Here is a 288,358-nt window from a genome sequence, read left to right as displayed (position 1 = left end):
AGGTTCCCAAGTTACCTTATGTGTTTTACTTATCTTACTCAACAATCACTATTAGCACTGCGTAAACTGATATTCTTACTTGCGTTCAATTAACCAATATAATCACATACATTTGCACATCACATAAACATTGTAAATGAAACCCGAAATGCAATATAACCACATGCATTAATTGGAAATAAATACACAAAATTTGGAGAATACTTCTCTTTATTGATATCTTCAGATTATTACAGACTCTATCCTCCTTGCACACATAGCGACAGACTTCCACCCTAGGTCTCTGCGCAGTCAGTTGCGGATCCTCTACCTACGTTAAGATCTGAACACTTAGACTTCTCTACCAAGAATCTTCACTTCATTCTTCGCTAAAGACTTCAGACTTCTTAGAGCTTACTTGCTTAGCTCCTTTTTATACAATCCCATGATCTGTGGACCATGGGTAGGTCTTTACAACTGACTTTACGCTTCACAAAATAAGGGCGGACAACCCTTTATGACTCTTGACACCTTCACACTTTGTGACCACAAAATGCGGAGACTTTACAACTTTATTACAAAATTAACCCAAAACATGGGCTTTTAGCCCCAAAACTATCCTTGGGGGATCCTGTTCCCAACAAGAAGTTTGTGCAGACTCCCCAGCAATTGTTCTGCAATTCTTGTAATTCTGTAGGCCATGATGAGCGCAATTACCGAAGCTACGAATTAATGATGGAAAAAACTGTGACATATAGACTACAAGCTGAGACACATCCTCAGGAGGATTAAGGAACACATGTAGTGCACAGAGGGTTCTAGGGATGAGGAAGAGGAGGAGGAGGAGGATATGGAAGAGGTCATGGACATATCATTTGTTACAATTGTGGGGAACTAGGTAATTTTGCACGGGATTAACAGAACCAGACACACCCGTCTTGTCAATATTGCCGACAGTTTGACCATGTTATAGAAGATTGTCCCATGCTCATCGCGAAGATGAAAGAGAAGAAGAACCAGTAGCTCATCGAGAATATCCAGATGATGAGATTGGAACTGCACGAAGATGGGCCCAATGTTAATATCATTACACGAATCAGTAACACTATCAAGGAGGATAAAGGGAAAAAACAAGAAGAAAGTATATGGGTGCACAAGGCTCCTAACAAGGGTGTTGGGTTTGATCTGCATAAGGTAAAGGAAACTTTTATGGAGGTGAAAAAGAGCTTTGTGGATTCATGAGTGTCCTCATAAGAAATTTAGGGTGCACGAACGAAGAAGGCTAAAGAGTTGAGGGCTATGTAGGAAACAAATCCTTCATTGTTGACATCTTTCTTAAAAACCTGCATGAATCTCTTAAGGGACCAAAAAGTAGTAGAGGGACTACGAGAATTGATAGAAAATTGTGCTAGCAAGGGTGATCCACTGCCTGAGTAGCACATAATGCACAAAGTGGATAAGGGTAAGAAATGAATTGGTCGAGAAATGAGATTGATTGCAGAGATCGGAGAATTTGAAATGGACTAAGTGATCCTAGATTTACGATCTCATGCGAATGTCTTACCTAAACATACCTGGGAAAGAATGGAAATGCCAGAACTGGAGTGGTTCCCAATTCAGCTGGGAAAGGCGAACCAGGAGAAGATTATTCCGATGGAGTGCTTACATGGAGTAATTGTATTTATTGACGGGGCGCGTGCCATAACTGATTTTGAAGTAATTGAAATAGTTTATGACAGTAATCCCTACCCGACATTGCTTCGAATTGATTGGGAATTTGATATGAATAGAGTGATCAACCTGAAGAAGCACATCATGATGTTTGAAAAGAAGGAACTGTGGGTCATTGTTCCATTTGATCTAGCCGAGGGTGCATAGTATACTGAACCCGTCCGAGATTACTATGAGAAGGATGATATTGAACGGATCTATAAGCTTACTACATGGGATGAGGATTGGATCAACCCTATGGTGGATGGGCGAATTATGTGGGAAAAGGACAACTCCTACAACTCGAATTTAGATGAGGAGCTTGAACATTGGCATAATCAATTGCAAGAAGTATCAACACTGTGATGCAACGAGCTTACTAAGTAACTCCGGTGTATATCTACTGAGGTATACAACTTATTGTATTATGATGGCTTAGACGATGTAATTTTTTTCTGGATAAATATGAAAGGGATGTACTAGAGGAGCATTAGTTCCAGTATTTAGGCATTTCATTGAAAGCCACACCTGCCAGATGGTGGGATACACATAAGAACATATTTTCATACTAGAAGGAATATTGTAGGATGATGAAGCTATGGTTTCAGTATGCTAGTACCTGCATGACTAAAAAATATATAGGGAAGGATGATCTGTGCAAGAATCTGGCTCATTATACGAGAGCATGGGGAGAGGAACCATAGCCTTTATGGTTTCACATATTCTCCCACACTTTGGTATCCTGATGAGATGGTATGTAGAAACAATGCTGCGACATGGAATCGCGGAGTGGGATGCTTTGAAGGAAAGTTTTATGTCAACTTTTATTTTTGAGGATGGTTTTGTCCTCTGAGATGACTCTAAGTCAGTTAGTCATGCGAGAGCATCTAAAATATTTTGTTGGTTTTAAATTTTATGCATGACCAATGATATGAATTATTGAAAATAGGTGCTTAAGCCTTAACAGTTACTAATGTATATGAAAGGGATGTTATTTGTCTAGCTATAGTTAAATTGCTTTAAATTAAATGAATAGAAGAATATTGATGAAGTATAACTTGCTAAATATTCAGATAGAATATTTGATTGGTTATAAGCAAAGAATACAAACAAACAATGTTTCCTATAGAACAAAATATATTTAAATGAATGCATATTTGTATGACAATTCATTGATATAGGGAAGTTTATAAGAACAAATAGTCTTATAAGATAGTCCCTAGTTATTGTTGACTGAATGATACTCAGTATGATCTTACCCAAATCTCTGCATAAAGACTTAAATATATGAAGCTATACATAATGAAGTAAGCACATATGAAAACTTACAAGAAGACAAAACTGTAGAAGGAAAATTCAGAATCATTTAATTAACTTGGAAAATCTCCAGCTCGACTATGATTTTGTTCTCAAAGCTCATCCAAGGGTTCAACCCTTAATAACTTAAAGTTGGTGTTATTTATACTAAAATTTATACTAGATATTTTCAAAACAAAATTACAAAAATAGTACAAAATTGTAGTAATTTCAACATTGCTAAGTGTTGGAAATATCCTTTATGAATCTGTTGATGATGTGGTCCCCAAAAAGAGTTGCCTAGTTGTCCTTCAGTTCTTGATCAAAGTTACTCAATAAATTCATACAAGTGATCCCATTAGTCTTCACTTGGTATGGCAAGATTTACCAATTTTCTGCCAACTTCATCAACCTCGGTGTATTTCTCAAAAGTGGGCTTATTTACAAAAAGATATTTAATTTCATGCTTGATAGTCAAATCAAAATCTAAGGATTCTAATGCTTCTTTCTCTGTAATATGTCCCTTTATACCTGCAAAGTTTTATTTATCAGTGGATATGGTATAAAGATTTTGGCAATATTCTTCCAAACTGATCAACCTGTCATTTGGGGCCACTAATCTTGGTAGTCCTCTCTAACTCAGTAAATTAAATTTAAAATGAAACCTTTGGATTGACGTATTCAAGCTTTGATATGTAGTATCTAACTGAGTCATCAAATTCTTTTTTTGCAACACCTTCTTGATTTCCAAGATGGTTTCTGTTTTGTCGAGAATTTGAATCTATTCTAACTCGACCCTAGTTTTTGAGTTAAGAACTCTAATCATGTTTGTAGCTTCACTTGGTTTATCTTTGAGAAGATGCTTCACTTCATCAATAGCTAACTGACAACTATTTATGAGTTCCTCCTACTCAAAACTGATCTGAATGGAAGGCAATACTTCAGTTATTGCCTCACTAATATCTTCTCATATGCTTTCCTTGGCTTGGGCCAAGGTCTGAGACATCAATGACTGAATATTCAACTCTTCAATTCTTATGTTTAACCTATGTGTTTACTGCATTTCATCAACATGAAAAATATCATTCTTTATTTTCTGAGCTTCCAGATTTTGAAATTTCTTATGAAGAATTTCATTCTCTTGCTTCTCATGAGTGAGCTCCTGTGAGTGTTTGTTCAAATCCTCCGTTTTCGATGTAGATTCCCTTGTGGCTGATGTAGGTTACCCTTTTGTTCTGGACACTGTAATAGGGACATCTATGATAGGAGCTATAGCTAATTGAGTAAATTTATCATGTACATTCTGCTCAATTATCATTTTGAGCATTTCTTCTCTGCGTTGTTCATTCTCTGCTATCTCCTTGGTTTGCGGGTCCTCTATAGAAGATAGTTTCAACTGTTTTCTGAGTAATGCAATATTTGTGTTCTTCTTTCTGACAATATATTCAGCAACTTTGACATCAGTAGTGTCATATCCAATTTTAATTACTAAGTCATCCAATGACTTAACTCTATTTTCCTTACCTAAAAATGATATTTTCTCATTTTTCAACTGTGACTGCACATTTGACAAAGTAGTTATAAGCTTTGATAATGGCATAACAGTGTTGGTCATTGTTTAGAACAACATCTCACCAGAATTCCTATGCATGTCCATTTGATCAATTGGATGGATATAATTAGCATCAAATGTAAATACAACTTTCTTATAATCAGAAGAACCTTTAGGAAAAGGTACTTGAGCCTACAGAAAGGCCATCTGCATTCTTTCCTTCTCACTGTCAAATGTTGTCAACAACCTGTGTTGTGATGTGGAAGTCTTCTTCCAAAAATGTGCATAAACATTAGCTTTTAAAGCTTCATTCTTCCGCTTGATTTTGAGGAAGTTAGTGAAGACATTTAGCTCTTATGCTTCACTTTCTCTTGCAGATTGAGTAATTTATAGCAAATTGTGTGAAGTAGAAGAAGGAGTAGTAATTACAGGTTCCTCTGTCCCTATGGATATTTGTGAATCATCCAAATTGATGATAGTAGGCTCCTTTTTACATTGAGTAGTAGTAGTTGTAGTTCCCTTTGATTCATTCCTTTATTTCTTCTGATAGTCGATGAATTTCGTTTCCCCAATTCCTGATGATGATGATCCTTCCCTAGGCCTCTTGTCATGCTTAGTTTGAGAAGTAAGAGTCTGAAGAGTAGAAGGAGGTAAAACTCTCTCTTCTGCTTCTAGAAGAGTATTATCTTCCTGTTGTTCCTGATTTCTGAAGTTCTCAATTTCTGGCCTAGGTATATGATTATAAGGAGTGGTTTTGATTTCCACCCTTCAGTCTGAAATAATGCTGAATGGATCATAAGACCAAGTGAAGCTGGGTTGGAAACCCATATGTTTTAATATAACATCTACCTCTAAACCAACTGATCTAGTGTTAGAGATGAATGATCCAACCTATGCCTTTATCTTGAACTATGATCTCCTCTTCCCTAAGATGAAATGAAGCTCATACATATTCATCATTTGCCCAATATATTCCAGAGAGAAGATTCTCATTGGAACATATTTTGGCAACTTATATGGAGACAACTCACAACCATATATTCCGACCTCTATGTAGTTCTGGTAAAGATACCAATCTCCAATTCTAACTTGATCATTAAGGTACAAGATCCTTTTAATTTCTGTATTGATCCTAGGTTCACTCTGTCAGCTAAGAAGCTATGCAACTGGGTGAATGACATAGTCTATGAAGTCAGAAAAACTAAACTCAGTTGAGTTCTTTATAATTAATGAAGTCCAATGAATAACTGCTTGATTCTCTTGCTAATCATCCTACTTGTGAAAATAATAGGCAACATGTCTCCCTATTGAAAAATAAACATATGAAATAGGATAAAGGAGTATTTAAAGACTCCTTTAGTAGTGAGGTTCATCAATTTCTCATGCATAGATTCACCCAAACATTGACTATAGTTATACATGAAGGCAAGCTTATTTTCTTTGGAAAAGATAGATAGATAACCTAGGATAGATTCATCTACCCATTAGTGTGAGTGATAGCCTAACAAGGAAGAAATGAGGGAAATTATATGCTTGGCCCTTTCAGGGAGCATATATGGTGGGTAAGGAGGATTCTTCTTAGGGATCTCAACATCTTCAGGCAGAAAAATCTCAAATATTTGAGCTCTTTGAGGGAAGGTCATTTTGTGATATAAATTGATTAAGGTTGCAGTTAAGAAAAAACTAAGGGAATAACTGTCAGGTATCAGAATAATTTTTTTTATGGTATATGCATAAATAATTATCAGGATGTCTCCATTCTGAGCTACTACTATTCTCTGTAAAGCATTATACTTGGATTTGCACCAGATAATTAAATCAGGAAAGGAGTAAAAATGGGGAACATATACAAAGGTAGATTAGATTCCCACAGGTTTATTTTAGCCTCAGAATCAAATTAGGTCTGCTTCAGCAAGTTGTGTAATTCGAACATGTCAAATTCAAATCCGGTGTCTGCAACTTTAAAGTATTGATTGGATAATGGGATATGATCTAGGTCCAAAGCATCAAAGTGTTGGGTTGTGTTATATTCTTTCCACAACTAGCCCACGTAGTTAACCGGGGGGTTAGAGGGGGGGCGAAGCCCCACTTCGTTGCGTCGATTGTGTAGCGGGTGGGGGTCACAGGGGGTTTGACACGTACCCATAACCCCACTTTAAGGGATCCGGAGCAGCACCCCGGAAATTTTGGTTTTGGACACTATGTTAGGTTGGGCGGACACACCTATGGTTTTGTGCATGATTTTTGCACATGTTTTTGGACGCGATGGTTTTCGGTCCAAGGTATTGGACGCGATAGTTTCCGGTCCATGGTATTGGATGATTTGGCATGTATAAATATGTATTATAACATTGAAAGGAATATAATGAAAAATAAAGCTGGTAGTCTCGGTTTTGGGATCCAAGGGAAAATCTCTGTGTATATTTGTTTTATGTGTTATGCTCTCTCATTGTTTATTTTCTGTGTTTTAGAATTCGTATGCAGGTAATTTCTGTACGGGGTTAAAACCTACATTTGGTATCGGAGCCATTTTGGCTTTAAGGGGATGCCTTTGTTGCTGAGCAGTTTCACTCGGGCTTGTGGTAGACCTTGTTCAGTGGGAGATATGTGAGATCGATTCTGGTGGTGAAAGAAGATGGCGCGCAGTGGAAAGATAGAGATTGAGAAATTTAATGGTCAGAGTTTTGAGTTGTGGAAACTCAAGATGGAGGATCTGTTGGTGGATAAAGATTAGTGGATCATGGCAGATCCGGGTACTAAACCAACGAGAGTGTTCGATGAAGAATGGAAGAAGTTGGATCAGAAGGCAAAGAGCACGATACGATTGTGTGTCTTAGATTCAGTATTGTTGAATGTATCAGGGGAAGCTACGGTGAAGTCTTTGTGGTATAAGTTAGGGACTTTGTACCAATCTAAGTCTCTGGTGAATAAACTGTTCTTGCGGAAAAAGATGAATAACCTGAGGATGAAAGATGGAGACTCGATGACAGAGCATCTAAACACATTTAATATTGTGGTAAGTTAGTTAGCATTTTTTGATATTAAAATTTCAGATGAAGATAAGTGCATCAGTTTTTTGTGTTCTCTACCAGATTCGTGGGATAGTCTGGTTATTGCAATAAGTAGCAATGAAACTACCTTGCAGTTTGATGAAATAGTCTCATCCTTACTGACGGAGGAGATGAGACAAAAAAATATGGAGAGCCAGAACGGTGATGCCTTGTCTATACGAGGACGGTCCTAGAAAATAAAAAAAAAGTCATCGAGTGGGAGATCTAAATCTAGAGGGAGATCTAAATCTATAGGAAAACCTGTAAAGGTGGTGTGCTGGAAATGTGGAAAGGAAGGGCACTACAAAAGGGACTGTAAATCTAAAGCTCCTGATAAAGAAAAGGGATTTGATGATGCTCCTTCTGCAGAGGCAAAAACCACCTCAGATGAAGGTGGGGATGTGTACTTGGCTTCTTCAAGTACACATGTAGATCATGAGGCGTGGTTGATTGACTCAGGTGCATCCTTTCACTTCACTCCCCATAGAGAGTTGTTCTGCGAGTATGAGAGATATGATGGTGGTGATGTATTCTTAGGGGATGATAGGAAGGCTAGAGTCGTGGAAAAGTAGGGTTGAAGTTGCAAGGTGGAAGGGTTAGAACACTTCCTAGTGTTCTGCATATTCCTGCATTGGCTAGAATTCTGATTTATGTAAGAAAGCTCGATGATGCAAGTGTAAAAATAGTGCTTGAGAAGGATACCTGCAAGATGGTTAGGGGAGCACTAGTATTGATGCGGGGAGTTGGAATTGGAACTCTGTGAAAGCTGCAAGGTATCACTGTTGTTGATGGGTGCAACAGTTCTGTGGTTCTTGAAAGTGGAGTAGAAAATCTAATGGTCTCTGGAGAGAAGACCATGTTGTGGCATCAAAGGCTTGGATATATTGGAGAGAAGGGCCTTCGAATAATTCATGGTAAAGGTATGGTAGAAGGTATGAGTAATATCTCTCTGGATTTTGATTTCTGTGAAAATTGTGTATATGGGAAGCAGAATGGGGTGAGTTTCCCCTCTAGTAGTAAGAGGGCGAAACAGATATTAGAACTTGTTCACATTCATGTGTTTGGACCTGTGTAGGTTCCATCACTGGGTAAGTCTGTGTACTATGTCTCATTTATAGATGACTTCTCAAGGAATACATGGATATATTTCCTTAAGAATAAATCTGAAGCCTTTGATAGGTTTAAAGAATTTAAGGCTCTCGTGGAAAATCAGACAGAGAAGAAGATAAAGGTACTGAGGATAGATAACGGTGGAGAGTTTTGCAGCAAGGAATTTGAAGAACTCTGTAAGAAGTGTGGTATAGCACGACAAAAGACTACTCAATATACACCTCAGCAAAATGGAGTTGCAGAAAGAATGAATAAGACGCTGATGGAAAGGGCAAGAAGCATGCTCAGTGGTGCCGGGTTAGGACAGGAATTCTAGGCAGAGGCAATGGATACTGCATGTTACCTGGTCAACAGGTCACCTTCATCAGTGTTGGAGGATAAGACTCCACAAGAGGTATGGATTGGTAAGAAACCCTCTCTTTCACATCTGAGGGTATTTGGATGTGATGCATATGTACATGTTCTAAAGGAGAAACGAACCAAGTTGGATAGTAATTTTGAAAAGTGCATCTTTATTGGGTATAAGGATGGTTTAATGGGTTATAAGATTTGGAACCCAGTCACACAGAAGGTTGTGTACAGCCGAGATGTGGTGTTCAGAGAGGTAAAATATGTTATTAAACATGAAGTCCAACCAAAGGAACCTGAGAAGATAGAGTTTGAGCTAAAGGAGGAAGAATAAGACTCTACAATAGAGGAGGAATAAGAAGATTAAGAGCCACAAACTTCGGGTGTGAGAAGATCAATTCAAGAAATAAGGTAGGAAAAAAGGTATAGTCCATCTGCTTTCTATTCAAATTTTTCTTTATCTATTACTGACGACGATCCCAGAACTGTGAAGGAAGCAGTAGACTCAGAGGATGGAAAACTCTGGAAAGAGGCCATGGTTGATGAAATGACATCTTTGCATAAAAATGAGGCTTGGGATCTGGTGGAGTTGCCCCCTGGAAGGAAACCCAATGGCAGCAAATGGGTGTTCAAGAAGACGACAAATGAAGAAGGAAAGGTGGAGAAATTAAAAGCTCGGTTGGTAGCAAAATGTTATTCCCAGGTGTCGGGAATTGATATTTCTTCTCCTACTGCTAAGGTAACTTCTATTAGATTACTTTTATCTGTTGCTGCTACTTTTGATTTTGAGGTAGAACAGATGGATGTGAAGACATAATTTCTTCGTGGGGATTTGGAAGAGGAAATATACATGAAGCAACCTGAAGGGTTTATGGTGAAGGGTAGAACTATTATGCAAGTTAAAGAAGTCTTTGTATGGGTTAAAACAGTCACCAGGATGTGGTATCAGAAATTTGATACATTTATAGGGGGACTTGGCTTCACCAGAAGCAAAGCAGATCACTGTGTGTATTTTAAATTAATTGGTGACCGTGTTATCTATCTGGTCTTGTATGTGGATGATATGTTGCTGGTTGGAAATGACAAAGAAATTATCCAAGATTTGAAGACCCAATTGTCCTCCAAATTCGACATGGAAGATGTTGGTGCTACAAACTATATTTTGGGCATGGAAATTAAAAGAGATCGGACAAAGAGGAAGCTCTGGTTAAACCAGAGGAAGTATGTCAATACAATACAGCAGAGGTTTAATATGCAGGATAGTAAACCGGTGAAGGTTCCTATTCCTGTAGGTATGAAGTTGCCTGCTGAACAGTGTCCCAAGACACAAGAAGAGGAAGAGGAGATGCCCCGTTGTTATAGAAATTTTTGGGCACTGCAACCCCAATCATAAATGTCCATAAACCAAGGGCTCCTAAGTCCCTAAAAGTGTTGTCCATCCCCTAAAAGAACAAGGTCAGCTAATTACATCATCTCCTAGAATTTCTCCATGAAAAACTACTCAGAACTGGTCAAAACTGGACCATCTCACCTGCTCCATGGTCAAATTATGATGCATCCACCTAATGCACATGGGAGGTGCGATGCATACTGAAAATCCCTTCTATAGGGTGCGATGGATGAGAATAGACAAGTGGCAGAGACAGTTTGCAACGTGGATGATCATGGTATCTTCCAAAAACTTCTCTTGTGACACTTGCCTCTCAGAATCGCCTAAGGATGAGTAAGAGATCAATAAGATCTCCAAGTGGAATCAAGAACTATCAGAGAGAAGACACTAATAAAAAACCCAGAGCTATCTCACACCTCTGCAAATATCTATATATAGATCTCTCATCCCAGAGATCCAGAGGTTGGAGGCTGGAATTTTGTATCTTGTAAGGAAGTGTCGCTAGTTTCTTGGTGCAATATCATAGTGTTGGGTGATCTAATATTTTCATGAAGTGAAGAAGGGCTTTCTTGCTGAGAGGATGATGTTGGGTCAGAACAATTGGTTGTAATCCTCTTTGCTCTTTCTTGATTATCAATAAAGTTATTCAAGTTTTCCTCCACATTTTTGTATGATTGATGTTATATGCATTTGTGTGGTCAATATATATCTGGTCCTATATTGTTTATGATAATAGATCTATGTTCTTGGATAGTGTTATGCTGCTTTGATTCTACAGGTGCTCTTTGAAGCTGGGTAGATGAGGAAGCGAGTGGCAAAGATCTATCAGAAGGGAGAGGAATCGAGCAAGGAACCAAGCACAAGACAGAGGTTGGTCTCATTATTCCCCTCTTATCTATTTCTCATAAAGGAAAACGAAAGTAGTTTTAGTTTGTTTGTTTCTAAGGTAGCTACCAGCCTTAGTGGGACTAGCAGCTCTACATAGACACTAGATTTCCCGATAACAAAATGGCGACTCCGTTGGGGAGCGAATAGATTGTTTGTTTATCTACATTTGTTTGCTTTATAAACTTACAGACGGAGCCTGAAGTCAAGCCAGCTAGCCTTCGAACTGCATTTGCTATGCAAGTGTAAAGTAGATCAATGATGCTTCAGTCTATCTCCGAGTTTTTTTTATGAACTAAACAATTGATTTACAAGCTCTCTAATTTCCCTTGTGGTGGCTCTAGTAACCTCTTTAGATCTACCCCGGTGATTAATTTACTGATTACCACTTGCTCGGCCTAAATCCCTGAACTGTGCTGCAAACTGTGACCCATAACCCAGTTAAAGTCTCGTCCCTGGTCTAGTGCAGTGTCTCTTCTGTGAATTCTAGTAGGTGCGCTGCATCTCTTTTTCTCTGTGTTACAGGTGCGCTGATTAGACAAGGCATTTCCTGCTCCTAAATTTTGGTTTCTGTGTTCACTATTTTCAGCTCTATTCAAGAGTTTTGCTGCCTGTAGTCAGTACACCTCTGTTGAAACCCCCTTCCTTGCCATTATTCTACCTCTATTGTGCAAAGAACTGTAAATGTTTTTATGTATTGTGATCCATTTTCAGTTCTCTTTTACAAAGAAGTAGCGTAATTGAACTGTCGTTTCTTGATTTGGAAGTGTCGTAAGAGTGTCGTTTCCAGTCATAGAAGAGAATTCAATTGTTCTCGTTAGTCGATTACACTGTTGCTCTTGTATTTGATTTGAATTAGTAGTTTTTCAAGTGTCGAAAGCAAGTTTTCAATTCTGAATCGCAAAGTGTCATCATTGTCCTCATTTTGTCTTGAAAAGAAACTTGCTAGTAATGTCGCTTTGAAAAATAATTCAGATTTGTGCTTAGCTTTCTTTTTACCATTCACACATTAAGAGGGCTGAAAACAAATACATGCACGTGCATTTGCATTTAGATTGTTTGTTGTTTTGATTTAGGACAATGCATATAGTGTGTGCTCTCTGCTCTATGTTGAAAGAACATCATCTCTCTTTCCTTAGTAGCTAGGATTTTCATTGCAAAAAGAAGATTAAACGACTGTTTATCATCTTAGATTGCATTTTAGGAATTGTACATATACATCACACGGTGAACCTGAAAGGCAAATTTCTTAAGCAAGATCAATTGTAAAATATATTTAATGAATATAAAAACGCTTTGGAACCTAACGCACAACATCTAGAAGTCTAGGATAGAGACGTATTCCGGCGTCGTAAAGCCTGGTAACTGTTGTTTTCATTGTTGGTTGGGTGATTCCTCCACTTTGAGATGATAAGTTCCAGTACGGACTTGTGCTCCCACGTACCGTCGAGTATATATTGGGAGACCATAATAGGCTTTATCCTTTATCCATAGGAAGCCATGTCTGCTACCCTATCAATCGCAATGCACTGAACACAACATTCGGGAAGATTGACTGCCGTACTGTAAAAAGTATTCTGCAGTTTTGTGATTGGTTTGGTAATCCCTCTGTCTAGATTTCCAGAGCAATCTCTTTCGTTCCTTTTCAGACTCCTTAAAGGAAAAGGTCCATCTGAGCACTTGTCACTTCAAGCTCATTAAAAATTGAAGGAGACTAGAGTCATCTTTTGTTTTTTCTCGACTCTTAAAAATTGAGAAAACAAGTTGTGTCAAAGCATCTAAAATTCATCTAATTTGGAAACATACTTCCCCTTGATTTTTAGTTGATTGAGTAATCCGCAATCGTGCAAGAAAGTCAATTGAAACCCCGTCGTTCACGAAGGCTTACGAGTCAACTGTCTTTGTCTCCAGAATCGAAGCTGTTACGGATAAAGCGAACTCGTTTAACCAGTTCCAAATCTCCTGGTAAAGTTAGAACAAGTGTTCCAACACCATCGGAGACTCCGATTACTCCAAACACTTCTAGTATCCCTGCCTTTACAGAAGAAGTTCAGCAGCCACCAAAGGATAGTAGATTTGATCCTAGTGTGAAGGTAAACACTTGTATTACTGAACCAGATCCATCTACAGCTGATTCGGAAGGTGTTACTCCCCAAACATATGTTGTTGTAGATTCTATACCTCCTTCGGCACCAGAAATATTTTACGGACCTGACGGTCTACCTCTTCCACTTGGTTTGATTGCTATAGAAGATATTGTGGAGGATCCTCCATCTAGTACTCCATCGCGACTTGGAGTCAGGATCACTCTATATCCTTATTCATCAGAAATTAGTCTACCATCATCGAAAGCTCCTGTAGAATCGCTAGGAAATCTTTTGGATAGACTAGAAATGTCTGAACAACCGTCAACATATAGGACTGTGTCATCCGACACAGCGACGGAAGAACTTCCTGCTGTCACTCCAACAATGTTCATCGGCATACCATCTGTCCCAACTAGCTCTCAATCGCTAGAAGGGGCCCACTTAGGGGCTATTTCGATAGTATGGTCCATTCCTGTTTGTTCATCCGGAATAGTATCCGGGAACTCTTATGTTGAGTCTCAGCAAATTGATCCTTCAGGGTGTCAATTTGGGCAGTCCGGTTCTCAAGGACAAACAATTCCTTTGAGTACCGGATTACTGCTGTATGGGGGGCAGTATACCCTTTCATTGTCTCCTCCGGGAGGACAACCATACGAGAGTTCACAAAAAAATTCAGGTTATGCTGGAATTACATCTAGCGGTTGGGTGCCAATACTACCTCAACAACCAAGAGTTGTATATTCGATGCAACAATGTTTACCTATGTCAAATATACCAACTACGTCGGCTATTGTGACGATGTCGCAAGTACAAGTGTTGCATGTTGTATGCCAACCTCAGGTTTCTCAGGTTGTAATGCAACAACCTCTTGTCCCTGCGACTCAACCACAATCGCCAACTAGTGGAATGACACAGGCCCATACGGGTACAATTACCCCTCATCTTAGTCAAACGGTCAGTATTGGACAACAACACACGGCTTCGCAACCATGGCTAGTGCAATACCAACAACTGCAATTCCAACAAGTATACCAAGGATCTGAGCAACAAATCTTTGCAAATAGTGGGTAGCCGTATATTCAAAACGGTCAAATCAACCATTCTACAATGGTTATGCCCATCAACCTTACCAAAGTTACCAGCATCAAATGCATTATGCTGGTATGCAAAGACCAACTGCTTAGGCCATTCCGTGCTATCCTGGGTATGCTTCGCCAAACCTGAATCAACAATTACCCTTCGTGGAAACTTTAGAGTTACCAGATCTAAATTGGCTAATGAATGATCCAATTGCTTACGCCCCTTGGTGGCCAGCGATCCCGCATAAACTTCCGTCAGATATTCCTAAATTTAATGGAAATCCGGGTGAAGACTCGTCGAATCATGTTATGAAATTTCATCTGTGGTGTTCATTAAACACCCTAAACGATGATTCGATTAGGCTTCACCTTTTTCAGATGACATTAACTAGTCTGGTAGCAAAATGGTATATCGAGTTACCCAGAGCTTCATTTGACAACTTCAGTGCCATAGCCACAACCTTTTTAACCTATTTTCAGTTACCGATAAGGTACGAAACAGGAACAGAACTTTTAACCAATTTCAAGCAAACGCCAGCCACTCACATATCCGATCATAATCATGAGTGGTGACGTCGTTGTAGGATGGTAAAATAGTATGTTCCTAATTATCTTTTAGCTGAATGGTTTATTAAGTCATTATTACCTTCCATTACAGAAGATGTGGCAAAAGGAGGAGTCGTCACTGAAAAGCAAGTTATTGCTCATGCGCAATATTTAGACTTGATTTATACCTAGTCTGGCACGCTCTACGATAAAATCCCTAACGCTCCCAGACCGGAATTTTCCATTCCTCCTCCTCCTAAATTGAACAATGAATCTCATGTCGGTGATGGCGTGATAGGTACGACAAGCACGAAATCGAACTAAGAAAGCCCGTAAGATTTCTGATCAAAATGCAAATGAAGAACTTGTCACCTTGGAGGTAAATGCCGTGTCGACCGACAAGGGAAAACAACTGAAGAAACCAGGGGGCAAGAAGAAAAAGAAAGGGAGAAAAAAGAAGCAGGATGAGTCATCTCCTAAAAAACCGTTTGCAAACCCTTCTGGACAAAGGAAACCCCCTGCGGGGTGTCAGATATGCGATGAGGATCATCAGACGAGAGATTTTCCACATAAAGCTGAAGTTAAGAAACTCTTTAAGATTTCAAAAACCTCAGCGGTATTGACTGATCCGTTTCCAAACCCGGGAAACAAACTGATTGCTAATGAAAATGCCTCCTGATCCCAAGTGCTTATGTTGTCCATTTCAAAACAGCAAAATGATGCTTTCATATCGACAAGGAATAAAGATTACGGGAATCCACAGCTGTCAAACAACAAGGCTACTGATCAACTGAGTAGTTTGACATCAACTTCAACCAAAGTTGTGCCACCCATCATTCCTGAGCTAATGATAAAGCTGCCAAAGGGAGTAGTACATAAATCGACATTTAATCCTCGTGCTAAAGTAGCATAGAATTATAATATAGTAGAGGACCTAGCCCAATCACCATTCGCTATGTCGACACTTGAGGTACTGCAAAATTGCCCCTCGCAAAAGCACGCTCTATTATCAGTAATAGGTGGGATTGAGCCAACGGATTCCAATCTTGTATCCTTTAATCACAAGGATATGACCCTCAGTTACCAGCTCAACTAGCTTTCCTTATTCAAGTGAAAGCCCTCAACAAAATTGTTCATCGAACAATTATTGATGAGGGGGCATCTACATGTATTATGTCGATGAGTTGCTGGAAAAATTTAGGCTCACCACCCTTGTCACGATCATCAACGATGTTAAAATAATTTGATGGATGATCATACACTCCATACGGGATTTTTAGTAACTTGCAAGTTGAACTGGGGGGCAAAACAGTAGAAATTGATGTTGAAGTAATCGACGGAAACCTCGATTACAACATCCTACTGGGAAGACCCTGGATATATGCCATGGTCACAGTTGTCTCGACCTACTTCAGGAAGATTGCATTTCCCTTCCAAGGAGGAATTACAATCGTCGACCAACAAACATTTCTCCCCAACGGTTCACAAGTTACGGGAAGCATTCCAATGATCCATGGAAGCAATCATTCGCTTCAAAATATTGGAGTAGGCCTCCTAAAAGACCCTGCCTTAATGGGTACTTTTTCCCTACCGCCTCTGAGTAATCTGGTGGAAGTGGCCACAATGGAAACTTGCAATATGAAATCTTCTATATCTAATGGATTCGAAAGATTCCTGAACATTTTCATAGCATGGATCATCACCATTTTAGAAATATTGTAGCATTCAATTTTCTTGGCCTGGGGGGCAGACCCAAATCAACGCTCATCGAGTCTTTGGATAGATAGGTGTAAGGAATATAGTACCTCTTCATATCCTTGGTTGCATGTACGTTCTACAGACGAAGGAATAATTCAGTCAATGATGATAGGAGAGCCACCATGGGAAAATCACCACCATCGTTCCCATCTTCCACATTACCACGAAGATTATTCCAACAACCTTAATCATCCTTCAGTTTTTGATTTTCTATCAAATACTGTAAATGTGTTGGATACCGAGGACGGTTCTTACCTCGTGTCTACCTCGTTAAAAAATGAAACAAGGAGTCATGAGGATAGTTCTTTTACTGTGTCAACCTCATTAAAAAATGAAACAACTCCCTTTCCAAATCGAGTCTTTGATTATGATCTCGTAAATTCAAAGTCGAGTCTTTCGAAGAGCTCGAAGGTAAACCTTCATTCCAACCACCGAGATGAATGCAATGAAGCCTGGGGGGCATGCACCTCGATTTGCGTTATTATGCTGGGGGCATGCAAACTTATCATGAGCAGTGTTACCGCAGGGTTCAAGCTCGTTAAAAAATAAACCCGCCTCAAGCAGTTTTAACGCAGAATTCAAGCTCGTTAAAAAATAAACATAATCAATGAGAAAATGTTCGCTAGATTTTAAGCTCATTAAAAATGAACCAATTTCTGGTAAATAACCATCGTGAATGTATTATCACTAGCATTTGAAGCCTTGGTCGTGTTCTCATCACCACATCCAATCTGTATTGGCTGATCATTCATCTCCATTTGATTGTTTACCCTTTTTGAGGAACAGCTGCAAAGAGTGATCCTGTTAGCCATCCTTGTGACACTACTGTGATTGGAAAATTCCAAACCTTACCTGGAATCAGCTGCTACCTGAATTTATCACTCGTTCCTCAAAAAATGAGTCTCCTTTAAGCTCTTTTCAACTGACTTGTAAAATATGAAAAGATTGCTGAGAAATTAGCCTCTCCAGCTCGTTAAAGGGACCGGAAGTGCTATCCCTCCTTTAGATTTTAATCTTTTTGGACTTGAGGGATCATTACACAAAAAGATCAAGCGCTTGTATTGTTCGGCTCGTTAAAAGTATTGAAACTTCATCCCTTTTGTATTGTTTTATACTTTTTCGGACTCAAGGGATTATATGAAAAAAAAAGGATTATTGGAGTTTTATTTACGTCCATTTTTCAAACTCTCTAAAATTGAAAAGGACCAAGTTATCCTTTTCGTTAAACTCCTTAAAACCGAATAGCGACAAACTTGTCCATACAGACAAGAACGAGTTTCACTATCGCTAGGCTCGTTAAAACATAGCGATGGGTTTGCCCGAAGGGAAAAATATAGAACAAGCATATGTTATCCTCCTCAAGCTTGACAAAAATAAAGAGATACTGGTCAGCAATGACTGGGGAAAAATTGGGAAGGAAACTTGAAAAAACTTTATTGGTAGCAAGTCGCTCTTGAACATGACACTTTCACTGCGCATTCGAGTCGGGTTGGGTTGTTCCGTTCACTGGTCATATCACCATGGGTCCATCACACCATCCATATTTGGGGTTAACACTACCAATCCATCATTTCAGTGTCGTTGATATGTTCAAGAGAAGTCGCTCAGAGAATTCACCTGTGTCTCACCCACTGCAATACATTTACACTCCATTCGTTCATGACCGCCACCCTGAACCTTATATCACCAGATCATTTTCACCTCCATTAAAATCATTTTCTCCGTTCCGTGTCATTCATGTGGGATTCACTAAGGCCCTCCTATGACAGATCGCTTGTTGTCGACATCAGCTCATTATCCAAGAAGTCGATCTAGGAACAACCCTTTCAGTACTTTGAAGCTTGCATGCCTCAATGGCAAGTTTCTCACTTCCGGCGACAGGTTTACATCAATGGCCTTCGACCGAAAGATTTTGTGTGGTGTTCGACACCAAGTCCCTTATTCACACCACGTGAATTGTACTGCAGTACCTTGAGGGTTATCATCATTATCGGTGATTCCTCTCGCACCTGTTAACAACTTACATCATTGGCCAGTAATCAGGCGATGTCTTTCCATGTTCAACTCCAGAACATCTCTCACATGGATCGACTTGTAATTTGAGTGAAGATTGAACGAGATTGAAGACCCCAGATCTAGTTTCATCCATCTGGGCTGTGGTATATATTCAGGAAAATAAAGACATCAAATGTACATCATTGCTGCACAAATAATCATCCAATCCAAGGGATGATGGCTCTACCAGAATCATCAGTCTGCACACAGACGATTGTCTGTCTTATGTACATGAAAATGAATTCATAAATCTGAGAATGGGAATGCCTGCCTCAGCTAGATCATGAAAATGTTATGAAGATAATGTGTTTTATTGTATCTTATTACAGGTTTCCTTCTAGCGCGAAAAAACTTCGGATCCTCATGATAAAGCATTTCACCCGACATCAAAAGATTAATGACCTCATGCTTTAGGGGGAAACTGTTATAGAAATTTTTGGGCACTGCAACCCCAATCATAAATGTCCATAAACCAAGGGCTTCTAAGTCCCTAAAAGTGTTGTTCCATCCCCTAAAAGAACAAGGTCAGCTAATTACATCATCTCCCAGAAGTTCTCCATGAAAAACTACTCAGAACAGGTCAAAACTGGACCATCTCACCTGCTCCATGGTCAAAGTATGATGCATCCCACCTAATGCACATGGGAGGTGCTATGCATACTGAAAATCCCTTCTATAGGGTGTGATGGACGAGAATAGACAAGTGGCAGAGATAGTTTGCGAGGTGGATGATCATGGTATCTTCCAGAAACTTATCCTGTGACACTTGCCTCTCAGAATTGCCCAAGGATGAGTAAGAGATCAATAAGATCTCCAAGTGGAATCAAGAACTATTAGAGAGAAGACAAAAATCAAAAACCCAGAGCTGACTCACACCTCTGCAAATATCTATATATTGATCTCTCATCCCAGAGATCCAGAGGTTGGAGGCTGGAATTTTGTATCTTGTAAGGAAGTGCTACTGGTTTCTTGGTGCAATATCATAGTGTTGGGTGATCTAAGCTTTTCATGAGGTGAAGAAGGGCTTTCTTGCTGAGAGGATGATGCTGGGTCAGAACAATTGGTTGTAATCCTCTTTGCTCTTTCTTGATTATCAATAAAGCTATTCAAGTTTTCCTCCACATTTTTGTATGATTGATGTTATATGCATTTGTGTGGTCAATATATATCTGGTCCTATATTGTTTATGATAATAGATCTATGTTCTTGGATAGTGTTATGCTGCTTTGATTCTACAGGTGCTCTTTGAAGCTGGGTAGACGAGGAAGCGAGTGGAAAAGATCTATCAGAAGGGAGAGGAATCGAGCAAGGAACCAAGCACAAGACAGAGGTTGGTCTCCTTATTCCCTCTTATATATTTCTCATAAAGAAAAACGAAAGTAGTTTTAGTTTGTTTGTTTCTAAGGTAGCTACCAGCCTTAGTGGGACTAGCAGCTCTCCATAGACACTAGATTTCTTGATAACACCCGTGTTCCATATGCAAGTGCAGTTGGTAGCTTGATGTATGCAATGGTCTATACTAGACCAGACATTGCACATGCAGTGGGAGTATTGAGCAGGTTTATGTCAAAACCAGGAAAGGAGCATTGCACAACAGTGAAGTGGGCTTTCAGGTATTTGTGTGGCACTAGTGATTATGGTTTGTGTTACCAAGGAAGACCAGGATTGGACAGAGTGTTGGATATTCGTGGCTTTGTTGAAGCAGACTGGGCTGGAGATCTGGATCAGAGAAGATCTACAAGTGGGTATGTGTTTAACCTATTTGGAGGTGCAGTCAGTTGGATGAGTAAGAAACAATCTGTAGTGGCACTATCAAATACAGAGGCAAAATACATGGCAGCCACTCATGCAAGCACGGAAGCAGTTTGGTTGCAGAGATTATGTTCAAGTATGTGGTTAGTATATGGAGCTATAAGGATAGACTGTGACAACCAAAGTGCAATTTTCTTGGCAAAGAACCCCGCATATTATTCAAAGACAAAGCACATTGATTTTCAGTATCACTTTCTGAGGGATATGATAGAAGACAAAAAGGTGTTGCTGGTAAAGGTGGACACTTTGAAGAATACTGCAGATGCATTGACAAAATCTGTGAGCTCTTAGAATTTCTCTTGGTGTAGAGAGACAATGGGCATTTCAGGGCTGGAAAAATGACTAATATCTCTTGTGTCCCCCTATGGAAAGAAAACAACAAGTGAGAGAATGTTGGGTTGTGTTATATTCTTTCCATGACTAGCCCGCGTAGTTAATTAGAGGATTAGAGGGGGGGCGGAGCCCCCCTTCGTTGCACCGATTGTGTAGCGGGGGGGAGGGTCACAAGGGGTTTGAGGCATACCCATTACCCCACGTTATCGGGTCCAGAGCAGCGCCCCGAAAAATTTTGGTTTTGTACCCTATGTTAGGTTGGGTGGACCCACCTATGGTTTTGTGCATGATTTTCGCACATGTTTTTGGACGCGAAGGTTTTCGGTCCATGTAATTTGACACGATGCTTTTCGGTCCATGGCATTGGATGCTTCGGCGTGTATAAATATGTATTATAAAATTGAAAGGAATATAATGAAAAATCAAGCTGGTAGTCCCAGTTTTGGGATCCACGGGAAAATATCTGTGTATATGTGTTTTATCTGTTATGCTCTTGCATTGTTTATTTTCTGTGTTTTAGAATTCGTATGCAGGTAATTTCTATACAGGAGTAAAACCTACACAGAGGCCTTCGGGGTTTCTTGAGTTGCAGAGGAGCTAGGAGATGTCTTGTCCTTTTTCTTTAGGGCAATGATATAACAAAGTTTTAATGCTTGGATGGTAGAAAAATGCAGAGGTATGCTGAGAGGAGGCTTACAGTTACAGGTTCAGATCGACAAATAATTTATAGAAAAGAACATAGAAAAGAAACATTGAAAGAGCAGTAGAAGAAAGTCAAATGTAATGGGGGAAATCGATATTTAACAATGATTTAAGACTACTGTTACAGTAGAGGCTGTCATTGATTGGCTAATCAGGAAATTAATGCATTAATGGGAAGGAAGAGCAGTAATGGGAGGGCATTAATGGAGGCAAAAAATATGAGGGAATTGTTAGGAGATATTAGGTGAGGGCACATGGCATGGAGTCATTGGAGGAGGATGGGGCTGGAGGAGTGACCATTGGCGCGGTATCAGGAAGTGCGGGAGTATGGATGGTGGATTTCGGAGGGGGGCAGGTAGTGGTAAGTGTTTTGGAGAGAGGGGGGAATGGAACATTGAGGAGGTGACACTTAGGTTAGGGGCCATGCAGGAAAAACCGTTTTTAGCACCCCCCCCGCCCCGCCCCCCCACCATTATCTCATTTCGTGGTGAGGAGGTGTTAAGAGATTCCCCATGATGTGGGCAGGGAGGCCAATGACTGTTGATCTTTGCTCAAACTTTAACACTTTTCAACAATACATTTTTTCACATATTACTTTGGATAAAAGCATAAAACATATCTATTTACAAATGAATTAATCAACCTTTTAACAAGATAATTAGATCCTAATGAAATATTAATCTAACTAGGGCGCGTTTAGACTAACTTCCCTTTAAAAAACTATTTAACTAATCTAAAGCTAATATAATATAACTTTTTAGGCTAATTTTTAAGCAGATTAGGCCTTTTATTTGTCCTAATCTATCCTAATTTCTAATTTTCAACCAAGATTAAGCTATTTGGTTGAATTTATTCTCTAGTCTAGAACAAAAATTTTAATGATATGATCAAGATTAAACCGTTTGATTCAGATAAGAAGAAAGGGTTGTGGCATAAAAACAAGCTGCATAGAGACATTCATTTATTACAAATGGAATTTATTCATGAAGTAGCATCAAAACAAGCACACTTATACAAATATTTTGATTTTATTTTGATGGGGTTTTATTTCATCTCTTTTTTTATTTTCTATTTTTTCATATTTTCAGTTTTTCTTTATTTTTTTTATACACTATTTTATAAAATAACAACTAACTTGTAAAAAAGAAAGCATGTTACAACATCAGCTCCAACTAGAGACATCATTCTATCCATCTGTTTCAAGAACCCCAGCACCCAATCTTCAATACAAATCAAAAACCCCTTGAACATTAAGAACTAGGATAAAATTCTAGCAAACAAAGCTAAATAATATAGATAGAGCCCTCTCTAAGCCTAGGTTGTCTAGAGCCTATGCTCCAAAAGTGGTTTTTGGTTACCTCGGTGATCTCTTTATTTAACCTTGGGAAATTACTGAGTGATAATAGGGCCTTCAACTATAATTCTGTAATCTATAGGTTTAGCTCCAGCTGAATCCTAGCCATCTCTATGCAAGCGTCGTGCACCCCTATTTCAAGCTTGTGGACATGCACCGCAACTGGTTCTTCCTCAAGAATGGCCAACTCCGGGACCATGCAGCATGCCTCCTCCATGACCTGAATTAATCCTCTGCTTGCTGATTACCTGCAAAGCGCGATGTTCGTGGGCCCTCAGCTCCGTGATCACTCCATCTTGCAATAGGTGAAGCGCCTTGCCAGGGACCACTCCCAAGTTCAACTCCACTCCCTTGAGGGTGTTGACAATGGGTCTGTTACCTTCATTCTCCTTGGTCAATGATCAATCTGGCAGCACTATCGTGCTAGAGACCTTCACGCGTAGCATCTCGGCAGCTTCTGAAGTGTCGATAACGAGGTTTGTGGACAACATGCCAGCATGTATTGCGTGGGTCTATAGCTCTTGTAGACCTGTCTCGATGGCTCCTAATAGTAGCTGCTACTACTGTTCAAACTGCTGTAGGGTCTTCGCAGTGACATCCCACTCTGTGTCTCCAATGTCGTGCAAATCGCCCTCTGTGAGGTTGATTGGGTCCAACGACGTCTTAGTGGCCTTTGATTTCTTCCTCGACCCTCCTTTCTCTTGTTCCCTTGGACGCTTGATGCAGGAAGACATCTCCCACAAGTCCGTGTCATGCTACTTTGTTTGCTTGTCTGTTTCCTCCTCAGTATCGGGCGAAGGCAACCTCGCGCCTTTGTGAGAGCCCCACTCTATTCCGCCTGTCTGCTTTTTTGTCTACTGGGCGATATCGCGCTCCACCTGGGCCTTGTCAGTGACCTTCTTCTTCCTATTCTCGGCCGATTGCGCCATATTGAGCTTGGCCTCCTCCTTCTTGCATTGCGTGGAAGACTCGCTCGCTCCCACCACCAAGTTTGATGTAGTGTGCCACTCTTCCAGCCAGTGATAAAGTACTGCATCAATGGAGTCATCCGTTGCTAAGTAAGGCAAGTCATACCATGTCTGCGCAGGGTCCTTCCATGCCCTGATCGACACATGGTGGAAGTCTTCCTTGAACTCCGCATACCCTTGTAGTTTGGACAAAACAGTAGGCAATAACTATGATTTGGATAGCCATGCGGATGTTCATCTCCATCAAGATCCAGAAGATCTTGTTATCCTTGATGCGCTGATCATCCTTGGTCACCCACAGAGAAGCATAATTCACTGCTTCTGGTAGGTCCAGTGCAACTGAGGGGAATTGACTATCATCCATCAGCTCCCACTCTACCAATACAATAGACAGCAAGAGCCACGCATATTGAAAAGGCTTGCTGAGCTCCTGTGCTTTGCGACAGTTCGTAAGGAACTCACCATAGAGATAGTGCGCCAAATTGAACTGGAATCCTTCGGGGCATTGGGCTAGAAGAGCAATGACTGGTGCTGACACTTCATCTGCATGGAACTTCCTCATAACCTTTCCTGCCAAGATCTGTGTGGCCACTTTGACTGCAGGGTCATTAATACTTGAGATGGCATAGCCTCACGGTTTCTTTACAAGCTTAAATTTCTCCTTCATGCCCTTCGCGAGGGCTTGCTCGCCACCTTTTCTGTCAAACATCATGGCCAGATTTTCTCCTGTGTAGGGCAGCCGTGTGATCCTATGGATCAATCTATCAGTGATGGGTATTGGCTCCTGCAGCCATAGAAACCCATCGTACACCAAGCATAGCAGCTGCTTGATGACCAACACTATAATGGGGGTGCAGTTCTGGTGTGCCACCCATAGCAGGTTGAGCAGACCTGCCTTGTCTACTGCCCTAAGCCACTTCCGCGGTTCCAATGTGGTCATCCCGGTGGTTGTGTCGATAATGCGACACATCAGATACTCGATTGCCAAGTTCGGGAACTTCTGATGGTTAGCTAAGTCCCAATATTCCAGCTTTAATAGAGGAACCTACCCCAAGCATGGTCCTTCAAAGACAATCTTGTCCAGAATTAGAGGGGTTTGCAAGGGGACCTTGCTCTCATCAATGTCCTTCGACACCTTGGTCTTGCCCTTGCATGGAGGGACGTACTCAGGCAATTGAGTGATAGGGTCAGCACCCTGGACTTCAACTTCCTCCACATCTATCCCCAAGTCCTCATCATCCATTGGGATGTCTTCAATTTCTTCCTCCTCCAGCTCTATGTTAATGGCTTTGCCCTTTTCTTGTGTGGTGGGTCTGTCCTTCGGTGGGTTCCTTCTCAGCGACGTGCACATCAGTATTGCAGGCTTCTTTCCCTTTTTATCCTTTGCACTCTCCTTGGTTGGGGTTGGCTTCGGTCAAGGTTTCCGTGGTGATTTGGGAACTTCAGCTAGTACTTCTGCAACCTCTAGGGCAGCTTCCTTTGCCTCCTGTTATCACCCTGTAATTTGAAGGCTGTAGGAAAAATCACAAGAATGTAACATCAAACCAACTTTGGTATGGGAATCTATCGCTTCCAATCCCAGAGAGGTCCCTCTCTGTAAAATTTATCTTTGTTGCTTGAAAACCTTAGAATAGTTATGATGGTACTTGGGTTTTTGGTTTTGGAAGACTGATTGTATTCAATTTTATTACCATCTATTGGGCAATGGAGTCAAGAGGTAAACTGAATGGTTGCATCAATTTTTCACATAGTAAACTCACGGCAAGTTAGGAATATTTACTAGATCTTTTAGAATAATAAGTGGATGATGGTAGAACAATGAATACCTTCAGTAGAACTAAAGAGCAATTTAGAATTCTTTAGTGTGGAATTCAGTCAATCAGGCAGAACTAAAGAGCAGTCAAGAATTCTTTAGTGTGGCCTTCAGTAGAAAACATACAGATTGCAAAAGCATCCAGAATAAGGTACTCAAAATTAAATCCTCTTCATAACATTTCTATTTTTCAATTGGAATTTAGATGATTACAGTGAAGAGATGACAGTGAAACACTTTAACATAAGAAAAACATCACCAGTATTTAAGCCACAATAATCCTATGAATGCTCTGTTTAGTATTCATGCTCTAGTGCTTTAAAAAAAACTTGCAATGCTCCAACAGATCACTAATATTTCTGATCTCAAATAATCCACCTCTAATACTTCAAAATCATAAGTATTTATATAAAATTTACAAACTGCTTACAATAAATGTTGTCTCTAATTGACATGACATTTTTAGACTATAGATGAACTAAAAACCTCTAGCAGCTGCAGATTAATAATTCTGGTGGAATGTGCTATGCAAACATTGTTGTTGTGGAAGCGGGAGAAGGTAATATGTGGACCCAAATTTTTGGTTGTGCTGGCAGATGAACTAGCAAATGTAGATGTATCTCCCTTCTTCTGAGTAATTCACTCAACTGCTTTCTGATCATCTGACTTGATAATCTGAGACTTCCCTCACTAATGGCTGATCCTGTGATTGCCCTGTTGTTTTATCATCCATTAGTGTCACAAAATATTTTGGAAAATATATAATAATATATATATTTGAATAATATTTCTAAAATATTTTAAAATAAATTTATTATTAAATTTCTACAAAACCATGGTGTTGTTTCCAATCCGTGGTTTTCTTCTCTTTCCATGAATTCACAAAACCATGTGTAGTTTTGTTTCTATTACTCCTCCCTCTGTAAATTCATTTTAGCCTTGTAGAATGATGGCTTTACAAAACCATGTGTTGATTTATATGGTTGGAAGAGTATTCTCACTTTACTCTTTTACTTTCACCTACAACATTGTTTGGTTGTGTTATATTCTTTCCATGACTAACCCATATAGTTAGTCGGGGGGTTAGAAGGGGGCCAGAGCCTCCCCTCTGTTGCGCTGATTGCGTAGCGGGGGGAGTCACAGGGGGTTTGAGGGGTGCAGGTAACCCCACTCTATGGGGTAGGTTAGGCGGGCCTACCTATAGTTTTGTGCATGATTTTCGCATATGGTTTCAGACGCGATGGTTTTCGGTCCATGGTTTTGGACGCGATGGTTTTTGGTCCATGGTATTGGATGCTTCGACATGTATAAATATGTATTGTAACATTGAAAGGAACATAATGAAAAATCAGGTTGGTAGTCTCAGTTTTGGGATCCACGGGAAAATCTCTGTGTATATGTGTTTTATATGTTATGCTCTCGTATTGTGTATTTTCTGTGTGGCACTAGTGATTATTAGTAAGCGCTAGTATTGCAGAAATAATGTTGTAACCCTTGGGGCTTCCTACTTTACTTTTATCAACCCGGTAGTTCATAACAAACTTGGAAGTGACGGTGTTGTATGCGCAAGTACTAGCTCTTACTGCAGGTTGTCACTTGGTCAGCTGGCACAAGATCACTAGGAGCTCAAGCCAACTTCAATAAGTTTCCAGAAGAAGCTTTTGACTGTGATGAAAGAGAGCTAACTCTATAGAAACTATTCTACTTGCAGAAAAAAGAAAGAAGATTGAAGTGTAATGCAAATCCTAGCAAACCCTAACTTTCCAACTAACCCTACTTTTGCAGGAAAAGAGATGAAAACTGATGAAATGAGTGCCATTGAGTACTTAAAAGGTAAATTTCATCTATTCAAGCTACTTCTAAAAGGAAATGAGAAGAAACATTTTTTTTGTGTTTTTGAGTGTTTTTATGTGAAATTATTATGCTTGTAATTTATCTGTTTGTGATTGTGGCATAGGTTTGGTGGAAATGGAGGGTGGATCTGGTTTTTGCAGGTGTGTAGGAAGGTGTGGAGGAGTCCTAAGAATCCTCTAGCATCCTTCTAAAGACTTCCCTTGCAATTGGATTTCGAAAATCACTTACAGGAAATTCTACAGGAGGCTGCAGGGGATCTACAGGAGGATGCTGAGAGTTGTTTTTGGAGGTTTTGAAGGTGGAGAAATGGTGGGAAAGGGTAGTTGAAGACTAGAGGGGTGTGTTAAGGTGTCTGGAGCTTGTCAAGGAAGATCAAGAAAGAAGAGGATGGTTGGATTTGTTCAAATGGCAAGAGGGAATCTTATGAAAAAAATGCAGAAATTAGGGCAGATTGGTGAAATGTTGCAAATGACTTGGGAAATATGTGAGAAGTGAGATGATGTTGGCTACTTCATGGATATATGGTGATCGGAGGTGTCCTGCAATAGATCTGCACATCTACTTACCGAAACTAAGCAAAGAAAGGACTAGCTATATCATGAAAACAAAAATATCTCTAAGTGACCTAATTTCTGACCTAGAAACAGAAAATGCTGAACAATAACCTTTGAACAAAAAAGCATGCAAAGAGATATATTGTAAAAATAGGAAATGATCTTGGCAAACTGAATCTGAAGCAATAAATTAACTTTCAAATCAAGTCATCACACTAGAGATTGCATTGAAGAGCAAAACTGTGTTTTTGGTGGTAGCAATGGTGTCATGACCTCAAATCATGATCCCAGGAAGGGAGAAAAGAGATCAGGGCCTGTTGTTTTCCTTTTTGAATCTTAGCCTATTACTGTATGAACCTACTTTAGCAACTGAAACAAAAGCAGTTATGAAAACCATCAAAAGAAACCTATTCTAAACAAGATAAAATGAATCTATTTAAAATAAATTAACTCATGAACTGAAGAAAAAACATATAAGTACAAAGCATGAGGTGTTGGGAAGCTTGGGTTGGGCCCTAACCCAAGAGATTCAGCCCTATGAAAGAGATTAGTGCTGGCTCAAAAACTATTTCATCTCCATTATCAAAAATAAAAGTCACATTACATAAACTGTCCTAAAAAAGGAAGCTCGAAACTGAGCTGAACAAGAGCTGCACAAAAGTGCGAAAATTCTACTAATAACTGGCTAACCTACTGAGGCTCTAAGCCCCCTTACTTATACAAATGGAATCCTTTAACAACCCTCCTAAAATCAAGGAGCTCAGCTTCCCAAAACTGCAGATAAACAACAATCCTTCTTTACTTGCTTGGCTGCCCCTTGGATGCACTAATGTGGCTACTTGTGCTCCAAGTTTCTGATGGAGAATTCAAGGTAAGGGTTCATAAATGAAGGGGACACCCCCCTACAAATCCTCTTCCCTGTTTTCCTCGAATATTGGTTGCAAATTCTCATAAATCCTTTGAATTTGTCCAAAATTGACCAAAAAATCCTCATAAAGCACACATTAGACTTCGTGGCATAGTGACTAACCCAATTCACTCTATTAGCATAAATATAATAAAAACATGCAATAAACTAATGATAATGGTGTATTAAGTTGAATTAAGAGGCAGAATGAGCCCATATAATTACCCATTTATGGGGCTCATCATCACCCCCCTACTGAAAGTGTTGCTCATCCTCTGAGAAACTAATCTATCTCTTCATCCTTGATGGCCTTGATGGCCTCCCTGACATTCCATGCTTCAGATATGAAATCTTCTTCCCTATCATGGAATCCAGCTTTGGCATCCAACTTTTCCCATTGTTGTTTTTCTTCTTCTTCCTTTGTGCCTTCTAGTAGTCCTAGCAGCAGTGGAGGACTCAGCTTCAAACCAATCAATGGGCCTTCAGAATTTTCATAGAGTGCTTATACAGGGGCACTCTTCTTAGTGCTTCTCTCATTCTGTTTGGGGAGTGGTACTCCCTGATCTGTAGGCTGTGGGGTAGTGTGTTCCACCTTCTCATGCAAGCATGGATGCAATCATCCCCAAGCAATCTCTCCATGTCTTCAAAATGTGCAATAGCCTGAGCTTGCTCATTGATGTACTTAGGGGCACTTTGAGGATTAGCTGCAAGTTGTTGGTGGGTGCTAATGAGAGCCATAGGGTCTAATGGTTCTGCTCTAATCATCAGAGGTTCATTCTGTTCTTTTGTCATCAATTTCTGGATTTCTGCTGCTCCCTTGTCCTCATGACTCATCCAGGATGCCATAGCCATCAGCTGTAAGTCCCCCAACTTTGCACTAGTGTCCCATAACTTCATATCAGTAAGGGCCATGTTATGTAGATAAAACCCTGCCAACTTCACCTTGTCCTCTGCTGAACTGTTTTCACACAAATCTATGAACTGTCCATAATCCTGGAAAGCTATGGTGCCCCTCTGGGCGAGGGTCTTGATCTGGAATTGTAGCCAATGATCTTTGAGGTATACTGCATATGATTTGGCTAGCTGTCTGCACTGTAGTGCCTCTGCTTCTTCATCTGTTGTCTTTCATGTTCCTATTGGTTTTGTTTCTTTTGTCTCTGATTTGGTTTGCTCTTCTTTTTGTTTAGTTTTTGCCTTCTCTGTGGTAACCTTTTTCTGGACTATCTTAGGCTTTTTCCTTTCTGTTCTAGGCTTCTTCTTTTTCTCTATTGTGGTCTTATCCTTCTCTGTTTGGGTTTCCTCTTTCTCTATTTTAGACTCTTTTCTTTCCACTTGGGTGTTCCTTTCCTCTTCTTGGGTTTCCTTCTCAGCTTCCCCTTTTTGTTCTTCCTCCTCACTCTCAGATGGACTGAGGTCATAAGTGAAGGCTTTCACATCATCCTCCTTGGTCATATTTCTGAAAATCTCCCAGGCTATGGGGATTGTGAAAGTGTGGAGGGCATCTTCCACTAGCAATTTAATTAGCCCATGGTGAGCCAATTGGTCTGGAACTCCTGCCTTCAATTTGATGCTAGATTCTATTAAGGATTGGAGGAGAAAATAAGGAACACTGAGTTTTTGAGGTGCAGGGAGATCCATGCCATACCTCAACTCATGCAAAAGTCTGAAATGATACCCATAAAATATGTTGTATCTTCCTTCACAAGAGATGTATTTGATAATCTGATAGCTGACCTCATCCCCGAGGTAAGGTATGCTAGTTCTTCTGATGCCATTCTTATCTTCCACAGGGTGCTCATTAGGCTGGAAAAAGGTTTTCTTGGCAACCTAACCTAGTGGTTTTTCTTCCTTGCTCCAGGGTAGTCCAGGTGGGAGACCGGTGACCCTACTGATGAATTTCGGTGTGAGTTCTATGGTTAGACCCCTGAAACTGACAGTGGCATGGGTTTTTGAGTGAGGTTTTAAAGACAATGCAAATTCCTCTGTGACTTCATCATCATACCCATGAAACGTTTCAAGAAAGACATACAATTTTCTCTAGTAAAGAGGGCTACCACTTCTGGATGTTCATGCAACTTAGTTGAATTGAGAGGCTCCTTCCTCATAAATCCCCCTGTCATGATGTTCAAAGTCTTTTGGAATATCTCAGGTGAGGAAGGAGACAACAAATTTCAAACCCGAAAATAGAGGAAAAAATTGAGGTTTTCTTTTAAGAAACAGGTAGATTTTTTTAATGCAATTTTTCTTCCTTCCAGGCTTAATTCTTCCTAAAATCGAATTACTCCCTTGTAGATGGGAGTACGAAGGTGGTGAAGGAGACAATATCTCAGAACAGATAATAGATGAAAAGACTGTGTTTTTTTTTTAAAGAAACATGCAGAACTTCGATTCCAATTCTCCTTCCTTTTCAACTCAATACTTTGCTAGAAATTACATCACCCCTTGTGTATATGAATATGCAGAGTGGGTTTACTTAGAGCCTACCTCTTCGAGCTTGAATTTTCCAGAAAACCCTAGTTTTTCCTCTGCGAGACTGCTCACTGGCCCTCCTGTAGAAAGGGCTCATCTAGGACCTGTTTCTGCTCCTGTAGATCTGATAATGTTCCTGTAGAATCCGATAAGCAGAAGGGTTCTGAAAATGACAGAGAGCGACTATTCCGAGGCTCTGGAGGTGGTAGGTAGCTTGCTGCAGTCGAGAACACGACGATACAAATGAAAGCAAAGGTTGTGAGAATGTTTCAAGGAGGAGTTCTTATGGTTATTTATGGAGATTTCTGGTGATTGAGGGTGAGCTGGCCAAGTGTACATTGGCCCCATTCAGACCATTGGTCCCCACTGTAGTGCCATCATGAAACTTTATGTTTCCTGCCCGCAATCACTTGCATCATTTGCATTGGAGTTCAAAACATCTGCCACTGCCAGTTTTTAGATTCTAATGAGTTGACTGGACACACATGCAGAGTGAACTCCGGATGAGTGTTCTCGAAGTGGATGAAGGTGGCTAGTTAACTGGCCACCTATCTAGTTTAATCTCTACCATCCCATTTGTTCATGTAGTTTCAGATTATACAGATGCAACAGAGGAACATGTTTAGGCACTTACCTGAGATCCGAATGTGCTTGCTATGATGTGCCATGGCTCCTTTGACTGTTGCATGCTTGTATTTCCCTTACTGCATGCTCTCTGCTTTCTAATGTGTGGTTATTTTTCTTGTGCAAGTATCCTCTGGTTGGATCTAAGCTATAGGAGTCTGCTTCAACCTTCAGATTTGCACCCTCATGCTGCTAATGCTAGATTTTAATGAGACAGTGACTTGTTTTCTCCATATCTCCCAAACGGTAGACCAGATTGACTTGAAATTTTCTGAGCATGTTTCCATCATCATTATGCACCTCCCATAGAAACATTTTGGTCAATGGATGCATGGATTTCGAGAAAAACTGAAAATGGCTGAAGGTGATGGAGGTTGATTTCTTAGAAACCATGCACTGGAATTGGCTGAAATTGCTTGGGCATGTTACTATCACCCATATGCATCTCCCCATGAAACATGTTTTTAAATGGATGCACGGATATGGAGAAAATGCAAAAATGGCTGAAGGTGATGGAGGCTGATTTCTTGGAAACCATGCACTGGAATTGGCTGAAATTTCTTGGGCATGTTGTCATCATCCCTATGCAACTCCCCATGAAACAATTTTTTAAATGGATGCACGGTTTTCAATTTAGGGAAAAAAACAAATTTCTGCTCTATGTATTTTTGTATTAGAGAATCCTGCGGTTTTTGGAAAGTAAGAAAAATGAGCTTGGGGTGTAATGTAGACTTAGAAATGATGGAAGAGAGGTTTGGAAGTTGTAGGAGGATTTATAAACCCTTTATGAAGTTTCCTTGTTCCCAAAACTTCTTTTGAAATCCATTTCTAGCTCTCTGTAATTTCTATAGGAGCCTCCTGTAGAAAACACAGTTTTCAGAAAAGAAGCACAGTGAGGTGGAAAGAATGTCAGGAATGATGGAGAAAGGTGAGGGAAGGTAGGATAGGTGTTGTTATTGGTTTCAGATATTTCTTGGCACCTGCTGCTGTTTCCTGAAGTTCTCCTGCAAACTTGCAATACAACTAGAAATTCATTTTTCTTTTTCTTTTTCTCCTTTTTTTTTGAAAACAACTAGGGCAACTCAAGGAGGTTTTCACCCTAATTGCCTGCCCTGGGCACCTCCAAGGGAGGTTTTCACCCAGGGATCCTATTCCCTTTTTATTTTCTCTTCTTTCCAACCCATTGACCGCCTCATGGAGGTTTTCAATCAATGAGCAAATCTGAGGCGCCTTCGAGGAGGTTTTCACCTTAGATTTATTTTTTTTCCTCTTATTTTTCATTTTTTCTTTTTCTTTTTTTTCTCTACACTATCCTATTTGAAAAACAAAATCATTTTCAAGTATAAGAATACTTCCAATGGAGCCATGTGCACATTGAGATGATAGACAAAATGATGTGGAGGCTTGAAATGTATGCTTTGACATGTATCCGGATTTCAGAGACCAAATGATTTGACTTTGAAGGGATCAAGCATAGTTGAGGAAGAGAGTACTGCTGCAACTTAATGACTGTCTGGAACCATATTTGAATATAGTTGTGATGTCCTTGGTCCTTTTGCTAATCTGGATCATTCTTCATGTCTTCTTCTATCATGACCTTCACATCTTCCTCTTTTTGCTGATTTTTCTCTTGAATACATGGAGGATTTGATGGTAACCATGAGGGAGCTCTCTCGATCTCTGATTTTGATGTCTTCTCTTCATCAAGTGTAGCCCATGGTTCTTTGATCTTCTCTTTTGCATATTCTTCTGCTGGATGTGGTCCTTCAACGATATCAATATAATCTCTTTTTTGCAATACTCTTCCTGAGATATGGTGAATATCATTGAGCTCAAGAGGAGTTGATTGGAAGCGTTGTACCTCAACATGGAATTAGGTTGAGCTACTCCAATGTGCGGGTTTGGAAATGGTGGTTCCCCACTATATACTTGCTGGTCTATCTGTTGTTCAGGTTCGGGTTCGGCTGGGCTGGCATTTTGGGTTGCCTTGGTGGAGCAGGAGGCAATGGTTGCGGTTGAGCAGGTGGTGGAGGCAAAAGAGTGGGAGGAGTGTTGTACTGGGGCCTCCACCCCTGAGAAGGTGCATTCCACTGAGGTTGTGGCTAAGCATAGGAGTGGAATGAATGAGCAACTGGTTGAGTATGATATTGAGATGGATATGACCAAGGAGGAGGTCTGGACCAGGAAGGATGAGCAGGGGGGCCCCAAGAAGGCATGGAATTGGCTTGATTGGGGTTGTAGTATGCCTGGGATGTCCCTTGCATTCCCTGATGGTAAGGTCTATGTCCATGAGGCCTCCTTTGGTTCATGAAATAGAGTAGTTCAGTGGCTCCTTCAGCGCTTTGGTATACAGCTTTATGTCCGGGCAAGGATGAGCACTTGCCTGTGGAATGATTTTCTTCATAGATTGAACAAACCTTTATAGAGTTCAATGGGCATTCATTCCTAGGATGCCTCCTAGTGCATCTAGGGAAAAAAATGGCCAAAGACCTCTCTGCTTCCTCTTGTTTCCTTTTGATATGTAAGGCATCCATTTTCATGGGAGGAATCTACAGCATCTCACTCTTGAGGTTTTCCAGCATGCTTCCAATTTCACCTTTAATGGATGAACTGGAAGAAAAGGTAACGCTCCCAACATTTTTGTTTTCAGCCATTAGCTCCAGAGGAATGTTTTCTTCTTCTTCTTCCCCTTATAAGTTCTTCAAATATGTTTGGCTGTTACCTAAGGGTTTTTCTTGATTGCAGCCACCGAAGAAGAGAGAAAGTTGGCTGTGTGAAGCAGTGGGGGTGTTGGGAAAAAAATTTCCTGAATTATCTATGTTCCTATGAGGCATGAAGGGGAATCTCTTTTTTGGTGATTTTTGTTTTTTCTGCTTGTACCTGCAAAACTGAAATTGAATGACCAAACAAATTGCAACTAAATTTGAAATGAACTTACTGAAATGAAATTGCAGAATTGAAATGGAAGCAAGGAAATGACTAACCTACTTGTGCTGGAATGGAAATTGTAGAATTGAAATGAAAGAAAGGAAATGACTAATCTACTTTTATCGCAGAATTGAAAGGACTAATTTACTTTTGCTACAATGGAAAATGCAGAATTGAAATGAAAGCAAGGAAATGGCTAATCTACTTTTGCTGAAATGGAAATTGTAGAATTGAAAGGACTAATCTACTTTTGCTGAAATGGAAATTTCAGAACTGAAATGAAAGCAGGGAAATGCCTAATCTACTTTTGCAGAATTGAAATGAAAAAACTACTCTACTTTTGTTGAAATAAACTACTCTACTTTTGTTGAAATAAACTACACTACTCTACTTTTGTTGAAATAAACTACACTACTCTACTTTTGTTGAAATAAACTACTAGTTTCAATCCCACTTCTTCACCCCTGTGAGCATCACCCGATGCAATGAGTGCTAAGTGAACTATTTAAAAATCATTAGAAATTAGTCAGTTACGACTACCTCTCATGGAAATGGTCATACATGAATGACTTACTTAACGCAGTTGAATCCCAAAAATGATATCTAATATAATGCACTGCGTAAACCCTCTAATACTTAAATTCAAAAAAGAGTGAAGGGATCTCTTCTTGAATGGTTCATGAGGCACAATACCTGCTAGCGTTTTGCAAATGGGGTAGCAAGCTAAGTGGGCTTGATTGTGGGGAAAACTCCACAGTTAAGCGCGCTTGAGCTAGAGGAGATCTGGGATGGGTGACCTCCCGGGAAGTCCTGGTTACCGGGTGCAAGCCCCGGAAGTGATGATTGACGCTATGTGATTCATTTCAGTAGTTTCAATCCCACTTCTTCGCCCCTGTGAGCATCACCCGATGCAATGAGTGCTAAGTGAAATATTTAAAAATCATGAGAAATTAGTCAGTTATGACTACCTCTCATGGAAATGGTCATACATGAATGACTTACTTAACGCAGTTGAATCACAAAAATGATATCTAATATAATGCACTGCGTAAACCCCCTAATACTTAAATTCAAAAAAGTGTGAAGGGATCTCTTCTTGAATGGTTCATGAGGCACAATACTTGCTAAGGTTTTGCAAATGGGGTAGCATGCTAAGTGGGCTTGATTGTGGGGAAAACTCCACAGTTAAGCGCGCTTGAGCCAGAGGCGATCTGGGATGGGTGACCTCCCAGGAAGTCCTGGTTACCGGGTGCAAGCCTCGGAAGTGATGATTGACGCTATGTGATTCATTTCACTAGTTTCAATCCCAATTCTTCACCCCTGTGAGCATCACCCGATGCAATGAGTGCTAAGTGAACTATTTAAAAATCATGAGAAATTAGTCAGTTACGACTACCTCTCGTGGAAATGGTCATACATGAATGACTTACTTAACGCAGTTGAATCCCAAAAATGATATCTAATATAATGCACTGCGTAAACCCCCTAATACTTAAATTCAAAAAAGAGTGAAGGGATCTCTTCTTGAATGTTTCATCAGGCACAATACTTGCTAAGGTTTTGCAAATGGGGTAGCAAGCTAAGTGGGCTTGATTGTGGGGAAAACTCCACAGTTAAGCACGCTTGAGCCAGAGGAGATCTGGGATGGGTGACCTCCCGGGAAGTCCTGGTTACTGGGTGCAAGCCCCGGAAGTGATGATTGACGCTATGTGATTCATTTCACTAGTTTCAATCCCACTTCTTCACCCCTGTGAGCATCACCCGATGCAATGAGTGCTAATTGAACTATTTAAAAATCATGAGAAATTAGTCAGTTACGACTACTTCTCATGGAAATGGTCATACATGAATGACTTACTTAACGCAGTTGAATCCCAAAAATGATATCTAATATAATGCACTGCGTAAACCCACTAATACTTAAATTCAAAAAAGAGTGAAGGGATCTCTTCTTGAATGGTTCATGAGGCACAATACTTGCGAAGGTTTTGCAAATGGGGTAGCAAGCTAAGTGGGCTTGATTGTGGGGAAAACTCCACAGTTAAGCGCGCTTGAGCCAGAGGAGATCTGGGATGGGTGACCTCCCGGGAAGTCTTGGTTATCGGGTGCAAGCCCCGAAAGTGATGATTGACGCTATGTGATTCATTTCACTAGTTTCAATCCCACTTCTTCACCCCTGTGAGCATCACCCGATGCAATGAGTGCTAAGTGAACTATTTAAAAATCATGAGAAATTAGTCAGTTACGACTACCTCTCATGGAAATGGTCATACATGAATGATTTACTTAACGCAGTTGAATCCAAAAAATGATATCTAATATAATGCACTGCGTAAACCCCCTAATACTTAAATTCAAAAAAGAGTGAAGGGATCTCTTCTTGAATGGTTCATGAGGCACAATACTTGCTAAGGTTTTGCAAATGGGGTAGCAAGCTAAGTGGGCTTGATTGTGGGGAAAACTCCACAGTTAAGCGCGCTTGAGCCAGAGGAGATCTGGGATGGGTGACCTCCCGGGAAGTCTTGGTTATCGGGTGCAAGCTCCGGAAGTGATGATTGACGCTATGTGATTCATTTCACTAGTTTCAATCCCACTTCTTCACCCCTGTGAGCATCACCCGATGCAATGAGTGCTAAGTGAACTATTTAAAAATCATGAGAAATTAGTCAGTTATGACTACCTCTCATGGAAATGGTCATACATGAATTATTTACTTAACGCAGTTGAATCCAAAAAATGATATCTAATATAATGCACTGCGTAAACCCCCTAATACTTAAATTCAAAAAAGTGTGAAGGGATCTCTTCTTGAATGGTTCATGAGGCACAATACTTGCTAAGGTTTTGCAAATGGGGTAGCAAGTTAAGTGGGCTTGATTGTGGGGAAAACTCCACAGTTAATCGCGCTTGAGCCAGAGGAGATCTGGGATGGGTGACCTCCCGGGAAGTCCTGGTTACCGGGTGCAAGCCCTGGAAGTGATGATTGACGCTATGTGATTCATTTCACTAGTTTCAATCACACTTCTTCACCCCTGTGAGCATCACCCGATGCAATGAGTGCTAAGTGAACTATTTAAAAATCATGAGAAATTAGTTAGTTACGACTACCTCTCATGGAAATGGTCATACATGAATGACTTACTTAACGCAGTTGAATCCCAAAAATGATATCTAATATAATGCACTGCATAAACCCCATAATACTTAAAATACTTAGCAGAATGTTTTAATAGAAAATAGAAGAAAGCAGTAATCACAAAATACTTTGACGCTTCACCAGCAACGACGTCAAAAAGTGTTGAGCACCAGTATTGCAGCAATAATGTTGCAACTCCTGGGGCTTCCTACTTTACTTTTATCAACTCGGTAGTTCGTAACAAACTTGGAAGCGACGGTGCTGTATGCGCAAGTACTAGCTCTTACTGCAGGTTGTCACTTGGTCAACTGGCACAAGATCACTAGGAGCTCAAGCCACCTTCTATGAGTTTCCAGAAGAAGCTTTTGACTGTGATGAAAGAGAGCTAACTCTACAGAAACTATTCTACTTGCAGAAAAAGAAAGAAGACTGAAGTGTAATGCAAACCCTAGCAAACCCTAATTTTTCCAACTAACCCTACTTTTGTAGGAAAAGAGATGAAAACTAATGAAATGAGTGCCATTGACTACTAAAAAGGTAAATTGCATCTATTCAAGCTACTTCTGAAAGGAAATGAGAAGAAACATCTTTTTGTGTTTTTGAGTGTTTTTATGTGAAATTATTATGCTTGTAATTTATCTGTTTGTGATTGTGGCAGAGGTTTGGTGGCGATGGAGGGTGGATCTGGTTTTTGCAGGGGTGTAGGAAGGTGTGGAGGAGTCCTAAGAAGCCTCTAGCACCCTTCTAAAGACTTCCCTTGCAATCGGATTTCGAAAAATCACTTACAGGAAATTCTACAGGAGGCTGCAGGGGATCTACAGGAGGATGCCGAGAGTTATTTTTGGAGGTTTTGAAGGTGGAGAAATGGTGGGAAAGGGTAGATGAAGACTAGAGGGGTGTGTTAAGGTGTCTGGAGCTTGTCAAGGAAGATCAAGAAAGAAGAGGATGGTTGGATTTGTTCAAATGGCAAGAGGGAAGCTTATGAAAAAAATGCAGAAATTAGGGCAGATTGGTGAAATGTTGCGAATGACTTGGGAAATCTGTGAGAAGTGAGATGATGCTGGCTGCTTCATGGATGTATGGTGAGCGGAGGTGTCCTGCAAGAGATCTTCACATCTACTTACTGAAACTGAGCAAAGAAAGAACTAGCTATATCATGAAAACATACATATCTCCAAGTGACCTAATTTCTGACCTAGAAATAGAAAACGTTGAACAATAACCTTTGAACAGAAAAGCATGCAAAGAGATCTATTGTAAAAATAGGAAATGATCTTGGAAAACTGAATCTGAAGCAATACATTAACTTTCAAATCAAGTCATCACACTAGAGATTGCATGGAAGAGCAAAACTGTGTTTTTGGTGGCAGCAATGGTGCCATGATCTCAAATCATGATCCCAGAAAGGGAGAAAAGAGATTAGGGCCTGTTGTTTGCCTTTTTCAACCTTAGCCTATTACTGTATGAACCTACTTCAGCAACTAAAACAAAAGCAGTTATGCAAACCATCAAAATCAACCTTTTTTAAACAAGATAAAATGAATCTATGTAACATAAATTAACTTATGAACTGAGGCAAAAAAATATAAGTACAAAGCAAGAGGTTTTGGGCAGCTTGGGTTGGGCCCTAGCCCAAGAGCTTCAACCCTCTAAAAGATATCAGTGCTTGCTCAATAACTATTTCATATCCCTTATCAAAAATAAAAGTCACATTACATAAACTGTCCTAAAAAAGGAAGCTCGAAACTGAGCTGAGCAAGAGCTGGACAAAAGTGCGAGAATTCTACTAATAACTAACTAGCCTACTGAGGCTCTAAGCCCCCTTACTTATACAAATGGAATCCTTTGAAAGCCCTCCTAAAATCAGGGAGCTCAACTTCCCAAAACTACAAATAAATAGTAGTCCATCTTTACTTTCTCGGCTGCCCCTTGGATGAACTAATGTGGCTACTTGTGCTCTGAGATTCTAATGGAGAATTCGAGGTAAGGGTTCGTAAATGAAGGGGACACCCCCCTATAAATCCTCTTCCCTGTTTTCCTCGAATATTGGTTTCCAAATTCTCATAAATCCTTTGACTTTGTCCAAAATTGACCAAAAAAATTGCATAAAGCACACATTAGACTTCATGGCATAATGACTAACCCAATTCACTCTATTAGCATAAATATAATAAAAAACATGCAATAAAATAATGATAATGGTGGATTAAGTCGAATTAAGAGGCAGAATACGCCCATATAATTACCCATTTATGGGGCTCATCAATTATGGTTTGTGCTACCAAGGAAGACCAGGATTGGACAGAGTGTTGGATATTCGTGGCTTTGTTGATGCAGACTGGGCTGGAGATCTGTATCAGAGAAGATCTACAAGTGGGTATATGTTTAACCTATTTGGAGGTATAGTCAGTTGGATGAATAAGAAACAATCTATAGTGGCATTATCAACTACAGAGACAGAATACATGGCATCCACTCATGTAAGAAAGGAAGCAGTTTGGTTGCAGAGATTGTGTTCATGTATGGGGTTAGTACAGGGAGCTATAATGATAGATTGTGATAGCCAATGTGCAATTTTCTTGTAAAAGAAACCTGCATATCATTCAAAGACAAAGCACATTGATTTTCAGTACCACTTTGTGAGGGATATGATAGAAGACAAAAAGGTGTTGCTGGTAAAGGTGGACACTTTGAAGAATACTGCAGATGCATTGACAAAATCTGTGAGCTCTGAGAAGTTCTCTTGGTTTAGAGAGACAATAGGTGTTTCAGGGCTGGAAAAATGACTATGCTCTCTTGTGGCCCCTTGTGGAAAGAAAACAACAAGTGGGATAATGTTGGGTTGTGTTATATTCTTTCCACGACTAGCCCACGTAGTTAACTGGGGGGTTAGAGGGGGGTCGGAGCCCCCCTTCATTGCACCAATTGTGTATTAGGGGGGGGTTACAGAGGGTTTGAGGTGTACCCATAACCCCGCTTTATGGGGTCCGGGGTAGTGCCTGGGAAAATTTTGGTTTTGGACCCTATGTTAGGATGGGCGGAGCCACCTATGGTTTTGTGCATGATTTTCGCACATGTTTTTGGACGCGATGGTTTTCTCTCCATGGTATTGGACGCGATGGTTTTCGGTCCATGGTATTGGAATCTTCAACATGTATAAATATGTATTATAACATTGAAAGGAACATAATGAAAAATCAAGCTGGTAGTCTCGATTTTGGGATCTAGGGGAAAATCTCTGTGTATATGTGTTTTATGTGTTATGCTCTCGCATTATTTATTTTTTGTGTTTTAGAGTTCGTATGCAGGTAATTTCTGTATAGGGTTAAAACCTACACACCTTGCCTGTAAATTGGTTTGACCTTAATTTTCTATCGTGAAATGCATTTACATGAATGCTATCTTTGTTCTCCTGTACAATAATTTCATGTGAAATTTTCCCTTTTATTTTCTCTGATGAATTCATGGCATCCGTGAATTTTATTTCCGCTGTAAAAACCATTTTACCTTTGAATATCATTCCACAGCCTTAGTCTCATATTTTCTGTAGCTATATAATTTTACCTCAACTATGGTTTCACTGGTAGCTCTGCAATATTACTGCATTCTCATATCTCTATATTTCACTTGAAATTAATCTAGCCTATATTCCCGTAACATTTATAAGATTCAAAACCAAAACAGTTAATGGTTTATCACACCGCTTTAAAGTGGTAGGTGGTATTATTTAGGAGGACGTGATATAATGTGGGGCTGCCACGTAGCAAAAGGACAGGTGGGGAAAACCACTAATCTCGCGTGCTTTTGGAGTGTTAAGCGTTGGATGAGCTGAGCACACGAATGGAATTTTAACCATTCATTTATTTTTACGAATTTCAAGGCAAATAAAAATGAAGTGGGTCTAATTCCTAGTGCGGGGTGGGCTATTGGTTGACTTTGCAGGGGAAGAGGTAGTATAGGCTTGTGGGGAGAAATTAATATAAAGTCCAAAACTTTATATTAATAGAGTTTTGTGAAGTAAGAGGTAAAAAGAGCGATATATCTATATATATATATATACACACACTTTATGGGATTTATCCCACATTCACAATGGAACATTTTTCATGATGGTTTATATAAGCCAATAGTCAAATTGTGTTTCGACAAAATAATCCCAAGGCTACCTACTTGTGCTTGGTGTTAGGTGTGCTAGGCTTAGGTATTGTGAATGCAGGTCGCATGGAGATGGAGTAGGTAATAAGCTTTTGGGCTTATTTGTTATGCAAATTTCAATAAAATCCAAGGCTTTAAAACCAAAATCTCTCCAATATATAAAATTTTTATCACACAAACCTATTCTTAATGATTTGAAAGTAGGTATTGAGCTTATGTTAGGGTAATATTCGGATGAATTAACAAGGAAAGTGGGTGATAAAGCAGGAAGCTAGGTAAAGGATGATGCAAAATGTAGAGGCAATGGGGTGAGTCAGCAAGCCAAAAGCTTCATCATGAGAGAAACAAATAATATCTTAATCATCAGATTTCCTATAATTATAGGACCCTAACACCTCCCTAACAACCTCCGGTATAGCCTCCTCGGTTGTCACTGCTTTGATGTCCATAACTTTTGCAGGTGTCAACATGACGCTATGCAACAACTCCCTTGTCTTCTTTGGCAATGTCTCAAATATTGAACTAGCTAGCAAATATTTAAAGCTCTCGCGCTTCATGTGCACCTGAGAGCTCAAAAACTAAATTCTAATAATGCCAAGTGTTTTTTGCTGGGCAGCCACTTGTAATTTATAGGGCATTTTGAATTCAAATCCGACCGTTCCCCCCACATTCGCTTCATTAATGCCAGATTGGCGGCATATTTCCAAGGATATGACCCATAACGTACATCTCAAATGTCGGTCGCCTACCCCTTTTGGCCACTTTTCTACTTTCAAATCATGAACAGTAACTTTAATGGTCACTTTGTGGATGACCTGTGCGATTTCCTGCTCGGTAGTGTAGATCCCTTCAAGCTATCACAAACCCTTGGAAATTTCCTCGCTTCGCACAATGCTCCAATCCCGCATCTCACCAACCTGGGCAGTGTAGTTTATAGTCTCGTGCCTCCTTTCAGCTGCCTAGAGTGCTAAGATTCTGCTACCCTCATATAGTCACCTGGACAGATCACTGGTGTATGGCTTCAATCAACTGCCATTCACCTTTCCTTGGAAGGGATATCCATTCAATTTAACCAACTGAACTGCTCCACCATCGGTAATCTCCTTAACGATGTAGGGCCCTAACCAATGCATTCTGAATTTCCCTAAAAATTTATCAAACTTACTGTCATATAACAAAACCAAGTCATTTACCTTAAAGGTGTGCAGCTCAATGTAACGATCATGCCATTCTTTTTTGCATTTCTTTTGGACCTATTGGTGAAATCCAGCTAGAAATATTTCTTCCTCAAGCTCAGCTAGTTGCGGGAGCCTCTCTTCCAGGGCCCCGCGATCCATCATACTCGTGAGTGCCACTATGCGTAGACTAGGCACAATGTATTCCATGGGCATAACTACTTCAACACCATATATAAGCTTAAAGGGTGTCTGTCCAGTCAACGTTTTGCATGTTGTCAAATAGGCCCATAGTACTGCGCATATGCACAGGTCCCAATAACATTGTTGAGCATTGCAAACCTTGGTTAGAAAATTTTCCAGCACCTTATTGAATGTTTCCACCATCCCATTAGCCTGTTTGTGATAAGGTGTGCTTTTCTGGTGATATACCTAAAATTCCTCCATTAGAGCGCTAATCGTTTTTTACAGAAAGTGTGTACCATGGACGCTCATCAAAACCTTTTGACACCTGAATTGTGCCAGTACATACTCAAAGAGGAACTTTGCAGTGGTCACGCCTGTGCAATCCTTCGTAGGTTGTGCCTCCACCCATCAATTCAAATACTCAGTCGCGGTGATAATGTACCACGCTCCCGTCTTCTTCCCTTGGGGCTGAATGGGTCCCACAAAATCTATCACCCATTTCTCAAAGGGTTGTAACATCATCTCTGAGTTCAAAGGTAGCTTAGGTCTCCACGATGGCCTCATCTCTGGGTTTAAAGGTAGCTCAGCTCTCTGTGATGGCCTTCCAGTCCTTTAACACACATCACACACCTTGGAGTAAGCTTTTGAATCCTAATTGAGGGTTGGCCACCACAAGCCTGTGCATAGAATCTTCTACACGGTCGCTTTCCCTGCATAGTGGCCTTCTGCAGCTCGCCCATGTGTATCCACGAGGTTACTCCTACTTTCAAACTCTGGTACGTATCGTTATAATACTTCATCGAATCCCATTTTGTACAGATGCCCGGAAATTACACAAAAGTCTGCCGTGTGCACCACTAACTCCTTCTGCTGCTGGATGGTGTAACCCTCTGGGGCAGCTCATGTTGTTAGGAAGTGTATGATGTCTTCAAAGTGACCATCCGTGATGCACACTACAAATAGCTACATGTCAGGCAATCCCTCCTCCAAATTAGTTGGCTCTTCCACTATTTCGATGCGCAACAGATGGTCTGGTCCCACATTTAGTCGTCCACGCTTCACAAGAACCTCAAAATCATACTCCTGGAACAATAAAAACTACCTGCAGATTATCCCCCCCAACACAGGCTTATTGAACAGGTAATTCAACTCGGAATGATCCATATACATCTTAAAATGTCCACCCAACAAATAGTGTCTAAAATTTTGGAGCGCGTATACCATGGCTAACCCTTCGCACTCGGTGGTGGAATATTTATTCTCAACCTTAGATAACCTCTTTCTTGTGAATGCTATAGGATGGTGTAATTCTCTGCTACTAGTCTGTGTCAGTACTGCTCCGAGCGCTATACATGACGCATCTACATGTACATGAAACTCCTTCTTCCAATCCGAGAAGACTAAAATCAATGCGGTGACCATTTTCTCTTTCAATACATCCAAGATTTTCTTACAGTCCTCATTCCAACATAACGCTACATCCTTTTTCAACTTCTCCATAGGCGCGGTGATCTGGGCATAGCCCTTAATAAACATCCTGTAATACCCAGTATGTCCTAATGTTGCGCGCAACTGTTTCACACTCCTCGGTGCCTCCAAGTTAAGTATCACTGTGATATTCACAGGATCTACCATCAGTCCCTGTCTACAAACCACATGACCTTGCAGGGTCCCAAAAGGAACACAAAATAGACATTTCTTCAGATTGAGCGTGATCTAGTACCTTCGACACATATATAGCATCAGGTGCAAACTTTCCACATGGTGTTTCACTAGTCCAAACACAGTCTAGTAATCAAAGTAGACTTCCAAAAACTTTTGAATGAATTATTTGAATGTAGCAATGATTACACGTGAAAAAATCGTAGGCACATTCTTCAATCTGAAAGTCATTACAGTGTACCAAAAACATCCCAACTGATTGTTACACAATATTTTGTCATCGACTCCACATCCCCTGATCCTGGATAGAGTCGGTCCCTGAATGACATCTGATCTTTGCCATATATCAAAATATGTCTCCAAATCTTCCATATTACTCAAGAAGATTGCCTAAGCTCATTAATCCTGAAGTTGACCCCTTTTTACCCATGTTTCAAAATCGTCCCAGGTCATTAGTATCCTGCCTACAACGACAGCCCAAAACAAACCAACACCTCACGATGTTGTCTCTAAGTCTCAGTGTTTGACCCGCGACCATCTCTGAGTCTCAATGTTTCACCTGCGACGACCCAGATATGGCGAATTAGTTCAAACATAATGCTTCTGGGTGGTTCTGGAGTTGGTTGTTGGGTCAAAGAAGTTCACCTTTCCTCATTTGAGGTGATGGTTCTACCTTTTGAGTAACCTCCCATGAAGATAAGCTTCCTCTCCCCTCATTTGTGGAGGCTCCTCCTCTTATAAAAGCATCCTCCATGGCTATGATCAGTTGGTTCTTGGTAGTTAACGAATTAGCTAATTCTTGGTTTTTTGGATTGATAGCTTACAATTTGGATTGCTGGTAGCCTAGCAATAGCTTGTGAGATATGAGAATAACCTTTCATGTTGTGGATTGATAGTGTGAAGTGGTTTTTTAAGAAGGAATCCTTGTTGTGATTTCCTTATTTTCATACTTGTGCTTTTGGGTGAGAGAGAGAGTCATCAGTCCTTCTGGGAGACCTTTGAGAGTGAATGCTTATAGAGACAGACTGATTGAACCCTTCAAGGAAGCGTGCGATGTCAAGGCGTGGTTGTAAGCTTTACTGTTGTTTATATTAATACAATCAATGGTTATTTCCTATATCATGTATGAAATGTATGGTGATAGCTTATGGTTCCTTGACTCTATAAGTGGATAGTTCATTGTTGTGCTCTATTATGTGTTTTGTCGTTTTCATATGTTGTTTCAGGTGAATCATTCATTAAGGAGAAGAAAGCGATAGCTGAAGCAACGTGACGAAGACTTCATCAAACATCGATATAAGGTAGACCTCTTCAATGAAAACTATTTAAGGAATTAACTATTGTCTTTGTCTTGTTGTGACTAGACCCACTCTAGGGCTAGAGGGGTTGTCTTTGTCCATAGAGGGAACTTTCCTGCATCACAAGTTGGCGAATCCACTGGGGGATGATTTGTGTGTTGTCTCTTGATTTTTCTCTTGTTTTTTTCGATTGAATTACATATTGTCTCTTTGTTTTGGGACTGAACCATTAGTGATTTGGATCGCTCGAGTCGATCTGGTAGTCCACCTCACTGTCTGAGTGATAAGCGTAGTGTCTTTCCACTTTTTTGGCCTTGTTTTCCCTCTGGATTAAGATTGTCGCTGTTTAATTCCTAACAGTTGCGACGAATCTCTCTTGCTCTCTTTACCCTCGTTGTACATCGAAGATATCCCACCATACAGCTGCAATGATTTGTGAAATCAGACTGTCTCTGAAAACATGTGTACTCTTGTGACGACATCTCTCAATTGACCGTGTTGTGCTTGTGACGATTAGTGATCATCTCAAGTTGTCAGTGTTGCACCTGCGACGATTCCTATAGGGCTAACTTTTACAAACCTGCCTCCTGAATAGACCAGTGTAGCTTGTCCTTTGATGTTTCTTTCACCTTGTTAAGCTTGTTTTGATTGTGTTTACGGAGGCGTGTCCTTCTCAGTTCCATTTGTATGAAATTTGGATTTTTGCACTGTGTGACCTAGGGCTTTTAGGGTTTCGTCAAGAATTCGCTAGTTTTGGGTTGCTTATCCCTTCAAGTTTCTGAACTACATCCACAATAGTCTTGTTGACTTGTTTGAAGTTGTTCTCTTGCTACTTGCCCATTTTGCTAGTTGATATGTAGTAATTGATCATCAAACTAGCTTGTTGTGTTGATTTGATTTCCATTCACTATTGAAGCATAGATTACATTTTCCTTTTGATTAGTTGGGCTATGCATTAGCTTGTTTGTTATTTATTCCAAAAATAAAAACAATTGCACTCATATAGTATACAAAAATGAAAGCATGTTTGCATTACTAGATTCTTTATGATTAGGAATTGAAAAAGCGAAATTAAAATCTTTCATTTTTCATCATAGTAGTTGTGAGATAAGTGAAAATTGATGCATTGTGTTTCCTATTCATTGGATTACTTGCTTGCATTGTTGTTCTTTCATTTTCTTGTTATTGTCTTCGTTTGCTTGGAAATGAACACCTTACCCTCATTTAGGTAGTTGTTCATCGAAAGGAATCGTTTTTTACTCATTGTAGTTGCATACAAGAGATTGTTGAAATACATTTACTAAGACCTTGAAATTGAAACTTAATTCAAGATCAACTGTTTTAATTCATTGAATTAACCTAAAAACACATTGGAACTTAACGCTCATATCTAGAGGTCTAGGGTAGAGACGTGTTCTGACGTCGTTAAACCTAGTTCCTATTGTTTTCACTAAGGTTGGGTAATTCCTCCTTTTGTGTTGCGATAGATTCTAGTATAGATTTGTGCTCCCTGTACTGTCGCATATATATTGTGAGACCCCACTAGGTTATCATCCTATTATCCATAGGAAGTTGAGTCTGCTGCCTTACAAGTCGTAATGCACCAAACACAGCATTCAGGAAGATTGGATACCGTACGGAAAGTACTTGGTCATTTCTATTTCATTTTATTACCAAGGTGTATATGCAGTTTTATGATTTATCTGGTAAACCTCTTGCCTAGAATTCCAGAGTAGTCATTTTCATTCCTTGTTGACTCTTTAAAAGTAAAAGGATCATTTGAGCACTTTTCCTTTCGGGCCGATTAAACTTCGAAAGCGATAGTGTTGTAGGGAAAAGTATCCGACTCGGATGACCCTAACCCACTCTAAGGGTGACAGTTCCTTAGCAACAACTGTAAAACAAACTACTGACGGTTTACTTCTTTATGAAAGCAAAAGAGAATGGAGGAAGCACTAACCGTTGCCTTGCGCTTAATGTCGAATCCAAACTCTCCTCTTTGGCCGCTTGCTCCTAGCTCTTTTTCCATCTGCTCGCCCAGCTACAATGAGATCCTGCAAAACAACAAAGAAGGAAACTACAAGAGGCATGCAATCATAACTGGTTCATGGATTAGTGTAAACCAAATATGCAATCATCACAATACACAATTGAAACAAGAGCACATAGAAGAACCTCAATAGCTTTTATTAATGAAGAAATAAAGGTTCTGAGAGGATTACAACCATTGCAGGCTCCAACCCAGCAACACCTCCCAGCAGAAAGAATTGCTCTTCTTCACCTCTCTCAAACAATCACCCAATAACTCAAGAATGAAACCAACAGCATATCATTACTTTGCACAAAATTCCAGCCTCCTGAGCTCATAGGAGAGAGCTCAATATATAGATGAATTGAGAAAGGATGAGTCAGCTTGCAACTGATGTGCAGCTGCCTTGTGTCCTCTCTCTCTTCAGTTAATCTTTAGTTGATCTTCAGTTCTTGAGTCCACTTGGTGAACCTTGCTTCCACTTGGAGAAACAAAGCCTCTGACTCATCACAAGGCGAAATACCTGATCCAAGTGTCATTTTTGGAAGATTCCAAAGCAATGACTCACTGTGCCACATGTCCAAACTCGCCCAACGCAGGTGGGCTTTGTTCTGCCTGCTTTGCAACGCAGGTACACCATGGAGCAGTTGTGTTTCAGCTCAGAAACCCAGTGGAGCACCTGCTTTGATTTCAGGATTGCTTGTTTTTGAGTGTTTTCAGGTGGAGAACTGATCTGAGAGCTGTTGGTTTGCTGACCTTGTTCCTCTAGGGGTAGGAACATCATGTTTAGGGAACTTTGGATCCCTTGGATTATTGACAATTCATGCTTGTTGCTGTAAGGCACAAAATTGTCTATAACAGATGCCCCCTAAAGTATGAGGTCGTTTATCGGGTGAAATGCTTTATTGAGAGGATCCGAAGTTCATTCGATTTGCTGAGAAGTGTCCTGTAATAAGATACAATACAATACATTATTTTTCATACATTTTTCATGATCTAGCTGAGGCGGGCATTCCCATGCTCAGCTTTATAAATACATTTTGATACATAGAACAGACGATCGTCTGATGCTAGATTGATAATTCTCTGCCGAATTTATCATCCTTTGAAAAGGATGATCATCTGCTGCAATGATGTACATATCAAATGTCTTTATGTCCTGAATATATATCGCAGCCCGGATGGATGAAACTAGATCCGGGGTCTTCAATCTCTTCCGATCTTCACTCGATGTACAAGTCGATCCATGTGAGAATTTCTTGAAGTCGAACATGGAAAGACATCGCTTGATTACCGGTCAATAATGTAAACCGTTAACAAGCGCGAGAGGAATCACCGATAAGGATGATGACCCTCAAGGTACGGCAGTACAATCTACATGATGGGAATAAAGGACTTGGCGTCGACCACCATGCAAAATCTTCTGGTCGAAGGTCATTGATGTATACCTGTCGCTGGAAGTGAGAAACTTGCCATTGAGGCATGCAAGCTTCAAAGTACTGAGGGGGGTGTTCCTCGATCAACTCCTTGGATAATGAGCTGATGTCGACAAGGAGCGATCCGTCAAAGGAGGGCCTTAATGAATCCCACATCAGTGACACGGAACGGAGCTAGTGATTATGATGAGGTGAAAACAAACTGTGATGTATGATTCAGGGTGGCGGTCATGAAGTGGATGAAGGATAATGTATGGCAGTGGGTGGAACAGGGTTGACTCTTTACAGAACCATATCTCTTGAACATATAACGACATTGATGTGATGGATTGGTAGCATTACCCCAATTGTGGATGGTGTGGCGAGGACCATGATTCTGCGACCGGTGAATGAAACAACCCAACCCGATGCGGACGGAGGACAAAGTGTCATGTTCAAGAGCGACTTGCTACCATTAATACTGTGAGGTTCTCCCAATTTTTCCCCAGTCATTGCTGACTAGTACCTCTTTATTTTTGTCAAGCTTGAGGAGGATAACATATGCTTGTTCCATAACCTGCCCTTCGGGCAAGCCCATCGCTATGTTTTAACGAGCCTAGCGATAGGGAAACTCGTTCTCGTCTAAAGACAAGTTTGTCGCTATTCAATCATTTTAACGAGTCTAACGACAAGGAAAACTCGGTCCTTTTCATTTTTAGAGAGTCTGAAAAGGTACGAAAAGTCAACTCCAAAGTTCCTTTTTCGTCATCTAATCCCTTAAGTCCGAAAAAGTTTAAAACAATACAGAAGGGATGAATTTTCGGTTGCTTTAACGAGCCGAACAAAACAAGTGCTCGATCTTTTTGTGCAATAATCCCTCAGGTCCAAAAAGATTAAAATCTAGAGGAGGGATAGCTTTCCGGTCGCTTTAACGAGCTGGAAGGCCAAAACTCGGCAAACTTTTCATATTTTACGAGTCAGTGAAAAGAGCTCAAAGAAGACTCGTCTTTTGAGGAACGAGTGATGAACAGGGATAGCAGCAGATTCCAGGTACAGGTTGGAATTCTCCAATCACGGCAGTGTCACAAGGATGGCTAAGTGAAATCACTCTTCGCAGCTGTTCCTCAAAATGGGTAAACAAACATATGGAGGTGAACGATTGGCCAAATGAACAGATGGAGGTGATGGCATATAAAACACGACCAAGGGCTTTTAATATGGCTTACAAAGGTTACATTTCTCGAGGTTGTTTACCGGTTCATTTTTTCTGGATGAGCTTGAACTGCTAGGGAAAGATTGCTCACAATTTACGTTTATTTTTTAACGAGCATGAACTTCTGCACAAAAACTGCTCGATTCTTGTGTTTATTTTTTAACGAGCATGAACATTGCTAAAACAGCTCGAATATACCAGTCTTAATACAAGGAATGCTTTTAGGTGAGGTAATCTTATTTAAGGAGCGATACCTCACTAATTACTCCAAATTGGCAGGTTTTAACTTTTTCCCTTCATCCTTTCTTTATGCAAGCTAGAAACGGCTAATCCTACGAGTTTAATGGGTTAGACCTACAGGTTTAAAGGGAGGACCTAAAAATTTAAAAAAATAAATAGTCGTCCCGTGCTTGCACTCCAAAAGGTTTGCATGCCCCCAGGTATAAAGTATAATTTCAAGATTCTGCCATCTCTTACTTATTATCCGAAAAATGGTTTTGTTTGCTGCCGCAAACTAAACTCTCTTTTCGGTGATGTCTATCATCAGGTTGCTGAGGATGGTGACTACTTGTTGCAGCAATTTCATCTCTTTCCTTGAAGACTGCCCCTACTTATCCTTCAAAACAGCTTGTTTTAATGGGTGAGGCTTGACATTCAAAGATGGTGGCTTCTTGCTGCCACAAATAGACCCCCTCCTTAGGAGAGCCCACTTCTTTAGACAAAGGGAGCGACCGCTTCGCTCACATAACTTTGACAAAAGAATTTTATCCTAGAACAACCCTCCCTTCCACTGCCGGACGGGGTACGGACTAGTCCATTCTTCTGCGGAAATTAACTTTATACCCAAGGTTTTCTCTGCCTGAGGCAGGCCAGGGTGCATGCCCCCTGGGTCCCAGTTCTTTCTTTCTGAATTACTCGCATTCATCGGGAAGTAGAACCGGAGGCGGTGGCATTCCTTGAGTGAATAAACCGTTAAGGGATGGTATTTGACTATTTGCAATGCGTGATCCTGGAAACGAAAGTTGGTCTACTAGCTGGACCATTCTTCCTTCGTGCGGAAAACACATGACTCTAAAGAGCGAGGACACTATGGCCTCCATGCAATATATATAGTCTCGTCCAAGGAGTAAGTTATATGCCAAGGGTCCCTGGACGACCATGATGTTCATGCGAACTGATTTCCCTTTCAATGTAAGCGGAACATTGGGGAGAATCCCTAACGGGTGACTGGTTCCTTTATCAAAACCTGATAGATTTCTCATCTCAGGTAAAAGCGCCGGGCAACCTAGTGCTTTCCAAGCAACAGAGGAAAGGATACTCACAGATGCCCCTTCATCAATGATAGTTCCAGCCATCACCATTCTGTAGATTTGGACTATGATTCTGAATGGGATGCTGGCTGGTAACCGGGGTCTGCCTAGTTGATTCCAATCAAAGGATACGACTAGGTTGCTTGGTGGTGGGACAGAATATACGGTCAGATACGACCCTGACGATGTTCCTTCCTGCGATAAAGGAATGGGCGCATTGCCCTGATGCTCATCGGAGTCTGTGTTGATGAAAAGAATATGGACGGTGTCATCCTTATCCTCTTCAGTGAGGGTGTCATTTGAAGATGGGTCTTCAATGACGGAGTCATTGGACGATGAAACCTCTGAAGGAAGAACCGGGTCAACTGCCATTTCGACCTTTAGACTTTCGTCTGGTCTGGATTCAGTAGGTTCATTCTCAATGACCGACACTTCAGCTGACCACTTGGGCGGGTCAGCTGGATTTTCAACTATCGAGGGATTAGGCGCGAGTTTTTGGTATCCAGGAGGAAGTCGTAACGGCGAAACCGGACAATCTTCCAAAACTCTCTTTGCCTCATCTAAGAATGGACATCTGTGGATGGCATGCACGCCTTCACACAATATACAGGGTGATCTTGGTCTCCCTCTTCGTCCTTCACTCTCGCTAGTTGACGGACTGCAATCAACATGACTACCAGAGGTTGATGCTACCGGATTGTGCAACCTTGGGGACCAGTCCCTTAGTATCCAGGGAATACAAGGACAATCACGATGGAAGTGGGCCCCTTCGCAAATGACACATGGCGATTTAGGCCCGGTCGGTGCAGTGTGTGGGTTTTTGTCAGCTGTCTTTTGCTTGCCCCCAGTCGCCTTCGCCATAGGTCCCTTCTTCTTCTTTTCTTTCTTCTTCTTTTCCTTCTTCTCCATGGGAGGCTGACCTCTGCCGGCTCTACCTCGTGAAGATGAAGGATCAGAGGAAGAATTGTAAGAAGTGGAAGGCTGGTGGGTAGCTCTAGACTGGTCCGACTGTTGATTCGACTGCTCAGGATTAGTGGCGATCTGGACTACATTAGTTGAAAAGAGCCATACAGGTAGGCCAATTGTCAATCCTGGAAGTGACAATGTTGCCATATGAGGCGCACCAACATCTCCCCAAGAGGAGAAGGGATTTGGACTTCCGCCAAGGTTGCCTCCTTGGTTGGTGGGCTCCATACTTTTCAACTGAAAGATCAACGTGGGAATAACAGGTGATTTTGTTCCGCTTAAAATAAATTTTATTAACGACGCTTTTAGACACAAACTTGCTTTTTCATGTTTTAAGAGTCGAGAAAAAGCTAAAGATGACTCTAGTCGCCTTCGATGTTTTAACGAGCCCGAAGTGACAAATGCTCGGATGGACTTTTTCAGTTATAGAGTTTGAAAAAGGCCAAAAGAAACTGCTCTGGAGTTCTAGGCAGAGGGTGTGCCAAACTTTTCGCGAAACCACAGAATATGTTTTACGGTACGGGTGGTCGATCTTCGTGAATGTTGTGTTCACTGCATCGCGATCAGTAGGGCGGTCGACACGGCTTCCTATGGATAAAGGATAATTGCCTATATGGGTCTACCAATATATACGCGATGGTACGTGGGAGCACAAGTCCGTATTAGTGCCACCGACTCTCAGGAGGAATCACCCACCTTCGTAGAGATCGACAGTCACTATGTTTAACGACGCCGGAACACGTCTCTACCTAGACCTCTAGATGTTTGCGTTATGTTACAAAGCATTGTTATGTAAATTGGATTTATTTTAATGTTGATCTTGCTTATCAGTTTGCCTTTAAGGATCACCACGAGATGTATGCAACAAATTCCTGAATGCAGTCGAAGATGAGAAGCAAACTTTTCAATCTTTCAACTTTGAAAACCTTAACTACTGAGGGAAAAGAAAGGCAAATCTTTTCACACAGATCATAGAGCACACACTAAAATGCAAATTTTTCCTAAATCGTCAAGCACACAGTCAAATGCAAAATGCACAATGCATGTATTTTCTTTTTCCCTTTCTTAATGTGGATGGATACAAAAAGAAAGTGGTTATATAACTTTGATTTCGATTTAAAGCGAAAGTAAACAAGCTTGTCCAAAATCAAAAGACACCTTAAGATTCACTTGCTTAATCACTGGAAATACATGAAATCAAACCATATGAACGAAAGTAAAATGACTAACCAGCTATGGACAGCAAACAAGCTAACTCTTTAGACCAGCAAAACGCCTAACACAGGTTCAGATCTAAGAGGCCAAAAGCATGACTAGTTTACTTTTCGTTATGGGAAATTGTAAATGAGCAAGAAATACAAAGAACAAGTACAATTTCATTATATAACAGAGGCGGAATGATGGCAAGTAATATTGGTTTCAAAACAGGCACAAGACTGACACCTAGCAAAAAAAACTAAGTGAAAATAGGCAGGAGAAAGGAGGAAACCCCAAATGCACTAAGCAAATTTGGGTCAACGCAGGCTTTGCACAGTCAAACTGGCTCTCAGCGCAGGTAGCCAGTTCGGGACCTGCGTTGCAAAGCAGGTAGCCTGTGTACTACCTGCTTTGGAAAACGAGAGTTGCGTTTTCACAGTTTCCGGGTCATAATTTTCTCAAAAATGCACGGTTTTTGCTCAAATCAGAAGCATTCAGTCAAGCATACTCAAAGGGATGATTTATAAGGTGCAAAGCTATCACTAAGATCTTACAAGGATCTTTGTAGATCAGCTCTTCAAATCATGAATCTGCTCAGACAATGAGCAAGAGTAGCAGCCCCTCTACTTTGCTTTTGATATAGTCAAAAGCTTTTCGATTTGGTACTCTTTTATTCAGGAAATGAATAGCAAAGATACTACAAACACAATCAAACGGATACGATCCCCAGCGGAGTCGCCAGTTTTTTGTAGGGAAAAGTATCCAACTCGGATGACCCTAACCCACTCTAAGGGTGACAGTTCCTTAGCAACAACTGTAAAACAAACTACTGACGATTTACTTCTTTATGAAAGCAAAAGAGAATGGAGGAAGCACTAACCGTTGCCTTGCGCTTAATGTCGAATCCAAACTCTCCTCTTTGGCCGCTTGCTCCTAGCTCTTTGTCCTTCTGCTCGCCCAGCTGCAATGAGATCCTGCAAAACAACAAAGAAGGAAACTACAAGAGGCATGCAATCATAACTGGTTCATGGATTAGTGTAAACCAAATATGCAATCATCACAATATACAATTGAAACAAGAGCACATAGAAGAACCTCAATAGCTTTTATTAATGAAGAAATAAAGGTTCTGAGAGGATTACAACCATTGCAGGCTCCAACCCAGCAACACCTCCCAGCAGAAAGAATTGCTCTTCTTCACCTCTCTCAAACAATCACCCAATAACTCAAGAATGAAACCAACAGCATATCATTACTTTGCACAAAATTCCAGCCTCCTGAGCTCATAGGAGAGAGCTCAATATATAGATGAATTGAGAAAGGATGAGTCATCTTGCAATTGATGTGTAGCTGCCTTGTGTCCTCTCTCTCTTCAGTTAATCTTTAGTTGATCTTCAGTTCTTGAGTCCACTTGGTGAACCTTGCTTCCACTTGGAGAAACAAAGCCTCTGACTCATCACAAGGCGAAATACCTGATCCAAGTGTCATTTTTGGAAGATTCCAAAGCAATGACTCACTGTGCCACATGTCCAAACTCGCCCAACGCAGGTGGGCTTTGTTCTGCCTGCTTTGCAACGCAGGTACACCATGGAGCAGTTGTGTTTCAGCGCAGAAACCCAGTGGAGCACCTGCTTTGATTTCAGGATTGCTTGTTTTTGAGTGTTTTCAGGTGGAGAACTGATCTGAGAGCTGTTGGTTTGCTGACCTTGTTCCTCTAGGGGTAGGAACATCATGTTTAGGGAACTTTGGATCCCTTGGATTATTGACAATTCATGCTTGTTGCTGTAAGGCACAAAATTGTCTATAACAGATAGAGTCACCTTTCGTCCTTTTCTCAACTCTTAAAGTATGAAAAGGAAAAGTTTTGTTTAAGTGTTGTACAATTAACTACCCAGAAAATATTCCTAGTTCCAGTTAATGTTTCTTTCAAATTCAATTCCAATGGCAACATTTCCAGAGTCTACCAGTCAAGGTCTTCCCTTGGATGGGAATCTAGGTCCTTTTCCTTCTTTTGGAAATGCTGGTGCTCCTTATATGGCAACGTTGTCCCTGCCTAGGTTAACGATTGGCCTATCTGTTTGGTTGTTTTCAACCTCGGTGGTCCCGAGCATCCTGACTCCTGTTCCGTCATCTCCTTCATTTGAATCACGTCACAATGATTCTAAGGTTGACCCTTCTCCTTCTTCCCCTATTTCTTCACCCTCCTCTTCTACGCCTGATGAAAGTTCCAAATCCAATAACTAGGAGGCTAACAAGAAGAAGAAGAGGAAGACGAAGAAGAAGAAGTTAGATAAGTGAGAGACCAATCGTGCGACTATTGCTCTAAGTGCACCTCTGGTAGAAAAACCTTCTGATCCTCCACTTAAGGTCAGATTTCCTTTTAAGTTGTGCAAGGGTGACCATTTCCTCCAAGACTACCCTGGAATTACTAGAGTCTTGGAGGTATGGTCTCAAATTTTGGATCGACCATCCTCTTCGGCCTCTAGAGATCATGTCGATACTATGCTCTTGGCTAGCGATGGTAAGAAGAAAGGGAAGATTAGATTTCCCTGTAGGTTATGTGAAGGCGAACATCTTCTTCACCTTTGTCCTCTCATGGATAAAGCTTCCAAAATTTTGGAAAACCTGGCAGTTCCTCAACCCCAACTTCCTATTGGTTATCAGAGGCTTTCTTCTGATCCTCCCCAGATTGGTAAAGAGATTGACTTGGATTCATCTCTTTCCCATCTTGCTCTTCCTGAGCTTGACTGTGTTATGTTTGTTCCTGACCAACCATTGGTCGAAGAGAGTGTCGGCTTGGTTTCGCCACCAGTTGTTCATTCTGTTCCGGAAGAGCATAATGATCATACTGCTCATGTTCTTTTGGTTTCTTCAAATTCTCATGAATCCAAAAGTGACCCTCCTGTCCCTGCTACTCCGGAGAATCCTTCTTCTATTCCTGCAGAGCATGGGGGCAATCATATGATACCCCCACCAAGTAGTTCTATCGTTTCCTTCGATTGGAGTCACTTGACTGCTTTCTGCCTCCCATCTTATGTGCCTTTCCAGATCACAGTACATGCCTATAATATGGTAGTACCTGGCACTCTCTGGGATGAAGGTGTGTCTATTATCCTCATGTTTTCCACTACTTGGTAAGCTTTGGTCTCCCCACAGCATGTTCTTGTCACCCAGAATATGTTGGCTTTTGACAGAGGAACCAGTCAACCCTTAGGGATCCTTCCGAAGTTCCCTATTACTTTGGGAGGTAAAACCATCTATATAGACGTGATGGTCATCCAAGGTGCGTTGGATTTCAATCTTCTCCTTGGCCGCGACTATATTTATGTCATGGGAGCTCTTGTTTCTTCGCTTTTCTGTGTGGTTTGTTTTCCACATGACAGAAGAATTGTGACTATAGATCAATTGTCATTCTTTGGTCACCAGGTACCTCCTTTGCAACCATCATCCCCTATCGGCTCTTGTTTGCCAGCAATACCTTCCCCACCACAGGTCAATTATGTGGCTACCCGTTCCACCTCCATTGATGATCACATAGATGATCTAGTACATCATGTACTGGGGGCATTGGGACCCGATCTGTCATTGGTACCCAATGACCTATATTCCTCTTGGAGCATGGTCCTTCCGTCTAGTGAAGACCTCTTGGGAGCCCTATTTTCATATGGTCCATGAACAATTTCGCCGAGGATAGTTCTTTTCTTGTGTCGACCTCATTAAAAAATGAAACAAGGAGTCCCGAGGATAGTTCGTGATCTTGTGTCAACCTCGTTAAAAAATGAAACAAGGAGTCCTGAGGATAGTTCTTTTCTTGTGTCAACCTCGTTAAAAAATGAAACAAGGAGTCCTGAGGATAGTTCTTTTCTTGTGTCGACCTCGTTAAAAAATGAAACAAGGAGTATGGAGCATAGTTCCTTGTCTTAAGTCAAGCTCGTTACCAATGAATCAAGGTGTCCCGAGGATAGTTCTTTTCTTGTGTTGACCTCATTAAAAAATGAAACAAGGAGTCCCAAGGATAGTTTGTTCCTGTGTCAACCTCATTAAAAAATGAAACAAGGGGTGATGAGCATAGTTTTTGTCTTGTGTCAAGCTCCTTAACAAATGAAACAAGGGTATTGAGGATAGTTCTTTTACTGTGTCAACCTCATTAAAAAATGAAACAAATCCCTTTTCCCAATCGAGTCTTTGATTGAGATCTCGTAAAATTCCAGTTGAGTCTTTCCAAGATCTTGAAAGTGAACCTTCATTCCATCCACCTAGTTGAATGACATGAAGCTTGGGGGGCATGTACCTCGATTTGGGTCATTATGCTAGGGGCATGCGAACTTATTCAAGCATAGGTTTTCATTTCAAGCTTGTATAAAACATGAAACCGAATCCAAGCAGAGTTATCCATGGTTCAAGCTTGTGTAAAAATGAACCTGCACTTGATTTATGTCTCGTGATTGTCATTTTAATCAGCTGATTTATACTAGATGAGCCTTGGTTGTTTCATTCCATCGTCACAATCTCTTTGGTTGATCATATGCTTTCACTTGGTTGTTTTTCCTTTCCCGAGGGACCGTAACGATGAGTGGTTTTATTAGCCAGCCTCTTGACCATTACATGTTTTGAGCAGTTCCACCATTGCCAGAACCAGTTGCTACCCTTTATACCACTCATTCCTCTAAGACGAGTCACATTTAAGCTCTTTTTTTACTCATAAAAGCCTAAAATATTGCCGAGTATTTTTCCCTTTTGTCTTTTGGATGGTTGCGCCCATACCTTGACTACATGTATTTCTTTCACTATCAGAGATATGAGTTGTACTTACATCTGCAGGTTCTCCACGATGGTGTTCCGGTTCAGTTATGATTTCATAAAGAATTTCACCCCTCCCACTCTCTCGACCTTCAAGCTTTAGGGGGCATCTGTTATATAATATGTTGTCATTGACCCCACATCCCCTGATCCTGGATAGAGTCGGTCCCTGAATGACATCTGCTCTTTTTCATATACCAAAATATGTGTCCAAATCTTCCATATTACTCAAGAAGATTTCCTAAGCTCATTAATCTTGAATTTGACATCTTTTTACCCTTGTTTCAAAATTGTCTCAGGTCATCAATATCCTGCCTACGAAGATAGCCCATAATGAACTAACGCCTCGCAACGTTGTCTCTGAGTCTCAGTGTTTGACCTACGACTGTCTCTGAGTCTCAGTGTTTCACCTGCGATGACCTAGATATGGCTAATTAGTTCAAACAAAATGCTTTTGGGTGGTTCTGGAGCTGGTTGTTGGGTCAAAGAAGTTCGTCTCTCCTCATTTGAGATGGTGGTTCCACCTTTTTGAGTAACCTCCCATGAAGAAAAGATTCCTCTCCCCTTATTTGTGGAGGCTTCTCCTCTTATAAAAGCATCCTCCATGGCTATGATCAGCTGGTTCTTGGTAGTTAGCAAATTAACTAGTTCTTGGTTTGTTGGATTGATAACTTACGGTTTGGATTGTTGGTAGCCTAGCAATAGCTTGTGAGATATGAGAATAGCCTTTCATGTTGTGGATTGATAGTGTGAAGTGGTTTTGTAAGAAGGAATCCTTGTTGTGATTGCTTTAGTTTCATACTTGTGCTTTTGGGTGTGAGAGAGAGTCATCAGTCCTTCTAGGAGACCTTTGAGAGTGGATGCTTATGGAGACATACTGATCAGACCCTTCAAGGAAGCTTGCGATGTCAAGGCGTGGTTATAAGCTTTACTGTTTTTTATATTAATACAATCAATGGTTATATCATGTATGAAATGTATGTTGATAGCTTATGGTTCCTTTACTCTATAAGTGGATAGTTTGTTGTTGTGCTCTATTATGTGTTTTGTCATTTTCATATGTTGTTTCAAGTGAATCATTCATGAAGGAGAAGAAAGCAATAGCTGAAGCGACGTGAAAAAGACTTCATCAAACACCGATATAAGGTAGGCCTCTTCAATGATGACTATTTAAGGAATTAGCTATTGTATTTGTCTTGCTGTGACTAGACCCACTCTAGGGCTAGAGGGGTTGTCTCTGTCCGCAGAGGGAAGGTGTGGAAGTCAAAGCCATGAGAGGCCCTAAAGTCAGGGTTGCGATACAAGACCACATAGAGCTCTGATTTAGAGCTATGGAACCAATGATGTCAGCCAGGGAACGATAGTGCAATAGTAATGTCACACCAAGAGTTGTATTAAAATGCTAGCCTTTCGGGGGAAAAGGAAGTTATCCATTTGACACAAGGTTCTCTTTGTCACTAACAGGACTTGTCTCATCCATGTCAAAAGCAGACATTGAAATCAAAACACTAGGAGGAGTAGATGGGAGGTCATCGTCTAAATACTCCCAGAGAGGATTCCAATTGATATCAAAAGGCTCCTCTCCTGGAGCTCGAGTGTCAAGAGGCTAAACACTTGGAACAATAGGAAGGGTACCACTAACAGTCGATACCTCAGAATAGACAGGAGATGCAAGGTCTCCGTTGCTTGGTACAAAGGACGAGATTGGTGAGTCCGCCAGGATGGCCTAAACTCAAAAATCCGGGAAATAGAGATAATCGAATAGGGTCGCAACACTACAAAAACTAAGAACACAATATGGCCAATATTAACAGGTAAAATGTGAACGTGGAAAAATAAACTTTACGACATAGGAATGAAACTTATCTGCAGAGGGAACTTTCCTGCATCACACTTAGTCACGAAGGTTGTCTTGCTTCTATCCCCCAGTGCAATTTTGATCTGATGGTACCCAGAGAACCCATCAGTGAAGGAGTATGCTTCCTGGCCACCTACATTATCCAATACCTTATTAGTGAACGAAGTTGGGAAAGGATCATGTACGCAAGCGTTATTCAACTTCCTGAGATCTACGCATATCCTTATTTCATCCTTTTGCTTCTTTTCCTGTTGTGGGGTCGTTAATATGCCATGATTATTGTCACTTGTGAACGTTTATCCCACCAATTTCCACCATTCTTCATCATGACATTTATTATAATTTATCATTTAAATCCATTTTATTAATTATTTATGCTCTCATGAATAAATATTATTTATTCTCCTTTATTTCTAATAAATTGATTATTATGCATTATTTTACCAATGATAGTGCTAATAAGTTGGTTGTAACCTTATTTACCATTTTTAGCCTCCAAAGTAACTTCCAGATTGAAGATTTGATTTTTAAATCAGCCAACTCAGAAATTCGCTGGTTTAAGGAGCGACAGTTTTACGGTTAAGATTCTGAGCAAATGAAGACGAATTTGGAAAATTCGGAACATGGGTTTTGTCCAAAACGGGCCCAATTATCTTCTAAGAGAAAATATTGCCCAAATTCGGCTTGTACAGGAAGAAACGCAGGGTTCTTTGAACACGATTTTCTGGGATTTGATGTTGCGGCCGCCCTCCAAATCTTAGCTGCAAACCCAAATCCGCCTTGTTCTTGTTGATCAATGGGTTAGAATCAACCTAAATTTGAAAGAGAAATCATGATTGTAATTATCTATACTCTGATCTTTCTCTATTTAATGAAACCCAAGATCAGAGACGGGGGAGGGAGAACGATTGTATTTTGTAATTATAAGTTTTCAGAACAACTTGGACCATGGAGTCTCGGTGAGATCTGCTCTTGTATACTTTTGTTAATGCAATCAATATAAAGGAATTGGTGTACACTTCGTTGCTGCATCTGAAGTAAGTTACGGCGGTGCCATTGGAAGCTACGGGCCCGGCTCCAACGGACACTTGCCGCTGTTGTATCATACGGTGATTTATGTGTGGTTTTCTTATTTCTATTGTTTAAGCAATCTGATACATTCTTTATATGATATGCTATGATTCTGTTATGATCAATGAATGAACGATTTCTCCATGTAAGAACTCTGCACTATGTAAATGAATTCACACGGGGTCGAATTGTATCATTATTCAGCCATTTCTATAACAGAGTGCTGGTATGAATATTTGTGGGATTCGAGAATAGCATCATTCTGTTTAGAAACATAGCTGCATCATTCAATAACTTTCAGATTGCTATATTAATGTAAATCATGTACATAAGGATGATGATTTGCTGTTCCATTTGATTAAACTATCTACTTGTACAAAAGATTGCTCTTTCTTTGTATATAAGTTGATGTCAAGAATTGAGAGTGTCAAACTCGCGAGATTTAGTTATTTTGATTGATGTTTCATTTACTGCTGTCTATTTCCTTTTGTTATTTCATTTCTACTTGCTGCCATTCCATTTCCTTGCATTTATTGCTTTGGTGTGAGAGGAGGATCAAGGCTGTCGTGAGACACAACAGGCGCTATTATGCTCCCAGATCCATGATCCATACTCTAATTCCTTTTTCCTTCATCAATTTCTAGAGGACTGAGTTATTGCTACCATATCCTCGATTGATGGTTATTTGAATGAATGATTTAGTTTAGAACATTTCAGTTTCTTGCTTTAGATTTTGTTTCAAACATTCATTTACTTGCGGGTTTTAATCTCTATACTGCAAAACATTACTCTTAAGTAAATAGCCGCCTCAGACAGAGTACACTCTTGAAATAAAAAGTCGTCCCTGGGTTGATAATTAATGTGAGGTAATTAGGAGTTCACAAGACACCTTTTTATCGCTCCACATTTTGGCGCCGTTGCCGGGGAGAGTGTAGTCATTTCTAAAGAGTAGTGTGAATCTGATAGGGAAGAGTTGGATCTTAAAAACGGAAGGTAAGAACCTGCGTACGGAGCATGTAAAAGCCCTGCTCCACTGTCCGCTTTCCTAACAGATTCGTTGTTGCTTTGTTGGGTAGAAATAGATGTTTGAATTTTTGTGTGAATGATTAGGAAAAAGATAGAAATTTTTAAAAAAATGAATCACATGATCTCACACAAGTGGTGATGTAAGCACCACCCATTTCACTAACCGATTGACAGGAACATTTGAAGAAGGAGCCTCGAAGAAACACATGAAGAACATCTTAAACTATGGTAAGAAATGGCTCACGTTTCTACTTTTGAATTTCCTATCAAAGATCTAGGAGGAGTGATACAAATGCACATAATTCCCCCATCTTTACCAAATTTTCATGGTTTAGCAAATGAAGATCCACATACATTTTTGTTTGAGTTTGAAATACTTTGTAGAGGATATGATTATTGTACTAATGATCAAAGATTGAAAGTGTTTCCTCTTACTCTAAAAGGAGCAGCTCTCCGATGGTTCATGAGCCTAGGTGGGAATTGCATCCAATCATGGGAGGACATGAAGAACATATTCTTGAAAAAGTACCAAGACTATTGCAAAGCCAATGAAGATATTTTCGATATGATACAAGGGGAAGATGAAAGTTTGGAGCATTATGTAGATCGATTTAATTATAACCTTCAAAAATCAAAATATAAGCATTTGGAAAAAGAGATCTTAAAAACACGCCTTCTTAAAGGAATCAAAGATGAATTTTCAGAACTTTTAAATCTGATAGGAAAAGGTGATTTTTTTCAGTTATCATATGATGATGTTTGTGAGTTGTGCATAGGGTATTCAAGAGGAATCTCCAAGGCTGGTAAGAATTCTAGAGATGTTTTTTCTTTGTTCTCCAAATCAGCTACAAGAATAGGAGACATAAGAGCTGAAATCAATGTTTTATTTGAAAATTTTAAAGTTGATTTTATTAGCTCTCTAAATGAAAAATTGAATGTTTTGCAGGTTCATAAAAATGAAGAATTTGATGAAGTGTTTTGTTCTCATGACCGAAAGGAGCATCTCATAGATACTCACTCTTCCTTATCTACGATGGAAGTAGCATATCAAAGAGATGAGGAAGCTGCAACAAGGTCAAAACCACGGAAATCAAGGCCTATAGGTATGGTTCAAAACACTTTTTCTCCATTATCATACTTGCATAATACATTATGGAATGCTAATGTGTTAGGGCAGCCATGTCAATTTCAATATAACCACCTATCTTGTTTACAATTTGGGCATGGTTCATCTTATGATGGCATGACTACTCTCCCTCATCTTGTAGCACAAGCGCATTCTCCATATTCTCCACCAGCTCTTTCACAACACCTTGCTTGCCCATCAAAACCATTCACACAACCCAATCAGCCACATCATCAAAATGCTCCTGCTCAACTAATTTCACACCCCGCCATAATAAACCAGTACAACATGCTTACAATTTTGAGCTGGAAAATTTACCCACCCTTCCCACCCATTCTATCTCACATGTGTTATTAGAGAAAACCTACAATGAGATTCAGAATGTTTCAAATGCAAAAATTGTAGAAGCTATGGAAGAAAATGAGGTTTCTTGTAGGATGCATCAACAAACTATTTTAAAAGCTCAAGAACTTCATGATATGATGGCTATGCAAAATCAAGAAAATAAAGGATACATTGAAGATTGGTTTCACTCCATCATTTGTTTGCAACATCACTCTATGCTTCAACAATTTTTGATATCATTTTTTCAAGGGAAGCCACCTTCTCATACCCTAATTTTCATTAATATGCATTTTTCAAATTTGGGTATGTGCATACGTGAAGCCGTGTTTCGAAAATGGCTTCACTGGAAGTACTCATACACGTAGTCATATTCATCCTTCAATCAAAGTAGGTTAGTGAATAAAATAAGGACATAAATAAGTGCATTTTGTTCTTTTGTAAAACTAGGGTTTTTGTTGCAACATGCTATCGAAATCAACATCGGTGATAATTTTTTTTTTTTTTTATAATTTGTGTATGTAGATGAATCATAATGGAAATAATAAGTTCTACAAACACTCATTTTCATTTTTATCACCAATTTAAAAAAATGCTTGAATTTCATTTTTTTAGCTTGCGGGCTTGATGAACTTTCTGGAAAAACAGTCGGGACAGTCATGTTTTGAGGGACCAAAAGTGAATATTTTTAAAACCTGTTTCTACCCTAGGTAGCCCTTGATGTCTACTTTCTAACCCAATTTGAATCACTCAATTTGGATTTGAAATGAAAACATTAGAACCAAAACATTGACCGGTTATCTAGCGGGCAGCTCAGGAACAGAGTTGGGACAGTCAGTTTTTGGAGGCCTAAATGACCATATTTTTAAAACCTGTTTCTATCCTAAATAGCCCTTGATGTCTACTTTCCAATCCAATTTGAATCACTCAATTTGGATTTGAAACGAAAAAGTTAGAGCCAAAACATTGACCGGATGTCTAGCGGGCAGCTCAGGAACAGAGTTGGGACAGTCAGTTTTTGGAGGCCTAAATGAATGAATTTTTAAAACCTGTTTCTATGGTAGATTCCCCTATGAATCTAGTTTACAATGCAATTGGAATCACTCATTTTCGATATCGTATGGGGAAGTTATGATCAAAATACTGACTGTCTATCGTAAATCAGCACCCTTAAAACTATGTTTTTCCGGCTATTCCTTACAATATTTGACCTATCAATTCTTCTTTTCTTCAAAACCTGTTTCTATTGGAGATAAATAAATGAATCTACTTTCATTTCCAATTTGAATCATTTGAATCCGACATCAAACGAAAACGTTACGCTTGAAATATCAACTGTTGGTCTAAGCCGGGTAATCGAAGATGACTCTATTATGCAGGTTGTTCTAAACAAATTTGACATATCATATCATTGAGTTTTTAAAACCTGTTTCTATTGGAGATACACCATTGAATTAGCTTTCATTTGGCTTTGGAATCACTCAATTTGGACGAAAAACAAAGAAGTTGTGATTAAAACACTGCTGGTTAGTATGACTGGCCACTACTCTCCCGCAGGTAACAAATAAACTTTACTTTGTTATTTTCTCTATGGATTTGTTATATAGAGTAACTACTTGTTAGTTTTTTACATAATTCTTGGATTAAGGGAGCCCGTACACCTCTCTTTCTTCATGATTTAATGTTTTATTGCAGGTAGATACTCGTTTTTTGCAGGTCTTGGGAAAATAAAGAAGGTCAACTTATGGACGAGTGATTTTTCAAAGAAATTTTTATAAAACAAAGCAATTTTATCCAAATCATTACCCAACGGATTCATAATAGAACAAATGAAGAATTGATTTCAATTTCAAGATTCATGTCTTGTCACTGCTGCCAAAACATTTTTCAAATAGATCATTTTTTTGACATAACATCATAGTTGTTGTAACTCAATTTATTTATTTACATACTGTTTTTTGTTGTTTATTTTCTAATTTCTCTTATATTTTGTGTTTCAGGTGTTGCTTCATTCAAACTGTGACCCATCCTCAGCTTCAATACAGTGAACAGCTAATTCATTCTTTGCGTGCTTGTATTTTATGGTTGTATATTTTGTTGTTCATTTTCTGAAGGAACAGCATTTGTGTGCATTTTTTGTCGTTCCTGCTGTTCCTTTTTCAAAAGGACATCATTGTCGTGTTGCTATTTATTTTCTAAAGGAATAACACTTTTTGGTTCAGCCATTCATTTTGCTGTTCCTTTTTCACAGTACATTTTGTTGTTCTTTTTTTCACAATTCATTTTGCTGTTTCTTTTCAAAATGGAACAACACTTTTGCATTTTCACGTTTTGTTGTTCCTTTTCGAAATGGAACAACACTTTTTGCACTTTTACATTTTTCTGTTCCTTTTCGAAATGGAACAACACTTTTTGCACTTTTACATTTTGTTGTTCCTATTCGAAATGGAACAACACTTTTTGCACTTTTACATTTTGATGTTCCTTTTCGAAATGGAACAGCACCTTTTTGCACTTTCACGTTTTGCTGTTTCTTTTCGAAATGGAACAGCACCTTTTTGCACTTTCACGTTGGGTGAGTTTTTACTGTTCCTTTTTCAAAAGGAACAACATTTGGTGTGTTTTTGCTGTTCCTTTTTCAAAAGGAACAGCAGTTTGAGTTTTTGCTGTTCCTTTTTCAAAAGGAACAGCAGTTTGAGTTTTTTTTGCTGTTCCTTTTTCAAAAGGAACAGCAGTTTGAGTTTTTTGTTGTTCCTTTTTCAAAAGGAACAGCAGTTTGAGTTTTTGCTGTTCCTTTTTCAAAAGGAACAGCAGTTTGAGTTTTTGCTGTTCCTTTTTCAAAAGGAACAGCAGTTTGAGTTTTTGCTGTTCCTTTTTCAAAAGGAACAGCAGTTTGAGTTTTTGTTGTTCCTTTTTCAAAAGGAACAGCAGTTCGTGTTTTTGTTGTTCCTTTTTCAAAAAGGAACATCAGTTTGAGTTTTTGCTGTTCCTTTTTCAAAAGGAACAACAGTTCGAGTTTTTGCTTGCATGGATTCTTCTCTTTCAAAAGGAACGACATTTGCATTTTCGCGTTTTCTGTGTGTATTTTTGTTTTTGGTGTGCATTTTCTTTGATGTTCCCTACACGGAACACCACTTTTTGAGTCTTTTTGCTGTTCATTCAAAAGAGCAACACTTTGGGAATATTTTTGAGGGCAACCCTTTCCTTTCTCTTGTGGGATTATTCATAGTTCAGCTCAACCACATTCTCCTGATTCTCTTTCATGGCATGAAGTACACTACTTTTATGAGGACATGAATTATAGATTCTTTTGAAGCAAAGTTAATATTATTCACGTTATGATCTTTAAAAGGACAGCGCCTTGATGATAGATTCTTTTTAAAAGGGACATAATTATTTATATATTCCTTTACTGCATTGTTTTCTTTTGTACATGATACTGATTGATCATCTTAATACCATGCTGGTTCCACCCTTCCTGGTTATAATCTTCTCTGTCTGTAATAAATGAGATTATGGGTATATCTTTTATATTGACATGTTCAACTTCTTCCGCCATCCCTGCTCTTAAGGAGTACTGAGCCTCCCTCGTTTTATCATAAAAATGTGAAATAACAACAAAATTTTGTTCGCAGATGGAGGATAGGGGGTCTCATTATGAGCCAACCTACCATGTTCATAAGGCTGTAACAAAGTGACATTCCCATTATGGCCACCACACCAGGGTTATGATCCATTGGATAGCCAAATTATCCTTGGAACAGGAGGTCTCATCACGAGCCGGCCTGATCACTTTTGCTACCTCCTAGTGAATGGCAGTGTGGTTGTCTGGTTACCACGCCAGCACATTGATCTCTTCTGTAGAACAACACTGTAACTCTCCATTTATAAAATGAGGATCCTGGCTCATATGGGTTAAAAAGCAACCCTGCCGAGGCTATGGATGCCTGCTGGCAGCAGAGGCTCTGCTTATGGTATTGAAGTTATATATTTTCGTCAATTATTATTATAATACCCTTTTCTTATTTTCTTTTTATCAGAGAAGTTATTTCCTTAACTTTTTCCCTGTTTGAACCTTTATGCATGCGAAAGTGTTTTATGATCAATCACATCATTTTCAGCTAGAATACCGTCAGCAAAGCATCTTTTTAGCATATTGTTGTCTTTTTTTCATTTTGTATAAACTATCATCAATCCAAAGCGTCCTATCTCTTATTCATAACTATCTTTACACACTTTTCTCTCAACATAACCATAATTTTCACCGTCCTATCATTGATAAGTGTACTCTGCTTTACTTACTGATATATTGTTCGTTCCATTGCCTTGCCGTCCACACCACCCCTCTCATATGCTTTATGGTTATGGAACCCATTTTCCAATTGGAGGGGGGAATGTATGCATTATGGGATTGCATGCGATATGATTACTACACTTTGCCATACCTTGTTGATTTGACAACATAGTAGTATTGCATGTATACATAAGTTTTTCTAAATTGCAATTTTGCATGCATTTTCTCTGTTGCTATTCAAAGCTAACACTATGGATTCAAGAACATTGTATGCAAAATAGTGCTTTGTTTACAGGAGAACAACAGGTATGGGCATAATTCTATTCGTAGCATGACCACACTATTGCACTTCACAGTAGAGGCTCGCGAACGTGAACAATTCTTCAGACATGATGTGCTTCCCTGGATTCTACCTTTTTGCATCGCTTTCAGCACCAACTCTGCCTACATCAGCTTCAACAACTGCCAGTATTTATATGTCATTCCACATTTTTGGAGGTAAAACTTGAGGTAAAATTGCATAGTTTTCTAATTTATTATAAATTTAGGAGAATCTAATGCAAATCCATTTTGAGCATTATTTGTCATCCTTCATTCCACCTCTTTACCACTTCCCCTTTTTCAGTAGCATGTCATTTTCGAGTGTGGGGGAGTGTTCCTTTCATTCATTTCTTTCTTATACCCACGTCATTCATATTCTTTATCATCCATTGCTATTCTTATTCACTCTCAACACCTCCCTTATTTCATGTTGTTTTACACCAAGCATAGAATTCAACAGCTGGTAGCAACCACCTCTATTTGTTTTCTCGCATCGCATGAGGACATGCTAATTTTTCAGAGAGGGGGAGGAATCGCTACGCATGATGGATGTTTCATATTTTCTTTCTCATTTAAGGCATGCAATTTTAGTCATACAATTTCAGTGTAGAAATTGATTTCCATAATATTTTTAAAATTATGAACTCAATTCTTGTGATCTCTAGGAAACACAGACATACTATTAAAATATACAAACCTAGATCATTTCAAGTTAAATTGGTTCATACAATTTCGGAAATCATGTACTCTCACCTACAGCCATTTTATTTATATCTCATGATCCATGCATCAAAACGATCTGATTTTTGGATCATAGAGACATTCATGTATTGTAAATTTACTTGCAACATTTCAACAAAATTTGGTTTGTAGTTTTAATGAAGTTTGTTGTTATCTATAGCATATTTTGCTGCAACTTCATACATATAGTTGAATGTCAATGTAAAAATTGTTATGCCTTCATCGAGATTGCTAAAATTGAATATTTATTAATTAAGGAAGCATTCAGTTATTCTCAAATTTTTATTGCTTGGTTAACACATGGTTTTTGTCTTTGGGTTGCATGAGAACATGCAATATATTCAGTTTTCGTTGCATGAGGACATGCAACATATTGAGTGTGGGGGTGTGTGGGGTCGTTAATATGCCATGATTATTGTCACTTGTGAACGTTTATCCCACCCATTTCCACCATTCTTCATCATGACATTTATTATAATTTATCATTTAAATCCATTTTATTAATTATTTATGCTCTCATGAATAAATATTATTTATTCTCCTTTATTTCTAATAAAATGATTATTATGCATTATTTTACCAATGATAGTGCTAATAAGTTGGTTGTAACCTTATTTACCATTTTTAGCCTCCAAAGTAACTTCCAGATTGAAGATTTGATTTTTAAATCAGCCAACTCAGAAATTCGCTGGTTTAAGGAGTGACAGTTTTGCGGTTAAGATTCTGAGCAAATGAAGACGAATTTGGAAAATCCGGAACATGGGTTTTGTCCAGAACGGGCCCAATTATCTTCTGAAAGAACAGATTGCCCAAATTCGGCTTGTACAGGAAGAAACGCAGGGTTCTTTGAACACGATTTTCTGGGATTTGCTGTTGCGGCCGCCCTCCAAATCTTAGCTGCAAACCCAAATCCGCCTTGTTCTTGTTGATCAATGGGTTAGAATCAACCTAAATTTGAAAGAGAAATCATGATTGTAATTATCTATACTCTGATCTTTCTCTATTTAATGAAACCCAAGATCAGAGACGGGGGAGGGAGAACGATTGTATTTTGTAATTATAAGTTTTCAGAACAACTTGGACCATGGAGTCTCGGTGAGATCTGCTCTTGTATACTTTTGTTAATGCAATCAATATAAAGGAATTGGTGTTCACTTCGTTGCTGCATCTGAAGTAAGTTACGGCGGTGCCATTGGAAGCTATGGGCCCGGCTCCAACGGACACTTGCCGCTGTTGTATCATACGGTGATTTATGTGTGGTTTTCTTATTTCTATTGTTTAAGCAATCTGATACATTCTTTATATGATATGCTATGATTCTGTTATGATCAATGAATGAACGATTTCTCCATGTAAGAACTCTGCACTATGTAAATGAATTCACACGGGGTCGAATTGTATCATTATTCAGCCATTTCTGTAATAGAGTGTTGGTATGAATATTTGTGGGATTCGAGAATAGCATCATTCTGTTTAGAAACATAGCTGCATCATTCAATAACTTTCAGATTGCTATATTAATGTAAATCATGTACATACGGATGATGATTTGCTGTTCCATTTGATTAAACTGTCTACTTGTACAAAAGATTGCTCTTTCTTTGTATATAAGTTGATGTCAAGAATTGAGAGTGTCAAACTCGCGAGATTTAGTTATTTTGATTGATGTTTCATTTACTGCTGTCTATTTCCTTTTGTTATTTCATTTCTACTTGCTGCCATTCCATTTCCTTGCATTTATTGCTTTGGTGTGAGAGGAGGATCAAGGCTGTCGTGAGACACAGCAGGCGCTATTATGCTCCCAGATCCATGATCCATACTCTAATTCCTTTTTCCTTCATCAATTTCTAGAGGACTGAGTTATTGCTACCATATCCTCGATTAATGGTTATTTGAATGAATGATTTAGTTTAGAACATTTCAGTTTCTTGCTTTAGATTTTGTTTCAAGCATTCATTTACTTGCGGGTTTTAATCTCTATACTGCAAAACATTACTCTTAAGTAAATAGCCGCCTCAGACAGAGTACACTCTTGAAATAAAAAGTCGTCCCTGGGTTGATAATTAATGTGAGGTAATTAGGAGTTCACAAGACACCTTTTTATCGCTCCACACCTGTACCACCATTGGGCTTACCTAATTAGATTCTTCTATGAGCTCAATGATGCCTGCCACGAGCATCTTGTCTAGCTCTAAGTGGACCATCTCCTTATAATTTGGATTGAGATGGTAAGGTCTTTTCTTAACCCGCTTTGTGTTGGGCTTTAACATGATCTTCATAATTCCCAGGTCTCCTATTATCCCTTATAGCTTCGTAAACTTGGTAGGGAACAAATCCTAGTATTCTCCGAGAAATTCCACCACCTTATCCACCATCGTATCATCCCAGTAATCTCCAATCTTCACGAATTTGGGCTTTGTCTCCATACCAATATTTACCTGTTTCGTTTTTAGTGGCGCGGTTATATCAGGATTCTCAATTTGCGGGCCCTCAACCTCGTGGTGACCCTCTATTTCAGGGATGTTAATCTTTCATGGATCCTCATCTTCTTCTTTAGAACTCACATTATAGCATTCCAATGCGTGGCTCAGCTGAGTAGTCGAATCGGGTTGAATTAGATCCAAAGGATCCTGCGGTATCCTAAAGATTGCTTCTTCATCAATATAGTCAAACCCGTCTTCAAAGTTGAACATCATTATGAATCCTTCACGCAAAATATCCTATTCTCCTCTACCATTTCAGAGCTCTTTTTACAAGTACCAGTTCATTGGGATGACATCCAAGGTATGACAGAAAAAGTGCACCCATTCAGGTTGGGGATTCTCTTCATAAGCCTTAGCCCATTTGGCCAAGTGTGCGCGCAGATCATCCTTCCCATCATATTTGTCTGTCATTCTTCCCTTCGGCTTTCCAAAGCATGTTCTCATCATCCTTCTACACTCGTGATAATCATCAAAACTACCCTTGTGCGTAGCCCACCATCTTGCGACCGTAGCGTGCAGCGCCCAGTCCAAAACCTGGAAGCGTTGCTTCTCTGATACCTCTCTCTCAAATGCATCGAAAAACACATCTACATCATTTAGGCCATCATTAGTGGGAATATTTCTTACCTCTGATGATACACAGTGCAGTGACTGGGTCATCGTGTTACAACTTAGCGTGGTTACTTCATGTAGTCGATTCTGCTAGCGATCTAATTCTTCATCAGAGTCTAAGGTGCAGGAACTCATGCGATCCCATGTAATTCATCCATCCACTGTTGGATTCACCCAATCTTGGTCTCGTGCTATTATCTTATATATGTAGTCCAAATCATCATCGCTTTCATAATCACGAACTGGTTCAGTATAACGTGATTCTTCAGTAGGATCTAGGGGTACTATTACGCGAAGCGATTTCTTTTCAAATATCATCTTTTGCTTTTTTAGGTTCATCACTATGTTCGGCCCAATCAATGCCAAGGAGCATAGGTTAGGGGTTTCTATCATCCACAATTTCTATTACCTCAAAGTTAGCCAATGCGCTCACACCTTCAATATCTATAATCACTCCTTGCAGCCGTCCCATGGGGATGATATTTTGCTAATTTGCCATCCTTAATTGAATCAGAGACCACTGCAGTGTGGGTCTTCCTATCTACTCCCAAGTTTGCTTTGGTAAAACATTCACGTCTAACCCTAGATCCAAAATAACCTGATCCATTTCATATTCTCCTATCTTCGCGGTCAGTCTCATCTCTCGTCCTATCCTTGTTTTATGCGTACCAATCTTCCGTACCATGCGCGGTTCACCCGGAGTGTTTCCAACGCATCTATTTATAAGCTTCCATAATCCCTTCACATCCTTGCTATCACGCAAAAACTTCATGCAGGATTCTAGAAAGGTCGTAAGCATAGAAGGGTCCATTTACTGATCAGGCTTATCCTTGCTCCCTCAGGTGAAGGCCTCAATGAATCTCTTCTTTTCCTCCACGAATGTTTCATGTGTGCACTTCAAATCAAATTCAACGTCTTTCATAAGAGCTTTTTGAACCCATGCACTGTCTTCAGGCTGTTTCCCCTTATCGTCACCCATTGCAATTCCACTTCGGAGCACTATATTCATATTTGGATCCTCTTCGCGAGGCTTAGACCTCATCATCTATAGGTTCTGAATCAGCAGAGGTGGTAGCACTACTTTGTCACGTATCCTCGCTATCAGCATAGGACATTCCTTTGTCTCATGATCAAATTGAGTATAATATTTGCACGACGATCGCATTGGGTTAGTGATTCATGGGCATAGTGTCCTGGTCCTCTGCAGCTATAGTAGATTAGCTGTCCCTAACCTCTATCAGGTTCTCCTCCACCTCGGCCTTGTCTGCGCCCCTGAAATCCTGTTCACACCATCCCAGCATTTTGGGCAGGGGGTTACATTTCTATATGAACCCTAGAGGCAAGTGTTCTATCCATCATTAATTCATAGCTTTTGCAGTTGCGCTCATCATGCCCTACCGACCTGCAGAAGTTGCATAACAGTTGTTGCGGTGTTTGTACAAACTTCTACAACAAATGACAGTTATCCATCGTGTGTTTTCCTGCTACCTGACATATAGCGCACCAAAACGCAGGCCCTGCACTCGGTCCTGATTGGGCTTCCGGACTCAAAGGCATCGGTCCTCCTCCTACAATATAGTTTAGAAATACTGGGCAGTGGTCTTTGTCATGCCCCTGACCTTTACATTTCAGGCACCATACCTCTTCGTGCACCTCCAGTCGATCTGCTCTGTCCTACTTCAAAATTTGCATTTCAAGGCAAAGATTTTGTAACTGCGCATGGATCTACTGAACCCCCAGATTCAGATCTTGCATCAGTGTTTCATGCAGTCTCATTGTAATCTCCAAGGCCTCTGCCTGAGTCGTAATCTTCTGTTGTGACAGTGCAACCCTTAGGTGTGGTAGGAGCGAAGCCACGAACCATTCGCAGTGCTATCCATCTGTTAAGTTCATATTGGCTTCGTGGATTTTACACTTCAACCTCTAATCCAATTCCTAAGGTGTCTCACCTAGTTTCATTGAGATTCCCTTAAACCCCACATTCGACTGTGCCTCGGGTTTAGGCCTCTTGAATTCTTTATTTAGTGTGGTCTGGATGTCTGCCACTCCAGCGTTTGGGCTCGCATTAGAGTAATTGATGTACCAGGTTAGCGCACAATTGTGCAAAGCACTAACCAATGTTGCATTCTTAATGTGATCATCTGTGACACCCTGAGCTTACGATATAGATTTCACGACAAACCAAAACTGGTCCAGGTCCTCATTTCCCAAGCGTTTAAATAAAGGCAGCTTCATTGAATTTTCCATGTTGAACTGTGGTGGAGGTGGTGGTGGTATGGGTGGAGTCATAGGTGATGGTGATGAAGTTGGAGGTGGTGTGGGTGGAGGTGGCAGTCGCAGGAATCCCTGTCTTATGAGCTAAATTGCACTTCACGTAGAAGCCTACGCTACTCCATCTTTGTCACCCAGTGGAGGTGAGATAAGTGGGCTATACGCAGGACCCTTTCTTCCTTCTTTTCTATAAGTCTTTCCACTTTGCGTAGCTCCGAACATCAAGGTAGCTGCATAAGCTGTTTTTCGCACAATAACATCTTAATCCAGGTATTCAAAGACTTCAAGTACTTACCTCGCGGGCCTTTGCAAAAGCGCCACTCCACCTTGCTGTTACTAACTAATTCATTGACTGCGAATTCAATTACAAATCCTCCTATGATGTGATCTATCCAATGATCAACATCAATAACGATCCTATCCTCAGAGGCTTCCAATCTTTGTACTAGCTCTAGGGTCCAGACAATAGGACCGTCAAGTCTCCACCTTCCTTGGCTATCCACTAGCTTCGCGATCCAGTCATATAACTCAAATGGAAAGGAACATAAAAAGATCTCGTGGATCTTTGTATACAGGTACCGGTCCAGCCACTGTTCCTTTTTCAATCATGGGTTTTTGTTCTCTTGCGCCGTGAATTCATGGATCTTCATATCCACCTAGTCTTCTATCTCTTTCTCAATTAGATTCTAGTGATACGACATCACACATATCTCATGCAGATTCTAGTCCCAGAAACGAAACCATTTGCTGGTTGGGTGGGGCCAAACCTAGGTTCAGCATTAGTTAGCCGAACAAATCCCTACACTACTATCCCTTTCAGCATCAGCCTGCGGAGCGCAGACCGAAGTCTCACCTGAAGCTGCATAGGGGGATGCTAGAACCAAGTTTCTGGGTCATGATGTCGGTTTATAGCCTTTATTCCTATTTTTGCATAGGTCACTAAGGTCTAGGGTTCTCATATTCAACCCTTTATTCCACCCTTTAGTACTCCCGCGAAGGTGTACGATTGACATTCATAGAGCATTAACCTGTAGTCCAGGTACTTTTGCACTACTATGACAACGTATTATACAGGTTCCCAATTACCTTATGTGTTTTACTTATCTTACTCAACAATCACAGTTAGTGCCATGTAAACTCATACTCTTACTCACATTCAATTAACTAATATAATCACATACATTCGCGCATCACATAAACACTGTAAATGAAACCCAAAATGCAATATAACCAGATGCATAAACTGGAAATAAATACACAAAATTTGCAGAATACTTCTCTTTATTGATAGCTTCAGATTATTACAGACTCTATCCTCCCTGCGCATACAGCTATAGGGGTCCATGCACTCAGTTGCAGACTTGCACCCTAGGCCTTTGCGCACTCATCTGCAGAGCCTCTACCTACGCTAAGACCCAAACTCTTAGACTTCTCTACCAAGACTCTTCACTTCATTCTTCCCTAAAGACTTCAGACTTCTTAGAGCTTACCTGCTTAGCTCCTTTTTATACAATCCCATGTTCTATGGACCATGGGTCGGTCTTTACAGCTGACTTTACACTTTACAAAATAAGGGCGGACAACCCTATATGACTCTTGACACCTTCGCGCTTTGTGACCACAAAATGCAGAGACTTTACAACTTTATTACAAATTGACCCAAAACATGGGCTTTTAGCCCCAAAACTGTCCTTCAGGGATCCCGTTCCCAACAAGAAGTTTGTGCAGACTCCCCAGCAATTGTTCTGCAATTTTTGTAAGTCTGTAGGCCATGATGAGCGCAATTACCAAAGCTACGAGTTCATGATGGACAAAACTGCGATGTGTAGACTACAAGCTAAGGAACATCCTCAATAGGATTAAGGAAAACTTGTAGTGCACAGGGGGTTCTAGGGATGAGGAAGAGTAGGAGGAGAAGCTAGAAGAGGTCATGGACATATCATTTGTTACAATTGTGGGGAACTAGGTAGATTTGCACAGGATTGTCAGAACCAGACACACCCATCTTGTCAATATTGCCGACGGTTTGACCATGTTATAGAATATTGTCCCATGCTCATCACGAAGATGCAAGAGAATAAGAACCAGTATCCCACTGAGAATATCCATATGATGGGATTGGAACCACATGAAGATGGGCCCAATGTTAATATCGTTACGTGAATTGGTACCACTATCAGGGAGGATAAAGGGAAAAAATGAGAAGAAAGTTTATGGGTGCACAAGGCTCCTAACAAGGGTGTTGGGTTTGATCTACATAAGGTAAAGGAAAATTCTATGGAGGTGAAAAAGAGCTTTGTGGATTCAGGAGTGTGCTCATAAAAAATACAGGGTGCACGAACGGAGAAGCCGAAAGAGTTCAGGGCTACGTAGGAAACAAATCCTTCATTGTTGACATCTTTCTTACAAACTTGCATGAAGCTCTTAAGGGAGCAAAACATAGTAGAGGGACTACAAGAATTCATAGAAAATTGTGCTGGCAAGGGTAATCCACTACCTGAGTAGCGCACAGTGCACAAAGTGGATAAGGGTAAGAAATGAATTGGTTTAGAAATGAGATTGACTGCACAGATCAGAGAATTTGAAATGGAGCAGGTGATCCTAGATTTAGGATCTCATGCGAATGTATTACCTAAACATACCTGGGAAAGAATGGATATGTCAGCACTACCGTGGTCCCCAATTCAGCTAGGAAAGGTGAACCAGGAGAAGATTATTCTGATGGAGCGCTTACATGGAGTAACTGTGGATATTGACGGGGTGCGTGCCATAACTGATTTTGAAGTAATCGAAATAGTTTATGACAGTAATCCCTACCTGGCATTGCTTCGAATTGATTGGCCATTTGATATCAATGCAGTGATCAACTTGAAGAATCACAACATGACGTTTGAAAAGAAGGAACTGCGGGTCATTGTTCCATTCGATCCAGATGAGGGTGCGTAGTATAATGAACCCGTCTGTGATTACTATGAGGAGGATGATATTGAACGGATCTATAAGCTTACTACATGTGATGAGGATTGGATCCACCCTACAATGGATGGGCGAATTATGTGGGAAAAGGAAAACTCCTATAACTCAAATTTAGATGAGGAGCTCGAACATTGGTAGAATTGATTGCAAGAAGTATCAACACCGCGATGCAACGAGCTTACTAAGTCACTCCGATATATATCTACTGAGGTATGCAACTTATTGTATTATGATGGCTTAGACGATGTATTTTTATTTCTGGATAAATATGAAAGGGATGTAATAGAGGAGCATCAGTTCCAGGCTTTAGACATCGCGTTGAAAGCCACACCTGCCAGATGGTGAGATACACATAAGAACAAATTTTCATACTGGAAGGAATCCCGTAGGATGACAAAGTTGTGGTTTCGGTATGCCAGTACTTGCATGACTAAAAAATATATAGGGAAGGATGATTTGTGTGAGCATCTAGCTCATTATACGAGAGCATGGGGAGAGGAACCATAGCCTCTATGGTTTCACATATTCTCCCAAACATTGGATACTATCCCCATAAATTGGTATGTAGAAACAATGTTGCGACATGGAACCGCAGAGTGGGATGTTTTGAAGGAATGTTTTATGTTAACTTTCTATTTTGAGGATGGTTTTGTCCTCTGAGATGACTCTAGATCAGTTATTCATGCGACAACATCTAAAATATTTTTTTGGTTTTAAATTTTATGGATGACCAATGATATGAATTATTGAAAATAGGTGCTTAAGCCTTAATATTTACTAAGCTAGATGAAAGGGATGCTATTTGTCTATCTATAGTTAAATTGCTTTAAAGTGAATGAATAGAAGAATATTGATGAAGTATAACTTGCTAATTATTCAGATAGAATATTTGATTGGTTATAAGCAAAGAATACAAACAAACAATGTTTCCTATAGAACAAAATATATTTAAATGAATGTAGGTTTGTGTGACAATTCATTGATATAGGGAAGTTTATAATAAAAAATAGTCTTATAAGCTAGTCCCTAGTTATTGCTGACTGAATGATACTCAATATGATCTTACCGAAATCTCTGCATAAAGACTTAAATATATGAAGCTATACATAATGAAGTAAGCACATATGAAAACTTACAAGAAGACAAAACTATAGAAGGAGAATTCATAATCATTTCATTAACCTAGAAAATCTCCAGCTCGACTACGATTTTTTTTCTCAAAGCTCATCCAAGGGTTCAACCCTTAACAACTTGAAGGAGGCGTTATTTATACAAAAGTTTATATTAGATATTTTTAAAACAAAATTAAAAAAATAGTACAAAATTGTAGTAATTTCAAAACTGCTAAGTGTTGGCAACATCCTTTATGAATCTATTGATGACATGGTCCCGAAAAAGTGTTGCCTAGGTGTCCTTCAGTTCTTGATGAAAGTTACTCAATAAATTCACACAAATGATCCCATCAGTCTTCACTTGGTATGGCAAGATTTACCAATTTTCTGTCAACTTCATCAACCTTGGTGTATTTCTCAAAAGTAGGCTTATTTACAAAAGATGTTTAGTTTCATGCTTAATAGTCAAATCAAAATCTAAGGATTCTAATGCTTCTTTCTCTGTAATATGTCCCTTTATACTTGCAAAGTTTTATTTATCAGTGGATATGGTATAAAGATTCTGGCAGTATTCTTCCAGACTGATCAACCTGGAAGTCCTCTCTAATTCAGTAAATTAAATTTAAAATGAAACCTCTAGACTGAAGTATTCAAGGTTTGACACTTAGTCTCTAATGGAGTCAACAAGTTATTTTTCTCCAACACCATCTTGATTTCCAAGATGGTTTTTTTTTTGTCGAGAATTTGAATCTGTTCCAACTCGACCCTAGTTTTTGAGTTAAGAACTCTCATCATGTTTGTAGCTTCACTTGGTTTACCTTTGAGAATATACTTCACTTCATCAATAGCTAACTGACATCTGTTTATGAGTTACTCCTACTCAAAACTGATCTGAATGGAAGTCCATACTTTAGTTATGGCCTCACTAATATATTCCCATATCCTTTTCTTGGCTTGGGCCAAGGTCTGAGACATCAATGACCAACTCTTCAACTCTTCAATTCTTATGTTTAACCTATGTGTTTACTGCATTTCCTCAACATGCAAACTATCATTCTTTATTTTCTGAGTTTCCAGATTCTGAAATTTCTTATGAAGAATTTCATTATCTTGCTTCTCGTGAGTGAGCTCCTGTAAGAGTTTGTTAAAATCCTCCCTTGTCGATGTAGATTCCCCTGTGGCTGATGTAGATTCCCCTTCTGTTCTGGACACTGTAATAGGGACATCTATGATAGGAGCTATATCTAATTGAGTAAATTTATTTTTTCCCTTCAGAAATTTCTAAATCCGCTCCTCCATAGTTTTAATATGTACATTGTGCTCAATTATCAGTTTGAGCATTTATTCTTTTTGTTGTTCATTCTCTGCTATCTCCTTGGTTTGTAGGTCCTCTATAGAAGATAGTTTCAATTGTTTTCTCAATAATGCAATATCTGTGTTCTTCTTTCTAATAATATATTCAGCAAATTTGACATTAGTAGGGTCATATCCAATTTTAACTACTAAGTCCTCCAATGAATTAGCCCTGTTGTCCTTAGCTAAAAATGATATTTTATCAATGTTCAACTATGACTACACATTTGACAAAGCAGTTATAAGCTTTGACAATGCCATAGTAGTGTTGGTCATTGTTGAGAAAAACATCTCACCAGAATTCCTATGCATGTCCATTTGATCAATTGGATGGATATCATTAGCATAAAATGTAAATACAACTTTCTTATAGTCAGAAGAACCTTTAGGAAAAGGTACTTGAGCCTACAAAAAGGCCATCTGCATTCTTCCCTTCTCACTGTCAAATGTTGTCAAGAACCTATGCTGTGATGTGGAAGTCTGCTTCCAAAACTGTGCATAAACATTAGCTCTTAAAGCTTCATTCTTTCGCTTGATTTTGAGGAAGTTAGTGAAGAGATTTGGCTCTTATGCTTCACTTTCTCTTGTAGATTGAGTAATTTCTAGCAAATTTTGTGAAGTAGAAGAAGAAGGAGTAGTAATTACTAGTTCCTCTGTCCCTATGGAAATTTGTGAATCATCCAAATTTATGATAATAGCCTCCTTTTCACCCTGAGTAGTAGTAGTAGTTGTAGTGCCCTTTGATTCATTCCTTGATTTCTTCTGATAGTCGATGAATTCCTTTTCCCCAATTCCTGATGATGATCCTTCCGTAGGCCTCTTGTCATGCTTAGTTTGAGAAGTAAGAGTTTGAAGAGTAGAAGGAGGTAAAACCTGCTTTTCTTCTTCTAGAAGAGTATTATCTTCGCATATTTGTTCTTGATTTCTGAACTTCTCAATTTATGGCCTAGGTGTATGATTATAAGGAGTGGTTTTGAGTTCCACCCTTAAGTCTGAAATAATGTTGAATGAATCATAAGACCAAGTGATGCTGGGCTGGACACCCATCTATTTTAATATAGCATCTGCCTCTAAACCAAATGATATGGTGTTACAGATCAATGATCTAGCCTATGCCTTTATCTTGAACTATGATCTCCTCTTCCCTGAGATGAAATGAAGGTCATCCATATTCATCATTTACCTAATATATTCGCGAGAGAAGATTCTCATTGGAACATATTTTGGCAACTTATATGGAGACAACTCACAACCATATACTCTGACCTCTGTGTAGTTCTCGTAAAGATACCCATCTCCAATTCTGACTTGATCACTAAGGTGCAGGATCCTTTTAATTTCTGTATTGATCCTAGGTTCACTGTAACAGCTAAGAAGCTATGCAACTGGGTGAATGAAATAGTCTATGAAGTCAGAAAAACTGAACTCAATTGAGTTCTTTCTAATCAATGGGGTCCAACGAATAACTGCCCGATTCTCTTGTTGATCATTGTGCTTGTGCAAAATAATAGACAATTGTCTCCTTATTGAAAAATAAACATTGAAATAGGATAGAGGAGTATTTAAAGACTCCTTTAGTAGTGAGGTTCATCAATTTCTCATGCATAGATTCAACCAAGCATTGACTATAGTTATACATGAAGGCAAGCTTATTTTCTTTGGAAAATATAGATAGATAGCCTAGGATAGCTTCATCTACCCATTGGTCCAAGTGATAGCCTAACAAGAAAGAAATGAGGGAAATTATATGCTTGCCTCTTTTAGGGAACATAGATGGTGGGTAAGGAGGATTCTTCTTAGGGATCTTAGCATCTTCAGGCAGAAAAATATCAAAGATTTGAGCTCTTTGAGGGAAGGTCATTTTGTGATATAGATCGATTAAGGTTGCAGTTAAGAAAAAACTAAGGGAATCACTATGAGGTATCAAAAGAATTTTGTTTATGGTATATGCATAAATAGTTATCAGAATGTCTCCATTCTGAGCTACTACTATTCTGTGTAAAGCATTATGCTTGGATTGGCACCAAATAATTAAATCAAGAAAGGAATAAGACTAGGGAACATATTCAAAGGTAGATTGGATAACCACATGTTTATTTCAGCCTTAGAATCAAATTAGGTCTACTTCAGCAAGTTGTGTAATTCGAACATGTCGAATTGACATTCGGTGTCTGCAACTTTAAAGTATTGATCGGCTAATGGGATATGGTCCAGGTCCAAGGCATCAAAGGCCTTTGGGGTTTCTGAGTTGCAGAGGAGCTAGCAGATGGCTTGTCCTTTTTCTTGAGGGAAATGATATAACAAAGTTGTAATGATTGAATGGAAAAAAAATGCAGAGGTATGCTGAGAGGAAGCTTACAGGTGCATGTTCAGATCGACAAATAATTTATAGAAAACAACAGAGAAAAGAAACATTGAAAGAGTAGTAGAATAAAGTTAAATGTAACGAGGGAAATGGGTATTTAACAATGATTTAAGACTACTGTTACAGGAGAGGTTGTTGTTGATTGGCTAATCAGGAAATTAATGCATTAACGGGAAGGAGGAGCACCAACGGGAGGGCACTAATGGAGGCAACAAATATGAGGCAATTGTTAGGAGATATCAAGTGAGGGCATGTGGCATGGAGTCATTGGAGGAGGATGGGGCTAGAGGAGTGACCGTTAGCGTGGTATCGGGAAGTGCGGGAGTGTGGATGGAAGATTTCAGAGGGGGGGCAGGTAGTGCTAAGTGTTTTGGAGAGAGGGGGGTGTGTAACGTTGAGGAGGAAACACTTAGGTTAGGGGCCATGCGGGAAAAACCATTTTTAGCACCCGCCCCCATTGTTATCTCGTTTCATGGCGAGGAGGTGTGAAGAGATTCCCCATCGTTGATCTGGGCGAGGGGGCTAACGACTATTGATCTTTGCCTGAACTTTAACACTTGTCTACAAGACATTTTTTTGCATATTACTTTGGCTAAAAGCATAAAACATATCTATTTACAAATGAATTAATCAACCTTTTAACAAGGTAATTAGATCCTAATGAAATATTAATCTAACTAGGGCACGTTTAGACTAGATTTCCTTTAAAAGACTATTTAACTAATCTAAAGCAAATATAATATAACTTTTTAGGCTAATTTTTAAGCAGATTAGGCCATTTATTTGTCCTAATCTATCCTAATTTCTAATTTTCAACCAATATTAAGCTATTTGGTTGAATTTATTCTCTAGTCTAGAACAAATTTTTTAATGATATGATCAAGATTAAACAGTTTGATTCAGATAAGAAGAAAAGGTTGTGGCATAAAAACAAGCTACACAAAGACCTTCATTTATTACAAATGGAATTTATTCATGAAGTAGCATATAAACAAGCACACTTATACAAATATTTTGATTTTCTTTTGATGGTGTTTTATTTCATCTCTTTTTTTATTTTCTATTTTTTCATATTTTTTTTTTATACATTATTTTATAAAATAACAACTATCTTCAAAAACAAAACATGTTACAACATTAACTCCAACTAGGGACTGCTTCCTCCTGCAGGATGCAAAGAATTTGTAGATCCATGTGCCTTCTCCTTGGGCTAATGGGGTCTTCTCTTGAAACAAATATACACTGCATGTAAAATAAAACTCTCTGGTATAATAAAATGATGAATGAATGGAAACCTCTCAATACTGAATATAGTTATTCAAGTACTTCCCATTGACAGGCAATGAGGAATACTCTCCCTCCAGATTTTGTAAAATGAATTTTCTATTATTGTTGACCTCAACAATTCTAAAAGGTCCCAACCAAAGGTTGTCAAACTTGTCATGCTTGCCTTTGTATTCTCTCCTAGCATCCCATCTCAGTACCAAATCACCTTGCCTGAAATCTCTTTCCTTGGATTTCCTATCAAACAAGCTTTTCATTTTACTCTGATATTTCTTAATCTTGTAATGTACTTCATCTCTATCCTCATTCAATTCTATGATTTGATTTATTCTTTGAGAGAAGTCATTAGCCTCTTCATTTGACTCTTGCAAAAACTTCAAAAAAGGAAAATCTAAATGTGTGGGAAATATTACTTCTTTTCCATAAACAAGCTGAAAAGGGGATTTACCTATCGATCTTTGGGGTGAAATATTGTTGGCCCAAAGTTCATAAATAATGACTATCCCAACTCCTTTTATGATCCTCCAATGTTTTCTTTATTACTTTAACCAAAATTTTATACGAGGACTCTGTCGGTCCATTTCCCTGGGGATAATATGGTGTAGAATGATGGAACAAGATATGATATTTATGATAAAACTCAATCATCTTAGTACTGTTGAATGTTGGGTTATGTTATATTCTTTCCACGACTAGCCCACATAGTTAACCGGGGGATTAGAAGGGTGGCGGAGCCCCCCCTTCGTTTCGTCGATTGCGTGGCAGGGCGAGTCACACGAAGTTTGAGGGGTGCAGGTAACCCCATTCTATGGGGTCTGGGGCAGCGCCGTGGAAAATTTTGGTTTTGGACCCTATGTTAAGTTGGGCAGACCTACCTATTGTTTTGTTCATGATTTTTGCACATGGTTTTGGACACGATGGTTTTAGGTCCATGGTATTGGATGCTTTGGCATGTATAAATATGTATTGTAACATTGAAAGAAACATAATGAAAAATCAAGCTGGTAGTCCCGTTTTGGGATCCAGGGGAAAATCTCTGTGTATATGTGTTTTATGTGTTATGCTCTCGCATTGTTTATTTTTGGTGTTCAAGAATTCGTATGCAGGTAATTTCTATATGGGGTTAAAACCTACATTTGGTATCAGAGATGTTTTTGCTTCAAGGGGATGCCTTTGCTGCTGAGGGTTTTTGCTCTGGCCTGTGGTAGACCCTGTTCAGTGCGAGATCTGCGTGATCGATTCTAGTGGTGAAAGAAGATGGCGATCAGTGGAAAGATAGAGATCGAGAAATTCAATGGTCAGAGTTTTTGAGTTATGGAAACTCAAGATGGAGGATCTGTTGGTGGATAAAGATCAGTGGATCGTGGTAGATCCAGGTACTAAACCAACAGGGGTGTCTGATGAAGAATGAAAGAAGTTGGATCATAAGGCAAAGAGCACAATACGATTGTGCGTCTCAGATTCAGTATTGCTGAATGTATCAGGGGAAGCTACGGCGAAGGCTTTGTGGGACAAGTTAGGGACTTTATACCAATCTAAGTCTCTGGTGAATAAACTGTTCCTACGGAAAAAGTTGTATAAATTGAGGATGAAAGATGGAGACTTGGTGACAGAGCATCTGAACGTATTTAATACTATGGTAAGTCAGTTATCATTTATTGATATTAAAATTTTAGATGAAGATAAGTGCATCAATTTGTTGTGTTCTCTACTAGATTCGTGGGATAGTCTGGTCATTACAATAGGTAGCAATGCAACTGCTTTGTAGTTTGATGAAATAGTCTCATCCTTGCTAATGGAGGAAATGAGACTGAAAAATATGGAGAGCCATAATGGTGATGCCTTGTTTGTATGAGGACGGTCCCAAAACAGAAACAAAAATAAGTCATCGAGTGGGAGGTATAAATCTAGAGGGAGATCTAAATCTGTGGGAAAACCTATAAAGGTGTTGTGCTAGAAATGCGGAAAGGAAGGGCACTACGAAAGGGACTGTAAATCTAAAGCTCCTGATAAAGGAAAGGGATCTGATGATGCTCCTTCTGAGGCGAAAACCACCTCAGATGAAGGTGGGGATGTGTACTTGGCTTCTTCAAGTACACATGTAGATCACGAGGCATGGTTGATTGACTCAGGTGCATCCTTTCGCTTCACTCCCCATAAAGAGTGGTTCTTGTAAGGACTCTGGACACCACATATCTCCACAATGGTATGATATTGTCCACTTTGGGCCTAAGCCCTCATGGATTTTCTCTTGAGCTTTACCCCAAAAGGCCTCATACCAATGGAGATAATTGTCCATCCTTATATATCCATGATCCTCTCCACTTCTAGTCAATGTGGGACTTTGGTCGTATACCCAAAAATCCTCCCCTCGAACAAAGGACCATCGAGCCTCCTCTCAAACGATTATCCATCCGTCCACTCTCTACTAATTAGGATTCTCCACTCCAATGCGTTGGAAGCACACGCCTTACATGGAGCACCACCTGCCTCGAGAGCTTGCTCTATCCCAAGTCAACTCCTCTTCACCATGTTGGGACCAGGACACGTCCATGAAGAATCTGGATGTTATGAAACCAGCTCACAAAAAGATAGAAAAGAGAGATCCACGCCTTAGAATTCAGCCTCTTCGAGGGGGCAACCTCCTTTACATTACATAAATGAACAATTCTTGGATGATACAAATGACAAAACCTCCTTTCTATATATAGGAGTCTAAGGAGTCACAATATAATCCAGCCGACCTAACAATAATAATATAAAGCCACAAAAATAACAATAGAGGGATTCTATGGGGCACAGAAATAACAATATGGGGGTAATAGGGGCACAACAATATAAATAGGGGTATAACTACAATAGTAATGGGGTAATCACTAGTATTATAGGGACCCAACATGCCCCTCTCCTTCAAAAAAGTGTTGTCCTCAACGCTTGAGTAGTTCTGGATACTTCTGCATAAAATTCTCATCCTCCCATGTGGAATCTTCAGCGGATAAGTTCTTCCACTTGATAAGATACTCTGAAATTGATCGATTTCGTAGCTGTCGAGTTCTTGTTTCTGTGACTGCTTCCGGTTCCAATATAATTTTTCCTTCCTCGTCAAGTTCTGGCAATATTGTTTGAATTGGGAGCTTGTCACCTATAACCTTCTTTAAACATGAAACATGGAAAACTGGGTGCAATCGAGAAGCTGCAGGAAGCTCCAATTTGTATGCCATAGTACCAATCTTTTCCAACACCTTGTACGGACCATAATACTTTGGTGATAATTTATTATCCTTCTTAGCTTGCTTTAGGGACATTTGCTTATATGGTTGTAGCCGTAGGAATACCCAATCACCTACATCAAAACTTCTTTCACTGCGATGTTGATCTGCCTGTTGTTTCATTCTATTTTGTGCCAACACGAGGTTATCCTTTAAGAGTTGGAGGACTTGTTGTTGATGTTCGATGTGATGTTCCACTGCCTGAACCTTAGAATTTTCTCTTAAATATGATGTGATGGATGGTGGTTGATACCCATAAAGTGCCATAAATGGGGTCATTTTTGTTGCTGTATGGAAGGAAGTGTTATACCACCATTCAGCCAGAGGCAACCATTTGACCCATTGTGTCTGTTTATCAGATACAAAGCAACGAAGATATCCTTCCAAACATTTGTTTACTATCTCAGTTTGCCCATCAGATTGAGGATGATAAGATGAGCTATGAGCTAACTGAGTACCAAGACAAGAAAATAATTCTGTCCAAAAATTTCCAGTGAAAATGGGATCTCTGTCACTTACAATAATCTTTGGGTTTCCATGTAGCTTTTGAACTGTTTCCATAAATGCAGTAGAAACTGTACTGGCTTTAAATGGATGTGATAATGCACAAAAGTGTGCATACTTGGTAAGTCTGTCAACTACCACCATGATGACACTCTTTCCCTCAGACTTGGGTAAACCTGTGATAAAATCCATTGAAACCTCCTCCCAACGTTGGCTTGGAATGGATAAAGGTTGTAATAGACCTGGTGTCTTAATTGTTTCAACTTTATTTTGTTGGCAAACCAAACATTCCGCCACAAACTTTTGAATATCTGATTTAAGGCCATCCCAAAAAAATTCCTTCTTAACCCTGTGGTAAGTTTTTAAAAATCCTGAGTGCCCTCCTAAGGGAGAAGTGTGCAATTCCATAAGAATCTTTTGTTTTAGCTGGGAATTCTTACAGAGGTATAAGCGATCTTTGTACCATAACGAATCATTTTGCCAGCTAAATGTATCAGAAGTACTGGAATCTTGTTGTAGCTTTCGAATAAGTGCCCACACTTCTTCGTCATTCTTCCATTCCTCCCTTGCTTCGTTTATCCAATCTGGTTGGATAATAGAAATGGCACACAACAATGCTTCCACATCCTCATCCTTTCTTGAGAGTGCATCTGCCACCACATTTTGCTTCCCTTTTTTGTAGATGATTTCAAAGTCATAACCCAACATCTTTGTGACCCACTTTTGTTGCTCTTCAGAGGATAATCTTTGTTCTAAAAAGTATTTAAGGCTATCATGATCCGTTTTTACCTTGAAGTGTCTTCCCATTAGGTAGGGTCGCCATTTCTTAAGTGCATGGAGTATTGCCAACATTTCCTTCTCATAAATAGCTTTGCTTAAAAACTTTCCCTTGATTGGACGACTTTCAAAAGCAATGGGTCTTTCATCTTGCATTAGAACAGCACCAATTCCATTTCCTGAAGCATCACATTCCACAATAAAGGTTTTTGTGAAGTCCGGTGTAGCTAAGACCGGTGCTTGGCACATTGCCTCTTTAAGATGTTCAAAGGCCTTTGTTGCTTCCGAAGTCCATGAAAATGAATCTTTCTTCAATAATGTTGTTAGAGGTGCTGCTATTCTCCCATAATTCTTAACAAACTTGCGATAATACCCTGTCAACCCAAGAAATCCTCGCAGATGCTTTATGGATGTGGGGATTTTCCATTCCTTAATGGCTTTAATTTTGCTAGGGTCTACCTTAACTCCTTCATGAGATACAATATGACCCAAATATTCCACCTCCTGGACTCCAAAGAAACATTTGGATCTTTTTGCATATAATTGTTTCTCCTCCAATAGTTGTAGCACCCTGTCAACATGTTCAACATGATCCTTCCAAGACTTGCTGTAGATTAGTATATCATCAAAAAATACTAACACAAATTTTCTAAGGAATGGTTTGAAAATTGAATTCATCAAACCTTGAAATGTTGAAGGTGCATTGGTAAGGCCAAAAGGCATGACCAAAAATTCATAATGACCCTCATGAGTTCTAAATGCCGTTTTTGGAATGTCTTCAATCTTCATTCTGATTTGATGATATCCCGAACGAAGATCCAACTTGGTGAAGTAAATTGATCCATGCAATTCATCCAGTAATTCATCAATAACAGGAATGGGGAACTTATCTTTAATAGTGAGCTTGTTGAGCTCCCTATAATCTGGACACATGCGCCATGATCCATCCTTCTTGTGCACCAATACTACTGGAGCTGAGAAAGAACTTTGACTCGGTTGAATTATACCAGCCTCTAGCATTTCTGCAACCATACGTTCAATTTCACTTTTTTGGACATAGGGATATCTGTACGGCCTGATGTTTGGAGGAACACTTCCTGGAATCAGATGAATAGCATGATCATGATCACGCATAGGTGGGAGACCTTTGGGAGTCTCAAATACCTTGGAATGATTGTCCAGGACTTTTTGGAGATCTGGAGAAATAGATGATTCCAATGTGGAAACATCTAGCGAACATAATTGTGCAATTACACCTCTTTGCTCCTTTTTTAGAAGCTTTGTCATGCCATTAGAGCTGATTATCTTTCCTGGTTTCCCTGCAATACCCCTTAATTCAACTTCCTTTCCTTCCACAGAAAATTTCATGAAAAGTTCTTGAAAATTAAAAGCTATTGTACCCAAGGATTGTAGCCATTGGACTCCTAGTACAACATCAGCACCTCCCATTGGAATGGAAAGCATTGGGCTAGTCAATACATATTCTCCCATGGATAGCTTGATATTATGGCACTTTCCAGAACAATTTATTGTTCCTCCATTTGCAATCATCACTTGACACTCTGGTGCTGGATATAGGAAGCAATTCAATTCTTTTGCTACCCTACAATGAATAAAATTGTGGGTGCTTCCTGAATCAATCAACACTATTACCTTTTTCTTCTTGATTTGTCCTTCTATCTTGATGGTTTGAGGAGTGGTAATTCCCGCCAATGCATTACAAGATATGGTCGGATTTATTTGTTCTTCATCTAGGCTTTGTTCCTGGAATATATCCTCTTCTTTTGACCTTTCTTGCTCCTTTTCTTCTTCCTCTTCACAATCTATGTAGAATAATTTCTTCTCAGCACACTTATGACCTTTAGTGTATTTGCTATCACAATTGTAACAAAGCCCTTTTGCTCTTTTTTCTTCCAATTGTTGTGGTGTCAACCTTGTAGGTTGTGGAAGACTATGGGCAACAACACTTCCGTCTTTATAGTTGTGAATGGTATGCTTCCTAGTTGCCATAATTTTGCTTTCCATTTTTCTTGCTAACCTGAATGCCTTCTCTAATGAATCAGGTTCCCAAAGGCGCACATCATGTTGGATATTATCCTTTAAAGACCCTATGAACACATCAATCCTATGCTCCTCTGGAATATCTTTTACCCTTATGTTCAATTTTTGGAACTCCTCAATGTGCTCCATTATTGAACCCTTTTGTTTGAGACTTATCAATTGGCTAAAAAAAGTGTTGCTTTTTGTATCCTCATAATGTGCTATCAATTCTTCCGTAAAAATTGCCCAAGTGATAAATTGTTTACGAGAACAAAGCCATTGATACCATACAAACTGATTTGGTTCCAAATATAAAGTTGCCATACGTACCTTTTGTGTGTTTTGCACATTATTGAGATCGAAGAATTGCTCCATCTGTAATATCCATGTGGCGGGATCCTTGCCATCAAACTTCCTCATATCGATTTTTGGAACATGGTGAGTCTTCGATCCAACATTAGAGTCTATGGAATCATGATTAACATTTCTTTTGTTCTCATCATGAGTTTCCTTTACTACCTTTTCACCATTAGTGACCCTTTCTTGTAGCAACTTCTTCAATTCTTCCATGTCTGTCTTCAAATCTATCTTCAAATCATCCATCTTAGCTTCCACTTCAATCATCTTAGCTTCTACGCCTTTCTTTAAACATTCCATCTTAGCTTCTACACCTTTCTTTAAACCATCCATCTTAGATTCTGTTCCTTTTTGTGTAAGGGACAGTTGTTGCACTTGGTCTTGTAATTTTGATATATCATGTTGCATTTCTTCCTCTTCTTCATGAGTCATGCTAGAGCTTTCAGGTTCCTTACTAGGTGTTTGCATTTTCTTTCCTCGGGGCATCAGTTACCGATAATAATGCTCTACTATGCCCTTTGAATTCCTTCAAAATAAATTTTCAAACCAAGCTTAAGCAAAAATTTAAGAAAATCTACACACCTTTTTTCACTTTGTAGGAGCTCGATATTGCCTCTGATGTATCTCTGTACTTTCTGATCATCTAGTTCTAAATTTGTGACCTGTAGTAGCCCTCTGTGTCCTCTTTCCAATGCCACAAGTCTGTCCCAAATTGGATTCTCCAAGGAAGAGTTATGCGAAATCTCCCACAGTGACTTGATTATAGACTAGTTCAGTAGAGCAAACTTGTATGACGTGCCACGAGTCACTGTTTCGACCTTTGGATCTGAAAAACACCCACAAGAAACTACAGTCTGTCCTCTTTCTGTAACTTCTTACGAAATTTCAATCCGATCCCCAGAGAGAAAGTTATGACGATTTTCCCCAGGTCACCTGTTTTGAATGTAATTCAGGAGTCTGCAAAAAGACCAACTTCCTCAGATCATATCTCCGCAAATATCGCGTAAAAAGCTCTGAAATTCGGACCCAAGGTTCAACGCGATTTCTTCTCAAATGGGTTTTTTTTGCGACTTCTGAAACGTCACAGAAAAAAAGTTATAGCGAAAATTCCACGATGACCTGTTTGGAGCAGCGAAACCCTAGAATCCAAAGCTCTGATACCAAATGTTATGAAACCAGCTCACAAAAAGATAGAAAAGAGAGATCCACGCCTTAGAATTCAGCCTCTTCGAGGGGGCAACCTCCTTTACATTACATAAATGAACAATTCTTGGATGATACAAATGACAAAACCTCCTTTCTATATATAGGAGTCTAAGGAGTCACAATATAATCCAGCCGACCTAACAATAATAATATAAAGCCACAAAAATAACAATAGAGGGATTCTATGGGGCACAGAAATAACAATGCGGGGGTAATAGGGGCACAACAATATAAATAGTGGGTATAACTACAATAGTAATGGGGTAATCACTAGTATTATAGGGACCCAACACTGGAGCACACCCCCTGTCTAACCGAGCTCATCCACGGATCCCATTGTGATATTATCGGGGCCCACCACCTTCGTTCGGCATTCCGAGGATTCATCCACTTGGCTAACTTCGAACTTTGGCTCTGATACCACTTGTAAGGACTCTGGACACCACATCTCTCCACAAGGGTATGATATTGTCCACTTTGGGCCTAAGCCCTCATGGATTTTCTCTTGGGCTTTACCCCAAAAGGCGTCATACCAATGGAGATATTTGTCCATCCTTATATATCCATGATCCTCTCCACTTCTAGTCAATGTGGGACTTTGGTCGTATACCTAATAGTTCTGCGAGTATGAGAAATATGATTGTGGTAATGTCTTCTTGGGGGATGACAAGAAGGCTAGAATCGTTCTTCGCAGGAAAGTAAAGTTCAAATTGCAAGGTGGAAGGGTTAGAACACTTCCGGGTGTTCTACATATTCCTAGATTGGCCAAAAATTTGATTTATGTAAGCAAGCTGGATGATGCAGGTGTAAAAACACTATTTGAGAAGGATACCTGCAAGATGGTTTGGGGAGCACTAGTATTGATGCAAGGAGCTTCGATTGGAACTCTCTACAAGTTGCAAGGTAGCACTGTTGTTGATGGGTGCAACAGTTTTGTGGTTCCTGAAAGTGGAGCAGAAAATTTAGTGGTCTCTGGAGAGAAGACCATGTTGTGGCATCAAAGGCTTGGACATATTGGAGAGAAGGGCCTTCGAATACTTCATGGTAAAGGTATGGTAGAAGGTATGAGTAATAGCTCATTGGATTTTGATTTCTATGAAAATTGTGTATATGGGAAGCAGAATCGGGTGAGTTTCCCCTTTGGTGGTAAGAGGGTGAAATAGATATTAGATTTTGTGCACAGTGATGTGTTTGGACTTATGAAGGTTCCATCACTGGGTAAGTCTATGTACTATGTATCATTTATAAATGACTTCTCAAGGAATACATGGATATATTTCCTTAATAAGAAATTTGAAGTCTTTGATAGGTTTAAATAATTTAAGGCTCTGGTGGAAAACCAAACAGAGAAGAAAAAGGTGTTGAGGACAGATAATGGTGGAGGGTTTTGCAGTAAGGAATTTGAAGAATTCTGTAAGAAGTGTGGTATAGCATGGCAGAAGACTACTCCATATACACCTCAACAAAATGGAGTTGCAGAAATAATGAACAAGACATTGATGGAAAGGTCAAGAAGCATGCTCAATGGTGCCATGTTAGGACAAGAATTTTGGGCAGAGTTGGTGGAGACAACATGTTACCTGGTCAACAGATCACCTTCATCAGCGTTGGAGGATAAGACTCCACAAGAGGTATGGACAAGTAAGAAACCCTCTCTTTCACATCTGAGGGTATTTGGACGTGATGCATATGTACATATTCCAAAGGAGAAACAAACCAAGTTGGATAGTGAATATGAAAAGTGCATCTTTATTGGGTATAAGGATGGTTTAAAGGGTTATAAGCTTTGGAACCCAGTAACAAGAAAGGTTGTGTACAACCGAGATGTGGTGTTTAGAGAGGTGAAAGATTAGAGAGGTGAAAGATGTTATTAAACATGAAGTCCAACCAAAGGAACCTGGGAATATAGAGTTTGATCTAAAGGAGGAAGAATCAGACTCTGCAGTAGAGGAGGAATCAGAAGATGAAGAGCCACAAACTCAGGGTGTGAGAAGATCAGTTCGAGAAAGAAGGCAACCAGAAAGGTATAGTCCATCTACTTTATGTTCAAATTTTTCTTTTTCTATTACTGACGATGATCCCAGAACTGTGAAGGAAGTAGTAGATTCAGAGGATGGCAAACTCTGGAAAGAGGCCATGGTTGATGAAATGGAATCTTTGCACAAAAATGAGGCTTGGGATCTGGTGGAGTTGCTGGCTGGAAGGAAACCCATTGGCAGCAAATGGGTGTTCAAGAAGAAGAAAAATGCAGAAGGAAAGGTCGAGAAATACAAAATTCGGTTGGTAGCAAAAGGTTATTCCCAAGTGCCGGGAATTGATTTTGATGATATTTTTCTCCTGTTGCTAAGGTAACTTCTATTAGATTACTTTTATTTGTTGTTGCTGCTTTTGATTTTGAGGTAGAACAGATGGATGTGAAGACAACATTTCTTCACAGGGATTTGGAAGAGGAAATATACATGAAGCAACATGAAGGCTTTGTGGTGAAGGGTAATAAAGAACTGGTATGCAAGTTAAGGAAATCTCTGTATGGGTTAAAATAGTCACCAAGGATGTGGTATCAGAAATTTGATACATTTATATGGGGACTTGGCTTCACTAGAAGCAAAGCAGATCACTGTGTGTATTTTAAATTAATTAGTGATCGTGTTATTTATCTGGTCTTGTATGTGGATGATATGTTGCTGGTTGGAAATGACAAAGAAATTATCCAGGATTTGAAGACCCGATTGTCCTCGAAATTCGACATGAAAGATCTTGGTGCTGCAAACTATATTTTGGGCATGGAAATTAAAAGGGATCGGGCAAATAGGAAGCTCTAGTTAAAGCAAAGGAAGTATGTTGGGCCAATATTGTAGAGGTTTAATATGAAGGATAGTAAATCAGTGAAGGTTCCTATTCCTGTAGGTGTAAATTTATATGTTGAACAGTGTCCCAAGACACAAGAAGAGGAAGAGGATATGTCCTGTGTTCCATATGCAAGTGCAGTCGGTAGCCTGATGTATGTGATGGTCTGTACTAGACCAGATATTACACATGTAGTGGGAGTATTGAGCAGGTTTATGTCAAAACCAGGGAAGGAGCATTGGACAATAGTGAAGCGGGTTTTTAGGTATTTGCATGGAACTAGTGATTATGGTTTGTGATACCAAGGAAGACTAGGATTGGACAGAGCTTTGGATATTTTTGGCTTTGTTGATGCATACTGGGCTAGAGATCTGGATTAGAGAATATCTACAAGTGGGTATGTTTTTAACCTATTTGGAGGTGTAGTCAGTTGGATGAGTAAGAAACAATCTATAGTGGCACTATCAACTACAGAGGCAGAATACATGGCAGCCACTCATGCAAGCAAGGAAGCAGTTTGGTTGTAGAGATTGTGTTCAAATATGGGGTTAGTACAGGGAGCGATAACAATAGACTATGATAGCCAAAGTGCAATTTTCTTGGCAAAGGACCTTGCATATCGTTCAAAGACAAAGCGCATTGATGTTTAGTATCACTTTGTGAGGGATATGATAGAAGAGAAAAGGGTGTTGCTGGTAAAGGTGGACACTTTGAAGAATATTGCAGATGCATTGACAAAATCTGTGAGTTTTGAGAAGTTCTCTTGGTGTAGAGAAACAATGGACATTGCAGGGCTGGATAAATGACTAAGCTCTCTTGTGGCCCCCTGTGGAAAGAAAACAACAAGTGGGATAATGTTGGGTTGTGTTATATACTTTCCACGACTAGACCACGTAGTTAACTGGGGGGTTAGAAGGGGGGAGGAGCCCCCCCTTTGTTATGCCGATTGCGTAGCGGGGGGGTCACATGGGGTTTGGGTGGACCTACCTATGGTTTTGTGCATGATTTTCGCACATGGTTTTGGATGCGATGGTTTTCAATCCATGGTTTTGGACGCGACGGTTTTCAGTCCATGGTATTGGACGCTTCGACATGTATATTTATGTATTGTAGAATTTAAAGGAACATAATGAAAAATCAAGCTGATAGTCCCGGTTTTGGGATCCAGTGGAAAATCTATATTTATATGTGTTTTAATGTATTATGCTCTCGCATTGTTTATTTTTTGCCTTCTAGAATTCGTATGAATGTAATTTATGTACGGGGTTAAAACCTACACCGAATGCTTGTACATTGTCTATCACTATTTACCAGGGGAATCCAAATCTAGAAAATATATATTCTTCAACAAACTTGATAACAATAGTATCAGTTGAATTTATGATTGGAATGGATTCTACCCATTTGGTAAAGTAGTCTGTAGCAGTCAATATCCATATGTGCTGACTGCTTGCTGGAGGATGAATTTCACCAATGAAATTCAATCCCCATTGAAGGAATGGTTCCTAGATTAAGACCGAAACTAATGGAAGAGCTGCTAACTTTTGCTTTCCAGCAAACATTTGACACTGTGTACAACTCCTAACCTTTTCTCCCACCTGTGAAAAAAGAGTAGGCCAATAAAATCCTTCCCTTAAGATCTTGTATGTTGTGGCCCTCCAAGAATAGTTTCCTCCACAAATTCCTGCATGAAATTCATCAATGATCCCTTTTGTTTCATTCTCTATCAGGAAAAGTAAAAGGATATTAAGAGGATCCTTCCAATACAAATTTGCATTCACAATACAATACTTTGCAACTATTTCAGTGCTTTACAATGATTTCTGGTAAATTCAGCTAGACATTCAAATTATATAAGTTCACAATGTTGAAGTACCAATCTAACAACAATTTTTTTCATTAATGTGAATCAAAATCGCTTGATCTGGTGCAGAAGGTTCTTGTGGATTCTCCCGTGTGGGGGTTAGAGAAGGTTCTTATAAATTCTTCTCAGTTGGGCTTTAAGAAGGTTCTTGTGGATTCCCCTGTGTGGGGGTTGCAGAAGGTTCTTGTGGATTCTTCTTAGTTGGGATTTCAAAAACATAATGTATTCCTAAGATCTTGCATTTGGATTCAACAAGGAGATTGGCCAGGCCTTGACCTTTTATTAGTTTGGTAGTCTTGATGATGAGATCATACTCTAAAATTTTAGTTATCCATCTCCCTCTCCTTCCATCAATGTCAGGCTAAGTTAGAACAATTTTGACAACACTATTAGGTACATAGTAAATGATAGAAGAGTGGAGGAGATAGAATCTAAATCCTTTCAGAGCTTGAACTAAAGAATAGGCTTGTTTTTCAGTTATTTCATACTTTAGCTCAGCATCTCTCATAATCTTGCTAAAAAATGCAATGGGTTGGTCATCTCCACCTTTGTTCTTTTGCAAAATAATAATAGCTAATGTGGTTTCAAAAGAAAAAAGAAAATATACTAAAGGGTTTAGAGTAATTTAGACTAGCTAAGATGGGAGCTTCTGTAATGGCATTTTAAATCTTATCAAATGCGTACCTAGCAGGAAACGTCCATTTGATTTCATGATTCTTTGTCAGCATATCGGTTATGTCCTTAACTATTTCATCATAGTTAGGGATAAAGCTTCTTAAAAAATTAATTTTTCCAAAGAAAGATTGAACTTCCTTCTTGTTCCTTGGTGATATGAGTGACTGAATTGCTAAGACTCTTTCTGGATCAATGACTACTCCTTCTTTGGAAATGATGTCGCTGTGCAGTTTTCCTTCTTGGAGTGCAAACAAAGACTTCTTGGGATTAAGAGAAATCCCAAATTTCCTCCACCTATCAAAAACCTTTCTCAAATGCTTCAAATGGTTTTCATCAGAATTGAAAAAAATAGTTAAATCGTCTAAATAAATAACATTAAATTTGTTGGTCTTACTTACAAATGCTAGGTCCATAGCACGTTGAAATGTGTCTCCAACATTAGTTAACCCAAAAGGCATCCAGTTATACATGAATGTTCCCCAAGTAGTTCTAAATTCATTTTTTTCTCTATCATTTGGACTAACCATAATCTGATTATATCCATAAAAACCATCTAACATGGAAATTCTCTGGGCTCCTGAAACTTTCTAAAGTAATTGATCCATCTTAGGTAGTGGATAATTATCTTTAATGGAAGATTTATTCAAATTCCTAAAATCCACACATAATCTAATTTCACCATTCTTTTTCCTCACTAGAACTAGATTGGCTACCCAATCTCAATATCTTGGTGGAAGTATTATCTTAGCATCCAGTAACTTCTTTAGTTATTTTTCATTTACAGGAAGGACATGATTAATGCTCCTCAACTTTTGTTTCAAATGTTTTGCCTATGGTTTTAATGGAATTTTGAGTTCAATAAGAGATTTATCATATGTTTTTAATTCATTATAAGACCAAGAAAAAACATCTTTGTAGGCCATAAGGAGGGATAAATATTTATCTTTAGCTTCCATTGATAGGGATGCAGAAATTTTAACGTTTCAGATCTCTTCAGAACTTCCAATGTTATAAATTTCAATATTTTCATCAGGTGAATCAAAGAGTGGATTTTTGGGAACATCATTATGATGAAAGAGCTTCTCAAGAGGGATTAACCCTTTTGGAATAACATTGTTAGAGATTTATATAACGTTATGATCAGCAATTGTAGAATCAAATTATGGTGTTTGATTTTCATTGTCAATTTCAAGATTATCAAGTGGTTCTTCCTCAACTTGCATGTTTGAGAATCCATCTATGACTTACAAAAAGGCTTTTAGTTGCTCTTCTTCATCAAACATTTTCTAGTACTTAAGATTGTATGGAATAGATGGTCTATACTTGACTTGCATTTGATAGCGGACAAGCATTTTATTAGGGATTTTAAAGGAACTTGCAGAAACGGCCAAGGAATCTGCATGCATGTTTTGATATCTAGGAATAACAGTAATATTGAATGCTAAAAGGAAATTTTCAATTGAATCCTAAACTTCATTCCTATAAGATATCAATATTGGGTGCTTAGTTTGACACTGATTCCTAACTTGTCTGGCAATAAGTTCAGAATCATTGTATACACTTAAGTTTTGCACCGTAAGATTTCTTGCTAACTCCAATCCTAGTAGAAAAGCTTCATAATTTGATACATTATTGGTTACATAGACTTGAATTTTGTATGATTGGGTAACGATTTATTTATCTGGAGAAATTAATACAATTCTAGCTCCTACTCCTTCCTTTGAGCAAGAACCATCAAAGTAAATTTTCCAAAAATCAATTTCAATGTTTTTAGGTTGATCAACAATATCTTCAATAGTAAGTTGAGTATTTTTTTAATTATTCACAGATAGTTCAAAACATCCAAAGTCTTGGTCAACAACATAAATAAGATGATTCCTATCCTGATCATCTCTACAAGCAATGTTCATAAATCGAACCTCTCTATATATCCTGAGATGCTTGTTGAGGGACAAAATCCCCTAGGGTTTTGGGTCAATACCCTAGCAAAGCGGGGGTTATCTACAATAAAAAACAAGCATTCCACACAGCCATGGTACTTAAATAAGAAGACTACGCGAAGAGAGGTGCACTTGGGGGTGCTTCATTCGAGTAGATCCAACCAGGGTCCAAACCCTCTTGGAGTGCCTTTCGATCCTTAAACTTGCAAAAAAGTCAATTCAAAGAAACATAGCAGTATATGGACCAAGTATCATATAGAAATCAAACTTCATAACATATTGAAAGGTATTTAGTTATACAATTGAAACAACTATTCATATGCAAACCATAACAACAACATCATAAGCATGAAGAAGATTGATTTTGGGAACAAGAAAAATGTTTCTTTATTGCAGATAACTAAAACAAAGTAAGGAATGATATCACCTGAATCTTCCTCTTGCAAGCTCCAAGCGGAACCATCCTTAAGATTCGTTCAATCCCAAGTCTTCAAAAGGCTCCTTCCATGACTCACACAAGGATATTCAACTAGTGAAAATACATCATAGCTCAAGGAAACAAGGATTTCCTGTAATGGAGGAAGTGCTGGAAGCACAAGGATCTTCAGACCTGATCAGGGATAATCTCAGCAGAGTGATTTTTCTCTCTATTCTCTCCTCCTTTAGGCCTTCCCATTGAAGCCTTTTTATACTTCTCCCAAAGTAGTTTTTTAGTTGGGAATTCATTGGGAATAGTTGGGCCACGGGCACTAATAGGTCATCAACAGGTAAAACCTGTGACTTCCACCTGAAATTAAGGAGATTAAATTTTTTTAAGTGTTTTAAGAAATATACGCGAATTGGGTATACACAGACCCGCATACACACGCGTTTAGCTCAAGGAAATGTCGCGTATAGGGAGTAAAACACTATTTTTTAAGTATTTGGACCAGGTCTGGAAGGAGGGGTTTCCCTAGGCCATAAATGCAGCATCACAAACATCAAGAGTGAGATTTGGAGCTATAACATATGCCCCCTAATATATGAGGTCAGAAGGGGTACATGATGGCTGAAATGTATTAAGTAAGTACATGGAAAGGAAACCTATCAAAAACTGAGAAGGACTTCACTAGAATTCAGCCTGCCAAGCCACAAAAGGAGATTATAAAGAAATATTGTCTGAGGCGGGCATACCCATGCTCAGAGAAAATAAAGCATGTCCGCATATCAATTACAAGTGGATCCACTAAGTATACAAGTATAGGAGACTGGAAATACATAACGGATCATATGATCAGGATCGAACAAGTACATGTCTGAATATCACATATAAGAATGTCAATGATACTGAAAGATGAATCTGATCACTGATATCAAAGACTGATCCAACTAGTACCAAATGAACATGATGGAAAAAGATGGTACTACACCGCAAACTTAGGTGCCAGCATATAGAATGTCACCATGAATCACTGCAACATATAATGTGGACTGTTATCAACTAGCAGCGACAGGAGCAACTGTCAAGTGAACCAATGAATGTTGTTGCAACCCGAGTTCTTCACTGACCGCCATGGTACATTTCTACACAATGGGAATAAATGATATGAAGTCGACCATGTGAGAAATCGTTTATTACCAATCATTGATGTATACCGTTAACAAACGCGAGACTACTCACCGATAATGATAATGAGAGTTAAGGTACCCAGTACAATATAACAAGTGCGAATAGATGAGCTGAAGTCGAACACCTGTAAGAATCTATCAATCAGGAGACAATGACAGTTCCCACTGTCGATAGTGAAGGATCTGCCATTGATGACTGCAAACCCTAAGGTACTGTAAAATGGACTCTAGACCTTTTCCTCAGAGCAATAAGTCATATTCAATGGGGAAGATCAGCTAGAAGGAAGGCATTAAGGCATCCTTCATCAATCTAGTGCGAGTGTAACCCGCAGGCCAATAATGTGGAAGGAATCAGATGAAAAAGATGTAGTAACTCGACCGATGCACGTTTCCAACGTACACAAGATGTGGCTAGCATATGACAGAAATCCTGTGAACCAACCAATAATGAAAGCTGAAACAGAGGCGAGGTATCCAACAATAGGTTCAAATGGAAACCAAGGTACTACATGAATCCCAATGTGTGATAATGTAAGCTGACATCGAACACAAGGGAAACCACTCAGTGAAAGACCCATGATACTGATGAATGCTAAGCACAAGGTGACCTATCGATAATGAAAATAGGGCCAGGGTGTGGCTCTAGGCCTGTCCTCAGAGCAAGATGTCATCGTCGATAAGGACAAGACCCACTAACAAGAATTCAATGGGGACCTTCTCAAACCGGCACGAGTAAAGGACCAATATAACTGATGTGATGATAGACAAGACATTGACAACCAGGGATTGCCGACTGAAAAATGAGTCAGGAGACACTACAGAGAGGTTGACTTAGGCTAACTTCCCTTGAACAAAATCACGACTCAATGATGACTATGTGGAAGCATATGATGACTTTGTATAAGTTCATCATGCAGGAGGCATGAACGAACTCTCCATATGATTGGAAGAGATAACCAATCGGGGGAGAACTGATTCAATAACAAGGTTAAGGCGTACGTAAGTCAAACTAAATCCCGCTCAAATGGAGGAGACTTCGCTTAAAGTGTCTTGTTCGAGGGCGACATGACTCTAGCTGCCAACAATAAATGAAAATATTGTCCCATTCCCGCTCTTTTTGGAATATATAATTTTTTTTTGTCTTTTTCATTAAGCTTGAAAAAGAATAAAAGAATGCTATAATATATTGGAAAGAACGAGTGTCGGTGAAGCAGATGATTTATTTCACGGGATTGGAACAATCCTATGCTCAATGCAGGGAGGCGAAAACTGGTCAAAGACACTCAAAGGTATGTACTTTCCATGGGTCATGATGTGTCAAGTTGGAGAATTTAAGGGATTGCAAGTTTGATTTTGCAGATGACTTGGTCAAAAGTTGGCTTAAACATGAGTCCAAGTGAAGCTAGCTAAAGGCCAAATGGTGCAAATAGTCAATATGCAATGCAGTAGTAGAACTCAACACGAAGGGGCCTCTAGGGTATAAGGCCAGAACAAAGTGAAGAATCAAAGAGGAATGAGTCTTCAGCGCATAATTCATGGTGGGACTAAAGAGGACTCCCGAGCCTAAGAACAAAAAATCAGCATGGGCACCAAATGACAACAAGGTACTATCTAGGGCACCCATGATAAGGTAGGCTCTACTATACAAGTCATGATACTTCTAAGTAATGAGAAGGTTCTGCACCATAACTTGGTGGGGTCGATCTTAAGGCCAAAATGGGAAAGGAAACTGATAAATTCAGGTGGAAAAACCTAACCTATATGCCAATTTTGAGAACCAATACCTGTAACAGATCAACCATAAAAATCTCCAAACAAGAAATCTTCCCAATTCTGTAAACATAAATAGGAACACTAGACAAGAAGTCAATACATCCCACATATAAAATTCATATAAAATCTTGTGTTATAGAATACGAAACTTGAAAATATGTACCTTATATATATATATATATATATATATATATATATATATATATATATATATATATATATATATATATATATATATATATATATATAATATGGTACAGGGAACCACGCAACCTTGCGGTTTACGCATAATAGTTCTTCTGGACAAACCCCTTGCAGGGCTCAGGCCAAAGACTCCTTCAGTAGTCAAAAATCATGGCTTCAAAGAGTTCCTCTTGTGAAGGCAAATCAAGTTCTGAGAAATCATGAAAACTACAAGGATCCAAAGAGGGAATTAAGGGGTCCCACGTCCCTATAGGAAGAATCGCTCAGTCAACTGCCAAGACCAAGTCCCAAGAAGGAGAATAATAGGTCAAAGGATCCTTATCAGAAGCGATTGAACATTGAGGATCCAATGCCACATAATTCACTTGTGGTGGGGTAGAGTCTACTTGAACACTTGGAACAAACCAAGGGGTATTCTGCAATAAATTCGACTTAGGGTGGTAATTATCAGATGCAAGCTGATCAATAGTGACAATATTCCCTTCATGAGGAAAACACATCACTCAAAAGAGTTAAGACACCACAACATTCATAGCATAGACATAATCATACCCAAGTAGCATATTAAAGTCTAAAGGGCTATGAACCACCATCATATCAATTTTTGTGTGTGGAGCATGATTGTTTAGAGGTCTTTGTTTCAGCCAGATGTATACCCCAGGAAGTTTTGTACACCCCTCCACGCGGGGGGGTGTGGGGGGGACTTGTCCCCCTCGCGGGGGTCCGAGGGCCAGCGGGGGCTCGGGGGTAGCGCCCCCAAAGCCAAAAATAAATGTAAAATTGCCTTGTAAAAGTATAGTAATTTCTAGTCAATCTGGGCCGTTCATTAGGCGGATGATCTGACGATAGAACTTATGTTTGTTTAGGGTTTTTTACCCTAGAAGGCAACCCCTCTCTTTGTATTAGGGTATTGTATTTGAGGCTGTGTGATAGATGTGTATTCTGTGTGAGTGAGAAATAGAGAGCTGAGACTGTGAGAGAAAACAGAGGATATTACAGCGGATTTGCTGTAGGTTGTATCTCTTCATTTTGTTGGATAATAGAAAGGAAGGATTGGCTGTTCGGGGTGGACGTAGCCCAAACTGGGTGAACCACGTATATCTGTGTCTCTCTTGTTTTGTGCATTTTCTGTGTTTATATTTCTGCAATATTTTATGTGTTCCATTGCTCCATAATATATAATTTCCTAACATCAATTAAGACAGCCTTCCCACCTAAAGTAATAGGAAATTGAGGAAGAACACCGTTAGATTCACCAGGTCTTCTATCATAAGATAACAACTGACTCTGAGCTGTCAAAAAATTTTGGGAACCCAAAGCTTTCCAAGTCAAAGAGGATATAATACTTGCAGAGGATCCTTCATCCACCATACGTCGATAGACGTTTATGGAATTAACTCTGACCTTTATTTGGAAAGGTTCAGCAGAAGGAAGACGAGGCTCGGCAAGACTATCCCAATCAAAGGAGGCACTCCTAGAACTTGGAGGGGGGACATTCGAAGCAACCAGAATTCCCCCTATACTAGAAGACTTTTTACTAGAAATCAAACAGACTCTTTTGTTAAGCAGTTCACCCCACAAAAGAGGAGTGTAATCAGCCAGAGATTGCACTAGCTCTACCACATTATCAACCAATGCTTGATGGGATTAATGAGAAACCATATCAGATCTAGGAGAAGAAGAACTTTCAGACTCGCACCATATCCTTTGTACCTCTGGAATACCAGGACATAAATGAGAAATATGGCCTCCCTTGAATATCTTACAAGGGAACTTAGGTTTAAAACTTCTACGTCCATGTTTCTTATCAACGTCCATTCGACCTACATGACTAGCAGTGGTTTGCAGAGAGTCTTGAACATGACTTGCAGAGGTCAGTGACTCATTGCTAGTATGACTTGCAGTGACTAGACTTGTGCCCCCAACATGAATCGCAGTGGCTGAAGGCTCATCTACAACATGACTTGCAGAGGTTGATGATGACTTTCTAGTATGACTCCCAATGACTAGACTTGTGCTCCCAGCATGACTTGCAGCGGCGGAAGGCACATCTTCAACATGACTAGTAGCGGTTGATGATGAATTGCTAGTATGACTTGCAGCGACTAGACTTGTGCCCATAGCATGACTTACAGCGGTTGAAGGCTCATCTTCAACATGACTAGCATAGGTTGATGATAAATGGATAGAATTATTCTTCTTCTTCATCTTCCTCTTTCTCCTCTTTTTAGATTTCTTATTACAAGAAGGAGGAGAAAGAGGAATCCTAGATTTCTCTTTGAAAGGAGATGAACAATTAACATCCATGCGATGCCCCTGAAATAAAGCATTCATCTGAGAATATTTAAGAACACCTGGAATATTTAGAGTGGACCACAGGAAAACTGGTAGTCCAACATTCAATCCAGGAATATTCAATGTGGCCATCAAGGGAGTACCAACGTTTCCAAAGAAAGGAAAAACAGAAGGATCCCCTTTTGGGAGGGTACCTTGGTTGGTTTCCACAGGAATATTGGCCATATCCAACTTATTTGTAGACCATTCGCTTACGGGAATGTACAAATGAATTTTCAAGGAAGATATACACTCAATAAAAAACCTTTTCCCTTGAGGAGGCAACTTCACAATTTTCGAAAAGATCAAAAGCCTTTCAAAATCGGCAGAGTGGTAGGTCAGTCACTCAAAATCAAAAATCCAAAAGTGACTAGACAAAAATACCTAAATCCAACTATATAGAAGGAGCAAAGAGCAATCAACTATAAAGTCTCTAAAGAAGTCAGCCAGACAAACAACTCTCAAGTATTTCTGCTCCAGGTGATGAGGACCGAACACCAGAATACAAGAAAGTGAAGTAGGGGCCTTCCGAAGATAGTCTGGGATAATGACGGCCTAGGCCTACCAATGAAGGTATCAGAGGAAGTTACGTTGATCTCTAAACAACAGCGTGTGCTGATGCAAGCCCCGAGCTTCGCAATGGTGCCCTCCAGAAGTACTGTGGAGAGTGATACAACGTCGACCTCAGGTTCCATGGGATTCCCCTCCGCAGCCACCTGTGTAGATCCCTAGGATGAGCAACTAAGGTTACCAACTCATGTCAGAAGCCAGGCAGGACAGTATTGAGGTAAGATCCGACAAGTAAGAGAGGGGGTATCTCTCGTCCTTATCGTAAAAAACTCTCATGCTTTAATCCCAGATCCGGAGCCTTCTTGGTCTCCCTAATGCTATTGGATTTGCAATCTTTATTCAGACTTCTATATTTGATAGTTTAAAGTGGCCTTGGAGAGTTTTCTCTCCACTCGCCTAATCCAAGGCCCTAAGTGTGCTAAAACTTGTTGGTGTGTCTAAATTGACAATATAAAAAAGAGTTCTAGGATATTTTATTAGCGCTTGATTTTAAGTGGCTGTTCTTTTTAAGTCAAAGGGATAAAATGGAAGTGAAACCAATGATGTGTGTATGACTCGATCAGAACCAACGAAAAAGTAACTACATGAATGCAAACATTTTTCTTTCGATGAAAAGATAATTCTATGTGGGTTTTACGAAAATCCTAAAAAACAAAAGTCTCTTTTTCTTTTCTTTTCTTGCAAGACACTTCACACATGCAAAAATATTACTAATGCTTTAACAATGCAAACTATCCTAATGCAAGGTGTAATGAAGATGCAAGAAACTTAAGATTACTCTAAAGAACATTATGAAAGCAAATTGTTTATCACTTCTAATTAGCCATCTTAGATGTTCAGATAGAATATAAGTTCCTAATGCTAATTTTCATCCAAACACTAAAAGAAAATCTTAAGACAAACAAAATGCACTTTCACTCACGAAAAGAAACCAAATCAAAAAAAGGCAAAAGAAAGCAAAAACCAAGTTTTTCAAGAATTTTTCTTTTTCATAAAAGGAAAAACAACTTTTCAAAAGTGCTCCAAATACTACTGAAGACTTTGACACCAAAAATAGGCAACAAAACACTTTGCAAGTTATCAAGTCCAAATGGGTGAGAAATCAACAAAATAGGTGTTTCATAATGGCCTAAATGATGGAAAAGTAACAAAAAAAGCTTGGAGACAATGGTCAAAAGAACAAGAAAGACAACTTTCAAAATTGTCAATCAACAACTTTCAAAAGGTGAGAAAAGCAATTGGCCACTAGATGCAGTTTTGACACAAAGCAAGAAGATCACTAAGATAAAATTTGTCACAAAGATTGAAACCAATCCTTCTACTCTGGAAGTCCAGAATAGCCAAGATTCCCAGAAAGAAATCTTGTGTGCTCAAACACAAATTATGACACTTGCAACAAAACAAAACAAGACCAAAAATTTCCACAACAGGAGAGAATTCAAAACCATACACTTGCTGCAAAACCAAAGACTGATACCAAAACCTGACTTCTTAGGAAACACTCAGACCAACAAACAAATCCTATGAGATAGAAAGACTTGAAAAAATCTTGGAAAATTAGGGTATACGCGACTGTCTCACTACACAGTTGCGTGTATACGCGATTCAGCCCAAAGAAACCTGCGTATACGCGGGTTCATATGGGGAAACTTGCATACATACGCTACTGTAACCTGATAAAACTGCGTATATAACAGTTCACAAGAAAAAGTAAAAAAGGGGTCTGAAGAAACTGCTCAGACTTAAAGTCCGAGTTCCTACAGGAACAAAAAACTCAGTTATAGCAAGAAGAACAATGGTTGAGCCTTCATTGGCTTAAAATAACCCAAACTAGGAACAACAATACTGTTGTCCCTAGTGGAGTCGCCAATTCTGTTGAGGGACAAAATCCCCTAGGCTTTTGGGTCAATACCCTAGTAGAGCAGGGGTTATCTATAGTAAAAAACAAGCATTCTACACAACCATGATACTTAAATAATCAAACTACGCGAAGACAGGTGCACTTGGTGGTCCTTCATTTGGGTAGATCTAACCAGGGTCCAAACCGTCTTGGAGTTCCTTTCGATCCTTAAACCTGCAAAACAATCAATTCAAAGAAACATAGCAGTATATGGACCAAGTATCATACAGAAATCAACTTCATAACATATTGAAAGGTAGTTAGTTATACAATTGAAACAACTATTCATATGCAAACCGTAACAACAACATCATAAGCATGAAGAAGATTGATTTTGGGAATAAGACAAATGTTTCTTTATTGCAAATAAATAAAACAAAGTAAGGAATGATATCACCTGAATCTTCCTCTTGTAGGCTCCAAGCGGAACTGTCCTCCGGATTCGTCCAATCACAAGTCTTCAAAAGGCTCCTTCCATGACTCACACAAGGATATCTCAACTAGTGAAAAGACATCATAGCTCAAGGAAACAAGGGTTTCCTGTAATGGAGGAAGTGATGGAAGCATAAGGAAATTCAGACCTGATCAAGGATAATTTCAGCAGAGTGATTTTGCTCTCTATTCTCTCCTCCTTTAGGCCTTCCCATTGAAGCCTTTTTATACTTCTCCCAAAGTAGTTTTTTAGTTGGGAATTCATTGGGAACAGTTGGTCCATGGGCACTAATAGGTCGTCAATAGGTAAAACCCATGACTTCTGCCTGAAATTAAGGAGATTAAATTTTTTTAAGTGTTTTAAGATATATACGTGGGTTAGGTATACACAGACCCACGTATACAGACATTTAACTCAGGGAAATGTCGCGTATAGGGAGTAAAACACTATTTTTTAAGTATTTGAACCAGGTCTGGAAGGAGGGGTTGCCCTAGGCCATAAATGTAGCATCACAAACATCAAGAGTGAGATTTGGAGCTATAACAATGCTCACCCCCATACACTAGAATAGTGGCATAATACATATCCATTTGTAAGCTTCCTCCTAGTTTAGCACAACAATATCTTGATAGCAACATGCCAAATTTTGGAGGGATGTGAGTAACTACTATGTCTAAAACCACACTTTTGATAGGGATATGAGCTAAGCTTACCACCAAATATTCAATGAGTCCAAGACAAGGAAATTTATTGGAGTGAAAACTGTAAAGATCATGGTAAGTTATAGTGAATTCGAATTGCAACTGGTCCATGATCACTTTAGCCACTAGATTATGGGAAGTTCCAGAATCTAGCATACAGTTATATAGCAGGAAATCATGAATTCTCAGAGTCACATAAAATAGTGGTACATTCTCATCTATTATGTTAGAGCTAGGACCAAAAACTACTAAGGGTTTTTCATCGTGCAGACTTATCACATCCCCTTCAATATCCACACTAGATGATTGAATCCATTTTGAAATTTGGTTCTTATACACTGGATTTTTTGACAGTTCAGCTAGGGGAATTGGTATTTTAACCCTTTCTAGTTCTCTTTCAACATTGAAGGTTTTCAAAATAGTTTTATGAATTTGACTTTTTTCACCTGTTTGATTCAATGGTTAAATGATAGTTGTCTGGGTTTCAACATATTTTATCGAAGTTTCATTTTGAATGCGACCTTTTGGAGGTCGACCGGGCCCTACCCTAGGTATAAGATCATATCTTCTGTTCAATTCTCCAATTAGAAATTCAGAGAATTCCTGGTATTTAGAAATTTGACTGTCTTCTTGATTTTGGGAGGACTAATTTGAAGGGTGAGGAACAATAGCATTATGCATAGATGAAGAATAAAAATTATTTATATCTTTGCAAATTAGAAGACCAATATCATCTGGTTGTTGGTCATCAATCATTAGAGGAGGTTGGATCTATTGATCAGTATTAGGTCTTTGTAAAATTTGAGTTTCAGGGGCTCTTCTAAATAGATTTTGTGTTCTGACAACAATTTGTTGTATGGTTATAGGTTGAGTTTCAATCTTAGAAATACTATTAGATATGTTTCTAAGTAATGATTTTATCTGATCTATTTTTTGATAATCATTTTTGGTCTTTGAGAAAGATCCTTCCTCCTTAGCCTTCATTTTTTTTTCAGCCTTTTCAGCCTTCGCTTTGAGTTTAGATGAAGCTGATCTGTTAGCCTAAACTTCTATAACGTTATTTTTCATATCCTGAAGGGTAGGAGATATACTTTCCCTCAGTATGACTGCAAAGTCATCATCAAAAGCTTTGGAAAAAATAACCTTTGCTGCTACAACAAGAGGTTTACAATGAGGAGGCATTTTCTGGTAGAGTTTATTCAATCGTTTTATGAAATCTGCCACAGGTTCTCCATGGTTCCTTTTAAGCTCTTCAAAATTAGTAAGGGAGTAAACTGCATCCTTTTTGACACCCCACTGATTCTTGAATATAGTAGTTAAATCGTTCCAGGTTAGAATTGAATCATCCCTCAGTTTCCTAAACCATATCCTAACATTTCCCACTAAGGACTAAAAAAATAAATGCATATATACATCCTCATGCTCTATATTCATATTATCTGCAAAATTTAGGAATGCAGCTAGATGATCTTCTGTAAACAAGCCAGTTTCACCATTAAACCTAAGGAGGCATTTCAAATACCCATCAAGAAAATTGTTTAGCTAGTTAGGAAGATGAAAAGCAACATATCTAGCTTGGATTATAGGTCAAAATTGCATATCTAAAGATGAAGAAGAAGATGATTCAGTAGAAGAGGATGGAGATGATTTAGTGGAGAATGATGAGGTAGGTGGTGAAGCTGTGGGTGAAGATGGAGGTGTAAAAGTGGGAGGAGGAAAATGGGAAAGAGGAGGAGATCTAAAAGTTTTCAAAGGTGTTTTTATTACTAACTTTTGAACCTTTGTTTCAACCTGCTCTTTACTTTCAAACAGTGGGTTTGAATATACAGAGAAGGTTTCTTCAGGTTGGGAAGAACTGGATGGGAATTTATTATGAGTGGAGGAGATAACATCAGTTGGTCTTATCTCTGGTAAATGTACATATAGTTCTTCCTCTAACTTGGGATAATCTGAAAATATTTTAGGAAGTTTGTAAGATTCCAAAGATTAGACTAAGAGAGCTCACAGTTGGCTTGTTGGGGCCTGACCCAGGTTCAGAGTTAATTAGCCAAACAAATCCCTGTACTACTGGCCCTTTCAGCAACTGTCTACAGAACATGGACTGAGGTATCACCCGAAGTAGTATGGGGGGTGTTGGAACCAAGTTTCTACACCCTTGAGATGTCTGAGGGTTTGATTTGGTCCAAATGCTTGTCCCTGAGTAGAGGTTGCTTCGCATACTTCCCTGGCCTTCGCGCCCTGATGTACTTTCTGTTAGCTACCTATACCAATAGGTTTCATATTTCATGATTGGCTATGAAAAGGTCCAAATATGCTCTGCTTTGATGATTCAAAGATCACATATTTCCAAGAGAACCCAAGCTGTGCTTAGCTTGGTAAGGACTTAAATTGTGATGGATGGTCCAACAGTCTAATCTGGATCATGTCATGTTTTAAATTTTTTCAGTTGTAGAATAGAGAAAGAAGTCTGTCCAAACTGTTTAATCTTGGCAGACAAGTAGTTCAGGTAGAGAAGAAAAGGCTCCCAACAGCTTAATCTAGGACCTTGGAAGAAATAAGGGTAGAAGTAGATAGAAAAACAAAAGAAAAGCCAAAGAAAAGAAAAGGCAAGTAAGGGTCTGCAAGTCCAAGTGCACCCTCCAAGAAGAAATAAAAATGCTAGGCAAGTAGTTGGGTAAGTAGTTGGGGTTGCAGAAAGGTTATCTTTACCATTGTAGGTGTGTTAACTTTGTTTACCAAAGCAAAGCTAATCAATTGAGAAGGGGTTCTTCTCCATCAAGTTGCAGCAAGAAGCATGTCTAACCTCCCTCTTCCCCTTGTTCATTTCATTACTAACACTCCCTCATCAGTCAAGATTCATGGAAGAAGATTATGGTTTCATGGTGGTTCTTGTTCCTTCAAAAGCCACATTTCTTGTGTAAAAATCTTTTCATTTTGATCTACTCCCTAAGCTAAGTGTTTTTCAAATAAACTTAGCTCTGTCTCCCCTAATCCACTTCTTTCATCCATATTAACTTTAACTTTACTATATAAATCCCCTATATCACCTTTCCCCTACTAATATTAACACCATGGTGTATAAACCCCAAATTTTGTATAAATATCCCTCCCCTTGGCATTATAGCCATATGTTCTCTAAAAAAGGAATCAAAATGACATCTGGTCACTTTGATGAACCTATACCTCATCTCTCCCCCTTGCTTCAAGTCATTCCACTCATTAAACCATCATTTGCAAAGAAAAACCCTATACAAACCCCTTTCTACCCATAACCCCTTTGAAATCATGAAAAAACCCAAAAAACCCACTTCTGCCGCTTAACCAAAGTTGGCGCATGCATTTGATTTCTTCGAAATACATTGAAAACCTTATAAAAAACCCATATCCGAAGGCTTCCGCCGGGCGCTGCTTCCAAAAACAAATATTAAATAAATACCCGCCCGCATCCATATCCAGCGATCATATTGCCCTCCCGTCAACCGTCGGATCCGACCCAAGTGATCCGACGGTCCTCATTAATATCGGAGCGGCCCCCACGATAGAGATTTAGCGCCCGAGAAAATGACGTTGCGTTACGTCAGTGCTTGGCCACGCGTCACCCGATCAGGGCTCTCGGAGCGGCCTCTGACAAAATCAGGGCCGTATCATAACCGCCCCGAGAAACCGTAACCGCGGGCACCTACCGCCCGGTTTGCTGGTCCCACGTCCTGCCCACGTCATCGCCGCCTTGCCATCGCATCAACACTTTTGTCCGCATCTGTGCCAATGTGCCTGCCACCGCATCACCCCGTGGACCAATAGTAGCTCGCCACCTCACCCGATGACATCATGCTGACGTCATCCGAGCTTGACCCCACCCTATGACGTCATGCTGACGTCATCAGAGAAAAGGCACCAAATTGCCAAAAAGTCCATATTATGGCCAAAAATTGCATTTTTCATACTTTCTGCTTATTTGCTACTGCTTCTTCTGCATGGTGTTTTACATTCAAAACTGTGCCACCCCACTGGAATCGACCTGAAGACCTCCAGAGCACCAATTCCACCCACATTCACGACCACTGCTCGCTGTTTGCCAGGTATTTCTCGTTGTTCATCCTCCATACGCCTAAATTGACTGTAAAATTACTCGGAAGGCCTAAACAACACTAAAACTCACAATCTCACCGGCAAAATCCCTCTATAAAGCCTCTATTTCCAATTACAAGCTCGAAAACCACTAGCTGAGCCTTAATTTCCCGAGTTCTTATCAAAAAATGTAAATTGCTCGCGCAATCGTGAGACAGCTGGTTAACACACTAAAAACCTGCTACAAAGGACATAGGGAGACCAGACATTTGGCCTTATTCATAATTCAAACAGTATTTCAAGTGTTGTGTGCCCATTTCACCCTCTGGTCCCTGAAATTCACAATTTCATTGCAAGAAATCACCTCTGTATTGTTCTGCCTACTTTGGCCAGCTCACCAGCAAGACAGAAACTTAATAGACTATGGAGACTCCAATTGCACTGAACATCAAACCTCTCAATGCCCCTCATAGGGAGTTGGAATGGAAAGCCCTGGGAGATATGGATTATCAAATGTTAGACTGGTTTCCATTAGGCTCCAAATACAATATTCAGATGCTGAATGAGTTGAAAGCCCAGCACCTTAGTGGAGCTGACATCCTAGGAATTTGGGACTCAAACTTGCCCATCTACAACCTCCCCCAGGTAAATCCTATGCCTGAATTGATCCACAGATGCCAAGAAAGCTATGATCCATGCCAAAGAGCTGTCCTTAGCCCCACAGGCTCAATTCTGTTTCATATCACCCCAGAAAGCATAAATGAGATGCTGCACTTCCACACTGCAAAGCCATTGACCCCCCTCCACATGCAGAACTTGATAAAGAAGGGGAATAAGTTGTCAAATGACCAGATCATCAAAATCAACCAGCTGTTTGTACAACCAGGCTCTGAAGCCATCAGAACCCCTCCTATTGGATATGTGTACTTAAATCAATTGGGCAGAGTGCTAGTGGATTTGATCAGCTATGTCCTAGGGTTTATAGGAATGGAGGAGGTGGATGAAATTATAATGGCAATGCTGTCTATTTTCTCTCCTGGAAAGCCTCCAGCTGTACATTATGATTATGCCACATACATTGCAGATAGGATCCATGACCAGCTGATGAATTTGAAAAGGGAGAGACTGTTCAGATATACTTCATACATATACCACCTATTCTTGTTTTATCAGCCAGCCAGCTTCTCTATTCCCCTGAAGCAAGTCAATGCCCAGGGGAATCCAAGGTCAGTTGTGTTTTGGACCTCTGTTTTTCATTGTGCCTCTGTATCACCATACACATACTCTGAGTTCATAGACTTATTCATTCATCCAGCCATGACAGTATTGGATGGTGTTCCTCCTCCAAGGTTAACTGATGACATGAGGAGAATTCTCCACCTGAACAAAACCTACAGCATTGGTAATTGGTACCTCTACCAAGACCACACAGTCATCAGAGTATATGGCTGTGAGTTGAAGCCTTATAAACTGCCAAGGTATGTCCCTATGAGGCTTTTTGCCTTAGAATATTTCAGGCAATTTGGGAATGCCGACTACCTCCACTTCCAAAGTAAGAACAAGAAGGCACAGTTGAAGGTAAGGAGCCAGCTGGGCCCCTTCCTATATAACAGAAAAGAAGAGGGATGGAAAGAGGCAGATAGAATCCTAGAGGGCCTCAAACTGCAAACTAGTTTTGAGTGGATACCCTATGACCCCAATCACTTTGTCTCCCTCAGGAGGATAAGATACAAATTGGGTACCTATTCACATGTGAGGCAGCCTGAGATTGAGTAGTATGCCAATAGCTTAAGCTGGGAAGAGGGTACCCTAGAAGAGGAAATTACTAGTGAGGAGCTGCTAGAGAGAGAGGCTAGAAATATTCAAAAGGAAGCTGACTTAGAAACTTGTGGACAGGTTCCCCTCTCATACAAAAGACAACTTGGAGCAGCTGCCTCATCCTCAACAACACATCATCAAGCCGCCATGAATCCTCCACAGTGTTATAGACATTTTTGTGCCTCGCATCATGGAGCATGAAATGTCAATAATCACAGGGATCCTCAGTCCCTAAACATGTTGTTCTTACCCCTAAAAGAACAAGGTCATCAAACAACAGCACTTCCAATCAGTTCTCCACCTGAAAACACTTCAAAACAGGCTTATTTTGGATCATGTCAGCTGCTCCACTGAGCTTCTGCGCTGGAATGCAACTGTCCCTCCTTGTACCTGCGCTGGAAGTCAAGATTAATGAAGGCTACCTGCGCTGGGCGAGATTGGCCAAGTGGCACAGTCATCCTGCAAGGTGTCAACTGCCCAGGAAGCTTCCAAACTGACACTTGGTTCATGAGATTCGCCCTGTGATGAGTAAGAGGTACTTGATCACCATGTGTAAGCAAGGATCTCCAAGTGGACTCAAGAACTAAAGATTAACTGAAGAGGGAGAGGACACAAGGCAGCTTCATGTCAGTCTCAAGCTGACTCATCCTCTCTTCTTCTATCCTATATATAGAACTCTTCTATGAGGTCTAAGGAGGCTGGAATTTTGTGTAAAGCAAGGAGGTGCTGTTGGTTTACAGTTAGAGCTATTGGGTGATTGTTTTACTAGAGGTGAAGAGAAGAGTTCTTGCTGCTGGGGAGGTGCTGCTGGATTGGAGCCATCATTGGTTGTAACCTTCTCAGAACCTTGTTACTTCTATCAATAAAGTTTTGCATGTTCTCCTATATACTTGTATTACATTGATGGATTGTATTTACTTGTATATTTGATTCACTCTAATCCATGCATCAGTTATGAGTACATGTATCTTGTAGTTTCCTCTCTTGTTTTGTGCAGGATCTGTGTGTAGCTGGACCGGCAAAGAGAGCAAGGAGCTGGGAACAAGAGACAAAGAGAGAGGACAAGGATCGACTAAGCGAAAGACACCAGGTTGGTTAATCTTTTCATCCTTCTCTCTGTACTTTCATAAAGGAAAATATCAAAGCTTTACTTTCAGTTGTTGCTAAAGACTGTCACCTTTAGAGTAGGGATAGGGTCATCCGCATCGGATACTTTTCCCCACAACAAACTGGCGACTCCGCTGGGGAGCCTAGTATCTTGTTGGTGTTTGTAGTATTTTGCTATTCATTTCTTGAAGAAAAGAGTACCAAATCGAAAAGCTTTTGACTATATCAAAAGCGAAGTAGAGGGACTGCTACTCTTGCTCATTTGTTGAGCAAATTCAAGATTTGAACAGCCTATCTACAAAAGACTCTTTACTCTTTGTGATAGATCTTCATCCTCTTGATCATCCCTTAGCCTGTACTTGACCTATAGCTTTTTATTTCAGCAAAAACAGTGCATTTTTGAGCTTTTTATGACCCGGAATTCTTTGTAGACGAAACTCTCGTGAGTCAGTGCAGGCTGTCCACAGGCAGTCTGCATTACAGCACAGGTACTCCCTTCGGGAACTGTGCTGAGAGTGAAACTGACAGACCAGAGCCTGCGCTGGTCCAGTTAGCCATTGTCTTGCTCAGCTTTCCCTTTGTGTCTGAGCCCTTTTTTCACTGATTTTTTGCTGATTGCTTGCTGGTCATTGTACTTGCTGTAGACCACTTCTCCTTGACATTATTCCGCCTCAGTTGTGTGATGAAACTGTGAATGTTCTTTCAGTATTTCTTGTTGCAGTTACAGTTTCCCATTGTGAAAAGCGAACCAGTATAGCTGTGACCTCTTAGATCCTGAACTGTAAAAGTGTCTTTGTGATCTTAAGAGCTAGTTTTATTACTGTTCATGGCTGTTTGAGTTTGTTTGCTTTGCATTTCATGGTTTGAATCTATACATTTCCTGTGTTTTTAAACAAGTCTATCATAAGGTGTCTTTTTGATTGTGGACAAGCTTGTTTATTTCTACTTGAAATTAGATTCAAAATCATACAACAGTTTCCTTTTTGTCTAGCATCAACATTAAGGATAACGAAAAGAAATACATGCATTGTGCATTTTGCATTTGACTGTATGCTTGACGATTTAGGAAGATGTGCTTTTTAGTGTGTGCTCTTTGATCTATGGAAAAAGTTGTGTCTTTCTTTTCCCTCAAGTAGATTAAGGTTTTCAAAGTTGAAAGATTGAAAAGATTTGCTTCTCATTCTTAGATTGCATATAGGAAGTTGTATATATACATCTCGTGGCGAACCTGAAAGGCAAACTGTTAAGAAAGATCAACATTAAAATAAACTCAATTTACATAACAACGCTTTGGAATTTAACGCAAACATCTAGAGGTATAGGTAGAGACGTGTTCCGGCGTCGTTAAACATAGTGACTGTCGATCTCTACGAAGGTGGGTGATTCCTCCTGAGAGTCGGTGGCACTAACACGGACTTGAGCTCCCGCGTACCATCGCGTATATTGGGAGACCCCTATAGGATTTTATCCTTTATCCTTAGGAAACTGTGTCGGCCGCCCTACTGATCGCGATGCAGTGAACACAGCATTCACGAAGATCGACCACCCGTACCGTAAAACGTATTCTGTGGTTTCGCGAAAGGTTTGGCACACCCTCTGCCTAGATCTCCAGAGCAGTTTCTTTTGGCCTTTTTCAAACTCTATAACTGAAAAAGTCCAACCAAGCATTTGTCACTTCGGGCTCGCTAATACATCGAAGGCGACTAGAGTCATCTTTAGCTTTTTCTCGACTCTTAAAACATGAAAAAGCAAGTTTGTGTCTAAAAGCGTCGTTAATAAAATTTATTTTAAGCGGAACATAATCACCTGTTATTCCCACGTTGATCTTTCAGTTGAAAAGTATGGAGCCCACCAACCAAGGAGGTAACCTTGGCGGAAGTCCAAATCCCTTCTCCTCTTGGGGAGATGTTGGTGCGCCTCATATGGCTACATTGTCACTTCCAGGATTGACAATTGGCCTACCTGTATGGCTCTTTTCAACCAATGTAGTCCAGATCGCCACTAATCCTGAGCAGTCGAATCAACGGTCAGAACAATCTAGAACTACCCACCAGCCTTCCACTTCTTATGATACTTCCTCTGATCCTTCATCTTCGCAAGGTAGAGCCGGCAAAAGTCAGCCTCCCAAGGAGAAGAAGGAAAAGAAGAAGAGAGAAAAGAAGCAGAAGGAGCCTATGGCGAAGGCGACTGGGGGCAAGCAGAAGAAAGCTGACAAAAACCCACACACTGCACCGACCGGGCCTAAATCGCCATGTGTCATTTGCAAAGGGACCCACTTCCATCGTGATTGTCCTTGTATTCCCCGGATACTAAGGGACTGGTCCCCAAGGTTGCACAATCCGGTAGCATCGACCTCTGGTTGTCATGTTGATTGCAATCCGTCAGCTAACGAGAGTGAAGGACGAAGAAGGGGACCAAGATCACCCTGTCTATTGTGTGAAGGCAATCATGCCCTCCACAAATGTCCATTCTTAGATGAGGCCAAGAGAGTTTTGGAAGATCGCCCGGTGTCACCGTTGCAACTTCCTCCTGGATATCGAAAACTCGCGCCTAATCCCTCGATAGTTGAAAATCCAGTTGAACCACTCAAGTGGTCAGCTGAAGTGTCGGTCATTGAGAATGAACCTACTGAATCTAGACCAGACGAAAGTCTAAAGGTCGATACGGCAGTTGGCCCGGTTCTTCCTTCAGAGGTTCTATCGTCCAATGACTCCGTCATTGAAGACCCGTCTTCAAATGACATCGTCGCCGAAGAGTCATCTTCATGCGACACCCTCACTGAAGAGAATAAGGATGACACCATCCAGGTTCTTTTCATCAGCACCGACTCCGATGAGCGTCAGGGCAATGCGCCCATTCCTTTATCGTAGGAAGGAACATCATCAGAGTCATATCCGGTCGTATATTCGGTCCCACCACCAAGCAACCTTGTTGTATCCTTTGATTGGAATCAACTAGGCAGACCCCGGTTACCAGCCAGTGTACCATTCAGAATCATTGTCCAGATCTATAGAATGATCATGGCTGGTACTATCATTGATGAAGGGGCGTCTGTGAGTATCCTTTCCTCTATTGCTTGGAAAGCACTGGGTTCCCCAGCGCTTTTACCTGAGTTGAGAAATCTCTCAGGGTTTGATAAAGGAACCAGTCGACCATTAGGGATCCTCCCCGATGTACCTGTTACATTGAAAGGGAAGACCGTCAGGATGAACGTGTTGGTAGTTCAAGGACCCTTGGATTATAACCTACTCCTTGGACGCGACTATATTTATTGCATGGGAGCGATAGTCTCCTCACTCTTTAGAGTAATGTGTTTTCCACACGAAGGAAGGGTGGTCAAGCTCGTCGACCAACTTTCGTTTCCGGGATCTCGCATCGCAAATAGTCAAATACCATTCCTAAATGGTCTGTTCACTCAAGATTCGCCTCCACCCCCAGTCCTCCTTCCCGATGAGCGCGAGTGATTCAGAAAGAAAGACTAGGACCTAGGGGGCATGCACCCTGGTCTGCTTCGGGCAGAAGAAACCCCGGGTATAAGAAAGAATTTCCGCAGAAGAACATAACTAGTCCGTACCCCGTCCGTAGGAAGTGGGGTTGTTCTGGAATAATGATCTTTTGTTAAAGTTATGTGTTTGACAAAAGTCATTCACCTTTGTCTAAAAAGTGGGAAATGCCCAAGTAGGAATTCCCTTATTGCAACAAGTAGTCACCATCTTTGAAGTCAAGCCTCGCCCATCGAAACATATGTTTTGAAGGATAAGCAGGGGCAGTCTACGAAGAAGGAGACCGTATTGTCGTGACAGAGGGTAACCATCTTTGGACAACCCAATGATAGACACCGCCGAAGAAAGAGATTGATCTGCGGCAGCAAATTGAACCGTCTTTGGAATAATAAGAAAGAGGCAAGCCTCCCTCAATAATACCAATGTTTTATCTTTGAGTAGTGTTCTCCTATTGTCACAAATAGCTGTTTGTTAAAAGTGGGCCGACGGGAAGCCTGAGTACTGCGTAAGACCCCTTAAAAATAACGAGAAGACAAGTATCGTTAGCATTAGATTAGCAAGATGACAAATAACTGTGAACACCCAAAGAAAAGCAGAAGTAGGGGAGAGGAGGGGCAGCCTCGAAATTCTATCCTATACCTGGGGGCATGCAAACCTTCTGAAGTGCAAGCTAGGGGCGGTTATTTATCTGGTTTTAAGATTAGCCGTTTCCAAACTTGCATGAAAGAAGCCTGTGGGGCAAAAGTAAAATTTGCCAAAAGAGAGCACAGCTGTGGTAAGGCATAAGCTCTATAAAAATTGGTCCTTACGAGAGGCGTTCTTCATTTGACTGGCATATCGAGCAGTTTTAGCATATAGTTCATGCTCGTTAAAAAATAAACGCAAAATCCGAGCAGTTTTAGGACTGAATTTATGCTCGTTAAAAAATAGAAAAGTGTGAGCAAAAGTTTCCACCAGAGTTCAAGCTCATGGAAAAAATGAACCGGTAAATAACCTTTTGAGATCGTAAATTCATCAGCCATAAGAACCTTGATCGTGTTTTCATCCATCACCTCCACTGTTCATTTGGCCGATCATTCACTTCCATTTGTGTGTTTACCTCTTTTGAGAAACAGCTGCGAAGAGTGATTTCACCTAGCCATCCTTGTGACACTGCCGTGATTGGAAAATTCCAACCTGTACCTGGAATCTGTAGCTATCCCTATTTATCACTCGTTCCTCAAAAGACGAGTCTTCTTTCAGCTCTTTTCACTGACTCGTAAAATATGAAAAGTTTGCCGAGTTTTGGCCTTCCAGCTCGTTAAATGACCGGAACGCTATCCCTCCTCTAAATTTTAATCTTTTTGGACCTGAGGGATTATTGCACAAAAGGATCGAGCGTTTGTCTTGTTCGGCTCGTTAAAAGTACCGAACAGCCATCCCTTCTGTATTGTTTTATACTTTTTCGGACTTAAGGGATTTGCTGACGAAAAAGAAATTATGGAGTTGACTTTCCGTACCTTTTTAGACTCTCTAAAAATGAAAAGGACCGAGTTTTCTTTGTCGTTAGACTCGTTAAAATGATTAAATAGCGACAAACTTGTCTTTAGACGAGAACGAGTTTCCCTATCGCTAGGCTCGTTAAATCATAGCGATGGGCTTGCTCGAAGGGCAGGTTATAGAACAAGCATATGTTATCCTCCTCAAGCTTGACAAAAATAAAGAGGTACTGGTCAGAAATGACTGGGGAAAAATTGGGAGAACATCAAAGTTTAATGGTAGCAAGTCACTCTTGAACATGACACTTTTCCTCCGTACCACATCTGGTTGGGTTGTTTCATTCACCGGTCTCATCACCATGGTCCTCGCCAAACCATCCACATTTGGGGTAATGCTACCGATCCATCGCATCAGTGTCGTTATATGTTCAAGAGGGGTCATTCTGAAAGTGTCAACCGTGTCCCATCCACTGCCATACATTATCCTTCATCCATTCATGATCGCCACCCTGAATCATATGTCACAGTTTGTTTTCACCTCCACTAAAGTCATTAGCTCCGTTCCGTGTCATTGATGTGGGATTCATTAAGGCCCTCCTTTGACGGATCGCTTCTTGTCGACTTCAGCTCATTATCCAAGAAGTTGATCTAGGAACACCCCCATCAGTACTTTGAAGCTTGCATGCCTCAATGGCAAGTTTCTCACTTCCGGCGACAGGTATACATCAATGACCTTCGACCAGAAGATTTTGCGTGGCGTTCGACGCCAAGTCCTTTATTCACGCCACGTGAATTGTACTGTAGTACCTTGAGGGTCATCGTCATTATTGGTGATTCCTCTCGCGCTTGTTAACGGTTTTCATTATTGACCGGTAATCAAGCGATGTCTTTCCATGTTCGACTTCAGCGCAATTCTCGCATGGATCGACTTGTACTTAGAGTGAAGATCGAACGAGTTCGAAGACCCCGGATCTAGTTTCATCCATCCGGGCTGCGATATATATTCAGGAAATATAAAAGCATTTGTCATGTACATCATTGCAGCAGATGATCATCCTATTCAAAGGATGATAATTTCAGCAGAAAATTATCAGTCTACCTTCAGACGATCGTCTGTCATATGTACCAAAATGTATTTATAAAAGCTGAGCATGGGAATGCCCGCCTCAGCTAGATCATGAAAATAGAATGAAAAATAATGTATTGTATTGTATTGTATTACAGGGCTCCTCCTCAGCACTGGAACGAACTTCGGACCCTCTAGATAAAGCATTTCACCCGATAAACGACCTCATACTTTAGGGGGCAACTGTTATAGACATTTTTGTGCCTCGCATCATGGAGCATGAAATGTCAATAATCACAGGGATCCTCAGTCCCTAAACATGTTGTTCTTACCCCTAAAAGAACAAGGTCATCAAACAACAACACTTCCAATCAGTTCTCCACCTGAAAACACTTCAAAACAGGCTTATTTTGGATCATGTCAGCTGCTCCACTGAGCTTCTGTGCTGGAATGCAACTGTCCCTCCTTGTACCTGCGCTGGAAGTCAAGATTAATGAAGGCTACCTGCGCTGGGCGAGATTGGCCAAGTGGCACAGTCATCCTGCAAGGTGTCAACTGCCCAGGAAGCTTCCAAACTGACACTTGGTTCATGAGATTCGCCCTGTGATGAGTAAGAGGTACTTGATCACCATGTGTAAGCAAGGATCTCCAAGTGGACTCAAGAACTGAAGATTAACTGAAGAGGGAGAGGACACAAGGCAGCTTCATGTCAGTCTCAAGCTGACTCATCCTCTCTTCTTCTATCCTATATATAGAACTCTTCTATGAGGTCTAAGGAGGCTGGAATTTTGTGTAAAGCAAGGAGGTGCTGTTGGTTTACAGTTAGAGCTATTGGGTGATTGTTTTACTAGAGGTGAAGAGAAGAGTTCTTGCTGCTGGGGAGGTGCTGCTGGATTGGAGCCATCATTGGTTGTAACCTTCTCAGAACCCTGTTACTTCTATCAATAAAGTTTTGCATGTTCTCCTATATACTTGTATTACATTGATGGATTGTATTTACTTGTATATTTGATTCACTCTAATCCATGCATCAGTTATGAGTACATGTATCTTGTAGTTTCCTCTCTTGTTTTGTGCAGGATCTGTGTGTAGCTGGACCGGCAAAGAGAGCAAGGAGCTGGGAACAAGAGACAAAGAGAGAGGACAAGGATCGACTAAGCGAAAGACACCAGGTTGGTTAATCTTTTCATCCTTCTCTCTGTACTTTCATAAAGGAAAATATCAAAGCTTTACTTTCAGTTGTTGCTAAAGACTGTCACCTTTAGAGTAGGGATAGGGTCATCCGCATCGGATACTTTTCCCCACAACACACAGACAGCCAACAAAGGCAAAGAAAAGCAGGTGGAACAGCCACCTCCTATGACCGAAGAGAAAATGGAAACCCTAGTGCAGCAACAAGAAGAAATGGAGCAGCGGGGAGAAGGGCAGCAGCAAGAGGAACAACAACAAAAACAAGAACAAAGGCAGGAACAACCTGTCCAGCAAAAGCAAACAGTGGAAGCCCCTAAATCCACTGAACAAACTGTGCCTCCAAGGCAAGAAACTTCAGCAGAGGCATCAATACTCCAAACTCCACAAAAGGAGGACACAAGCAGGAAAAGGGACAGAGAGACTCCCCTCACAACATCAGCAACTCATGGGGAGAAAAGACAAAGAATCAATCCCCTCTCAGAGGAAGAAATGCCAATAGGACAGTCCTTTGGTATGGTCCCACCCAGTAGGGAAGCATCAGCAAGTTCCTTTCAACAGGAACAGGATAGAGCAATGGGAGGAGAAGTGAGTTCCTCGAGGCAGCAAAGGGAAGGTGGACCCAGCATCAAACAACAGTTCATAGACATTAAGAGGAGAAATGAGCCCATCAAGAGACAGCTGTATAACCATCTGTTAAACATGGCTCCCACCAATCAGCAAAGACTCATGTCTGCATATGATGTGCAGGAAGGCAAAATGATCATGAGTCATTTGATGCCAACAGTAGCGCAGCCCCAAACTGCCTCCGACTACTTAAGGACTAACCTGGAAGTCCTTGCCAAGGATATCCACCCGATGGAAAAAATAGAGCTGCATAAGCAAACGGGTGAGATGGTCTATGCCTCCCTGGCAGACCAAACATTGGACAACTACAGGCTACAAAATAGCCTTAACAATACAGCCTCTCAGGTAGAGTTGGAGAGAGCATCATCCCAGGCAAAGGACAATAGAATAAGGTCCTTAGAGGACATTATCATAGAGATGGGGCATGATCCCAAAAACATCAAGGGCATACAAGAAATACTAAAATTGAGGGATGCAGACATGGCAGCTTTGAGGAGAAAGATCAAACTGCCAGCCACAATCCACCCTCAAACAGATGATGTGGCCCAGCAAAGACATGATCAAGAGGCCACAACCCTGTTGATATCTCTGTACAAGGAGCTGATCCGAACTCAAGACAAACTGGGAGAATCAGAGGCTGCAAAAGCAGCACTACAGGCAGCATTGAAACAAAGAGGGGAAGGTCAAACCTCCCAGCCTCCTCTGAAATAATCAACCTTGAGGAAGCTGCTCCAACTACTGCTCCTCCTCCTCAGCCAACAAAACCTACAGCACCAACTACATCAACAACTGCACCAACAACAGAGCAGACTCATAGTCTAGACATGCAGAAGCTCCAAAATGAAATTCATGTCCTGGAAGCTCAAATGTTAGAGATCAATTCAGCCAAAGAATCTTTGGCTAAAGTAAATGAGAGATATGATAAGAGCAAACAGAATGTAGCTGAAAAGGAACGAGAAATAAAAGCTCTAAAGAAGAGGATAACTGAGCTTGAGAAGGAGCTCACACTAGATAAGGTGACAGCAGAGCTCAAGGTAGTCCTTTGGGCCAATATTGGCCAGTCCATTACTAATCAATGGCAGTACATTGAGACCATAGATGAACAATCGGCTCTCATTGCAAAGGCAAATAGGGAAATACACAGAGCTAGAGCAAGCCTTGGCAACATGCCTGATGCTGCCAACAGAATGATCAACATTTTGAATAACAGAACAAGCTCTCAACTGGCCACCATGGGAATTGCTCACAGGACTGAGACAATCTCAATGGTTAAAAGGGTCCTGACACTAAGAAACCTGGTTGGAACATTGGAAAGGAGAACCCAAGATATGCAGACTGAAATCAACAAGTTCATAGACAGGTTTCAGGTATTGCAAAACAGAGGCCTCCCCAGCATACTAAGCAGTGTGGGAAGACTGCTTACCCTTGAAAATTATACTAAAAGGGTCAATGCCTATGCTGCAGGACAAATTGCAGGACAGCCCAGCACTTCAGCAGAATCAGGGCCAGCATCAGGGAAAACTTTATATAATAGGGTGGACAACCTATTTTTTATCATGAACGAGATCAATCATCTGTTTGATGTGCCTCCAAATTTTTATAAATATACAGAAGCAGATGAAACCATAGAGGCAATTTTCAAGCACCAATTGCCCACACAGGAAGTCTGGAACAAATTGACACAGATGATATTACCAAGCCAGAACCTGTAAATGTTAATTTTTGTCCAATTTATAAGTGATCATACACAGGCAGAATTTTGATAGATAAGCATACAGAGGAAAGATGAAAGGCTGAGCTAACTCAGCAGAGCCATTCGGTCACCACAGCAGCAAGCACAGTCACAGGTGGCAGGGCCGAGAAGATATAGCGCAGCAAAAAGTAAACACGCATTTTCCAGCATCAAAGAAAAGCGGTTCAACCGACTCAATGACCTCCAAAGGTCAAATTATCCTCTGACAGAGTTAAAGAGCATTTATGCTGCTTTCAAAGCTGTAATAACTTCTTTTCTACTTTCTGTACGAAGTAATCAAGATATTTTCTCTCTTAGATGACTCAATGCCTGAGATATTTTGTATACACACTTCTATAAAGTCCCCTTCGCATGAGTTTGCAAAGGTTTTTGTTGATTTCTCCTGAAGAAGTTCTTATGCTGTAATCCTTTCAGAAGTTAATAAAGAAAGTGATGGAATTTCTCGGATTTATGAAGTGTTGAATGCGTTCTGGTGTCTGTTGAAAACTGCTGGATTCCTGTGTATTTCACCATACAATAAGTCTCTGTAACTCTCTCTGTTATGTATTTTGTTTTGTTAAAATCCATATATGTTATCTAACTTTAAATATTTAGCAACAAGGAAAAAGAATAACTTTCAGGATTTATTCAATGAATACCCTGAGTTCAATCTGTGTTGTTAATGAATGTTTTCTTCAGCTGTAATCTTGATAAGTGTAATTCTTAATTGCTGCACTTTCAGAATACATCTTTCACAGTGGCCTTTGTCACAGGAATTCAAGTTTGCTCCTGTGCAGCGTGTTTCACTTTCACCTCACCAGCTTAATAGAAAATTCTTAATTGCTTTCTGTTGGTTGACATACATCACCATTCAAGCTAAATTTGTTTGTATGAGATACAAAATTGGCCCTGCAGTTTGAGCACCACCAATCCTGCATTTCTAAGCATTTCACTACTCCAGACTCCATTGCCCAATGATATTTTACTCTCCGAACACTACATCTTAAGACCTGAAAGAAATCCTTCAACCAAAACATAAACCAAAACCTGAGCATAATAGCTAGCCTAAAACACCATCATAATAGAGACAAATCATAAAGAGAGAGCCCTCTCTGATTGCAGTTTGGCTAGAAACTGTGATCCAAAGATTGGTTAGTGGTTACCCCGGCCGTATTCCCTTGGGAGTCATAGGGAACAACCTGGGTGTTAACACTTTCCTTCGTGTAGCCCTAGGGGCTGTGGGGCTTCCGTGCTGTTGGATCAGTGCTCTACACTATTTCCCTAAGTCACACCTGAGATCTTACATATCTTCCTACGCCAGTTAGTTATCTTCATGTAAATAGAAGCCTTGTGTTATATTTATTTATATAGCACACACATATAAGTTCGTACAACAAATAAATAGTACACTTGCAATTTATACACAATAATATATTAAGTAGGAAAAGACACAGATAAATATGGTAAACTTCTCTTTATTAATTCTTCCAATGGTTACAGACTCGACCTGCCCTGCACACTCAGCTGTGGACTACTAGGCTTCTACGCACTCAGCTGTAGAGCCTTCTCCTACTCTACAACCCAAGGACACACTTTAAACTTCAACTCAATCTCTTAGACTCATCACGCTTCTTGTCTATTCCTTAGCTATATGCTCTCTTCTACACTTAGAGCCTCGCTCTATTCATACAATCCCATGGTCTGTGGACCATGGGTACATCTATCAAGCCAACATTACATTACAAAAACAAGGGCAGACAACCCTATGACTCTATTATGAATTCACACTCCACAATCATAAATTGTGGAGCCTTTACAAAGGACTTGGTCAAAACTTGGGCTTTAAGCCCAAAAACATGCCTTGGGGGGATTCCATGCCCAACAAGCCCCCAACACAAACATCGTGACTCACACTCGAGTCACTCTGTCGACACAGAGATCTTCGTGCGGAGTCCCTCCAACTCTGTTTGAACCGCTGCAAGGTCGACAATGCACTGAGTGGGCTGCCTGTTGGATCTCCTATAAGCGTTGTTCTAAGACCGGAAGTATCAGAGCTACTTCCCTTCATCTGTTCCTACGTCCCGTGCATTTTTTTATAGTCGTAGGCCTTTGGAGCACGAAGACTACGTGTCTGCTGGCTAGTCAGATAGCTAGGCCACCCATGTAGGGCTTCAATAGGCTGCCATTCACTTTGACTCGGAAACGCTCTCCATTTAGCTTTACCAGTTGTACCACACCTCTGTCTGTGACCTCCTTAACAACATATGATCCCAACCAACGCATTCTGAACTTTCCCGAGAATTTATCAAACTTACTGTCATACACCAACACTAAATCATTTACCTTGAATGTGTGCAACTTAATATGGCGGTCGTGCTAGGCCTTCTTGCACTGATTTTGTACTTATTGATGGAAGCCAGCCAGGAACTGTTCCTCTTCAAGTTCTTCCAACTGCGCGAGCCTCCTTTCTAGGGCTTCACGGTCTGTCATACTTGTGAGCACTGCTATGCGCAAACTAGGTACATACTCCATTGGCATGACAACTTCTAGTCATAAACCAACCGGAAAGGTGTCTTCCTATAAGCCCATAGTACTGTAGGTATGTGTAGGTCCCAATCACTTCGTTGCACGTTGCATACTTCAGTCAGCCCAGTTTCTAGTATTTTGTTGAATGATTCTACTGTTCCGTTGGCTTGTGGGTGATACGGTGTGCTTTTCTGATGATACACCTGAAACTCTTCTGTTAGCGTGCTGATTGTTTTGTTCAGGAAATCCAAATCGAGTCAATACGTGTTCGAATAGAAACTTCGCAACCGTTGATAAATCTATTATCACGTTGATTATTTTGTTCATGAAATCCAAATCGAGTCAATACATGTTCAAATAGAAATTTCACTGCGTGTTGCATACTTTGGTTAGCGTAGTTTCCAGTATTTTGTTGAATGCTTCTACTATCCCATTGGCTTGTGGGTGATACAGTGTGCTTTTCTGATGATACACCTGAAACTCTTTTGTTCACGTGTTGATTGTTTCGTCTAGGAAGTCCAAATCGAGTCAATACATGATTTGGATGTCAGGAAGTTTCTTGCATGTTGTCCTATAAGCCCATAGTATTGTAGGTACGTGTAGGTCCCAATAAATTCACTACGCATTGCATACTTTGGTTAACGTAGTTTACAATATTTTGTTGAATGCTTCTACTGTCCCATTGGGTTGTCGGTGATACTGTGTGCTTTTCTGATGATACACCTGAAACTCTTTTGTTAGCACGCTAATTGTTTCGTTCAGGGAAACTTGTGACTTGCGAACGCTATAGGGTGATCCAAGCCCTCTCCACCCTCCTGTGTTAGTACCGCTCCCAGTGCTATACGCGATGCGTCAACATGGACATGAAACTCCATATCCCATTTTGGGAAGACCAAGATTAGTGCAGAGGCCAATTTCCCTTTTAGTACATCCAGGCTCTTCATGCAATCATCATTCCAGCAGAACATGACATCCTTTTCAACAATTTCTCCATTGTCGCAGTGATCTGGGCATAGGTTTTGATGAACTTCCTGTAGTACCCCATATGTCCCAGGGTAGCCCGCAGCTATTTAACACTTCGTGCTACTTCCAAATTTAGAATCACTGCAATATTCGTTGGGTCTACCATCAGTCCCTGTTTACAGACCACATGTCCCAACAGGTTCCGAAAGGGAACGAAGAATGTAGACTTCTTGAGGTTGAGCGCAATTTGGTGTCATCAACAAGTATCCAGCATCAGGCGTAAGCTCATTGTTGAGTTGTGAAATGGGTATGTATTTACGCTTAATTTCATCACCTTTTTCCTCTTTTCTTATCTTTTTCATATCTTGATTTGCTAACATAGTGATGGATTATGATAAAAAAAATGGATGAATTACTCGTAGCTAAGATTTAGCTATCATAATTAACTTTTACCCCTATTTATGTAGAAAAAAGACGAAAGGAACAATTGTTGTTCCCTAGCGAGGGAACAACATAAACCAACAAATGAAGAATGGAACGCGACAGTTGCAGACAGAGTGCAGGACTAATCAAGAGGATCAGCGTGAAATAGGAAAGGTGTTTGAAGACAATGATCAGTTGCTAATCCCTCATGATTGGGAGATCCTGAGGGATCGCATTTATCTTTTACCTTTTTTTTTATTATAAAGGCAAATGATTGTAGGAAGAAAGGGGATCAATCTTTGTTATTTCAAACTGTAATTTTAATTTATAGACTTGTGTTGTCAAGGGATTGCGATCATATTGTAATGTTACTTACGTTCAATGATTAATATATAATTTGAGGTTGTTGTTCATTCACCGTAGCTCAGCAGCATTCGATGGTGGCTAAGGGCCCGACCTCTGGTGGATTAAACTTCATCCTTGTGTTATATATTTCTGATTCTTGCAAGTTTGAATTGTTTGATAATTTTCCTGTTTTCTGTGAGTTCATCTTATTCACTAAGTTACCACTTTCTTGTATTGAAGTAGTACGTTTCCTTTACATATTTTACAGCACTTTCATTTGATTCCATATACGCTTATTCCAGATTTAATTATTTAGATAGTGAATCATATTGATTTAATCAACTGTAAGAGTTTGGTTATTGCTATTGAACTCTCAGATTGACATCACTTCTATTTGGATTGCTTTGTAGATATTGAGTATGATTTAGATTGAATCAGCTAAGAAGAGATGAGTTATTGCTACTGTGCTCTTCACTAATGCTATTGTTAATTGAATTACTTGTGTGAGATTTGATTACGATTCTGGTAGAAGATTGAGTCTCAAAGTTTAGATGTCATATTTCCTTTAATGATTGCAATTTGAGTTTATTAGATGCATATGTTTACTCTTGTATCAGAAGTCTATACTTCCTTTTAAGAAACATTACTCTCTGGATTTATAGCATGCACATATTGTGTACACTCTTGGAATAAAAGGACTTACTCGGGTTGATGATTAATGTGGGGTAATTAGGGGTTTTAAAAGGCACCAATTATCAACCAGCATTTTGGCACCGTTTCCTAGGAGAGTGTCTCCATCTTACAAAGAGTGATGTATATCTGATAATTGTTTTTGGGAAAGAATTGGGTATTGAAAACAGAAGGTAAGAACCTACATAATGAGCAAGTAAAGTGCTTTCTCCTCTGCCCACCTTTTAGCACAATTATAGAAAAGTGAGGTAGGTATTTGATGTTTTTCTATTGAGAGAGACATGGGTATTAAAAACGGAAGGTAAGAACCCGCATACGGAGCAAGTAAAATGGCTGCTCCCCTACCCGATTTCCAGCAAAATTGCTAGGAATTTAAGGTAGAAATAAACATTTGAATTTTTGTATGAATGACTAAGAAGAAAAGACCAAAAAACAATATAATTCCACATCCCAAACCAGAAAAATCTAAGGGACCGGTGACCCTTGGATGATACACTTTTATCGACGAGATCTTAAGAAATGTTAAATCTCAGCCATTAGTAGATCCCTGAAACGTTGCTTCCAGACAACCTACTGTCTCCCTCTGGGCCACAGGCTCACCATCTATAGCCTACACTGAGGTCCACTGTAAAAAAGAAGGGACTGAGTAAAGTTTTAAAGACATTTAAAATTTGCGACCAATTCCCACACAAGAAGGGAATTCTTGCAACATTCGTGAAGGAGGAGGAGAAACAGGGGAAACAGAGGAAGCAAGATCCCCTCGGGTAGTAATTTAGCAGACGACACCCAGTGTCCCAGATCAAGGAAGTGCTGTTAGGATCATTCCCACATCTTCTAGACAACCCAGAAATAACTCTCTAGCTCCAGAGATCCTGGAAGGGTACTGGCATATCTTTGATCAAACGGCCAATAATCCACAAGCACCCAAAACCTCTACATTATAGTGTCATATTGTTGACACAGCTGTCAATGCACCCATGAAAGCTATCCCTATATAAAATATTCCCACTTTTCATGGACTCATGTCAGAAGATCCGGATGCGTTTTTGTTTGAACTTGATGTCCTATGTAAAGGTTATGATTACACCACCGATCCCCAGAAACTGAAGCTGTTTCCCTCCAATTTAAAGGGAGCAATCTTGCGTTGGTTTATGGAACTAGGTGGGGGCACCATAAATGATTAGGACCAAACGAAAATTGCTTTCCTTAAAAAATATCAAGATTATTGCAGATCTAGAGAACTAAAAGATGAGATATTCCAAATGGTAGCAAGTCCTAGTGAGACTTTGGAAGAGTATGTGGAGTGTTTCCAATATAACCTCCAAAGGTCTCCCTACCCAAATCTGCCTCTGGCTGAAAATGTGCTAAAAACCACATTGATTAAGGGGATGAAAGACTAGTGGATATAGAAATTAAATATTATGGGTAAAGGTGATATCTATCAATATGAATATGCTAACATTATTAATTTTTGTATCAGGTGTTCAAGGGGTAGTACAAGACTAAAACTAGTTGAACGTGATATGATCACCAAGGACAACAAATTATCTGCAGAAGCATTACTCGTATTGAAAGCGTCAACCTGCTGGAAGATTTCAAAACGGATATCCTGGGAACCTTGACAACACAATTAGGTATCATGCAAGCCAAGCAGAAGCAGGCCGAAGCAAAACAGAACTTGGTGATTTTTTTCCCTCGATGCAGGAAGAAACATAGTCATATAGAATGTCCACTGGATATGGTACAGACCTGTGCCATATGCACTAAAGAACATGCCATAGAAAACTGCCCATGGCTCCAAGGATTAAAAACGGTCTTCAAATAGGTAGAGGAAGAAATGAAAACAATCTACCTATTAAATCAATGTCGTCAATGGCAAGCATGACAAATAGGTATGCCTACCAACCATCTTCATTTTTTCTGCCCTCACAATATAACTCTTAGCAATACACAGGAGCTACATGGTAGAACTAGCCACCTTTTCGTAAATGGTCACCACAAGCATTTTCTATGCCACCTTGGTCTAATCAATCAAATCCAAACGACAGCTGGCCAAATTCCTCTTACTTTCCACCATTCTGGAAAAACAATCCATATCCATCTCAATGGTCCCCCTCCACTTCACAAAACCAAAACTGGTAGTCAAACTGGAAAGGACCTACAAACCAGCCAGCAGGAACAATCCCCCTGCCTCAACCTACGCTACTATCACCTTACACATTGCAATAGAATCCTCAACCCAATTTACTTGATAAACGATGGACTCGAGGTGTACATGGACGATTTTACACCCTATGGAGATGACTTCGAATCGGCATTACAGACGCTGGAGAAAGTCCTGCAAAGATGCATTGCTACTAGGCTTTGTTTAAGCCATGAGAAATGCCACATGATGATGACCGAAGGCCTCATCCTGGGTCATTATATCTCAACAACTGGAATTCAGGTAGATCTAGTGAAAATTCAGATAATCCTCTTAATACCTACTCCCTGCACTCAAACTAAGGTACATATTTTTTTGGGATTTTCTGGATATTATCGAAGATTTATAAAGAACTTCTCCCAAATTGCTGCACCATTATATGCTTTGATAGGAAATATCAATTTTATATGAACTAACAAATGTGGCATTACCTTTGAAGAATTAAAATGGCTAGTATCAACAACCCCAGTATTACGGGGTCTGAACTGAGATATACCATTCCAGGTTTCATCTGATGCATCAGATACGTCTATTGGAGCAGTCCTCGGCCAAGAGGAAGATAAGAAACCCTATGCGATATACTACATCAGCAAAAATTTAACTCTTGGGGAGTTGAATTACACAGTGACCGAGAAAGAGTTTCTAGCTATAATCTATGCTATTAACAAACTCAGACACTATATAATAGGATACCCTGTAGTTTTGTATACTGATCACTCTGCTATCAAATATTTATTTAATAAAACTATTATGAATGGAAGAGTAACACGATGGTTAATCCTTTTGCAGGAATTTGACATAACAATCAAGGATCGACCAGGAAAGGAAAATCTGGTGGCAGACTTCCTCCCACACGTGCCAAAAACAGACGATAGAGTAGCAGTAGAAGACCAGTTTCCCGATGAGCACCTATTTGATGTAACAGTGAAAACTATTGGGTGTGGAGCCTGATTATCTTCTGTATTAAAAGGTCTGAGCCGGATGTATACCCTAGGAAGACTGTACACCCCTCCACGTGGGGGGCTGCGGGGGGGACTTGTCCCCCTCGTGGGGGTCTTCGGGGACTAATCCCCTAGGCTGGGGGGTCCAAGGGCCAGTGGTCCCCCGGCAAGGGTTCGGGGGCAACGCCCATGAAGCTAAAAATAGATGTAAAATTGCCTTGTAAAAGTCTAGTAATTTCTAGTCAATCTAGGCCGTTCATTAGGCAGATGATCTGACGGTAGAACTTATGTTTAGTTTAGGGTTTTTTTCCCTAGAAGGAAACCCCTCACTATATATGAGGGAATTGTATTGCGTCTATGTATCTTTGTATTCTGAGTGAGAAAGAGAGAGGAGATTGAGAGTGAAGAGGGTGTTACAGCGGATCTGATGTAGGTTGTATCTCTTCAGTTTGCTTGATAATATAATAAAAGAAGGACTGTCTGTTTCTCTGTGGATGTGACCCAAACTAGGTGAACCACGTATATCTGTGTCTCTCTTGTTTTATGCATTTTTTGTGTTTATATTTCTGAAATATTTTATGTGTTCCATTGCTCTGTAATATGTAATTTTCTAAAAAAACCACCATGGTATGCAAATGTCGTGAATTACCTAGTAGTGGGAAAATTACCCAAGCACCTGATGCCCAGAGAAAGAAAATTAATAGTGCAATGCAGAACTCGGTTCTCCTAGATCGGAGGATACCTCTTTCACAAAGGAGAAGATATGCATATTCGCAGGTGTGTCAGGGAAGAAGAAATCTACGACATCCTCAAAGCCTACCACGATGGACCTTGCAGTGGAAACTTTGCAGACCGCAGGACTGGACATAAAGTCTTACAGATGGGCTATTATTGGCCCACCATTTTTAAGGAGGCCAAGAAATTTGTCCAGGCATGTGATAGCCTCCAAAGAATGGGTCACCCTCGCCAGTCTGACAAAATGCCCCTACATCCACAGTTAGTCATCGAACCTTTTGAACGTTGGGTGATAGAATTCATTGGCCCAATAAACCCATCATCTAATCAAAAGACATATATATTGGTTGCAACGGAATATGTGACCAAATGGGTGGAGGCAGAAGCATTACTAAGGGAAACAGAGGACACAGTAATCCATTTTCTTTTCCAAATTTTCATGTGGTATGGCTTGCCCAGAGAAATAATTACGGATGGAGGGCCACAATTTATAGGCCATAAGATTGTCGCTACATTAAAAAATCATCACATTTTACACAGAATCACATCTCCATACCACCCACACGCGAGTGGCCAGGTAGAAAGTACCAGCAAAGTAATCGAGGCCATACTAACAAAGACAATCACCTCGCATAGACGTGACTGGGCTACCCGATTTCCAGAAGCCTTGTGGGCATATTGCATGACTTGGAGGAATACCACAGGATACTCCCCATATCAGTGAGTCTTTGGCAAAGAACCTATCTTCCGAATAGAATTTGAAATTCAGACATTGAGGATAGCCCAAGAAGTAGGCTTGGATTCGAATGAAGCACAGGTTAATGTACTACACCAAATTAATGAGTTGGATGAAATCCGGCTATCAGCTTTTCAAAATACTTCACTAATCCAACAACAAAGAGAAAAATGGTATTATGCCCTCATCAAGAAAAAGATATTCCATGAAGGTGATTGGGCACTTCTGTAAGATTCTAGGTTCCAGAATTTCCCGGGCAAACTCCAGACTAGATGGTTAGGTCCCTACGAGATACAAGAGGTGCACGATAATGGCACCCTTACATTAGCTACCATTGATGGGTCTGGCTACTCTTTTAAAGCAAATGGACATTGAGTATGCCTCTACCACAAACCTCTTACAAGGGAATCCTTTTGCCAACAGATACGTGAAGATTCTACGATACAAATTCTCGCTAAAGAGGGCAACTCTTCGACAACACCAGTCCAGTGAAGAATTTATTTTTTGAAACCTGTACATAAAATTGCTTTTCTGTTTTCTTTCTATTTGATTGGATTTGCTTAGAACAATAGATTGTTTATTAGTTTTTTTTCCTATTTTCCTTTGTTGTTCCCTATAGGGAAACAATTGTTGTTCCCTATAGAGAACATCACTTTTTTGTGTATATTTTCCTTTGTTGTTCCCTACATGGAACAACTATTGTTCCCTATAGGGAACAACACTTTTCGTAATCATTTTTATTTGTTGTTCCCTATAGGGAACAACACTTTTCGTAAGCATTTCTTTTTGTTGTTCCTTATAGGGAACAGTTGTTGTTCCCTACAGGGAACATCACTTTTTGTGTGTATTTTTCTTTGTTGTTCCCTAGAAGGAACAACTACTGTTCCCTATAGGGAACAACAATTTTTGCATGCATTTTTCTTTGCTGTCCCATACAGGGAACAACTGTTGTTCCCTATAGGGAACATCAATTTTCGTGTGTGTTCTCTTTGTTGTTCCCTACAGGGAACAACACCTTTTTGTGTGTATTCTCTTTGTTGTTCCCTACAAGGAACAACTATTGTTCCCTATAAGGAACAACACCTTTTGTGTATATTTTTCCTTTATTATTCCTTACAGGAAACAGTTGTTGTTCCCTCTAAGGAACATCACTTTTTTGCGTGTTTTTCTTTGTTGTTCCCTACAAGGAACAACTGTTGTTCCCTATAAGGAACAACATTTTTTGTGTGGTTTTTCTTTTTTTGTTCCCTTCTGAGAACAACACCTTTTTCTCTTCCTTGCGTGATCATCCCTACACGATCCCAGTTCACTCTTTATGATCCTCTTTATGGCATAAAAGTACAAGTAAAATTATGGACAACAACTATGGAGTCTACTGGAACAGGCAAATATCTTGAATATTATCATCTTTAATAAGATTGGTTTGTGATGATCGAAAAAGAAAGGACAAAATTATCTATATCACTTCACTATCCTCATTTCCACTATAAATCAAATTGACTGATTATCTATACCATGCTGGTTCTCCCTTGCCCCGTATAACTCTCTCTGTTTATTATCACTCTTTTTGTTTATTATCAATAAGATTATGGGTATATATTTTTTTCTATTGATATGTTCAAACTTCTTCTGCCATCCCTACTCTTAAGGAGCGCTGAGCCACCCTCTATATATAAAATGGGGACTGTTTAATATATATATATATATATATATTCACTAACAATTATATGATTTTTTTCCACAGATGGAGGATAGGGGGTCTCATCATGAGCCAGCCTGCCATGATCATAAGAAAGGAGCGAAGTGGCATTCCCACTATGTCCACCACACTAGGGATATGATCCAATGGATGCATCAAGAAATAAAATCCTTAGAACATGAGGTATCATCACAAGCCGGCCTGACCACTTTCACTACTTCCCAGTGAATGGAAATGTGTTCATCTGGTTACCATGCTAGCACATTGGTCTCTACTGTGGATATCATAATGCACTTCCCCAATTATACATAGAGGACCATGGTTCCCAAGGGTTAGAAAGCAACTCTGTCGAGGCTATCGATGCCTGCAGGAAACATAAGCTCTGCTGATGGTATTGAAGTTTAATTTTACATCAATAATTATTACAATGCCCTCTTCTTATGTTTTCATCTTTTCTCCGGAGAGATTATCTCCCTAACTTACTTTGAACCTTTATGCATGCGTTAATCTTTTAAAAATCAATCACCTCAGTTTTAAGTGGAATAACGACGGTAAAGAATTATTTCCTACGTATGTTGTCCTTTTTCTTTATTACATCGCCTCACAAGCATCTTATCACTTATTAATAATTCTCGTTACACGCCTAGATTTCATCACTCCAATATCCTTTATGATCCTTTCATTAATATGCGTACCTTTCCACTTTCATTATCCAACTCATCACCCATGTACTTCACCACCAACGCATTATTCTTTGATTCATTCGGTCGTAGGTGACCTATTAGTTCCAGAGGGGGCGAGGACCTCTTGTAGAATTAAGCGTGTGATGTCATATTTTCATTTGATTTTTTAGAACAATACGACATCCCGTGATCACAGAGCATGTGGCATTATGACAATCCTTGATAACGGTATTTATGTTTATAAAGTATCACCTGATAGAGCCATTACAACCATTTGATGTTCCATCTCTTGGCTCTATTCATTACTGTGCTTTCCCCACTACACTAATTATTTGCAGAATTCAAGCATTATGGGAGGAAGAACAGTGCGCAGAGAACCATTAACATTGGCTGTCTCTGACGAAGCCAGGAAAATTTTAGCTCGTGCAGGATGGATAACATATTTTACAATATTCCAACCCCCCAATGAGGAAATCGCCATCGAATTTTTACGGAACTTACAGAATGGACAACCTATAGTAAGAGGAAAAAATATCACGGTAACAGACGCTATGATAGCAGAAGTGTTTGGGTTACCGACAGAAGGACCAGTATGGGTTGGCAAGCGATTAAAGCTGCATGACACTATCGAGGCTTTCAGGGACGAAGGACAAGAGCTAATCAAGAAAGGTGAAAGGAATTCAGCCATCTTCTCTTCGAGAGACATGGGGAGAATTGGCATGAATTTTTCAGAATTATATTACTTGCGATGGGCATAAAGATGTGGTAAGGCCACGACAACTTAAGCTTTTAACAGTTTTAAAACAAAAATGCTCTGTTAATTTTCCTGCACTATTGAATTCATTATTGCATGACACTGACGAGAGTTTGAGATGCTCCCAACACATAGAAACAATAGTTAGCCATCATTGTCTGATCAGGTTAATAGTCATCTATAACCTTGACAACAAAAATCAACCTGGGATGGTCTAATATTAGCCCTTGAAGGAGGTATAACCCTGCCAGCACCTAACCCTGTTCCAAAAAGAAAGAGGACTGCCCTTTCAGGAAGAATACCTCATAAACATAGAATATCCACAAGGTTGAGGTCAAAATAGGGAACATCTGAAAATCCTCAAGGCAACACTAGTCAACCCATAGAATTATCTAGCCTAGTAAGTGAACAATACTTGCAGCTAGAAGTAAAAGAGCAAGATAACCCTGAATCAAAACCTAAGGAAGGAACATGGCATTCTGAAGAAGAACAAAGAAACGAATTGGGGAATTCCCCAACACCAAATATGAGCCCCCAAGGTGATCTGTTGCACGATTTCGAGATGGCCCAGGTCCTAGCTAACATGAATGCCTTCATGGAAGCTGAAGGACTACTCAGTCCTAACTTAGGAGAAACCCAATCTCCTAAGAATTCTGGTCATACCAGAATTCTATCTCCCTCAAAAGATGCAAGTCATGAAGCGGAAATAGATGCAAAGGCCACTCAGGAGTTATAGAACCAATCTGGTGACATGCTCCCAGTGGAAAATAGTCAGGAAGGGTTAGACCCAGAAAACATAGGCCAAGAGGAAGAAGCAAAGACAAAGATTATTCGAGAAGCTGATGAAAAATCAAGAGACACGGTCTTGTTGGAACAGAGCGAGGGTGAACAACCAGGCTCTTTACAGAAAGGAGCTATTAACGAGACTATCAGCAGACCAGTTACTCCTCCGAAAAAGTATAGAACCAAATTGAAGAAGCTAAGAAAAGAACATCAAAAGCTTCGCAAAACAATCAAGAGACTCAGAAGAAAAATAAAAGAAATCACAACGAGAAAGGTTTCGAACAATACCTCAGAGATGGTAAATGTGGACATACAAACAGGATTATATGAAGAGAGGGCTACAGGAACTCAAACTGAGCCCATACCTATTCAAACAGTCATCGCTCAAGAGGAACAACATGGAATGGTAGTAGACGTTGCTAGTGAAAAAGAGGATGTACTCTCTTATAGCATAGCTACTCAGACAGAGGATGTACCCTCTTACAGCATGGCTACTCAAACGGAGGTTTGGACCTCCCATAATAAAGGAATACAGATAGAAGACATCCCTTCTCATAGCATAAGCACTCAAACGGGCTTACAAGCCAAAGACATCATGACACACAATGATCCCATTATATTGAATCTTCAGGAAGAATTGGCACAAGCTCGGCTCGCAATAGAACGATTTGAACAGGAAACTATTTCCCGACAGAAATATCAAGAGTTGCAGAAGTAGCTTCAGGAGATGAATGTAGCATAAAGCGAGACTTTCGAAAGATGCAGAGAGGTAGAGGAAAGAATAGAGAAGATCAAGCTCAAACTAGACAGGGTCATAGGTCAGATAGACACCATCTGCTCACTATATACAGATGTCTTGGCATGAAGGTCTCCAGCCAATAATTATGCCTTGTTTTTGTTAGAACGATACTTGTTGTTGAAAAATAAAGTTGTGAGAGCTGGAAAACCGATTGAGTTCAGAACAATTGAAGAGTTTATAAATTGCTGCAAACAATGTGGTGTAAAGGTTCAAAGGCTTCTTTGTGAGTTTTACTTGCACAATTTTGTATTAGAAAACGAGGTAGAAAAGTACCTTAACCCTTTTGTGGGAGATGTTCAATTCCAGGCCTTTATCTCATTTGTAGTAAACCAACTCAAATGGTTTAAAGCTCATAACACTTTTCAAAGGCAGGAACATGAATTGGATCTTTGGGTAAGAAGTGAACCCACACACCCCTTACAAATGCTTGCCAAACATAAGAGTCTGATGACATGGGAAGGGGTGATTAAAATCTTAGGGCCTATTCATAAGGAGATTGTACGGGAAGGAGTATCATACTTCCTCTCCATTCAAGAAAGCTCTCTGGCTACATCCAAGCTCAGGTGGACGGTTTTTCCCAGTAGTGTATAGGATAGGGAGCCATTTAGTTACAAAAATTTTAAAGCAGCTGTGGTCCGTTTCATCACCTATAGCAATCTCATTTTAAGAGAATTCCCTTATTGGTTAGGATTTCTGTTTTGTAGCCCCATCATTTGGTATCCTCCTGAAGGTTATCAGGCTATCTATGAATTTCCTGAAGGAAAGGAAGGGCCCGCCCTTGCACTCCTGGCTCAACATCATGGTTTTAGATCAATTTTTGATGCTCCTTCTCCAGCCTACTCTTTAACTTCATTGCATAAGAATTAGTTATTTTTCATGAGGACATGAAAAAGGGTAAACAGGGGAGTATGTTGAGTTGTGAAATGGGTATGTATTTACGCTTAATTTCATCACCTTTTTCCTCTTTTCTTATCTTTTTCATATCTTGATTTGCTAACATAGTGATGGATTATGATCAGAAATGGATGAATTACTCACAGCTAAGATTCAGCTATCATAATTAACTTTTACCCCTCTTTATGCAGAAAAGTGATGAAAGGAACAATTGTTGTTCCCTAGCGAGGGAACAACATAAACCAACAAACGAAGAATGGAATGTGGCAGTTGCGGACAGAGCGGAGGATGAATTGGGAGGATTAGCGTGAAATAGGAAAGGTCTCTGAAGATAGTGATCAGTTGTGAATCCCTCAGGATCGGGAGATCCTTAGGGATCGCATTTATCTCTTACCTCTTTCTGACTATAAAAGCAAACGATTGTAGGAAGAAAGGGGATCAATCTTTGTTATTTCAAACTGTAATTTTAATTTACAAACTTATGTTGTCAAGAGAACATGATCATATTGTAATGTTACTTAAGTTCAATGATTAATATATAATTTGAGGTTGTTGTTCATTCTCCTTATCTAAAGTATCTCAGCAGCGTTTGCTGGTGACTAAGGGCTCGACCTCTGGTGGATTAAACTGCTTCCTTGTGTTATATATTTCTGATTCTCGCAAGTTTTATTTGTTTGATAATTTTCCTGTTTTCTGTGAGTTCATCTTATTCGCTAAGTTACCACTTTCTTGTATTGAATGTTTCCTTTACATATTTTAAAGCATTGTCATTTGATTTGATTTACGCTTATTCCAGATTTAATTATTTAGATAGCGAATCATATTGATTTAATCAACTGTAAGAGTTTGGTTATTGTTATTGAACTCTTAGATTAACATCACTTCTATTTGGATTTCTTTGTAGAGATTGAGTATGATTTAGATTGAATCAGCTAAGAAGAGATGAGTTATTGTTACTGTGCTCTCGGCTGATGCTATTGTTAATTGAATTGCTTGTGTGAGATTTGATTACGATTCCAGTAGAGGATTGAGTCTCAAAGTTTAGATGTCATATTTCCTTTAATGATTACAATTTGAGTTTATTAGATGCATCAGTTTACTCTTGTATCAAAAGTCTATACTTCCTTTCAAGAAACATTACTCTCTGGATTTATAGCATGCACATATTGTGTACACTCTTGGAATAAAAGGACTTACGCGGGTTGATGATTAATTTGGGGTAATTAGGAGTTTTCAAAGACACCAATTATCAACCAACACTCGCTACATGGTGCTTAACCAATCCAAATACAATCCAACCATCCAGATAAACCTCCAGGAATTTGTGGATATATTCTTTGAATGTTGCAAAAACTATGCACGAAAAGATGGTTGGCGCATTCTTCAGCCCAAATGACATAACGCTGTATTGAAATTAGCCCCACTCAGTTGCGAAGGTGGTCTTGCTTCTGTCTTCCAGCGCGATTTTGATCTGGTGGTACCCTGAGAACCCATCAGTAAAAGAATATGCTTCTTACTCACCGACATTTTCCAACACTTCATCTATGAACGGAGTTGGGAATGGGTCGTGCACACATGCGTCATTCAATTTCTTGAGGTCCACACATATTCTTATCTCTCCCTTCTGCTTCTTTTTCTACACTACCATAGGCATTACCTAGTCGTATTCTTCTACTAGCTTAATGATTCCAGCTACGAGAATTTTGTCTAGTACTATGTAGACCTTTTCCTTGTACTTCATATTCAAGCAGTAAGGCCTCTGCTTAACCGACTTTGCGTCGGGTTTTAAGGTGATCTTCATCATCCCTAAATCACCAAGGATCCACTTTAAGTCCATGATCTTGGTCGAGAATAAGTCCTAGTACTTGCGGAGTAACTCAGCAACCTTATCCACTATCACGTCATTTCAGTAGTGGTCGAGCATTGCATACTTAGGTTCGGCCTCCGTACCAATGTTCACTTGCTTTGTCTTTACCAGTGCGGTTATGTCAGGGTCTTCAATTAATGGCCCTTGAACCTCGTGATAGCCTTCCATTTCTGGAATGTTAACTTTTCATGGATCTTCGTCATCTTCTTCAGTATTCACATTGTAACACTCCAGCGCGTAGCTCAGCTGGGTCACCCATTCAGGCTGAAGCACTTCCATTAGCTCCTGGGATATTTTAAAGATAGCTACTTTTACTACTTATAACGCATCATCAACAATATCCCACCAATGATACTGAAACGTGAAGGTTAACAGGAATCCTTCGCACAAGATATCCCATTCACTCGTTCCATGACAAAGCTCTGTCTCTATATACCAGTTCATGGGTATAATATCCACGGTACGACAAAACAGGTGCACCAATTCAGGTTGTGGCTCTTCCCCATAGACTTTTGTCCATTTGGTGAGGTGCACGCATGCATCATCCTGTCTATCATACTTGTCTTTTAACCGCATTTGAGGCTCCCCAAATCGCATGCACATCATCCTTCTACATTCGTGCCAATCCTTGAAGCCCCTTTGGTGCGTACCCCACCACCTTGTGGGCGTAGCGCAAAATACCCATTTCAAAGCTTCGAAATGTTGCTGTTCCGACACTTCTCTTTCAAATATGTTTAGGAAGTCATCCACCTCACTTAACCCATCATACATAAGTAGCTACCTTACCTCCATTGATACGAACCGAAGTGATTTCGTCATCATGTTACAGTTCAAAGTGGTTACCTCATGTAACTGATTCTGCCATCGTTCTATCTCTTCGTCAGAATTCAATGTGTAGGAGCTTTCACACTCCCATGAGATTCATCTATCCGCGGTTGGATTCACCTAGTCTTGTTCTTGAATGGTTATCTTGCAGATGCAATCCAACTTTTCGTAGTTGTCATAGTCACACACTTCCTCTGTGTAGCGCAATCCTTATGCAGGGTCCAAAGGTACAACTACACATAGAGACTTTTTCTAAAAATTCATCATGCGCTTCTTCAAATTTATCACCCCATTCATGTCAGTGTCCCAATCTATTCCTAATAGCATGGGGTAGGGATTGTTGTCATCAACAATCTCTATTGCTTTGAAACCTACTAGTGTGCTTGTTCCTTTGATATCCATTATGATTCCCTGCAATCTCCCCATAGGTAGGATATTTTGCTGGTTTGCCAACCACAGTTGGATAGGAGACCATTGCGGTTTAGGCCTTCCCATGCGTGCCCATGTCTGCTTCGGCAGGACATTCGCATTTGATCCTAGATCCAGAATCACTTCGTCCATCTCATATTCTCCAATCTGTGCGGTCAAGCTCATCTCCCTTACCGTTCACATTGTGTGCTTTCCGAGCTTCCAGACTATGCGCGGTTCTCTTGGCGTAGTCCCAACGCTTCTATTTATGAGTTCTTGTAGCCCCTTTACATCCTTGATGTCGCGCAACAGCTTCATGCATGTTTCTAGGAACGTTGTGAGCATCAATGGGTGCATTTCTGGCTCCAGTCTGTCTTTACTCCTTAAAGTAGAGGCATCATCGAAGCTCTTCTTGGCTTCCATGAAGGTTTACTTAGTGCGCTCCAAATCAAACTCTCATTCCTTCGTTGGAGCCTTGTGAATCCAAGTACTTTCTTCAGGCTACTTGCCTTTGTCATCCCCTATCGTAATTCAACTTCGGAGCACAATATTCACATTACGGTCTTCCTTGCATGGCTCAGACCTCATCATTTGCAGGTTCTGAGTCGCAGGAGGTTGGAGTGCTCCTTTATCATGCAACCTCACTATCAGGGTGGGACAAACCTCTATCTCATGATCAAACAATGTACAATACAAGCATTATGGCCGCATTGGATTTGTAAAATCGTGGGCATAATGTCCTGGCCCTCCACAATTGTAACATATGAGCTATCCGCGACCTCTTCCTAGTTCTCCTCCACCTCAGCCTCGTCCGCGCCCCTGAAAGCTGGTTCGTGTCATCCCTACATTCTGGTCAAGGGCCTGCGTTTCGGTCTGAACTCTGTAGGTAGGATTTCAATCCATCATTAGCTCAATACTTCTACAGGTGCACTCATCATGTCCCACTGATCTACAGAAATTACAGAACAACTGTTGTGAATTCTGCGTGTACTTTTGTAATAAATGGAAGTTATCTGTAGCATCTTTCCTCCTATTTGACAAATCGTGCACCATAATGCAGGCACCGCACTCAGTCCTGCTTATGCCTCTGGTCTCAATGGAATTGTTCCTCCTCCCACGAGGTAATTCACAAACACCGAGCAGTGGTCCTTGTCATTTCCCTGACCCTTGCACTTTATGCACCATACCTCATCGCGCACTTCTGGGTGAGTTTTCCTGTCTTGTTTCAGACTCTGCATCTCAAGGAACAAGGTTTTCAACTGTGCGTGAATCTACTGAACTCCTAGGTTTGGATCTTGTATCAGGGTCTCGTGCAATCTCATCACGGCCTCCAAGGCCTCAGCCTAATTTGTTAGCCTTTGTTGTGATAGCGCGCTCCGTAGATGTGATTTTAATGATTCTACAAACCATTTGTAGTGTTGTCCATCCATCAACATCATGTTGGCTTCGCGAATTGTGCACTTCAGTCTCTTATCCAACTCCCAAAGGGTCTCACCTGGTAGCATTGTGATTTCCTTGAACCCAATGATCGACTACGCTTCTAACTTTGTCGTGCTAAATTCTTTGTTTAGCGCAGTTTAAATATCTACGAACCCAACATTCGGATTGTCATTGGAATGCTTAATGTACCAGGTCAGTGCATGATCCTGCAGAGCACTGACCAAAGTCTCTTTCTTTATATTGTCATCTATGACTCCTTTCTCTTCTCATACAGATTTAATCACGAACCAAAACTGGTCTGGATCTCCATTCCCTACTCCCTTGAAAACTAGAAACTTTATCACGCTCGCCATATTGATTCACGGTGGTGGCAGAGGTGGTATGGGCGAATATGGGGGTGAAGACGGAGAAAATGGCGGTGGTGTGGGTGGGGGTGGTATGCGCGGAATTCTCTACCTTATCAAAGTGATCGCACTTCTTGGTGAAACCTTCGCAAGCTCTTCCTCGCCCCCTTGCGGAGGTGAAATCAAGGGGCTAGTTTCTAGTTCTGTACTACCTTCATTTCTGTAGATTCTCCCACTTTGCGTAGCCCCAAAAATTAATTTATTCGCACAACCCGTTTTCCATAGAGTATCATTTTAACCCAAGTGTTCAAATATTTAACGTACTTACCTCGTGGCCGTTTGAGGAAGCATCATTCAACCTCATTATAGCTGACTGAAGTATCTACCGCGAACTCAATGATGAATCCTCCTATAATTCGATCGAGCCAGTGATCAACAGTGCACACGATCTTATCCGCTGATGCTTCCAATCTGCACATCAATTCTGGAGTCCACACAATAGGTCTATCGAGCTCACACCTTCCTTGGCTATCTTCTAGCTTCGTGATCCACTCCTATAGCTTGGTAGGGAAAGATGTGAAGAAAATTTCATGGATCTCTGTGTATAAGTAGCAGTCTAACCACTCTTCCTTTGATAATCGCGGGTTCCTATTCCCTCGCACCACGAACTCATCAATATTCCTATCCAACCAATCTTCAATTCCTTTCTTTGTCAGATTCCAGTGATACGACATCAGACATCTCTATGCAGATCCTTGTCCTAGCAACAGAACCATGTGTTCGCTTGTTGGGGCCCGACCCAGGTTCAAAGTTAATTAGCCAAACAAATCTATGTACTACTGGCCCTTTTAGCAACAGTCCACGGAGCGCGGACTGAGGTCTCACCCGAAGTAGTATGGGGGGGTGCTGGAACCAGGTTTCCGCACCCTTGAGATGTATGAGGGTTTGATTTGGTTTAACTACTCGTCCCTATGCACAGGTTTCTTTGCATATTTCCTTGGCCTTTGTGCCCTGATGTACTTGCCTTCACGCAGCCCCAGGGGCTGTGGGGCTTCCGCGCTGCTGGAGCAACGCTCTGAACTATTTCCCTAAGTCACACCTGAGATCTTACGTTTCTTCCTATGCCAGTTAGTTATCTTCACGTAAATAGAAGCCTTGTGTTATATTTATTTATACAACACACAGATATAAGTACGTGCAGCAAATAAATAGTACACTTGCAATTTATACCCAATAATATATTAAGCAGGAAAATATATACAAAAATATGGTAAACTTCTCTTTATTAATTCTTCCAACGGTTCCCCGGATGCGGGTGCCACCTCGCATGACCAGGTAAGGCCACTTGCCACGGTCGACAGGACACGCGACGGACGGAGGGCTTTAAGGCTCCTTGCCGCCACCTCCCATCGACCAGCAAAGCAGCACACAAGCCTTTATGAAGGCGCAGGAACCACAGCGGAGGTTGATGGCCGCATTCAATGCGGGGACAAATCGAAGGAATGAAGGGTTCGTTAAGAAATCCGATTTGGGGGCAGTTGAAACCCATAGCAATGGTGTTCATGCTCTGCGTTCTGCGAATTCTGGGGTTATTGTGGAATTGGGGGAGGCTGGCCGACTGCTGGTCCTCCCTGGTTCATGCTTGCAGTCATTTGTTTGTTATCGTGAGCCGAATTGTAAGGAAACTCCATCTGAGGAAGAGGTATCTGGAAGAATGGTGCGGGAGCGAATGCCATGTCGGCGAGGCAGAGGCTCAGGGCGAGCCAGATCCTCCCGCGGGCCTGCAGCTGACCTACATCACCACTGCTGCTGTGTTTACTGTCATCGACGTGTGGGAGCTCCTCAGGTGCAGGCCAGCCAATTTGTGGAAGCTGGAGGGACTAACAATGGCGAGCCAAGCCTACCTGCGTTTGGCTCTGTCATCTTTACACTGCGCAATTCCGGAGAAAATTCGGGCATCAATGCCCATATTTCTGTGTTATTCACCAGGATCCCGGATGAGAATGAAGATGGCTTGCCTCGGCCACCTGCAATGGAGAATCCCTTGGATAACGAAGGGGGAATTCCTCTGGTGCAAGAAGGAAGTCTGCCTCAGGCTCTGGCGGAAGAATGTCGGGTTGTGGACAAAGGTAAGAGGCCATTGGGGGAGGCCTCAAGCTCAAGGGATGCTGCACTGCGGGAGCGCGAACCTGAATTGCCGGCCTTCATGGACGGCCTTCCAGAAGGACATGGTTGGGCCTGGATTCGTGAAGCTCAACCAGAGGATGAGCCGGGGGATGACGCGGAAGAGGGCTAAGCCCAGATGGCTCTCACGCAGGATGCCTGGACGCGTGTGGGATCGTGGTCGGTTTTGTTATCTCTCTTGCTGTCTCGTGTCTTTCTAGTTTTTTCTGTTGAACTGTGTTTCTGGGTCTTATGTATCTATTGCTGTCTCTTGGTTTCTCTTCCGTAATGGAAAGTAGTTTTTTTGGTATGGGCCATAACAACACGCCCGGTATCCATCTGTCAAACTCTGCCCCTGCGTGGGTTTCACAGAGATGTTTTGAGTCTTTTTGTTGGCGGTTTTTAGGGAGATATCTAGGCACCTTCTGGTGGTGGGTTTCACAGAGATGTAATGGGTTTTGGGACTATGTCACAGCTGCCATGGCGCCACTCTCGGACATGGGCAGCAAGAAATCTCGTATGTAAAGTTTCCGCTGTAAATATTAATACAAAGTAGGTAATGTTGCTTAGAAAAAAAAATTCTTCCAACGGTTATAGACTCGACCTACCCTACGCACTGAACTGCGAACTACTAGGCCTCTGCGCACTCAGCTGTAGATCCTTCTCCTACTCTATGACCCAAAGACACACTTTACACTTCAACTCAATCTCTTAGACTCATCATGCTTCTTGTCTATTCCTTAGCTATATGTTAACTTCTACACTTAGAGCCTCGCTCTATTTATACAATCCCATGGTCCGTGGACCATGGGTAGGTCTATCAAGCCGACATTACATTACAAAAACAAGGACGGACAACCCTGTGACTCTATTATGACTTCGTGCTCCGCGCCCAGAAATTGCAGCGCTTTTACAAAGGACTTGGTCAAAACTTGGGCTTTAAGCCCAAAAACATGCCTTGGGGGGATTCCATGCCCAACACTCACTACAGATTAACTCCTTTAGATAAAATTTCTAAAACCCTAGGTGTTGGATCAACCAAATATAATTGGGATGGAACATATCTAAAGGGATCAGAAGCTCGAATATCTTCAGGTTGTAATGGTACAAAAGAAGAAGAAGAAGCTTCAAGTCTCCTTCTAAATAAGGCCTCTCTCACCAGTCTCTCAGGATCAGATAAAGGAGATATAATTTGAGAGACATAGTGAGATCTGATGTGTTTTTAAGGATCCATATTGGTTTAGTGGAGTCTCCAAGTGAATGATTTTTAACCTACAATTTATTTATTCACCTTAAGGAAAAAAAATTCAATCGTTGTCCCAGGGAAAATAGTTCAATTTTCATCCCCGGCAATGGTGCCAGTCTGATGTTGTCCTCTGAAATGACTCTAGGCCAGTTAGTCATTCTAGAGCATCTAAAATATTTTGTTGGTTTTAAATTTTATGGATGACCAATGATATGAATTATTGAAAACATTTGTTTAAGCCTTAACAGTTACTAAGCTAGATGAAAGGGCTGTTATTTGACTGGCTATAGTTAAAATTCTTTAAAGTGAATGAATATAAGAATGTTGATGAAGTATAGCTTGCTAAATATTCATACAAAATATTTGATTGGTTATAAGCAAAGAATACATGAAAACAATGCTTCGTGTAGAAAAAAATATATTTAAATGAATGCAGATTTTTGTGACAATTAATTGATATTGGGGAGTTTATAATAACAAATAGTCTTACAAGCTAGTCCCTAGTTATTAGTGATAACTTCATAGGGGATGTTGTAGCATTTTTTTGGTTTTGATAAGATAGAATAGATTAGTCAAAAAAAATATAAAAATGAATATTTTGAAAAAATGTTAAGTTAGGATATGGACATAACAATATTGAATAAAATCTTTTTTCAAAGGAAATTTTAGGCTATATGCCCTAAAAAATCAAGGCAAAAGAAAATGTAAGGTTAGAAAGAAAAGAAAACAAATAAACCCTGAAAGTGAGCAAGTCTAAATGCCACTACTATTTTTTCCGCAAAATAATGGTTGTGTGCAACTTGTCATAAATGTCACAACCAATGATAGTCAAATAGTTTAATCTTGACTGCTTCATGTTTTAAATTTGATGTTATAATTAGAGAATAAAGATCTGGCCAAACTGTTTAACCTTGGCAGATCAATAATTAGGTAGAGAATAATAAGGTGCTCATTAATTTAATATGAGCCCTTGGAGGTTATAAGGTTAGAATTAGATAGTTTGCTTCTTTAAAAATAAAAAGAAAGGAAAAAGGTTTGCTAGCTTAAATGCACCCATTAAGTGAAGAAAAAATGATAGGATAAGCAAAGGGTAAGTAGAAGAAAGGTTGCAGAAGTATGATGATTGATTGGAAAAAATGTACATTTATCATGTTTTCCCATATGTTTCTATGTCCATGAGGCAATTACGCAAAACAAGTGAAGGTCTACAAGATCAATTAATTAACTTCCCTCATCCCCATTCATCCCTATATTTACTAATTTCCCCTTCCCTCCTTCATACAGTTCATATTCATTCATTTTCCATAAAAAAAAACCCCTTTTCCTAAGGTTAAAATCCTTTTTACCTAGGAAAAGTGAAAACCCCATGTTAAATCCCTTTTAACCGAAAAACCCACAAAAATATGTTTAGCCTAAGTATTGATGTATATATGTAAAAAGCAAATAATTCATGAAAAATCATTATACTTAGTGTATTTCCCCTTTCCACTATATTTCCCCTTTCCACTCATGTTTCTTAACGCTAACTTATAGTATTAAACCCCTAAAAGTTCTCTTTCCCGTATATTATTAACTTCCTTTATTAAATAACCCAAAACCATTAGTTTTATTATAAAACTATGTATTCAATAAAACATCACATATCGACGGATCACAAGCTTTTCAACATGAATGCACTCTCCTCTGCATTGTGATATGCGATGTGCAATGGACCTGGACCCAACGCAAATATAATTCATAATCCATTGCCATTTTGCATTCGCCCTTCATTGCAAGTCTCCGCTGAAACATATACCCTTCGCCATTGCAATCTCCGATATGCGATGGGAACCTGGACCCGATAACAGTATTTCCTATGATACATTTTCCACATTGCATTCGGCCCCTGTCACATTCCTTTGCGATGGGCCTTCCTTCGCTAAACTGTGATTGCGATATGCAATGAAACTGGACACGACGTCATTTATCCGCGCAAATTCATATTATTTCAAGTCTGCCATACCGAGATTTGTAAAGGATTTCTTTGTTAAAATTTCATAATAAAGACATACCACCATGATTAATCGTTGGGCCCCTCCATGCTACTCTTTCGCTCCACCACCGTTTGTTCAAATGCATTCAAATCCAACGACCCTTAGTGATTTCGTGTTGGCTCTCTGTCCAAGTATTACCCGCCCGAAAAAACAGTATTCCACTGACCTCCCCTTGCTACGTGTCAGGCTCAGACTATATCGGGCGACCCCTCACAAAACCGCCCGTGCCTCATGAGTGGTGCGATGAAAACCAAAACCACCTCCTGCATAACGACAAAATGGCCACTGTTCACTTTGTGCCATATTTCAAAAAGTAAACTATTTTTCCGTTTAAACGTAAAAATCACTATTTTTCTTTGTTTCACCCATTTACACAGTGAAACCTCCATAAGCCTCTGCGACCAATAAAATAATTGTTTTATCTTCTGATAGGTTCTGGACTCCTTCCAATATCCTTTAAAGCTCAATAAATCCATTGACGACCTTCTATGTCACCTATGTTTTTCTTAACAAATTCTGTGTCTTGCAGGTAAAAACTTATGTTCCAGGCTTACAAAGAAAAAATCCTGCATACAGTTGGAAGGCAAAAATGAAGATCATATCAAATCACTTTACCCTGTAACATAAAATCAAAAATGATTTACTGTTGAAAGACACAGTGAAAATCTGAAATGCATAGTAAAGGTAAAAAATAACACAGTAAAGGTTACTCAACACGGTCAAAGGATATTCACAGAGTTTAAAGAGTATCAGATGAAAGATCAAATGAAGGAATCAACCAGCATAAAGGATACAAACAATCAAGCAACTTAAAGGGAAAAAATATCAAACAACAAAGCCAACACAACCTGAATAAAAGGGACAGTAAGTAGCAGTTCAATAGCTCCGCCTATCTTCTTGCATGAAGATATTTCCTTTCCTAGAACAATTATTAATCAATTTTTAGGATATTTTCTTAGTTTCATTATTGTATAAATAACTCTCTTCTTGAGTTGTTAAAGGGTTCAATGTTCAAGGTTCATTGTTCATTGTTGGTTAAGTCATGACTGTTCATTCTACTTCGAACCTGGTTGCACCTTTGAAGGAAGCGTTTCTAGACACTTGATGTACTCAGTCTTTTTGGAACCTTAATACAAAGCAAAGGATTCTAAATTTGGTTTTACACAGTTTGTGTTATCCTGTAAGTTTTTCTAGTTATCAATCATTATGTTTTTCTTCATATGCTTATGACTTATAGAGATATCTAGGTAGGAATAATTGTCTCAATTTATTCCTATAAACTCCTTAAGTGATCATATATTAAGAGAATGGATTAATGAACTGTCTGTTTAGCTAATCCCCTCTAATCAATAAATGATCAGTATCTTTTATAAGCCTAAGTATACTGCCTTGAGTCTTTAGAACGTAGTTTAGAAGGTTTTCATACTTATGATTGTTATGTTTTACAGTCTGGAAACTGTGATAATCATATTATTTTCTGTGTTCTTCTCACCACTATTTGATCTATATCACTATGTAAAGATTTATAGGAGACCCTTGCTGAGAAATTAATATTATCCAAAGGATTAAGTATTTCAATTCTAAATCTGTCTTCATTCACTAGTCTTCCAAAACTAAATCAAAAAACCCAAAAACAATTATTTTAGATGCTCTAGCATTGGTAGCTGACCTACTACTATCTCAGAGGTACAACATCAGACTGCCGCCATTGCCGGGGAATCAAATTTCTTTTACATTTACCTTGGGACAACAATATTCATTCATTGTTTTCCTTTAAGGTGATTTAAGGGTTTAGAAAGGTTAAAATCATTCACCTAAGCAACTCCACACACCCAAGCTGGCACCTTTTAAGCATACCAGATCTCGTTCAGAAGTTGACATAGTTAGTTCTCTGTCAGATCCTAAAAGGCTTTTGAGAAAAGCCAGTTCTAAAATGGGACACCAACTATATTCTTCTCCCTCTTCAGTCATACAGTCTGAAGAATTAGAATCATTTGACCCTTATAGTAATATCCCATCTGCTCCTGATTACTCCCACTTATCACCTAGGGCTGCTGAACTTCTAAATAGAGGAGTTGATTTTAAGTCAGCCTACCTTATTAATTCATTAGAATCTCATCCATTACCCACACTACCGCAAGGATCACCTAAAACTGAATATGATTTGGATGTTAATATACTAGAATATAAACCCACAGATTTCATATCCCCTACCACCTATCCATTTCCTTCCATTTTTGACCGACCTGAAGCTTCTTCTTCTGAACAACCCGAGGAGACATTCTCTATATATTCCAATCATCTCTTTGAAACAAAAGAATGTATTCCTTTACAGGTCCCAAAGTTAGTTCTTAAGACTCCTTTGAAGTCTTTCAGGATATCTCCTCCTCCTTCACCTCCAACTAGTTCATCAAACCCTGAATCACCATCTTCTTCCTCTACTTCTTCTTCATCCTCTACATCCACAAAAACACCTCATACTCCACCTGGACAACCTCATACACCTCAAGCACCTCATACACCACCTGTTGTCATGGATTTATGACCTATTGTACAGCCTAGATATGCTGCCTTAGTCTTACCTAATAACCTTGATGCATTCCCAGCTGGATACTTAAAATACCTTCCCAAGTACAATGCAGAAACTGGTCTCTCAGCTGAGGACCATCTTCAAGCTTTCCTAGACTTTGCAGACAACATGAATATTGAATAAGAAAACATTTATATGAGATTGTTTGTACAGTCACTTGAAGGAAATGTGAGGATTTTGTTTAGGAAGTTACCAACAGCGTCCATTAGAAATTGGAAGAGCTTACAACCATATTTAAAAATCAATGGGGTGTGAAAAAGGATCCTCTTTACTTCCTCACAGAATTTGAAGATCTTAAAAGGAACTTTGGTGAACAAGTATCAGATTTTATCAAAAGATTCAATAAAATCTATAACAAAATGCATGTTGATTGTAAGCCCCGTGTAGCAGCAGCTAAGTCTAGATTTTCTAAAGCTTTTGATGATGACTTTGCTGTTATGTGACAAGAGAGAACTTCAAGAACTCTTGAATATATTCAAACAAACGCTATAGAAGTAGAGGCAAATAGGGCAGCCTCCACCTCTTTAAAACTTAAGGAAGAAAAGGCCCAAAGAAAACTCAAATATGTTCAAGAAGCCTCTAGTTCCTCTAAGACTAAGTCATAAGACTCAAAAATAAATGAAATAACATCTATTCTTAGAAACCTATCAAATAGGATTTCAAAGATTGAGACCCAACCTAGGACAATACAACAAACAATTACTAGACCCCAAAACCAAAATCAAGGTCATCAGAAAAGAAATCCACCACTACAAATTCTTTAGAGACCTAGCAATGATCAACAAGTTCCTACTCCTCTATTGATAGATGACCAACAACCTGATGATAATACTATGACAATTACTGAAGATATTAATAGTATGTATTCTTCTTCCAATCAAATAGTCATCATTCCTCTTTCACAACAAAATCAGGTTCAAGAAGACCAGGAAGCTTCACAGGTCTCTAAATATCACGCTTTCTCTGAATTTTTAATTGCAGAGTTAAACAAGAGGTATGATCTTAGGCCTAGGCCTGGTCCTGGGAGACCTCCAAAGGAAACTCCAATAATTGAACCACGTACCAAACTGTTGAAGCTCAAACAACTCTTATTCAGCTCTTAGATCAGTCAATTAATACTACCCAAACTGGTAAAAACATTTGGACTACATTTAATGTTGAAAACGAATTAGAGAGGGTTAAGATCCCAATTCCACTATTAGAACTTTCTAAAAACCCTAGTTACAAAAGCTAAGTCACAAAATGGATACACAATACCTCGATTGATGTTGAAGGTGATGTCATAAGTTTGCAAGATGAAAAACCAACAGTAGTTTTTTGCCCTAGTTCAAACATGATAGATGAGATATTGCCTCCTTTCTATGTAACTCTTAAAAAAAATGATTCCATGTTGTATAATTGTATGCTTGATTCAGGAGCATCACACAACCTTATGCCAAAATCTATCATGGACCATTTGAAACTTGACATAACTAGATCCTACCATGACCTGTACACCTTTGATTCTAAAATGGTGCCTTGTTTGGGAATGATCAAGGATCTAGTGGTTACCCTTGCCCAAATTCTAGTGCAAAGTGTAGTTCTTGATATTGTTGTCACAGATATCCCTCCCAAGTTTGGAATGCTCCTTTCTAGGTCTTGTTGTGCCAAATTAGGGGTAACTCTACATATGGATATATCATATGCTACTATTCATGTTTATGGGGGAGAGAAATTAAGATTATATACACAGGTAATATTTGTACATACTATTTGTAAGACTGACCAGCCAAGGAACCATCCAATTTATGCAATAGATCAAGACTTTGGTTGTTTTCAACTCCAAACCAACATAAAACTCAAGTCAAAATTGAAGAAGTAGTTGAAAGTCCTGAACAAAACCAAATTGATATTTGGAAATTGTTCTTTGATGGCTCTTGCATGAAAGATGGGGTAGGAGCTGGAGTAGTTTTAATTTCACCTGAAAAAGAAAATATAACCCAATCATGTAAATTAGACTTCGAAGTTACTAATAATGTTGCTAAATATGAAGCTTTCCTTTTAGGATTGCAATTAGCCAAAAGCTTAAAAGTTCAAAACTTAAGTGTTTTTATTGATTTAGAACTTATTGTTAAGAAAGTAAGAAATGTTTGCCAGACCAAGCACCCTAGACTTAGGTCCTACCAAAATGAAGTATGGGATTCAGTTGAAAACTTCTTTGATGCTTTTAATTTGACTCATATTCCCAGAGATCATAATATTCATGCAGATACCTTAGCTGTCTCAGCGAGCTCTTTTAAAATTCATGATCATACTGATGTATTCTATCATATACAAGTCAAATATAGGCCATCTATCCCAGATAATATGAAACATTGGCAAATATTCGAAGTTGATGAACATTTGAAATCATTTCTGCAGGAAATAGATGATTTTTCATTTCTACAAATTGATGAAGACAAAAATAAAATAAATGAAAATGCAGATGGAAATGATACTTCAGATTTTAAAATGCAAATTGCTAATCATGACATTATTCAATTATCTAATAATTTTATTCCAAAAGGACTCATTCCTTTAGAAAAATTGTTTGATCAAAATTATGTCCTTCAAAACCCTCAGTCCATTTCTTCAGAAGATGACATAGAAGAGATTAACATTGGTACTGATGAAGATATCAAAAACATCAAAATATGTGCATCTCTAGACCCTGAGATCAAAGCTCAATATCTTAAGTTACTACAAATTATAAGGATGTTTTTGCTTGGACTTATGTTGATCTAAAGACCTATGATACTTCATTAATACAACATAAGATTCCTTTGAAGCTAGAAGCAAAACCTTATCAACAGAAACTTAGAAGAATAAATCCAGCCCTTCTACCAACTGTAGAAAGGGACATTAAGAAAATGCTAGATGCTCAAATCATCCTCCCTCTTAGATATTCTAATTGGGTTGCAAATATAGTTCCTATTAGAGAGAAAAATGGAGAAATAAGACTCTGTGTGGATTTTATAAATTTGAACAATGCATCATTAAAAGATAATTATCCTTTGCCCAAAACGGATCAATTACTTCAAATGGTTTCAAGAGAACAAAGACTTTCTATGCTTGATGGTTTTTTTGGTTACAATCAGGTGAATGTTGATACAACAGACAGAGAGAAGACAACCTTTACTACACCCTGGGGTACAGTCATGTATAATAGGATTCCATTTGGCTTAACCAATGCTGGAGCAAAATTTCATAGAGCTATGGACATAGCTTTTATGGGCCAAGTAAATAAATTTGTGGTTATTTATCTTGATGACATAACTATTTTTTCTAAATATGATCAGAAACATCTAAAGCACTTGATGAAGGTTTTTAACAGGTGTAGAAAATTTGGAATATAATTGAACCCTAAGAAGTCCTTGTTTGCTTTCAAAGAAGGAAAACTGTTGGGCCATATAATTTCAAAGGATGGAGTAGTAATTAACCCCAAACGAGTATCTGCCATTGAAACATTGACCTTACCTAGAAACAAGAAGGAGATTCAAGCTTTTCTAGGAAAGAATAATTTTCTATGGAGATTTATTCCAAATTATGCAGAGATTGTAAAAGATATAACTGACATGCTCCGAAAGGACCATGAAGTCAAATGGATTGCCTCTTCTAGGCATGCATTTGAACAAATAAAAAGAGCTATCTCTGAATCTCCCACCTTAGCCAACCTTGATTATACTAAGCAATTTAGTATTTTCTCTTTTGCCTCTGAAACAACCCTTGTTGTCATTCTATTACAGAAAAATGAAGATTCCCATGACCAACCCATAGCCTTTTTCAGTAAGGTTATGAGAGATGGTGAGCTTAAGTATGACATCATTGAGAAGTAAGCCTATGCCCTTATTCAAGCCCTGAAATCATTCAGAATGTATGTCTTACATTCACCTATTACTACTTATGTCCCTGATAGTGTTGTGAAAATTTTCCTAACCCAACTAGACACTGATGGGAAAAGAGGTAGATGGATCACTCAAATTATGTAGTTTGATCTAACTATCAAGACTACCAAGCTAGTAAAAGTTCAAGGATTAGCCAAGCTTCTAGCTAAATCCAACTGCAAAGTACGTGGAATCAATTCTGTTTTAGAAATACAAGGGAAGAATACACAAGAACCTTATGTCCTTGTAGAAGGGGAGAATCCACAAGAACCTTCCATTCACCCTAAAGAAAAGAACCCACAAGAACCTTTTCCTTCATAGCAGATCAGTACTATACACATTGATGAAAAATTCTTATTGTCAAACTGGTATCAAGATATTGTAAATTTCTTTATCCATTTTGAGTGTCCAGCATCATCCTCCAAAACCGAGTGTAAAACTCTTAAGTTAAAATCAGTCAAGTACTTTATTATAAATGCAAATTTATACTCGAAAGATCCACTAAATATTTTGTTATTATGTTTAACAAAATCAAAAACTAAAGGAATCATTGATCAGTTTCATATAGGATTTTGTGCGGGGCATTATGCTTGGAGAGCAACAACATACAAGATTATGAGGGGAGGATTTTATTGGCCCACATTGTTCTTACAAGTAGGGGCAAAGGTCATAGGTTGTGTTCCTTGTCATATGTTTGCTGGTAAACAAAAATTAGTAGCTCTTCCACTCGTTCCATCAATAGTTTCAACACCTTTTTCTCAATGGGGATTAGATTTTGTTGGAGAGATTCACCCCACTTCAGGTAATCAGCATAGATGGATCCTCACTACAACAGACTACCTTACTAAATGGGTAGAAGCAATTCCAGTCAGAAATGCTACCAATTCAGTAGTAATTAAGTTTATTGAGGAGAATATCTTATCTAGATTTGGTTGCTCAACTCAAATTGTCACTGATAATGTAGCAGTTTTTTCCAGTGTTAAAATGATTGACTTTTTCTAGAAATATCAGATTCTGTTACATCATTCAACTCCATACTACCCTCAAGGTAATGGCCTTGCAGAGTCATCAAACAAAAGTCTGGTAAAGGTAATAAAAAGGACTCTAGCTGATCATAAGAAGAGCTAAGATTCACATTTGATTTATGCAGTATGGGCAAACAAAATTACTCCAAAGAGATCAACTGGAAAATCTCCATTTCAATTATTCTATGGGAAAGATGCAATATTCCCTACCTATTTGGCCTTCCCTGTTTTAAAATTCCTGCAGGATTCAATAAATGAACTGTTGTGTGTGGAGCATGATTGTTCAGAGGTCTTTGTTTCAGCCAAATGTATACCCCAGGAAGTTTGTACACCCCTCCACGCGGGGGGGTGCGGGGGGGACTTGTCCCCCCCGCGGGGGTCCGGGGGAGGCGATCCCCCCAGGCTGGGGGGTCCGGGGGCCAGTGGTCCCCCAGGGGGGCTCGGGGGCAGCGCCCCCGAAGCTAAAAACAAATGTAAAATTGCCTTGTAAAAGTATAGTAATTTCTAGTCAATCTGGGCCATTCATTAGGCGGATGATCTGACGATAGAACTTATGTTTCGTTTAGGGTTTTTTCCCTAGAAGGCAACCCCTCTCTTTGTATGAGGGTATTTTGTGTTTGAGGCTGTGAAATAGATGTGAGCGAAAAAAATAGAGAGGTGAGACTGTGAGAGAAAATAGAGGATATTACAGCGGATTTGCTGTAGGTTGTGTCTCTTCATTTTGCTGGATAATAGAAAGGAAGGATTGGTTGTTCGGGGTGGACGTCGCCCAAATTGGGTGAACCACATATATCTGTGTCTCTCTTTTTTGTGCATTTTCTGTGTTTATATTTCTGCAATATTTTATGTGTTCCATTGCTCCGTAATATATAATTTTCTAACAACTGGTATCAAAGCCAAAGGTCTATTTGGCTGATAAACTCGCAGGAAAGAAGGGTTCCTGGTTCGAGTGGGAGCAATGGCGGAAGATGGTAAGTTTAGGGTCAAGAAATTTAACGGCCAAAACTTCTCGCCGTGGAAGATGCAGATGGAAGATTATCTGTATCAGAAATATCTATACCTACCATTGGGCGGAAAAACAAAGATGCCGACGGGTATGAAAGACGAAGAATGGAACCTTCTCGATAGAAAGGCACTCGGAACAATATGGTTGTGCCTTGCTGCATCAGTCGCCTTCAACATTTCGAAGGAAACCACGACAGAGGGTTTGATGCAGACGTTGTCGAAACTATATGAAAACCCTCGGTCTCAAACAAGGTATTTCTTATGAAAGGGTTATTTAATATGAATATGTCAGAAGGTGGATCTGTTGCAAACCATTTAAATGATTTTAATACAGTTACAAGTCAGTTAAGTTCTGCAGGGGTAAACTTTGATGATCAAGTTAGAGCTTTGTTATTCTTGTGCTCATTACCAGAAAGTTGGAATGGTTTGGTAATGGCCATTACTAACTCTGTTTCTGGATCTAGTACTTTAAAGTTTGATGATGTTGTCGGTGCTATCCTTAGCGAGGAAATGTGACGGAAAAGCTCTGGTGGGACATCGGGAAATGCTTTGAGTGCAGAGTCTAGAGGAAGAAAAATGGAAAGAGGAAAGAGCTCAGGATATCACAATAAATCAAGGAAAGGCAGATCCAAGTCATGATCGGGGATAGTGTGCTGGAAATGTGGAAAGAAAGGACACCTAAAGAAAGACTGTAGATCTCGGAAGGGAAAAGAAGGAGATGCACAGCAAGAAAACAATCATGAAGCAAATGTGACAGGTGAGGTGTTACAAGATGCTTTGATTCTTTCTTTCGAAAATATTACTAATTCCTGGGTGGTAGATTTAGGGGCTTCATTCCATGCCACACCTGATAAGAAATACTTTCATGACTATGTTCAAGGAGATTTTGGACAAGTTCGTCTGGGTGATGATAAACCCTGTAAAATCGTTGGAATGGGTAAGGTTCTTGTAAAACAGCAGAATCGAAACCAATGGCTATTGAAGGAGGTGAGGCATATTCCAAATCTAAAGAAAAATCTGATTTCAATAGGGCAGTTAGGTGGTGAAGGTTGTGTGACAACTTTCACAAATAAAGCTTGGAAGGTCACCAAAGGAGCCCTGATAATAGCAAAAGGCGAAAATGTCGGTACATTGTATTTATGCAATGGTATTTCTAACTCTGTTAATGCTTTGACTTCCAAAGGAGCAGATGCAGCATTATGGCATCATAGGCTCAGACACAAGAGTGAAAAAGGGATGAAGATTCTTCACTCAAGGAATTTGTTGCCAGGTTTGAAGAATGTTGATTTGGACTTCTGTGAGAACTGCATTTATGGAAAACAGAAGAGAGTCAGATTTCTCAAAGTTGGGAAAGAAAAGAAGAGCGAAAAATTAGAGCTTGTGCATACAGACGTATGGGGACCTGCTCAGGTATCATCTCTCAGTGGCTCTCATTATTATGTTACCTTTATTGATGATGCAACTAGAAAAACTTGGATTTATTGTATTAAGAATAAATCTGATGTATTTGATACTTTCAAGAAATGGAAAGCTTTGGTTGAGATTGAGACAGGAAAGAAATTGAAGTGTCTTAGATCAGACAATGGAGGTGAATATTGTAGCAAAGAGTTTGATAGTTACTTTTCAGAGCATGGAATTCGTAGAGAGAAGAGAGTTCCAATAACACCACAAGAAAATGGTGTGTCAGAAAGGATGAACAGAACAATCATGGAGCGTGCAAGATGCATGAGATTGCATGCAGGATTGCCTTTACAGTTTTGGGCATATGCTGTAGATATTGCTGTTTATCTAATAAACAGAGGGCCTTCAAGTTCCTTGGATGGTGGTGTTCCGGAGGAAGCATGGACAGGTAAAAAGGTAAACTACTCCTTTTTAAAGCCTTTTGGTTGTGAGGCCTTTGTCCATATTGATAAAGAAAATAGAACAAAGCTTGAGGCGAAGTCAAAGAAATGTACCTTTATTGGATATGGTGTTAATGATTTTGGTTATCACTTATATGATTACGAAAATCACAAAATCATTAGGAGCAGAGATGTAATATTCAATGAAAAGGTCTTATATAAGAATCAGTTGCAGGAAAAGAAACAGGAAAAGGAAAACAAGGAATACACAGTTCTTGATGAAATCACTGAAAAAGGAAAGGTGCCTGAAAATAATAATAATCAACAACCACAACAATAGAAACCACCACAACAACAACAGGCACCCCAAACACCTGAAAGTGGTGCTAGAAGATCTACCAAGATAAGTAGACTCCCTGAACGATACTCTCCTTCATTATATTATTTATTGTTGACTGATTCTGGTGAACCCGAATGTTATGAAGAAGCAATGCAGGTTGAAAGCAGGAAGAAGTGGGAGGTATCCATGGAAGAAGAGATGGACTCCTTAATGCATAACCAGACTTGGGACTTAGTCAAGTTGACTGTAGGAAAAACTACATTGAAGAATAAATGGGTTTACAGGTTGAAGGAAGAAGATGGAGGAAAACAGAGGTATAAAGCCAGACTTGTGGTGAAGGGGTTTGCACAGAAGAAAGGTATTGATTTTGATGAAATATTTTCTCCTGTTGTTAAAATGACTTCAATCAGAACTATTTTAAGTCTTGTAACAGCTCAAGATTTGCATCTTGAGTAGTTAGATGTAAAGACAGTCTTTCTCCATGGGGATTTGGAGGAAGAGATATATATGCAGCATCCACAAGGATATGAGGTGAAAGGGAAGGAGAAACTAGTGTGCAGGTTGAAGAAGAGCTTGTATGGCTTAAAACATGCTCCAAGGCAGTGGTATCTAAAATTTGACAAGTTTATGTCTGAACAAGGTTATACTAGATGTCACTCTGATCATTGTGTTTATTTGAAAAAGCAAAATGATGGCAGCTATATTATATTGTTATTGTATGTGGATGACATGCTTGTTGCAGGATATAACATGCAGGAAATAAATGTACTCAAAAGAAAATTGGCAAATTCATTTGCAATGAAGGATTTGGGAGCTGCAAAACAAATCCTTGGTATGAGAATCACTAGAGACAGGAAAAATCGCAAATTAACATTGTCTCAGAATGAGTACATACAAAAGGTGTTGAAAAGATTTAATATGCACAATGCAAAACTAGTTAGTACACCTTTTTCTAGCCATTTCAAACTTAGTAAGGAAATGTGCCCAAATACCCAAGAAGACATGGATTATATGTCTAAATTTCCATATGCATCAACAGTTGGAAGCTTAATGTATGCAATGGTCTACAGAAGGCCTGATATTGCACATGCAGTGGGAGTTGTAAGCAGGTACATGAACAATCCAGGAAAGGAACATTGGATGGCAGTGAAATGGATTCTCAGATATTTGAAAGGTACCACAAATAAAGCATTATGCTTTGGTGGTTCAAACATCTCCCTACAAGGATATGTTGATGCAGATATGGCAGGTGACAGAGATAAAAGGAGGAGCACTACAGGATATGTATTTACTGTTGGAGGAACAACTGTCAGTTGGGTTTCAAAAATCCAAAGTGTTGTTGCACTTTCAACAACAGAAGCAGAGTATGTTGCTACTATGCAGGCTAGTAAAGAAATGATTTGGTTACAAAGGCTTATGGGTGAATTTGGTAAGGAGCATGATATGGGCACGTTATACAGTGATAGCCAAAGTGCCATTCATCTTGAAAAGAACTCAGCATTTCATTCTAGGACTAAACACATACAACTCAAGTACCATTTCATACGATAAGTGTTGGAAGATGGAGAGTTGAAGCTGGAAAAGATACACACTAGCTAGAATCCTGCAGATATGCTAACAAAAGTTGTAACCAGGGAGAAATTGAGAATATGCTCAGTTTCAATTGGTCTTCAAGGATGACGATGAAGATGAGAAACAACCAGGTCCAAAGAGGAGTCATTGTCCAGCAAATGAAGCAGCGGTGGAGTTTCTACAATCATTCTCCAAGTGGGAGATTGTTGTGTGTGGAGCATGATTGTTCAGAGGTCTTTGTTTCAGCCGGATGTATACCCCAGGAAGTTTGTACACCCCTCCACACGGGGGGGACTTGTCCCCCCTGCGGGGGTCCGGGGGGATGATCCCCCTGGGCTGGGGGGTCCAGGGGCCAGCAGGGGCTCGGGAGCAGCACCCCCGAAGCTAAAAGAAAATGTAAAATTGCCTTGTAAAAGTATAGTAATTTCTAGTCAATCTGGGCCGTTCATTAGGCGGATGATCTGACGGTAGAACTTATGTTTAGTTTAGGGTTTTTTTCCCTAGAAGGCAACCCCTCTCTTTGTATGAGGGTATTTTGTATTTGAGGCTGTGAAATAGATGTGAGCGAAAAAAATAGAGAGGTGAGACTGTGAGAGAAAACAGAGGATATTATAGCGGATTTGCTGTAGGTTGTGTCTCTTCATTTTGCTGGATAATAGACAGGAAGGACTGGCTATTCGGGTTGGACATAGCCCAAACTGGGTGAACCACGTATATATGTGTCTCTCTTGTTTTGTGCGTTTTCTGTGTTTATATTTATGCAATATTTTATGTGTTCCATTGCTCCGTAATATATAATTTTCTAACATGAACCTGATGATTTTTCAAGAAGAATAAATCAGGTTATTGAACTCAATTAAAACAGAGATGAAGTTCAACACAAATTGAAGAAATATCAAAATAAGATGAAGGCCCTATTTGACAGAAGATCCAGGGAAAGAGACTTTAAGGAAGGTGATCTAGTTCTAAGAAGGGATGATAGGAGAGAAGAGAAAGGAAAGCATGGAAAATTTGACAATCTATGGTTTGGACCTTTAGCAATTACTGAAGTGAAGGGTAACAACACATTTTTGTTGCAGAATCTTGAGGGGCTATATTCCACTTATCCTGTAAATGGAAGTTTTCTCAAACATTACATTCCGTACTAAGAAGTTGAAACATTTTTCATTGTAAATACTCTGGTTTTCATTTACTTTTCAAGATGTCAATGTGTTCTTTTTACAGAAAGGACTCCGTAGCTCGAGGAGAAGGCACATGGATCTGCAGGTTCTCTGCATTCTATAGGAGAAAGCAGTCCCAAAATGGAGCCAATGTTGTAGCATTTTTTGGTTTTGATAAGATAGAATAGATTAGTCAAAAAAATATAAAAAATGAATATTTTGAAAAAATGTTAAGTTAGGATATGGACATAACAATATTGAATAAAATGGATTTTCAAAGAAAATGTTAGGTTAGATGCCCTAAAAAATCAAGGCAAAAAGAAAATGTTACTTTAGAAAGAAAAAAAACAAATAAACTTTGAAAGTGAGCAAGTCTAAATGCCACTACTATTTTTTCCGCAAAATAATGATTGTGTGCAGCTTGTCATAAATGCCACAACCAATGACATCCAAATAGTTTAATCTTGACTACTTCATGTTTTAAATTTGATGTTATAATTAAAGAATAAAGATCTGGCCAAACAGTTTAATCTTGGCAGATCAATGATTAGGTAGAGAATAATAAGGTGCTCATCAGTTTAATCTGAGCCCTTGGAGGTTATAAGGTTAAAATTAGATAGTTTTCTTCTTTAAAAATAAAAAGAAAGGAAAAGGGTTTACTAGATTAAATGCACCCATTAAGTGAAGAAAAAATGATAGGATAAGCAAAGGGTAAGTAGAAGAAAGGTTGCAGAAGTATGACGATTGATTGGACAAAATGTACATTTATCATGTTTTCCCATATGTTTCTATGTCCATGAGGCAATTACACAAAACAAGTGAAGGTCTACAAGATCAATTAATTAACTTCCCTCATCCCCATTCATCCCTATATTTACTAATTTCACCTTCCCACCTTCATACAGTTCATATTTATTCATTTCCATAAAAAACCGCTTTTCCTAAGGTTAAAAACCTTTTTACCTAGGAAAAGTGAAAACCGCATGTTAAATCCCCTTTTACCCAAAAACCCACAAAAATATGTTTAGCCTAAGTATTGATGTATATATGTGAAAAACAAATAATTCATGAAAAAGCATTATACTTAGTGTATTTCCCCTTTCTGCTCATGTTTCATATTAATGCTAACTTATAGTATTAAACCCCTAAAAATTCCCTTTCCCGTATATTATTAACTGCCTTTATTAAATAACCCAAAACCATTATTTTTATTATAAAACTATGTATTCAATAAAACATCACATATCGGTGGATCGCAAGCTTTTAAACATGAATGCACTCTCCTCCACATTGCGATATTTGATGCATGATGGACCTAGACCCGACACAAATATATTTCATAATCCATTGCCATTTTGTATCTGCCCTTCATCACAAGTCTCGGTTCAAACATATACCCTCCACCATTGCGATCTAAAGTATGCGATGGGAACTCGAACCTGATCGCAGTATTATCTATGATATATTTTCCACATCGCGTTCGGCCCCTATCGCATTCCTTTGTGATGAGCCTTCCTTAGCTAAACTGCAATTGCGATATGCGATGAACCCGGACAAAACGTCATTTATCCGCCCAAATTCATATTATTTCAAGTCCGCCATACCGTGTTTTGCAAAGGATTTCTTTGTTAAAAGGTTTTTCTATGATTTAAACGAAGAGTCAACCTAAACCTCTGTTTAACCATAAAACCTCGCTAATCTTAGTTTTTAACTCATAATAAATCCATACCACCATGATTAATTATCAGGCCCCTCCACGTTGCTCTTTCGCTCCACAATCATCCATTCAAATGCATTCAAATCCAACGACCTTTAGCGATTTTGGGTTGGCTCTCTGTCCAAAGATTACCCGCCTGAAAATGCAGTATTTGACTAACCTTCCCTTACTACATTTCAGGCTCAGGCTATATCGGGTGACCCCTCACAAAACCGCCTGCACCTCATAAGCGGTGTAATGAAAACCAAAACCACCTCCCACATAACGACAAAATGGCCACTGTTCAATTTGCGCCATATTTCAAAAAGTAAATCGTTTTTCCGTTTAAATGTAAAAATCACCATTTTTCTTTGTTTCGCCTGTTTACATAGTGAAACCTCCATAAGCTTATGTGACCAATAAAACCATTGTTTTACCTTTTGATATGCTCTGGACTCCTTCCAATATCCTTTAAAGCTCAATAAATCCATTAACGACCTTCTCTATCATCTATGTTTTTCTTAACAATTTCTATGTTTTGCAGGTAAAAACTTCTGTTTCAGGCTTACAAAGAAAAAAATCTTGCATACAGTTGGAAGACAAAAACGAAGATCATATCAAATCACTTTACCCTATAACATAAAATCTAAAATGATTTACTGTTTAAAAACACAATAAAAATTTGAAATGCACAGTAAAGGTAAAAAAGAACACAGTAAAGGTTACTCAGCAAGGTCAAAGGATATTCATAGAGTTTAAAAAGTATCAGATGAAAGATCAAATGAAGGAATAAACCAGCGTAAAGGATACAAACAATCAAGGAGCTTAAAGGGAAAAAATATCAAACAAAAAAGCTAGCAAAATCTAAATAAAGGGACAACAAGAAGCAGTTCAATCGCTGCCCCTATCTTCTTGCATGAAGATCTTTCCTTTCCTAGAATAAATATTAATCAATTTTTAGGGTATTTTCTTAGTTTCATTATTGTATAAATAGCTCTCTTCTTGAGTTTTTAAAGGGTTCAATGTTCAAGGTTCATTGTTCATTGTTGGTTAAGTCGTGATTGTTCATTCTACTTTGAACCTGGTTGCACCTTTGAAGGAAGATTTTCTAGAGACTTGATGTACTCAGTCTTTCTGGAACCTTAATAAAAAGCAGAGGATTCTGAATTTGGTTTTACACAATTGGTGTTATCTTGTAAGTTTTTCCAGTTATCAATCATTATGTTTTTCTTCATATGCTTATGACATATAGAGATATCTAGGTAGGAATAATTGTGTCTCAATTTATTCCTATAAACTCCTGAAGTGATCATCTATTAAGAGAATGGATTAATGAACTTTATGTTTAGCTAATCCCCTCTAATCAATAAATCATTAGTATCTTTTATAAGCCTAATTATACTGCCTTGAATCTTTGGAACGTAGTTTAGAAGGTTTTCATACTTATGATTGTTCTGTTTTACAGTCTGGAAACTGTGATAATCATATTACTTTTTGTCTTCTTCTCACCACTATTTGATCTATATCACTGTGTAAATATTTATAGGAGCCCCTTGCTGAGAAATTAATATTATCCAAAGGATTAAGTATTTCAATTATAAATATGTCTTCATTCATTGGTCTTAAGAAACTAAAACCAAAAACCCCAAACAATTATTTTAGATGCTCTGGCATTGGTAGCTAACCTACTACTATCTCAGAGGTACAACATGGGATTTAAGAATAACTGATACTCAGAATGATCTTACCCAGATCTCTACATAAAGACTTAAGTATATGAAGCAATACATAATGAAATAAGTACATATGAAAACTTACAAGAAGACAAAACTATAGAAGGGAAATTCAGAATCCTTTCATTAACTTTGCAAATCTCCAGCTCGATTACAATTATGTTCTCAAATCTCATGAAAGGGTTCAAAACTTAATAACTTGAAGGATGAGTTATTTATACAAAAAGTTGTACTAGATATTTTCAATAAAAATTTTCAAAAATAGTACAAAATATAGGAATTTCAAAACTGTTAAGTGTTGGCACTATCCTTTAAGAATCTATTGATGATGTGGTCCCCAAAAAGTGCTTCCCAGATGTCCTTTAGTTGTTGATGAAAGTTACTCAATAAGTTCACACAAGTGATCCCATTGGTCTTCACCTGGTATGGCAAGATTTACCAATTTTTTGTAAACTTCATCAACCTCGGCGTATTTCTCAAAAGTGGGCTTATTTATAAAAAGATGTTTAATTTCATGTTTAATGATAAAATCAAAATCTAAAACTTCTAATGCTTGTTTCCCTAAAATATTCCCCTTCATTCAGGCAAAGTTTGATTTATCAGTGGATATGGTATAAAGCTTCTGGTTAGTATTATTCCAGACTCATCAACCTGTCATTTGGGGCCACTAATCCTGGCAATCCTCTCTGATTTAGTAAATTAAATTTAAAATGAAACCTCTGGATTGAAGTCTTCAAGGTTTGACACTTAGTCTCTAACTCAGTCATCAAGTTCTTTTTTTGCAACGCCTTCATGATTTCCAAGATGGTTTATGTTCTATCCAGAATTTGAATCAATTCCAACTCGGCCCTTGTTTTTGAGTTAATAACTCTGATCATGTCTGTAGCTTCACTTGGTTTATCTTTGACAAGTTGCTTCACATCATCAATGGCTACCTAACATCTGCTTATGAGTTCCTCCTACTAAAAAATGATCTGAATGGAAGGCCTACTTTAGTTATGGCTTGACTGATATCTGCTCATATGCTTTCCTTGGCTTGGGCCAAGGTCTGAGTCATCAATGATTGACTCTACAAATATTCAATTATTCTGTTGAATCTATGTGTTTTCTATATTTCCTCAACACACAAACTATCATTCTTTTTTCTCTGAGCTTCTAGATTCTGAAATTTCTTATGAAGCCTTTCGTTCTCTTGCTTCTGGTGAGTGAGCTCCTATGAGAGTTTTCTCAAATCCTTTGTTGTCAATGTAGATTCCCCTGTTGTTTTGGAAACTATAATAGGGATCGCTAGGATAGGACCTATAGATAATTGAGTAAATTTCTCTTTTTCCTTAAGAAATTTCTCAAACTGCTCCACCATAGTTTTAATCTGTACATTCTTCTCAGTTATCAGTTTGAGCATTTCTTCTTTGTGTTGTTCACTATCTACTATCTCCTTGGTCTAAGGTCCATCTGTAAAAGGAAGTTTCAACTATTTTCTCAGTAATGCATTATGCAATATATGTGTTCTTATTTCTGATAATATCTTCAGCATCTTTGACATAAGTAGGGTCATATCCAATTTTAATTACTAAGTCCTCCAATGAATTAACCCTATTTTCCTTAGCTAAAGATGATATTTCCTCAATCTTCAACTATGACTGCACATTTGGCAGAGTAGTTTTAAGCTTTGACAATTCCATAGTAGCATTGGTCCTGGTTGAGAACACCATCTCACCAAACTACCTATGCATGTCCATTGGATCAATTGGATGGATATCATTAGCATCAAATGTAAATACATTTTTCTTATAATCAGAATAACCTTTCGGAAAAGGTATTTGAGCCTGCAGAAAGCCCATCTACATTCTTCTCTTCTCACTGTCAAATGCTATCAACAACTTGTGTTGTGATGTGGATGTCTTCTTCCAAAACTATGCATAAACATTATCTTTTAAAGTGCTATTCTTTTGCTTGATTTCGAGGAAGTTAGTGAAGACATTTGACTCTTTTGCTTCATTTTCTCCTGCAGATTGAGTAATTTCTAGAAAATTCTATGAAGTAGAAGAAGGAGTAGTAATTACAGGTTCCTTTGTCCCTATGGAAACCTGTGAATCATTCAAATTGATGATAATAGGCTACTTTTGACCCTGAGTAGTAATAGTAGTTGTAGTGCCCTTTGATTCAATCCTTGATTTATTCTAATAATTGATGAATTCCTTTTCTCCAATTGTTGATGATGATGGTCCTTCCCTAGGCCTCTTGTCATGCTTAGTTGAGAGGTAGGAGTCTAAAGAGTAGAAGGAGGTAAAACCTGCTCTTCTGCTTCTTGAAGACTATTCTCTTCCCATTGTTCCTAATTTATGAACTTCTTGTTATCACCAAAGAATTGATCATCTAGCCTAACTTACTAGATGGATCAAAGTACACCATGTAAAGCCAATTTTACCATAGTAAAATTGCTTACACTGTGAGAAATTACTTAATAAACCACCTTTGCTAAGTAAGTTATAGTTAAACCCTTGAAGAATAATTAGATAAATCATTATTTATTTGATTTTCTTCTAGGAATAATTAATTAAACCATTGTTCAATTATTATTCCTTGACATATTTGACCCAATCATGAAAAATAAATAGATAAATCATTAATTGTCTTATTTTTCTCTAAGAATGATTAATTAATTGCTAATTAATTATTATTCTTTGTCAAATTTGACTAAATCCCTTAGGAATAATTAAATAAATCCTTATTTATTTATTATTCCTTAACTAATTCCTTGAGATAATAAATAAATCATTTATTTATTTATTATTTCTAAATAAAAGTTTAAATACTTTTTCCCTGCTAACAAAATATAATAAAATAATACAAGTGTTTATTCCAAGAATGGGATCAATAATATTGTATTATTCCTCATTATTTGAAGATAAGTAAATATTTTTCTATAAATAGAAGGGTTTTCCATTCATTATCCACTTTTAATTATTTTCATTGTTGCACTCACTATTGTAACTCTGATTATTTTCATTGTTGCACACCATGCTTTTGTTGGGTTTATACATTATAGAGGAGAGAGACTATACACAAGCTGAAGACATTTGAGGATAGCCAAGAACCCATCCCATAGAGGGGGACTGGTAACATTTATTTGTTCCCTTCACAAGTGTTATAATAAAACTATTCTTTGTATATTTGGTTTCCATTGGATGATTGGAGTTATTACTCTTTCTATTGATGTTTAACTATGATTGTTGCATAGATTAGAATTTTGGCAGGTTTTGGTTTTATCAGTTGTTTTAGATCTACAATGTTTAGTAGCCATTTATATTGTTGAGATTGTTTGTCATCCACAATCTTAAGTGGGTTATTTTTGTACATCTTTGAGAAGAAAACACTACAACAAAATTGGTGACTCCACTAGGTTTTATACTTCAGATCCAGAAATCTGGGTGACCTTTAGTTTTCAGCTTAGGGTTTCTTATTTTTTTCAATTTTCTTAATTTTTCCTAGTTTTTTAACCCTCGGTCTCTTAAGTTTCTGACTTCCGCAAGCTTTCTGGTCATTTTTGCGGGTCACAGGAACCAGTCGCAACAAAGGCCACTTTTTTCCGAGATTTCTCGACTGGGGTCCACGGAGAAAATATCCAATTTTTTGGCCCAAAAAGTATGATATGGAGGCTAGAGAAAACTTATCAGCCCAAAAAGTGTGATCCCTACTAGAAAACATGCTAGTACCTGTGATTTCTGGGTTTTAGGGTTTTTCTCAGATCTGTTTCTGGGTTTTGCAGAGAGTTTTCTGTTGGATTTTCTGACCTTCGTCTCATCTTTCTTAGGCTTTGATCTACTCTAATATACTCATCGAAGTCGAATTTAGCCCCACTAGGGCTTCTAGTACTCTTCCACCTTTATAGGAGGAGTTTAGCTGAGTGAGAAGTCTGAGTTTTTGCAGCGCTTTCAGCCAGATTTTCCAGATTTGTACCCTTTTGTTTTAGATCTGTAAAGGTAGTTTGTCACCATCCATAGTTTCGCTTTTGAACTTGTTTGGTCATTAGCTTTAGGGTCCCATCGGTTGCCCTAGGTGTTTCACCCATCTCCCTATCTTTTTTCAACAATCTTCCCTTCCAGTTTCTTATTGTTGTTGCACCACTTTCCATCAGCTTAGTGTCACTCGATCCCAGTCACACCGACATCTAGATCTCTTAACCACTTTAGTGTATTTTCTATCGATTTAGCCACGAACCTGCACTGTGTTTGTAAACCCAGTTTGGGTGGGGTTTAGTTAATTGTTTTTCTATTCATTTTCTGTTGTTAATTTCAGTTTATTTTCAACAAGATTTTTTATTTTTTACAAACACGATCTGGGCTTAATCAATAAATACACTCAGACACACAAGCACACCGCAAGTGAATGACACTTGGTTTACACTTCCAAGCCATGACTTAACATAATATATTTATCTCCCCTCATCGACACAAAGGCATATTGTTAATCTCCCTTCACCATTTCTGTGTCACATGTGTCTTACCACCATTGCGCCACCAAGGCATTTGTCGTAGAGACTATTAGGCATTCACCCCCAGTTTCTACTTGGGCATATTACCCCTCCCTGTCAGGTTCAAGTTCACAACCCTCCAAGTCCCCATACTGACTCTTCTACTGGTTCATCTGATTCCTCATCTGAGTATGAGCCTCCTTCACCGCATATCATCACCATGTCTAGACCCACAGCTGGTGCAGGAACCCAACCTGGTGTTGGCTCTGTGTCTATCCCAGTGGTCACATCAAGTGGAACAATCTCACGAATTGTTCCGGAAGCCCCCATGGTCCCCTTTATGGTTGGGTTATGTCTACCCGATTTTAACCAGATGATAAACTACCTCATACACCGTGATGCTGGTTGGCCTTCTATGCTGACTAAGCTTCCCTCAGACATCCCAAATTTTGAGGGTAATGCTGGAGAGGATCCTACCAACCTTGTTCAATCCTTCCACATGTGGTGTTCGTCCAGCTCCATAATCGATGACTCCATTTGTCTTCGGCTATTCCAACATAGGCTCACTAGAGACACTGCAAAATTGTATGTAGACTAGCCCACTGTATCTCATTCTATTTTTGCGATACTTGCTAAAGAGTTCCTTTTATATTTCCAGTTACCTCCACGGTACGACATTGGTACGAAGCTATTGACCTCATTCCATCAATCCTCTATTACACACCTTTTCGACCATGTTCAAGAATGGCATTGAAGGAGGAGCACATGTCATGCCCCGCCTTTCTAAGATCATGTCTATCTAGATTGGTTTCTTAGGAGCCTTTTATCTCCCATTCGAAAAGATGTCATGTCCCATTTTCCTTAGACCGAGGAAGAAGCTCTCCAAACCACTCTAAGATATGATCTAATTTATGTGCAATCTAGTTATGTCTATATCGTCATTCCAGACCTCCCTCGTCCTGGAAGTGCCAATGCACCGGGGGCATCTCATGCCACCAATAGTGTCGTTGGAACCCTTTCACGCCCTTCTCCATATACTCAACAAACTTATGGCTATCCGCAGGGGGCACTAGTTCCTATAAAACGTGCGCCCCTCCTCCTAGCAACACGGTTTCAGGACCCCAACTTATCCACCAAATTGTTGCTCTTCCTTATGTGTAACCAAGCGCTCCAGCCCCTCAAGCATTAGATCCATAGCCTCCCATCATCCTCAGCCCCAGCAACCATCGCCTCCTCAGGGTCACATCTTTTCATAGCAGAGTGTGACCAATACCCAAAATTTGAAGAAAAAAAATATGGGGAAAGGTAATAAGGGTAACCAGGGTAATCAAGGTAACCAGCCTAGTGAACCCCAAGGGAACCAACCTAACACCCACAACCAGCAGCAGGGAAGCTAGCCCAAGTAGAACAAGGCTATTTGTACAATTAGGCCTTGTGCATGTTGTGGTGTACATGACCATTATACACATGAGTATCTGCTCTTACCCCATATGCGCCAAATGTGGGAATCTCAAGCAGCTTCTAGAGGTCAATAATTGCCTCAAAATCTTGTGCCACATCAACCGGCAGTGCTCACAAGTCCTTTCCCTCAGCAAGGATTTGTTGTTGCTCAACCTCAATCAGGTCAAGCAACCCATCCCTCTAAACCTTCTGGTCTTAGTGACTACCAGATCCTTATGATGAAATTTGGTGAGGTTAATCCCTCCAATACCAACCTAAAAACTCGGTCGCATCAATATGACAAGCCATCGACTTCATCAACCACTGAGTCCAAAACTAAAGCATTTGTTGAGCCTCTTATGACACCGAATGGTCCGTTACAAATTCATCAACCTAAATTTGAGGCCATTCCCAAGATCCCAAAGGGACCATTATGTTGTAATGTGGCTTTCAACCGAGCTACCCATACATATAATATAGTAGACGACTTGCCACAATCACCAAATAATTTTGCGATTTTCATAATCATATAAGCGATAACCAAAATCATTAACATCATATCCAAAAATGGTACATTTCTTTGATTTTCCCTCAAGATTTTTTCTAATTTCTTTATTAATGTGGACAAAGGCTTCACAACCAAAAGGTTTTAAAAATTAGTAGTTTACCATTTTACCTGTCCATGCCTCCTCTGGAATACCAACATCCAAGGAACTTGAAGGCCCTCTATTTATTAGACAAACATCAATATCTACAACATGTGCCCAAAATTGTAAAGTCCATCCTGCATGCAATCTCATGCACCTTGCACATTCCATGATTGTCTTGTCAATCCTTTCTGACACGCCATTTTCCTATGGTGTTCCTGGAATTGTCTTCTCTCTGCGAATTTCATGCTCTGGAAAGTAGTTATCAAACTTTTTGCTACAATATTCACCTCCATTGTCTGATCTTAGACACTTCAACTTATTTCCTATTTCATTCTCAACCAAAGGTTTCCATTTCTTGAAAGTATCAAACACATCAGATTTATTTCAAATACAATAAATCTAGGTTTTTCTAGTTGCATCATAAATAAAAGTAGCATAATAATGAGAGCCACCAAGAGATGATACCTGATCAAGTCCCCATACATTTGTATGCACAAGATCCAATTTTTCACTCGTTGTTTCCTTCCCAACTTGAAGGAATCTGACTCTCTTATGTTTTCCATAAACACAATTCTCACAAAAATCCAAATCAACATGCTTCAAACCTGGAAATAAATTTCTTAACTAAAGAATCTGCATCCCCTTATCACTCATGTTCCAAAGCCTATTATGCCACAATGTTGTATCTAGTCTTGTCAAGGTTAAATAATTAACAGAATTATAAATACCATTGCATAAATATAATGTACCAATATTTTCTGCTTTTTCTATTACCAGGGCTCCTTTAGTGACCTTCCAAGTTTTATTTGTAAACATAGTTACACAAACTTCACCTCCCAAATGCCCTATTGAAATTAGATTGTTATTCATATTTGGATCATGTCTTACCTCGTTCAATGTCCATTGGTTTCCATTTTGCCAATTTATGAAAACTTTACCCACTCCAATGATTTTACGAGGTTTATCATCACCCAAACGTACATGTCCAAAATATCCTTGAAACTAATCATGAAAATTTTTCCTATCGGGTGTGGCATGCAATGAAGCCCGTGAATCTACCACCCAGGAATCAATAATATTTTCTAATAAAATAATAAAATAATCTTGTAACACATCATGTGTCACATTCTCTTCAAGAATTTTTTATTGTTGTGCGTCTCCTTCTTTTCCCTTCTGAGACTTACAATCTTTCTTCAAGTGTCCTTTCTTCCCACATTTCTATCACACTATCCCCGATCTGGAATTGGATCTTCCTTTCTTTGACTTACTGTGATTTCATGTACTCTTTCCTCTTTCCATTTCTCTTCCCCTAGTCTTTGCATTATAATCATTACTTGATGTTTCACCAAATATTTTTTGTCACATTTATGCGCTAAGTATTTCACTGAAAACATCATCAAAATTTAAAGTACTGTATCCAAAGACAAATTTATTAATGGCCATAACTAAACCATTCCAACTTTTTTGCAATAAGCACCTAAATAACAAATCCCTAACTTCATCATCAAAATTTACTTCTACAGAACTTAATTTACTGGTAACTATATTAAATTCATTTAAATGATCGACAATAGATCCACCTTTTGACATCTTCATATTAAATAAACTCTTCATAAGAAATACCTTATATGAGACTAAGGGTTTTTCATATAGTTTGGTCAATGCCAACATTAAACCCTTTGTTATCATTTCGTTTGAAATATTAAAGGCTACTGACGCCACTAGGCACAACCGTATTTTTCCAAGTTCCTTTTTGTCGATAATATCTTATTATGTTTATATCATACTCATCATTTTTTTTTTCTTTCTACTTAATGGTAGGTATAGATCTTTCTGATATAAATAATCTTCTACGTACATCTTCCATAGTAGGTAGTTTTGGCCATTAAATTTTTTTGACCCTAAAACTACCATCTCCCTCCAATACTCCTACTTGGACCAAGAACCATTCTCTTGTGCGTGTTTATCAGCCAAATATACATTTGACTCCGATACGAGTTGTTAGTAAATTATATGTTATAGAGAAATGGAATGCATAAACATTGTAGAAATACAAACATAGAAGATGAATAAAATAAGAGAGACACAGATATACATGGTTCACCGAGTTTGGGTTATGTCCATGGAGAAACAGTAGGTCCTTGCTTTTATAGTATCCAAAAAATGAAGAGATACCACCTAAAACAGATCTGTTGTAATTTCCTCTTCATTCTCACATAGTCTCCTCTCCCTTTCTCACTAAGAATACACATATAAACACCTACAATACAATTCTTTCATATATAGAAAGGGGTTTCCTTCTACAGAAAAAATCAATAAATTAAACCTAACTTCTACCATTATATCAACTTATTAATGAATGGTTAAGATTGACTATGAAGATAAAATATTTTACAAGCAAATTTTACATCTATTTTTAGCTTCAAGGGAATTTCCCTAGAACCCACGCCATGGGGGGTTCATAAAATTGTTGTCGCCCCCGATTGGAGCCCCCTAACCATGACTACATGGGTGATGTTGTCACCCTGTTACGAAATAGGTTCCAACGTAGTGATACCTCTAAATAAAGATGATAATTAGGCTCCACACCCAACAATCTCCCAGTTGGAGATTTATTATAGCAACTCCACCGGAGCTTCATTTCCTGGAAAATGATTCCACTTTGGACCTGGATATCTCTCATCCTCATCATCATACTTGAAGACCAATTGAAACCAAGAAGAATCTTATTTTTTCCATGGTTACAATTTTTTCCAACATACTACATGATTCTGGCTAGTGTGTATCTTTTCAAGCTTCAACTGTCCATCTTCTAACACTGACCATATGAAATGTACATGAGATGTCTATGTTTAGTCTTGGAATGAAATGTTTAGTTCTTTGCAAAATGAATGACACTCTAGCTTTCACTGTATAACTTTCCCATCTCCTGCTTCTTACCCAATTCATCCATAAACCTTTGCAACCTAATCATTTCTTTACTAGCCTTTGTAATAGCAACATACTCTACTTCTATCATTGAAAGTACAAAAACAATTTGCATTTTTTGAAACTAAAGAGACATTTGTTCCACCTACAATAAAAAACATACCCTGTGGTGCTCCTCATGTTATCTCTATCACCTCCCAAATCTGCATCAACATATGCATGTACAGCAATGTTTGAACCACTAAAGCATAATGCTTGATTTGTGGTACCTCTCAAATACCTGAGAATCCACTCCACTATTATCCAATGTTATTTTCCTAGATTGTCCATTTACCTACTTACAACTCCCACTGCATGTGCAATATCAAGCCTTGTATAGACCATTGCATACATACATACGTGGTTCACTAAGTTTGGGCTACATCCACATAGAAACAATAATTACTTCCTTTTATATTATCCTCCAAAATGAATAGATACAACCTACATCAAATCACCTATAATTTCCTCTTCACTCTCACACATTTGCCTCTCTCTTTCTCGCTCAGAATACACATATACACATTTGTAATACAATTCCCTCATATATAGGGAGAGGTTTACTTCTATGGGAAAAAACCATAAATTAAACATAAATTCTACCATTAGATCATCTACCTAATGAACGAATCAGATTGACTATGAAATTACAATATTTTACAAGTAGATTTTACATACATTTTTAGCTTAAGGGGCATTGCCCCCGAACCCATGCCTGGGGAGGCTCATAAAATCATTTTTGTCCCTCCCTAAACCCCCTTGATGGTGATCAAATAGGAGACGTTGTTGCCCCATTAAAAATTAGGTTCCAGTGCGGCGATACCTCTAAATAAAGAAGATAATCAGACTCCACACCCAATAATCTCCCACTTGGAGAATGGTTATAGAAACTACACCACCGCTTCATTTCCTAGACGATTCTTCCACTTTGGACCTCTCTATTTCTGATCTTCATCATCATACTTGAAAACCAACTGAAACTGAGCATAATCTCAATTTCTCCCTGGTTACAACTTTTGTTAACATATCTAGAGGATTTTGGCTAGTGTGTATCTTTTCAAGCTTCAATGGTTCATCTTCCAACATTGATCGTATGAAATGGTACTTGAGATGTATATGTTTAGTTTTCTAATGAAATGTTGATTTCTTTGCAAGATGAATGGAAGTTTGGCTGTCACTATATACCCTGCCCATCTCCTACTTCTTACGCAATTCATTTGTAACCTTTGCAACCAAATCATTTCTTTACTAACTGTTGTAGCAACAACATAATCTGCTTCTGTCATTGAAAGAGAAACAACACTTTTCATTTTTGAAACCCAACTGAGATCTATTCCACCTATAGTAAACACATACCTTGTGGTGCTCCTCCTGTTATCTCTATCACCTGTCATATATACATTAACATATCCCTGTAGCGCAATTTTGAACCACCAAATCATAATGTTTGATTTGTGGTACCTCTTAAATACCTAAGAATCCACTGAACTTCCCTCCAATGCTCTTTTCCTGGATTGTTCATGTACCTACTTACAACTCCCATTGCATGTGCAATATCAGGCCTTGTGTAAACCATTGCATACATTAAGGTTCCAACTATTGATGCATATGGAACTTTAGGCATATAATCCATCTCTTCCAGAGTCTTGGGACACATCTCTTTACTTAGTTTGAAATTTCTAGCTAAAGGTGTACTAAATGGTTTTGCATTCTACATATTAAATCTTTCCAACACCTTTTGTATGTACTCACTTTGAGACAATGTTAATTTGGGATTTTTCATGTCTCTAGTTATTGTCATACCAAGGATTTGTTTTGCAGCACCCAAATCCTTCATTGCAAATGAATTTTCCAATTTTCCTTTCAGCACATTTATTTCCTGCATGTTAGACCCTGCAAGAAGAATGACATCTGCATACAATAACAATATGAGATAGCTACCATCATTTCTGCTTTTGAGATAAACACAATGACCAAAGTGAAATATACTATAACCTTGTTCATACATAAACCTATCAAATTTTAGATACCACTACCTTGGAGACTGTTTTAAGCCATATAAGGTCTTCTTCAACTTCACAGTAGTTTCTCCTTCCCTTTTGCCTCATATCCTTGTGGCTGCTATATATAGATATCTTCCTCCAAATCCCTATGGAGAAAGGTTGTCTTTTAATCTAACTACTCACGATGCAAATATTATGCTGCTACTAGACTTAAAATAGTTCTGATTGAAGTCATTTTAATGATAGGAGAAAATATTTCATCAAAGTTTATACCTTTCTTTTGTGCAAACCCATTCACCACAAGTCTAGATTTATAGATTTTTCTACCTCCATATTCTTCCTTCAACCTGTAAACCCATTTATTCTGTAATTTTTTTTTACCTACAGGAAACCTAACTAAGTCCCAAGTCTGGTTATGTGCCGAGGAGTCCATATATTCTTTCATGGGTAGCTCCCACTTCTTCCTAGTTTCTACCAGCATTGCTTCTTCATAAAATTATGGTTCACCAGAATCAGTTAACAATACATAATATAATGAAGGAGAGTATCGTTTAGGGGGTCTACTTATCTTGGTAGATATTCTAACACCACTTTCAGGTGTTTGAGGTGCCTATTGTTGTTGTGGTTGTTTTTGTTGTTGTGGCTGATAATCATTATTATTTTCAGACACCTTTACTTTTTGTATGATCTCATCAAGGATTGTGTATTCTCTCTATGCTTTTTTCCTATTTCTTTTCCTGCATTTGATCCTTGTACAAGACCCTTTCATTGAATATGACATCTCTACTCCTAATGATTTTGTGATTTTTATAATCATATAAGTGATAACCAAAATCATTAACACCATATCCAATAAAGGTACATTTCGTTGATTTTTCCTCAAGCTTTGTTGTATTTTGTTTATTAATGTAGATAGAGGTTTCACAACCAAACGTTTTTAAAGATGAGTAGTTTACCTTTTTACCGTTCCATGCCTCCTATGGAATACCATCATTCAAGGAACTTGAAGGCCCTCTGTTTATTGGATAAACAACAGTATCTACAACATCTGCCAAAAATTGTAAAGGCAAGTACAAATGTAATATCATGCACCTTGCACGCTCCATTATTGTCTTGTTCATCCTTTTCGACACACCATTTTCCTATGGTGTTCCTGGAATTATCTTCTTTGTGAATTTCATGCTCTGCACAATAGTTATCAAACTCTTTTCTACAATATTCACCTCCATTGTGTGATCTAAGACACTTCAACTAATTTCATGTCTCATTCTCAACCAGATATTTCCATTTCTTGAAAGTATCAAATACATTAGATTTATTTTGAATACAATAAATCCAGGTTTTTCTCGTTGCTTCATCAATAAAAGTAACATCATAATGAGAGCCACTGAGAGATGATACCTAACTAGGTCCCCATAAATTTGTATTCACAAGCTCTAATTTTTCGCTATTCTTTTCTTACACAACTCTAAGGAATATGACTCTCTTTTGTTTTACATAAACACAATTCTCAAAAAAATCCAAATCAACGTGCTTCAAACCTAGAAAAAGAATTCTTGAGTTAAGAATCTGCATCCCCTTCTCACTCTTGTTCTTGAGCCTATGATGCCACAATGTTGTATCTCCTCTTGTGGAGGTTAAAGCATTAACATAATTAATGTTATCAACTTATTTTTCCCCTCTGGGTTAGTGACCCTTAGTACTTGAGTCTGATTGGTTTCTAGACCCATGACTCCTTTTTCTCTAGTTTGACCCCGAGACACTGGCACAATAGCCTATGGGAGCTTCCAAAACCTCCCAGATTCTCTCATGCATTCCCTCCAGGGAATATTTTCCATCTTTCAGTGCTAGCATCCATGGATGACTTCTAGAGTGCCTTATGCCCTTGGAGATCAATTTTATTTTTTGTCTATTCAAATTGGCTAGGGATGTTTAGTTAGATGATTTTATGACCTCTCTTTGTCATCAGTGTCCAGATACGTCCGCCTGGGACCTCCCTTCTATCTACTTATACTGGATCATTCGAGAGTGTTAGCTAGTTTTGGAGAGTTAGTATTGAGAGCTTGATCGTGAGCGTATGTTGTTATTTTTCTACCAAAGTGAGCTTGTGAAGTCTTTTTCCATTGGTCTACTACTCTTCATACTCATTTCTTGGACATAGTGGGAAAACTCTGTCAGATTGTGGAGAGGAAGCTTGGAGGTGAAGGTATATCACTGTACTGATATTTCATAATTAATGGAAGCATGTGTTCCCTACCTTACATGAATTTGTGTTCAGGATGTTATATGGTTGTATCTATTTCTTTTGATCTAACAATCTTCCACAGAATATCACCTTTCGTCTTTGTTTGGTTTTGATTGTGTGTAGGAATAGAGATCTGGTGTAGACATGTTGGATCGCTCGAATGGAGCGCACGATCTGCACCTAACTCAAAACCTTTCCCGACATGCGAGGATTCCAGGTGTGATCTATTATCTTTATAAAATAGATTTGACCGCTTGTTTCACGATTGATCATTTGAGATTGGGATCGCTATGTTGTTTCATCGGTCTTGTCTTTCTCTATTTGGTGATTTGATTTGGACACAAAATCACGGAGAAACATATCCTTGAAAATTTAGCTGCAACAGAAGTGGTTCTTTCAATTAGATCATACTTTCTTTCTATCTGCTTTGCCTCTGACTTTGATCGATTTCTCTCTAGCTTGATTTGTTGAGTTTTCCTATATCTCCAACTTTTTTGAGTTACTTTCAGGGTTATTGCCCGTGTGTTTCACTTGTTTCTCATCCTGAGTGCAGGTTTTTAGATAATTTTTAAGTTTTTTCCAAGATGATATTAGAGAGAGCCATTCGAGCTTCGAGGAATCCCTAGACGTTGTCTTGATAATATCCTCAGAGTGTCCCTAGACGCCCTTATCTCATTTTGTGCCAGCATCTGAGCTTTTGGCCCTGGAAAAGGACTTCATCTGTTCTGAGTTTATTCACATATGTTTCTGCTCAGTCTTGGTCCCCTATTCATCTGATAGGTTTGGTCCATCTATGTTGTTGTTTATTGGATTCCCTTAGATTAGCCACTTATCATTAAGGCGCATTTTTAATATGTTATTGGGCTTAGGCCCTATTATATTTCACTAATATATTATAGGCTTGTGTGATTTATGGTTTGTTGTTGCTTATTAGCTATTGCATGTATCTCGTATGATATTTTCTATCAAAAGTCTTCCATTGCTCTTAGCCCTTCAATTTGTTTTTTGAACTTTTTGTTGGATTATCCAGTGTTGAGGCTTGATTTTCACCTCTAGATTTAAATTCCAGATTTGATTGGTCATTGTAAGAAATTGTTTAGGCCTCATCCATGCCTTATTGTTAGACTTTTTCCACTTTTACTCACTATTTTTATCTCTTGTTGAGTGATATTTCTCTTATTTGGGTCATTTTTGTCACAATTGGTGGTGTTGTGTTTCGTTGTGCATTTGTCATCCAAAAAATCTCTCTTGAGTGTGTTTTAATTGTTTTGTATCACCCTCATTTGATCTTGCTTAGGCCTTTCAGCCTTTAGGGTCAAGTTGTGACCTTTGTAGACCATTGGGCTTGGTTGAGCCATTGTGCTACAACCCTAGCTTGTTGAAATTTCCTTCTTACTTTCACTTTTGGCTTTTGATTTCATTGCTTTGAGTGTGTTTCTTTGATTGGGCTTTGTTTTCCTAGCTGTGACACTTTTGGAGTGGTGCATTCTTGCTTGGGAAGTTTTTCTTCGGTTTCTTTTCAGTTTCTTCCTTCTTAGTCATTAATTCACAACATATTGGGATAATTTTCATTTACAAAGATTTAGTGAAGAGGTGCTTTAAAATAGGCATCAGTGTGTTAGAAGTCTCTTACCCTTTTGTAGTTAGCATTCATCGAAGTGAAATTTGAAAATTTCATATAGATGCATTAGGATGACTAACTAATATTCATTCACACCATCGCAGTTTCCCATTGCATCTCACTTATATAAACAACAACCATTAAAATCAACGCGATAATAAAAGTAGATAGATTCATATTTTATTTTCACTTGTATTACATCGACACTAGCTTAAGCTAGAGTCTTGGAGATAGGAGTGTGAGTTAACTGCTCCAAGACTTCAAAATCAACTTAGTAGCTTGTGGTAGGGAGTTAAATCCATTTGTAGTAGTGCGGTTTGGGAAGCCCTTCTCACAAGAGGGTCAAGCAGGTGGTCACACTTGGGCTAGGTCGGGTGACACGACCCATTTTTCTTAGTTTCGGGTGGCACGATATAGTAGAATATCCACGCATACAAATGGTGTCATTATCACTTGGGAGCCACTTGGGAAGAAACTCTCAAGGGGTTTTCGGTCTTAGCTCCTTTTTGGAATTAATTTTCATGCCCTTTCATGTGGCTTTGTCCTACATCTGTCCTTGCAGGTCATGTTATTGTATGTGATGACCATAGTGTCCTATCATCTTAGGGCTCATACACAGGTGTATGGTTGAGTTCTTCCTCTTTGTACCTGGAACAATTATTATTCACACTCTCTCAGTCCCCTCGGGGGGTGTTCCACATCTTGTGAGCACACTTGGTCCAAGTTCACAGCTAAAAGGGTTGGGAAGCAAGTCGCTAGCATAATTGTTCCACCGCCAAATTCTTCGTATTTTGGTTTGCATGTGCTATCTTTTAGGACATTTCTAGTGTGTGGTGTTTGGTCTGAGTCGGTAGTATTGGCCTTTAGGGTGTTTTCACTAACATAATTGTATTTAAATTACAAGTTATCACCTTGGATGAATTTGTTCATCAATGATCTCGACGTCTTCACTCTTTACCTTCTTAATGTGGTGGACTTGTTATACCTGCATGAAGAGTGTCTATCGGTGCTCAGGACTTCGGCCAACACATAGTTGTGGACTCTATACCTAGTCCTTCTGGTGTTGATATGGTTTCTATCGAAAATTTGAAGGATGATTCTACTGCTCCTGCCAACTCACCTTTGGCTAATCAATTGGGACTTGGGTTATTGCAGTTAAACCCTAAAGGTTCCACACCTACCTAAACTTAAGTGCATTTTTCCATGACTTACCCTAAGGTGAAGTCTAAGACCTCCTTACCTTTTGCATTAGCAATACCAAATTTGATGTCATCATTTCCACATCTTAGTGTGGCTACTCTCACTCCTCCATCCACACCTATCACTTATTCTTGGGGCATTCCACAAGTTTATTCTATGACTCCTACTAATTTCTCGAATGATTCCATTCCCACACCATCTCTTATGCTGACCATGGCACCTCAACCTAGTAAATTGGTAGGTTTAGAAGTATTTTAACCACATTTTTCCCAACCAACTATTCATGTCCCTTAGTTAGGCATGGTTAATTCTAGTAATATGTGGGGGGATCACCAGTTGTTCCTCATTAGCGTGGAGGCAATGCCACTTCTAGTATGTCACAAGCCTCGTACAGTTCGCTCTTAGGAGGGGTGCCACCTATCAGTACTTTTACTGGAGGGGATAGTTTACTTGGGGAAAACCCTGCTACCAGTACCATTTCTCACATGGGTTATCCACCTTCTATCATTTTGACTACGCAGAGTGGTCCTTCTTCAATCCCTCATTACAACCCCATAAGAATCCATGCTTTTTGGGTCCTTTTCTCTCTGGCGGTACTTACCCTAGGGGGCGACATCCATTTACCACTGATGTTGGCCTGCACCAGTCCTATGTCAGGGTGAACCCTTTTCTTCACTAGCGGGTGCATGATTCCCCTTCTTGTATGGGGTCACCCATGGTTGTTCAGGGGCTTCTCCTTCCTACGACCCATGTAGTCAACTTAAAAATCCATTTTTATCTTCTCTCAATTTACTGGATTTAGAGAACTTGACTAATGACCCCATACATCATGATCCCTCATGGCCACCCATGGTTTCCAGATTGCCATATGATATTCCAAACTTTGAAGGAAAAATTGGGCGAAATCCATCCACGCATATTACCACTTAACATTTTTGGTGCTTATCCAATTCTTTGGTGGATTATTCTATTAAACTTTGTTTATTCCAACATATGTTGACTGGGGATGCTACAAAGTGGTACATCGAGTTAGATACCACATCCTACAGTAACTTTTCTCCCCTAGCTCAAACATTTTTGACACACTTTCAGATACCCACTCAGTATGAGATCAATTTTGACCTCTTGTCTAATTTTAAGAAAGATGATTCTACTTTAATCTCTACTCATATTCGTGAGTGGCGCCATCACAAGAGGTCGGTGAGAACCAAGTTACCTAATGAGATATTATGTAAATGGTTCATCCGATCTCTCTGACCTCGGATTTCTAAGAACGTGTCAATGTTTCGAGTTGTTACCGAGGAACAAGCCATTATATCTTCCCAACAGTTGGATCTTATCTATTCATAATCTAGTATGCTCTATGAAGTGTTTCATAATGCCACTAGGCCTTCTATTGACCCTCCCAAACCTATTATTGGCCCACATGTCGATGGCATGATTCGGTCAGTTTCTTATTCTATGAGCCAACCTGTTGCCCAACTTGGGCAATTGATTGTTACATCTCAAGCCCCAACAAGTGTGTCTTCTCTGCTGAATGAAGGATTTGTGTGTTGCAAACAACTTCTTGGTATGAGAAAAACTAGAGACAAGGAAAGTCGTAAATTAACATTGTCTCAAAGTGAGTACATACAAGAGGTGTTGGAAATATATAATATGCAGAATGAAAAAACATTTGGTACACCTTTGGCTACCCATTTCAAACTAAGGAGATGTGTCCCAAGACTCTAGCAGAGATGGATTATATGCCTAAAGTTCCATATGCATGAACAGTTGGAAGCTTAATGTATGCAATGGTATGTAAAATGTCGGATATTGCACATGCAGTCGGAGTTGAAAGAAGCTACATGAACAATCGAGGAAAAGAACATTGGATGGTAGTGAAGTGGATTGTGAGGTATTTGAGAGGTACCACAAATCAAGAATTATGCTTTGATGGTTCAAACATTACTCTATAGGTATATGTTGATGCATATTTGGGAGGTGATAGAGATAAAAGGAGGAGCACCACAGGGAATATGTTTACTATAGGTGGAACAAATTTTAGTTGGGTTTCAAAAATGCAAAGTGTTGCTGCACTTTCAATGAGAGAAGCAAAGTATGTTTCTACTAGAAATGTTAATAAAGAAATGATTTGGCTTCAAAGGTTTATGGATGAATTGGGTAAGAAGTAGGAGATGGGAAGGTTATGCATTGATAGCGAGAGTGCCATTCATCTTGAAAAGAACTCAACATTTCATTTCAAGACTAAACATATATAACTCAAGTAGCATTGCATATGGTCAGTGTTGGAAGATGGATAGTTGAAGCTTGAAAAGATACACACTATCCAGAATCCTGCAGATATGTTAAGAAAATTTGTAACCATGGAGAAACTCCAGAAGAAGAACTTGTGGTGCACTAACTGTGAAACTATTTTTCTAACTATTAAATATGCCAACTATTTTGATCTGGATGTCTAACGAATGCAGTATGATATATATTGTGATATATGTCAAGTGGATTCTAATCATATGATGAAATACTCTTAGTACAATCTTCAGAACACTAAGCCCAAGTGGTGTTCCATTTGTGAAGGTAATGCACATTCAATATAGGATGTTCGATAACTGGGAAAAATAAGCCAAAATATCATGTTTTGTACCACACATGACACATATCAGTTCAACGAGCCACCATCTTATGGTAGACAAGGACATGATCAAGGAAGTTATGCTCGTCATTGCGAGGGCTACAATGGTAGATGTTGGGGTAGTGGTCCTGTTAGGATTCTGAGAAACTCTCCTAGGTTGTAGCTTGGAGATGCCTGGTAACATATAAATTCAACTATTGTTGCAAGGTTTGATGGAAGGAATGATGGTTTGGTTCAGGCCAGATAACCACTTCTAATCTGTTTCACTCCAGACATGCATGAACACCCTTAGACTACAAGGCTTTAGACCACCAATGCTCACAGTTTAGATATTTAGGTGAATATGGAAAATACTAACCACACTAGCAGATACACAAGACTATGTGATGGCCGGTTGCAACTAGTACAAAAGGCTGCAAATATAATCTATTAATGCAAAGACATGATGACAACTCTCCTGCATTAGATAGAAAGAAACCTGAGTAACCTATTCAGTGATGTATTCAATATTCCAACATAAAGATAAGATGACATTAATCTAGTGCTAAATATAAAGAGATCAAGAACACAACACATCAGGTACAATATTAGAACAAAGGAAAATGGACAGTGAGCAGTTAACAACAAAAGAAGCTTGTATTGCTGAAACTGAAGATGAGACGCTGCAAGCAACAAAATGTCTACAGTCTCTAGAATTTGAACCTTACATCAAATTCCAACCTTGATTACATCTTGCTCCTGGATATTTATAAGTTTTTGTTACAATGGCACTTGGCTGTTTAGGTATGGAGGGGTCATAATTGACCACCACCTGCATTTAACTGCCCAATGGAGTCTTTGCATGAGGTTGCTTGGTTCAATGGGTGAATTTGATTTGTTCAGGTGATGCGCTGTCCAGTGGAGTCATGACTTATAAATTCAGTTACAGAGTCGTGTTATGTCATTTTCTCCTTTGGCCATGCTTTATGTTAAATATGGTTGTTGGGGGTCCGACTGTTGTCAGTCAAGCATAGCGGGTTATCTCCTTCCTCGGTCAACAGAATGGACGTGGGACGTAGAGTGCATGGGTAGGTGGACAATTTGGGTGAGTGAGAAGGATGACCGTCGGATCAGGGAGATGAATGGCGGAGATGGTTCGGCGAAAGCTATAGACCGAGGTGGGAACGGGGTGTGTCAGTGTCATTGGATCTTCAGCGGACAGATCGGATGGTCATCGAGCGACGGAGTTGCACGAGCATTTAACGGGCGAGGGCAGTTTGGTCAGGCGGTAACGGTTTTCATCGCATCGTTTTCGGTGGCTAAGTGGTAATCGCTCAGGGTCATGTGATTCCACTCAATGAGCAACACGTAGTAGTGGATGAGAGAGAAGAACCGCCCTCATCACGCACTATCACTCGATCAAGTTTTTTGTTCGATGTATGCGATGACCGTCAAATCTGGCGGAGATGATCTGTCAGTGAAAATTGGTTGGGCGGGTAACCTTTATCAGGTGCGATGTGGGCCGTTTGATTATCGGGGAATGACCAATGGTGGGAAAGCGATGAGGGGTTTATGAATGCGTGAGGGCGTTTGGGTAAGGTTTTATGGTTGGTTTGACTTTGCACTTAGAGCTGGCGCCAAAGGGGACTTTGTCGGATTTTAGAAGAATTATTTAGGAATGGGAAAGGTTTAGAAGTAAGTGGGGTGAAGGAAGAAAGGGAAGAGAGACCAATGTGAGCCCCCTTTGGACACAACCAAATGGACCATGCTTCTTTCTGACCTTAGAAATTTAGCGCTGCATAGCAAAGCTAACACTGGCTCCTTCTGGGGATGAAATCCTCCCTGTGAGGTTTCAAGAACCATAGACCACTGCCTTTCATACAAAAACGAGATCAGCAATATTTCCTAGTGTTCCATTGGGCATGGAGTCTAATTAAGCCTACACTAAAACTTGTAAAAAGAACATATTTACAATGTTGAGGCCTAAAGGCCTTAATTAACATAAACCTTCAAAAACCACCCATTGACTGGGCCATCAAAAACTGTTTCTCCTTCCATACTTTGCAGCATGAAAGTGTTGTTCCCCTGGACCTGAGCAATGACAAAAGGTCCAGTCCACAGAGCATCGAACTTCCCATGATTGCCTTTCTTTTCCTTCAGTGCATCCCATTTAAGAACCAAGTCTCCAATTTGAAAATTTTCCATCTTTTCCTTTCTGTCAAAGGCTTCCTTGATTCTCTTTTGATGTGCTGCAGACTTTTCAATCAATTGATCTCTGATTTGATGCACTTCAGCCAAGTCACTAATCCTCCTTGCCATGTCATTTCCCTCATTCTGACCTTCCTGCAAGAACTTGGCCACAGGGAGGGTCAACTAGATTGGGAATACAGCCTCAGTGCCATATACCAGCTTGAGTGAAGAATTCCCTGTGGATTTCTTGGTGGTCACCCTGTCAGCGCACAATGCAAACTTCAGTTTTGAATCCCAGTTCCTTTTGTTGTCTTCCAACAGCTTTTTGATTATCCTTATCAGGATCTTATTGGATGATTATGCTAGACCATTACCTTGAGGGTAATATGAGGTGGAATGCACTAGCTTAATGCCCATTGAGTCACACATGTCCACCAACTCTTTTGCCCCAAAGGCTGTTGCATTGTCTGTAACCAATTCGTGTGGACAACCAAACATGGTGAAAATGTTTTCTGTCAAGAACTTCATGACAACATGGTGATCAACTTTCTTATTAGGGATGGCCTCAATCCATTTAGTGAAGTAATCGGTTGCTACTAAGATCCATCTGTGTTGGCCACTAGAATGTGGATTAATTTCCCCTATGAAATCCAAGCCCTACTGCTGGAAAGGGCCACTGGCATGTATTGACTTCAAGGGTAAGGACTTCAACTATTGTTTTCCTTCAAACCTCTATCATTTGTCACGGGATCTTACAAATGAAAAGACATCATAAAATAGAGTGGGCCAATAATACCCAGCTCTAAGGATCTTGTGGGCTGTGGTTTTCCAATAGTGATGTCCTCCACAGATGCTGGAATGAAACTGATGCATGACCTCCACAGATTGTTCTTTGTCCAGACATCTTAAAAGGATTTCGGATGGATCCCTCAAATAAAGAAACTTTTCATGAATACAGAACTTGGTTGCTCTGAACTTAATAGTCCTAGCTTGGCTTGAACTAAGACCTAGAGGGACTTCTAGCTTTAGCAAAAAATGAGCTATTCTAGAATACCATTCACAAGAAGCTAGATTTTCAGCCAACAACCGGTCATGTCCTTGTCCTACTATTGCTTCTTCTATCAGTCCATCCTCTAAATTTGTACCCATGCAGTTTATGTCAAGCATTTTGCAATTTTCTTCAGCCATCAACTGAGCAAGGCCCTGGCCCTTGACAAGCTTGGTGGGCTTCAATTCTATGTTGAATTCAATGAGCTTTGCAATCCATTTAGCCCTTCTTCCATCAACATCTGGCTGCATTAGGACATCCTTTACTGAAGCAGAGGGCACATATGCAATTACCTTGGAGTGCAAAATGTAGATTCGGAAAGCTTTTAAAGATTTGATAAGAGCATAAGCTTGCTTTTCGATAATATCATACCTTAGTTCAACATCCCTTAAGGTTTTGCTGAAAAATGCCACTGGATGCTCTGAATCCTCATCATCTTTCTGCAATAAGACTGCTGCAAGGGTGTCACAGGAAGCAAAGGAGAAGATATGGAACTCCTTGCTATAGTCTGGGCTGATCAAAGTGGGAGCTTCCATAATAGCTCTTTTGATGGCTTCAAGAGATTTTCTTGCTGCATTGGTCCATTTGACTTCTGATCCCTTCTTCAGCATAGAGGTGATGTGTGTTACCAATTCTGCAAAATTAGGAATAAACCTCCTTACAAAATTTATTTTTCCCAAAAAGGATTGGATGTCATTTTTTGATCTTGGAACAGACAAGGCTTGTATTGCTTTCACTCTCTCTGGGTCAATCTTGACACCTGCAGCAGAAACAATGTGTCCTAGAAGTTTGCCCTCTTCTAAAGCAAATTGTGACTTCTTAGGATTTACTGATATCCCAAACCTTCTGCACTTCAAAAACACTTTCATCAAATGCTGCAAATGATCTTGATGGTTGTTGGAGTATACTGTTATATCATCCAGGTAGACAAGGACAAATTTATCCTTCTCTCCTATAAATGCTATATCCATGGCTCTCTGAAAGGTAGCCCCAGCATTCATCAGCCCAAAGGGCATCTTAGAGTACATAAAAGTGCCCCAAGGAGTGGTGAAAGCAGTCTTTTCTTGGTCATCTGGATGTACAACAACTTGGTTATACCCTGAAAATCCATCCAAGAAAGACATAACTTTAGCTCCTGAGACTTTTTGTAGCAAATGTTCCATTTTGGGCAGGGGATAGTTGTCTTTCTTAGAGCATTTGTTCAGGTTCCTGAAATCAACACACAGCCTGATTTCTCCACTTTTCTTCCTCACCACTACCAAGTTGGCTACCCACTTCAAATATCTCAGGGGAACTATGATTTTGGCAGCCAACAACTTCTTGATTTCCTTTTCAATCAGAGGGAGGAGCAAAGGATTTATGGGTCTCAGCTTCTGTTTGAAAGGAATGGTGTCTTTCTCCAATGGGATCTTATGCTGGATGATATTTTTGTCATAAGTTTTAAGATCATTGTATTCCCAGGCAAAGACATCAGAAAATTGCTTCATTAAGGTGTAGTACTCAGAACTTTGGGCAGCAAACAAATGGGTGGACAGATTTATATACTTTGGATGATCTGGACTCCCTATGTTATGCCTATGGACTGCAGACTGATTTTCTTTTTGGGCAATCTTATGAGGCACATCATTATGGTCAAACAGCTTCTCTAGAGGCACTAACCCTTTAGGTATATGATTTCTAGGCAACTGTACAATGTTGTCTTGGCTAATTCGGTTCCTTAGCTAGGGCTGGGGACATTCCTCCAAGGTTACATTCTCTTGATCAATTTTAATTTCATAGAATTCATCAATGACTTTCAGAAACCTATTTACTTCATCATCTCCTCAAAGATGGTCTATATTTTACCTGGAATCGATAAGCCAATCTAGGGGGCATGGGAGGGATGAACATGCTAGCAGACACAGCAAGGGAATCAGCAAGCTGATTTTTTACTCTGGGAATATATGAGATACAAAAGCTATCAAAAGAATCTTTGAGTCTCCATACCTCATCTCTGTATGCTTTCAGTCTTGGGTGCCTTTCTTGGAACATTTTGTTCACCTATTGAATAATGAGATTAGCATCTCTAGACACCTTGATGTCTTGGATTCCCATGTCTTTGGCAACATTTAAGCCCAATATCAAAGCCTCATATTCTGCTATATTTTTAATGACCTGAAAAGTCAACTTAAAAGACAGATGTGTGATTTCTTGTTTTGGAGACTCCAACACCACTCCTTCTCCTGCAGTTTCCTTTGAACAGGCTCCATCAAAGAACATATCCCAAGCCTATGTCCCTTCCTCTTCCATGGCCTGACATACTGGTTTCTTGAGCTACACCGAGGCCCTCTGGGATTCTTCAATTTGGAGAATACATGCTCCAAAATCAGTGTCCACAGCGTAAATGGGATGATTAGTGGGATTCTTCTCATCACTAATGATATAGGCGAGTTGGGCTTCCCTATATAGCCTTTTGCTTTCTCCTCCAAAAACTGGGACAGTGGCATAACACAAGTCATTTTGCAATGTCCCACCCAACCTCTTAATCCACCCTTTGGAAAGTAGCATACCAAACTTAGGGGGAACATCCGCTACCACAATATCCATCATCATGCTTTTCATGGGCAGCTGAGTTAGGGTGATGGCTAAGTCTTTGATTAACCCCAGACATTTCACCTTCCTCGAATCAAAGGAGAACAAATCATGATAAGGTCTGGTAATATCAAGGCCTAACTCTTCCATGATAGCTTTGGGCATCAGATTATGGTTGGCCCTTGTGTCCAGCAGACAATTGTGGAGGATTTTGTCATGAATGGTCAAGGAGACATAAAATGATGGGGAATTGTCATCAGTAGGTTCAGTCATTGGGCTAAGCACAACTGCAGGTTTATCATCTTGTAAATTCACATAGTCATTGGATGCTTGTAAGGCTTTCAGCTCAAGGGCATCAAGGATGGGCTTCTTAAAAGCCTCACTCTTTACAAGTTCTATTAGAGGTACAGATATTTTTAACTTCTGGACTTCTGATTCAAAGCTGAAAGGGGAAGGAGACTTATCAGGGCCTCTTACCTCTTGAGCTGGTGCTTTCAGGATGGTAGGATCAGCTGTCGGTCGCTTCTGCTTGCTGATCTGCTGCTCTGTGGGGACAACAGCTCTTTGGGCAGGATTCTCTTTGACATTACTCGCTCTTGACCTCAGGTTATATCTTTGTTGGTCTTCATTCTGCAGAATAGCTTCTCTGTCCCACTCTTGGCTGGTCTGATCCTTGAATAAAGACTCCTCATAGGCAGCTAATGTCAAAATGATAGCACTGCCCTTGTCTTCCATGTAGTGAATCTCATCCTCTTCATCAAACTGCTCCTCCTCCATGACTACATTCTGGAAAGGAGTCTTAACCCTTTGTTCTTCACTGGCCTCTTTGCCCCTCTGAATAATCTGCAACTATTCATTTGCTCTTCTATATGGATTTGGATTTCTAAGAGCAAATGTATTAGGAAGCCTTGCTTTCCCAAGATTTTGCTCAACCTTCAGCTTGGAGATTTCAGTAGCCAATGACTCTATCATTTTAGATGTTCTATCCATTTTGGGTTCTAAAGATGAAGAAGAAGAGGAAGACTCACCTCTCTGCCTCCTTCTATCATCATGTCCTTTGAGTTTCTCTACAGCCATGATATTGGATTCCACCTCCAAGGTTGCATCTTGCATTTCAGCTAGAGAGGCACATCTTCTCTCTCTTAACAGCAGGCAGAAATCAGAGTCAAAGGCATTGGCATAGGTGAGTTTGGCAGAGGTGGGGGTAGGCTTCACTTCAGCTGGTATCTTGCTATACATACATTGAATCTTTTATTAAAGCCAGACAATGACTCACCATTTTCCCTTTTCAGGTTTCCAAACTTAGTATGGTAGTATAACAGGTCTTTCTTATCTCCCCAATGCTTTAAAAACACATCATCTAATGCTTCAATGTCTGTTATAGACCTAGGGGTCAGCTCTCTAAACCACTTTCTAGCCTCTCCATCTAGGCTTTGGACAAATACTCTCATCCACACATCATCTTCACTGATATCTAGGTTATCAGCATAGCTATAAAAAGACTCAAGGTGCTCTTCAGTTGTTACTCCCTCTATACCAGTGAACTTAGGCATGTATTTCTGATATTCTCTTACAGGCATAGCATTCAAAGGAATAGGCAGGACCAAGGGTCCATACCTAGCAGCTATGATTCTTTCCATTTTGGTGGGCGCTTGTGGACCTGCCATGACTGGGGTGGATGGAAGGGTGCTAGCAGTCTGAAAGGTAGGGAGTTGAGAAATGACTATCAGGGCTAAAGGAATATGATGGACAGGAGGGGAGGTTTCCTTTGGGCTGAGATCCAAAGGAGGACCTAAAGGAATGGGAGCTTTATGATTCTCTGAAAATATTTCTTCACTGCTAGTACTAGAGGCTATATTTTCAACATGTAGATGCTCTGTTACAAGCCTTTCTGGCAGAGATACATAAGATTGTTTAGGCTTACCTGATCCTGATGCTCCCTTTTGTGATGTCTTTCTCTGCTTGACAATCTTCTTAGGGTCAGGTACTGGGTCAGCTGGTGATTTCTGAGGATTTCTTCGAGTATGCCTCACAAACTAAGCCAGAACTGTGATGTGGAGTTGCCAAGAGGTTCGGCCTCCAGTAGAGTCGCCACATAGATGATTACAACCAAAAATGTGTCTAGTGTTTGTCTATCATCAAAGCTGGATCTCTGTCATTCTCCCAGGGAAGCTAAGCTTCAATCTCCATTCCCCGGCAATGGCGCCAATTATGTTAGGAATCTAAGAGACTCTCCTAGGTTGTAGCTCGGAGATTCCTGGTAACATATAGATTCAACTATTGTTGCAAGGTTTGATGGAAGGAATGATGGTTTGGTTCAGGCCAGATAACCACTTCTACTCTGTTTCACTCCAAACATGCATGAACACCCTCATACTACAAGGCTTTATACCACCAATGCTCACAGTTTAGATATTTAGGTGATTATAGAGAATACTAACCACACCAGCACATACACAAGACCATGTGATGGACGGCTGTAACTAGTACAAAAACTTGCAAATCTAATCTATTAATGCAAAGACAAGATGACAACTCTCCTGCATTAGATAGAAAGAAACCCGAGTAACCTATTCAGTGATGCATTTAATATTCCAACACAAAGATAAGATGACAGTTATCTAGTGCTAAATATTAAGAGATCAAGAACACAACACATCAGGTACAATCTTAGAACAGAGGAAAATGGACAGTGAGCAGTTAACAACAAAAGAAGCTTGTATTGCTGAAAATGAAGATGAGACACTGCAAGCGACAAAATGTCTACAGTCTCCAGAAGTTGAACCTTACATCAAATGCCAACCTTGATTACATCTTGCTCCTGGATATTTATAAGTTTTTGTTACAATGGCACTTGGTTGTTTAGGTATGGAGGGGTCATAATTGACCACCAACTGCATTTAACTGCCTGATGGAGTCTTTGGATGAGGTTGCTTGGTTCACTGGGTGAATTTGATCTGTTCAGGTGTTGTGCTATCCTTTAGGCAGTTGGAGTGCTCGTACCAGTGGAGTCCATGACTGATAAATTCAGTTACAGAGTCGTGCTATGTCCTTTTCTCCTTTGGCCATGCTTTATGTTAAATATGGTTGTTGGGGGTCCGACTGTTGTCAGTCAAGCAGAGCGGGTTATCTCCTTCCTCGGTCAACAGAATGGATGTGGGACGTAGAGTGCATGGGTAGGTGGACAATTTGGGTGAGCGAGAAGGATGACCGTTGGATCGGGGAGATGAATGGCAGAGATGGTTCGGCGAAAGCTATAGACCGAGGTGGGAACGGGGTGCATCAGTGTCGTTGGATCTTCAGCGGATAGATTGGACAATCATCGGGCGACGGAGTTGCACGAGCATTTAATGGGCGAGGGCGGTTTGGTCGGGCAGTAACGGTTTTTGTCGCACCGCTTTCAGGGCCTTAGTGGTAATGGCTCGGGGTCATGCGATTCCACTCAATGAGCGACACGTAGTAGCAGATGAGAGAGAAAAACCGCCCTCATCACGCATTATCACTCGATCAAGTTGTTTGCACGATGTATGCGAAGACCGTCACATTTGGAGGAGATGGTCTGATAGTGGAAATTGGTCGATTGAGTCACCTTTATTGGGTGCTATGTGGGCCGTTTGATTGTCGGGGAATGATTAACAGTGGGAAAGCGATGAGGGGTTTATGAGCACGTGAGAGCGTATGGGTAAGGTTTTATGATTGGTTTGATCTTGCGCATAGAGCTAGGGCCAAAGGGGACTTTGTCAGATTTTAGAAGGTTTATTTAGGGAATTGGAAAGGTTTAGAGGTGAGTAGGGTGAAGGAAGAAAGGGAAGAGCGACTAATGTGAGCCCCCTTTGGACACAACCAAATAGACCATGCTTCTTTATGACCTTAGAAAGTTAGCGCTACATAGCAGAGCTAACAGGTCCAAGTTAAGGAATATTTTAGTGCTTTACCTATTAGTGGTAAGGATAAACAACCCTGAACTATCCACTAAAATGTAACACCAACCTCTGTTTCTGTAACATGTGTGTTTTAGGCGATTATCCAGTAGAAGATTGCCCTAAAATTATAGAAATATTTTTCAATAAAATAACTGTTGTTATAACCATTTTGAAACAAGATATATTGAATTCAAAGAATATTCATGTTGTTACAAGGTCAGGTTCTTAAAGAGACAATAATGAGAAATCCATTCGACCAACCAAAAATGTGACTAGATATCTCGATATGTAGGAATAAAATGACACAATGAAAGATCAGATGATTTCTTTCCATAGAAGCAAAATCACATAAAGTGGAGAAGGACGCCATATTAGAAGAATTTTTAAAACTTTTAAAAAAAGAGTATTTAGTTGGTTGTCTAGTAAAGATTTTGAAAATGTTAAAATATTGTAACAAAAGCAGAGAAAAATGTAAAAATGTTCCACAACTCTCGCAAGGAAAGCAATTTGAATATTATGATCCATGAGTGAACCTTGAAATAAATGGGTATATGATAAAACAATTCGTCACTGATTTTGGATCTAAATTCAATATACTCCTACAAGAGACATGGATAAGCATGGGAAAACCAAATCTACATAGGACCACTAATTATCTTAAACTTGCTAACCAAATATTCATAGAACCTATTAGAATGTCAAGGCAAGTGAAAATTTCAATCATGGGCATCCCAAAAATCATATATTTTGAGTTCATTGATTTAATTGATGAAATACCTCCATATATTTGTTTAGTCAAAAGATTGTGGGGTAGGAGGATGAAAGAAACTATATCACTAGAGAATGATAGAATCAAAAGACTATGGGGTCGGAGGATGAAAGAAACTATATCACTAGAGAATGATAGAATAAAACATAAATGAAACAACAAGAAAATTATTATTCCTATGGACCAACGTGATGGAAATTAGTGGATCTAGGCTTGTGAAGAAGAAGGAGAAACATGAAGGCTATACCAAGTATTACATGAAGATCGGGGTAATGTAGAGCCAAACACTTTTTGTGAAATCTTGATAGGACCACCTCTCGCTATTAGGCATAATTCTAACACAAAGCTCTACGAGTGGTAATTCAAGAACTACAAAACAAAAGCTAAAGAGTGTTGGACAATTGAAGTGATTCTAATGATGAAAATTTAACCTTGTTAGTCCATTAAAGTTGTTCCTATCCTAAAAGCGAAAAATTTTAGAGGAATTTCATCATTTCTTCCAACAAATTTAAGGTAAGGCTCTAGTAGTTTTATTCTCTTTAGTGAATGGGTTTCACTTGTAAAGCACATTGATCAAGCAAAAAAAACTATTAGTGAATAGGGAAGGATGAAAATTTTGGTGCAAACCTTTATGGGTCAAGCAAAAAGATGGTGGGACATCCACTCATCTCTACTTCAAATGTGGAAAACACCAACAACATATTTTATTGAATGTTTTGGAGGTCCAAATATTACTGCACAAGAAGATATACCTATCTTCAGCTCTAGATAAGACCTCTTTCAACATATAAAAAATTGTGAGTTGGAATGGAGAAGGATCAGATACAAAGATGAATGAGTATCGCCTCATATGTTCCCGAACACTTTAGACAACTTTCCAAATTAGTGGTATAAAATAGAAGAAGCTCGAGGGAAATCCTAGCAATGAAAAAACTGAGAGAGAAATTTATTAAGGATTTTAAATTTAAACTACAGCAACACGAATTGAATGGTGCATTTCAAAAAGTAAAGGAATTTATAAAAGAAAATTGACTCATAATAAATCAACAGTCGATACCTTATATACCTGTAATTTTGTGTCATATACATCAGAGCCTAGAATGGCCACTTGACTAGAAATGGAAGAACAACTTATCCTTGGCCAAAGATTTTGCTTGAATAAATATCATTTGGAGAACCGCAAAACAATAAAATCAATGTACAAACTTGGGAGTTAAGAAACTAGTTTAACTAAGGATACTCCACCAACCTCTCTAAGACATATCGAACAAGAGAAACATCAGTCTAATGAAATGCTTCAGATCAATATAACTCTCAAGATAATTCATCAGAACGTACCTAGTCAGACGACACAATCATTACTCATAATGAGTAGACTCAACATACGACAATTGTGCAAATAAACGAGTAGCAAAAATTACCAGAGAATCTTCCATCAACCAATCCATCAGTCAACTAGCCTTCTTCGACTCACACAATGCCATCTAGGTCGATGACAAAAAGTACATAGGGAACTCAAGTCAAGAAAGAATTGATTGATATCCACACTAAGTATGTGAACCTAAAGCTTGCTAGTGATAAAAAAATTTTGAACTATTAGAGAATTATGTAAAATAATCTAAGTTGTAGTTGAAAAGGAGAAATCAATACACCATCGAGCTTCAATGGAAACCAGAACAAGAAAGGGAAATTGGGTTGGACTTTCACCACCGGGCAACAAAAAAAGTTAACATCAACATTCCAGTCAAAGCTCGTGATCATCTCCTTACCTTTCAATAGTTGGTGTATCAGTTAATTCCCAAAAAATGAGCAGCTCAGTGCACAAATAATAAACTTATAGAATAGAGTGACAATAACATAAGGTGAGAAATTTATGGAAATACTTGAAAGTGCTCATCATGAGTTCTTTGCAACCAAACATATGTCGGAGCAGACACTCGATAGAGGAGCTGCCTGGACAACTACGCTCAACAATTGGCCCACTTACTTCACATCAAATCATAGTTGCATCAGAGCACAAGAAATAATTATTCGTGATTTGGATGTAAGGGATGTGACGGATGCTAGAGATAAACAAGTATTGAACAAGAATTTAGAACATGAAAGGGAGCTATAGGTCGAGCTAATGCAACATGAGAATTAGTGGTTAAGATAAGGAAACGAAGCATAGCTTGAACCAACTAATGATTCCAACATCTTACAAAGTATAATTAATCAGGTCCCATAGATTGATCACGCTAAGCCTTTTTTGGCAGACCTCAAGGAATCAAATGCTCAAGAAAGGTTAGCAGTTCAAAAATGGTTAATATTTGACGAACACTTTAACGTTTTGCACTATTCATCTATCAAACTACTTTCATAACATGCCACTGCCATCATCATTCACTCATCGTATCAATAACCGCCATGACCCACCCATCAATTTTATGCACCTAGCATCTCAACATGTGCACCAACTTCATAACAACAATCACATGAGGTCGAAGTGGATCAACTAGTGCACCACTATGTAGAACTAGTTCCACCTAAGCCTTAGATGCACCTGTCAAATAAATAATAAATATTCTTCCCTGATTTATCTTTTATTTCTCAATTTATTTTGTAAATATTTTAGTTTGTTAAGATCTAGCACTAAATTGTAAAAATCGTCTTTTGTATTTTTGCGTCACTCCAAGTCTCCCCTTCATCAAGGTGGGGGATATGTTGTAGGGGATACTCAACTCAATCGACTAGCCTTGTTGAGCAAATACATATGTAATGTAGAGATAAGTTTTAAGTTATGTTGGTTTGGTTAAGATAAGGAAGTTATCTATCTATATATATATGTCTATGTATCAATGGATCAATTCTACTTGGATTTTAAGAGACATAATATTTACTATACCTCCACTCCTTCACCACTACTTTTACCTCTCCTATTTCTTGTTGTTATGTGATTTTATATGTGAATACTTGATGCCTATGCTACTCGTAACCAAGTTCACTTTTCCTTATATTACAACAAAACCAGAATCTACTCATTATATTGAGGCACATTGAAATATTGGAGTAACTATAGACTTGTTTAATGCTTCACTTGCTTCATGGAAAGATGCATGATTGTTTGATTTAGGAGAAACTTTCCACATGACATTTTGAAAAGTTTTATTTTAATAATTTGGCGACAATGTAGATGGAGTAGTCTACTTTGTTGACAAGTCAAAGCTCAAGCCATCTGGACTTCGCACCATTAGGTTCAAACTTCCTAGTTTTGCTAACTTTCTTGTACATGTTGATCTCTACATCCTAGATTTGCAAAGAAACTTGTTGTCCTTGGTTCCCAACAACTATCAAGGGAACTCCATTAACATTTTTGATGGCAAGGTTCAAGGGAGAAAAGCATAAAAAAATCGACTTATCATGACTGGGATAGAAGAATAAAGACTCTTGAAGCTACAAGGAATATATGCTCATGAAAAAAAAATGCATATAGTTCTTAGTATGATGAAGGTACAATACCATCCAATCTCGTATGGCGTTCTATATTTGGACATCTGAACTATGACAATCTTCTATTATTAAAGATAAATGGTGTTACTAGTATTCCCACCATTCCTAGGAAACTTAAGAAATGTGATGATTGTATCTTAGGAAAAAAGAGAAAACAATCATTTCATGATTCTCATTCCAAAGCATGTAGAAAGCTTGAACTGATTCATTTTGACTTGTGTAGCCCCATGAATGTTCCTTCCGCAAATGGAAATAAATACATGATGAATTTTATTGATGACTATACTAGAATGTGTTGGGTATATCTGTTGAAGAGTAAATCTGAAGCTTTTGAAACTTTCAAAAATTTCATGCATGGATTGAAAATTATACACAATCTCATATTGGCTTTATTCATATTGATTATGGAAAATAAATTACTTCAAATGAATTCGAAAACTATCTTTGCTAGCATGAGATCCAATATCAGGCAAGAGTGCCTTATAATCCTCAACTGAATAGTGCAGACGAAAGAATGAATAGGATAATATTAAATATGGTACATTCAATGATGTTTTTATAAAACATGAAGTTGATGTTTTGGGCTAAAGCAATTTTATGTGCAATATACATTAATAAAATGTGTCCATCTCAAGCTTTCAAAACCAAGATTCCCTTTGAAATGTGGTATGTCCACATTCCTTTGGTGAGGCATCTCACAGTTTTTGGTTCCACCTATTATGCATTGATACCTAAGTAACAAAGAAACAAACTTGGTGCAAGGAGTCGAAAATATATCTTCTTGGGGTACTCAAATACCACCAAAGCATATCATCTCTATGATGAAGTAATAGGAAATTTATATTATCTAGATATGTAATATTTCTTGAATCTTCCAATACTAGCAATGATGTTGAGCGACATGTTGATCGCTTTGATAGATTCAGACATGAGAAATATTTTCTGGAATTTGATAATGAGATTCCACATCTTGAAGGGGTGATCCCCGTGAATCAATATGTGTAATTTCCTTCTGAAGAATTCTCTCCCCCTCATGATGTTCCATACGTTGATTAGGAAGACACATTGAGTGATGTGATTGAGAGAAATTTTGGAAGGCTAAATCTTGATTCAACCCCATCTTAGTCAACTAAACAGCTTGCGCCATCTCAAAAAGGTCCTCCAAAATGGCTCTCCAAGACACTTGAAAGTGTTCATCGTGATGAGGTTGGAAACATGTGAATGAGAATTCCGACTAGATGAATGGAGGTGATGTTGACTATTTTGATTTAGCTTTTGATATAGACGTTTCTTATGATTATGAATTTCAACTTGTCTATAGATTTCAAACCAAATTCCTTTAAAGAATCTACTACTCATGATGAATCGAAAGAAGTAATGCAAGATTAGTATGATTTTATGATAAATAATGGATCATGGAAGTTAGTGTACAATCCATTGGGAACCAAACCAACTCCACAAGTGGATCTTCAAGAAAAAATATAAAGCAGATGGCTCACTTCACAAGCACAAAGAAATTCACATGGCAAAAGGTTTTGCACAAAAAGAAGGGACCGATTATGAGGAGACGTTTTCTCCAACAACCAAATGGGCTACCATTCGAACTCTCTTTTCCTTGACAACTCAGAATGGATGGAAATTCCATCAAATGGATGTAAAAAATGCTTTCTTCAATGGATATATAAAATATTGTTTTATGTCTCAACGTAAAGGATTTGTTGTGAAGCAGTAATAGTACAAGTTATGCATGCTTGTCAAATCCTTGTATGGCCTCAAATAAGCACTACAAACCTAGTACGAGAAATTGAGTAAGAAACGTTTGGAACTTAATTTCAAACACTATGATGTTGATGATGCAACTTTGTTTGTCAAGAAGATTGAAAAAAGTATTGTTTATCTTTTTGTGTATGCAGATGATCTATAGATGATAGGGAACAATGAAAATTATATTTCATCCATAAATAAAGATTGAGGAAATGTTTTGACATGCCAAATTTTGGATATGTTCACTACTATGTGGGTATTGAAGTAACCCAACATCCAAAGTTTATATTCCTCTCCCAAAAGAAGTACATTGGATATTTATTGAAAAAAATTGGAATGGATGAATGGAATCCTTTGACCACTCCAATGAAACAAAATTTAAGGCTCGTGTCCAAAGAAGAAAATTAATTTGAGGATGAAACAAAGTACAAACAATGCTTAGGAGGTCTTAACTACCTAACTACTACGAGACCAGAAATTTCATTTGTTGCTGGAATTCTCTCTAGGTTTATGCAAAAACCTTTTGAGGATCATTGGTCTCCTACAAAAAGAGTTATAAGGCACTTGAAGGGAAATCAAGACTTTGGACTAAAGTATACACATGTAGATGACTTCAGCTTTATTGGATACTTTGATTTAGATTTTGATGGAGATAAATAAAATGGAGTATCTACTTTAAGTTATGTTATGATTCTTTTTTGAAGGTCACACAACAAGTCAATTCTAGCAAATTCCACAACAAAGGAAGAATATGTGGCTACTACAAAAGCAACAAAGGAAATTTTGTGGCTCTGAAAAAGTCTCGAATATTTGCACAAGAAACACATGCATTCTACTCCTGTTTTGATTGGAAATACTTCTGCCATAAAATTGGTAAACAATTCAAAGTTCCATGATCGAACTAACCATATCCATACAAAGTATCATTTGATTCAATATCATGTTGAGGCCAAGACTGGTCACCTACACCATTCTTCCAGAAATGAGCATATTACAAACAACTTCACCAAAGCACTTGGAAAACAAAAGTTTGAAAGATTGAGAATTATGCTTAGACTCACCAACATCTAGTCAAATTAAGGGGGGGAATGTTGACACCTAATCCTTAGGGATTGGGAAAATATTGTAAATATAGCAAATATGAAAATGAGAAGGTGAAGAGACATTGAAATATGAATTTCAAGAGTCTATCTCCAATGTATATATAAATAACTCTTCCTAATAGAAAATAAGCTATTGCAGACTTACTAATGTTTCTAGTGACAAATTTCTTTATTTAATAGTTGTTCTAGATTTATTATTAAATCTTTTGACTTGGTAGTTTAAACCTTACTCCTTTAACAACTACTGTGACTAATTTACTATTAATTCCTTAATGGCTAATTGGCATTCTCTTCCATTGAAGACTACTCAACACTTGTTTGTTATCATTTTTCTTTTAGGTCCATGATGATGAGTGGAGTGTTAAGGTATATTAAAAATTCTCTACACAATTTTATCTAAAAATTCTCCATATAATGTAGACATTTAAATATGAGCTCAATATGAGAGAGATGTTGTAATGTCCTTAAAATGAATTGAACATAACAAACTTATAATAATCCTAAGTCAATGAAAAAATAATAAAAAAAGTAATAAATAAATTCCATTCAATTTGTTAAGTTGTTATTTTGTTTTTATTAATAAAATTGCAAACAATTATTTCATCAAAAAATCGTCATATACATATCACATTAAAATAAGTTTTAAAATAAATTTAAATAATAATGATCCATATGGATTCTAGCATCTCTTTCTTTTATATACAGTGATTGGGTGTTTTGTGAAGGCACTCCTTCATGTGAAGTCACGGGTTCAATTCCCCACCCGGGACATGCTATCAGTAACCAACATAGACTATCTTAACTTCTGATCTACCAAGTGGCAAGAGGTATCAAATTTCTACAGGTGCGAATAGTTCCTTAAATTTTACACTAAACAATAGGTCTACATCTTGGAAAGTTAAGTTTGATCCATATCTATAGTTCTTTGCACTGAGAGGTGCTCTAGAGCCCATTATGGAAGAGATCTTGTAAATAGGTCTACATTTTGGAAAGCTAAGTTTGATCTATATTGATGCTTCTTTGAAGCCACAGGTGGTGTAGAGCACATTATGGAAGAGATGTTGGAAATATGTCTATCCAAAAATTCTATAATGTAAACATTTAAATATCATCTCTATATGAGAGAGATATTGTAATGTTGGTAAAATAAATTGAATATAACAAACTAAGAATAATGCTTAAATTAAAAAAAAAAAAAATCAATTTGTTAAATTCTTAATTTTTTTTATTAATAAAATTGTAAACAATTATTTCATTAAAAAATTATCATATACATATGACATTAAAACAAATTTTAAAATAAATTTAGATAATGATCCATATTGACTCCACTCAGTCTTTTATAGATGGTGATTAGGTGATTTGTTAAGGCACTCCTTGATGTGAAGTCACAAGTTCAATTCCCACTTGGTATCAAATTTCTAGAGGTGCAAATAGTTCCTTAAATTTTACACTAAAAAATAAGTCTACATCTTGTAAAGTTAAACTTGATCCATATGGATGCTTCTTTGCACCCTCTCGAGCCCATTATGGAAGAGATGTTGTAAATACCTCTACATCTTGGAAAGTTAAGTTTGATCCATATTGATTCTTCTTTGCACGTATAGGATGGAAGAGATGTTGTAAATATGTCTATCCAAAAATTCTCCACATAATGTAAAAATTTAAATATGAGCTCAATATGAGAACTAGAGGATGGAAGAGATGTTGTAAATATGTCTATCCAAAAATTCTCCACATAATGTAAACATTTAAATATAAGCTCAATATGAGAGAGATGTTGTAATGTAGTGAAATGAATTGAATATAACAAGCTTACAATAATGCTAAGCCAATTAAAAATAATAATAATAATAATAATAATATTAATATTAATAATAAATTCCATTCAATTTGTTAAATTCTTATTTTGTTTTTATTAATAAAATTGTAAACAATTATTTCATAAAAAATCATGATCACATTAAAATAAATTTAAATAATAATGATCCATATTGATTTCACTAGGTCTTTTGGGTGCTTTGTTAAGCCACTCCTTGATGTGAAGTCACATGATATTGATAACCAACATAGACTATATTAACTTTGGTTCTAGTGTTGGGTTTTGAGCTCTAAATTTATGATAACTCATGGTATTGACCCATCTATTTAAGAGAGGACATGAAATTAGCATAGATCCATCTTAACTAGAGATACCATCAAATATTTCAAATAGTTGATTAAATATATATTTTTATAATAATATAATTATGAGTTGTTTTTTTTTTAACTTAATACATTGACCATTTCAAATAAAGGATTAGATATTTATTTTTAGAATAATATAATAATATATTGACTTATTCTCTAATCAAATTTTCATAATTTTTAATTAAAATATTTTATTTTCCTAATGGTCATTTTTGGATGCATCTTAAACAAGTTGATAGACTCATTTTTTCACCTTAGGATGAACCTCATTAGTTGAACCACATTAGTTGGTTAGAAATGTCTACACCAACTTGAAATGTATTTTTTGAACTACATTAGTTGATTAGAAAAGTGGACCACCAACTTGAAATGTAATTAATGCTGAAATCATTATCAAAATTAGTTGAAATGTGATTAATATGAAAGACATTATCAAAATCCTTAGGAATCACAAAAGTCTAAAATCATGGATAAAATATCATGAGATTTTAAATATAGATCTAGAAAAATCTATACTAGTTTACAATGAAGAAAATAATAAAAAAATAATTTAATAAATTTAAATTTAAATAAATAATTAACTAAATTATAATAAATTATTTAACAAATTAAAATTTAATTAAATAATACATTATGAAGGGATAAAATCTTAATTAAATTAAATTGAAGTAAAATATAAATCAAACCTATATCTATACTTTCTAAGTAACATCATACATATCCTAACACATAGCTATCACCAGTCAAACTCCCAAAGAAAACCAGATATTAAAATATTAACTTAAAATTTAAAATTTATTATCAATATTGTCAATCACGAATCTATATATTCAAAATGACATGTCCAAATAAGAAATTCTATACATACATATAAAAAAACAATTAAAAAAATAATAAATAAATCTGTCTGCTTTCGTTAAAATCACTAAAAATTAATAATATTTAAATACAAAATATATAAAATATTATTTTGAATGTTTTTATAAAATAATGTTAATGGTAAATTTTATGTGAAATCATTATTTCTTTTAATTAAAATAAATTTTGTATGTGTAAAAAATTTTCATTCTGCTATTCACCCTTCCATATAAACAGTACAATGACGATTGGTGTAGGGTTATTTTGTACCAGGGTTAAGTAGAAGTAATGTTCTTCTGAATATTTTATGTGCAGCACATGTGATTGTTACTGCAACTTGTTTTTTTTGGTTTAATTTTTTCTAGAAATCAGTAACCCACTTTAAATTATTGAATTGAATTAAAAAATTTAGTTTGCATAGTTGCATATATATTCTTTAAATTGAATTTGATAGGGATTGGATTTGGTCAAATAATCTAAAGTCAAGTTTAAATAAGAATTGTTATATAAATTTGATCTAGTGATGGAATCAAAATTCTAGTTAATAGTTATGGTATTGTACATTTGGTATTGGTTATGAAATTGCATGTAGTGAGGACCTAGTTAGAGTTGGGATTCTCCATTGTATGTAGTCAAAGTTGACTTGGGGCAACTCACTTGGTTGGGGTGAGGATGTTGACTGTTTATAAAATTGCATGTAGTGAGGACGTAGTTAGAGTTGGGATTCTCCATTGTATGTAGTTAAAGTTGACTTGGCAACTCACTTGGTTGGGTGAGGATGTTGATGGGCTTAGCTGAGTTTTATCTAAGAACAATAATAAATTTATTATTTTAATTTATTAGTTTTTGGTTTTTCTTATTTGAATTGAAGTTTTCTAGACTAAATTATAATGTACATGATTTAAATAACAATTCAAAGTTTTCCCGACTAAATTATAATGTACATGACTTAAATAACTTGTTGTTATGTATATGCTTATTATATTTATTTTTTTAATATTTTTTTGAAATAATAACACAAATAACTAGATTTCAAATTTTAGTTGACTCCAAAAGTTATATAACATAAAAATAAAAATTCAAAATTCTTAAATATAATAATGATTTATATGGATTCCACAGAGTCTTTTTTTTATATACCTTGATTGGGTATTTTGTTAAGGCACTCTTTCATGTGAAGTCACAGGTTCAATTCCTCACACTTGACATGCTATCAGTAAGCAACATAGACTATCTTAACTTCTAATCTACCAAGTGGCAAGAAGTATCAAATTTCTACAAGTGCAAATAGTTCCTTAAATTTTACACTAAAAAAGAGGTCTACATCTTGGAAAGTTAAGTTTGATCCATATCTATGGTTCTTTGCACTGAGAGGTGCTCTAGAGCCCATTATGGAAGAGATGTTGTAAATAGGTCTACATCTTGGAAAGCTAAGTTTGATCCATATTGATGCTTCCTTGAAGCTAGAGGTGGTGTAGAGCCCATTATGGAAGAGATGTTGGAAATATGTCTATCCAAAAACACTCCACATAATGTAAACATTTAAATATCATCTCTATATGAGAGAGATATGGTAATGTTGGTAAAATAAATTGAATATGACAAACTTACAATAATGCTTAAATTAAAAATAAAAATAAATAAATTCCATTCAATTTGTTAAATTCTTAATTTTTTTTATTAATAAAATTGTTAACAATAATTTCATAAAAAAATTATGAGATACATATGACATTAAAACAAATTTAAATAATAATGATCCATATTGATTCCACTCGGATGATGATTTGGTGCTTTGTTAAGGCACTCCTTGATGCGAAGTCATAGGTTCAATTCCCACCCAATGATATATTGGACTTGATATTGATAACCAACATAGACTATCATAACTTTGGATCGACTAAGTGGAAAGAGGTATCAAATTTCTAGAGGTGAAAATAGTTCCTTAAATTTTACATTAAAAAATAAGTCTACATCTTGGAATGTTAAACTTGATCCATATGGATGCTTCTTTGCACCCTCTCGAGCCCATTATGGAGGAGATGTTGTAAATACCTCTACGTCTTGGAAAGTTAAGGTCGATCCATATTGATGCTTCTTTGTAGGTAGAGGATGGAAGAGATGTTGTAAATATGTCTATCCAAAAATTCTACACATAATGTAAACATTTAAATATGAGCTCAGTATGGGAGCTAGAGGATGGAAGAGATGTTGTAAATATGTCTATCCAAAAATTCTCCACATAATGTAAACATTTAAATATAAGCTCAATATGAGAGAGATGTTTTAATGCCAGTAAAATGAATTGAATATAACAAACTTACAATAATGCTAAGCCAATTAAAAATAATAATAATAATAATAAATAAATAAATTCCATTCAATTTGTTAAATTATTATTTTGTTTTTGTTATTAAAATTGTAAACACTTATTTCATAAAAAAACTTCATTTGCATATCACATTAAAGTTATTTTTAAGATAATCATCATATACATATCAAATTAAAATAAATTTAAATGATAATGATCAAGATTTATTTCACGAGGTCTTTTGGGTGCTTTGTTAAGCCACTCCTTGATGTGAAGTCACATGATATTGGTAACCAACATAGACTATATTAACTTTGGATCTAGTGGTGGGTTTTGAGCTCTAGATTTATGATAACTCATGGTATTGACCCATGGTATTCATGTGGAATATAGCATATTTAAGAGAGGGCATGAAATCAACATAGATCCATCTTAAATAGAGATACCATGTTGGCTTGTTGGGGCATGATCCAAGTTCAGAGTTAATTAGCCAAACAAATCCATGTACTACTAGCCCTTTCTGCAACAGTCCGCGGAGCGCGGACTGAGGTCTCACTCGAGATAGTATGGGAGGGTGCTGGAACCATGTTTCCGCACCCTTGAGATGTATGAGAGGTTTGACTCATCCAACTATTCGTCCATGTATGCAGGTCACTTTACGCACTTCCCTTTCTCTCATGCCCTCATACACTGCCTTCGCGTAGCCCTAACGAGGGGTTGTGGAGCTTCCGTGCTGCTAGAGAAACGCTCTGCGCTATTACTCGAGATCTTACTTCTCTTCCTATACCAGTTAATTACCTTCACGTACTTGGATGTTTTACGTTATATTTATTTATACAAAACGTTCATATGAGTTCGCGCATCAAATAAACGGTATACTTGAAAATTATACCAATCATACATTAAACAAGAAAAGATACATAGAAATATGGTAAAATTATCTTTATTAATTCTTCCAACAGTTACAGACTTGAACTGCCCTGCACACTCAGCTGTAGGGGTTTGCGCACTCAGCTGCAGACTACTAGGCCTCTGTGCACTCAGCTGCAGAGCCTTCTCCTACTCTACGACTCAAAGACACACTTTACACTTCGACTCAATCACTTAGACTTATCATGCTTCCATTCTATTAGTTATGCTCTCTTCTACACTTACAGCCTCGCTCTATTTATACAATCCCATGGTTCATGGACCATGGGTAGGTCTATTACATTACTTTACAAAAATGAGGGCGGACAACCTTGTGACTCTATTATGATTTCGTGCTCCATGCCCACAATTTGTGGAGCTTTTACAAAAGTATTTGGTCAAAACTTGGGCTTTAAGCCCCAAAACATGAGTTGGGGGGATTCCATGCCCAACAGACCCTCAAAACAAACATCGTGACTTGCCCTCGAGTCAGTTTGTCACCGCGAAGATCTTCACGCGGAGTCCTTCCAACTTTGCTCGAACTGCTGCAAGGTGGGCAGCGCACTGAACTGCTATCTGTTGGATCTGCTGTACATGTTGTTCTGAGACCGCAGTGTCAGAGCTGCTTCTCTACATCTATGCCTGTATCCCCTACATTTGTGTGAGCTTGCCTTCAATTTCTACTATGATGTTGATGCCTCGTCGATCCGAGGCTAAATGAATGCCTTCACGACTGCTTCCTTGTGTCATGTCATGTCCACCTGTTCTTTCAGTGCTTTGGTCTGTTGCATTCGCTCGAGCCTCTAAGTTAGGGCCACTCTTTTCAGAGTTACTTTGACGTTGTCATATTGTTGTTGGAGTTCTTGCACCTCTGTCTCTAAGCACTGGATGTTGGGGTCCTCCTGCAGATTCATGAGGACCTCAAATGAGTCTTCCAACATGCTGGTGTAGTCTCGCACTGCGCTGTTCATCTCATCCAGTCACGCTGTGATAGCGCTGGTGCACTTTTCTCTGACTTTCGGAGGGGTGGATGGTTGCTCCTTTAACCACAGCTCGGCAATCTGAAGGTTCAGCTCCAATTGAACTTTTGCCATTTCCTCCCGCGCCTCGCACACCCCTGCTGCTAGCTTGTGGATGCATGCCTCTGTTGTTGTGTCTGCTGGGATGGCTAGCTCATGGACACTTTGACAAGCTTCATCTAGTACCTATACTAGTTGTCGATTCTACGACACCACTTCGTCATGCTACAAGCTCAACTATTCCATGTTGATTGTCTGCTCACTGAGGACTTGCAGTGTGCAACTCTCCATAGCTCGCAGTTCTGCAGTTATCCCATCTTGCAGAACGTATAAGGTCTCCTGCGGGAGTGCAACCATGTTGATGTCGAGACCCTTCAACATGCTGACTGTAGGCCTGTTGGCCTCATTTGTTGTCACTAGTGCCCCTTCTAGCAGCACTATGGTATTCGTCACCCGAGCGTGCAACATTTGTTCTGCTTCCATTGTTTCGACAGCGAAGCTGTTCAAAATGGTACCAACGTGAGTATGGCACACCTACAACTCCTTTCGCTATGCTCTGAGGGACCCCAACAAAATCTGGTTCTCCTGCATAAAATTTTGGAGGGCGTCGGAGGTGACATCGCGCACTGTCTCGCCGATGTCATGTAGATCACCCTCGGTTAGGGTGATCGGGTGAATAGAAAACTTTGATGCCTTGACCTTCTTACGTGGCCCTATCCGCTCGGTCAGGTGTTGGCACTTCAACTGTGTTGACGCGGTTTGTGGGTCTGCACCTCCCTCTTCTTCCTCTGCTTCCTACCCATGTGAAGGCGACAGTTGGCCCTCGCGCGCCTTTGTGGCTGCCTCCTACGCTGCTACTACTGCTGCAGCCTTTTCCTGTTTAGTTGTTGTCTATGCTACGTCCCGCGTCACCCGCGCTTCAACTGTCGCTGCTTCCTTCCTTCTCTTTTCTGCCAACTGTGCCATGCGTAGTTTGGCCTCCTCTTTCTTCCTCTGCACCATCGACTTCTCTATCTACACGATGTCTGGAGTGCGCCACTCCAGCGACCATGTCTCCAGTATGTTAAAGATTACATCGTCCGTGGCTACAAAGGGTAGATCTCTCCATTTCTTGGCCAGGTCCTTGCACACTCTTATGTATATGTTGTGGATGTCCGCTTTAAATTCTGAAAAACTTTGCAGGCTTTTGTAGACAGTGAGTGTCAACCATGGCTTGTGGTTGATCCCCATTTTGAGGTTCATCTCCATGAACACCCAGAATATCTTACTGTCATGGATCCTATTTGCATCCTTTGTGGCCCAGAGCGTAGCGTACTTCACGGCCTCTAGAAAATCCTTGTCAATTGTGGGGAATTGACTATCTTCCGATAATTCCCTTGCCACGAGCGCTATGGAAAACAGAAGCCATGCATAGTGGAACATTTTTCCTTGTCCTTGAGCTTTGCAAAAATTCTCCAAGAATTCCTTGCAGAGGAACTTGGACCAGTTAAACTGGACCCCCTCTGTGCATTGTTCAAGAAATGCTACCACCGGTGTGGGTACCTCATCCACGCAACACTTGCGCATAAAATTACCGGCTAGTATTTGGGTCGCCACTTTCACTACTTTTTCGTTGGTGTTGGATATGACGTAGCCCCTTTACTTCTTTGCTAGCTTGTATTTCTTCTTCATGGACTTCGCGATGGCCAAGTCACTGCTTTTCCCCTCCGAGATGTCTGCGGGGTCCTCTCCTTTGAATGGAAGTGGGGTAATGTGGTGAATCAAGTCTAACGTGATGGGGATGGGCTCCTCCAGCCACAAACACCCATCATGCACTAGGAAGAGCGGCTCCCTGATGACGAAAATTGTTATTGGGGCGCAGTGGAAATGTGACACCTAGAGCAAGTTAAGTAGCCCGGCCTTTTCCACTCCACGCAACCACTTTCGCGGCTCTAATTCTCTAACCCCCACCGTAGTGTTCTGCTTGGGCTTCATGAGGTGCGAGGTCTCAAGGTGAGGGAACTTCTCGTGTTCAGCGAGGTCCCAATCTTCAAATTTTAAGCTCGGAACCCATCCTAGGTGTGTGCCCTAAAAAATGATATTGTTTTGGAGGAGTGGGGTCTGGAGTGAGCTCTTGGTCTTGTCAAGGTCCTTGGGCACTTTAGCCTTCCCTTTCTGCGGGGGGACATAGGTGAGCAACTTTGTCGGATGGTGCGCAGGCTCAGTTTCCTCCTCTATGCCTTTGTCGTTGTCTTCTTTGATGATAAGTTCCTCAAGGACTTCTTCTTCCTCATCAATTTCTATGGTAACGACTTTCCCCTTCTCCTCCATCGACATCTTGGTGCGTAGTGGGTTCTGTAGGGACACACGTACGGGAACCATCGCTTGTTTATCCTTTTTTCGTCTTGGCATGCGTGCTGATTTCGGGATTTCTGCCACAACCCTGGCACCTTCCGGAGCATCCCCCATAGTCAGGGCCTACATAGCCTCTTCGGAGGTCATCTCTGTTATTTCCATAACTTCCTCAGTTGCTACCATCGTGTTCATATAGAAATCTATCACTCGCGAACTCAGGGGCTCAATCAACACTCAGCACAAAACAAACAGGGCTCTGCTTAATAGCTCAATTCGCAAATGACCAAGTGTTGTTTGTTGGGTAGCCCTTTGTAATTTATAGCACTTTTTGAATTTGAATTTGATCGTTCCTCCTAAATCTGGTTCATTAATGCTCTCTTGGCGGGAGATTTTCCCAAATCTTTCCCATAAATCGTGTCTTAAATGCCTACTGCCCACTCCATTTAATCTCAAGTCAAGCATCTCATCATGAATAGTGACTTCAATGATCACTTTCTGGCCAACCCACGCGGCAGTGCAGCCCCCTATGCGCGGTCATGGACCTTGTGACTCTTTGCTTCTGCGCGCAGCTCCAACATCACGCAGCCCCGCGCAGAATGGTTTATAGTCCCACGCTTCCTTTCAACTACCTGGAGCACTAAGACTGTACTTCCCTTGGCTAGTCAGGTGGTCACCCCACCTGTATAAAGTTTCATCTTGTTATCCATCACTTTTCCTAGAAAATACCCACCTTTTATAGTTACGGGCGGCGTCCCGCACTTTATCATTTGCAACGCGCCACCCTAATTGATTCGCTTAGTAATGTGTGGTCCAAGCAATGGCATCAAATTGATCAATTTGTGGTGATAGTCCTCCAACTTGTCAGTGTGATCGTGCACATCCTGTCTTATCACCCTGGTCTTTTTATCGAGAAAATCTTCCTTTATCTCCTCCTCCAGCTTCTTGACTTCCACTTCTACCATAGCACTTTTCTTCCTTAATCGCACCCTTTCTTTCTCAAGTTCTTGGAGCCTAAAATTTCCCTGTTGGATTTCTTCTACAAAGGTTTCATGCACCATCGTATCTACCGGTGCTATCATGCGCGGTCTAAGCATTCGCTCTACACTCTAGCCTTGGCAGTGTCTGCGCGGTCAAGTTCTTGCACATGGTCCTATAAGCCCATAGAACCGCTGGTACGCGTAGGTCCCAGTTAGTCCGCTTCGCATTATAGACCTTGTTAGCGCTTCGCGTACTTTGTTAAAGGCTTCTGCGTGGATATCCTTCTGCACACTTGGTCTTTCCATACTTCGTGACCCCAACCGGAGGGCTCGTTCGCGCCATTGCCTTGACTGCACCTACTTACTAACCGTGTCTCCTACTGAAAGGACTATGTGCATCCATGCAGGTTTCGCACCATATGCTTGTATCCACTTGGATAGGTGGGTGAGCGAACCGTTTCTTCCGGAAATCTTGTATGTTAATCACATCTAAGGATTCCCAAACCGCACACGCATCATCCTTCTGCATTCGTGCTAGTCCTAAAAACTTCTTTGGTGTGTACGGCACCACCTCGTGGGCATAGCTCGCAATACCCATTTTAGAGTGTCGAAGTGTTGTTGTTCCGGCACTTTTCTTTCAAATTTGATTAGGAAGTCATCGACCTCTCTTTACTCGTCATATGTAGGCAGATCTCTTACCTCTATTGCTACATAGTGCAATGATCTTGTCATCATGTCCTAGTTGAGCATGGTTACCTTGTGTAACCGATTCTGCCATCGTTATATCTCCTCGTCGGAATCTGATGTGTAGGAGATTTCGCGCTCCCATGAGATTCGGCCATCCGCGGTTGGATTTACCGCGTCTTTCTCCCACGCAGTTATCTTGTATATGTAGTGTAGATCGCCGTAGCTATCATAGTCGCGCACTGGCTCTGTGTAGTGTGATCCTTCTACAAGGTCTAAAGGTACAACTACGCGCAGAGACTTTTTCACAAAATTCATCTTGCGCTTCTTCAGATTTATCACTCCATTCATGTCAGTGGCCCAATCTATTCCCAATAGCATGGGGTAGGGATTGCTGTCATCAACAATCTTTATCACATTGAAATTTGCTAGCGCACTTGCTCCTTCGATATCTACTATGATTCCCTACAATCTCTCCATAGGTAGGGTCTTTTGTTGGTTCACCATTCACAGTTGGATAGGAGACCATTACAGCACAGGCCTACCCATGCACTCCCATGTCTGCTTTAGCAGAATGTTCGCATCCAATCCTAGATCCAAAATCACTTGGTCCATCTCATATTCCCCAATCTGCACGATCAATCTCATCTCCTTCCTGTTCACGTTGTGTTCTTCCCGAGCTTTTGGACTACATGCAGTTTTCCTGGCGCAGTCCCAGCGAATATGAGTTCTTGCAGCCCCTTTATAACCTTGTTGTCGCGCAACAGTTTCATCCATGTCTCCAAGAATGTAGTGAGCATTGATGGGTCCATTTCTAGCTCCAGTCTATCTTTACTTGCTGAAGTGGAGGCACCAATGAAGCTCCTCTTAGCTTCCATGAAGGTCTCCTTAGTGCGTTCCATCAAAATTTGGTTCCTTCATTGGAGCCTTACGAACCCAAGTACTTTATTCACATTGCTTTCCTTTGTCATCCCCTGTCGTAATTCCACTCTGGAGCACGATATTTACATTAGGGTCTTCCTCACGTGGCTCAGACTTCATCATTTACAGGTTCTGAGTTGGGGGAGGTTGGAGTGCTCCTTTCTCACACAACCTCGCTATCAGTGTGGGACAATCCTCTGTCTCATGATCAAACAACGTACAGTACAAGCATGATGGTCACGTTGGATTCATACAATCGCGGGCATAATGCCCTGGCCCTCTGCAATTATAACATATCACTCGTTCGCGACCTCTTCCTGCCCCCCCTCCACCTCGGCCTCGTTCGTGCCCGTGTAATCCTGTGCGCGCCATTCCTGCGTTTTGATCAAGGGGCCGTGTTTCAGCCTGAACTCTGTAGGTAGGAGTTCGATCCATCATCAGCTCATAACTTCTACAGGTGCGCTCACCATGTCCTACTGACCTACAGAAATTATAGAACAACTCTTGTGAATTCTGTGTATACTTCTGTGATAGATGGGAGTTATCTATAGCATGCTTTCCTTCTATCTAACAAATTGTGCACCATAGTGCAGGCGCCGCACTCGGTTGCTTGTGCCTCTGGTCTCAATGGCATTGGCCCTCCTCTCGCAAGGTAATTCGTGAACACCGGGTAGTGGTCCTTGTCGTACCCCTGGCCCTTGCATTTTATGCACCATACCTCATCGCGCATCTCTGGGCGGGTTGTCTTGTCTTGTTTCAAACTCTGCATCTCAAGTCACAAGTTTTTCAACTGCGCTTGAATCTGCTGAACACCCAGGTTGGGGTCTTGTATCGGGGTCTTGTGCAATCTCATCATGACCTCCAAGGCCTCGCCCTAAGTGGTTAGCCTTAATTGTGACGACGCATTTCGTAGATGTGGCGTTAACGATGCTGCAAACCATTCGCGATGTTGCCCATCTGTTAACGTCATGTTAGCTTTGCGAATTATGCACTTCAGCCTTTGATCCAACTCCCAAGGGGTCTCGCGTGGTAGCATTGTGATTTCCTTGAACCCAATGATCGATTGTGCCTCTAACTTTGGCCTGCTAAATTCTTTGTTTAGCGCAGCTTGGATATCCGTGATCCCCGCATTCGGATTGTCATTAGAATGCTTAATGTACCAGGTCAACGTGCGATCCTGTAGAGCGCTGACCAATGTTTCCTTCTTTATGTTATCATCTGTGACTCCCTGTGATTCCCATATAACTTTTATCATGAACCAAAACTGGTTCAGATCTTCATTCCCTACTCCCTTGAACACTGGTATCTTTATTGTGCTCGCCATACTGCTTCACGATGGTGGCCGAGGTTGTATGGGTGAAGATGGGGGTGAAGACGGTGAAACTGGCGATGGTGTGGGTGGGGATGGTATGCGTGAAATTCTCTGTCTTATCAAATTGATCTCACTTCTTGGTGAGACCTTCGCGAGCTCTTCTTCACCCCCTCATGGAGGTGAAATCAAGGGGCTAGATTCTAGTTCTTTGCTATCTTCATTTATGTAGATTCTCTCACTTCCCGTAGCCCCAAACATCAATTTATCCGCATAACCCATTTTTCACACAATAGAATTTTAATCCAAGTGTTCAAATATTTAACGTACTTACCTCACAGTCCTTTGAGGAAGCGTCATTCTTCCTTGCTATAACTGACTGAGGTATCTACCGTGAATTCGGTGATGAATTGTCCTATGATTCGATTAAGCTAGTGATCGACAACGCGCGTGATATTATCTTCCGATGCTTCCAATCTGCGCACTAATTCTGAAGTCCACACAATAGGTCTATCGAGTTTACACCTTCCTTGGCTATCTGCTAGCTTTGCGATCCACTTGTATAGCTCATTGGGGAAGGATGCGAAAAAAATTTCGTGGATCTCTGTATATAAGTAGCAGTCTAACCACTCTTCCGTTGATAGTCGCAGATTCATGTTTTCCTGCGACGTGAACTCATGAATCTTCCTGTCCAACCAATCTTCAATTCCTTTCTTTGTCAGATTCCAGTGATACGACATCAAACATCTCCATGCAGATCCCGGTCTTGGCAACGGAACCATTTGTTGGCTTGTTGGGGCCTGACCCAAGTTTGGAGTTAATTAGCCAAACAAATCCCTGTACTACTTGCCCTTTCAGCGACAGTCCGTGGAGTGCAGACTGAGGTCTCACCCGAAATAGTATGGGAGGGTGCTAGAACAAGATTTCCGCACCCTTGAGATGTCTGAGAGGTTTGACTGGTCCAATTGTTCGTCCCTGCACGTAGGTCACTTCGCGCACTTCCCTCTTCCTCACGCCCTGATACATCGCCTTCGTGCAGCCCTAACCATGGGTTATGGAGCTTCTGTGCTACTAGAGCAGTGCTCTACGCTATTACCCGATATCTTACTTATCTTCCTATACCCGTTAATTGCCCTCGCGTACTTGGATGTTTTACGTTATATATATTTATACAAAACATTCATATGAGTTTGCGTAACAAATAAACAATATACTTGCAAATTATACCCAATCATACATTAAACAAGAAAATATACACAGAAATATGGTAAACTTCTCTTTATTGATTCTTCCAATGGTTACAGATTCGACATGCCCTACGCACTGAGCTTCACGGGTCCGTGCACTCAGTTGCAGACTACTAGGCCTCTTTGCACTGAGCTGCAAAGTCTTCTTCTACTCTACGACCCAAAGACACACTTTACACTTCGACTCAATCACTTAGACTTGTCATGCTTCCATTCTATTAGTTATGCGCTCTTCTACACTTAGAGCCACACTTTATTTATGCAATCCCATGATTCGCGGACCATGGGTAGGTCTATTAAGCCGACATTACTTTACGAAAACGAGGGGGAACAACCATGTGACTCTATTATAATTTTATGCTCTGCGCCCACAACTCGCAGAGCTTTTACAAAAGGATTTGGTCAAAACTTGGGCTTTAAGCCCCAAAACATGCCTTGGGGGGATTTCATGCCCAACATATGATCAAATATTTCAAATAGTTGATTAAATATTTATTTTTATAATAATATAATTATGAGTTTCTATATTTTTTTTATATTTTTATAACTTAATACATTGACCATTTCAAATAAATGATTAGATATTTATTTTTAGAATAATATAATAATATATTGACTTATTCTCTAATCAAATGTTCATAATTTTTAATTAAAATATTTTATTTTTCTAATGGTCATCTTTGGATGCATCTTAAACAAGTTGATAGACTCATTTTTTCACCTTAGGATGAACCACATTATTTGGTTAGAAAAGTCTACACCAACTTGAAATGTATTTTTTGAACCAGATTAGTTTGTTAGAAAAGTGGACCACCAACTTGAAATGTAATTAATATGAAATTCATTATCAAAATAAGTTGAAATGTGATTAATATGAAAGACATTATCAAAATTCTTATGGATCACAAAAGTCTAAAATCATGGATAAAATATCATGAGATTTTAAATATAAATGGAAATAAATCTATACTAGTTTACAATTAACGTAATAATAAAAAAATTACTTAATAAATTAATTTAACACATTAAAATTTAATTAAATAATACATTATAATGAGATAGAATCTTAATTAAGTTTACAATTAACTTAATAATGAAAAAATTATTTAATAAATTAATTTAATACATTAAAATTTAATTAAATAATACATTATAATGAGATAGAATCTTAATTAAATTAGAATAAACTCTGAATCAAACCTATAACTATAATTTCTAAGTAACATCACACATATCCTAATACATAGCCATGACCAATCAAACTCGAAAAAAAAAAAAAAACAACTAGAGATGAAAATATTAACTTAAAAATTGAAATTTATTATCAATATTGTCAATCACGTATCTATATATTCAAAATGACATGTCCAACTAAGATATTCTATACATAAATATAAAAAAAACAATTAAAAAACAATAAATAAATCTCTCCACTTTTGTTAAAATCACTAAAAATAATAATATTTATAATTTGGACTTTTTTATAAATAATGTTAATGGTAAATTTTATGTGAAATCATTATTTCTTTTAATTAAAATAAATTTTGTATGTGTAAAAATTTTACTGTGAAATTTTCAAAAATAATCATTTTATCTAAATTAACTATTTAGATATATTAGTTTTAAAAAAAATTGCAAAATAACCCAAAGATTTTTATCCTACTATTCACCCTTCCGTATAAACAGTACAATGACGATTGTTGTAGGGTTATTGTGTACCAGGGTTAAGTAGAAGTAATGTTCTTCCGAATATTTTATGTGCAGCACATGTGATTGTTACTGCAACTTGTTTTTTTTGGTCTACTTTTTTCAAGAAATCAGTAACCAACGTTAAATTATTGAATTGAATTAAAATTTAGTTTGCATAGTTGCATATATATTCTTTAAATTGAATTTGATAGGGATTGGATTTGGTCAAATAATCTAAAGTCAAGTTTAAAGAAGAATTGTTATATAAATTTGATCTAGTGATGGAATCAAAATTCTATTATTGAATTGAATATTCTATTATTGAATTGAATTAAAATTTAGTTTGCATAGTTGCATATATATTCTTTAAATTGAATCTGATAGGGATTGGATTTGGTCAAATAATCTAAGGTCAAGTTTAAAGAAGAATTGTTATATAAATTTGATCTAGTGATGGAATCAAAATTCTAGTTAATAGTTATGGTATTGGACATTTGGTATTGGTTATCTATGAGATTGGGTTTATAAAATTGCATATGGTTAGGAAGTAATTAGAGTTGGGGATTCTCCATTGTATGTAGTCAGAGTTGACTTCGGACAACTCATTTAGTTGGGGTGGGGATGTTGACTGGTTTAGCTGAGTTTTATCTTAAAATAATAATAAATTTATTAATTTTTGGTTTTTTTAATTGAATTAAAGTTTTCTAAGTTAAATCATGGTGTACATGATTTAAATAGCTTGTTGTTATGTGTATACTTATTATATTTATTTCTCTAATATTTTTTGAAATAATAACACAAATAACTAGATTTCAAATTTTAAGAAAAATCAAAATTCTTAAAATTTTGGCCGATCATTTAAAATAGATGTTTAAATTAAACCCAAAATACATCCACAGCTAGAGAACAGCAAGATACATACATCCACCGTCAGAAAACCCTAAAACTGAATGCAAAACTAAAATGTGAATATCAATATGAGAAATATATCAATAACTTTAAATCCAATTAAACCATTTCCTTGAGCAGAGAGACTGCAGAGGACAAGGTTGTGGCAATCAACACTGTGATCCATTATTCTATTATACTAAACATGATATCGTCCATCAGGTGAAACTCAAACTGTTGTCAGCAGATATCCTTCCACAGCCTTAAATGTGTTGATGGCTGCTTCCTTGATTGGCTCTGTTGGGGGAGTTGCATTGCCTGCTGGTTCGAACTCAACGTTCCAGCTTAATTTGGAGGAATTGGCATCAGCTCCTGGAATTACCTTCATGGTCGGCTTGAAGACCTTGAATATGCTCAGAATCTCGCCCTCGATTACTGTATAAGTAAGGGTCATATTAGTTTCGTCCAATGCTTCAATTCTCTCGGATGCATGGGTCGCCCCTTTCGTTCCTGCACCCAATAGAGATTTTTTCCATGTATCTGGAAAAGAACAAGATACATGTAAATCAAAACAATAAGATTTAAAATAAATTTAAGTGGATTGTAGATTTCGAATATATTTTGAAATGTACTGTATAGGAATATAGTGATATATTTTCAAAATCTAAATTTCTATATATCATCAAAATTTATGATTAAGTTAAGCAAATTTTAAATATACAAAATTATTGGATTTTCATACTTATTTTATTTCTAATCTATTATATGGACTAATTGTCACAGTGGAATTTACCGTAAGACTTTTCAAAAAGTAATGATAATGATTTTGAAGTTTCTTAAACGGGTGGGTTTTGGTATAACCACAAACTTTTTCATAGGATCTTAGCCTTAGCCCAGGTTAGACTCTCAAATTTGAATTTGAGGAGAGTTAGATTTTCACACTCACGGATCAACTAACCCTAATCTGAAATCCACTTTAAAACCTCTCAAAATAATAATAATGATTTGAGAAATTTATTAAGCTTATGGATTTTAATATAATGACCAACATTTTCAAAAACATATATTCTACGCTACATAACATAAATGTAAAATACTAAACATATATTCTACTATGGATAACATAGCTGTATTGATTTAATATTCTCTGGGTTCTCTCAAAAATCATCAACTCCACAACCATCCACCTTTAAATTAAAGAAAAAAACACTACTTCCAGACACCCCACTGCCCAGTGACATAACCAATAGTAAAATGGCAGAAAAATCACAAAACATTTATAACAGAGAGATGTAAATGGTAGTGAAACAGATTCTGAAACCTGTGCTAATTACATGTTTCGAAATCCAAAACTCAAATTCCAAACTTGAGATTTGTTTCATACCTTCTCCGTATTTAATTTTGATGATGGTGCCGACTTTGCCGTCTCCGACGACTTCAATGCTTTTGAAGTGAGAGGGCATTATTTTCGGAAATAAGGTTGCAAAATCCTGAATGGCACCCCACAGTTTCTGAGCAGAAACCTTCAAATCCATCTCCACGCTCACAGATTGCGTCATTTTTTCAGCTCAAGCCTTGCCAAAAAGCGGAGCAAAATCAAAATTATGAGTGTTCGGAAGAGGTGAGAGGTTTGAAGGAGCATATATAGGCGGTGACAGTCCGGAGATTAAGATGGTTGGTTGGCTGCATAATACTTCTTAACCCTTCACTAAGTTTGGTGAAGGAACGGGATATAAAATAATAAATTAATATTGCGATTATTTTTTATTTTATTTGAAATTGTTTTGAAGCAATGTATAAGTCGTAATTTAATAAATTGACGTCGTGTTTTTGTTTTTGTTCTTGTATTTTTTTTATTTAATGGATAATTTAATAAGAGAACGGGATATAAAATAATAAATTAATATTGCGATCTTTTTTATTTTATTTGTATTTTTTTTATTTAATGGATAATTTAATAAGAGAACGGGATATAAAATAATAAATTAATATTGCGATCTTTTTTATTTTATTTGAAATTGTTTTGAAGCAATGTATGAGTAGTAATTTAATAAATTGACTTTGAATTATTATTATTATTATTATTTATGGATAATTTAATAAGTTTATTTTTATTTATTTATGGTCTAGCTTATTTTATTTGAAATTTGGTTTAAAGTGTGATTATTAAAATTTAATAAGTTTTGATTGATTTTTGTTTTGTTTTTCATAAGTTTGAATTGTGAATTTTGTATAGCTTAAATAAATTTATTTTCAATTTGTTAGGATATTCAACATATTTTTATATTAAAAAAATATTTTAAATAAAAAACAATAATATGTTAAAAAAAATCTCCAACTTAGAATAGTAACACTATAATGTTTTTAGGACTTGTGTTTTTTTTAGCCCGGGTTCAACTTACTTTTATCAAAGTAAAAATGTTTTGAGGACTTGTCTTTTTTAGATTCGGTCACAACTCGGGGGGTTTGAACCTCGGTCCCTTAGTGAGGGTCACAACTCACGGAGTTTGAACTTTAGTCTTTCGAGTTTGATTTTACAATTTCAATTGTTTCACATTTCTCGGATTAACCAATTGAGCTCCCCCTACTACAAACGGGTCACAACTCGGGGGTTTTGAACCTCGGTCCCTTAGTGAGGGTCACAACTCATAGAGTTTGAACCTCGGTCTTTCGAGTTTGATTTCACAGTTTCAACTGTTTCACATTTCTTGGATTAACCAATTGAGCTTCCCCCTACTACAAACCCCTTGGTTTTTCGAGTTTGATTTCACACTTTCAACTATTTCACATTTCTCGGATTAACCAATTGAGCTACAAACCCCTCGGTCTTTCGAGTTTGATTTCACACTTTCAACTATTTCACATTTCTCGGATTAACCAATTGAGCTGCCACCTACTACGAGGACTAAGTTTTTCTTTTAAAAGGATATAAAATCTTAATATTAAGGATATTTTTTATTTTATTCAAAATTACCTCGGTCTTTCAACTATTTCACATTTCTCGAATTAACCAACTGAGCTGCCCCCTACTACGAGGACTAAGTTTTTCTTTTGAAAGGATATAAAATCTTAATATTAAGGATATTTTTTATTTTATTCAAAATTACCTCGGTCTTTCGAGTTTCAACGATTTCCTAGTTTCAACTATTTCACTTTTTTGGGATTAACCAATTGAGTTGCCCCCTAAAGGATATAAAATCTTAATTTTAAGGATATTTTTTATTTTATTCAAAATTGTTTGAGGTAAAAATAATGTGGAGATTTTTGGGTTTTTAAGTGGATATGTTTATTTGATTGAATTTCCTTGAAATTTGGTTCAAAATGTTGTAGTATAAACTCTACCCTAGATAGTCTTTATCCCTTCACTTAGTTTAACTGGGAAGGATGATATTGATGTAACTTTAGAGAGTCATTCTTGACTTTGGTGTAAATTTAATTCCAATCCCTTGCCCCATGGAGCATTCCTTACACATTGTAAGGGTTTTACCACATAAAGATCTTGTGTGTGCTTATGTGATTCACTTTATATTATGTGCATTTTCTTTCTTACTTGTAAAATTAAATAGGTTCAAATACCAATAAGTGTATATGTAACACCCCTCTGTTGTATGTAACACTTTATTGACCTAAGCTAAGAAAAACTAGGTATGAGGGATAACAATGAAAGTAAATACTTTATTATTAAATAAATAATAAAGATAATTTAATCATTTGGAAAACGAGACACCAAGAGACATGATTCTTGCCAAATGAAATCGCATTGGTGAATGGGAATGGATAACTCTTTCATGATAAGTGTTAGCTTTGCTACATTCTTCAACATTTGAAGGTCATAAGCAAGCCTGGTCGTGTTGCTGTTGTTTAAAGAGGACTCACATTTGGCATTCTTCTCCTACTCCTTCACTCTGTTCACACTCCCATAGCCCCGCTATCTCCGTTTTCTTCCTAAAACCTCTCAATTCCCCGAATAAACCCTTTGAAATCTGACAAAGCCCCTTTTCCATCATCACAATTGCAATCTCAGCTTTCCACAGGTCTTTCATAAGCCATGTCTATAACATCGCCGATGGTCGATTGCCGATTGCCCTTTTGGACGCAATATAATTTTAAACTGTTGTTATTTCCTTATCGGGTCCTGGCTTTAATCCCTATCGGCGATCACAAGTCGCACAGGGTCAGGGCTTAACGTTAACATTGACCATTCCATTTTAGCGATGCGATAAGACCTGGACCCGATGGGTTTCAGAAGCGTGATGTATATATTTTTAAGTCCGCCTTCCACCATCGATAGTGTTTTTTGCCATATTGCATAGCTTTCCTCGGCTGATAACCCCCGTTTACTTCCTCCATCGTTCTATCGTCTACCATAATATCCAACGACATTCACACCTTTCGCTGCCATAACCTAACCACTCTTTAACTCGCGATAAAGTGGTTTTTACCCTGTTGCGTTTGCCACGCGTCACCCGATCATTGTGATCGCTCGCCCTTGTATGATTTACGCTCTCCCCCAAAAGCGATGCAATCAATTTCGCTTATCGCTTAAACCCTTCCCAGCTTGTTAATTCCCGTGCACTTTGTCAGCCCGATAGTTGTTGGATGTGCCGTCCAATCACTTAATACAATGGCTCACGATTGTTTTCTTCCGTTGCTTCCATTTTTCCCACTGTGTCATATCCGTTGCCCGTCTGTGCGATCCAAGGTCTGATATCCCTCCCCCGCCATGCTATCTTTCACGTCCATAGCCTGTACCATGCTCCCAAAGGACAGAAGCGGCCATCTGTCAGTGTTTGGCACATTTCATCTTCAACCACTTCATTTAACAAACAGGTTGGCCAAAAAAGGGAAAGGACGAGCCTCGAGCAGATGAAACATTTATCAGTTATGGAGTTACATCCATATTACACGCCACCTGCTCGGGGAAGAACCGCTGAACAACAGAAAAGGTCAATTTATTCATTAAAACACACAGATCATAGTAGAGGCCCATTTTAGATAATTGATGTGGTGGGTGGTCCATTATGACCCCTCCACGCATTGATCAGCAGAGCATTTTTGTAATCAAACTCTATATATGCCCTAAACAGAGATGTAATCGGGGATGATGGTGGATGGATATTGTTTTGATGTAAGGTTCAACTTCTGGAGATTGTAACTACTGTGATACCTGCAACATCTGGTCTTCATTTTCAGCTAATACAAGCTTCTTTTGCTGTTAATTGCTCACTTTCCACTTCTTCTTTGTTCCAGGCTGTGCCTGTTATGCATTTTTCATGTGCTCTTGATATTTAGCATTAGAGGGGTTGTCATCCCACCTCTGTGTTAGAATCTAATATTTATCATTGAATGTGTATGCAGGTTTCTATTATTTTAGTGCCAGAGAGCTATCATCCTATCTGTGCATTAGGAAATAGATTTACAGACCTTTTAACTGGTTGCAGCCGGCCATCACAGGGTCCTGTGCATCTGCTGGTGTGGTCAGTATTCTCCATGTTCACTTATTCCTCAACCTGTGAGTAATTGGTGGTCTAAAGCCTTGTAGTCTGGGGAGTGTTCACCCATGTCTGGGGTTAAGCATAGTATAAGTGGTTATCTGGGTTGAATATGCATCATTCCTTCCATTCATCCACCTTTTTCCAACATTTTTGTTGAGTTTGTAATGTTCCCGAGCATCTCTGAGATACAGCCTAGGAGAGTTTCTTGGGGTGATAACAATAAGACTTCTAGATCCAAATTTAGATATGCTTAATGGATTGGGAGATAAATATCCTTTAAGCTTCCTAGCTTGAGAAAGATGTTAAGTTTAAGAAAAACATAAAAGCCTTGGAGGAGAGAAAAACAACATTTTATGAGAAAAAGTCTCGCGGGAGAGAAAGGCGAGCTTTTTTGCGAAAAGCCTAGACAAATGGATAAAAAGTTCCATAAAAGCAGGACGCCGCTAAAGGAAACCATATCATGAAAGAGGGCATTAAATATCCATTTATGAAATCAACAAGGGGCAGTTGATCCATGGCAAGAACTCTCAGCTTGAGGGTGAACTAGAGGAAATGAGTTATAGCTTGGGGGCGGTGCTCGATTTTCCAAGTGACATTCTTTCAGCTACTCTCGTCTAATTCCATTGCATGGGATGTTTTATATGTTGATTCCTTACCCTTTATGTTATCAAATCTATAAGCATATGAGCATAATTGCATGTATTATCCTTTTTTATGATATGATTAAATACTTATGCATGTGACCACTATTGAATATAAATTTAATCAAAGCTAAATTTAGTGATGGGAGCATATTAGGTGGTTGTTGATATTGGGTCAAGGAGGTATGTGACAAATGGTATCAGAGCTCTAAGTTCAAATTTTGAGGCATATAGGCCAACATGTATCGGTAAGATATGAATGAGTTGTAGGTGCTTAACTAGGCCCTAAGTGAATAAGAGATCTCACTGAAGGGTTTGGTCATAAAATTGCTATAAAAATTATTCCAATGAGTTCTAGAGTAGTGCCTTAAGGAATTAGAATCCATAAAGGTTGAAACTAAATCTTAAAATAGTTTGGAGGAGGCCTTTGAAGCCATAGAATGTGAATATTACACTGATTACTTAGTAATTTTGAAATAAGGTTGTTTGAAATTATGGATTTTGAAAGAGCTTAAGGTTGATATTTTAATGAGTGAAATATCCTATATTTATTGTCAAGCATGTAACTAATTGTGTTTCCAATTGCATAAACGAATCAATTAAAAACAAAAGTAGTCCATCGGATCACTAGATAATTAATTAGAAGGGAATAACTAACCCTACTTACTGTGTTGTGAAGGCTACAAGTTCAATGATCTTTCTGTTTTGCATTCTTCATATGGCATCGCTATTCTCAAAGAAAAAACTTTGACTTTCTTTATATCTTTAAGGTTTTCACTGGTATAGCCTGTGGCTCGGGTTATCTATGCTATGCATTATGCATCATGATTTGAATTGCATCCACTGAGGCTCATTTTAGTTATGATACATATTATTCACTATGTTTCGTATTGCATAAAACATATGTCATTAATGCCTTCGACTATGACAGTAGGACTACGATCATGATGTATGGAAATACCTAGCTAATTATGACAACGTAAGCATGGGGGTGATAGCTTACCCATTGAATATGAAGTTGTGATTTGTATGGAATGCATTAATGCTTGTTTTGGTCATCAAAGGAATGAAATCAAAATGCCTAATTTTATCATGTTGAATGCCCATGTTGATTCTTTCCTCCGGGATATAATGTATGCATAGTAAATGTGAAGTGTTGATTTGGAATGTAGTAAATAAATCTATTAATTTGGACCTAAAATTCCACATTGGTTGATGTAGTGTAGCCACTATATATATGGAGTTAAAATACATATCTTAGTGACCATTGCAGGGTTTGATGGAGTGAGTTTTAGAACAAGTAAAGGATTACTGTGTGCATGGATCACTAAAGAATAGTGAGGGTCGAAGTGTTATGAGAATTATGTGTGTAAGCTTGAAGGTTGATTGATATTTTGTCTTTCAAAGATCTAATAAAAGATATATATTATAACTATATGTAATGGTTGATACTTGAATGGTATTACATGAAAACAGAACAAGGAGCCACACCCAATGGATTATATTACCATGGGTACATAGCTTGAATAATCAACCTCATGCTCCTTCCTATAGCCTCAAGACCACAAACCAGTTTAAGTAATCGGATTAAGAGTGTTGTGAAGTAAAAAGAGATTTACAATCTAAATGACTCATGTTTACCATTGGTATATTTTCTTGTGTACTTTACAAACAAATGGTGAATGGAGCGATCGCACACTGCGATTTGTTGCAAGCGGATTTGTGGATATAAATGCCATACTTACAGATACTGTGGAAACAAGGCAATGGCTCATAGCATTTCATGGGTATTTGCCTTATGTTGGCAAGTATGTCTAGATGAATCGAAATTCGGAAATCGTGAAATAGGGTTATGGAAGTTTGCAACCAAACAACAACGTGTCGAATATATGTTAACCGCATATTGTGGATAACTATTGTGGTTTCTCATAGTCATAATTCTTCCAAATGGTGGAGGCTTACACTTTATGCATATGTGTTTTTCAAATCTAGGAATGAATTGTCAAAGGATCATGTTCCTCTACGATTCTTATGATAGATTGACTCTAAGTCGTGTCAAGTAACACCATCTCGAATGGTGGGAGGCTATGACGCACCACATAGATGGAATGGTATTACCAACCTATTGTTCTTTCCACCTTTTTCTTGAAATGAGTTAATGCTTCTGGAGTTTTTTCAAAAGCTCGCGCCATTGAGCTCTATGGTTATGGAAGCTTTTGAAAGAGTGTGATTTAAAGCACAACATCACCTTTTCAATTGAATTGATGGAGAAAATCCCAATAAGGATTATTGGTTCCCTTTTTCGATCTGCCATGTCAGTCTTTTTGAATGCCTTATCCACTGAGTAGGAGGTGTTCGAGTGCGATGGCTTATCGAGTTGCACATATGTACATACACATTCCGGAAACAACTAATTTCCTGCGAAATCTTCTAACCCGTAAAATTATTCAGTAGATAAGGGTCATCCTAGTTGTCATGACTTATAAGCACTCAATGGATAATGGTAATCTTGGTTATCGCGAGATAAAAGAATTCAGTTGGATAATGTTTATCCAAATTTCTACCATCTGACAACGTAAATCATTTAGGATTTCCCTGATTGTAAGTAAAACTTTATTTTGCCTCCATATAAAAATCTATCTCTGTTAAATATCGTAGTGTTGGTGGGATACTCGACATAGAAAAGGTTGATGATTGGAGGAAATCCCCAGCTCTGTCGTAAATGCTTTGTGTTGTACTTTTCGTGTATCTAGGGGGCTTACGACTATGGATGTTGAAATGAGCTGATGCAGATATGTTTCTTCAGTAGCAATGGTGCTAGGATTTTCATTTATCAGTCAGAGGCTTCCTTCGATATTGAAGGGGAACCACAGAGCCCATGCTTTAGTAAATTACTGGGGGGGAAATGAAGCTAAGGCTAAAGTTCGACGAGACGATCTCGAGTCACTACCTTTTTCCTGTTATGTCAATCATTAATGTTTCTATGACCGTTATGTATGGCGTCATTCCCATGGTCACCTTTGTACAGATGTTAAGGATTCAATTGTGAAACCCTCAGGTTGGATGGACTCATGAAAGCTCTTCATGAGTGATTACAATACCATGCATTTTTTAATTTTCACTTCCAAAATATTATTTTAGGAACTACAAGGTTAATTTGATGGAGGGCCTTTTGTTGGCTTGTGGGGGCCTGACCCAGTTTTAGCGTTAGTTAGCCAAACAAATCCCTAAACTACTAGCCCATTCAGCATCATCCTGCGAAGCGCAGACTGAAGTCTCACCCGAAGCATTATGGGGGGATGATGGAACTAAGTTTTCGCACCCTTGAGATGTTTGTGATGTCGGTTTATTCCAACTATACCTACCTTCGTGTAGGTTTCTTATCCCTTTTCTCTACCCTTCAGTACCTTTGCGAAATGTTACAATCGGCTTCCGCACAACCCTAACCAGGGGCTAATATGCTTTCGCGCTGCTAGGGTAGCGAACTGTGATCTTTCCCAACCTAAGCTAAGTATCTTACTTATATTATTAACAGATCTTCGTTAGCTTCATGTAAATAGATGTTCTTACTTGCGTTCACTTAACCAATACAGTTATACACTTTCGCGCATCATATAAGCATTAGTAGTGAAATTCATACCCAATATAACAGATGCATAAGCAAGAAATAAAGACATTGAAATTATAGAATACTTCTCTTTATTGATAATTCCAGATGATTACAGACTCGACTCGCCCTATGCACTTAGCTTCAAGGGTCCGCGCACTCAGCTGCAGACTTCTAGGCCTCTGTGCACTCAGCTGCAAAGCCTCTACCTATGCTACGACCCAAAACTTAGACTTCCACTCAGAGCTATCTCTCATACATCATTCCATCATTAATTCTTTCTTTTCTATCTTAATCTATCTCTCTACTTAGAGCTTCGCTCTATTTATACAATCCCATGGTCCGCGGACCATGGGTAGATATTTTACAATCAACATTACATTATCAAAATAAGGGCGAACAACCCTATGACTCTTTAACATCTACGTGCTCTGCAACCACATAATGCGGAGTCTTTACATTAGGATTACAAAACTGGACCAAAATCTAGGCTTTAAGCCCCGAAACTACCCTTGGGGGATCCCGCGCCCAACAGGACCCGAACACAAACATCGTGACTCACCATCGAGTCACTCTGCAGGTGCAGATATCTTAGCGCAAATACCTCCCAGCTCTGTTTGGATCACCGTAACTTTGGTAGCGCACTAAGCGGCCGCCTGCTAGACTTATTCCACATGTTGTTTGGTGACTACTGTTGAACTGCTACTCTAAATATTCTGTTGAGTTGCCTGCAATTTCACGAGCTTTCATTCAATGGAGGCTATGATCATGTAAGCCTCATCTATCCATGACTATAGGTGTTCTTTTAAGACTGCTTCTTTGTGCTGAGTGGCATCCACCTGTTCCTTGAGCGCCTTTGCCTCCTGCATCCGTGCAAGCCTCTATGTAAGGGAAACCATCTACACGATCCCTTTTACCTCATCATACTTCTGTTGTAGCTCGCGCGCCTCTGTCTCTAGGTGCTCCACATTTGCGTCCTCCTATAGGGTGGTTAGGACCTTGAATGACTATTCAAATAGTTGTATGCAGTCTGCCACTGCACTGTCAACCATCGTTGTTGCTTTTGCAACATCAATGGTTTGTTGTTCCCTGATCCTTGGTGGAGTTAAAGGTTGAGCCTTCAACTGTAGTTTTGCGATCTGCAAGTTCAACTCCAGCTGAATCCTAGCCATTTCTGCTTGAGCGTCGCGCACCCATGTGGCCAATTTGCGGACGCGTACCTCCACTAGTTCTTTTGCCTGAATGTCAAACTCTGGGACCATCTAGCAGGCTTCCTCCACAACCTGCATTTCTGCTTATTTTTCTCTACTGCTTCGTTGTGCTACAGGCCCAACTGCTCAATGTTGATGTGCTACTCACTCATTACCTGTAGAGTGCGACTTTCCCTGGTCCGAAGTTCCTCGGTGACTCCATCCTATAAGAGGTAGAGTGTCTCCCGAGGGAGCGCGGCCATGTTCAATCCTACCCCTTTAAGGCTGCTAACCATAGGCCTGTTGGCCTCATTTTTTGTAGTGAGTGCCCCATTAGGTAGCAGTACCACGTTGGTCACCCTTGTGCGCAACATCTCCTCTGCAGCTGAAGTGTTGGTCATGAGGCTGGTGGACACTATGCCAGCCTGTGGAGTGCAAACCTGCAACTCTTGTAGTTCTGTTCGAAGAGCCCCAAATACCAGCTGCTACTATTCTTCAAATTGTTGGAGGGCCTCTGCAGTGACATCCCTCATTGTTTCTTTGATGTCATGAAAATCCCCTTTAGTGAGGGTGATTGGGTCGAAGGACATCTTTGACACCTTTGTTTTCTTTTGCGGCATTGCCTACTCTCGTGATCACAGACACTTGAGTTGGGTGGATGTCATTTGTGGGTCCGTGCCACCTTGTTTGGTCTCTGTTTCTGCTTCAGTTCTGATCTTAGGTGACTTCTGTCCTTTGCACGCTTCTTCCCTTGTTTTTTGCTGTTCTGCCACTTTCGCGGCATCATGCGCTGCCTAGGCCTTATCCTCTGCTTCCTCTTTTCTGTGCTTCTCTGCCAGCCACACCATTTAAAGCTTTGTCTCTTCCATCTTGCGTTGTGCGACAGACTTGTCTGTTTCCACCGCGGAGCCAGCTGGAGCGTTCCGCTCTGGCAGCCAAGACTCAAGAACTACGAAAATGACATCATCAGTCACCAGGTATGGTAAGTTTTACCATTTCTTTGTAGGGGCCTTCCACGCCCTCATAAAAACATGGCAGAAATATGTTTTGAACTCTACAAAGCTCTGTAAACTGGCATAGACTATGGGTGACAGCTGCAGTTGCAATTGATCCCCATCCAGATATTCATCTCCATTAATATCCAAAATATCTTGCTTTCTCTGATACACTGCACGTCCTTGGTCGCCCATAGCGAAGCGTACTTCGCTGCCTCTGGAAGGTCTTGCGTGACTGAAGGGAACAGGCTATCTTCGAGAAACTCCCATGCCACCAGTATTATCGACAATAGGAGCCGCACATAGTGAAACATTTTGCCCTGCTCCTGTGCCTTGCAACAATTCGCAAGGAAATCGCTGCATAGATAGTTCACCTAGTTGAACTAGACTCCTTCCACACATTGGGCCGCTAGTGCAACCACGGGCGTGGGCACCTCATCCCCGTAGCACTTTCGCATCACCTTCCCTGTTGGGATTTGTGTCACGACCTTGACTACAGGGTTGTTAATGTTGGAGATGGTGTATCCTCACTTCTTCTTCTCCAACTTGAACCTTTTCTTCATTTCTTCCGTGAGGACCAACTCACCACCTTTTCCTTTGGAAATATTAGCTAGATCCTCCCCTGAGTAAGGCGGCCATGTAATTCGGTGAATCAGATGGTCTGTGATGGGGATGGGCTCTTCTAGCCACAAACACCCATCATGCACCAAGTAGAGCAACTGCCTGATGACGAAGACAGTCACTGGGGCACGGTGGTAATGCGACACCTAGAGCAGGTTTAGCAACCTGACTTTCTCTACACCTATGAGCCATGTGCGTGGCTCTAATTCAATATTTCCATCCATCTCGTCCATCCTTTGGTGCATTAGCTTCTCAAGTGATAAATGCAGGAACTTCTCATGGTCTACGAGGTCCCAATCTTCAAGCTTCAACATAGGAACCTGCGCCAAGTGCGGTTCCTCAAAAACAATATCGTTTGGGAACAACGGAGTTTGCTAAGAGCTCTTGCTCTCATCTATGTCCTTCGACACCTCGGCTTTACCCTTGCGCGAAGGAACATATTCAGGTAACCGAGTAATAGGGTTCGCACCCTCGGTTTCAACTTCCATTTTCTCGCCCTCCTCCTCCACTAGGATTTCTTCAGATTCCTCCTCGTTGGCCTCCAAATTAATGGCCTTCCCATTTTCCTGCAAGGTGAGCTTTGTCCTCTGTGGATTTCTAGGCGAGACGCATACCGGGATCATAGCTTACTTATCCTTCTTAGGTCGCGGTGTTCTGGGTGATTTAGGGACCTCGACTATTATTCTGGTGCTCTTTGGGGCTTCCACTACCGCAATTTCCTGCACGGCTTCCTCGACTATCATTGCTTTTGTGTCCATTTCTTCTACGAGTGCTCACATAGCTCTATTCCACAATTCTTGCAGTGTATCTAGTAGTAGCTCAAATAATGAATTCACTTTCACGGTCTCGAATAGCTCTTGGTTCATGTATACTTGAGCGCGCAACAACTCAGTTCTCAAAATTGGCAAGTGTTGATTGTTGGACAACCACTTGTAATTTATAGGGCCTTTCGAATTTGAATTCGACTGTTCCCCCCACATTTGGCCCATTAATGCTAGATTAACGGCAGATTTTCAAGAATCTAGCCCATAAAGTTTGCCTTAAATGCCTACCACCCGCTCCATTTGGCCTCAAACCAACCATAAAATCGTGAATAGTGATGTTAACAGTCACTTTCTGGCTGACCTGCGCACCACTGCAGTTGTCTTCGTGTTGTTGCGGACCCTGTGACACTTTGCTACTTCGCGCAGTCCTGAAATCGCGTAGCTCCCGGGTAGTGTAGTTTATAGTCCCACGCCTCCTTTCAGCTGTTTGGAGCGCTAATACTATGCTTCTGTCGGCTATTCAGATGGTCGGGCCACCTGTGTAGGGCTTCAAACAAACGCCATTCACTTTCCTGTGAAGGAATCTCCATTCAACTTAACCAACTGGACCACGCCACAATCGGTAATATCCTTAATAACATACGGCCCCAGCCAATGCATTCTGAGTTTCCCTGGAAAATTTTCAAACTTACTATCATATAATAGCACCAAATCATTTACCTTAAAGGTGCTCATCTTAATATGTCAATCGTGCCACGCTTGTTCACGCTACTTTTGGACCTGCCAGTGAAATCCAGCCAAAATCTCTCTTCTTCCAGCTCATCCAACTGCGCGAGCCTCTCTTCCAGGGCCCCACGATCTGTCATACATGTGGGCACTACTATGTGTAGACTAAGCATGATGTATTCCATAGGCATCACCGCTTCAACCCTGTATACTAGCCTAAAGGGTGTCTGTCTTGTTAGTTTTTTGCATGTTTTCTGATAAGCCCACAATATTGCAAGTATGTGTAGGTCCTAATCACTTCGTTGAGCATTGCATACCTTGGTTAGAGCGTTTTCAAGCACTTTTTTGAATGCCTACACTATCCTGTTAGCCTGCGGGTGGTAAGGTGTGCTCTTTTGATGATACACCTGAAATTATTCCGTCAGGGCGCTGATCGTTTCATTCAGAAAGTGCATACCACGATCACTCATCAAGATATTTGGACAACCAAATTGCATCAGTACATGCTCAAATAGAAACTTAACGATAGTCGTGCCCATGCAATCCTTCACCAGCTGTGCTTCTGCCCAATGGCCTACCTATTCTTTGACATACATCGCATGCCTTGTAATATTGTTTTGAATCTTGATGAAGGGTTGGCCACCACAACCCTGTGCGTAGAATATTTTGCGTGGTTGCTCTTCCTGCATAATGTCCTCTCGCGGCACCCCCATGAGCATCCACAAGGATGCTGCTTCATTCAAGCTTAGGTACATACCTTCCCAATATCTCATCAATCCCCATCTTGTATAGATGCCCAGCAATGACAGAGAAGTATTTCGCACACACTCCTAATTCCTTCTTTTGTTAGACAGAGTATCCTTCTGGTGTAGTTCCAGTTGTTAGGAAGTGTATTATATCCTCGAAATTTCCATTCGTGACACGCACAACAAAGAGTTACACGTTAGGTAATCCTTCCTCCAAACCAGTGGGTTCCTCCCTTGTCTCAATGCGCGACAGATGGTCTGGCCCCACGTTCAATCATTCGGGCTTCACAACAACTTCAAAATCATATTCCTCGAACAATAAGAGCCATCTGTAGATGCTCCCCCCCAACACAGTCTTATTGACCAAGTACTTCAGCGCAACGTGATCCTTATACATATTAAAGTGACACCCTAGCAAGTAGTGTCGATACTTCTGAAGCGCATACACCATAGCTAGCCCTTCGCGCTCTGTGGTGCAATAGGTTTTCTCTGCTTTGGATAATCTGCGACTTGAGAACGTGATAGGGTGGTCCAAGCCTTCTTCACCATCCTGTGTTAATACTGCCTCCAGCGCTATACATGATGCATCAACATGGACATGAAATTCTTTCTTCTAGTTCGGGAAGACTAGAATCGATGCGGTAACCATCTTTTCTTTCAATATATCTAGGATTTTCTTGTAGTCATCGTTCTAGCAGAGCGAGACATCCTTCTTCAATAATTTTTCCATCGGTGCGGTAATCTAGCCATAGCTTTTTATAAACTTTCTGTAATATCCCATATGTCCTAGAGTAGCGCACAACTATTTCACACTTCTCGGGTCTTCCAAGTTTAGAATCACCATGATCTTCGTAGGGTCTACCATTAGCCCTTGTCTACAAACCACATGCCCCAATAGGTTACCAAAATGAATGCAAAACAAACACTTCTTGAGGTATGGCGCGATCTGGTATCTTCGACAGGTATCCAACATGAAGTGAAAGCTCGCTACATGGTGCTTAACCAATCGAAATAAAGTCCAGTCATCAAAATAAAACTCTGGGAACTTATGAATAAATTCCTTGAATGCCGCAAGAACCATGCACGAAAAGATAGCAAGCGCATTCTTCAACCCAAATGACATTACAATATATTGAAAGCAACCCCACTTAGTCACGAAGGTTGTCTTGCTCCTATCCTCCGGCGCGATTTTGATTTTGTGGTACCCAGAGAACCCATCAGTGAAAGAGTATGCTTCTTGGCCACCTACGTTGACCAAAACCTCATCTGTGAATGGAGTTGGGAAAGGATCATTCACAGAGGTGTCATTCAGCTTTCTAAGATCCATGCATATCCTTATCTCATCCCTCTGCTTCTTCTCTTGCACCACAATTGGGATTACCCAATCAGATTCTTCCATAGGCTCAATGATGCCTGCTGCTAGCATTTTGTTTAGCTCTAAGCAGACCTTCTCCTTGTATTTTGGATTTCAGCAGTAAGGCCTCTGCTTAATTAGCTTTTCGTTGGGCTTTAGCGTGATATTCATCACTCCCAGGTCTCTGATTATTCCTTTAAAATCCATAAACTTGGTAGGTAATAAGTCCTAATATTCGTGGAGTAACTCAACAACATTATCCACCATCGTGTCGTCCTAGTAGTCTCCAATCTTTGCGAACTTGGGTTCTGTCTCCATACCAATGTTCACTAGTCTAGTTTTCACTGCCACAGTTATATGAGGGTTCTTAATCTGTGGTCCCTGAACCTTGCGGTGGCCTTCTGTCTCTGGAATGTTAATCTTCTGCAGATCCTCATCCTCTTCTTCAGTAGTTACATTATAGCATTCCAGTGCGTGACTCAGCTAAGTAGCCCATTCAAGCTACGTCAGGTCTAAAGGATCCCACCGTATCCTAAAAATGGCTTCTTTCACCTCTTGTAGCGCTTCCTCAATACCGTCAAACCCGGCCTCAAAACTAAATGTCATCATGAATCCTTTGTGCAGGATATCCCATTCGCCTGTCTCTTTGGCAAAGCTCTGTTTCTACATACCAATTCATTGGGATAACATCCAGGGTATGGCAGAATAGGTGAATCCACTCAGGCTGTGGCTTTTCTCCATAATCCCGTGTCCATTTGGCCATATGCGTGCGCGAATCATTCTTCCCATCATACTTGTCTGTCAGTCGCATCTTAGGCTTCCCAAATTGTGCTTGCATCATTCTCTTGCATTCGTGCCAATCATCAAAGCTCACCTTGTGCGTACCCTGCCATCTTGCGAGTGTAGCGCGCAGTGCCCAGTCCAAGTCCTGGAAGCGTTGCTTTTCTGGTACCTCCCTCTCAAATGCATCCAAAAAGATATCTACCTCATTCAGTCCATCATAAGTAGGAAGACTTATTTCCTTAAACGACACACAATGCAATGATTGGGTCATCGTGTTGCAATTTAGCGTGGTTATTTCGTGTAACAGATTCTACCAATGTTCCATTTCTTCATCGGAGTCTGAAGTGTAGGAACTCTTGCGCTCCCATGTAATCTGCTCATCCGTGGTGGGATTCACCCAGTTTTGGTTTCACGCTGTTATTTTTTAGATGCATTCCATATCATCATCACTCTCATAGTCGCGGACCAGTTCCGTATATCGGAATCATTCAACAAGATCCAGGGGTAGTATTATGAGTAGTTTCTTTTTAAATATCATCTTTCACTTCTTCAGATTGATTACCCCATTCATATCAGTAGCCCAGTCAATTCCTAATAGCGCAGGGTAGGGATTGTTGTCATCAACAATCTCTATTACTTCAAAATCTGCCAGTGCACTTCCTAACCCAATATCCATGATCACTCCCTGCAACCACCCCATGGGTATGATTTTCTGTTGGCTCGCCATCCTTAGTTGAATCAGAGAGCATTGCAGCACAGGTCTCCCCATTTGCTCCCATGTCTATTTCGCTAGGACATTCACATCTAATCCCAAATCCAGAATAACTTGATCCATTTTTTATTCTTCGATCTACATAGTGAGTCTCATTTCATGTCCCATCCTTGTCTTATGCTTTCCGATCTTACGGACTACGTGCAGTTCACCTGGCGTGGTCCCAACACATCAATTGATAAGTTCATGTAACCCTTTTACGGCCTTACTATCGCGCAGTAACTTCATATAGGTTTCGAGGAAAGTTGTCACCATAGAGGGGTCCATCTCCAGCTTCGGTTTATCTTTACTTCCTGAAGTGGAGGTGTTGTGGAGGTAAATCCCCTCTGCAGACAGAGGCGATCCCTACTAGCCCAAATGGGTCTAGCAACAATCAAACAACGCTAACACGCAGGTTCCTAATTGTTACAGGGAAAAGTTTCTATGCAGAACTGCTAATCCCACTAAGGTGTGGTAGCTACCTTAGAAACAAACAAAGTAAAACTACTTTCGTTTTCCTTTATAAAAGATAAATGAGAGAAGAATAAAGGAGACCAACCTCTGTCTTGCGCTTGGCTCCTAGTTCGATTTCTCTCTCTTTTGATAGTCCTTTGCTACTTGCTCCTTTGTACACCCAGCTTCACAGAGTACCTGTAGAATCAAAGTAGCATAACACTATACAAGAACATGGATCTATTATCATAAAAAATCTAGGATCAGATGTAAATTGACCATACAAATGCATAAAACATAAACGACACAAGAGTATGGAGGAAAACTTGGATAGCTTTATTGATAATCAAGAAAAAGCCAAGAGAGTTACAACCAGTTGTTCTGACCCAACATCATCCTCTCAGCAAGTAAGCCCTTCTTCACCTCATTCAAAGCTTAGATCACCCAACACTATGATGTTGCCTCAAGAAACCAACAACAATTCCTTACAAGATGCAAAATTCCAGCCTCTGGATCTCTGGGATGAGGGATCCATATATAGATATCTATAAGGGAGATGAGTCAGCTTGTGATTTGATTAGTGTCTTCCCTCTGATAGTTCTTGCTTCCACTTGGATATTGATGATCTCTTACTCATCCTTGGTCGAATTCAGAGAGGCAAGTGTCATAGGAGAAGTTTCTGGAAGATTCCATGCCTCTCCACTGTTAACACCCAGGTTGTTCCCTATGACTCCTAAGGGAATACGGCCGGGGTAACCACTAACCAATCTTTGGATCATAGTTTCTAGCCAAACTATAATCAGAGAGGGCTCTCTCTTTATGATTTGTCTCTGTTATGATGGTGTTTTAGGCTAGGTATTATGCTCAGGTTTTGGTTTATGTTTTGGTTGAAAGATTTCTTTCAGGGCTTAAGATGTAGTGTTTAGAGAGTAATATATCATTGGGCAATGGAGTTTGGAGTTGTGAAATGCTTTGAAATGCAGGATTGGTGGTGTTCAAACTGGAGGGCCGATTGTGTATCTCAGACAAACAAATTTAACTTGAATGGTGAGGCATGTCAGCCAACAGAAAGCAATTAAGAATTTTCTATTAAGCTGGTGAGGTGAAAGAGAAATACGTCGCACAGGAGCAAACTTGAATTCCTATGACGAAGGTCACTGTGAAAGATGCATTCTGAAAGTGCAGCAATTAAGAATTACACTTATCAAGAGTACAGCTGAAGAAAACATTCATTAACAACACAGATTGAACTCAGGGTATTCATTGAATAAATCCTGAAAGTTATTCTTTTTCCTTGTTGCTAAATATTCAAAATTAGAAACATATAGAGAGAGTTACAGAGACTTATTGTATTGTGTGATACACAGGAATCCAGCAGTTTCAACAAACACCAGAACGCATTCAACACCTCAGAAATCCGAGAAATTCCATCACTTTCTTTATTAAACTTCTGAAAGGATTACAGCATAAGAACTTCTTCAGGAGAAATCAACAACAACCCTTGCAAACTCATGCGAAGGGGACTTTATAGGAAAGCTTACACAAAATATCTTAGGCATTGAGTCATCTGAGGGAGAAATATCTTCATTACTTTGTTCAGAAAGTAGAAAAGAAGTTATTACAGCTTTGAATGCAACATAAATGCTCTTTAAGTCTGTCAGAGGATATTTTGACCTTTGGAGGTCACTGAGTCGGTTGAAACGCTTTGCTTTAATGCTGATAAATGTGCCTTTATATTTGCTGCGCTATATTTTCTCGGCCCTGGACACCTGTAGCTTTATACTTTGCTTTTTTGGCCGAAATTTCTGCTGAGTTGGCTCAGCTTTAATCTTGAATGTATGCTGATCTTTTTTAAGCTGTCCTTTGCTCAACAATTTATATTTTCAAAAACAAAATTTGGTGAACTGCTCACTGTCTATAAAATTCTCTGTATTGCATCTGTCCACCAGTCTTGCGTAGGGAGTTGATGCCTGAGAATTGCATCCATAGTCTCCTCTGCCTCTGTATATTTGAAAAAATTGGGAGCCACCTCAAACAGGTGATTGATCTCATGCATTATAAAAAATAGATGTTCTACCTTGTTGTAGATAGTCTGTCCTGTAGCTGGCCCTGTTTCTTCTGAGCTGCTGGGCTTCTCATTGATTTCGTTTGTGGCAAATGCATTCACTCTTTTGGCATACTGCTCATGAATGAGCAGTCTCCCTGCGCTGTTCAGTAAGCTAGGGAGTCCTCTGTTTTGCAGCACCAAGAATTTATCCATGAACCTCTTCACCTCTGTCTGCATGTCCTGGGTTCTTCTATCTAATGTCTGCACCAAATTTCTCAATGTGAGAACCCTTTTGATCGACTGAATGGTCTCGGTTCTGTTGGGAATTCCCATTTTTTCCAACTGAGTACTTGTTTTATAATTCAGCACATTGATCATCCTGGTGGCAACTTCAGGCATGTTGCCTAGAGCAGCCCTTGACTTGTGAATTTCAGCTTGTGCTTTTGGGATGAGTTCTAGCTGCTCATGGATTGTCTCTATATACTGCCATTGGTCAGTAATAGACTGGCCAATGTTGGCCCATAGCATTGCCTTAAGCCCAGCTATAACTTTATCTAATTTGAGCTCATTTTCTAGCTCTTTTATCCTGTCTTTGAGGGCTTTCACCTCCCTGCCCTTCTCTGCCACAGCTTGCTTGGATTTATCATATCTGTCATTCACCTTGGCCAATTTATCCCTGGTCTCATTCAGCGCTGCCATTTGAGCTTCCAAGGCTTGAATCTCCTTTTTTAGCTTTTGCATGTCCAAGCTAGGGGCCTGCTCTGTTGGTGGAGGTGCTGCTGAAGTAGATGTTGCTGTCTGTTCGGTCTGTTGAGGAGGAGGAGCAGTGATAGGAGCAGTTTCCTCAAGATTGATGATCAGAGGAGGCTGAGAGGTCTGACCCTCTTCTCTTTGTTTCAGTGCTGTCTGCAATGCTGCTTGTGCGGCCTCTGATTCTCCCAGCTTTTCTTGTGTTTGGAGGAGCTGCTTGTAGAGAGATATGAGCAGATCTGTGGCATCCTGCTCATGTCTCTGCTGAGCCACTTCATCTGTTTGAGGGTGAATTGTGGCTGGAAGTTTAATCTTTCTCCTCAAAGCTGCCATGTCTGCATCCCTCAGCTTTAGTATCTCTTGTATGCCCTTGATATCTTTGGGATCATGCCCAATCTCTATGATGATATCCTCTAAGGACCTTATTCTGTTGTCCTTTGCCTGAGATGATGCTCTCTCCAATTCTAGTTGAGAGGCTGTATTATTAAGGCTATTCTGTAGCCTGTAGTTATCCAATGTTTGGTCTGCTAAGGAAGCATAGACCATTTCACCTGTTTGCTTGTGCAGTTCTATCTTATCCATTGGGTGGATATCTTTGGCAAGGACTTCCAGGTTAGTCCTTAAGTAGTCAGAGGCAGATTGTGGCTGCACTGCTGTTGGCTTAAAATGACTCATGATCATTTTGCCTTCCTGCACATCAAAGGCAGACATGAGTCTTTGTTGATTGGTGGGAGCCATGTTTAACAGATGGTTATACAACTGTATCCTGATGGGCTCATTTCTCCTCTTAATGTCTATAAATTGCTGCTTGATGCTCTTTTCTCCTTCCCTTTGCTGGCTGGAGGAGCTGACCTCTCCTCCCATAGTTCTGTCCTGTTCCTACTGGCAGGAACTGGTTGAAGCTTCTCTGCTGGGTGGGCCCATACCAAAAGATTTCCCCATTGGCATCTCTTCTTCTGAGAAGGGGTTGACTCTCTGTCTTTTCTCCCCATGAGTTGCTGATGTTGTAAGGGGAGTCTCTCTGTCCCTTTTTCTAAAAATAAATGTATCCTCCCTTTGAGGAGTTTGGAGGATTGATGCATCAGCTGGAGTTTCTTGCCTTGGAGGCACAGTTTGTTCAGTGGTCTTGGGGGTTTCCACTGTTTCTTCTTGCTGGGCAGGCTGTTCCTGCTTTTGTTCTTCCTGTTGTTGCTGTTCTTCTTGCTGCTGCACCATCTCTTCTTGTTGCTGCACTAGTGTTTCCACTTGCTCTTCTGTCATAGGAGGTGGCTGTTCCACCTGCTTTTCTTTGCCTTTGCTGGATGTCTGTGCAGTATTCACGGCAGCTTGCTGATGTGTTGTTGACGATGAGGTGGCTGCTCCGAGTTGCCTTCTATATGAGAGGGGAACCTGTGCACAAGTTTCCAAGTCAGCTTCTTTTTGAATATTTCTAGCCTCTCTTTCTAGCAGCTCTTCATCAGTAAATTCCTCTTCTAGGGTGCCCTCTGTCCATCTCAATGTATTGGCATACTGCTCAATCTTTGGCAGTCTCATATGTGCATAGGTACCCAATTTGTATTTTATTCTTCTGAGGGAAACAAAATGATTGGGGTCATAGGGTATCCACTCAAAGCTAGTTTGCAATTTGAGAGCCTCTAGGATATCATTTGCCTCTTTCCATCCCTCTTCTCTTTTATTATATAGGAAAGGGCCCAGCTGGCTCCTTACCTTCAGCTGCACTTTCTTGTTCTTGCTTTGGAAGTGGTGGCAGTCAGCGTTTCCAAATTGCCTGAAGTATTCTAAGGCAAAAAGTCTCATAGGGACATACCTGGGCAACCTATAAGGCTTCAACTCACAGCCATATATTCTGATTACTGTGTGGTGTTGGTAGAAGTACCAATCACCAACGCTGTATTTTTAGAGAGATGGAGAACTCTCCTCATGTCATCAGTTAACCTTGGAGGAGGAACACCATACAATAATGTCATAGCTGGATGAATGAACAAGTCTACGAACTCACAGTATGTGTATGGTGACACAGAGCTGCTGTGAAAAACTGAGGTCCAAAACACAACTGACCTTGGATTCCCCTGGGCATTAACTTTCTTCAAGGGAATTGGGAAGCTGTCTGGTTGATAAAACAAGAGTAGATGGTAGATGTATGAAGAGTATCTAAACAATCTCTCCCTTTGCAGATTCATTAGCTGCTCATGGATCTTGTCTGCAATGTATGTGGCATAGTCATAATGTACAGCTGGAGGCTTTCCGGGAGAGAATATAGACAGCATTGCCATTATACTATCATCCACATCCTCAATTCCCCTGAACCCTAGGACATAGCTGATCAAGTCCACCAGCATTCTGCCCAAGTCATTCAAGTATGGATATCCAATAGGAGGAGTTCTGATGGCTTCAGAGCCTGGTTGTATAAACAGCTGATTAATTTTGATGATTTGATCATTTGACAACTTAGTCCCCTTCTTTATCAAATTCTGCATGTAGAGGGGGGTCAATGATTTAGCAGTGTGGAAATGCAGCATCTCATTTATGCTCTCTGGGGTGATATGGAATAGAATTGAGCCTGTGGGGCTGAGAACAGCTCTTTGGCATGGATCATAGCACTCCTGGCATCTGTGGATCAATTCTGGCATAGGATTGACCTGAGGGAGGTTGTAGATGGGCAAATTTGAGTCCCAAATCCCTAGGATATCAGCGCCACTAAGGTGTTGGGCTTTCAACTCATTTAGCATCTGAATATTATATTTAGAGCGCATTGGGAAAATGTCTAACATTTGATAATCCATATCTCCCAGAGCTTTCCATTCCAACTCCCTTTGAGGGGCATTGAGAGGCTTGATGTTCAGTGCAATTGGAGTTTCCATGGTCTACTAAGCTTCTGTCTTGCAGGTGAACTGTTTGAAGTGAGCAGCACAGCACAGAAGTGATTTCTTACAATGAAAGTTTGAGTTTCAGGTACCAGAGGGAGAATTGATCCAACAGCAATTGAAATACTATTTGAAGGATTGATGAAACAGTAGCAGGACTGACCAAGAGTATTTTCTGTGGTGAATTTGGTCAGTTAAGGTTCCTAGTTCACGACTGCGCGAACTAGTTGTGAACTTCAGCTTAATTTATCAAATGCGGCCCTGCAGGAGTCTAATGGCTTCACTGGCTAGATATAAGTGCAGGTCACAGTGTTTTCCACGGTGAAAACAGAGTTTTAAAGTCTGTTAACAGGTTTATTTACGGAATTATGGATAAAACCAGGTTTATGAGGTTATTTTGAAGAGTACCTGGTGGATTCGTCGGCAAACGTTACGAATGCGGGCGTGGCAGAGGCTCTGGCGGTCTCGAACTCGTCTTCAGCAGGTTGGTGGTAATTTGGACGTGAGCAGCATGCAGAAACAACAGTAGAGCTTTTTGCCAAAAGTGGAAAGAACGCGATATTTTGGCCTAAAAACAGATTTTTGGCAATATTGGTGCCTTTTTTCGGATGACGTCAGCATGACGTCATTGGTGGGTCAAGGCCGGATGACGTCAGCATGACGTCATCGGGTGAGGTGGCAAGCTGCTGTTGGTCCATGTGGATGATGCGGTGGCAGATATGATGGCGCAGATGCGGACAAAGGTACTGATGCGCTGGAGGCATGGCTCTGACGTGGGCATGATGTGGCACTGGAAAACCAGGCGGTAATGCTCTGACGGTTACGGTTAAGCGCCATAGCCGCTACGGTCTCTCGGAGCGGTCACGATACGGCCTGGCTTGTGTCAGAGTCTGACCCGAGAAAACGAGAAGGGGACGCATGGCAGAGGCCCGACGTACCCCTTCGTCACCTTCTCGGGTGCTAAAGGGTGGACGCCGGGCCCAACCCGATATCAATGAGGGCCGTCGGATCCCGTGGGTCCGATCCGACGGTAGTCGGGAGGGTGAGGTGATAGGTGGATATAGCGGGTAAACAGCGGACGTCGGAGCCGCTCCGATGTGATAAGAGCCGTTGGGTGTTCAAGCTCCGATCGGACGGCTGTCAGGGTCAATAAAATGATCGGTCAATATGGAAGGGGGCAGGGTTGAGTTAATGTATATCGGGGTATGCGCTTTGGCAAAAAAAACATTAGATTATGGGTTTTTCATGGATAATTTGCAAAAATGCACCCGGCCTTCAGACTTTGGATAAAGGAAAAAAGTGGGTTTTGATGCATTACTTGGCAATTTGGAGCGGGTAAGGGTAGAACAAGGTTTTTACAAAGTTTATGTGCAAATGGGGGTAATGAGTTAACAAATGGATTTGGAAAGGGGGAAGAGGGTTTGGCTTAGGTTTATCAAGATGACCAGGTGTCATTTGATCCTGACATAGGACTTATTGGCTATAATACCAGGGGAGGGATATTTATACAAAATTTGGGGTTTATACACCATGGTGTTAATACTAGTAGGGGAAAGGTAATATAGGGGATTTACATAGTAAAGTTAGAGTTAATATGGGGGGAGATGTGAATGAGGGGGGAAAATCACTAAGTTTATTTGAAACTTACTTAGTTTAGGGAGTAGATCAAAATGAAAAGAGTTTAGACAAGAAATGTGGCTTCTAAAAGATTAAGAACCACCATGAAACCATAATCTTCTTCCATGAATCTCAGCTGATGAGGGAGTGTTAGTAATGAAGTGGAAAGGGGAAGAAGGGAGGTTAGACATGCTTCCTGCTTGCTGCAACTTGATGAAGAAGAACACCTTCTCAATTGTTTTGACTTTGCTTTAGTAAACAAAGTTAACATACCTGCAATGGTAAAGATAACCTTTCTGCAACCCCAACTACTTACCCAGCTACTTTGCCTAGCATTTTTTGTTTCTTCTTGGAGGGTGCACTTGGACTTGCAGACCCTTACTTGCCTTTTCTTTTCTCTGGCTTTTTCTCTTGTTTTTTCTATCTACTTCTACCCTTATTTCTTCCAAGGTCCCAGATTAAGCAGTTGGGAACCTTAATTTCTCTACCTAAGCTACTTGTCTGCCAAGATTAAACAGTTTGGACAGACTTCTTTCTCTATTCTACAACTGGAAATTTAAACCATGGAATGATCCAGATTAGACTGTTGGACCATCCATCAAAATTGGGACACATTAAGCTATTTACACACCTTGTATTCTCTAGGAAATATGGGATCTTTGCATAATCAAAGCAGAGCATATTTGGAATTTCCCTTGTCCATCATGAAATATGAAACCTATTGGTATAGGTAGCTAACAGTGGCTCCACATGGGGATGGTTTTTCATTTGAAAGACCAAGAACAGCAGGCCAGATTGCCTTGGCCCTTGACATGTTTTACCCAAAACTTGCCGTATGCTGCTTTGAAATGCCAAAATTGTGCTTTTCCTTCTTGGTTTATCTCTGATTCTATGTGCCTTCTGCTGATAGTCAATAATCTTCAAAAAACTGCATTTTTACAATCTAAACAGAAAATAATATATACATCTGCATATATACAAGGGAACCTCAGGCTGCAGTCATGGGAAATAGTCAAAATAGTGCTTCAGCATCCTGCCATTGACAGGACCTTCATCCAAGTCAGTTTCACTAAGACTTTTTAGGAAGTAAGTGTTGTTACCTTGCACTGCTTGGACAGAAAATGGTCCTCTCCATAAGGAATCAAATTTTCCATGTTTTCCTTTGTCTTCTCTCCTTGCATCCCACTTGAGGACTTTATCACCAACATTAAAATCTTCTGCTTTGGTTCTTCTGTTAAAGGCCTTCTTTAGTTTTTCTTGTAATACTTGAACTCTGCTGAAAACTTGATCTCTGGTTTGCTGCAGACATATGATCTGATTAATCCTTCTTTGCATATCATTTGGTTCAGCTTGGCTTTCTTGGAGAAGTTTCATAACAGGCACTCCTAGTGATGAGGGAAATTTGGCTTCTAGTCCATAAACCAACTCATAAGGGCTGATCCCAATTGATCTTTTGGTTGTTAGTCTATCTGCCCATAAGGCATTGACTAGTTTCTTATGCCAATTCTTTTTATTTTCTTCCAACACCTTCTTTATGATGTTCACCAGGCTTTTATTTGATGACTCAGCAAGGCCATTTCCTTGGGGATAGTATGCAGTAGAATGGCCCAAAGTAATATGAAATTTATGGCAAAAGTTCACCATTTTCTTGGATCTGAAAGCAGCAGCATTGTCTGTTATTATTTTGTCTGGACAGCCAAATCTAGCCAGTATGTTGTTCTCCAAGAACTGAATGATTATTGAATCATTTGCTTGTCTACATGGGGCAGCTTCAATCCACTTAGTGAAATAGTCTGTTGCTGTTAAAATCCATCTGTGCTGTCCTGAAGATGAGGGATGAATTTCCCCAATGAAATCCAAGCCCCATTGTTGAAACGGTCTCTCTGTTGCAATAGGCTTTAAGGGAAGAGGCAGTAGCTTTCTTTTCCCCTCAAACACTTGGCATTTATGACATGAGGTTGTGAATTTCTTGACATCAGAGAACATGGTGGGCCAGTAATAACCGGCCCTCAGTATTTTGTCCACAGTGGACTTCCAATACAAATGTCCACCACAGTCACCTGCATGAAATTCTTCCATGATTTTGTTAGTTTCATTTTCAATTAAACAGTGCAGCAATATACCTTCATGGTTTTTCCAAAACAAATTGCCATCCATTACACAAAATCTCGTTGTTTTCATTTTTAAGAACCTACACTTAGTTCTGGACAGTCCTGGAGGAGCACACAGGTTTTGTAAGACATAACAGATATCAGAGTACCAAGGAGATTGTTCAAAGGCTACATTGATCTTTGGAGTCGCCAGCTCTGTTTCACTGTCCAGCTGATTGATATCTAGGGCTTGGAAATTTTCTTCTGTCATTAACTTGGCCAGACCTTGCCCTTTTATTAGTTTAGTTGGTTTTATCTCAATATCAAATTCCAAAATGTTGGCGATCCACTTTCCTCTTCTGCCCTCTAAGTTTTCTTGGGTGAGAATGTCTTTGACAATAGGACTTGGTACATAAGCCACAACATGGGAATAAAGGATGTAAATCCTAAAGTCTTTAATGGCCTTGACCAAAGCATAAGCCTGCTTTTCCATGATCTGATATTTCAGAGGTGCATCTCTAAGAGCTCTGCTAAAGAAGGCAATAGGCTTCTCATTTCCTTGGTCATCTTTCTGTAATAAAACAGCAGCAATAGTATGCTGGGAGGCAAAAGAGAAGATGATGAATTCCCTGTCAAATTGAGGATTGGTCAGGATTGGGGTCTGGGTAAGGGCCAGCTTTATACCTTCAAAGGCTTGATTTGCTTCAACTGTCCATTTCACCTTTGAATCTTTCTTTAGCATATTATTTAGCAATCTGATCAACTCGGCCAGATTTGGGATAAATCTCCTTAAGAAGTTGATTTTTCCCAAGAATCCTTGCAATTCTTTTATATTTCTTGGGTGGGGCATTTGTAGGATAGCTTGTATCCTATCTGGATCAATTCTTATGCCATCTTTAGAGATGATGTGGCCCAATAGTTTACCTTCCTCTAAACCAAACAGGGGTTTTTTGGGATTCAACGAAATTCCATATTTCCTACATGTTAGGAAGATCTGTCTCAAATGTTTCAAATGTTCTTGGTCAGATTTGGAAAAAGGTTAGAGGTCATCTAAATAAATGACAAGGAAATCATGAATCTCCTTCGCAAAAGCAATATCCATTGCTCTTTGAAATGTTGCCCCGGCATTCTTCAAACCAAAAGGCATTTTAACATACTTGAAAGTTCCCCATGGGGTTGTAAATGCAGTTTTGTCTTGATCATCAGGGTGTACTAGGATTTGGTTGAAACCCGAGAATCCATCAAGTAATGAGATCCTTGAGGCCCCTACCACTCTTTGGAGAATATGATCCATCTTAGGTAAGGGATAGTTGTCTTTGAGGGATACTTGGTTCAGATTCCTTAAGTCCACACACAGCCTAATTTCACCGGTCTTCTTTCTTGTAGGGACTAAGTTGGAGATCCATTCAGAGAATCTGATTGGTGCTATGATGCCTGCCTTAAACATTTTCTGTACTTCTTGTTCCATTGCTGGGAGAAGCATAGGATTGATTCTCCTCAATTTTTGTTTAAAGGGCTTTTGATCAGACTTGAGAGGGATAGTATGCTGGATGACAGAGGTGTCATAGGACTTTAGGTCCTCATAACTCCATGCAAAGACATCCTGGAACTCTTTAAAGAGGTCAATGTATTTGGGCTTTTGATCAGGCGGCAAAGATGCAGACAATTTAATTATTTTGGGTTTGTCAATTGTACCTATGTTGCATTCTTCAATGGCTGCATTCAAGGGCTGCATTTTTGGTTTTCTGGGAATATCATTTGAGTCAAAGATGTCTTCTAGGGGAGTTAGGCCTGTTGGTAGAAAATTGTCTTTCAACTCTATGATTTCAGTTTCAACATTGGCTACTTCCTCACAATTGTTTGGTTGAATTTGCTGAATGTTGTCTATGTTGAAAATAGTTGGATTTAGTATTTGCTTTGCTGTTCTGGGTGATATTGGGTGAGTAATCTGTTGGAACTGTATTTGTGATGGACTTGCTGTCTCAAGTATTTGTGATTGACTTGCTGTCTCAATGTCAATATTTAATCCTGCAAATTCTTGTTGCAAAGTTAAAAAATTGTTTATTTGTATATCATCCTCAAATACTTGCCAATCTTTAACATTGTTTGGAATGGAGGGTCTGTGTTTTATCTCAGCTGTGAAACAATTGTTAGCTCCCGATGGCAATTTGCAAGTACTTGCAAATGTGGCCAAACTATGAGCATGCAGATTATAGGTCCTAGAAATTTTGGTGATTTGGAATTCAAAGAAGGAGTTTAGTACATCAGCAACAGCAGACCTATAAGACCTCAATCTTTTATCATTGGTGACAAAATTTCCCTTCACTTGTTGGATAACTAGGTCTGAATCTCCTAGGATTGACACTTTTATCGCTTGTAGGGACTTTACTAACTTGAGACCTAGTAAAAGAGCCTCATATTCAGCCATGTTGTTAGTGCATCTGAAGTTTAATCTATAGGCTCTGCCTTCTGCATGACTGTTTTCCTTATTGTGTACCCAAACTCCAGCTCCCGCCCCTAATTTGTTGACTGAGCCATCAAATTCAAGGAACCATAGAATGTCCTGTTGGGAAGGAGTTTTAATGATCTTTTCATGGGCTGGCAATGTGAGTAGAAGTTGTGGTTTTTCCTTTAGCTCGTCTTCTAGGACAGTTTCATCATTTGATTGGGTATGCTTGAGATTTAGAACAGCAGCAGTATCTAGTGTTTGATTGACTGCTGTTTCATGGGTGGTGATACTTTCATTTGAGTCTTTCTCTTGTATGAATATCTTGGTTTCAACCTCACCTTTTGAGGGAGTTGTGGTGTCATTGAAGAGAATGTATGAGTCTATGTCTGAATGGACAGCATATATAGGAAAGTTTTGAGGCTTTTCTTCACTGCTGACCATGTATTTCATTAGTGTTTCTCTGTAGAGTCTTTTTGGTTGCCCAAAAACAGAGATGGTGGCATATGACATGTCTAATTGTAGGGAACCTTGGAGTTTAGCTCCCCATGATCTTGATAACAGCATCCCATACTTAGGTGGGATATCAGCAACTACCACATCCATTAGGATTGTCTTGTTTGGGTATTGAACCAAAGACACACATAAATCTTTTATGAGACCTAGACACTTGACTTGGCTGGAGTCAAAGGAAAAGAGGTCCTTGTATGGTCTTGTTATGTCCAAATTCAGTCTTTCCATGACTGCTTTTGGCATGAGGTTGTGAGAAGCACCTGAATCAAACATTGCATTGTGTAGTATTTTGTCATGAATATGTAGGCTGACATAAAAAGGTAGTACCCCTGTGACTATTGTTTTTCCATCCACTTCTGGGCCAAATAACAATTCTGGAGTGTCATCCAGCACATTGACATCATCTTTGTTGCTAGTGAGTTGAAGGGACCTTTTGATCTGTAGCTTATAGATGTCATGCTTGGCTAGTTCCAAGAGAGGAATAGCTATCTTTATTTTGCCAATTTCAGTTTCTAGATCAAAGGATTTTTCAGATTGGGTCCTGGGGTTATAGGTGACAGTCCTCTCCTTATTCATTAAATCTTCTTCTTGATTTTTATCTTGATTTTGGGACTTATCCTTTTTACTCATCTCTTGAGGAGAAATAGTTGAATAAGGATGAGAAGGGGAAGTGACCATAGGCTGCTGTTTTATGGACAGTGGTTCGGTGATCTCCTCAACAATCACTTCTTGTGTATGTGAATTTATTTTGTCATTAGGTTATGTGCCTGTGACTCCTTCAGGCTGCCGATTATCCTTTTTCTTTTCAGGCTAGTTAACATTCACAGTTCTGCTCCTCAGCTTGTATTCTTTATGGACTTCATAAACAGCAGTGTCATAGCCTTGTTTAAAGTCAAAGGATTCACCTGATTTAGTTTGGAACAGTTTGATTTCATCATCCTCATGATCTTCTTGTGTTAAGAAAACTTGACTTTCACCGTCTAGACCCATTAAATTAATGTCAGGATCTTCATTGGGCTCTGTTGATGTGGAAGTTTCTGCATAATTTTCTTGGAAAGGGGGTCTTATGTCTTGGTCAGCACTGGCCTTGCCAACATTTGGGTTTTGAGTTCTCCTAAAATTTGGATTCCTAGGAGGATAGTTTTGTGGTGCTTCCCATGATGATTTTCTCTCAACCGATTCCACTCTATCGCCTAATCTTTTCATTCCAGTAAGTATTGCATCTAACTTTTGATCAAAGGCAGAGGGTTCCTCTTTGAAAACAGTCCTCTTCTCCAACCTTGCTCTGTTTCTTTTGGCAATCAGGTTAGCTTCCACTGTGACAGCAACTCTTTGGGCCTCTGCAAGGGACGGAGGATCTCTTTCTTTTAACTGATAGGCCATGTCAGGGTCAAAACCATCAGGGAATTTATACAAAGCTAAATCAGGAGGGGGTCTTAAATTTTGCGGAATCGCATTATATACATTGTTAAATCTGGCACAATACTCCAAAACAGTCTCTTGAGGACCTCTTTTGATAGTGTCATATTCCCCAAGTATGTGCAGAGGATCTTTCTTCTTTTCCCATCTAGTAGTAAAGGCTTGATACAGTTCATCAGGAGTTGTAATGGAGTTTGCATTCAGGGATCTAAACCAAGTCCTTACATCCCCGGTTAGGCTTTGAACAAACATCCTCATTCTGACACTGTCATCATCTATTTCATAGGTCTCAAAATGGTCTTGCATCTTCTTCGCATGCTGGACAGCTGTCAGAGGGCCATTGGAGTCAAAATATGAGATTTTGCTTTGGTAGTCTTGAGGTAGAGCTGCAGCATTAGCTGGTATCTGCAAGGGTGCGTATCTGTTAGCCATATTTACAGGATTTAGAGGATTAATGGGGGCAGCTGGGATAATAGGAACAGCGGGTACCACAGGGGTGACAAGTGAGGGTGAACCTAGAGTGTTGGTCAAGGGGATATGAACAGTGGATGAGGATGTGAGAGGAGGAGTTTGAGATGTGGACGGTGAGCTAGGGGAACTAGGGGTAGACCGGAAAAGGACCTTGCATGGAGTAGGGATGAGGCTGGGATGATCTGACTCTGAAGTCAAATCAGTAGGTTGCTCCTGCCTTTGCTGCCTCCTAATGTTTCTAGGGATGGTATTTGGATTATCAACAATGATGGGTGGATTAGGGTCAGGATTTGCCCTAGTGTGCCGTGGATTTTTCTTAGGAGCCAGCTTCTAACTGTTTTTTGGAATTTTGCAGGAAATTTTTATATCTGAAAGGACTGGATGAAGATTTTAGAATGGCTATATATTCTCAGAGCTAAGATGAAGATTCCCTAAACAAGCTCCTCCCTAAAGCTGTTAATGTGATACAGAAACAGATTAAAGGCCTCTTGGCTGATTTCAGGCTTGATAGTAGCTATGAAAATATATGGTAATTGAAAAAACTCAAGCACTCCCCAGCGGAGTCGCCAATTATGTTAACACCCAGGTTGTTCCCTATGACTCCCAAGGGAATACGGCCGGGGTAACCACTAACCAATCTTTGGATCACAGTTTCTAGCCAAACTGTAATCAGAGAGGGCTCTCTCTTTATGATTTGTCTCTGTTATGATGGTGTTTTAGGCTAGGTATTATGCTCAGGTTTTGGTTTATGTTTTGGTTGAAGGATTTCTTTCAGGGCTTAAGATGTAGTGTTTAGAGAGTAATATATCATTGGGCAATGGAGTCTGGAGTTGTGAAATGCTTTGAAATGCAGGATTGGTGGTGTTCAAACTGGAGGGCCGATTGTGTATCTCAGACAAACAAATTTAACTTGAATGGTGAGGCATGTCAGCCAATAGAAAGCAATTAAGAATTTTCTATTAAGCTGGTGAGGTGAAAGTGAAATACGTCGCACAGGAGCAAACTTGAATTCCTGTGACGAAGGTCACTGTGAAAGATGCATTCTGAAAGTGCAGCAATTAAGAATTACACTTATCAAGAGTACAGCTGAAGAAAACATTCATTAACAACACAGATTGAACTCAGGGTATTCATTGAATAAATCCTGAAAGTTATTCTTTTTCCTTGTTGCTAAATATTCAAAATTAGAAACATATATGGATCAAAAATACATAACAGAGAGAGTTACGGAGACTTATTGTATTGTGTGATACACAGGAATCCAACAGTTTCAACAAACACCAGAACGCATTCAACACCTCAGAAATCCGAGAAATTCCATCACATTCTTTATTAAACTTCTGAAAGGATTACAGCATAAGAACTTCTTCAGGAGAAATCAACAACAACCCTTGCAAACTCATGCGAAGGGGACTTTATAGGAAAGCTTACACAAAATATCTCAGGCATTGAGTCATCTGAGGGAGAAATATCTTCATTACTTTGTTCAGAAAGTAGAAAAGAAGTTATTACAGCTTTGAATGCAACATAAATGCTCTTTAATTCTGTCAGAGGATATTTTGACCTTTGGAGGTCACTGAGTCGGTTGAAACGCTTTGCTTTAATGCTGATAAATGTGCCTTTATATTTGCTGCGCTGTATTTTCTCGGCCCTGGACACCTGTAGCTTTATACTTTGCTTTTTTGGCCGAAATTTCTGCTGAGTTGGCTCAGCTTTAATCTTGAATGTATGCTGATCTTTTTTAAGCTGTCCTTTGCTCAACAATTTATATTTTCAAAAACAAAATTTGGTGAACTGCTCACTGTTTATAAAATTCTCTGAACCAGAGGGAGAATTGATCCAACAACAATTGAAATACTGTTTGAAGGATTGATAAAACAGTAGCAGGACTGACCAAGAGTATTTTCTGTGGTGAATTTGGTCAGTTAAGGTTCCTAGTTCACGACTGCGCGAACTAGTTGTGAACTTCAGCTTAATTTATCAAATGTGGCCCTGCAGGAGTCTAATGGCTTCACTGGCTAGATATAAGTGCAGGTCACAGTGTTTTCAACGGTGAAAATAGAGTTTTAAAGTCTGTTAACAGGTTTATTTACGGAATTATGGATAAAACCAGGTTTATGAGGTTATTTTGAAGAATACCTGGTGGATTCGTCGGCAAACGTTACGAATGCGGGCGCGGCAGAGGCTCTGGCGGTCTCGAACTCGTCTTCAGCAGGTTGGTGGTAATTTGGACGTGAGCAGCATGCAGAAACAACAGTAGAGCTTTTTGCCAAAAGTGGAAAGAACGCGAGATTTTGGCCTAAAAACAGATTTTTGGCAATATTGGCGCCTTTTTTGGGATGACGTCAGCATGACGTCATTGGTGGGTCAAGGCCGGATGACGTCAGCATGACGTCATCGGGTGAGGTGGCGAGCTGCTGTTGGTCCATGTGGATGATGCGGTGGCAGATATGATGGCGCAGATGCGGACAAAGGTACTGATGCGCTGGAGGCATGGCTCTGACGTGGGCATGATGTGGCACTGGCAAACCGGGCGGTAATGCTCTGACGGTTACGGTTAAGTGCCATAGCCGCTACGGTCTCTCGGAGCGGTCACGATACGGCCTGGCTTGTGTCAGAGTCTGACCCGAGAAAACGAGAAGGGGACGCGTGGCAGAGGCCTGACGTACCCCTTCGTCACCTTCTCGGGTGCTAAAGGGTGGACGCCGGGCCCAACCCGATATCAATGAGGGCCGTCGGATCCCGTGGGTCCGATCCGACGGTAGTCGGGAGGGTGAGGTGATAGGTGGATATAGCGGGTAAATAGCGGACGTCGGAGCCGCTCCGATGTGATAAGAGCCATTGGGTGTTCAAGCTTCGATCGGACGGCTGTCGGGGTCAATAAAACGATCGGTCAATATGGAAGGGGGCAGGGTTGAGTTAATGTATATCGGGGTATGCGCTTTGGCAAAAAAAACATTAGATTATGGGTTTTTCATGGATAATTTGCAAAAATGCACCCGGCCTTCAGACTTTGGATAAAGGAAAAAAGTGGGTTTTGATGCATTACTTGGCAATTTGGAGCGGGTAAGGGTAGAACAAGGTTTTTACAAAGTTTATGTGCAAATGGGGGTAATGAGTTAACAAATGGATTTGGAAAGGGGGAAGAGGGTTTGGCTTAGGTTTATCAAGATGACCAGGTGTCATTTGATCCCTAACATAGGACTTATTGGCTATAATACCAGGGGAGGGATATTTATACAAAATTTGGGGTTTATACACCATGGTGTTAATACTAGTAGGGGAAAGGTAATATAGGGGATTTACATAGTAAAGTTAGAGTTAATATGGGGGGATATGTGAATGAGGGGGGAAAATCACTAAGTTTATTTGAAACTTACTTAGTTTAGGGAGTAGATCAAAATGAAAAGAGTTTAGACAAGAAATGTGGCTTCTAAAAGATTAAGAACCACCATGAAACCATAATATTCTTCCATGAATCTCAGCTGATGAGGGAGTGTTAGTAATGAAGTGGAAAGGGGAAGAAGGGAGGTTAGACATGCTTCCTGCTTGCTGCAACTTGATGAAGAAGAACACCTTCTCAATTGTTTTGACTTTGCTTTAGTAAACAAAGTTAACATACCTGCAATGGTAAAGATAACCTTTCTGCAACCCCAACTACTTACCCAGCTACTTTGCCTAGCATTTTTTGTTTCTTCTTGGAGGGTGCACTTGGACTTGCAGACCCTTACTTGCCTTTTCTTTTCTCTGGCTTTTTCTCTTGTTTTTTCTATCTACTTCTACCCTTATTTCTTCCAAGGTCCCAGATTAAGCAGTTGGGAACCTTAATTTCTCTACCTAAGCTACTTGTCTGCCAAGATTAAACAGTTTGGACAGACTTCTTTCTCTATTCTACAACTGGAAATTTAAACCGTGGAATGATCCAGATTAGACTGTTGGACCATCCATCAAAATTGGGACACATTAAGCTATTTACACACCTTGTATTCTCTAGGAAATATGGGATCTTTGCGTAATCAAAGCAAAGCATATTTGGAATTTCCCTTGTCCATCATGAAATATGAAACCTATTGGTATAGGTAGCTAACATCCACCTCGCGGATTGACACTGCCATTTGTCACTTCTCGCCCATCGCACCCCATAGAAGGGCTTTTTGAAATGCAATGCACCCACAGAGTGTACTTAGGTGAGATGCAACACACTTTGCCTATGGAGCAGGTGAAATGATCCTGTTTTGACCAGTTCTGAGTAGTTTTTAATGGAGAACCTTTGGGAGAAGCTGTAATCAGTTGACCTTGTTCCTTTAGGGGTTAGAACAACACTTTTAGGGACTTAGGAGCCCTTGGTTTATGGACATTTTATGCTTGGGGTTGCAGTGCCCAAAAATGTCTATAACAGTTTCCCCCTAAAGCATGAGGACGTTAATCTTTTTTTGATGTCGGGTGAAATGCTTTATCATGAGGATCCGAAGTTCTTTCAAGCTGGGAGGAGACCTGTAATAAGATACAACACAATACATTATCTTCATAATATTTTCATGATCTAGCTGAGGCGGGCATTCCCATGCTTAGCTTTATAAATTCATTTTCATGTACGTAGGACAGACAATCGTCTGAGTGTAGACTGATGATTCTGGTAGAGCCATCATCCCTTTGATTGGATGATTATCTGTGCAGCAATGATGTACATTTGATGTCTTTATTTCCCTGAATATATATCGCAGCCCGAATGGATGAAACTAGATTCGGGGTCTTCAATCTCGTTCGATCTTTACTCGAAGTACAAGTCAATCCATGTGAGAGATGTTCTGGAGTCGAACATGGAAAGACATTGCCTGATTACCAGCTAATGATGTAAGCTGTTAACAGGCGCGAGAGGAATCACCGATAATGATAATGACCCTCTAGGTACTGCAGTACAATTCACGTGGTGTGAATAAAGGACTTGGCGTCGAACACCACGCAAAAGCTTTCGGTCGAAGGCCATTGATGTAAACCTGTCGCCGGAAGTGAGAAACTTGCCATTGAGGCATGCAAGCTTCAAAGTACTGAACGGGGTGTCCCTAGATCGGCTTCTTGGATAATGAGCTGATGTCGACAAGAAGCAATCCGTCATAGGAGGGCCTTAATGAATCCCACATCAATGACACGGAACGGAGCAAATGATTTTAATGGAGGTGAAAACGATCTGGTGATATAAGGTTCAGGGTGGCAGTCATGAAAGAATGGAGCGTAAATGTATTACAGTGGGTGAGACACAGGTGAATTCTCTGAGTGACTTCTCTTGAACATATCAGCGACACTGACGTGATGGATTGGTAGCATTAACCCCAAATGTGGATGGTGTGATGGGACCATGGTGATGTGACCGGTGAATGAAACAACCCAACCCGACTTGGATGCGGAGTGAAAGTGTCATGTTCAAGAGCGACTTGCTACCAACAAAGTTTCTTCAAGTTTTCTTCCCAATTTTTCCCCAGTCATTGCTAACCAGTACCTCTTTATTTTTTTCAAGCTTGAGGAGGATAACATATGCTTGTTCTATAATTTTCCCTTCGGGCAAACCCATCGCTATGTTTTAACGAGCCTAGCGATAGTGAAACTCGTTCTTGTCTGCTATGGACAAGTTTGTCGCTATTAGGTTTTAACGAGTTTAACGACAAAGATAACTCAGTCCTTTTCAATTTTAGAGAGTCGGAAAAGGGACGTAAAGAAAACTCCAAAATTCCTTTTTCGTCATCTAATCCCTTAAGTCCGAAAAAGTATAAAATAATACAGAAGGGATGAATTTTCGATACTTTTAACGAGCCGAACAAAACAAGCGCTCGATCTTTTTGTGTAATAATCCCTCAGGTCCAAAAAGATTAAAATCTAAAGGACGGATAGCACTTCCGGTCCCTTTAACGAGATGGAGAGGCTAATGGCTCGGCAATCTTTTCATATTTTACGAGTCAGTTGAAAAGAGCTTAAAGGAGACTCTTCTTTGAGGAACAAGTGATAAAATTGGGTAGCAGCTGATTCCAGGTAAGGTTTGGAATTTTCCAATCACGGCAGCGTTACAAGGATGGCTAGAGGGATCACTCTTCGCAGCTGTTCCTCAAAAGGGGTAAACAATCAAATGAAGGTGAATGATCGGCCGATACAGAGTGGAGGTGATGATGGGAACACGACCAAGGCTTTAAAGGCTGAAGTATTACATTCACGATGATTATTTACCGGGAATTGGTTCATTTTTTATTGAGCTTAAACGCTGGGGGAAACATTTGCTCATTGCTTATGTTTATTTTTTAATGAGCATGAAGTCCACGTTAAAACTGCTCGATTAATCCAGTCGTATAATAAGAATGTCTCATATATGAAAACGACAATTTTTCAAATCTTTGCCCCACATCCTTTCTTTATGCAAGTTAGGAAACGACCAATCCTACGAGTTTAAAGGGTTAGAGGACCTACAAATTTAAAAAATAAATGGTCGCTCTTCGCTTGCACGCCAAAAGGTTTGCATGCCCCCAGGTATAAAATAAAGCTTCAAGGTCACCTTTTATTCTACCGACAAAACATTTGTTTTATCAGGAAAGGTCTACCTCTTTCAGGTTACCAAAGATTGTTCTATTCACACCGCAAACAAAACACTTCTTCAGCGATGTCTACCGAAATAGACAAAGGTGAGCCAATCCACTCACATAACTTTGACGAGGGAATCTTATTCCAGTCTAACCCCCTTTTCCAATCATGGACGGGAGTACAGACTAGTCATATATCTCTCGCGGAAACTTACCCTATACCCGAAGTTTTCCTGCTGAAGCAGACCAGGGTGCATGCCCCCTGGGTTTCAGTCATGTCCTCCGAATCACTCGCGCTCATCAGGTGGACGGACTGGGGATTGATGAGACATTCCTTGTGTGAAAAGACCATTCAGGGATGGTATATGACTATTTTCTATGTGTGATCCAGGAAATGAAAGCTGGTCTACGAGCTTGACCACTCTTCCTTTGTGCGGAAAACAAATCACTCTAAAGAGTGATGAGACAATGGCTCCCATGCAATAAATATAGTCTCGTCCAAGGAGTAGATTATAATCCAGGGGTCCTTGGACTACCATTACGTTCATATGAATGGTTTTCCCTCTCAATGTTATGGGCACATTGGGAAGGATCCCTAACGGTCGACTGGTTCCTTTGTTAAAGCCTGTTAGATTTCTCATCTCAGGCAAAAGCGATGGCGAACCAAGTGCTTTCCAAGCAGTCGAGGAAAGGATACTCACAGAAGCCCCTTCATCTATGATGGTACCGGCCATAACCATTCTATATATTTGAGCAATGATTCGGAATGGTACACTAGCCGGTAAACGGGGTCTGCCTAGTTGATTCTAGTCAAAGGAAACAACTAGGTTGCTTGGAGGTGGGACCGAATAGACGGCCGGGTACGACTCTGACAAACTTCCTTCCTGCGGTAAAGGAATGGGTAAATTTCCCCCATGTTCATTGGAGTCTGTGCTTACGAAAAGAATCTAGACGGTGTCGTCCTTGTTCTCTTCGGTGACTGTATCATCTAAAGATGGAACCTCTGAAGGCAAGACCGGGTCAACTGCCGTCTCGACCTTTTGACTTTCGTCTGGTATGAATTCAGATGGTTCGTCTTCAATGATAGATGCTTTGGCCAACCACCTGGGTGGGTCAGCCGGATTTTCAACTAGTGACGGACTCGGCAAGAGTTTTTTATATCCAGGAGGAAGTCGTAACGGTGAAACCGGACGATCGTCCAAAACTCTTTTAGCCTCATCTAAGAAGGGACAACGGTGAACGGCATGATCGCCTTCGCATAGTTTACAAGGAAATCTAAATTTTCCTTTTTGTCCTGGGGCTTCACTTTCACTAGTCGACGGTGTGTTTTCAACATGATCATCAGAGGTTGACGACACCGGGTTGTGCAAACGAGGAGACCAGTCCATTAAGATCCGAGGGATGCGGGGACAATCTCTATGATAGTGGTCTCCTTTGCAAATGATACATGGCGATTTAGATCTGGTCGGTGCAGTGTGTGGATTTTCGCTAGACGATGCTTGGTTGCCCCCTTTCGCTTTTGGCTCCTTCTTCTTCTTCTCTTTCTTCTTCTTTTCCTTCTTCTTCTCAGATACTTGATTTTTGGCTTTACCAGCCCCATCAAGCAAAGAGGAAGGAGGAGAGGAAGAATTGGAGGAAGTAGAGGGTTGGGGGGTAGCTCTGGAATCGTCTAGTTGCTGACTCGATTGTTGAGGAATTGCGGTGTTATGAACGACAGAGGTTGAGAAGAGCCATACGGGCAAGCCTATTATCAATCCTGGAAGCGACAATGTGGCCATATGGGGTGCACCAACATCTCCCCAAGAGGAGAAGGGACTAGGATTTCCTCCAAGAGGAATTCCTTGGTTGGTGGACTCCATCCTCTCTACCTAAGACCAACGTAGGAAAGGTGATGATTATTCCATTTAAAATAAATTTTAGACGCTTTGACACAACTTGTTTTTTTCAATTTTAAAGAGTCGAGAAAAAACAAAAGATGACTCTAGTTGCCTTCGATTTTTAATGAGCATGAAGTGACAAGTGCTTAGATGGACCTTTTCCGTATAGGAGTCTGAAAAGGAACGAAAGGGACTGCTATGGAAATCTAGGCAGAGGGATTACCAAACCAATCGCAAAACTGCAGAATACTTTTTACAGTACGGCAATCAATCTTCCCAAATGCTGTGTTCAGTGCATTGCGATTGATAGGGCGACAGACATGGCTTCCTATGGATAAAGGATTAAGCCTATTGTGGTCTCCCAAAATATACTCGACGGTACATGGGAGCACAAGTCTGTACTGGCACTTATCGTCTCAAAGTGGAGGAATCACCCAACCAACAGTGAGAACAACAGTTACCAGGCTTTACGATGCCGGAATACGTCTCTAGCCTAGACTTCTAGATGTTGTGCGTTAGGTTCCAAAGCGTTGTTAGATTCATTAAATTTATTTTATAGTTGATCTTGCTTAAGAAATTTTCCTTTCAGGTTCACCGCGTGATGTAGATGTACAATTCCTAAAATGCAATCTAAGATGATAAACAGTCTTTTATCTTCTTTGTGCAATGAAAATCCTAGCTACTAAGGAAAGAAAGACAGAATTCTTTCAACAAAGAGAAAAGAGCACACACTATATGCACTGTCCTAAATCAAACAAATCAAACAGTCTAAATGCAAATGCATATGCATGTATTTGTTTTCAGCCTTCTTAATATGTGAATGATAAAAAGAAAGCTAATGCGCAAATCTGAATTACTTTCAAGCGACAATTACTATCAAGTTTCTTTTCAAATTCAAAATGAAGACTTGCTTTTGACAATAGAAAGACTACAAATTCAGATCAGATACAATAGTAATAGGGTAATCGACTATCAAGAGCAATCAGACTCTCTTCTATGACTGAAAATGACACTTGCGACACTTTCAAATCAAGAAACGACAGTACAATTACGTTACCTTTTTTTGCAAAGGAGAATTGAAAATGACTCAACAAATACACAAAAACATTTACAGTTCTTTGCACAATGGAGGCGGAATATCAGCAAGGAAAGGGGCTTCAAACAGAGGTATACTGACTACAAGCAACAAAACTCATGAATAGAAATGAAAAGAATGAACACAGAAACCAAAATTGAGGAACAATGCCTAGTCTGATCAGCGCACCTGTAACACAGTGAACTTGAAATGTAGCGCACCTACTACACTCGGGAAGTGCGTTGAATTTCAGATTCACAGAACAGAGACTGCGCTGGGCCAGAGACGAGACTTTGCTTGGGTTCCGGGTCATAGTTTGCAGTTCAGTTCAGGGATTTTGGCCGAGCAAGTGGTAATTAGTAAATCAACAATAGGGGTAGACCTAAGGAGGTTACTAGAACTACCACAAGGGCAATTAGAGAGTTTGTAAATCAGTTGTTTAATTCATAAAAAAAACTCAGAGATTGACTGAAGCGAAATTTATCTACTTTGCATTTGCATGGAAAATGCAGTTCGAAAGCTACCTGGCTCGACTTCAGGCTCCGTCTGTAAGTTTATAAAATAAACAAAAATGTAGATAAACAAACAACCTAGTCGCTCCCCAGCAGAGTCACCATTTTGTTACAGGGAAAAGTTTCTATGCAGAACTGCTAATCCCACTAAGGTGTGGTAGCTACCTTAGAAACAAACAAAGTAAAACTACTTTTGTTTTCCTTTATGAAAGATAGATGAGAGAAGAATAAAGGAGACCAACCTCTATCTTGCACTTGGCTCCTAGTTCGATTTCTCTCTCTTCTGATAGTCCTTTGCTACTTGCTCCTTTGTACACCCAGCTTCACAGAGCACCTGTAGAATCAAAGTAGCATAACACTATACAAGAACATGGATCTATGATCATAAACAATCTAGGATCAGATGTAAATTGACCATACAAATGCATAAAACATAAACGACACAAGAGTATGGAGGAAAACTTGGATAGCTTTATTGATAATCAAGAAAAAGCCAAGAGAGTTACAACCAGTTGTCCTGACCCAGCATCATCCTCTCAGCAAGTAAGCCCTTCTTCACCTCATGCAAAGCTTAGATCACCCAACACTATGACGTTGCCTCAAGAAACCAACAGCAATTCCTTACAAGATGCAAAATTCCAGCCTCTGGATCTCTGGGATGAGGGATCCATATATAGATATCTATATGGGAGATGAGTCAGCTTGTGATTTGATTAGTGTCTTCCCTCTGATAGTTCTTGCTTCCACTTGGATATTGATGATCTCTTACTCATCCTTGGTCGAATTCAGAGATGCAAGTGTCACAGGAGAAGTTTCTGGAAGATTCCATGCCTCTCCACCTCGCGGATTGACACTGCCATTTGTCACTTCTCGCCCATCGCACCCCATAGAAGGGCTTTTTGAAATGCAACGCACCCACAGAGTGTACTTAGGTGAGATGCAACGCACTTTGCCTATGGAGCAGGTGAAATGATCCTGTTTTGACCAGTTCTGAGTAGTTTTTCATGGAGAACTTCTGGGAGAAGCTGTAATCAGTTGACCTTGTTCCTTTAGGGGTTAGAACAACACTTTTAGGGACTCAGGAGCCCTTGGTTTATGGACATTTTAAGCTTGGGGTTGCAGTGCCCAAAAATGTCTATAACACTAATTGCAAATCAAAGACTGATGATGAGGGCCTACCTGGATTCCAACGCTAATATTTGTAGAAGAGTCGTCGCTCCCGTTCCTTTGCTCCGGCCAGTCATAATCCCCACGATCCTTGTGAACGGACACCTGCACATGAAAAGAACGACACAAATACAAGCATAAAATCCAATAGATGCAACTATATATCAGTCAGAAAGGATATAACTCGATCATCATCACAAAGACAATAAGAGTGGAACCATAATGATAGTCGTATATTATTGATAAACAACAAAGAAGAATACAACCATAGTTCTGACGTCAAATCCTCCTTTGGCTGGGTGATCAGCAGCACATGCCTTGCAAAGCTTGTTGGGAATGGGGAACAAGCCTGTCTCTCCTTGGTTACTTGGACAAGAATCTCCTCACTTTAGATTTAGCTTCATGGGGATGAAGAAGGCTTCTTGTAGCATGAGCTTAGCAATTCTCAGACTTTGGGACTTAGAATTTGAAACTTGGAGACTAACTTTTCAAAGGAAAAAGGACAAGGTTTTATAGATAGAGGAGGAGTTAGGGTCATCCACAAGATTCATGGGATTGGCTTTATCACTAAGAAGCTTCCATGAGAGGTGGAGAACTACTTCCCTTCTATGGAGATTCGAAGCCCAACTAAACTAACTCAAGATGGAATCAGTTCATGAATAGGTTAGGAAGAACCTTCGTAAGTTTGTTTGTTAAAAAATTTACCTAACTGGGCTCGCGCGGGTGCGACTCTGAGACAGAGCGCCAGCTGGCGCGCCCTCTTTGGAGGATTTCCCCCATTGGCGCGAGTGATACACAGTGGAACCGCGCCAATGGAAAAAGGGCTATTTTTATGGGTATTTTTGATAGAGGGAATTACTCCCCTAGGGATTTTTGGGTTGAAACCGTAGCAGACTGAAAGTTATCTATTCAAAGAAACATGCATTCATACAGCCATTATGCTATTATAAGCAAATTCTATGATAAGGGTACGTACCTTTGGTCCTACGTTTGAGAAGGCCTTTAGGGTCCAAACCCTTCTTGGAGTTCCCTTCTTCTCTTTTGTCCTGCAAAACAACCAATTCAAAGAACACAGTAGTATATGGACAAAAACTTATAAAGAAACCATCTTCATGTTACAAAGAAAGGTAGTTAGTTATGAAATCCAAACAACCTTTTATATATGAATTCTAAGCATGAATATCATTAACATAAAGAAGATTCATTTTGGGAACCAAGACATGTGTTTCTTTTATTATAGACAAATAAAGTACATAAGCAGGAATATTTTCACCTGAGTCACCTTCAGTAGGCTCCAAGCAAAGCTTCCTTCCGGATCCGTTCCAGCCTCAAGCCTCTAACAAACTCCTTCCATGACTCTCTCCATGATGTCATAAATGGTGGATGAACATCAACACACAAGGAAACAAAGGTTTCCTGTACAAAATGGGGGAAGTGTAGAAGGCACAAGGGACTTAAGACCCGGTCAAGGGAAAAATCTCAACATAACCTTTCTCTCTATTCTCTCCTCCCTTAGGCCTTCCCTTTGAGTTCTTTTTATACCATCTCCAAAGTAGTTTTTTAGTTAGGAGTTGGTTGGGAACAGTTGGGCCATGGGCACTAACAGGTGATTAGCAGGTAAAACTCGCGATCTCCGCCCAAAAATAAGGAGTGTTATATTTTTTTAAGTGTTTTAATACATACATGCGGGTTGGCTATACACATACCCGCGTATACACGTGTTTAACTCAGGGAAATGTCGCGTATAAGGGATAAAACACCTTTTTTTAAATTTTAGGACCAGGTCTGGAAGGAGGGGTTGCCCTAGGCCATGAATACAGCATCTCAAACCATGAGAGTGAGATTTGGAGCTATAACAGATGCCCCCTAATATATGAGATCAGAAGGGGTACATGATGGCCGAAATATATTATGCGAGTACATGGAAAGGAAGTCTGTCAAAAACCAAGGAGGACTTCACCAGAATTCAGCCTGCCAAGCCACCAAAGGAGATCAGAAAGAAACACTGTCTGAGGCGGGCATACCCATGCTCAAAAAAAGTAAAGCATGTCCGCATATCAAGTACAAGCGGATCCACTAAGTATACAAGTATAAATGACTGAAAGATACATAATGGATCATCTGATCATAATGAACAAGTACATGTCTGAATATCACATATAAGACTGTCAATGATGCTGAAAGATGCAATGGATCACTGATATCAAAGACTGATCCCTAAAAGGTACCAACTGAACATGATGGAATAGGATGGTACTACACTGCAAACTCAGGTGCCAGCATATAGAATGTTGCCATGACTGACTGCAACATATAAAGTGGAGTGGTATCAACTATCAGCAATAGGAGCAACTGTCAAGTGAACCAATGAATGTTGATACAACCTGAGGTCTTCACCGACCACCGTGGTACATTTCTACACCATGGGAATAAATGATCTGAAGTCGACCATGTGAGAAATCGTTTGATTACCGGTCATTGATGTATACCGTTAACAAACGCGAGACTACTCACCGATAATGATAATGAGCATCAAGTTACCCAGTACAATCTAACAAGTGTGAATAGATGAGCTGGAGTCGAACACCTGTAAGAATCCATCGATCAGGAGACAATGATGGTTTCCCACTGTCGATAACGAAGGATCTTCCACTAATGACTGCAAACCCCAAGGTACTGCCAAATGGACTCTAGATCTTTGCCCCAGAGCAATGAGTCGGAGTCGATAGGGAAAGATCCGCTAGAAGGAAGGCATTAAGGCATCCTTCATCAATCTAGCGCGAGTGTAACCCGTAGGCCAATAATGTGGAAGGAATCGGACGAAAAAGATGTAGTAACCCAACCGAAGTACGTTTCCGGCGTACACAAGATGTGGCTAGCACATGGCAGAAACCCTCTGAACCAACCAATAATGAAAGCTGACACAGAGGCGAGGTATCCACCAATAGGGTCAAATGGAAACCAAGGTACTGCACGAATCCCAATGTGTGATAATGTAAGCTGATGTCGAACACAAGGGAAACCACTCAGTCAAAGACCCATGATACTGATCGATGTTGAGCACAAGGTAGCCTATCAATAATGAAAATAGGGCCAGGGTGCAGCTCTAGGCCTGTCCTCAGAGCAAGATGTCGTCGTCGATAAGGACAAGACCCGCCAGCAAGAAGTCAATGGGGACCTTCTCAAACCGGCACGAGTAAAGGACCAATATAACTGATGTGATGATAGACATGACACTGATGCCCAGGGATGGCCGACTGAAAAATGAGTCAAGAGACACCGCAGAGAGGCCGACTCAGGTTAACTTCCCTTGAACAAAAGCATGACTCAATGTGACTATGTGGTAGCATATGATGACTCTGTATAAGTTCGCTATGCAGGAGGCACGAATGAACCCTCCATATGATTGGAAGAGATAACCAATCAGTGGAGAACTGACTCAATAACAAGGTTATGGCGTACCTAAGTCAAACTAAATCCCACCCATACGGAGGAGACTTTGTTTTGAGTGCTTTGTTCAAGGGCGACACGACTGACTCTAGCTGCCAACAATAAATGGAAATAATGTCTCGTTCCCACTCTTTTTGGAATATTTAATTCTTTTGTCTTTTTCTGTTAAGCCGGAAAAAGAATAAAAGAATGCTATGGTACAGTGGAAAGAACAAGTGTCGGTGAAACAGATGATCTAGTTCCTGGGAAAGGAACATTCCTATGCTCAATGCAGGGAGGTGAAAACTGGTCAGTGACACTCAAAGGTATGTTCCTTCCACGGGTCAAGGTGTGTCAAGCTGCAGAAGTCAAAGGCATGCAAGGTTGATTTTGCAGATGTCATGGTCAAAAGTTGGCTTAAACACGAGTCCAAGTGAAGCCGGCTCTAGGTCAAAAGGTGCAAGTGGTCAACATGCAATGTAGTAGTACAACTCAACACAAAGGAGCCTCTAGGGTATATGGCCAGAAAAAAGCGGAGAAGCTAAGAGGAATGAGTCTTCAATGCATAAGTCATGGCGGGACTACAGAGGACTCCCGAGCCTACTCAAAACGGAGCAGCATGGGCAACAAATGTCAGTGAGGTGCTAACTAGGATGCCCATGTAAAGGATGGCTCTACCATCGTGTCATGATTTAAAGCATCGGAGAGTGAAGATGGCTTACGAACCATAACACGATGGGATCGACCCTATGGCAGATGTATGGGTCAAATGGAGGCTAGTATGCATAATGCAACGGAAAAAAGGTGTCCCTAACCTATATGCCAGTGAGAACACGATACCTGCCATGACGGCTCAGCAGTCATGGAACCGTCTCGAACTGTCGAAAAACGTCCAAAATGTCCTGAAAAATAAACCAATCTCGACATTCCAAGCTCCTAAGTTAAAAGTCACATGAGGCCAAACAAAATAAAATTTTGAAAAAATTTTGCATTTTCAAAACTTATAAAAAGCATTTTGGACTCACCATTTTTACCATTTGAGTTTGAGAGCAAAAGATTTGGAGCAAAAGGAGCAAACTTCCCACAGCCAGATTCAACCGTTCAAATTCGTCGAATACCTCCAGGTAACTCTTATACTTAAATTGCAATTTATTGTGACTGGTTTTAAGATCTTTGATTGATGTTTCACCGTTGAACTTTTGTCAAAAATTCGCTCGCGGCGTATACGCGGGTTGGTAATATTGAACCCGCGTACACGCGGGCCCTATACGCGACTGTGTGCATAGGGACCCACGTATACGCCGCGAATCATTTTTAAACAAAATCTAACGGTTTAAACTCGATTTTTTCTCAGGATGCCTGTCACATGGCGTGAAAGAGAACATGCAGCGGTAGGCAATGAAGTTATGAACAGTCCAGAAGCATTAGATGCACTCCGGGGATGCGGTTTGCTTAAATTTTTCAAATTGCCAAATATGAAAGCGAACACGCGTTTGCTGGAGATGCTCATTGATTACTGGGATTTCGATGAGGAAGCCTCTATGATCGATCAGATGCTGCTCAGGGTAGAAGTGGAGGATATCTATTTTATCACGGGCCTTTCCCGAAGGGGAGAGGTAGTACAGTCCCGGGGAAGGACACGAAGTGCCCTTTGATAGAGGACTATGTATAGATATACTGCCTGTGACATCCCAAGAAGGTTGGGAGCCAGATTTCCATCACACGTGTGGCGAGTTTATCATTTAGGATAATCCTGTTTACCATGGCTCGAGTGAACGGATCATCCTCTCTGCATCAGGCATCATGGCAAAACATGAGCATGGCAGTTGACTGTCTCACTACTGTGTTCGACTGGTGTACTCCTCTTCTGGCCATCATGAAGAGCCAGCTCACTTCTATCAAGAGGGGTCAGACTAAAAACTTTGGATATGGGAGCATCTTGTGTACTTTCTTTTTCGAGAAGGTTCCCGCACTCCGCCCCAGGGTAGCAGTTTCCATCAGCACCCCACGCGATCCACGCATGGGCCGGTGGGTTGATCTGATGAAATGTCTGGGGGGTGGGGAGGTCCCAAGGACTGCCTTTGACGATGACTTCTTCACCTGGTGGGATCATCAGATCATCGCCGTGGATGACTACCCCTATGCTCGGCTGGATTTCCAAGGAGATCCTGATCTAGCGTTACCACCGAATGCAGCATGGGGCGAGATTGGTAAGATTTTTTGATTTTATGATTTTTTTTGGATTTTTCAAATATGATGAATTTTGAAAAATATTTTTGATGAGATTCAAATGACTGATATGATGATCATGTTCCAGACATCAGGCCGGTACGACCAGATGGATTCCCGCGGCATGGACAGCGTGGCCGAGGAGCCGAAGAGGCGGCTGCTAATACAGAACGGACTTTGAACAACGTCCAGCGACACTTGGCGAGACTGAGCTGCCAAGTACCGATGGCCATCATAGAGGACCTTCCTGAGGATATGCAGCGTCATGTGGTTGGCATGCCACGTGACTGGGTTCACATTTTTTGGAGTGTGGCCAATGCTATAGTGACATACTTAGACACTCATCCTGAGCCAAGGCATTAGATATGCCGGACATGATTATGGGCATTTGAGTCCCAATTTTGTATATTTTTTGGGCACACATATGTACACTCGAGACGTTTTACGATATATCTATATATATATATATATATATATATATATATATATATATATATATATATATATATATATATATATATATATATATATACAGTTTGACTTTTTGATGCTTGATTTTATTGTGATGAATGATTGATATGCCAGTCTAATGCTTGATTAGCGATAGAATCAGCTAACCAATTATGAGATCTTGGAATATGCAAATAATTAATATAAGTAAATGATCTTTGCAACAACCTCACCCTTAAATATTGGCGATATAAAGATGGATCCCGTACCCGATAAATGTTATTTAATTGAGACACTATCAATTGAGAATCAAGATATACTACCAACGAGTCGATCCCATGAGAGATTGCCTCGGATAATAAATTAATAATAGCAGTATACTCGGCCATATTGTTTGAAGCAGGACCGATGCACACGCCTCTTGATGCCATCAATTGACCAGTTGGATAATAGAGTACCCAAGATGCGGAAGCAAGATTCCGAGTGTGCCGGCTAGCACCATCGGCGAACCCAAAATAGACCAAATCATCCATCAACACCTGCCACAGCAGACCAAAAAGTGTTGATATCAGAAAACTCTCGATGATATATGTACAAATATACATAAAATACAAAGAAGCCATTGCCTGGTCAAAACCAAGCAAAGTACTTCTTTAGGTAGAGCCCGTTTCGGGGCTCCGCCAGCTTGTTTCCCTCGAAATAAATTAACTCATACGATCCTTTTTCTAAAACTCATTTAATAATGAAAGGACCGTACCACATAGGCTTAAATTTTCCTGCCCCCAAGGCATCCTTATCTTGGTCATAGACCAAGACAAGGTCAGCTTCAGAAAAGACTCGAGGATGGACAGACTTATCATACTGCGTTTTAACCCTTTTCTTATGGGCCTCATTCATCGTGGCGGCATCTCGACACTGCTCATCGAGATGTTCCAAGTGAACTAGGCGCTCTTCGAGACTCGAAGTCTCAGGAAGAAGCTCAACAGCCAACTTAAGAGATGGAATTTCACATTCAACCAGAAAGATAGATTCCATCCCATAAACCAACTAAAAAGGAGTAAAACCAGTAGCCGTTTTGACGGAGGTTCGGTATGCCCAAAGAGCCGAATACAACATAATGTGCCAATTGGACCGATTTTTATCGATTTTCCATTGGAGTATCGTCTTAAGAGTTTTATTGACTGCCTCGACCTGTCCATTGGCCTGAGGATAATAAGGGGACAAATGCTCTTGGCAAAAACCTAATTTAAGAGCCAATTCGGACATCAGTTGATTCTGGAAATGACTGCCATGGTCAGTGACAATCTCTCTTGGGATACCGAATCTTGAGATAACCTGATTGAAAAGAAACAAAGCTGCTGTGTCACTATCGTTCTTATAAGTAGGCATGGCCTCAGCCCACTTCGTAAAGTAGTCTACAGCCACGATAATGTACTTGTGATTCGCTGCTGAAGGCGGATTACAAGTTGTAAAATCAATACCCCACTTGGTAAAGGGACCGACGGTGACAACGGGAAAAAGGGGAGATGGATGCACGCGCATCTTCCGAGTAAAAATTTGACACGGGTGACAGCGTTTGACCGCTTCCACACAGTCTTTAAAGAGTGAAGGCCAAAAATAGCCGGCACGTAAGATGCGCTGGGCTGTAGCAAGCCCTGATAAATGACCACCACAAGCTCCACTGTGGCAGTCATTGAGCACAGACTCTGCTTCCTCTAAGGTTAAACAGCGCCGAAGGATGGAATCAACCCCTCGACGGTATAATGTGTCACCAATGATAACATAGTTTTTAGCCAGGTGACGTAATTTTCGACGTTCATCCTTGGAGAAAGTAGAGGGAAACTTCGAAGTCTGGAGATAGACAATGATATCTCCATACCAAGGGTCGAGTGAAGAGATGAGGAATAAATGTTCGTCGGGAAAACTTTCCTCATAAACAGTATCCTCTCCACAAGGAAGCTCAGAAATTAGCTCCGCAAAAACCATGGATTTCTTAGACTTGGCAGACAAGAACTCGAGATTGAATTCTTGTAAAATGACTATCCATCTATTATATTTGCCCCCAATCACTCGCCTACTAAGGACAAATTGAAATGGATTGACCGCCGCTAAGACAAAAGTTTTGCGTAGCAAGATATAATGACGGAGCCTCTGGACAGCATGGACAGCTGCCAAGGCCAACTTCTCAACCGGAGAATAGCAAAGTTCAGGACCTATTAAGCCTCGACTCAAATAATAAATCACGTGCTCGGCGAGAGCATCGTCCTCCTGAACTAGAACCATACCAATGGTTGATTCTGCTGCGGCGAGATATAAAAGGAAGTCTCTACCATAATCCGATGGACTCAAAAGCGGGGTAGAGACTAATGCCTTTTTCAAAGCATCAAACGACCACTGCGCAAAGTCATCCCACACAAATGGAACTCCTTTTCGTAGCAAACGCATAAACCCTTTAGTGATCTCGGCATAGTTTGCTATAAACCGTCTTAAGAAATTAGCCTTCCCTTGAAGACTTTGAAGTTGTCGAATTGAGGACGGGGGAGGCAACTGAACTATTGCCTCAACCTTGAAGGGATCAACCCGAATCCCTTCATTAGACACAATGAACCCTAACAACCGACTGGACGTAACCGCGAAAACGCACTTGTTGGGATTCAACCGGATTTTATAAAAACGACATCGTTCAAAAACCAATGGAAGATGACTAGGATGATCAGTTCTCTTTCGAGAACGAGCAGCGAGATCATCCAAGTACGCCTCGATGACATGTTTGATGTCGTGGAAAGCATATGACATGGCCCGTTGAAAATTGGCTCCAGCATTTTTAAGACAAAGGGCATCTTTCTATATACAAAGGTACCCCAGGGACATATAAAAGTTGTCTTATGTTGATCTTCAGGACGGATAGAGATTTGATTATAACCTGAAAAACCATCCATGAAGGAAAAAATTTCATTACCCGCACACTCGTCGATAATCTGATCAATGAATGGCGTGGGGTAATTATCTTTCGGACAAGCCTTGTTTAGGTCCCTAAAATCGATGCATACTCGGATTGTTCCTTGCTTTTTGTCCACAGGGACTGGATTAGAAACCCAATCAGTAAGAGGAACAGGGTATATAAAACCCGCCTTTAGCAGCTTCTCAACCTCAGCTTTGATAGCTGCAGCTTTCCTAGGGTTAACCGGCCGAAGCCTCTGATGAACTGGTTTCACGTTTTCATATGTCTTGATCTCATGTTGAACTATAGAAGGATCAATGCCAGGCATTTCTTCATAAGACCAAGCAAATACATCACGATATTCCTTGAACAGGTCGGTGTAGATTTGAATTTCTTCAGGGGAACACTCAATTCCGATGAAGATATTCTCGATGACGCTAGGGTCCCTAGAGATGTTTATAGGTATCGTTTTTGAAATTACCAACATATTACCTTCGGCACGAATGTGTGCTGGAGCCAAAGGGTTTGACACCGTACAAACATCACTAGTGAGGAGCTCGGAGAATCTAGATTCTACTTCCTGCAATGGAGGAAGAAAGTATGAACGATGGTGTAAGTCTTCCCAAGGACGATCTATACCCATCATTACTTCGAGGATTGCTTCTTCAGAAGGTAAAACCGAATCTAAGCAGTCCAAGGTAGAGGTAGAATCAAGGCTCCAAGCCGGGGCCACATGACCATCTAACTCCTCTTCGGAAAAAGGAGTAGAATGGTTGTCTGCAGAGTCTACGATAGACTGATATCTAAGCTCAGCTGCAGATATAGGGAATGCCATTCCATTTACTTTTCCTTCAACTAATGTGGTTGTAGGTGAAGGCAAGGTCCAAGGGTCTGGAAAATAACGAGTTCGAAAGAACTCTTCTCGAGGAGACTCCTTTGATGATGAAATAGCATTGATTTTAGCGAAAGGAGAGGGAAGATCAAATGTACCCATCAATGAGGAATACATCCCTACTCCTAAATTCTCAGTTGGCGGGCGAGGGTTATCCACTAAAGGGACAGTAGAGTCAGAGCTTGCTTGAGGATCGACTGGACAATAGTCCAATTGATCAACCTTAACGATTTTCCCCTCATGAGGAAAGCAAATGACACGAAATAGAGTCGAAACAACGGCATCCATCTCGTATACCCAGTTCCTTCCTAATAGGAGATTATAGTCTAGGTTAGCGTCTATGACCTCTACTTCAATATTGACGACCTTTCCCCCAACACATATAGGAAAGGTCGGGATAATCCCATGCGGCTTATGAGAATGACCATCAAATGCAGTCAAGATGGTGGGTGAAGGAACAGCCGAGGGTGATCCAATAGCCTTCCAGCATGACATCGACATAACGCATGTGGAAGCTCCTTCATCTATCACGGTGCGAAAAATATTGATTTTTCGGTATGTAGACTTTATTTGGAAAGCCATATGATGAGGGAGTCGCTTTTTGACATTTAACATGTCAAAAGTGAGCACTAAAGAGTTAGCTGGATTGATTGCTCCAATTGCGGAGAGTAAAGCACTTCTCTGAGCCGGACATGACTAGAGAACCTCTAAAGCGGACATAGCGCACAGACTTTGAGCTAGATCCTCCACAATGGAGTAATTCTGGGCGGCCCTAGCATTAGGATTAATCGTCGCGCGTTTAGCAGAACCTTTCGGTATCCGTGGTATAGTCTCGACAGGGGGTCGCTCAATATGAAGGTCAGTACTTTCGGGAACAGTCTTGTCCTTGGAAGTTTTGGCTTCACCATAATCACGTGACTGAGTAGCCACATGGACATTAGAACCCATCATGAAAACATTTGACGATTTTTCCCCTTCTTGGTTGCCTCCAGTGGAGGTTCCAGGGTTTGAACTCGCGCCAGCAAGAAGTTGTTGTCCTTGGGGAAATGGGTTGGTTAACACAGCTTGAGAACTAGAAGTCCCTTGCTGTCCTAACAAGCATTGAGCATCTTCAATCTTAGGGCAGAGATGAGTTAGATGGTCTCCACTGCACAATTTGCATGGAAACTTAACTTTCTTTCTTGACTCATTTCTACCACCACCAACGTTGTTGCCGGATTTATTTGCATCAGGCTTCCCATCCTGGTTCTTTTTCTTACCTCGTCCTTTCTTTTTCCCATTGGAATTTTGATTTCCTTTGGGGTTATCAGATTGGACGGCATTTATTGAAGAAGTTTGGGAAGCGGGGGGATTAGACGATGTGACTTGGTTGTTAGAAGCAGCTTGCAAGGACAACTGCTGCAATTGATTCAACAAGTTCACTGTAGTTGTGTCTACTGACCCAATGATACCATCCACGTGCGGACCTGGCTTCGACTTAGCTACGTCAACCGTAGATCCAGGAGCATCTGGCAAGTATTTCTGTAGGATCCCAGACTGAGAGTAGATCAATTCTAATTGCTGGGCCCTAAAAATGGCTTGCTCCTCAGAATAGACTCCAGACATGGAGACATCCTTGGAGATCTCGGGTTGTAAAGACTTCAAAAACCACTCGAGACGGTACTCCGGAGGGATTTCGGCTTTAATGAGCCTCTTTCTCCGTCTCCATTCCTGAATATGGTCAGAAATGTGGGTTGCCTTATCCTGACGAAAGGTGGCCAGAAGTTCAGTTCCGGCATCATAGCGGACAGGCAACTGAAAATGATTTAAGAAGATATTGGCTAAGTCAGCGAACGATGTAAAGCTGCCCCCTGGCAACTCTATATACCATTTGGCTGCATTACCAGTCAAGGTGCATTGAAAGAGTCTCAACCTAATCGAGTCATCGATAAGGGAGTTAGATGAGCACCACAAATGGAATGTGGTTACATGGTCGCCTGGGTCTTCACCACTCTTCCCTTCGAATTTTGGAATGTCCGAAGGGAGTTTGGTTGGGACCGGAGGCCAGGCCGGATTGTACTTGATTGGGTCATTTGTTAACTTAGTGAGATCTGGCAAGTTCAACGTTGCCAGAAACGGAAGCCTAGGTGGACCTTGGGGGTTCCACCCGGACTGGGCAGAACTTCCAAAGCTCTGAAAAGATTGTCCTGGAATTTGAGAGGCACCAGGTTGCCCGAAGTAACCAGTAGAACCGGCTGAACCAAAAGGCAAGCCTTGTGGTCCAGCAAAATTCGGAGTTTGACCAACTCCGGCCGTATAACCTCCATAACCAGCAAAATTTCCTCCTAAAGGATTGTAAGGAGTTGATAACCCCTGATACGGATTCCAAGCCGAAGCTAGAGGAGGAATAGTTTGAAACGAGCTAACCGTGGAGTACGGCCTATTCCCTTGTTGGCCGATAAACGGATTCCCAGTTCCCGCGCTACTAACCCCAGGGTTATTCCAACCTTGGAAAGGATTGCTGCTTTTCCCTATAGAAGAAAAAGGCATGGATCCTACCGTCGGGTTGGAATGTGGTATATGACCACTTCCAAAAGGAAAACCTTGGAATGAAGCCGATCCGCCCATCATGGACGTAGCGGCACTAAACGGAATCGATGGAATACCCTGTGAGTGGATGCCAAATGGGAAGAATCCAGTACCAAAAGCATTGGTTTGGGCATTTCCACTCGTGGACGGAATGGAGGTAGACCCAACTAAAGATGTGCTAGCAAAAGATCCAAACAAGGAAGCAGAGGAGACGGAAATGGTTCCTCCCCCTTGCACCGATGTTGGGGTTTGCATAGTCGTAGCACTTGTAGAAGCCATGCTTCCAGTAGTGGTCATCGATGGTAAGCGCGTAGCGTAACCTGGACTTGACGGTCTATGCGTCGGAGTCCCAACGTATTGCAGTACGTCTAGATGACTAGATGGTAGAGGAGAATTTGGAGCTGCTAATGACTCTGAAAGTTCTTCTACCTCTATGTTATTCTCCGCTTGAAAGAGAACTCGAGAAAGGACTGGAGTGTCCCTCTCTTGTTCAGAAGTGCCAGGCCTTGCTTGGCCGCTAATGCCCCCGAGAGGAGGATCAATCCCCGATGCGTCAACCGGCGTGGGACGGAACCCACCGGTAGTATTGCCTCTGCGCCTTCTAGGAGAAGGTTCTAAACTTGGTGGCGAAAGACCACGAAGTCTTCGAGACCATCTTGGAGATCGGTCAGCCACTTTGAATTTTTTGTTATGATCTAATTAAAGACTCAAAAAATTGAAAGCTAGGCCAACTAGGAGCACAGAGCACACACTATAAAGTCCCTAAAGATACAACCAGTCAAACAACTTCCAAGTATTTCCGCTCTGGGTGATTTAGACCAGACACCAAAATACGAGAAAGTGAATTAAGGGGCCTTCCGAAGATAGTCTGGGATGATGAGGGCCCAGTCCTATCAGCGAAGGTATTAGAGGAAGTTACGCTAACCTCCTAACAACAGCCTGCGCCGGTGCAAGTCCCCAAGCTTCGCAAGGGTGCCCTCCAGTAGTACTGTCGAGAGTGATGCAACGTCAACCTCAGGTGCCACGGGATTCCCCTCCACAGCCACCTGTGTAGTTCCCTAGGAGTAGCAACTATGGATACCAACTCGTTGCAGAAGCCAGGCGGAACAGTCGTGAGGTAAGTTCGGACAAGTAGGAGAGGGGGTATCTCTCTTCCCTGTCTTCACAGACCCTCGTGCTTAACTCCCAGATCCGGAACTTTCCTGGGCTTCCTAACACTATTGGATTTTCTCTCATTATTCAGACTCCTACGTTTGACGTTTATATGGCCTTGGAGAGTTAACTCTCCACTCGCCTAATCCAAGGCCCTAAAATCCTAATCTTGTTGGTGTAACTGACTAAAACAAAAAGTTCTAGTGAATTTTAGTTAGCGCTTGATTTTATTAGGCTGTTCTTTAAGTCACAAGGTAACGGAAGTGAAACTAGTGGTGTTTTTTGACGCAAAAGAAATTAATAAAAACTTAACTGCATGCACATGAACTTTTTCGTTTTTCGATGAAGAGCAATTTCTATAGGGTTCAGAGGTACTTCTAATAAAAAAAAAAAAAAAATTTCTTTTCGTTAATTCACACTTCACACTCACAAAAGCTAACAAAGTTATATATGCCTAAAAAGGGGATGCAAATCTATCCTAATGCGACAACTATATGTGGATGCAAGATTTAAAACTACTCTAAAAACAAAAAATGAAAGTTGCTTGCTTATCAATCTTTATCTTGCCACTTAAAATGCCTAGATGGAATATGAGATGTTACCATTCATTTCGTCTAAACACTAAAAACAAGTACTAAGACAAACATAAAGCACTTTCACTTTACTAAAAGGAAACCAAATGAAAAGCAAGTTCAAGAAAGCAAAACTAAGATTTTCAAAAGATTTTCTTCAAAGCAACAAACAAAAGAGTCTTTTCAAAAGATGCTCTCAACACTGAAACTTGTGATTGAAGAATAGGCAATCAAACACTTTTGCGAATTGACATCACTCAATGGATGAAAACTCAACAAAAATAAATGTGTTTAAAATCGCTCTTAACAATCAAAAGCAGCAATGAAAGCTTTGGCAATGAAAACCAAAAGATCAAAAAGACAAATTCCAAGAAAGTGTCAAACAACAACTTTCATGAAAGAAAGAAGTGAATGGTCACAAAAAGCGATTTTGTCAAGCAAACAAAAAAGTCACCAAAAGCAAGATTAACACAAAGATTGTGATCAATCTCCCTACTCTGATGAATCAGAGCAGCCAAGATTCCTAGCAAGAAATCTTGCGTGCTTTAGCAAAAAACGATGACGCTTGCAATCAACAAAAAATAAGACCAATACTCCTTATACTCAGAGAGAATTCAGAACGAGATGCTCGCTGTAAAACAAATAACTGATACTGGAAAATGACTGTTTCAGACTGACTCAAACCACCAGACAAACCTTCAGAGACTAAAAAAATTTATAAATCTTGAAAATTGCAATATATACGCGACTGTACTGAAGTACAGATTGCGTGTATACGCGACTGTATCTGAGGAAACCTGCGTATACGCGGGTTTACTCAAAGAAACAAGCGTATATATGCCTCTGTATCTAAGAAAAACAGCGTATATGAAAAGCTTCAAGAAAAATAAAAAACAAACTGAAGAAACTGGCAAAGCTTAAAGTTCAAGAACAGACCAGATAGTAACAGCAAGCAGACAAGGCAGCTGAGCCCTGATTGGCTTGAAAAACACCCAAACTAGGAACAACAAGAGTGTTGTCCCCAGTGGAGTCGCCAATTCTGATAGAGGGAATTACTCCCCTAGGGCTTTTTGGGTTGAAACCCTAGCAGACTGAAAGTTATCTATTCAAAGAAACATGCATTCATACAGCCATTATGCTATTATAAGCAAATTCTATGATAAGGGTACGTACCTTTGGTCCTACGTTTGAGAAGGCCTTTAGGGTCCAAACCCTTCTTGGAGTTCCCTTCTTCTCTTTTGTCCTGCAAAACAACCAATTCAAAGAACACAGTAGTATATGGACAAAAACTTATAAAGAAACCATCTTCATGTTACAAAGAAAGGTAGTTAGTTATGAAATCCAAACAACCTTTTATATATGAATTCTAAGCATGAATATCATTAACATAAAGAAGATTCATTTCGGGAACCAAGACATGTGTTTCTTTTATTATAGACAAATAAAGTACATAAAAAGGAATATTTTCACCTGAGTCACCTTCAGCAGGCTCCAAGCAAAGCTTCCTTCCGGATCTGTTCCAGCCTCAAGCCTCTAACAAACTCCTTCCATGACTCTCTCCATGATGTCATAAATGGTGGATGAACATCAACAAACAAGGAAACAAAGGTTTCCTGTACAAAATGGGGGAAGTGCAGAAGGCACAAGGGACTTCAGACCTGGTCAAGGGAAAAATCTCAGCATAACCTTTCTCTCTCTTCTCTCCTCCCTTAGGCCTTCCCTTTGAGGTCTTTTTATACAATCTCCAAAGTAGTTTTTTAGTTAGGAGTTGGTTGGGAACAGTTGGGCCACGGGCACTAACAGGTGATCAGCAGGTAAAACTCTCGATCTCCGCCCGAAAATAAGGAGTGTTATATTTTTTTAAGTGTTTTAATACATACACGCGGGTTGGCTATACACATACCCCCGTATACACGCGTTTAACTCAGGGCAATGTCGCGTATAAGGGATGAAACACTGTTTTTTAAATTTTAGGACCAGGTCTGGAAGGAGGGGTTGCCCTAGGCCATGAATACAGCATCACAAACCATGAGAGTGAGATTTGGAGCTATAACAATTTTGCAGAAGGTGTCTTCAGGGCATATGAAGTACATACTCAAGGGGATACAATGCAAGTGTTTTTAGGTTATTTCACTTCTCACAGGTCCCGGAATAAGTCCTCCAATGTGCTGGAGAAGGGGTAACAGGGACGGTGACAAATTACTGTGTAACAGATGCCCCCTAAAGCATGAAGCCCAAGAGAGAGAGAGGGGTGAAATGCTTTACAAGAACATGGCCAACTGAAAACACTGTCACCGGAGAACTTGCATGAAGAAGTACAACTGATATCTCAAGTACATGATGTATGTGGTATGGGCACAGCCATCCATAGTAGAGTACATAAAAATCCAGATCCAAGGTATGGGCGCAGGCATCTAGTAAGGATCGATAAGTAGACTTGGGCATGGTTGCAGCCATCCAGTGAATGAGTCATGTAATGATCATAATAATCCACAAAATCGCAACCTGGATCCCAACAGACAAAATCCAGGGTCTTGCACTCCATCTTGACCTGAACAAAGTACAAGTTCAAGCATGTGAATATGGAAGTCGAAGTCGAACATGCAAGAACATCGTTTGATTACCAGTCAATGATGAAAACTGTTAACAGACGTGAGAGGTACCACCAATATTGACAATGGTCCTCAAGGTACTATAGGTACAATCTACGGCGTGAAAATCAGTGAGCCGGCGTCGAACACCCGTAGAATCATTCGATCGAAGGCCAATGATGAAAACCTCGCGTCGAACACGAAGAACCTGCCATTGAGGCATGCAGGCTCCAAGGCACCTGAAGGGAGTCTCTAGGTCAACTTCTTGGATAATGAGCTGAAGTCGACAGGCAGTGACCTTGATCGAAGGTGGGCCATAATGTTTCCCACATCATCGACACGAGACAGATAAGGATAAGATGTTTTGTGTGAGGTATCAGAGGGAGGTTGAGTATTCTGCAGAGGTCAACTTCTCTTGAACATATCGGCGGCACAAAAGTGGACTTGGCAGTATTTGACATCGAGTGATCAAAGGTCATGGTGACAGGGCAAAGAGCAGATGAGAGGTCAAACAGGATCACCCAAACCCACAGAGGCAAGTGAAAAACGAGATGAGATGTCCCCACCCAGACACGAATGCAGACAAGTGCCATGTTCAAGAGCGACATACTACCAACACGACAATGATTCTGGTTCTATTTTCCCCACCATTTCTGGTGAGTACCCCAGTTATTTTTATCAACAAGCTTGACGGGGATAGCATATGCTTGTAAAGCGTCATTTCGACGGAATCCAATGTCATCAAGTTTTAACGAGTCTGACAGAGGAAAAACTCGGCGTCTTTTCATGTTTAGAGAGTTTGAAAAGACAGCAAAAAAGTAAACTCCAGGGGGGTCCTTTTTCGTAAAGTTGTGTCTCTCGAGTCTGAAAAAGTATAAAACAATGCTCAAAAGAACCGCCCGATCATTATGATCGAGGAGTACTTTTCATAAGTAGTGATTTCGACCTGAAAAAGTAAAAAGTGATCGAAACCACGTCACTTCGTAACCATTAACGAACCTAAAACGACAAGGGTCCGACGATCTTTTCGTCTTTACATGGTCGAAAAAGAGTTTAAAGACGACCGCCTCTCATTTACATTTAACGAGTCGAGAGGAATAACTAGGCGTTCTTTTCATGTTTAGCGAGTAAGAAAAGAGCAGAAAGATGAATCCAGGGTGACTTTTTCATGTATTTATCGAGTCCGAAAAAGATAAAATACAACTCGTTTCGTCGCCTAAGCTGTACAAACACCTGTCGCTACACAAGAAACCAGTGTAAAATCCATTTTCCACACAAATATATATTAAAATATTCATGAAATGACTTTTAAAACTTATTTGAGGATCAAAAAGTTATAAAATGGGTGAAAATGGTAAAACAAGAAATTACTTTTCACTTTTACCTCTTGAGAGTGACATTAGTGCTTTTGGTGTGCGATCTTCAAGCGTCGATTGCGACAGATCCAGTTGACCATTCGGAGTGTCGCCAGTGACAGGTAAGAGGCCTCTCCCTTTGCTCCATTTTTGTCCGTTTCAAATTTGTTTTAAATTGCTTTTTCATCCTTTATGGGAAGGACTTAAAAAATGAGGGTTGCGCCCATTGGCGCGGGTTTCGGGCACAGACCCGCGCCAATGGGGCAACTTTCCCTAAAGGCATGCGCCCATTGGCACGACTGTTTTAGAAACAGTCGCGCCAATGGCCGCGCGGGTTTTTTGCTCAAATTTTAACGATTTAAAGCAATTTTCACTGCATTTTTAAAATTTTCCAAGGATCTAATTCGATGTTTTTGATCATGTGGACGCAGAGAAACGATCAAAATGGCAATCCAGTGGAAGGAAAGGGAGCATGACCAAGTGGACACATTGGCTTTAGCAGATGAGGGCTGCATGGAAGCTCTCAGAGCTTGTGGGCTCAAGAAATTTTTCCTACTGTCCTATTTACGAGCTCAGCCAGAGCTCTTGCAGTATTTGATCAACTTATGGGATGAACAGGAACAGGTGTTCCGAATATGGGACCAAACATTGGAATTAGATGTATCTGATGTCTACTTCCTTACTGGATTGTTGCAACGAGGGTCAGTGCCCCGATTGACTGGTAGCAGGCCATCTGGAGAGAAGATGGAAGAGGTGAAGGCTCGAGTTTGCCCAGGGGCAAGATATGGGTCGGGCAGCTCGAAAGTGGATATCCCCACTGTTGAGGACCTGACGCTCAGAGCTTTACTATTCACCATTACACGAGCTGCGGGGGCACAGGCGCCCCACGAAGCTACGAAGAACCACTTGATATTGCCGACAGAGTGCCATAGTCTGACGGTCTTCAAATGGGCGTCAGCTATGACGACCAATATGAAGAGGCAGCTAACGAAGGCAAAGCGTGGAAAGCTGCAACAGTTCGGGTACGGCTCCATCTTGGTGACGTTCTTCTTGGAACGTGTGCCACTCCTCCAGGGCCAAGGGGCCCTTGTTCCTGACCTAGCACCTCGAGAGTCGAGGCTGGCTCGTTGGGCGGCACTGATGACGGGAGAAGGCACGGTCAGCAGATGTCATTGAGACCTGAGTTTTTTGGGTGGCTTCGCCGCCAATTGATCATGGTGGAGGATTGGCCATATGCAGGGACAGACTTCATCGGTGATCCTGATCTCCCATTGCCATAGGGGGAGGACTGGGACGAGGAGATAGGTATGACCTCATTTTAATTTTGTGTTTTATGATTTTTTGTTAATACATGTTCGTTCTAACAACAGTTATATGTGTATGCAGATGTTGGCCCAGAGAGACCAGCCGGCATGTCCCCTATTTCGCGGAGAAACCAGCCTGCAGCTGACCCTCAGCTAGAGGGTGTCGAGGGAGGAGAGTTGATCCAGAACCTCGAGGGGCTTGCCCGGGGGATTCCAGACTATGCCCGGCTGGCAGATGTCCCACCGGCATACCAAAGATATACAGTGGGAGTGCCCAGTCATATCCACCGTCTCTTGAAGCGCCTAGTGCATGTGGTGACGTGCTATCATGAGCACCACAGGGATTAGACATCTAGGGTTTATTTTCATGCATATTTTTTGAGAGACATGTCATCTCCGGATGTATTAAGATGAACATGTATATTTTTTGAGCTATGTGATGCACGTTGTGCATACATTTCGACACACACACACACACACACACACACATATAGATATATATATATACATATGCCTATTTTGGATGGATCTTTTACATGTGATGATGTTTTTATATGCTATGCAGATGTCTAACACAAATGTAATCTAATGTATCAGTTGCATAACACATGACCCAATGCGAAATGTATTTAATCACATATTTTATTTTCACGCAAGCTTAAAATCACACATGACAACACATATGCAAACTATGCTTGGAAATGGATTTCATTTTTATGCAAGCTTAAAAGCACACACATGCAAACTATGCTTCAAAACAAGGGAAACAGGCATGCCCCTCAGCATGATGTCTCAATTTGAGGTACATGCCCCCCAAGCTTTAGTCCATTGAAAATGGAGTGAAGATTGACAATATTGTGATCGCACTCGAATTGCACGAGATCATGTTTCATTATTTTAACGCTGTTGACACACTTAAAGAACTATCCTCATGACACCTAGTTTCATTTTTTAAGGAGCTTGACCCAAGAAAAGAACTATGCTCCGACCAGACCCAATTTCATTTTTTAAGGAGCTTGACATAGGAAAGTGAACTATGCTCCGACCGAACTTCATCATAATGAACAGGAAGTCGTCGCTTCCAAGAATGGCACTCCCGGTGGAAGGACAACATCTTGGAAGTCAGGACCCAATGCCCCCAGGACATTATGCATGACGGCATCATCATGGGATACAGGCACGGGGTAGGTAGCCACGTAGTTGACCTGCGGTGGGGCAGACACAACCGGTGGATAAAAACCAGGAGGGGGTGGCAGCTGCGCAGGAGGCACCGGGGGACTAAAGAACGATAATTGATTTATATTCATGATTCTTCCGTTGTGTGTAAATCAAACCACATGGAAAAGCGAAGAGACAAGGGTCCCCATGGCATAAACATAGTCACGGCCAAGGAGAAGACTGAAATCTAAAGCACCTTGGACAACCAGCACGTCCATATAGATGGTTTTGCCTCCCAAAGTAATAGGAAATTTTGGGAGGACCCCTAGAGGTTGACTGGTTCCTCCGTCAAATGCTAACAGATTCTGTGTGACCGGCCCAAGCTGCGGGGAACCTAAAGCTTGCCAAGTAGTGGATGGCATAAGACTGACAGAAGCACCTTCATCCAAAATAGTGCCAGGCACTGCCTTATCATAGGCAAGTACTGTAATTTGGAAAGGCACATGGGATGGAAGGCGGAAAGCAGTCAGGTGACTCCAGTCGAAGGAGACGGCCAAACTACTTGGTGGGGGAATCGTATGATTGCCCCCATGCTCTATAGGAACCGAAGAAGGACCTTCTTGATCAGCGAGGATAGGAGGGTCGTTCTGAGACTCAGGAGAATCTGACGAGACGAGAAGAACACGGGCATGATGCTCTTTCGAAACAGAGTGATTGACAGGTGGCGAGCTCGAGTCGACACTCTTTTCAACCAATGGTTGGTCTGGAACAGGCTTGGCACAGCCTGGTTCGGGAAGAGGAGCCTGGACAAGAGAAGAAGCTAAGTCAATCTCTTTGTTCACAAGAAGGGGGTTAGAAGAGAGCCTCTGATAACCAACAGCAAGTTGGGGTGAAGAAGCGGTAAGACTTTCCAAAACAGTGGAAGCTTCATCCATGAGCAGACAAAGGTGAAAGGGATGGTTGCCTTCATATAGTCTACAGGGGATTCGAATCTTCCATTTCTTCTGAATGTTGTCAGTTGATAGGGTGGCATCACCATGAGCTTCAAAGGATGATGAGGGGTGGGCTGGATCGCGAGACCATACTTCTAAGATCCTGGGAATGCCAGGACAATCACGAAGAAGGTGGTCATCCTTGCACAATCTACAAGGAAATTTGACCTTCCGCGGAGGAGCAGAAGGTGGCTCGACTTGAGTTGTACTTTTAACCTCTCGCTTAGGAGACTTCTTCTTCTTCGTCTTCTTCTTCTTCTTCTTAGCCACCTGGTTACTTGAATCCAGACTTTCACCAGGCAAAGTAGAAGATGAGGACGCAGAAACAGGCGAAGAAGGGGAGAGGTCCACCTTAGAATCAACATGATGTTGTTCGGGTGGAGGAACTGATTGACCAACAGTTGAGACGGTAGGGACCAGAGAGGTTGAGAACAACCAAACAGGCAACCCAACAGTTAACCCAGGAAGGGACAACGTTGCCATGTAAGGAGCACCAACATTTCCAAAAGGAGGGAAATGACCAGGATTCCCATCAGAGGGGATGCCTGGGTTGGTAAACTTCAGAAAAGTTTCCATCACAAATGAGAAAGAACCCTACTCAAACTAATGCAAACAAGATCTAACCGGGTAAATGTGAATCGTGGCCGAATAAATTTTAAGACGCAAGGACATAACTTGACCTTTTCATTTTTTAAGAGTCGAGAAAAGGACAAAAAGATGACTCTAGTCGCCTTCGAATGTTTAATGAGCCCGAAGTGACAAATGCTCATATGGAACTTTTCTTTTAGGGAGTCTAAAAAGGAACGAAAGTGACTACTCTGGAGAGCTAGGCAAAACGGTTTACCAAACAAATCCGTAAAACTGCATATACCCCTTGGCAGTCAAATGAAA

At 39.8% G+C, this 288,358-nt stretch overlaps 1 protein-coding gene across 1 annotated transcript; it reads right to left on the bottom strand.

Moving 5' to 3' along the window:
• Positions 1-222,435: 222,435 nt before the first annotated feature.
• On the bottom strand, positions 222,436-223,893 carry LOC149244400 (MLP-like protein 423). The gene is made up of 2 exons (XM_089371536.1): positions 223,682-223,893; positions 222,436-222,837 (listed from the first exon to the last, which is right to left on the bottom strand). The coding sequence occupies exons 1-2, from the start codon at positions 223,854-223,856 to the stop codon at positions 222,527-222,529; spliced, it is 486 nt and encodes a 161-aa protein (XP_089227662.1). The 5' UTR covers positions 223,857-223,893; the 3' UTR covers positions 222,436-222,526.
• Between the last annotated feature and the right edge of the window lie 64,465 nt (positions 223,894-288,358).

Source organism: Pinus tabuliformis, chromosome 8 (assembly GCF_031772625.1).
Source record: "Pinus tabuliformis cultivar Carrire ecotype Pingquan chromosome 8, CPIR1, whole genome shotgun sequence".
In the NCBI taxonomy this organism is placed as follows: Eukaryota; Viridiplantae; Streptophyta; class Pinopsida; order Pinales; family Pinaceae; genus Pinus; species Pinus tabuliformis.
The sequence above is the reverse complement of the archived record's forward strand: the minus strand, read 5'-3'. Positions and strand labels throughout refer to the sequence as shown.

Bases quoted from the DNA above. Each gene is read 5' to 3' on its own strand.
- LOC149244400 (XM_089371536.1), bottom strand. From the start codon at position 223,856: ATGACGCAATCTGTGAGCGTGGAGATGGATTTGAAGGTTTCTGCTCAG. The intron at 222,838-223,681 runs GTATGAAACAAA...GTTCTTTTCCAG, and splicing joins CAAAATTAAATACGGAGAAG to ATACATGGAAAAAATCTCTA.